The following is a 218,976-nucleotide window of genomic DNA, read 5'->3' on the forward strand; positions in this document are numbered from 1 at the left end:
TTGCTGGAATATTGCTAAAAGCGGCGTAAAACCCACCTCACTCACTCGGTAAACTCAAACAGCATCTATAGTATCTTCTTTGATAAATCTGCATCCCGTGGGGATTAAAGGTTGGAACGTCCTAGAGGTTAGAATACACCGGGACACTACGCCTATGACTATGATACTAATATTTCCAGCGATGTAATAAACGGGCTCGGGCTCAATTTACCACTATACTACCAACGGTGTCCTCCCATTACGCAGACAGTCAGTTCGCAGACACCTTAAAACAACAACATTTACGGTTCAATGAACAGATGAGCAACTACCTGTTACCTACACATTATAATGGAATAGTCCAAATAAAAACAAGAAAAAATCTAATATTTATTTGATAACAAGGATATAATATTTTTCAAATAACAATGCATAATAGTAGCACAGTAGCTTCAAGTAGATATATCTTTGACATAGCAATATTTTATCTGTATTTATAGACCTAATTAAAGCTTAGTTATAGCAAGTCCAGTAAAGTTCATGTCTTGTTAGCCAAGTTTTATGAGGTTGGCCACCACACCTAGGAACTGAAGAGGAGTTTTCTCGCCGCGACTCAGTGTGTCTTTGAGCCTCAGGATCCTGTTGTCGATCTCTCTGTAGACTCGCTTGCGACTTGGAGGAGCAGCCCCAAAGTCGAGTTGTCTCAGCTTGGCTCTGTCAGCCATCTCGATCCTCCGAATTACTTCCACAAAGCGAAATATGTTGGGGTGGCGGTGTGGAAGAGATCTGTTCATCCGACTGTGGAAACCTTCCAAGTTGTTGTTGGTCCTCGGTCCTACATTGCTGTGATGGTTCCAAAGTGACAGTGGGAATCGGGCGTCATAGTCCACCCATGTGACGACCATGTAATCCTTGAAGTCCTCAATGCGGTCAGAGGCTGGGGAGGAGTCCATGGCATCAATCCAGGTGTCTTGAACCTGATCTTGTGGCAATAAGGCAAGGGCAGCTGCTCTCCTGATGAACTCTTTTACTGCTGGATCCTCCTTGTATGCAACTGTGAGACCTAGATCTTGTGTCTTCCTCCACAGGGCTTGGGAGAAGTGGAAGAAGCATCCCTTGGTCTCTGCATTTGGAAATTCCATCTCGATGGCTCGGATGGTGGCAAGCTCAAAATCTGTCTGTATTTTTGCTGGGGCCAGGGGACGATTCAGTCTAACGTAGGTGGTGGTTTGACGATCAGGCAGAAGGGCAAAGACTAAGGGGTATGACACAGAGTTGCAACGGGCATGAATTATGTAAACCTGATCCCAAAGCTCAGGGCAAGTACCATGCATGTAGATGGTATCGGCGGTCTGCAGCACCTGGAGCTGTTCAGTGGTAGAGAACACTAGGATCTTGTCTTGTTCTCCATCAGAAAGAAGAAGGAAACGACGTCCATCACTTGTCTCTGTCCAACTGTCTTCCAAATCCACTTCTCGGAGGGTGGTAGGTAACGCTGGCATGGTCTTGCGGCGGTGTCTGTACAGAGAATTGCTGACGCTGGTGAAAGAACACCTCCCCGTGCAGGTCTTGACGATGCATCTCCAGTGGGTGCAGGTCTGTCTGACCTTATTTCTGGTGTAAACATAACCATCCAGAACAATTTGAGGGCCCCCTCTCTGTGACATCAGATACTCCACTCTCCGCACTCCAGCCATATTGATATCGAACATATATGCTTTTCACAAGTTTATATATTTCTTGCGTGAAATTTAAAATTAGTATATAGACAAAATTAATTAATTAATCCTTGTTTTAAAAACAGATGTAAAACTCTCTCTTAAGATCTTTCCTCATACAAAGATCAATTGATACTAAAACAAAGTGAGGAGAGAAGACACATTATCATTAATCGGCGACCAAGTTCTGTGTAAACACAGTGACAAACCTCTATTCGATAATATTTTGATAGTAAAACAACTTCGAGAAGAGAAAACAGATTATCATTTAATCACAACAAAGTTTTATTTACACTCAACCAAACCAAGCTTCTCAGTAACGAACCTCAGCCTCCTCCACTCACTAGACTGTGGACTTACCCGTAGGTGTTACCCTAATTAACCTTCTTGCTCAGTGTCTGCCAACTGGGTGTCTGTCAAATGAGAGATAACCCTACCAACAGTCGACTTGTTGATGTTTGTGATTTGTATGACTTGTATGACTTGTATGTCACAAACAAAACACATTTCAGAGTATTAACGTTCCTGCTTTTTGGGAAACGATACCAAAGCACCAAATGTGTACATTAGTTCATATCAGATGACACCAGGTGTTCCCCAAAAGGGTAAGCATATCCTGTCTTAAATGTAGCACCCGCTATCCACAACATTTCCCTAAAATGGAAAAGTAATATGCATGTCACCATAACTTTCGCTTCTGAGTATACATCCTAGAAACTGATCTACCAAATTTGGTGATACTTAGCATTGACTTTGTATCAAAATGTTATTAAAGGTGTAGAGAAATAGCGTATTGAAATCATAGTATTTTATCGGGTTGAAGAATAAAAGCTCACATTCGGCTCACAAGAGTGACAATGTCTTTTTGCTATTTCTCATACCTCTGTTTATATTTAAAGGCACAATGTCACATCACATTTCTCTAAAAATACATAATGCATTTCTCTCAGTAATACTAACTATCAGCCCTCGGGGAAGCTACCATATAGTTTATTCCAAAAATAGATACACATTTATTAAGGTTGCAATATTAAATTAAAAAGTTCGAATGAAATCATGCAACGTTGCATTAAATCGACTCTCGCGCCCTCTACCGGCCGATAATTATTTCAAGCGAACCCCATAACGTTATGTCCCTTAGAACGCTTTTCACTATTATCCTATTTATAACGCAACTTGTGAATGAGGCCTCCCCGTCGTCGTCGTCCTTCTCCCTCAAGGTAATCATTATCATGTCGTTATCATGTGGGGTTAAAACAAACAAACAAATGTAAAGGTCAAACGTCTGAAGATAAACAGAAGCACTGCCATATAAACGTACGGTACATTTCACCAACAAAAGTCTGCGTGGGACAATCGTGAAAAACGTGTAAATGGCTATTCAGAGACGGATGGGTAAGGTTAATGGGTTCGAATCCTAAATTCGCATGTTATGTTTTTAGGCATGACAGAACCAGACACGGGCTGGAGTTTCTCTACAGCAATGATTAAGATCCATATAGTTTCGACCGTTCTCTCAACGACATGGTACAGCTATAAAAGTCTTCAACGAGAGGTTAATCTTAAGTTCTGTCACTAATTCATATTATAGGAATTTTCAAACTCGGACAGTAATTCAAAGTGAAATGTCAAAATCGGATGAGAAGTTTTGTAAAGCGTCTTTTGTAAGTATAAAATATATGCCTGGTATGTATAGTTCCGGTGAGCAAAACAGTTCACATTCCCAGGTACTTTGTCACTTATCTTGGTGTAAATGATAGAATATGGGGCTGAAAAAATGGAAACTAATCGAAGTAGCAAGAAAATAATTGAAATATCGGGAAAATAATAGTTGCTCTGAGAAAATAATCGAAACTAAGAGAATAGCAAAAACAGAAACATATTATGTGACGAAAGTTGTGGGTGTTAAAAGTTATGCAGGGGCGGATACAGCTTTTTGAGGAAGGGGATGGACACTATTGAGAAAAGGGAGGGTGCACACTTCATTTTCACCCGAGTTTCAATGGTCATTTAATAAACTTTCAGTACAAAGGGGTGGGTGGGTGTGTGCGCACCCTGCAAACCAAACACACATTTCTGAGCGTTTTGCATAATTTTAAATAAGGGAGTGAGTGAGTATGGTTTTACGGTGCTTTTAGCGATATTCCAGCAACAGTATGGCGGGGACACCAGAAATGGGTTTCACACATTTTACCCATGTGGGGAATCGAACGGGACTTCGGCGTGACGAGCGAACGCTTTAACCACTAGGCTAACCCACCGCCCCGCATAATTATAAAGATATGCTACGACAACTGCGACAGTGCATGTTATACATGAGCCTAACAACAAAAGTAAACAAAGGATAATGGCGCATAGAAATATCTTTTCCTGTTTATCGATGATATTGAACGAAAGTTGACATGTGATTACTTTGATGTAGTGTCTTTCTAAAAATGAAACAGATGTAAAACATCTACAATACTAGAACAGTATGGGTACGATGTAACGAATCGTGGCAGAGTGACTGACTGAGTGAGTTTAGTTTTACGCCGCTTTTAGCAATATTCCAGAAATATCACGGAAAACGGGCTTCAAACATTGTGCCCATATGGGGAATCGATCCCGGATCTTTGGCGTGACGAGTAAACACTTCAACCACTGGGCTATCATGTGGCTGAAGTACTATGCTGGTCGATCTGGAGTGAGTGTGAGTTTAGTTTTACGCCGCACTCAGCAATATTGCACCCATATGGCGGCGGTCTGTAAATAATCGAGTCTGGACCATACAATCCAGTGATCAACTGCATGAGCATCGATCTACGCAATTGGGAACCGATGACATGTGTCAACCAAGCCAGCGAGCCTGACCCGTTAGTCGCCTCTTGCGACAAACATGGGTTACTGAAGGTTCATTCTAACCCGGACCTTCACGGGTGGTCGATATGGAACTCTTGGTAGGACGATGCACTAGTCGGACGATTCTCCAAATATGCTTACACACCTGAATTGAGTCTAACTTCTTTGTAATAATGGCTGCATAATTTACATTCTTTACGAGTCCGTACAAAGGATAAAGCTTTTCGAACCTCCAGCTAAGTTATTGATAAATACTTTACCGTATTGCCGTTTTCAGTGTCAATGATCGAATGGTAAATAAATCATGACGTTTAATATCAACATTCCTGTTTATTCTATTACTGTATACCGAGGAACTAACAATATGATGAAATGTTTTTCTTTTATACAAAGGATAAGCAAAGTCAAGCAGTTGGACAGAGGTATGACATGAATATATTTAAAGAAATCATGACGTTTAATATCAACATTCTTGTGAATTCTAATACTGTACACCGAAGAGGTATTTAATTGATGCATTCAGTTTTTCATTTAACTTTGCAGGATAGAAACCAAGGAAAATCAAGCAGAGGAACAGAGGTATGACATGAATATAAGGAAATAATCATAATGTTTAACATCAACATTCTTGTGTATTCTATTACTGTACACCGAAGAACTGATTAAATGAGGAACTAAAATATTTCTATTTTATTTTGCAGGGTAGAAACAGAAGACAAGAAACCTCAAGCAGAGGAACAAAGGTTTGGCATGAATAGACGTGTATATAAATTAATCATGATGTTTAATGTCAAAATTCCTCTTTATTCTATTATTAGTGTACACCAAAGAGCTAATTAAAGGCTGCACTCAAATGTTTTATTTAATTTTTCAGGAAAGAAACACAAGCAAAGAAAACTCCAACAGAGGAAGAAAGGTGTGGCATGAATATACGTGTATATAAATTAATCATGATGTTTAATATCAAAATTCCTGTTTATTCTAGTAGTGTACACCAAAGAGCTAATTAAAGGTTGCACTCAAATGTTTTTATTTAATTTTTCAGGAAAGAAACACAAGCAAAGAAAACTCCAACAGAGGAAGAAAGGTGTGGCATGAATATACGTGTATATAAATTAATCATGATGTTTAATGACAAAAATTCCGCGTTATTCTAGTAGTGTACACCAAAGAACTACTTAAAGGATGCACTCAAATGTTTTTATTTAATTTTTCAGGAAAGAACCACAAGCAAAGAAACTCCAACAGAGGAAGAAAGGTGTGGCATGAATATACGATGTATATAAATTAATCATGATGTTTAATGTCAAAATTCCGCGTTATTCTAGTAGTGTACACCAAAGAGCTACTTAAAGGATGCACTCAAATGTTTTTATTTAATTTTTCAGGAAAGAAACACAAGCAAAGAAAACTCCAACAGAGGAAGAAAGGTGTGGCATGAATATACGTGTATATAAATTAATCATGATGTTTAATGTCAAAATTCCGCGTTATTCTATTAGTGTACACCAAAGAGCTACTTAAAGGTTGCACTCAAATGTTTTATTTAATGTTTCAGGAAAGAAACACAAGCAAAGAAAACTCCAACAGAGAAAGAAAGGTGTGGCATGAATATACGTGTATATAAATTAATCATGATGTTTAATTTCAAAATTCTGCGTTATTCTATTAGTGTATACCAAAGAAGCTACTTAAAGGATGCACTCAAATGTTTTTATCTAATTTTCAGGATAGAAACACAAGCAAAGGAAACTCAAACAGAGGAACAAAGGTGTGATATTTATGTATTGTTACGTGCAGTAGTTAACCTGGCACCTGTATAAGGGCTGTGCGTGAAACCGACAACCAACAAAGCAACATCTTGAAATTAACAACTGTATTCTAAAATTTACTAATTTTACAAATTAATACAAATCACGTTATTACAGTGTACATTCAAGGGCAATATAATACAGTGATTTTAGCAATAAAGAGATGGTAATATCAACCACCTTGTAGCAATGGTTAAGTTTCCAGATTGAGTATCCAGAGTTAAAATGATCTCCACGCCATTGCTGATATTTTTGTAACTTGAGGTGTAAAGCGAGATGAAAGGCAAGAGTTAACTCCCTTATATATCTACACCTAAAGACTCCATAGGAATCTCCAACTTCACTGGGATATATCCTGAAATTGGAAATACACCTTAATACATTTCCGATAATCACACATTTGTCATTTATCATTAAGAAAAGCAGAATCTATTTATATAGAAGCAAAGAAAACTTTTTTAGAAAGTTTTCACGAAATTTGATATGAAACTGATAGACTGACTCTGTTAAAAAGTAAGAGAACAGAATATCAATAGTTGAATTTAGTTGCCTCACCCTGACAAGAATAAGTAGTGATCCAAAGAGTGTTTTAATCTTTTGTTCCAGGATCAACTCCTCAATTATTTTGCTGTAAAAAGCATTTACATTCGCTTTTTCATGTTGAATGATCGGACAAATATAGTCAAATTGGGGAAATGAGGTGGGAAAGCTACATGTACATAATTATTTCCATATTTACCCCACTAACTTAAATTAGTATTGATACCTGGACAAAGCGTGTCAGTAAGAATGTATCATTTGTTCGAGAAATGAAAAGCGCAAAAAATGTAAAACCCCGGAGAAACACCACCTGTATTTTATACTGTTGGGGCATACGATACACAATCCATCGATCCAACAAAATTCTGACTTTTATAGTACTCCACGCACAGCACTGTGAAGGATATCTGTGGTGTTCAGGCAAAATAGAATATGTTCCAGAAACCAAACCCACAGACACGTACAAACCAGTGACCCACCACCACTCGTACCTGGTGAGGAGGTTCTGGCCCGGTGGGAGGACGACCGATGGTACCACAAAGGTAGGGAACATTGCGGATAGGATTAGTTTTAGGAGTCTGTTAGCATTGTGGCTTCATAAGCGAGCACCTATCCAGTCTTTAATAGTGCTGGTATTTGCATATAACCTGCGATACGATACATCACGATACTGAAAGTCTCGTCACGAATATATATTGCCAAAGTATTGTGCACTGAAGCAGCGATACGATACGAATCCCTATATAAGGGTGGCGATACATTACGTATCACGATACTAAAACCTTTAATTCTAACACTAACTATAAAACTCCTTTAAGATCAAAACAAAACCAGTTATAAAGTATTTCGTCAAATTCCGCCAGCGTCGTTCAATGTTCATTCGGAAAGAAGATACTTTAAGTTTATACACGGACTTTGTGAATGTTGATAACATGCGAGTGCTATGTCTGACACATGTACAGTTCTTGAACGCAAGAATTTCGGAGAAAATGTTTACTTATGAAGGGAAAATAAGTAAGCATATATTTTAATCATCAAACAAAAGTAAGTCTTTTTCTTGACAGATATCGCGATTCGGCAATATTCAAAGCTAAATATCGATGTATTGTGGCTCATTTAAAATAGCGTATCGATTCACTGTATCGGCGGCCCATGGATCGATGCATCGATGCGTATCGATGGATCGTCACACCACTAGACTCTTTAATGAGGTGAGGAGGTCTTGGCCCGGTGGGAGGACTACCGATTGTACTACAAAGGTAGGAAACATTGCCGATAGGATTAGTTTTAGGAGTCTGTTGGCATCGTGGCTTCATAAGCAAGCACCCTGGTCATTAGTCAGTCACCGCCTGTCACTAATCCTAGTAGACATTTGATGACGGTGAGGAGGTTTTGTTTGGGTGTTTTCATATCGAAGACCCGGGTTTGATTCCCCACTCAACATTTCAGGAAGGATTGTCCAGTGCATGGATAAATACAGCTACAAGGTGAAAGATACCACAGGCCGAGATGACATCATCAGTGGGGAAGATATCGTCCGGATAACTGATCCTTACGACACTGTGTCCTCTCACAAGGTAACACTTGAATAGGTTTACTGAGGAAATATTTCTGTTATTTCGATTTCCCACATGGGTACACTCGTGTGAGGCCCATTTCTGGTGTCCCCCGATATTGCTGGAATATTGCTAAAAGCGGCGTAAACCTAAAATTCACTCACTCATTCATTTCAGAGCAGCATCATGCTCGCGATCTAGCTTAGCAGTGGCAGGCCTTCCAAAGAAAACTTTCCCACTGTGCAGAAACCCAGATAAGCCCACATTAATCGTGGAAATAGCAACATAAACAGTACAAACGGCTACGAAAGACTATGAAACATTTTTTGTATCAGCGAATTTTGACCTCTACTGCGCATGCCCATTACGACCCGCGCTTCTCAAATTTCCGAGCAATCTTGAATCGCCTCGCGTAGAAAAAGTATTGAATATGTCGAAATAATTGCTGTCAATCATTTCATACGAATGGAAAGTAAACTAAACAAGTGTGCACACAAGTATGATGATGATAAATGCCAAATAACACATCACAAATACTATAAAAAGGGAATGTTACTTTTGTCTAAGCTAGAAAATGTCAACATGCGGTCGAGACTTCCTCTTCCATGTGCGCATGCGCAAAATCGAAGCTGCAGGCTCTTCGTTTTTATCCCGATTCAGCGATTTAAAGTTGCCGTTTTACTGTTTCAGTAGCGAGGTATTATGTTTATGTTGCTATTTCCACGATTAATGTGGGTTTTCTGCGTTTTTCTGCACAGTGGGGAAAGTTTTCTTTGGTAGGCCTGAGTAGGGGTCCACCTTGATCTTCTTCCGATTATAGCTTGAATATAACAAGCGCGGGAACGTACTGACGTTTCCATTAATTTGATTAACATGTTGAAGTGTTTTGATCCTCTGTGTAACCACCTCTGTTGTGTAAATCCGTGCCTCATAATTGAGTTTTCTTTCTGTCACAGAGAGCCAGTGGCTGTGTACTGGCCCCACACCCTATCTACTACTGGAGCTACGCCCCTGGTCGGGTGGTAGAAACGCTTGATCAGCATCTAACTGTCCGTTTCTATGACAACAATCAGAAAAACATCAACAGATGGGACGTGTACGCTGCCAGGGACCGAGCGAAACATGACAAGGACGTGGCGGAGATTCGCCAGCGAGAGAAAGACTGGGAGGGACTGGAGGCTTTCATCAGAGACGAATCAGGCGTGTATAAACTAGGTACGTCAACGGAGACGAACCAGGGTTGTACAGACTGGGTAGGTCACCAGAGACGGATCAGATGTGTACAGACAGGTAGGTCACCGGAGACGAATCAGGCGTGTAATAGACCGGGTAGGTCACAGAGAAGAGTCAGGGGTATACAGAATTGGTAGGTCATAGAGACAAATCAGGTGTGTACCGACTGGGTAGGTGACCAGAGACGAATCAGGGGTATACAGACTGGGTAGGTCACCAGAGACGAATTAGGGGTATACAAACTGGGTAGGTCAACAGAGATGAATCAGGGGTATACAGACTGGGTAGGTGACCAGAGACGAATCAGGGGTATACAGACTGGGTAGGTCACCAGAGACGAATTAGGGGTTTACAAACTGGGTAGGTCAACAGAGACGAATCAGGGTTTACAAACTGGGTAGGTCAACAGAGATGAATCAGTGGTATACAGACTGGGTAGGTCACCAGAGACGAATTAGGGGTATACAGACTGGGTAGGTCACCAGAGACGAATTAGGGATTTACAAACTGGGTAGGTCAACAGAGACGAATTAGGGGTTTACAAACTGGGTAGGTCAACAGAGATGAATTAGGGGTATACCGACTGGGTAGGTGACCAGAGACGAATCAGGGGTATACAGACTGGGTAGGTCACCCAGAGACGAATTAGGGTTTACAAACTGGGTAGGTCAACAGAGATGAATCAGGGGTATACAGACTGGGTAGGTCACCAGAGACGAATCAGGGGTATACAGACTGGGTAGGTGACCAGAGACGAATTAGGGGTTTACAAACTGGGTAGGTCAACAGAGACGAATTAGGGTTTACAAACTGGGTAGGTCAACAGAGATGAATCAGGGGTATACAGACTGGGTAGGTGACCAGAGACGAATTAGGGATTTACAAACTGGGTAGGTCAACAGAGACGAATTAGGGGTTTACAAACTGGGTAGGTCAACAGAGATGAATCAGGGGTATACAGACTGGGTAGGTGACCAGAGACGAATTAGGGGTTTACAAACTGGGTAGGTCAACAGAGACGAATTAGGGGTTTACAAACTGGGTAGGTCAACAGAGATGAATCAGGGGTATACAGACTGGGTAGGTGACCAGAGACGAATCAGGGGTATACAGACTGGGTAGGTGACCAGAGACGAATTAGGGGGTTTACAAACTGGGTAGGTCAACAGAGACGAATAAGGGGTTTACAAACTGGGTAGGTCAACAGAGATGAATCAGGGGTATACAGACTGGGTAGGTGACCAGAGACGAATCAGGGGTATACAGACTGGGTAGATGACCAGAGACGAATTAGGGGTTTACAAACTGGGTAGGTCAACAGAGACGAATTAGGGGTTTACAATCTGGGTAGGTCAACAGAGATGAATCAGGGGTATACAGACTGGGTAGGTGACCAGAGACGAATTAGGGATTTACAAACTGGGTAGGTCAACAGAGACGAATTAGGGGTTTACAATCTGGGTAGGTCAACAGAGATGAATCAGGGGGTATACAGACTGGGTAGGTGACCAGAGACGAATCAGGGGTATACAGACTGGGTAGGTCACCAGAGACGAATTAGGGGTATACAGACTGGGTAGGTCAACAGAGACGAATCAGGGGTATACAGACTGGGTAGGTCACCAGAGACGAATTAGGGGTTTACAAACTGGGTAGGTCAACAGAGATGAATCAGGGGTATACAGACTGGGTAGGTCACCAGAGACGAATTAGGGGTATACAGACTCGGTAGGTCAACAGAGATGAATCAGACGTGTACAGACAGGTAGGTTACCAGAGACAAATCAGGCGTATTCAGACAATGTAGGTTATCAGGCATACTTATAACACCATAGACACGATACTGTCTGCCATGAATGAACTAGTGGCTGCTAAGCAAATACTATATCTACGTTTATAGGTACAATAGAAAAACAGATGGGACGTCAGCAGAAATATTCCGTGAGATGGGGCGATGGCCATTGCAGCGAACAGATGTCCATCCACATCTATGGAACATACACCCCTATCATCAAGTTCAAGGTCGGCAGCTACATCCTGGCACTTGCTGACCCTGACAGAATACATTTCCTTCCGGGTCAAGTGAAAAATGTCCACAGAGATGGAGACGATCAAAAGCTAGAAGTGGAGTTTGTCAATGGGAAAAGGTATTACAGGAATGTTTGAGATGGATCAGTTATGGTTAATCAAGAGACAAAATATGGATTGTTTTCTAAATCTTTTTGAAAACTTCATACTGGTTATGTTTTATCATGACACCTACAAACGTACTTCCTGTTGTTAAACGCAGATGTGACATACTTGGAGACACCAGTAGCGATATTCGATGGCCACCTCGTTTAAATATGTCACCCGCAGGTATAGTTCAAATCCTCATATAGATTTACATGTAAAGACATGGATGTGCAACATCTTGAGACTACATCAATACTGTATAGTGTTGAAACATACTTTCACTCACGAATTCTTGGTTTCAGCTCAAACAATGTACTCTCCAAACATAGTTACTGGATGAACAAGATGGCGTTCCATGAGGCGGAGGAGATGTTTCTGAGGCATCACCAAGACATGAGTGATGAGGAAGACTCCCCTCGTTAAGACTAGACTGCATTTTGGTCATCTCCATCCAATATATGACATCTCGGAGAGCATCTGGAAGAATCCATACTGGATCTAGAGTCACTAGTTTCACAATTCACGTGACTGTCACATGACACAATATGGCAGAAGTCACGGCCCTTATATACTAACACTGCCCTATTGAAGTCTCTGGCTTCCTAACTCACGTGGCCCAATATGAAAATGGCCGTGACCAATTTGTGTGATTATTGCTTTATATGAAAGTGAATGTATTTTCACCATGATTATGTTATCAAAATCGTCCGCCATGTTGTACAAACCACATACCGAGGAATCAGTCCGTGTTGCTTCCAGTGAATACACGCACCGTCAATATTTCCATGGTGTCCGAGGTATTATCTTGGTGACGAGGGTACCAGTCGAATTGAGCCAGCTCCAAAATACCCCAGCAAATTTGGTCAAATTGGCCCGGATATTTGTCAAATTTCCCAAAGGGGTAGTCAGAATAGCCCAGTTTATTTGAAATGATTAAATATATTCCATAACTGCATAGTTTTTGTCAATTTTGATATTATATTCTTCATATAAAAGGTATTAATAAGTAATATTTCTGATAAATGTTCCATTAGTAAACACATAACAGCAAAATGAATATCCCTGTATAGAAAACACTCTAATACCAATCATTATGCATGTTATTTGCTCTTATGAGTTTACTAATGGAACATTTATAAGAAATATTACTTCCTAATAACTTTTATACTTCAGCTAGCTAGTATTACACTGACGTGCAAAAGAAAGTTCACACTTGGTGCTTTGAGATGCCTGAGGTGCCTGACTCTGACGATGTGGGTTCAAATCCCGTATGGGACTGAACCTAAGAAAAGTCCTAGAATCTGCATTTTACTGAGAAAGTGTAATCTTAAAACTAAATGTTATAAATAGCCTTTAGTTTTGGCAATGGCATTACATGCCGTCCTTTCTTCTTCGTAAAGTAAATACATGAATTAAAATAATGCTTGTATTATTGATGATTTGTGTGTTTGTATTCTTTTCCTCTCTATAACAATCCCCGATGCAGCAGAATAGAATGTGATTTAACACAGCTATGCAGCTACTAGTTCAGTAACATTTAGAGGATGGTAGGGTAGCCTGGTGCCTAAAGCCTTAACTTGTCACGCCGAACACATGGGTTTAATCCCCACATGGGTACAATGTGTGAAGCCCATTTGTGGTGTCCCCGCCTTGATATTTGCTGGAATATTGCGTTAAAACGGCATTAAACTAAACTCGCTCACTCACAAGACCTGGGATTCAAACACACACCACGCGATTCCTGGTTCGCAAAAGAATTGGGATTCGAACACACAAAACGCAATTCCTGGTTCACACAAGACTTGGGATTCGAACATACAAAACGCAATTCCTGGTTCAAACAAGACATGGGATTCGAACAACACAAGGCGATTCCTGGTTGGCACAAGACCTGGGATTTGAACACCCAAAACGCGATTCCTGGTTCGCACAAGACCTTGGATTCGAACACACAAAACGCAATTCCTGGTTGGCACAAGACCTGGGATTCCAACACACAAAACAGGATTCCTGGTTGGCACAAGACCTGGGATTCCAACCCCCAAAACACGATTCCTGGTTCGCACAAGACCTGGGATTCGAAGACACAAAAGACGATTCCTGGTTCGCATTAAGACCTGGGATTTGAACACACAAAACGCGATTCCTGGCTTGAAAGGTTGTTTATGAATTAATGTTATTAATAATGCACAAAGTTCTAGACAGTAACCATTCGGAAAACTTGTTAGTGCCCTAAATCTGAGAGAGAGAGATGGATGTAACACCAGTATGAACGGTGTTTAGGGTAACAACATGACAAGACAGGTTGTAGAGTGAGGGAGGGAGATGGATGTAACGCCAGTATGAACAGTGTTTAGGGTAACATCATGACAAGAGAGGTTGTAGAGTGAGTGAGGGAGATGAATTTAACGCCAGTATGAACGGTATTTAGGGTAACATCATGACAAGAGAGTTTGTAGAGTCAGTGAGTGAGTTTGGTTTAACGCCAGTATGAACAGTGTTTAGGGTAACATCATGACAAGTGAGTTTGTAGAGTGAGTGAGAGAGATGGATGTAACGCCAGTATGAACGGTGTTTAGGGTAACATCATGACAAGAGAGAGGTTGTAGAGTGAGTAAGGGAGATGGATGTAACACCAGTATGAACAGTGTTTAGGGTAACATCATGACAAGTGAGGTTGTAGAGTGAGTGAGGGATATGGATGGGTTTAAAGCCAGTATGAACGGTGTTTAGGGTAACATCATGACAAGTGGGGTTGTAGAGTGAGTGAGGGAGATGGATGTAACGCCAGTATGAACGGTGTTTAGGGTAACATCATGACAAGCGAGTTTGTAGAGTGAGTGAGGCAGTTGGTTAACGCTTGTATGAGTCAGTGAGCTTGTAGAGTGAGTGAGAGAGATGGATTTAACGCCAGTATGAACGGTGTTTAGGGTAACATCATGACAAGTGAGTTTGTAGAGTGAGTGAGAGAGATGGATGTAACGCCAGTATGAACGGTGTTTAGGGTAACATCATGACAAGAGAGAGGTTGTAGAGTGAGTAAGGGAGATGGATGTAACACCAGTATGAACAGTGTTTAGGTAACTTCATGACAAGTGAGGTTGTAGAGTGAGTGAGGGATATGGATGGGTTTAAAGCCAGTATGAACGGTGTTTAGGGTAACATCATGACAAGTGGGGTTGTAGAGTGAGTGAGGGAGATGGATGTAACGCCAGTATGAACGGTGTTTAGGGTAACATCATGACAAGTGAGTTTGTAGAGTGAGTGAGGCAGTTGGTTAACGCTTGTATGAGTCAGTGAGCTTGTAGAGTGAGTGAGAGAGATGGATTTAACGCCAGTATGAACGGTGTTTAGGGTAACATCATGACAAGTGAGTTTGTAGAGTGAGTGAGAGAGATGGATGTAACGCCAGTATGAACGGTGTTTAGGGTAACATCATGACAAGAGAGAGGTTGTAGAGTGAGTAAGGGAGATGGATGTAACACCAGTATGAACAGTGTTTAGGGTAACATCATGACAAGTGAGGTTGTAGAGTGAGTGAGGGATATGGATGGGTTTAAAGCCAGTATGAACGGTGTTTAGGGTAACATCATGACAAGTGGGGTTGTAGAGTGAGTGAGGGAGATGGATGTAACGCCAGTATGAACGGTGTTTAGGGTAACATCATGACAAGCGAGTTTGTAGAGTGAGTGAGGCAGTTGGTTAACGCTTGTATGAGTCAGTGAGCTTGTAGAGTGAGTGAGAGAGATGGATTTAACGCCAGTATGAACGGTGTTTAGGGTAACATCATGACAAGTGAGTTTGTAGAGTGAGTGAGAGAGATGGATGTAACGCCAGTATGAACGGTGTTTAGGGTAACATCATGACAAGAGAGAGGTTGTAGAGTGAGTAAAGGGAGATGGATGTAACACCAGTATGAACAGTGTTTAGGGTAACATCATGACAAGTGAGGTTGTAGAGTGAGTGAGGGATATGGATGGGTTTAAAGCCAGTATGAACGGTGTTTAGGGTAACATCATGACAAGTGGGGTTGTAGAGTGAGTGAGAGAGATGGATGTAACGCCAGTATGAACGGTGTTTAGGGTAACATCATGACAAGCGAGTTTGTAGAGTGAGTGAGGCAGTTGGTTAACGCTTGTATGAGTCAGTGAGCTTGTAGAGTGAGTGAGAGAGATGGATTTAAGGCCAGTATGAACGGTGTTTAGGGTAACATCATGACAAGAGAGAGGTTGTAGAGTGAGTAAGGGAGATGGATGTAACACCAGTATGAACAGTGTTTAGGGTAACATCATGACAAGTGAGGTTGTAGAGTGAGTGAGGGATATGGATGGGTTTAAAGCCAGTATGAACGGTGTTTAGGGTAACATCATGACAAGTGGGGTTGTAGAGTGAGTGAGGGAGATGGATGTAACGCCAGTATGAACGGTGTTTAGGGTAACATCATGACAAGCGAGTTTGTAGAGTGAGTGAGGCAGTTGGTTAACGCTTGTATGAGTCAGTGAGCTTGTAGAGTGTGAGTAGAGAGAGATGGATTTAACGCCAGTATGAACGGTGTTTATGGTGACATTTGTTTAGGTTCAGGTTTGAGTGAGGTTGTGAACAGAGGAGCCTGGTTCCTTGAATTTACTCGGGCTAACGCTGACTTTACAAGTATTTTACACATGAAATCAGCACAAGGCAGGGAAATAATCAGTATCATCATTGTAACGAATTGGGATTGATCATGACCGCTGATTGAACGGTCACCCTTCCAAGGTTTGGGGATAAACTTGATTGTTGAAAAGGCAGACATTCGATAAATTAAGATTGAGCACTTAATTGTTGTTTTTCATATAATATATTCTTGTGTGAAAGTGGTGTATTTCGGTCAGTTGTGGTAACATTAACGGTTTTGTATCAGTACAATGTGTGAAGCCCATTTCTGGTGTCCCCGCCGTGATATTGCTGGAATATTGATAAAGCGGCGTAAAACTAAACTCAGTCTGTCAGTCAGTTGTATCAGTCATATACCTGATAGGACATGGCTTTGCACTGCTTTGAGCAATATTCCAGCAATATCAACAACAACAACAAAAACACAAAAAAACACACCCAAACAAACAGACACACACACACACACACACACACACACACACACGAGATAATTAAAAAGGAAAGTACACGGACACTGCACGTTCTCAAAGTGTGTCCATTTTCCATTGATCACATTATATCATAAACGAAACTTTTTCAATGAATAAGGTATCAACTCGATGGGTTCCAAAGCTTGATATGGTACAACATATCGTTTGAGGCTGATTCAGAAAGGTTCTTGCAACTATTTGTATCTATGGATGAAGCCTTGGTTCGCCACTTCGAGCCTAACTACAAGAAAAACAGTGGAAGGTTTTGCCATTGCCACCACAACAAACGTTAAAGACATCATCATCCTTCCAACATCGGTGGCAAAAGTGTACCGCCGTAGATAGAGTTGAAGCAGTAGTTAGGACGTAACCCCGGTACCACAATCACGAAAGTGGGCTAAGACGATCTGTACCTCGTTCCTCGTTCACACAAACTAAACAACGATATGATAGGAAAATATGAAAGTTTCAAAACATAACTTGATGTTTTTAGGATTTAGTTATGCTTTTATTAAAATTATTGCCAGATACACGTCAAACCTTCAATTTCACATGGAGCAGTTTTGCATACAGTCGAAACCCGTTTATCCGGACCTTTTGGTTACACCCAGAAATCGTCCGGATAGCATGGCGTCCGGTTAACTGGATCAAACAAGCAAAACGTTTTGCTGATGTATATTGAATATTTATTCATGTACACACACACACACACACACACACACACACACACACACACACACACACACACACACACACACACACACACACACACACACACACACACACACACACACACACACACACACACACACACACACACACACACACACACACACACACACACACACACACACACACACACACACACATACACATAAATAAATAAATCAAGAGGTAATAAGCAAAACAATTAATCATAACATATATACAAGTGATCGTAAATGTACCAATAAACATTCTTCATCTCATTGACTCATATGACACATTACGTCTTACTTAACTTCACTCAATATCTTGACATTTCCCATGAAGCACATGTATTTTAAAAAGTCTGTCCTAGATGTTTGTTTCTGTTGGTTTCATCCAGTTTTTAACTAAGTCCATCACCAGATTCACTGAACCTTCGTCGCCATTACATTCGTAGAATGTCAGCAACCTGTTGGCGTGTATAAGGGTCACGACGTCTGTCATTGTATCATGTAACAGTCACGTGAAATTGTGACTACATCCAATATGGATTTTTCAGACGCTTTCCGAGATGTCATATATTGGATGGAGATGACCTGAATGCAGTCTATCCGTAACGAGGGGAGTCTTCCTCATCACTCCTGTCTTGGTAATGCCTCAGAATCATCTTCTTTGCCTCAAGGAACGCCATCTTGTTCATCCAGTAACTAAGTCTGGAAAGTACATTCTTTGAGCTGAAACCAGAATTTGTGAGAGGGAGTATGTTTCTACATTATACAGTATTGGTGTAGTCTCAAGTTGTTGTACATCCATGTCTTTACATGTTAAACTATATGAGGATCCTAACTCTACCCGAGTTTGATCTGTCCATCGAACACGACTACTGGTGGAAATAACAATCCTGGGGACCGTTTTCTGTATTTTGATTAAATATAACTGACTCCATTTCAAACATTCCTGTAATACCTTTTCCCACTGACAAACTCCACTTTGATCGTCTCGATCTCCGGGACATTCTCACTTGACCCGGAAGGAAATGTATTCTGTCAGGGTCAGCAAGTGCCAGGATGTAGCTGCCGACCTTGAACTTGATGATAGGGTGTATGTTCCATAGATGTGGATGGACATCTGTTCGCTGCACTGGCCATCGCCCCATCTCACGGAATATTTCTGCTGACGTCCTATCTGTTCTTCTACAGTACCTAGAAACGTAGATATAGTATTTGCTTAGCAACCACTAGCTTATTCATGGCAGACAGCATCGTGCCTGTGGTGTTTATAAGTATGAACACGCCTGATTCGTCTCTGGTCACCACCCAGTCTGAATACTCATGATTCGTCTCTGGTCACCTATTTTTCTGTACACATCTGATTCGTCTCTGTGATCTTCCCGGTCTGTAAACGCCTAATTCATCCCTGGTGACCTACCCAGTCTGTACACGCCTGATTCGTCTTTTGTTTCTGGTGACCTACCCAGTCTTTACATTCTTTATTCGTCTCTTGTGACCTACCCAGTCTGTACACGCCTGATTCGTCTTTGGTTTCTGGTGACCTACCCAGTCTGTACATTCTTGATTCGTCTCTTGTGACCAACCCAGTCTGTACACGCCTGGTTCTTCTCTTAGACCTACCCAGTCTATACACCCCTGGTTCGTCTCCGTTGACGTACCTGGTTTTATACACGCCTGATTCGTCTCCGATGAAAGCCCCAGTCCCTCCCAGTCTTTCTCTCGCTTACGAATCTCCGCCACGTCCTTGTCATGTTTCTCTCGGTTCCTGGCAGCGTACACGTCCCATCTGTTGATGTTTTTCTGAGTGTTGTCATAGCAACGGACAGTTACATGCTGACCAAGCGTTTCCATCACTCGGCCAGGGCCGTAGCTCCAGTAGTAGATAGGGTGAGGGGCCAGTACAAACTCAGTCGTGAAGCACAGTTTTACACAACAGAGCAGGTTACACAGAGGATGAAAATGCTTCAACATTGTAAGCAAGTTACGAACATGTCAGTTTACCCCGGCATTTAGTAACACCAGTAAGATTCAATTAGAAGACCTCGACCTTTAAATGGTCGAGTCGGGACCAGACACACCAGTGGTTGATAATATGAGCAACATCCCATGCTAATTGATAACAATTGTTTCTGGAAATGTGGCTTCTCGAAGGATTCGAAAGAATGGTGACCAATGGCCCCACGCCATCAGTATACGGTTACAGGCAACCATACAGAACCCATGGTCTGACAAACGATCCATCAAGTAAGGTCGCAAGTATTGGCTGCATATAATACTCCATGTGAAGAAGACACAGGTTGGAAAAGTTATAATACATGAAACATCATTCTCAGATGAACATAGAAGTAACAGAGAATCAAGAAATATCAGGATAAATGGTAGAGATATTAACCATAATGCTTAATAACCCCGATGGGGCTTTTTAAAGCTAGAGATCCGTTAATTGATCTTCAGTAACCCATGCTTGTCGTAAGGGGCGACTAACGAGGTCGGGTGGTCAGGCTCGCTGGCTTGGTTGACCCATGTTATCGTATCCCAATTTGCGCAGATCGATGCTCATGGTGTTGATCACTGGGTTGTCTGGTCCAGACTCGATTATTTACAGACCGCCACCATATAGCTGGGATATTGCTGAGTGCGGCGTAAAACTAAACTCACTCACTCACGCACTGTCTTGCACTAGACAGATACACTAGCGTAGAACAACATGCATGTTATTATATAGTTGTACTCGACATCATTACATCATCAGCAGAGAGAAGTAAATATATTTTAACAGCATCACTATCTAATTATATGTGTGCTTTACACTTTTTTATCACTTTATTTCTTTTTGATGGGGACATAATTGTTGCATTTGTGGTACATATAAATATACAAAGTATGGACACGAGTGGTAGATAACCCGTAGGCTAGAAGAAAACATTGTGATTAAATTTTATGTGAAGAGGTTATGGCAAGATGACAAGCAAGGTGAAGAATTTACCATAGTTACAGTGGGGATGCTTTACACTTGCTTTCATTTTCCTCAACTGACTCATTAATAAAAATGTAAAAGGAAAGGACTTAGTATACATCCGTGTCTTACACCTAAGTACATTCCAAACATCCGAGATCATGCCTTCATTCCTAACACAGGATTTAACCTATTTACAAATACCTTATAACAATTTCAACGTTATATAATACAACGTCCATGGGAAACGAAGTATTACCCATAATTTGTTGCTGTTAATCCAGTCAAACGGTTTAACGAAATCTAAAACGATTGCGTAGAACTTTATTTGCGAGATATTTTCGAATAAGAGCATTCAATACATCGTCAGCCAAAAAGAAGAAGACAGAGTTACAAACATGACCGATGGAGTTGGCAGTTATAGACTATAATGCATGGTAGTTCTCGCATGCATGTGTACAGGTTCATGGTTTTCAGACTACAGCTGAAGGGGGCAACTCTTGTATCCTTACCTCTTGTCTGTCTGCGACAACTGTAAGCCCTCGCTAAAGGTATGTTTAATGATCTTGTGCACATTTTCTAGATTCCTCATCTTTGTAATTATTACTGTATATGCTCAACTGGCCCATTGCCTGTGGTGTAAGTGGCGTAATCAAAAACGTCTAAACTGATATCATAATGAAATTAGTACTTAAGATAAACAATGCGGTAAGGGACCTGAATCAGATTTGCCACGACTGCTAAATTCATTGAGCACAGCCCCCTTTAAGAATAGAAGTCACAAGCTGGAGCGTTGGGGATACGCTCACCTGGTGTCCAATTGGACACTACTTATAGGAAACTCTTCGTACATACGTATAAAGCTAAAACATATGTACACAGATTACTAGAGTGCGTGAGTTATATTTCACGCTCCACCAATCACTAGTGTGGGCATTCTCTACAACTAATATCGAACTCTATTTTGCAACATTACATCAATCTGGCGGTGTGACAGAAACTGAATACGCTAAAATAAAGCCATGTTGATGAACGTAAATACTGGGGTTATGGTTGATGTGCGTGTGCGTGTGCGTGTGAGTATGTGTGCGTGCGTGCACGCGTGTGTAGAAGGGGTGGGGAGCGGGGTTGAGGTGATTTTAACCCACGTGTCTACATATATCCTGTCACTGTGATTTTAAACTACATATTTCCTCCCGGTGGATCAATTTGTCTTCTTTTACAATCCAATAAGCTAACCTCACCCTTCGTCTGTGTATAGATTTCTCGAGGAATTGACACGACTGGGCCGTTGCATTCATGCACATTGATAGCTCATTTCTCAGAAATCCCACACCGCTACAAAGGACATATTTCTTCGTAAGAAGTTGCACACACTGCAGTTTAGTAACAGTGTTATGTTAAACAGGTCCAGGCCATTCAGCAAAGGAACTGCATGTGCATAACACTGTTCCGAATAATCAATCTATTGACAGATACCCATCGTTACGATAACGGTAGTTTCTGAAGAGAGCCTTTTGTCACTACACGACATAATACAGCCAGTCTCAGTTAAAATGTACAATTGCCAATGGAAACTCGCGGGAAAAAATTGTTTCATGTTCGGTATATTGCATTACTTTTCATGAAGAACAAGCATTAGAGAACCTGTTACTAAATATTCAGCACTCAGGCACAGACAAATACCCTGCAACAGCTCTTTATACTACTGTACTCTGATATTACAATGAAATTTACGTGAAGGCACCCAAGCCACAATGACCAGCTGCCTTTCAACTAGCAATACATTGATATTTTCACAAACAGTAGAATAAGATAGACAGTTTCACATGTCATCTATGTGGAAAAGCAATATGAACATCCGGGCATGTACTTTATTATTTCAGATTTTTATACTTGGTATGAAAGGAAATGACATTGTTAAAACTGATACGCTTTCTCATCGATAATGCTAAAACAGAATTGCTGCGTTTCATATTTGATTATCACCTGTCCTTGTGATACTGTATTGTCAGGCAATAATCTCACATGCTGGTCAAACGATCTTAACAGTCATCTGGATAACAACGCATTCTTTTTTTTGAGTGACGTAAATTACAATGTTTCATTAATTTTGATACAAATAAACAATACCAAATGACAAAAGGTGCAACTCTTAAATCCCTATATTTAGAAGTTGTTTTTCCAAATTGACAACTAATTAATGAAAACCAACAACTTTTTGGTTAACCTGACCTTGAACATTAGACGCATAAACCCTGATCAAAATACCACTGTCACGTAAATTACCAGTCAACAATTGCATCTTTAAATATAAATGGTCATTGGTTATTCTATCATAAAGCAAGGACCAAAGCAGAGAGTTTCGAAGAACATTTGACGTATATGAACGTATAAAACACAGAAACTTGTACATGAATAAAAGCAGGTGGCTTAAAATCACTGGTCCGTGTGTTGTACTGGAAACACCATTCTCATCAGACCTTTTTAGTCACTACAGGCTCCCGTAGAACAACTTCTGCAGTCGCTTCATTCTGGGTCATAGTGGCTAGAATGCCTTTTACATTTTCTCCATATTTTCTGACTTTTCTTTTTGTTTTGCTTTCGCTACGGTTAATTTTCTTTTTCAGCTCTAAACGGTGTACTGGTCTGCTTATAATACTTTTTAACACGTTCCAATTCTTTCCTATTCCATTTGTTTCCCAATTCTGATTTTCCCGTTCTCTGTATTCTCTTTCTTTCTCTGCTTGAGAATTAGCTATAATATCTGTAATAGATGACCACAATTCAAGCAATAATGTATAGATTCCATCATTTAACATAATACCACTTTCCAAACAATCCCAAATAAAAGTAATGTAATTTACGTTAACAGTTAATATTAGACTTCATAAATGCTTTAATATGAATCGCATGCAATAACATCACTACTTTGAAGAGTATCCCAATAGCCATTTGTTTAAGGATAAAACATGCATGTTTTAAGTATTATCATCATAGTGTGCAGTTTCACAAGCATCATATAAAGAACTACATCAATAAATAATCAAACACTGAAATTAGTTCTGTTTACATCTTTAAATTTAAATCTCCACGATCAATCACTGGGTTTACTGCTTTATCACTTGATAGGAAACCATATGTTTCAATATTCAGCTTACTTTATACACCTGTACTTTTATGCAGAAAGATTAATGTAGAGGCAATGAAAAGTAATTTACGTCACACTTCTTGTAATTTACGTTACAGGGCCATGCATGGAAGGCAAAGAATGGTTTTCATAAATCATGTCTGAATTATGAAAGTATTTAAACTGATTAATCAATATATTATCGTAATGTTGCAAAATGTAACTTGGAATTATTATACAGCATAATCATTTGGAAAACACTTATTCTACTGCAGGATGAATCAGGAAACTCCAGTTCATCAAAGTTCACATTCGAATGCTGAAATGACTACTGCTTCCAACGTGTGATTGCATAGGGTATTGTGGTGCACTTTTGCACTTACAAGGGATTTCTGAACATCTACTAAACGTAAATTACAAAACGTAAATTACATCCTTCTATTAAATGATATGTCAGGATGAGGGGCCACATTACTCCGTTTTGGTGATTTAATGTTTGGAAACATACACGGTTATGCTATCCATGTAAAATGGATTAGGGCCAGCATCGATTCCTATGAGACTTATTTTACTGTGACCGTCAGGCAGGATTACATCCTTAAAAATCGTTCCAATAACTGAAGATAAAATGGATTAGTTCGTTCTATTAATTTTACTTGTTGATCAGTTGACATTTGTTTTGCCAAGCAATATTGTGTTCGGCATAGAATACAACCCATTTTACTTGCTAAACTTGTTTATATGTAGTAAATGTTATGTACATCAGTTACCATAACGTAAATTACGTTTACTTCTACCGACAAAATTAAAACAAAAAATTGTCTTTTTGTTTCTTTCTCATTCTTGATTTTTATGTTCTTAAATATAAAAGCACACTTTGAAATTCATTATTTTGGTTTATTACGTTGACTTGTAAGTAATTAGTATTATCTAGAAGAGAATCATTGACGGCAATATGCTTTGCCGACAGCAAGAAAATCATAACCAACTGTAAAGAAACAGTAAGTTTCAAAATATTTTCTCAAATGTTTGTGACTATTGTAGTTTACCATAAATTTCTATTACATCTGACTATTGAATACTGTCGATTTCCATAGGAAAAACGGTTTCCACGGTATGGATAAGCGGGGCCTGTAACCAGTCCGACAGCATTTGTACAACTTAACTGAGAATGACTGAATAATGCTTTGTAAGTCATGTTTATTTCCTCTAGAATTGTGTTTTATATGTTAGAAACGACATATTCTGCTGTTTGCTTGGCATTTAGAAGTTGGTGACTAATGAGAAAGTAAGATTGTGATTTTTTTTATTATATATGATGTCCCGTCCGTGGATAGTAAACTTTTCATCATTTAAAAGCTCTGCAATCCGGCAGCTGTCAATTCTGGATCTCGGCATTGAAATGATCCGCATGAATATGTGTTTAAGAAATTGAGACCAAACAACCGTCAAACAGACTAACATCTTGTCTCTGATAGAAGTAAAGTTCTATATTATGTTGATAAAATTGGTACAAAGAAAACCAGATACTTTGTCCATTTGCAAATATTGCAGTAATCTAGACTGGCCACATATTACAGACTTACAGGGGCTGTATGGGATATATTTATTTCGGGATCTGTGTGTCAAAACAACCGTTCGAGATACGCCAGGCCTACGGAATTAAGTTACTGACCTTGTGCCGTTGTACAAGGTAACCTCAGTGCTACGTCAGTCAGTCGTAAGTCTATGTTTAAAAGTCTATGTACGATCACCTAACGCTGAAGATCGTTTAGTACAACGGCAACCAGGCGTTTAGGAATCGTCTGTCTGAAGCCAATCTGCATACTCTCCTCGAGAAAGGCATCATTTACCCCCTTTTAGCAAAATATCAGACATATAACGTCTTGCCAGGAATGACTATTGCATATTGTATCAATGTTGGGAATGAACCCTAACCAGCTGTGTGGATTGATCATCATATTGTGAGGTTTTGAAGCCGTATGGAGCTCTATTCCTATTCCAAACGGATCACATTGGACCTCCGTAAAGGGTCTTCTTGTCTTTGGGATACCATCCTTGGCCGGATACTCTGAGCTCCTCGACTACTTCTCAGAAGGAAATCTGTGCAGCGACACACGTCGGTTCAGAGAGACAGTTGTGTAAGAGAAGGATCAGTGTAGCAAGACGTTTGGGTCACAGACAGATCAGTGTAGTGAGACGTTTGGGTCACAGACAGATCAGTGTAGTGAGACGTTTGGGTCACAGACAGATCAGTGTAGAGACGTTTGGGGCACAGACAGATCACTGTAGTTAGGTCACAGACAGATCAGTGTAGCAAGACGTTTGGGTCACAGACAGATCAGTGTAGTGAAACGTTTGGGTCACAGACAGATCAGTGTAGAGAGACGTTTGGGTCACAGACAGATCAGTGTAGAGAGACGTTTAGGTCACAGACAGATCAGTGTAGAGAGACGTTTGGGTCACAGACAGATCACTGTAGCGAGACGTTTGAGGCACAGACAGATCACTGCAGCCAGACGTTTGGATTTCAGGTAGATCAGTGTAGCGAGACGTTTGTAGTATTAGCAACATTCATTCGTTATTATTTACCTGTATTTCAACACTGGGCACGGCGGAGATCCGTATTCACATGGTTTATGACATCGGGCATAATCAGCCTGGGACACCTTGACTGTCTCTATACCTTAATATCAATATTTTGTTGGCACAACGAGCTAAATGAGTCACAAATGCTTTCCATTCCCTGAGGTGCCCGAGATATAATCTATATTGTATTCCGTGCCTGGCCCGGGAAGCTAGATTTTCCATATTGTAGAAGTACTTTATAAAATAAATCGGTAATGTTCTTTTTTGATGCCTCCTCCCCCAACAAAACCCAACAACAACCAAAACAAAGCAGACAAACAAAGAGAAAACAAAAGAACCAGCCCCTCCAAAACAAAACAAAACAAGAACAAGAAACAAAACAAAACAAAACAAAACAAAACAAACAAACAAACAAACAAAACCAACGTTGATGACTGCCACTAGATGAACAATGATGAACTTGAACTAGCAACGCTAAGGTCAAGGTAGTGTGGCCAAGAAGTTTAACATCAGGAACTTCAGGAATATCGATGAACTGATATCTTTGAAATCAGCCAAATATCCAATTCCCTTCCATCGACTTAACCATCTAAACTAGAAGTAGAGAAGGCGATTAAGACCATCTCGTTTGTATAATATTTTAATATTCTGACTGAGAAAAAAACTCTCCATGAGGTTACAACATTGGTTGGTTGGCTTGTTGTTTAACGCCGCACTCAGCAATATTCACGCTATATGGCTGTCTGTAAATAAACGAGTATGGACCAAGCAATCCAATCATCAACAGCATGAAGATCGAACTACGCAATTGGAATACGATGATATGTGTCAACCAAGTCAGAGAGCCTGACCACCCGATCCCGTTAGTTGCCTCTTACGTCAAGCACGGGTTGCTGAAGATCAATTCCTACCCGGATCTTCACGGGTATAAGATTACATAGTTACACTGATTGTCTAGTCTCTCCTGATCACCTCAGCCAGGAAGACTTCACACGAAGAGAAAGGATAGTGTTTTCACAAACACCATCGAGACCCTAAAATGTTAACTTGACCATTTCAGCCCCCCTAACGTTGAAAGGCCTATGACCTCGTTTAACATGGCCACTGTGGAGATACTGACATATAATGTATTTCGTTTTACAACGTTTACATGTGTTATGATAGTATTCACAATGCGGACTAACCATATTAGTATTGGCATAATCTGTATTAAGCTACAACTATAGACCTTCACATTGTACGAAAAGTGGGGTAGCCTAGTGGTTAAAGCGTTCACTCGTCGCGCAGAAGACCCGGTTCGGATTCCCGAGGTACAATGCGTGAAGCCAATTTCTGGTGTCCACCGCCGTACAATGCGTAAAACCCAACTCATTAATTTAAACTCATTGTCCATTCACCGTTATGTTTCGCTAAACTCATTCACTAAAACATTCACTAAACTCATTCACTCATTCACTAAACTCATTCACTAAACTCATTCACTAAACTTATTCTATTCACTCACATTCACTAAACTCATTCACTAAACTTATTCATTCACTAAACTCATTCATTAAACACATTCACTAAACTCATTCATTCACTAAACTCACTCACTCACTTCACATTGTCCCACATCCTGTAATAAGTTGTGATTTTCTGTATTATCCTGAATTTACTGCAGTTTACACCGAAACCTCTAAGTCTATTTATCTGGTAGTTGTGATGCTTATCCTAACGTACACGTTGATATCTCCGTAAACAAATAATCACAAACTGCTGAGAATGTTTCATCTTTTCCATGGTTTCAAGCACCTGATAATATCGTTCACTGAACATTGATCCCGCTTTCAAAGAAACAGAATTTTACGTCTTCAAGCAGAATTTTAGTGTCTTCAAGCTGTGACTGAAAAAATTTTTAGTCAAAACGCCCAATCATGTACAAACCAAAAAATAAATGACACTTGTTGGTATGCCTGGCGCTCAGCATTAATGGGTACAACAAAGGACTGGTCGGCTCGGAGTCAGTATATAATGTGTCTGAGTGGGGTATTCATGCTTAACTGCGGCATTGTATCTCAGTGGGCTAGCACTATAAACCAGCTTAAGTCTGGCCTAGTATATGAGCCACACGCACAATGCACGTCGTCATATGAGCGAAATATTCTCAACTACAACGTTAAACCCCATTTCACCTCACCTCACCTCACCAAGTTACGTGCAACCCGATCAGCGACGGACGACATAGTTTCGCTGATCATGCTTTAACCTGCCATAGCAACTAAAGGGAATGTGACTGTACTTGTCAAAGGAACAGTGTCACATGCAACTAGCTGATCAATACTATAGATTAGGTGATATAATTTCGTTCGGTTGACGGTATCGTTCAAATCACAGCGCAACACATAGAGTGGGTTCCTTGTCGTTGTGAGGAGTTGATGGATTAAAGAAGAGGAGATTGGTGGCTTAAAGAAGAGGAGATTGATGGATTAAAGAAGGGGAGGTTTGATTAAAGAACAGGAGACTGACATTCATGAAGTGGATGTTCAACTGCGACTGCCATGCCGTTACTGGTCGCGCCCCAGAATACCAGTGAGTATATTCAGATAGTAGAATAGTTCCTGTGTTCATTATCCAGAAACCAACATTGTTACGACAGTGAGTAAATTCTGATAGTTGAATAGTTCCTGTGCTCATTATCTAGAAACCAACATTGTTACGACAGTGAGTAAATTCTGATAGTTGAATAGTTCCTGTGCTCATTATCAGAAAGTCCAAAAACACACACGTGTTCCACCTTCCACTGTGATCCACTTTGCACTCAAGGCGCAAGGTTGTGTTCCACATTCCGCATTCCACTCAAGGACCATGGGATGGTACCACATTGAACACAAGGTCCATTGGTGTGTTCCACTTTGCACTAAAGATCAGAAAGTCCTAAAACACACACGTGTTCCACTTTCCACTGTGATCCACATTCCACTCGAGGCCCATAGGTGTGTTCCACATACCCCTCAAGGCCCGTAAACCCACTGCTTATCGTTAAGGTCTACTGTTCACTATAGGCCCATTAACTCACGACCCATTGGTAAGGTCCACTTTACACTCATGGCCCATGAACCCACTGCTTATCGTTAAGGTCTACTGTTCACTATAGGCCCACTAACCAACGACCCATTGGTCAGGTCAACTTTCCACTCATGGCCCATGAACCCACTGCTTATCGTTAAGGTCTACTGTTCACTATAGGCCCACTAACTCACGACCCATTGGTCAGGTCCACTTTACACTCATGGCCCATGAACCCACTGCTTATCGTTAAATTCTAGTGTTCACTATAGGCCCACTAACCCACGACCCATTGGTCAGGTCCACTTTCCACTCATGGCCCATGAACCCACTGCTTATCGTTAAATTCTAGTGTTCACTATAGGCCCACTAACCCACGACCCATTGGTCAGGTCCACTTTCCACTCAAGGCCCATGAATCCATGGCTTATCAGTGTGTTCCACCTTTCCCTACAGGCCCACGAACCCACAACCCTTCTGTGTGTTGCACTTTCGACTCAAGGCCCGCGACCCCACGACCCAGTTGTGTGCTCCACATTCCACTCAAGGCCAACTACCCAACGATCCATCTCTGTGTTCCACAATCCATTCAAGGCCCATGGACCCACGACCCACCTGTGTGTTCAACAATCCATCCAAGGCCCACGACCCAGTTGTGTGCTCCACATACTACTCACGGCCCGCGATCCATCTGTGTGTTCCACATTCCACTCAAGGCCCACGACCCAGTTGTGTGTTCGACATTCATTCAAGGCCCACGACCCCACGGCCCATCTGTGTGTTCAACATTCCATTTAAAGCACACGACCCCAAGACCCAGTTGTGTGATCCACATTCTACTGAAAGCCCACCAACCCACAGACCATCTGTGTGTTCCACATTCCACTGAAAGCCCACCAACCCACGACCCAGTTATATGTTCCGCATTCCACTCGAGGCCCAAGAACCCACGGCCCATCTGTGTGTTCAACATTCCACTAAAGGCCCACGAACCTTGTTCCCATCTGTGTTGCACATTACACTCAAGGCCCACGACCCCACGGCCCATCTGTGTGTTCAACATTCCACTAAAGGCCCACGAACCCAGTTCCCATCTGTGTTGCACATTACACTCAAGGCCCACGACCCACAGCCCATTTGTGTGTTCCACATTCCAATCAAGGCCCACGAACCCAGTTCCCCCATCTCAAGGCCCACGGCCCACAGCCCATTTGTTGTGTTCCACATTCCACTCAAGGCCCACGAACCCAGTTCCCATCTGTGTTGCACATTACACTCAAGGCCCACGACCCCACATCTATGCTACAACGTGATGTTTATGTACTATTGCCATGCCATCTCAAGCCATGCTGAGCCCAAGTGTTGCCATGTCAGTGTCGTTGCTATGGATCTACATCCGTGCACAGGTATCAGCCTGCGCTGCAGCATTATGTATAACCAGCCAGCCGTTGATCATCAATTATTCTGACGACAGTTGAAAGAAGGAAAAAGAAACAAACCATTCTTCCTCTAATTGTTTCGCCAGTCACGTATTATACCTACCTTTTACAGACGTTTTATTGAGTTTAGTTTTACGCCGCGTTTTGCAATATTCCAGCAATATCACGGCGGGGGACACCAGAAATGGGCTTCACACATTGTGCCCATGTGGGGAATCGAACCCGGGTCTTCGGCATGACGAGCCAACGCTTTAACCACTAGGCTACCCCACCGCCCCTACAGACGTTTTATTAGTGTAAACCTGTATTTAGATATCTGATGGAAGTTAATAAGCTTATGACGCATTTTTGGTTGACTTTTGGTGGCTTTGTGGGAAAAGCTCTTATTCGTTAAACCCGGGTTCGAATTGATCTTCGGTAATCCATGCTTGTCGTAAGAGGCGACTAACAGGATCGGGTGGTCAGACTCGCTGACTTGGTTGACACATGTCATCGTATCCCACTTGCGTAGAACTATGCTCATGATGTTGATCATGACCGCCACCATATAGCTGGAATATTGCTGAGTGCGGCGTAAAACTATACTCACTCACTGTAATTCGTTACAATGGACACAATAGGTATAATTTCACATATAAGTATCAAAAGTGTAAATGATGCTTGACCTCGCCGTCTGTGTCGTTAAAATAAAGTCTCTTGTGCAACATCTGCGTCAATGATGTTGCATTGTCTACGTCCAGGATACATCATCAACATTAGTAATGAAAAGTAAACGTCATTGGTGTCTCATCAGCGTTAGTACTGGCAGGTTCCAGAACTATTCACTCGTTTCATAAAACTGGTATGGCACAGATGGTCGTATCGTTTTCTATCAGTCTTCCAGGATCGAACCTCCCTCATTGGTTTCACATTGGTTTCACATTGGTTTCATATTGGTATCACATTGGTTTCATATTGGTTTCACATTGGTTTTTTGGTTTCACATTGTTTCATATTGGTATCACATTGGTTTCACTCACATTGGTTTAATATTGGTTTCACATTTGCTTCACATCAGATTGGTTTTACTAAAGTATCACTGTCCTCCTGAAGTATGCATCCCTAGAAATATCCCTCGTATTGACGAAATCAGCACCTTCATATGACGCACAGCCGTTCCAAGATATCTGTTACTAAAACCATGTCTCGTTGTTTCAACCAAAAGATCTACACTGACTATTATCTGCCTGAGAGAGACATCTGGGACATGAAGAAGCGGTTGATTTACTCGGGCAAGGATCGGGTGTGGGGTCTGGATGTGTGGCGTGATTTGCAGGAGCGAAGGCGATGGGCGGTTGGTAAGTCCATCCACGGAAATCGTGGATATATTTGCCTTATGTGATATACTAAAAAGACAAAACCGGTACATGTAAGATGTGATCAACATAGCGTTATACATTTGATAGAAAATAACTCTCAATTGGCTGACTTGAGATGTGTAGTGACGACTTACCTAGCGTTAAACTTTTGTCAGTTAAGGTCACAATTGGTTAAGTTGAGATTCGTTGTGACGACTGACCTAGCACTATACACTTCTTAGAAATAACTCAACTGAGTTGAGATGTGTCGTGACGACCGGCCTAGCGTTATACACTAGTTAGTAAATAACTCAGTTGAGATGTGTTGTGATGACCGACCTAGCATTATACACTAGTTAGTAAATAACTCAACTGAGCTGAGATGTGTTGTGATGACCGACCTAGCATTATATACTAGTTAGTACATAACTCAACTGAGCTGAGATGTGTTGTGATGACCGACCTAGCATTATACACTAGTTTTATAGTAAATAACTCAACTGAGCTGAGATGTGTCGTGACGACCGGCCTAGCGTTATACACTAGTTAGTACATAACTCAACTGAGTTGAGATGTGTTATGATGACCGACCTAGCATTATACACTAGTTAGTACATAACTCAACTGTGTTGAGATGTGTTATGATGACCGACCTAGCGTTACACACTAGATTTATAGTAAATAACTCAACTGAGTTAAGATGTGTCGTGACGACCGACCTAGCATTACACACTTGTTTTATAGTAAATAACCCAACTGAGTTGAGATGTGTTGTGCTGACCGACCTAGCATTATACACTAGTTAGTACATAACTCAACTGAGTTGAGATGTGTTATGACGACCGACCTAGCGTTATACACTAGTTTTATAGTAAATAACTCAACTGAGTTGAGATGTGTTGTGACGACCGTCTTAGCGTTATAGACGAGTTAGTAAATAACTCAACTGAGTTGAGATGTGTCGTGACGACTGACTTAGCATTATACACTAGTTAGTAAATAACTCAACTGAGTTGAGATGTGTCGTGACGACCGACCTAGCGTTATACGCTAGTTAGTGCATAACTCAACTGAGTTGAGATGTGTTATGACGACCGACCTGACGAGTTTGATGGTTTAGCGTCGGCTTCTGGCGGGCGCCAATTTCGCCGACAGGGCAGGTGGGTATTAACATTAAATTATAAATAGCTGGTAATAAGGAGTAAAGCACCTGCCCAAAAACGTAAAATGTAGGGGCCTTAACCTAGAGTAATTTAGAATAGAAACGTTTAGAAATAAGATTAAAAAAATAAAATAAAACCGAAGTTATAAAAGGAAAGAAATGGGAAAAACCGCAGTGATTGTTAATAAATGAGAGATAGAGTTAAACTAAAAATAAGATGTAAATATGGGGCATAATTGGGGTGGGGGTGGGGGTAGGTTGTATAAAATGAGTATATGGCATAATGGGGCATATAAAGTGATGCAGATATGCTGCATGATTTAAATAAGGGGCTTTAAAAGGGAAAGAAATAGGGGTTAAATAGGGGTGGGGGTGGGGAGGCGGTGAGGCAAAGGCCGTGGCTGTGGGTTGAAAGGCTGTGGGTGAGCTGGCTGGGTTGAGAGGCCGTGACCTTGTACTGGAGAGGTTGTACTGGTTTGTTTACAGTTTAGTGGCTACTGATTGGCTGAGAGAGGGCGCGGACGTCGTAGCAGAAATAAGACACTTTGGATAAGTGAAATTGATTCCCAGGTATAATAGGTAGGCTTATGTTGGTAGTAGAGTAATAGTATGGATAAATTAAGTTTTGAAGCCTAGTCTAAATATATAAGCTATTGAGAGGTAGTGTAATGGAGATTTGTTTGGGAGGTTCTAAATTTTATGGATTAGGTTCGAGTTTTGTAGGAAGGTGGCTATGGCGTGGAAGATAGTGGGCGGATTGAGGGGATTAAAAAGTAAATGTATATTATTGTGGTATTTAGATGGTATATTGCTATGTAGTTGTGTGATGTTTGTTTGTTGTAGGTGGCATTGTGTGAATATATGGTTAATGTCTTCTGGTGTGTTGCAGAGGGAGCAGAGTCCATCTGGGTGTCTGTTTTGTTTATAAAGTGTATAATTGAGATTTGTGATGCCTGTGATTAGTCGGTTTATGCAAATGTCAATGTTTTTGATATTGGAGAATGTAGGAAGTTTGCTGATAGGTGTTTTGATGATGTTTATAACCCATGTTGATTTATTAGTATTTATGTTGTGCTGGAAGTTTAATTTGGATATATTTGTTTTAATAAGTTGTTTGAGTTCTGTTTTGGATGTGTGGAAATTGATGCTAGGTGAGTTGTGTGTGGTTGCTAGCTTGGCGGCTGTGTCTGCAGTGATATTTCCTGGAATGTTGGTGTGGCTGGGTATCCATATGAATGTTATGTTTTTGTTTAAGCGTTTGAGTGAGTCTGTTTGTATTATAATATTATGCATTAAGTCAGGGCGTGATTTTGAGTGCATATTTTGTATTTGTGTGTTAAAGCTGAGAGAGTCGGAGACTGACTGACTGACTGACTGACTGACTGAGTTTGGTTTTACGCCGCTTTTAGCAATATTCCAGCAACATCGGGGGACACCAGAAATGGGCTTCACACATTGTACCCATGGGGATTCGAACCAGGGTCTTCGGCATGGCGAGCCAACACTTTAACCACTAGGCTTGGAGAGAGAGTCGGAGAGTATGAGAAAGTTTGTTTGTTGAATTGATGGTATTAGGTGTAGTCCTGAGTGGATTGCAGTTAGTTCGGCGGTGTTAATAGTGGTGTAGTTTGAGTAGTGCAGGTTTGTTGTTAGTGGGGTTTTTTGATCTACATGTATACCTATGCCTGTTTTATTGTTTTTGTTGATGGATGCATCTGTGTAGATGTGGGTGTATGCAGGGTAGTTTGTTTGAATATGGTTGTTTATAATATTTAATTTGGTGTGTATATCAGTGTTGTTTGGCAGGTTTTGTAGTGTGGAGGCTAAAGTGGTGTCTGTGGGTGGTGGGGGTTTGTCGTGGATGTAGCTTGTAATGGGAGGTGTGTGAGGTATGGTGTTTAACTGTTGGGCATGTAGCAGACTGGTGAGGTGGGTAAGGCATGGAGCTATACTTGGTTTTATTTTGAATTTTTTAAGTGTTGATTTTTTGATGTTGTTGTATCTGTTTGTAATTAGTTTGAAGATGGGGTTGTGTTGGGCCCCAGCCCAGTAGGTGAGTGTGGTTTGGTTGATTCTGTGGGTGATTGAAGAGGTGCCTGTAATAAGGAGCAGTGTATTAAGGGAGGTACCACTCCTCGAGCCTGTGGCTAGTTTGAGGGCCTTATATAGGACTGAGTTTAGTTTTTGGAGGTTACAGGGGGATAGGTTGTGGAGAATCGGAGCGGCGTAGTCCATTCTCGACAGTATAAGAGTTTTGTATATGTGGATGAGTGTGTGTTTGTCGGCACCCCAGTTTGTGCCGCTGATGGCTCGCATTAAATTTAAAACTTTTGACATGAGTTGACCAAGTTATGAATGTTGGGTGTCCATGTCATATGGTGGTCGAAGGTTACTCCTAGGAATTTGGCTTCATTTTGAACTCAATTTTTTGATTATTTAAGTGTAGATTGGGTGTATAATTTTGCATTCTTTTAGTTTTGAATAGAATGCCCACGGTTTTTTTTACATTTATATGGAACCCCCATTTTGGGCCCAATTTTGAATGAAATTTAGCATTCTTTGTATTTTAGTAGATGCCTGTTTTACAGAAGTGGATGAAGTCCAAAATGAAATGTCGTCGGCAAATTTGGCAGTTGAGATTTCAGGCCATTTTTCTGGAAATATGTCGTTTATCATAAAGTTGAATAAAGTTGGGGATAGTATACTCCCCTGGGGGGTGCCATTTTCTATGGGGTAGGGATCCGAGATGGTGCTGTGAGATTTGATTGTTATTTGTCTATCGTTTAGGAAAGAGTGAATGAAATTTAGAATTCGACCGTGTATGGCATGTTTTTGAAGTTTTTGTAGGAGGCCGTTATGCCAAACCATGTCGAATGCTTTACTGAAATCTATAAAAATGGCCATTGTGTATTGTTTTTGTGCTTGGGCTACTCTGATGTCTTGTTCCAGATGTAAAATGTGATCTAAAGTTTGTCGATTAGGAGTGAAGCCACTCTGGTCCTCTTTTATAAGATTTTTATTTAAGATTTGGTGTTTTAGCCTATTGTTAATGATAGTTTCAAGAGTTTTGCATAAGTGAGAGGTGAGTGAAATGGGGCGGAAAGAATCTGGATCGTTATTTGGTTTGCCAGGTTTGAGGATTGGTACCACCCTGGCTGTTTTCCATGCAGTAGGTATGTTGCCTGAAGTCCAGATGTGGTTGAAGAGTGTAAGTGTAAGGTTTTGCATGTTTGGTGTGAGTTTGTTTAGTATGGTGTAAGTGATGGCATCTGGACCTGGGGCTGAGGCTGAGGCTGTGTTTTTTGTTTCTTAGTGCAGATTTAAGCTCGTGTATGTTAATGGATTTGTTTATTGGGAGGTCTGTATGGGGGTTGGGGGAGAAGGTGGTGTTATTATATTTTGGAATTGTGGTGGGTAGTTGGTGGAGCTACTAGTGGTCGAGAAATGGGCAGCAATAGCGTTAGCCTTATCTTTGTTTGTAGGGAGGTCTGGGAGGTTAGGTGAAATGTTTTTTTTGGAAATGCCCTTTATGGCTTTAAATTTGTTCCACATTTGTCGAGTGTTAGCTTTGTTTAGCCTAAGGGTTGAATAAAAGTTTCTCCAATGTTGGATTTTGCTGCCTTTAAAAATTGTTTAGTATTATTTCTTAGTTTTTGCCAAATGTTATTTTGAACTGTCCCTTTTTGATTGGTTAAGGGCCTATTTTCTTGCCTTTCTGGCGTTCATGATGTCTGAGCTCCACCAGGGGACTGTTTTAGTGCTGGGTTGGGCCGATTGGTGATGTTTATAATGGCGTTTGTGTAGTTGTTGTTGAATGTGTTTATGTCGTGGTTGTAGATGCTAGTAGTGTCTAGTTGTTTGCAGAGTGTGGTAAATTTATGCCAGTCTGCTTTTTTAGGTTGAATTTGAGTTCAGGAGGTGTGGATTGGATGTTGTTGGTGGTGTTTGTAGGTGTGGGGTGTGTATGTGATGGGATTGTAATTAATTTTGTTGGGGCAGTGGTCACTGCCCCAGGTGTCATTGTGGACCTCCCATATACAAGATTGTGTAAGTTTAGGTGTAGTGAGTGTGATATCTATTGCTGTGGGTGAATGTAGGTGGGAGAGTGGGTATCTTGTAGGTTGGTTGTCGTTTAGTGTGCTTAGGTTGTGTTTGTCTAGCCAGTCGGAAAGTCGAGTCCCATTAATGTCGGTGAAAGGTCTTGTGCCCCACAGTGGATGGTGTAGCCCAGGCCTCCGGGCAGGGCCTGGGATATTTACTGGCCGAGGTTTATCTTTCCGAATGAAAATATAGCCTGGTATTTTGAAGGCATTTTTAGGTGATAATTTGGTTTCTTGCAGAGCGATTATTTGGGGGGAGATTTTATTTTGGGCGATGAGTGCCTTAAGCTCATGCCCGTGTACTCGGAGTCCATTGCAGTTCCACTGTAATATAGCCATGGTTGCAGTAATTTGTAGCAGTAGATTAGTAAAGACCATGGGTTGGGGCATAATTTGTAATAGGTTGTTGCTGGCTAGGGCAGCTTAGTGGTTGGAAAAGGTTTAAGAGAGGTTTTGATAGTGATAAGGAGGCTGGCTAGACCCTTGTGGTAGAGTTTGAGTTTGTGGGCGAGGGTATGTAGTTTTTAGCTGTGGGATCTTTGAGTAGAATGGCTGCAGATATAAATTCTATGAGCTTGTTGAGGTTTTGATTTAATTTTTTGTGGTGTGAGCGTGACGTTGGGTTTGTGTGGGGGAGCAGTGTGTTTTGGCTGTTTGGAGGTGGGGTTGGATAGCTTGGGTGGTGGGTGGTTTGGGGAGTAGTATTGGTAGGTGGGGGTTGGTTTGTGGGCTTGGGAGGTGGTGGGGCAGTGTTAGGGCGGGGTTTAGGGGGTGGGGTGGGTGTGGGTAGGAGTGGTTGTTTAGTTTTATGGGTTTTGTGCGTGGTTGGGTGGGTGCAGGGGGTGTGGTTTTAGTGGGTGGTGGGTGGGTAGGTTTGGAGGGGGTTGGATGGAACGTGGTTTGGGGGTTTAGAGGGGAGGGGGCTGAGGATGGAGCTGGATGTAGTATTAGCAGATGGAATGGAGGAAGACACTGAGAGGAGAGAGTGATATGCGAGTGGTATGCGTGCTGGTTGTGACGACCTGACCAAGCGTTACACACTTGTTTTATAGTAAATAACTCAACTGAGTTGAGATGTGTCGTGACGACCGACGTAGCATTACACACTTGTTTTATAGTAAATAACTCAACTGAGTTGAGATGTGTCGTGACGACCGACCTAGCATTATACACTAGTTAGTAAATAACTCAACTGAGTTGAGATGTGCCGTGACACTTGTTACAAAACCCCAACATCGTTATGACTTCAGCAAACGGACCCAGCTTGTCCCTGGACATAAATGTTAACCCAAGAGGAAGGAGAAACCGCAGCAGTGAGAATGCATCGGCCTCTGGCTTCATGTTGGGCCTTTCTCATGGCATCTACCTCACACACAGGATTAGACGCCCTTGTACTGTGGTAGGTACATGCTACTCATACGTTGATTCCGAAGGTTTCGGTAAGTGAGTGAGTTTTACGCCACTATAAGCAATATTCCAGCAATATCACGGCGGGGGACACCAGAAATGGGCTTCACACATTGTACCCATGTGGGGAATCGAATCCGGGTCTTCATCGTGACGAGCGAACGATTTAACCACTAGGCTACCCCACCGCCCCAGCATTGCGTGAAGCTAAATGTTCACAGACTGAATATCTGGTTTACCTTTCCTTACAGGACATCCCCTGCCCCATTATCAGCGTAAATATTCGAGACGGTGTCTGCCTTTGCAAGGGGAGGGCCAGGCTGGAGCGTGTCCGACGGAGATCGCCGTTCTCCCCTGCTGTTGTTGCAATACACCTTGATCTCCCTGATGAGGAACCTTCCAGGAAGGTGCTTCTATTTTCACAGAGTAAAGCAACCAGTAGCAATTTGAATAATTAATTAATTGTATTTCAAATATGACTGACACAATTCAAGAGGGGTTCTGGTTACAAGAGGTTTCGTTATGTAGAATCTACAAAAATAGAGAACGGGAGCCAGAATAGTCTGTGGTGGAAACTGTTTCAGGTGCATATAGGTGTGTTGCACAAGAGATTTGAGTTGTACAGGCACCTGGGAAAAAGCATTTTGAGTCAGAGTGGTATCTAGGGAACAAGAGCTTTTGCTTGCAGATGGGTCGGTTGAGAAGGACTTTGAGTTCCATGTGGAACAAGAGTTTTGAGTTGCAAAAGATATTGTGGAATAAGAGTCCTTTGAAAAAGAGGTTTTGAGTTATAGACGGGTCTACTGAACACGATTTTGGAATTGCATAGGAGTCCGTGGAATAAAGGTTTTCGGACGTATAGGAGTCTGTGGAACAAGGGTTTCAGGGGTCTGTGGAACAAAACATGGAGTTGCATAGGAGTCTTTGGAACAAACGTATTGAGTTACAGAGAAATCTATTGAAGAAGCCCCTAGGACTTTAGGATATAGTCGATAGGTGTGTCTTAGAGAAAAGTGTTAGTAAACATAGGGAATATGTGGCGAATGTTTGGGTCACAGGGGCCGTTGTTTAGCGACAGTGTTCTGTTAGTGAAGAAAGTGTTGAGACGTGTGGGTTTCATAGATATCGTTGGGACGAGAATGGTAATCACAGATGGCTAAGTGTAGAGAGAATGATGGGTACATCGATGGTGTTTTGGCAAGACTGGGATTATTGGGGGTATCTGTAGAGATAGCTGTCTTCATTCAGTGTTGGAATACTGAAGGTCGGATCTGATGCTCGTACAAACCACTGAACAAATCTCCAAACAGATAATAACCTTTTGCGTTTCAGAAAAAATGCATGCATGATTAACAAAGGCTTTACCCTCTAGTTTAAGGACTTGTCAAACCATCTTGCACGTGTGGTGGAAGAACCGGATGACAGAGGGATCTTCTTCTGGTTCATCAAACGGGGACAATGGAATACACCCATCAGAGGCACATCTGCATATTTCATAGATTTGGACGGGAAACACAAGAAGGTACACATTTCCATTCTGATCTGGTTGATTTGTATGGCATTTCACGCCAAAATCAGAAATATTCCAGTAAAAGTCGAGTCCAGACAAACCAGTCATTGATGTTGTAAGCACAAATTTAAAGGACAGATAGAAGCGGATGTGTAATAATGTGTAGTTAATATGCATCGAAAATACTTATCATTTCCTGCTTTCCTGGCCTAAATTAGGTAATACCTGTGGTCAATATCTTGAGCAATATTTCTCTGAAAACATGTGCAAACATAACATTAATCACAAACTGTGTGTATGTATGTATGTATGTATGTATGTATGTATGTATGTATGTATGTATGTATGTATGTATGTATGTATGTATGTATGTATGTGTGTGTGTGTGTATGTATGTATGTGTGTGTGTGTGTGTGTGTGTATGTATGTATGTATGTATGTATGTATGTATGTATGTATGTATGTATGTATGTATGTATGTATGTATGTATGTATGTATGTATGTATGTATGTATGTATGTATGTATGTGTGTACATGTGTATAAGTGTCATGTGTAACATGAGCCTAAGGTCGTTTAATAAGGAGAGATAAACGGTTGACATAGATTGACAAGTTTTCTTAATTTGCAGTACAAGATCCACGCCAGGGATTGCCTCAAGTTAGTTGTTGTGTGAGTTGTTGTCATCGCTCTCTTTCGACATAACTGGTTGACACTGTAACTTCGTCAGCATCGTGTCAACTGGTATTATATTCAAACTTGGTTCCACTCTATTAGTCTGAATCGACTCATTATATGCATTTAAACATTTCATCTGTTATGTAATAGATATAGAAGGGTAATATTGATATAGAAAGGTAATATTGATATAGAAGGGTAATATTGATATAGAAGGATAATATTGATATAGAAGGGTAATATTGATATAGAAAGGTAATATTGATATAGAAGGGTAAATTGGGTAATATTGATATAGAAGGATAATATTGATATAGAAGGGTAATATTGATATAGAAAGGTAATATTGATATAGAAGGGTAATATTGATATAGAAAGGTAATATTGGTATAGAGGGTAATATTGATAGGTGACATTCATTTTTAACATAAAGGATGAATGAGAGGTATCATCTTCCTTCTCCAACTCCTTCCTCGACACCTCCAACTTCGTCTGTTGCTTTCTTCTCCTCACCGTACATGACCTATTAGACCCGTGAAGGTCTGGGTTAGAATGAACCTTCAGAAACCCATGCTTGTCGTAAGAGGCGACTAACTTGATCGGGTGGTCAGGCTCGCTGACTTGGTTGACACATGTTATCGTATCCCAATTGCGCAGATCGATGCGCATGATGTTGATCACTGGATTGTCTGGTCCAGATTCGATTATTTACAGACCGCCACCATATAGCTGGAATATTGCTGAGTGCGGCGTAAAACTAAACTCACTCACTCACTCACTCACTCGCATGACCTATAGGAAGCAACCGACAACATTTTATGCAGTGGTGCAGAAGCATATTTTCTGTTTTTTCGTCATATCCGTAGTAATATGTATTGGAATCAACTCATGCCCATGGCATTGTTTCTGTAAGATAGTTTCAAAGAAATAATGAGAGTTGACCTTCAATGTTTGTTTAAAGGCTCAGTGAAAGGACTCATCTGTCTTCTCCACTGCCTTCTTCATCGAGGTCTCCTCCAGCTTTGTCTCCATCTCGTTCTCCTAGGTAACCTTCATCTTGTCTTCAATATACGTTTGACAATGTGTATAATGACACAAACCGCTCTCTACTTTGTCACTTTGAGTGAGCAGTTGTCAAAGAGGAATTTTTCTTCATCTGATCACAAGGTCATTCTTCGTCTCGGTAAACTCAGGGCGGTTGGGTAGCCTAGTGGTTAAAGCGTTCGCTCATCACGCCTAAGGTCCGGGTTCGATTTCCAAAATGGGTACAATGTGTGAAGCCCATTTCTGGTGTCCCTCGCCGTCATATTGCTGGAATATTGCTAAAAGCGGCGTAAAACCCACCTCACTCACTCGGTAAACTCAAACAGCATCTATAGTATCTTCTTTGATAAATCTGCATCCCGTGGGGATTAAAGGTTGGAACGTCCTTGAGGTTAGAATACACCGGGACACTACGCCTATGACTATGATACTAATATTTCCAGCGATGTAATAAACGGGCTCGGGCTCCAATTTACCACTATACTACCAACGGTGTCCTCCCATTACGCAGACAGCCAGTTCGCAGACACCTTAAAACAACAACATTTACGGTTCAATGAACAGATGAGCAACTACCTGTTACCTACACATTATAATGGAATAGTCCAAATAAAAACACAAGAAAAAAATCTAATATTTATTTGATAACAAGAATATAATATTTTTCAAATAACAATGCATAATAGTAGCACAGTAGCTTCAAGTAGATATATCTTTGACATAGCAATATTTTATCTGTATTTATAGATCTAATTAAAGCTTAGTTATAGCAAGTCCAGTAAAGTTCATGTCTTGTTAGCCAAGTTTTATGAGGTTGGCCACCGCATCTAGGAACTGAAGAGGAGTTTTCTCGCCGCGACTCAGTGTGTCTTTGAGCCTCAGGATCCTGTTGTCGATCTCTCTGTAGACTCGCTTGCGACTTGGAGGAGCAGCCCCAAAGTCGAGTTGTCTCAGCTTGGCTCTGTCAGCCATCTCGATCCTCCGAATTACTTCCACAAAGCGAAATATGTTGGGGTGGCGGTGTGGAAGAGATCTGTTCATCCGACTGTGGAAACCTTCCATGTTGTTGTTGGTCCTTGGTCCTACAGTGTTATGATTGTTCCAAAGTGACAGTGGGAATCGGGCGTCATAGTCCACCCATGTGACGACAATGTAATCCTTTGAAGTCCTCAATGCGGTCAGAGGCTGGGAGGAGTCCATGGCATCAATCCAGGTGTCTTGAACCTGATCTTGTGGCAATAAGGCAAGGGCAGCTGCTCTCCTGATGAACTCTTTTACTGCTGGATCCTCCTTGTATGCAACTGTGAGACCTAGATCTTGTGTCTTCCTCCACAGGGCTTGGGAGAAGTGGAAGAAGCATCCCTTGGTCTCTGCATTTGGAAATTCCATCTCGATGGCTCGGATGGTGGCAAGCTCAAAATCTGTCTGTATTTTTGCTGGGGCCAGGGACGATTCAGTTCCTCCAACACCTTCTCCTTGAGGAGGCGGAACAGTCTAACGTAGGTGGTGGTTTGACGATCAGGCAGAAGGGCAAAGACTAAGGGGTATGACACAGAGTTGCAACGGGCATGAATTATGTAAACCTGATCCCAAAGCTCAGGGCAAGTACCATGCATGTAGATGGTATCGGCGGTCTGCAGCACCTGGAGCTGTTCAGTGGTAGAGAACACTAGGATCTTGTCTTGTTCTCCATCAGAAAGAAGAAGGAAACGACGTCCATCACTTGTCTCTGTCCAACTGTCTTCCAAATCCACTTCTCGGAGGGTGGTAGGTAACGCTGGCATGGTCTTGCGGCGGTGTCTGTACAGAGAACTGCTGACGCTGGTGAAAGATGGAAGAACACCTCCCCGTGCAGGTCTTGACGATGCATCTCCAGTGGGTGCAGGTCTGTCTGACCTTATTTCTGGTGTAAACATAACCATCCAGAACAATTTGAGGGGCCCCTCTCTCATCAGATACTCCACTCTCCGCACTCCAGCCATATTGATATCGAACAGATATGCTTTTCACCATTTTATATATTTCTTGCGTCAAATTTAAAATTAGTCTATTGATAAAATTAATTAATTAATCCTTGTTTTTAAAAACAGATGTAAAACTCTCTTAAGATCTTTCCTCATACAAAGATCAATTGATACTAAGAGAGAAGACAGATTATCATTAATCGGCGACCAAGTTCTGTGTAAACACAGTGACAAACCTCTATTCGATAGTAATTGATAGTAAAAACAACTTCGAGAAGAGAAAACAGATTATCATTTAATCACAACAAAGTTTTATTTACACTCAACCAAACCAAGCTTCTCAATAACGAACCTCAGCCTCCTCCACTCACTAGACTGTGGACTGTTCCATTATACCCGTAGGTGTTACCCTAATTAACCTTCTTGCTCAGTGTCTGCCAACTGGGTGTCTGTCAAATGGGTGTCTGTCAAATAGGAGATAACCCTACCAACAGTCGTCTTGTTGATGTTTGTGACTTGTATGACTTGTATGACTCGTATGTCACAAACAAAACACATTTCAGAGTATTAACGTTCCTGCTTTTTGGGAAACGATACCAAAGCACCAAATGTGTACATTAGTTCATATCAGATGACACCAGGTGTTCCCCAAAGGGGTAAGCATATCCTGTCTTAAATGTAGCACCCGCTATCAACAACATTTCCTTAAAAATGGAAAAGTAATATGCATGTCACCATAACTTTCGCTTCTGAGTATACATCCTAGAAACTGATCTACCAAATGTGGTGATACTTAGCATTGACTTTGTATCAAAATGTTATTAAAGGTTTAGAGAAATAGCGTATTGAAATCATAGTATTTTATCGGGTTGAAGAATAAAAGCTCACATTCGGCTCACAAGAGTGACAATGTCTTTTTGCTATTTCTCATACCTCTGTTTATATTTAAAGGCACAATGTCACATCACATTTCTCTAAAAATACATAATGCATTTCTCTCAGTAATACTAACTATCAGCCCTCGGGGAAGCTACCATATACTTTATTCCAAAAAATAGATACATATTTATTAAGGTTGCAATATTAAATTAAAAGATTCGAATGAATTCATGCAACGTTGCATTAAATCGACTCTCGCGCCCTCTACCGGCCGATAATTATTTCAAGCGAACCCCATAGCGTTATGCCCCTTAGAACGCTTTTCACTATTATCCTATTTATAACGCAACTTGTGCATGAAGCCAGTTCGGCAAACACCGACAACACAGCGTGCGACAGTTTTCGATGTGCGGAGCAATCGTTCACGTTCCATTTATGGCAAGTGTTATCTGTTTGGAAGCTGTTCGCCTCGAAGTTTCAGTTATCGATTTCATGCAAGTCGTAAGGGATATTGAGTCTTTTATTGCATCAATAGGAAGCCAAAGTGAGTGCATATGCCCCAATATATAAAATATAGGCAAACATATTGTTGAAAATGTGTGACATTGTGCCTTTAATGCTCTTAATGATTTAAAACAGTACTGTTTTTGTCATAATGTTTGTAGTCTTTGGTGTCTGATATTCCTGCTTGTCCTTTAATAACCACTTGTTTGATTTGTAATTAATCCAGAATTAAAAGCTCGAACTACAAAATCCTCACATCTGTATGTTATTTCCTAACATTTGTGGTCGTTTCTGTTATGATTTTTTTATATTACTGTCTGTATTTCATCTTTCTTTCATTCTTGTTCGCAGCACTGATTCAAACCAGCCTCCCCGTCGTGGTCGTCCTTCTCCCTCAAGGTAATCATTATCATGTCGTTATCATGTGGGGTTAAAAAAAACAAACAAACAAATGTAAAGGTCAAACGTCTGAAGATAAACAGAAGCACTGCCATATAAACGTACGGTACATTTCACCAACAAAAGTCTGTGTGGGACAATCGTGAAAAACGTGTAATTGGCTGTTCAGAGACGGATGGGTAAGGTTAATGGGTTCGAATCCTAAATTCGCATGTTATGTTTTTAGGCATGACAGAACCAGACACGGGCTGGAGTTTCTCTACAGCGATAATTAAGATCCATATAGTTTCGACCGTTCTCTCAACGACATGGTACAGCTATAATAGTCTTCAACGAGAGGTTAATCTTAAGTTCTGTCACTAATTCATATTTTAGAAATGTTTCAAACTTCTGACTGTAATTCAAAGTGAAATGTCAAAATCGGATGAGAAGTTTTGCAAAGCGTCTTTTGTAAGTATAAAATATATGCCTGGTATGTATAGTTCCGGTGAGCAAAACAGTTCACATTCCCAGGTACTTTGTCACTTATGTTGGTGTAAATGATAGAATATAGGCTGTAAAAATGGAAACTAATCGAAGTAGCAAGAAAATAATTGAAATATCGGGAAAATAATAGTTGCTCTGAGAAAATAATCGAAACTACGAGAATAGCAAAAAACAGAAACATATTATGTGACGAAAGTGGTGGATGTTCAAAGTTATGCAGGGGCGGACACAACTTTTTGAGAAAGGGGGGGATGGACACTATTGAGAAAAGGGAGGGTGCACACTTCATTTTCACCCGAGTTTCAATGGTCATTTAATAAACTTTCAGTACAAGGGGTGTAGGGTGGGGGGTGGGTGGGGTGGTAGTGCGCACCCTGTCCCCCCAACCCCTGGATCCGCCTATGTTATGAGACAAATCATCAGAGTTGCTCTGTTGATTTCTTGGGACTGTGCAAATTATACGATTTTGTGTTAGTAAGCAATTCATCGGTCTCGAATGAAATCAAACGGACTGTACCTCCACAGAGTGGTGACTTTGCATAACACTACTGCCACTGTGTAATTATCACGTAGCACGATATTTTTTCTTGGCAGTAAACAAACGCTCACATTATGAAAACACACGAAACTGGCTTTGTGAAACATTTCTGAGCGTTTTGCATAATTTTAAGTAAGGGAATGAATTCATGCAACGTTGCATTAAATCGACTCTCGCACCCTCTACCGGCCGATAATTATTTCAAGCAAACCCCATTGCGTTATGCCCCTTAGAACGCTTTTCACTATTATCCTATTTATAACGCAACTTGTGAATGAGGCCAGTTCGGCAAACACCGACAACACAGCGTGCGACAGTTTTCGATGTGCGAAGCAATCGTTCACGTTCCATTTATGGCAAGTGTTATCTGTTTGGAAGCTGTTCGCCTCGAAGTTTCAGTTATCGATTTCATGCAAGTCGTAAGGGATATTGAGTCTTTTATTGCATCAATAGGAAGCCAAAGTGAGTGCATATGCCCCCAATATATAAAATATAGGCAAACATATTGTTGAAAATGTGTGACATTGTGCCTTTAATGCTCTTAATGATTTAAAACAGTACTGTTTTTGTCATAATGTTTGTAGTCTTTGGTGTCTGATATTCCTGCTTGTCCTTTAATAACCACTTGTTTGATTTGTAATTAATCCAGAATCAAAAGCTCGAACTACAAAATCCTCACATCTGTATGTTATTTCCTAACATTTGTGGTCGTTTCTGTTATGATTTTTTTATATTACTGTCTGTATTTCATCTTTCTTTCATTCTTGTTCGCAGCACTGATTCAAACCAGCCTCCCCGTCGTGGTCGTCCTTCTCCCTCAAGGTAATCATTATCATGTCGTTATCATGTGGGGTTAAAAACAAACAAACAAATGTAAAGGTCAAACGTCTGAAGATAAACAGAAGCACTGCCATATAAACGTACGGTACATTTCACCAACAAAAGTCTGTGTGGGACAATCGTGAAAAACGTGTAATTGGCTGTTCAGAGACGGATGGGTAAGGTTAATGGGTTCGAATCCTAAATTCGCATGTTATGTTTTTAGGCATGACAGAACCAGACACGGGCTGGAGTTTCTCTACAGCGATAATTAAGATCCATATAGTTTCGACCGTTCTCTCAACGACATGGTACAGCTATAATAGTCTTCAACGAGAGGTTAATCTTAAGTTCTGTCACTAATTCATATTTTAGAAATGTTTCAAACTTCTGACTGTAATTCAAAGTGAAATGTCAAAATCGGATGAGAAGTTTTGCAAAGCGTCTTTTGTAAGTATAAAATATATGCCTGGTATGTATAGTTCCGGTGAGCAAAACAGTTCACATTCCCAGGTACTTTGTCACTTATGTTGGTGTAAATGATAGAATATAGGCTGTAAAATGGAAACTAATCGAAGTAGCAAGAAAATAATTGAAATATCGGGAAAATAATAGTTGCTCTGAGAGAAAATAATCGAAACTACGAGAATAGCAAAAACAGAAACATATTATGTGACGAAAGTGGTGGATGTTCAAAGTTATGCAGGGGCGGACACAACTTTTGAGAAAGGGGATGGACACTATTGAGAAAAGGGAGGGTGCACACTTCATTTTCACCCGAGTTTCAATGGTCATTTAATAAACTTTCAGTACAAGGGGTGTAGGGTGGGGGTGGGTGGGGTGGTAGTGCGCACCCTGTTCCCCACCCCTGGATCCGCCTATGTTATGAGACAAATCATCAGAGTTGCTCTGTTGATTTCTTGGGACTGTGCAAATTATACGATTTTGTGTTAGTAAGTAATTCATCGGTCTCGAATGAAATCAAACGGACTGTACCTCCACAGAGTGGTGACTTTGCATAACACTACTGCCACTGTGTAATTATCACGTAGCACGATATTTTTTCTTGGCAGTAAACAAACGCTCACATTATGAAAACACACGAAACTGGCTTTGTGAAACATTTCTGAGCGTTTTGCATAATTTTAAGTAAGGGAATGAATTCATGCAACGTTGCATTAAATCGACTCTCGCACCCTCTACCGGCCGATAATTATTTCAAGCAAACCCCATTGCGTTATGCCCCTTAGAACGCTTTTCACTATTATCCTATTTATAACGCAACTTGTGAATGAGGCCAGTTCGGCAAACACCGACAACACAGCGTGCGACAGTTTTCGATGTGCGAAGCAATCGTTCACGTTCCATTTATGGCAAGTGTTATCTGTTTGGAAGCTGTTCGCCTCGAAGTTTCAGTTATCGATTTCATGCAAGTCGTAAGGGATATTGAGTCTTTTATTGCATCAATAGGAAGCCAAAGTGAGTGCATATGCCCCCAATATATAAAATATAGGCAAACATATTGTTGAAAATGTGTGACATTGTGCCTTTAATGCTCTTAATGATTTAAAACAGTACTGTTTTTGTCATAATGTTTGTAGTCTTTGGTGTCTGATATTCCTGCTTGTCCTTTAATAACCACTTGTTTGATTTGTAATTAATCCAGAATTAAAAGCTCGAACTACAAAATCCTCACATCTGTATGTTATTTCCTAACATTTGTGGTCGTTTCTGTTATGATTTTTTTATATTACTGTCTGTATTTCATCTTTCTTTCATTCTTGTTCGCAGCACTGATTCAAACCAGCCTCCCCGTCGTGGTCGTCCTTCTCCCTCAAGGTAATCATTATCATGTCGTTATCATGTGGGGTTAAAAACAAACAAACAAATGTAAAGGTCAAACGTCTGAAGATAAACAGAAGCACTGCCATATAAACGTACGGTACATTTCACCAACAAAAGTCTGTGTGGGACAATCGTGAAAAACGTGTAATTGGCTGTTCAGAGACGGATGGGTAAGGTTAATGGGTTCGAATCCTAAATTCGCATGTTATGTTTTAGGCATGACAGAACCAGACACGGGCTGGAGTTTCTCTACAGCGATAATTAAGATCCATATAGTTTCGACCGTTCTCTCAACGACATGGTACAGCTATAATAGTCTTCAACGAGAGGTTAATCTTAAGTTCTGTCACTAATTCATATTTTAGAAATGTTTCAAACTTCTGACTGTAATTCAAAGTGAAATGTCAAAATCGGATGAGAAGTTTTGCAAAGCGTCTTTGTAAGTATAAAATATATGCCTGGTATGTATAGTTCCGGTGAGCAAAACAGTTCACATTCCCAGGTACTTTGTCACTTATGTTGGTGTAAATGATAGAATATAGGCTGTAAAATGGAAACTAATCGAAGTAGCAAGAAAATAATTGAAATATCGGGAAAATAATAGTTGCTCTGAGAAAATAATCGAAACTACGAGAATAGCAAAACACAGAAACATATTATGTGACGAAAGTGGTGGATGTTCAAAGTTATGCAGGGCGGATACAACTTTTTGAGAAAGGGGATGGACACTATTGAGAGAAAAGGGAGGGTGCACACTTCATTTTCACCCGAGTTTCAATGGTCATTTAATAAACTTTCAGTACAAGGGGTGTAGGGTGGGGGGTGGGTGGGGTGGTAGTGCGCACCCTGTCCCCCCAACCCCTGGATCCGCCTATGTTATGAGACAAATCATCAGAGTTGCTCTGTTGATTTCTTGGGACTGTGCAAATTATACGATTTTGTGTTAGTAAGTAATTCATCGGTCTCGAATGAAATCAAACGGACTGTACCTCCACAGAGTGGTGACTTTGCATAACACTACTGCCACTGTGTAATTATCACGTAGCACGATATTTTTTCTTGGCAGTAAACAAACGCTCACATTATGAAAACACACGAAACTGGCTTTGTGAAACATTTCTGAGCGTTTTGCATAATTTTAAGTAAGGGAATGAATTCATGCAACGTTGCATTAAATCGACTCTCGCACCCTCTACCGGCCGATAATTATTTCAAGCAAACCCCATTGCGTTATGCCCCTTAGAACGCTTTTCACTATTATCCTATTTATAACGCAACTTGTGAATGAGGCCAGTTCGGCAAACACCGACAACACAGCGTGCGACAGTTTTCGATGTGCGAAGCAATCGTTCACGTTCCATTTATGGCAAGTGTTAACTGTTTGGAAGCTGTTCGCCTCGAAGTTTCAGTTATCGATTTCATGCAAGTCGTAAGGGATATTGAGTCTTTATTGCATCAATAGGAAGCCAAAGTGAGTGCATATGCCCCAATATATAAAATATAGGCAAACATATTGTTGAAAATGTGTGACATTGTGCCTTTAATGCTCTTAATGATTTAAAACAGTACTGTTTTTGTCATAATGTTTGTAGTCTTTGGTGTCTGATATTCCTGCTTGTCCTTTAATAACCACTTGTTTGATTTGTAATTAATCCAGAATTAAAAGCTCGAACTACAAAATCCTCACATCTGTATGTTATTTCCTAACATTTGTGGTCGTTTCTGTTATGATTTTTTATATTACTGTCTGTATTTCATCTTTCTTTCATTCTTGTTCGCAGCACTGATTCAAACCAGCCTCCCCGTCGTGGTCGTCCTTCTCCCTCAAGGTAATCATTATCATGTCGTTATCATGTGGGGTTAAAACAAACAAACAAATGTAAAGGTCAAACGTCTGAAGATAAACAGAAGCACTGCCATATAAACGTACGGTACATTTCACCAACAAAAGTCTGTGTGGGACAATCGTGAAAAACGTGTAATTGGCTGTTCAGAGACGGATGGGTAAGGTTAATGGGTTCGAATCCTAAATTCGCATGTTATGTTTTTAGGCATGACAGAATCAGACACGGGCTGGAGTTTCTCTACAGCGATAATTAAGATCCATATAGTTTCGACCGTTCTCTCAACGACATGGTACAGCTATAATAGTCTTCAACGAGAGGTTAATCTTCAGTTCTGTCACTAATTCATATTTTAGAAATGTTTCAAACTCTGACTGTAATTGTGAAATGTCAAAATCGGAAGAGAAGTTTTGTAAAGCGTCTTTTGTAAGTATAAAATATATGCCTGGTATGTATAGTTCCGGTGAGCAAAACAGTTCACATTCCCAGGTACTTTGTCACTTATCTTGGTGTAAATGATAGAATATGGGCTGAAAAAATGGAAACTAATCGAAGTAGCAAGAAAATAATTGAAACATCGGGAAAATAATAGTTGCTCTGAGAAAATAATCGAAACTAAGAGAATAGCAAACAACAGAAACATATTATGTGACGAAAGTGGTGGGTGTTCAAAGTTATGCAGGGGCGGATACAGCTTTTTGAGAAAGGGGGTGTGGACACTATTGAGAAAAGGGAGGGTGCACACTTCATTTTCACCCGAGTTTCAATGGTCATTTAATAAACTTTCAGTACAAAAGGGGTGTGTGCGCACACAACAAAAGTAAACAAAGGATAATGGCGCAGATAGAAATATCTTTTCCTGTTTATCGATGATTTTTGAACGAAAGTTGACATGTGTTTACTTTGATGTAGTGTGTTTCAAAATTGAAACAGATGTAAAAAATCTACAATACTAGAACAGTATGGGTACGATGTGACGAATCGTCACGTGGTGGCTGCTTGTGGCAGAGTGACTGACTGAGTGAGTTTAGTTTTACGCCGCTTTTACCAATATTCCAGAAATATCACGGAAAACGGGCTTCATACATTGTGCCCATATGGGGAATCGAACCCGGATCTTTGGCGTGACGAGTAAACACTTCAGCCACTGGGCTATCACGTGGCAGGAGTATTATGCTGGTCGATCTGGAGTGAATGAGTTTAGTTTTACTCCGCAGTCAGCAATATTCCACCCATATGGCGGCGGTCTGTAAATAATCGAGTCTGGACCATACAATCCAGTGATCAACAGCATGAGCATCGATCTACGCAATTGGGAACCGATGACATGTGTCAACCAAGCCAGCGAGCCTGACCACCCGAACCCGTTAGTCGCCTCTTGCGACAAGCATGGGTTAATGAAGGTTCATTCTAGCCCGGACCTTCACGGGTGGTCGATCTGGAACTCTTGGTAGGACGATGCACTAGTCCAACGATTCTCCAAATATGCTTACACACTTGAATTGAGTCTAACTTCTTTGTAATAATGGCTGCATAATTTACATTCTTTACAGAGTCCGTACAAAGGATAAAGCTTTTCAAACCTCCAGCTAAGTTATTGATAAATACTTTACCGTATTGCCGTTTTCAGTGTCAATGATCGAATGGTAAATAAATCATGACGTTTAATATCAACATTCCTGTTTATTCTATTACTGTATACCGAGGAACTAACAATATGATGAAATGTTTTTCTTTTATACAAAGGATAAGCAAAGTCAAGCAGTTGGACAGAGGTATGACATGAATATATCTAAAGAAATCATGACGTTTAATATCAACATTCTTGTGAATTCTAATACTGTACACCGAAGAGGTATTTAATTGATGCATTCAATTTTTTCATTTAACTTTGCAGGATAGAAACCAAGGAAAATCAAGCAGAGGAACAGAGGTATGACATGAATATAAGGAAATAAATCTTAATGTTTAACATCAACATTCTTGTGTATTCTATTACTGTACACCGAAGAGGTATTTAATTGATGCATTCAATTTTTTCATTTAACTTTGCAGGATAGAAACCAAGGAAAATCAAGCAGAGGAACAGAGGTATGACATGAATATAAGGAAATACATCTTAATGTTTAACATCAACATTCTTGTGTATTCTATTACTGTACACCGAAGAACTGATTAAATGAGGAACTAAAATATTTCTATTTTATTTTTCAGGATAGAAACACAAGCAAAGAAACCTCAAGCAGAGGAACAAAGGTGTGGCATGAATATACGTGTATATAAATTAATCATGATGTTTAATATCAAAATTCCTCTTTATTCTATTAGTGTACACCAAAGAGCTAATTAAAGGATGCACTGAAATGTTTTTATTTAATTTTTCAGGATAGAAACACAAGCAAAGAAACCTCAAGCAGAGGAACCAAGGTGTGATATTTATGTATTGTTACGTGCAGTAGTTAACCGGGAACCTGTATAAGGACTGTGCGTGAAACCGACAACCAACAAAGCAACATCTTGAAATTAACAACTGTATTCTAAAACTTACTAATTTTACAAATTAATACAAATCACCTTATTACAGTGTACATTCAAGGGCAATATAATACAGTGATTTTAGCATTAAAGAGATGGTAATATCAACCACATTGTAGCAATGGTTAAGCTTCCAGATTGAGTATCCAGAGTTAAAATGATCTCCACGCCATTGCTGATATTTTTGTAACTTGAGGTGTAAAGCGAGATGAAAGGCAAGAGTTAACTCCCCTTATATATCTACACCTAAAGACTCCATAGGAATCTCCAACATCACTGGGATATATCCAGGTTAACGCAGTTCGATATCCTGAAATTGGAAATACAGTAGAACACGGATATAACGAACTCCAAGGGACCAAGAAATTTAGTTCGCTATATCCGTTGTTCGTTATTCACATTTGACCGCCACCTTCGATTGTAGAGATGTAGACATTCACAGACATTACCTATATCATGTTGATAAATATGAAGTTCATTTTTTATAATAAAATAGAAATAATATAACTACAACTTAAATAAATGTATTTTTTAATGAAACGGTTGTTGAATGGGTTAAACACGATATGTCTGTTTTGTTAATTAATTAATGACCATCAATAAATGTTGATTCATCGCAAACAAGATTGATGTATACTGTACCGCTAAGTGGCTGAGCTGACACTGAGTGAGTTCGCTAATCACGTCGTTAATTGGGTCTTGGGGGGTAGTAAATCAGTTCGCTATATCCGTTAATTCGCTACTCACGAGTTCGTTATTCACGTATAATTTTAATGATATTATAAAGGACTGTTGACGGGACTTTTAAATTTGTTCGCTATATCCGTTTGTACGCTATATCCGTGTTCGCTATAACCATGTTCTACGTACCTTAATACATTTCCGATAATCACACATTTGTCATTTATCATTAAGCAGAAGCTATTTATATAGAAGCAAAGAAAACTCTTTTTAGAAAGTTTTTCACGAAATTTGATATCAAACTGATAGACTGACTCTGTTAAAAATAAGAGAACAGAATATCAATAGTTGAATTGAGTTGCCTCACCCTGACAAGAATAGTGAGTGAGTGAATGAGTTTAGTTTTACGCCGCACTCAGCAATAGTCCAGCTATATGGCGGCGGCCTGACAAGAATAAGTAGTGATCCAAAGAGCGTTTTAGTCTTTTGTTCTAGGATCAACTCCTCAATTATTTTGCCGTAAAAAGCATTTACATTCGCGTTTTCATGTTGAATGATCGGACAAATATAGTCAAATTGTGGAAATGAGGTGGGAAAGCTACATAATTATTTCCATATTTACCCCACTAACTTAAATTAGTATTGATACATGGACAAAGCGTATCAGTAAGAATGTATCATTTGTTCCAGAATTGAAAAGCACAAAAATGTCAAAAACCCGGAGAAACACCACCTGTATTTTATACTGTTGGGGCATAAGATACACAATCCATCGATCCAACAACATTCTGACTTTTATTGTACTCCACTCACAGCACTGTGAAGGATAGCTGTGGTGTTCAGGCAAAATAGAATATGTTCCAGAAACCAAGCCCACAGACACGTACAAACCAGTGACCCACCACCACTCGTACCTGGTGAGGAGGTTCTGGCCCGGTGGGAGGATGACCGATGGTACTACAAAGGTAGGAAACATTGCCGATGGGATTAGTTTTAGGATGTTGACATCGTGGCTTCATAAGCGAGAACCTATACCTGATCCAGTCTTTGATGATGGTGAGGAGGTTCTGGCCCGGTGGGAGGATGACCGATGGTACTACAAAGGTAGGGAACATTGCCGATAGGATTAGTTTTAGAAGTCTGTTAGCATCGTGGCTTCATAAGCGAGCACCTATACCTGATCCAGTCTTTAATAGTGCTGGTATTTGCATACAACCTGCGATATGATACATCACGATACTGAAAGTCTTGTCACGAATATATATTGCCAAAGTATTGTGCACTGAAACAGCGATACGATACGAATCCCGATATAAGGGTTGCGATACATTATGTATCACGATACTAAAACCTTTAATTCTAACACTAACTATAAAACTCCTTTAGATCAAAACAAAACCAGTTATAAAGTATTTCGTCAAATTCCGCCAGGGTCGTTCAATGTTCATTCGGAAAGAAGATACTTTAAGTTTATACACGGACTTTGTGAATGTTGATAACATGCGAGTGCTATGTCTGACACATGTACAGTTCTTGACGCAAGAACTTCGGAGAAAATGTTTACTTATGAAGGGAAAATAAGTAAGCATATATTCTAATCATCAAACAAAAGTAAGTCTTTTTTCTTGACAGATATCGCGATTCGGCAATATTCAAAGCTAAATATCGATGTATTGTGGCTCATTTGAAATATCGTATCGGGATATCCGACAATGTAAAACTTTGTATCGATTCACTGTATCGGCGGCCCATGCATCGATGCATCGATGCATCGATGCGTATCGATGAATCGTCACACCACTAGACTCTTTAATGAGGTGAGGAGGTCCTGGCCCTCTCGGAGGACAACCGATGGTACTACAAAGGTAGAAATCATTGCCGATAGGATTAGTTTTAGGAGTCTGTTAGCATCGTGGCTTCATAAGCAAGCACCCTGGGCATTAGTCAGTCACCGCCTATCACTAATCCTAGTAGACATTTGATGACGGTGAGGAGGTTCTGGCCCTCTGGGAGGACGACGGATGTTTTGTTTGTTTTTGTTCATACCAAAGGCCCGGGTTTGATTCCCCACTCAATATTTCAGGAAGGATTGTCCAGTGCATGGATAACGACCACTACAAGGTGAAAGATACCACAGGCCGAGATGACATCATCAGTCGGGACGATATCGTCCGGATAACTGATCCTTACGACACTGTGTCCTCTCACAAGGTAACACTTGAATAGGTTTACTGAGGAATTATTTCTGTTATTTCGATTCCCCACATGGGTACACAGTGTGAGGCCCATTTCTGGTGTCCCCCGATATTGCTGGAATATTGCTAAAAGCGGCGTAAAAATAAAATTCACTCACTCATTCATTTCAGAGCAGCATCATACTCGCGATCTAGCTTAGCAGTGGCAGGCCTACCAAAGAAAACTTTCCCACTGTGCAGAAAACCCAGAGAAGCCCACATTAATCGTGGAAATAGCAACATTAACAGTAAAACCGGCAACGAAAGACTATGAAACTGCAACATTTTTTTGTATCAGCGAACTTTGACCTCTACTGCGCATGCCCATTACGACCGGCGCTTCTTTCAAATTTCCGAGCAACCTTAAATCGACTCGCGTAGAAAAAGTATTGAATATGTCGAAATAATTGCTGTCAATCATTTCATACGAATGGAAAGTAAACTAAACAAGTGGGCACACAGGTATGATGATGATAAATGCCAAATAACACAACAAAAATACTATAAAAAGGGAATGTAACTTTTGTCTAAGCTGGAAAATGTCAACATGCGGTCAAGACTTCCTCTTCCATGTACACATGCGCAAAATCGAAGCTGCAGGATCTTCGTTTTTACATCCCGATTCAGCGATTTAAAGTTGCCGTTTTTAATGTTTCAGTAGCGAGGTATTACGTTTATGTTGCTATTTCCACGATTAATGTGCGTTTTTCTGCGTTTTTCTGCACAGTGGGAAAGTTTTCTTTGGTAGGCCTGAGTGGGATCCACCTTGATCTTCTTCCGATTATAGCTTGAATATAACTAAGCGCGTTGTTGTGTAAATCCGTGCCTCATAATTGAGTTCTCTTTCTGTCACAGAGAGCCAGTGGCTGTGTACTGGCCCGACACCCTATCTACTACTGGAGCTACGCCCCTGGCCGGGTGGTGGAAACGCTTGGTCAGCATCTAACTGTCCGTTTCTATGACAACAATCAGAAAAACATCAACAGATGGGACGTGTACGCTGCCAGGGACCGAGAGAAACATGACAAGGACGTGGCGGAGATTCGCCAGCGAGAGAAAGACTGGGAGGGACTGCAGGCTTTCATCAGAGACGAATCAGGCGTGTATAAACTAGGTACGTCAACGGAGACGAACCAGGGGTGTACAGACTGGGTAGGTGACCATAGACGAATCAGATGTGTACAGACAGGTAGGTCACCGGAGACGAATCAGGCGTGTAATAGACTGGGTAGATTACAGAGAAGAGTCAGGGGTATAAAGAATTGGTAGGTCATAGAGACAAATCAGGTGTGTACAGACTGGGTAGTTGACCAGAGACGAATTAGGGGTTTACAAACTGTGTAGGTCACCAGAGACGAATCAGGGGTTTACAAACTTGGTAGGTCAACAGAGATGAATTAGGGGTTTACAAACTTGGTAGGTGACCAGAGATGAATTAGGGGTATACAAACTTGGTAGGTCAACAGAGATGAATCAGGGGTATACAGACTGGGTAGGTGACCAGAGATGAATTAGGGGTTTACAAACTGGGTAGGTCAACAGAGACGAATTAGGGGTTTACAAACTTGGTAGGTCAACAGAGATGAATTAGGGGTTTACAAACTTGGTAGGTCAACAGAGATGAATCAGGGGTTTACAAACTTGGTAGGTCACCAGAGACGAAACAGGGGTTTACAAACTTGGTAGGTCACCAGAGACGAATTAGGGGTTTACAGACTGGGTAGGTGACCAGAGACAAATCAGGTGTTTACAGACTGGGTAGGTCAACAGAGATGAATCAGGGGTATACAGACTGGGTAGGTCAACAGAGATGAATCAGGGGTTTACAAACTGGGTAGGTCAACAAAGATGAATTAGGGGTTTACAAACTGGGTAGGTCAACAGAGATGAATCAGGGGTTTACAGACTGGGTAGGTGACCAGAGACGAATCAGGGGTATACAGACTGGGTAGGTCAACAGAGATGAATCAGGGGTATACAGACTGGGTAGGTCAACAGAGATGAATCAGGGGTATACAGACTGGGTAGGTCAACAGAGATGAATCAGGGGTTTACAAACTGGGTAGGTCAACAGAGATGAATCAGGGGTTTACAAACTGGGTAGGTCAACAGAGATGAATTAGGGGTTTACAAACTGGGTAGGTCAACAGAGATGAATTAGGGGTTTACAAACTGGGTAGGTCACCAGAGATGAATCAGGGGTGTACAGACTGGGTAGGTGACCAGAGACGAATCAGGGGTTTACAGACTGGGTAGGTGACCAGAGACGAATTAGGCGTATTCAGACAATGTATAGTCGGGTGAATATGGCAGGTAACCTAAAAAAAATTATAACAAAAGGTTTCTTGACGTTGTCTCCTACCAGGTACGCTTTATAACAGAAAAAAAGTCTACCAAAATCCAACTGTGCATTATGGGTAAAAACGGGTATTTCCAAGATTGCCGCCGTTGGGACTTTCCAATCACCAGAATCACTATATCTTTGTCAATAATTGAGTCCAAAGCATAGTTTTTGGTTGTTATCTATGGTTTTGAAGGATGACCAAACAACTGGTGACAAAATATTTAGGATTTGACTTGTGGAAATCTGAAAGTGAGTATTATCCATAGGAGTAAATTTGAAAATGTTGCCATTGGTATACATTTTAAGTAGAAGAATATCATCTAAATAAACAATGTTAGGATAATGTTCCATAACAAGATTTTTACCAAGGACACTATTTAGTCCTAATCTTTGTCCTCATCTTCTTCTTTTGAGGGTTCATTGACTGGATTGTCACAATATGTCACTTGGCACAGTCCACAGGCAGTCGTGCATTGAAGTCCATTCTTTCTGCAGCTGCAGCGTGCGGAACTGCAACTAGCTGTGCAGTTACAATGTATGATCTTGATAAGACTGTCTGGAGCAGCATTTAGTGATGTCATGATGGGAACAAAGTGGTTGTCTTCAAGTTTCCAACCCCATTGCAATGGATCGAGGTTAGTTTGCATGTCCATCCAAACCATGACCTGATAATAGGCACGCAGACAGTGAAACTTGGTGGCTGATTCCGTTGGGGGAAGGCGTTCAGGTGTAACAAAAGATTTAGCAGCCAAAACCTTCTTTGCGAATACACTGTAACGCAATGCAGCCAGGGAACATGTTCTCTCTCCACCAAATAGGATCACCATGGCCTGGCGACCGGTTTCCTCTATCTTTGCTTGTTTGACGTCTTTTGCAGTGAAAGTATCTGCACATAGCTGGAGGACTTGATCACCTTTGACAAGTTTCTTGAACACTGATTTTTTCCCAATGCCATAAATCCGAGACGTGGAATCACAGCCTGTAAATGAGTGCAGAAATAACAGTTGGGTGCACAGCTTATTGCCAAGAAGTTGCTTCATCCAGTTGATGTTGTACACTTTCAGACAGACTTTTGAAGAACTGACTGATCTGAAATAGAGTGAATTCCCACCTGCCATACAGTAATGCAGCAGAAGAATCAATAAGTCAGTGTCCTCTCCGATCAGTGTGGTAGAATGGGTCTTTGCACTGTTTACTGCAGTCTTTGCGATGTCAACATCTGCATCTCCATGTGCCTGAATGACTTTACATCCAGCTTCCTTAAGTTTCTCACTTATCAAGTTGATTAAACCTTGTTTGTTTTTGTCTATGGATAGGAACTCTACCTTCTTCCCTTCAAATTCAGTTTCATGTGTAAAGTTAACAGTCCGGAAGCTGTTTTTTTGTCCCCGCCGTTTGTGTGTGTTATCTTTTATTGAAGGGCCAGTCCCATACCCATCAAAAACAATAGTTGCCATCCCATAGTGCTTAGTTGTGAAATCTGCATATCCCTTGGCAATTTTCCCGTAAGTGTCACCGTTCCACTTTAGCTTGTGTAGCAAGGAGCCTCCATCTAGCACATACTTTTCAGTCTGTGGGATGACATCTGATGTGTGATCACATCTTGCTATCTTTTTACAGTGATCATTGACAGCTTCAGCTAGTTGAGGTTTGTCTGCCTTTCGTATAATCTTATTGTCCTCAAACAGAGATGGTGGGTATGGACTTAACTCATATTTCAGCACTTCTTCAAATGCCAAATCCCCTGTTCTTGACACCACCAGGAATCGTTGAAACAGCAAACTAGGATCCATTGTTCTGTCAGGAGAAACCTGGACAGCAGTAGAATTTCCCAATGTCCTCGCTTTCTCTTTCCTTTTGATGGAGAAAAAATATACAGGCTGTCCAACCATTTTGTCAATAATATTTTTCCCTATTGAGTCATATTCATGAACATTTGCATCCTCGTTTGCAACGATACCATTGATGATATTTCTCAATGCTGGGTCTGAGGTGAAAGGAGAGCAAGAAGAGAGTTTGGAATGTATCTTCAACAGATCAGAAGCGTCTCTCTCAATCCTGGCGACACTGGCTTCTTTATGTTGCTCACTTGTGGAGTATGTGAGTTCATTGAAGTCTTGCATGGCAATGTTCAACTCAGAGGTAATGGGTGCTGACATTGTCCATAGTGTTCGCTGTTCTTCTGTCATCTTTCTGCCATGGGTCAAGCCTCCTGTGCTTTTTATTGATCTCATTGTTGTTTGTTCGATGATTAGATCACTACTGAGGCCTGCCCAAAACTGGTTTGTTCTTCGGATCACATGGAAACCATCTTGAAACTTCTTAAAAACTTCTGGGGTTTTGGTGTCCAACTCAGCCATATCTTGACTATAGAGGTAAGCCGATTTTAGGTAGTTGTAATGTCCAGCTGCAGCAAATATTGGCAATGCATTAGCTATAGCAAAGAGATGATCATCCCAGGATCCAGTGTGATCAGCTTTGATCAGTTCTCGAGCCGTGACAAGCATCTTCTGATATCCTATCCACAACTGGCTTGTTTTGGAGTTTGCCCTAAGTTTGGACCTCTTTTTGTCAAGTTCATTGATCACTTGAATGAAGGACACTGATTGTCTGAGTTCTTCAATTTGTTTGTCTCCCTTTAACAAGGAGGAATAAATTTCTCAATTTCAAGCACATGGTTTGCAAGATCTGGGTTATCTTCCACTGCCGATTTCAAGATCATTTGGTGGAGACATTTGTCTACTAGAAGGTGGCCTCATAATGCCCTTTGAACAGCCTTGCCAGACATCATATGAACCACGGCATTTTCACCATACACTATTTCCAGAATGTTTTTCAGACCTGACCCAGCCATCAGTGTGCCTATTGCTCCAAGTAGATTCATGAACATGTGGAAAGTACCTAGTCTAAGTATGATACTCTTCAAAGGGCTATTCCCTGGTGCAGCTTGAATGACCTCGGATGCTTTCCAATACAAGGGCTGGTCGAATGTTACCACTGGAAAGATATTGTGTCTGAAGGATAGGCTGGTCAGGTATTCCAACGTTGACAGAATGCATGACTTGTCACCTGGATACATATCAATCATGGGCAGATAGACTATAGAGGACACACCGGGATGTTTCTGTTTTTGATGAAGGATGTGCATCATCCCCTGCCAATTCGGAACTGTCTGCTTGAAACTGAAGGATAGTTCCCATAAAACATCAACCATTCTGTCACAGGCCTGAAAACAAGGGAGGTGTTAACCTTGTGAAGAACATGGCTGGTGAATCTGTATTCTTTAATATCAATTTTTGACATTCTTGCAATGTTCAGTTCTGATGTTCTTTGCCTTGTTACCAGATGACATGGATTTCCACCTGGAGTCATTGCAGCTATCATGCCCATTCCATGAAAGGTACCTTTCCCATCAATGGTAATGGTGTTGTGATCAACATTGTCACAGGCAAACAATACTGATATGTCTGGCACATCCTGCTCTTCAAGCAGCAAGTCGGGTGTGACACAACTTGCAGCATTTTTTTCAAAGCGTAATACTTCCCTGTATGATGAACTGTACCCCATGCAAGACAATGTTTCCACAAGGAATTTTGAGCGATAAAGGTGATGCACTTGTACCCCGAGGCAAATCTGGAGTGGTGCAATAACAGCCCTTGGTCTGACTGCCTGTATTATGGCTTGGCCAATAGCAGCAACTTTTCTTGATTTGTTCTTTCCAACAAACAGACAGTTGAGCAAGTTCTGTAGTGTATCTGGAAGGAATGACAGTGCAGAATCAAGTCCAAGTTCTTCTGACTTTGGATAGCAATCAGTAGAAGTTGGTACATCTGTTTTAATGTCACTCTTGATCAATCTTGCAGCGGTCTCAATTATGGCCTTCTTTTGTGTTTCATCGTCACCTTCACGTTCTGCATTTTTGTAATATGCTTGGAGGATATTAGATGTTTTCTCCCTGAACGTGATAATGTCACTTAGTCCTTCTCTGTCAGCTATAAAGATAGAGTCCCCCCATAGCGTTCCTTCAGTTTGTTCTTCAAATGGGAGTTGGTGTAGGGGAGAGAATTTTCACCCATCAGATACTTCCTCATTCTTTCCCGAAGGTATGTAATAGTCATCTGTTCCTCATCATTGTCCTCGAGATACAAACACATTTTGGCAAAAGCCTGCTCTTGATCACTGTCTTTAGGACGCCCAGGTGTTTTAGTTCTAGGGACATCACGAAATTTGACTGGTACATCACTGCCATTACGGAAGTGTACACTGCACTGATGATGATAGATGCAATCGGCTGCATGCAGATCTCCTCCATAGTACTGAATGCGTCCTTCCACTGCAAGAGACCAATCATCACATCTTTTTTCGCAAGAATCTAGTATTGATTTTGCAAAGTTGAAAGTCTTAACGTAGCTGAAATCTGGACTACGCAAGGAAACTGTGTTACCAAAAAATATACAGTCGGAATTACTATTGAAAGTATCCTTCAAAACACGAGAACTTCGCCCCAAAGGTTTTTTTTGTGTCCCTTGTTTCTTCATCTGATTTTCAACATCATGCCGATTGATATACTGTTTGCGACAGTGCAAGTGCACCTTGCATCCTGCTTCCACACTAATGTCATCACCTCTCTGAGCACTAGCAGCGTTGATACCATCGGCTCCCTTCTGACGAATTTTCACAATGTCACGGCCATTGTCAAGTCTTTTCAGACATAACTGACACTTGAAGAATAAGTGTTCTCCAACTGTGGTCTGAAACAAATGATGAAACAGTGGTACAATTCACACTGGCATTTATATAGAGAAAAGATGGTAATATTTATTGCCTATACAACATTTTTATTTTGCCTATAGAACATCATAAGACAACATTAAACTGAAGTTTTATTATAACCAAAAAATATATGTAGAGAGATAATAACATTTTCATACCTATTCATATGTCAATGCTTAAGATAGTTATTTGTTCCAAAAATCTAAATTAAATAGCAAGATCTTATATTCATGCAATTGAATTTTATTAGGCAAAGCACTTCAATATTTCATGTTCATTCATTACTATACATCTAAAATATCATGATCAAAATAGGATTTTTTGCATTATATTTTATTTGAAAAAAACATTCAAATTCAGATTCATTTTCTTATTCAGGGCACTTAAGTGTTTTATGTTTGTGGAAATTATATCAATCAATATAAAAACTAATTGTTTAAAATGGTTCACATGTAACTTTATAGGAAATTATGATAAAAAAGTAGGTACTACTTAAAAAAAATCATATTTAAAAATTCATCTGGGTATTTAAGAATGTATGATAAGGCATCAAGAAAACAGTTTTTTATATAAGCTGGGCCCCGTCTCGCATATCGCAATATACGAGCCGGTACAGGCCAAAGAGACGATGGCTGAGAAGGCCTACGCAAAGCCAACATTGACAATGTTATGTCATTTTCCATTGGTTGCTATTTTCAGACGGCCGCGCTGTCCTTCATCGGAAGACGTCCAAAACACATTTTGTATCGTTTTCAAAAATCGGCCATGCAGCCGCTTGAAAGACCTTTGAAAATATAAATTGTTCTTATTTTTTGGAAACTTCTTTTTTGCAAAATTCTTAATTTCTGTTATTGTACATATTTGATATCAATATTCACGAGAAATAATAGTAAACGTAAATATTCGTTTTATTTGCGTGAAAGGATCGTCGCTTTTCAAATACATACCCTAATTCCCTATGCGACAAAGATTTTTATTATAAGCTTGTCAGAAAACAGCGAATAAAATCATCTCTGATGTATGAACAAGACAAATATGCAGGTAATTTATACATGTGGACATCGGTCGAGCCACGTATACAAATTAAATCTCGTATTGCAAATATTCCAAACTTTCCTCGCGGATGACGTTAGAAAGGTATACATGTTTTAGAGTGGGTAGGTGTGCCAACAAGCCCAACACTGGCACAAAATCAGTAGTAAGTCGAAAAATGAATTTATAATATTTTGTGGTTATATATAAGTATTGAATTATTCACTTAGAAAATGCTGAATGTGTCCTGAGGACACTCTAGTACAGCAACAAGAAAACTTTTGAGGCGATACATCAACACCGCGGTAAACTCTTTGTTCATCATTTTCACCAAATATTAAATCAACATGGGTAGGCTTTTTAAGCAATATGGTCTTGTCATCAATACAAGGTGGTTATATGAAATTGAGCAATATAGATAATTGTGAAAACGAAGGCGGAGCAAACTCTACTTGTTTAAAATGTAAACAAATCATCACAATTCAGATCTTACACTATGTAGTTTATAGATTTATGAAAGTTTGATAATAGTTGGTTTGAACATACTTTTAATAGGAAATTTACAATGTTAGTGTTGTATACAAAATCTCGTACCTTTAGACAAGTGTCAGCAGATCTAAATGTATTCTACATCTGAACATAATGTTATAGTCGGAGGACCGTAGATCCAATGCAACGTTCACTTTTCAGATCCTATGAAACTGCGTCACAAAATACTTCCGCATCCAGTGGTATTATTTTCAGTAATTTCATTACATTTGAAGATATGGCTGGTACTCTATTAATAATGATGCAAAATTAGTCAAAATGCATCTACATTAACAGGTGAATATGGGAATCTAAGAACTAAATTATATATCAGATAGGGCTATCCAAATCGCCATTACGTGCTTTCTCATGTAGTGCTTTGTCATCTTTTCTTATGAATTGTGCAACTACCAAAACATATCCGCTCATATTGTGGAACTTTGTATTAGTATAGTTTGGTTCATGGTGAACAAACCATAACGAAAATATAGCGTCCATATCCACAACAAATTCTCTCCAAGTATTCTGAGTTACATTGACCTAGTGTTAAGCATGTTGGAGTTATGACCCCTTATCTTTATACGTGTATGGCCTCTCTGTCGTCGTTTGACTTCATAGAACAAAATCCTTTTTCGACAATTCTTGCGAGTCATTTTTAAGATTGAGCGTATAACGTTATGCATAAGCACACAAACCCATTTCGTATATACTTATGTCGTTCAGATATCAGAATGTATTATCTTCGCTCACACCTTCCGTAACGATGCCAATTTAAAAAATTCGTAGCACAGTGCTTTCATCAATACACAATCAAAAGCGGAGATATTTACTGCTTTTTAACGCATAACAAAAATTTGGACAACATTTAACAGTGTCTATTTCTCAAACCGCCGAGGTAGGTGCACTTATATTTATACCAACGGATAGGAAATTTAATATTCTACATTTCTATGTAATTTTATAGCCATACGCAGATCCAGGACCATGTAAGCGCAATTCTCGCACAACGTTCACTTTTCAAGTCTTATGATTCCCAGATCTCTCATCGCGACGGAATCCAGTTTGACCAATCCGGATGTGACGTCAAATAAACGAGCAGAGCGTTTTAAATGGGAGCCTATACCGGCTCCTAGCTTTGTCGAACGTTAGCGCGCGCAAAGGGAGCCGGGAACCAGCTTATTTTTTATATAGGTCAAACTCCATGCAGAGAAGGTGAAACACACTGCAGAGGAGCTTGGCTCCAAGCAGAGGGGCTGGAGGTGTTGTAAATTTGCTGCACTTTTCTTTGAAATTAAGCTTTATATTGCAATTTCCTCAATAAACATTGTTGTGAATCTTGTTTGTTTGGTATTTAACAACTATAATCATAAGTTTTATTATGGATTACCTTTTATTCGATGTAGATATGCTTCTGATGGTCATATTGACATCATAGCAGACAGCACATTCATTGAGATGGATTTACTTATACATTTAATATCAAACACCATTTTTTGGAGTAGTTTAAGCTGATGTATATTCTAACTCAACAAAATTCATATCTCAATAATTACCATTTCCATTAAGTTGACATTATGGGCTGGAAGAAGACTTCATGTAAATATGCTGGGAAATGTGTTGTCTCCAATGTAAACAAGCAGTGGATAGTACTCACCTAAAAACTTGTTCTTCATCTGTATCGCTTGTAGTTGGCTGCTGCTTGATACCATGTTATAGAAATAACCGATTTTATTATCTGTTGATAACCATACCAAGTAGAAGTGAAAACCACTGAGAAACCTTTTGTTAGAATTTTTCAAGGGTAGTGTGGTGTGCCATGAATGAACTAGTGGCTGCTAAGCAAATACTATATCTACGTTTCTAGGTACAATAGAAAAACAGATAGGACGTCAGCAGAAATATTCCGTGAGATGGGGCGATGGCAAGTGCAGCGAACAGATGTCCATCCACATTTATGGAACATACACCCCTATGATCAAGTTCAAGGTCGGCAGCTACATCCTGGCACGTGCTGACCCTGACAGAATACATTTCCTTCCGGGTCAAGTGAGAAATGTCCACAGAGATGGAGACGATCAAAGGCTAGAAGTGGAGTTTGTCAATGGGAAAAGGTATTACAGGAATGTTTGAGATTGATCAGTTATGGTTAATCAAGAGACAAAATATGGATTGTTTTCTAAATCTTTTTGAAAACTTCATACTGGTTATGTTTTGATCATGACACCTACAAACGTACTTCCTGTTGTTAAACGCAGATGTGACATACTTGGAGACACCAGTAGCGATATTCGATGGCCACCTCGTTTAAATATGTCACCCGCAGGTATAGTTCAAATCCTCATATAGGTTTACATGTAAAGACATGGATGTGCAACATCTTGAGACTTCATCAATACTGTTTAGTGTAGAAACATACTTTCACTCACGAATTCTGGTTTCAGCTTAAAGAATGTACTCTTCAAACATAGTTACTGGATGAACAAGATGGCGTTCCATGAGGCGGAGGAGATGTTTCTGAGGCATCACCAAGACATGAGTGATGAGGAAGACTCCCCTCGTTACGGATAGACTGCATTTGGTCATCTCCATCCAATATATGACATCTTGGAGAGTATCTGGAATAATCCATACTGGATCTAGAGTCACTAGTTTCACAATTCACGTGACTGTCACATGACAGAATATGGCAGCAGTCACGGTCCTTATATACTAACACTGCTCCTATTGAAGTCTCTGGCTTCCTAACTCACGTGGCCCAACATGAAAATGGCCGTGACCAATATGTGTGATTATTGCTTTATATGAAAGTGAATATATTTTCACCATGGTTATTTTATCAAAATCGTCCGCCATGTTGTACAAACCACATACCGAGGAATCAGTCCGTGTTGCTTCCAGTGAATGCACGCACTGTCAATATTTCCATGGTGTCCGAGGTATTATCTTGGTGACGAGGGTACCAGTCGAATTGAGCCAGCTCCAAAATGCCCCAGCAAATTTGGTCAAATTGGGCCGGATATTTGTCAAATTTCCCAAGGGGGTAGTCAGAATGGCCCAGTTTATTTGAAATGATTAAATATATTCCCTAACTGCACAGTTTTTGTCAATTTTGATATTATATTCTTCATATAAAAGGTATTAATAAGTTATATTTCTGATAAATGTTCCATTAGTAAACACATAACAGCAAAATGAATATCCCTGTATAGAAAACACTGTAATACCAATCATTATGCATGTTATTAATGCTCTTATTTGTTATAATGCATGTTCTTTGCTCTTATGAGTTTACTAATGGAACATTTATAAGAAATATTACTTCCTAATAACTTTTATACTTCAGCTAGCTAGTATTACACTGATGGGCAAAAGAAAGTTCACACTTGGTGCTTTGAGATGCCTGAGGTGCCTGACTCTGACGATGTGGGTTCAAATCCCGTATGGGACTGAACCTAAGAAAAGTCCTAGAATCTGCATTTTACTGAGAAAGTGTAATCTTAAAACTAAATGTTTTAAATAACCTTTAGTTTTGGCAATGGCATTACATGCCGTCCTTTCTTCTTTCGTAAAGTAAATACATGAATTAAAATAATGCTTGTATTATTGATGATTTGTGTGTTTTGTATTCTTTTCCTCTCTATAACAATCCCCGATGCAGCAGAATAGAATGTGATTTAACAGTCTTGCAGCTACTAGTTCAGTAACATTTAGAGGATGGTAGGGTAGCCTGGTGCCTAAAGCCTTAACTTGTCACGCCGAACACATGGGTTTAATCCCCCACATGGGTACAATGTGTGAAGCCCATTTGTGGTGTCCCCCGCCTTGATATTTGCTGGAATATTGCGTTAAAAACGGCGTTAAACTAAACTCGCTCACTCACAAGACCTGGGATTCAAACACACACCACGCGATTCCTGGTTCGCAAAAGAATTGGGATTCGAACACACAAAACGCAATTCCTGGTTCACACAAGACTTGGGATTCGAACATACAAAACGCAATTCCTGGTTCACACAAGACATGGGATTCGAACAACACAAGGCGATTCCTGGTTGGCACAAGACCTGGGATTTGAACACCCAAAACGCGATTCCTGGTTCGCACAAGACCTGGGATTCAAACACACAAAACACGATTCCTGGTTCGCACAAGACCTTGGATTCGAACACACAAAACGCAATTCCTGGTTGGCACAAGACCTGGGATTCCAACACACAAAACAGGATTCCTGGTTCGCACAAGACCTGGGATTTCAACCCCCAAAACACGATTCCTGGTTCGCACAAGACCTGGGATTCGAAGACACAAAAGACGATTCCTGGTTCGCACAAGACCTGGGATTTGAACACACAAAACGCGATTCCTGGCTTTATAGGTTGTTTATGAATTAATGTTATTAATAATGCACAAAGTTCTAGACAGTAACCATTCGGAAAACTTGTTAGTGCCTAAATCTGAGAGAGAGATGGATGTAACACCAGTATGAACGGTGTTTAGGGTAACAACATGACAAGACAGGTTGTAGAGTGAGGGAGGGAGATGGATGTAACGCCAGTATGAACAGTGTTTAGGGTAACATCATGACAAGAGAGGTTGTAGAGTGAGTGAGGGAGATGAATTTAACGCCAGTATGAACGGTATTTAGGGTAACATCATGACAAGAGAGTTTGTAGAGTCAGTGAGTGAGTTTGGTTTAACGCCAGTATGAACGGTGTTTAGGGTAACATCATGACAAGAGAGAGGTTGTAGAGTGAGTAAGGGAGATGGATGTAACACCAGTATGAACAGTGTTTAGGGTAACATCATGACAAGTGAGGTTGTAGAGTGAGTGAGGGATATGGATGGGTTTAAAGCCAGTATGAACGGTGTTTAGGGTAACATCATGACAAGCGAGTTTGTAGAGTGAGTGAGGCAGTTGGTTAACGCTTGTATGAGTCAGTGAGCTTGTCAGTGAGAGTGAGTGAGAGAGATGGATTTAAGGCCAGTATGAACGGTGTTTAGGGTAACATCATGACAAGTGAGTTTGTAGAGTGAGTGAGAGAGATGGATGTAACGCCAGTATGAACGGTGTTTAGGGTAACATCATGACAAGAGAGAGGTTGTAGAGTGAGTAAGGGAGATGGATGTAACACCAGTATGAACGGTGTTTAGGGTAACATCATGACAAGACAGGTTGTAGAGTGAGGGAGGGAGATGGATGTAACGCCAGTATGAACAGTGTTTAGGGTAACATCATGACAAGAGAGGTTGTAGAGTGAGTGAGGGAGATGGATTTAACGCCAGTATGAACGGTATTTAGGGTAAATCATGACAAGCGACAGAGTGAGAGGAGTTTGTATGAGTCAGTGAGCTTGAGTTTGGTTTAACGCCAGTATGAACGGTGTTTAGGGTAACATCATGACAAGAGAGAGGTTGTAGAGTGAGTAAGGGAGATGGATGTAACACCAGTATGAACAGTGTTTAGGGTAACATCATGACAAGTGAGGTTGTAGAGTGAGTGAGGGATATGGATGGGTTTAAAGCCAGTATGAACGGTGTTTAGGGTAACATCATGACAAGTGGGGTTGTAGAGTGAGTGAGGGAGATGGATGTAACGCCAGTATGAACGGTGTTTAGGGTAACATCATGACAAGCGAGTTTGTAGAGTGAGTGAGGCAGTTGGTTAACGCTTGTATGAGTCAGTGAGCTTGTAGAGTGAGTGAGAGAGAGATGGATTTAAGGCCAGTATGAACGGTGTTTAGGGTAACATCATGACAAGTGAGTTTGTAGAGTGAGTGAGAGAGATGGATGTAACGCCAGTATGAACGGTGTTTAGGGTAACATCATGACAAGAGAGGTTGTAGAGTGAGTAAGGGAGATGGATGTAACACCAGTATGAACAGTGTTTAGGGTAACATCATGACAAGTGAGGTTGTAGAGTGAGTGAGGGATATGGATGGGTTTAAAGCCAGTATGAACGGTGTTTAGGGTAACATCATGACAAGTGGGGTTGTAGAGTGAGTGAGGGAGATGGATGTAACGCCAGTATGAACGGTGTTTAGGGTAACATCATGACAAGCGAGTTTGTAGAGTGAGTGAGGCAGTTGGTTAACGCTTGTATGAGTCAGTGAGCTTGTAGAGTGAGTGAGAGAGATGGATTTAAGGCCAGTATGAACAGTGTTTAGGGTAACATCATGACAAGTGAGTTTGTAGAGTGAGTGAGAGAGATGGATGTAACGCCAGTATGAACGGTGTTTAGGGTAACATCATGACAAGAGAGAGGTTGTAGAGTGAGTAAGGGAGATGGATGTAACACCAGTATGAACAGTGTTTAGGGTAACATCATGACAAGTGAGGTTGTAGAGTGAGTGAGGGATATGGATGGGTTTAAAGCCAGTATGAACGGTGTTTAGGGTAACATCATGACAAGTGGGGTTGTAGAGTGAGTGAGAGAGATGGATGTAACGCCAGTATGAACGGTGTTTAGGGTAACATCATGACAAGCGAGTTTGTAGAGTGAGTGAGGCAGTTGGTTAACGCTTGTATGAGTCAGTGAGCTTGTAGAGTGAGTGAGAGAGATGGATTTAAGGCCAGTATGAACGGTGTTTAGGGTAACATCATGACAAGAGAGAGGTTGTAGAGTGAGTAAGGGAGATGGATGTAACACCAGTATGAACAGTGTTTAGGGTAACATCATGACAAGTGAGGTTGTAGAGTGAGTGAGGGATATGGATGGGTTTTAAAGCCAGTATGAACGGTGTTTAGGGTAACATCATGACAAGTGGGGTTGTAGAGTGAGTGAGGGAGATGGATGTAACGCCAGTATGAACGGTGTTTAGGGTAACATCATGACAAGCGAGTTTGTAGAGTGAGTGAGGCAGTTGGTTAACGCTTGTATGAGTCAGTGAGCTTGTAGAGTGAGTGAGAGAGATGGATTTAAAGGCCAGTATGAACGGTGTTTAGGGTAACATCATGACAAGTGAGTTTGTAGAGTGAGTGAGAGAGATGGATTTAAGGCCAGTATGAACGGTGTTTAGGGTAACATCATGACAAGAGAGGTTGTAGAGTGAGTAAAGGGAGATGGATGTAACACCAGTATGAACAGTGTTTAGGGTAACATCATGACAAGTGAGGTTGTAGAGTGAGTGAGGGATATGGATGGGTTTTAAAGCCAGTATGAACGGTGTTTAGGGTAACATCATGACAAGTGGGGGTTGTAGAGTGAGTGAGGGAGATGGATGTAACGCCAGTATGAACGGTGTTTAGGGTAACATCATGACAAGCGAGTTTGTAGAGTGAGTGAGGCAGTTGGTTAACGCTTGTATGAGTCAGTGAGCTTGTAGAGTGAGTGAGAGAGATGGATTTAAGGCCAGTATGAACGGTGTTTAGGGTAACATCATGACAAGTGAGTTTGTAGAGTGAGTGAGAGAGATGGATGTAACGCCAGTATGAACGGTGTTTAGGGTAACATCATGACAAGAGAGAGGTTGTAGAGTGAGTAAGGGAGATGGATGTAACACCAGTATGAACAGTGTTTAGGGTAACATCATGACAAGTGAGGTTGTAGAGTGAGTGAGGGATATGGATGGGTTTAAAGCCAGTATGAACGGTGTTTAGGGTAACATCATGACAAGTGGGGTTGTAGAGTGAGTGAGGGAGATGGATGTAACGCCAGTATGAACGGTGTTTAGGGTAACATCATGACAAGCGAGTTTGTAGCGTGAGTGAGGCAGTTGGTTAACGCTTGTATGAGTCAGTGAGCTTGTAGAGTGAGTGAGAGAGATGGATTTAAGGCCAGTATGAACAGTGTTTAGGGTAACATCATGACAAGTGAGTTTGTAGAGTGAGTGAGAGAGATGGATGTAACGCCAGTATGAACGGTGTTTAGGGTAACATCATGACAAGAGAGAGGTTGTAGAGTGAGTAAAGGGAGATGGATGTAACACCAGTATGAACAGTGTTTAGGGTAACATCATGACAAGTGAGGTTGTAGAGTGAGTGAGGGATATGGATGGGTTTAAAGCCAGTATGAACGGTGTTTAGGGTAACATCATGACAGGTGGGGTTGTAGAGTGAGTGAGAGAGATGGATGTAACGCCAGTATGAACGGTGTTTAGGGGTAACATCATGACAAGCGAGTTTGTAGAGTGAGTGAGGCAGTTGGTTAACGCTTGTATGAGTCAGTGAGCTTGTAGAGTGAGTAGAGAGAGATGGATTTAAGGCCAGTATGAACGGTGTTTAGGGTAACATCATGACAAGAGAGAGGTTGTAGAGTGAGTAAGGGAGATGGATGTAACACCAGTATGAACAGTGTTTAGGGTAACATCATGACAAGTGAGGTTGTAGAGTGAGTGAGGGATATGGATGGGTTTAAAGCCAGTATGAACGGTGTTTAGGGTAACATCATGACAAGTGGGGTTGTAGAGTGAGTGAGGGAGATGGATGTAACGCCAGTATGAACGGTGTTTAGGGTAACATCATGACAAGCGAGTTTGTAGAGTGAGTGAGGCAGTTGGTTAACGCTTGTATGAGTCAGTGAGCTTGTAGAGTGAGTGAGAGAGATGGATTTAAGGCCAGTATGAACGGTGTTTAGGGTAACATCATGACAAGTGAGTTTGTAGAGTGAGTGAGAGAGATGGATTTAAGGCCAGTATGAACGGTGTTTAGGGTAACATCATGACAAGAGAGAGGTTGTAGAGTGAGTAAGGGAGATGGATGTAACACCAGTATGAACAGTGTTTAGGGTAACATCATGACAAGTGAGGTTGTAGAGTGAGTGAGGGATATGGATGGGTTTAAAGCCAGTATGAACGGTGTTTAGGGTAACATCATGACAAGTGGGGTTGTAGAGTGAGTGAGGGAGATGGATGTAACGCCAGTATGAACGGTGTTTAGGGTAACATCATGACAAGCGAGTTTGTAGAGTGAGTGAGGCAGTTGGTTAACGCTTGTATGGAGTCAGTGAGCTTGTAGAGTGAGTGAGAGAGATGGATTTAAGGCCAGTATGAACGGTGTTTAGGGTAACATCATGACAAGTGAGTTTGTAGAGTGAGTGAGAGAGATGGATGTAACGCCAGTATGAACGGTGTTTAGGGTAACATCATGACAAGAGAGAGGTTGTAGAGTGAGTAAGGGAGATGGATGTAACACCAGTATGAACAGTGTTTAGGGTAACATCATGACAAGTGAGGTTGTAGAGTGAGTGAGGGATATGGATGGGTTTTAAAGCCAGTATGAACGGTGTTTAGGGTAACATCATGACAAGTGGGGTTGTAGAGTGAGTGAGAGAGATGGATGTAACGCCAGTATGAACGGTGTTTAGCGTAACATCATGACAAGCGAGTTTGTAGAGTGAGTGAGGCAGTTGGTTAACGCTTGTATGAGTCAGTGAGCTTGTAGAGTGAGTGAGAGAGATGGATTTAAGGCCAGTATGAACGGTGTTTAGGGTAACATCATGACAAGAGAGAGGTTGTAGAGTGAGTAAGGGAGATGGATGTAACACTAGTATGAACAGTGTTTAGGGTAACATCATGACAAGTGAGGTTGTAGAGTGAGTGAGGGATATGGATGGGTTAAAAGCCAGTATGAACGGTGTTTAGGGTAACATCATGACAAGTGGGGTTGTAGAGTGAGTGAGGGAGATGGATGTAACGCCAGTATGAACGGTGTTTAGGGTAACATCATGACAAGCGAGTTTGTAGAGTGAGTGAGGCAGTTGGTTAACGCTTGTATGAGTCAGTGAGCTTGTAGAGTGAGTGAGAGAGATGGATTTAACGCCAGTATGAACGGTGTTTATGGTGACATTTGGTTAGGTTCAGGTTTGAGTGAGGTTGTGAACAGAGGAGCCTGGTTCCTTGCATTTACTCGGGCTAACGCTGACTTTACAAGTATTTTTACACATGAAATCAGCACAAGGCAGGGAAATAATCAGCATCATCATTGTAACGAATTGGGATTGATCATGACCGCTGATTGAACGGTCAACCTTCCAAGGTTTGGGGATAAACTTGATTGTTGAAAAGGCAGACATTCGATCAATTAAGATTGAGCACTTAATTGTTGTTTTTTCATATAATATATTCTTGTATGAAAGTGGTGTATTTCGGTCAGTTGTGGTAACATTAACGGTTTTGTATCAGTCCAATGTGTGAAGCCCATTTCTGGTGTCCCCCGCCGTGATATTGCTGGAATATTGATAAAGCGGCGTAAAACTAAACTCAGTCAGTTGCATCAGTCTTATACCTGATAGGACATGGCCTTGCACCGCTTTGAGCAATATTCCAGCAATATTCCAGCAATATTCCAGCAATATCAGGGCGGGGACAAGAAAAATGGGTACAGATTTGAAACAAGTAAATATCAGCACAGGAAAAATGAACTAATAACAATGTTATAATCAATGTGGTGAAACATAACCAGTGTCATATATATCATATATTATATAACAACAAGCCCGAAGTCACATTTTCACTACATGTGACAGTTGAATACTAAGAAGGTTGACAGCTAAATTTTGAGCCTCACACTGAAGGAACAGTGAAATCGTTCGTTTTGACATTTCACTTCACACACACAGACACAGACACAGACACAGACACACAGACACACAGACACAGACACAGACACACACAGACAGACACACACACACACACACACACACACACACACACACACACACACACACACACACGAGATAATTAAAAAGGAAAGTACACGGACACTGCACGTTCTCAAAGTGTGTCCATTTTCCATTGATCACATTATATCATAAACGAAACTTTTTCAATGAATAAGGTATCAACTCGATGGGTTCCAAAGCTTGATATGGTACAACATATCGTTTGAGGCTGATTCAGAAAGGTTCTTGCAACTATTTGTATCTATGGATGAAGCCTTGGTTCGCCACTTCGAGCCTAACTACAAGAAAAACAGTGGAAGGTTTTGCCATTGCCACCACAACAAACGTTAAAGACATCATCATCCTTCCAACATCGGTGGCAAAAGTGTACCGCCGTAGATAGAGTTGAAGCAGTAGTTATGACGTAACCCCGGTACCACAATCACGAAAGTGGGCTAAGACGATCTGTACCCCGTTCCTCGTTCACACAAACAAAACAAGGATATGATAGGAAAATATGAAAGTTTCAAAACATAACTTGATGTTTATAAGATATAGCTATGCTTTTATTAAAATTATTGCCAGATACACGTCAAACCTTCAATTTCACATGGAGCAGCTTTTGTATACAGTCGCAACCCGTTTATCCGGACTTTTTGGTTACATTCAGAAATCGTCCGGATAGCATGGCGTCCGGTTAACTGGATCAAACAAGCAAAACGTATTGCTGATGTATATTGATGTATATATATATATATATATATATATATATATATATATATATATATATATATATGTACCAATAAAAATTCTTCATCTCATTGACTCATATTACACATTACGTCTTACTTAACTTCACTCAATATCTTGACATTTCCCATGAAGCACATTTATTTAAAAAAGTCTGTCATAGATGTTTGTTTCGTTGGTTTGATTTCATCCAGTTTTTTTAACTAAGTCCATCACCAGATTCACCGAAGCTTCGTCGCCATTACATTCGTAGAATGTCAGCAACCTGTTGGCGTGTATAAGGGTCACGACGTCTGTCATCGTATCATGTTACAGTCACGTGAAATTGTGACTACATCCAATATGGATTTTTTCAGACGCTTTCCGAGATGTCATATATTGGATGGAGATGACCTGAATGCAGTCTGTCCGTAACGAGGGGAGTCTTCCTCATCACTCCTGTCTTGGTAATGCCACAGAATCATATTCTTTGCCTCAAGGAACGCCATCTTGTTCATCCAGTAACTATGTCTGGAAAGTACATTCTTTGAGCTGAAACCAGAATTTGTGAGAGGGAGTATGTTTCTACATTATACAGTATTGGTGTAGTCTCAAGTTGTTGTACATCCATGTCTTTACATGTTAAACTATATGAGGATCCTAACTCTACCCGAGTTTGATCTGTCCATCGAACACGACTACTGGTGGAAATAACAATCCTGGGGACCGTTTTCTGTATTTTGATTAAATATAACTGACTCCATTTCAAACATTCCTGTAATACCTGTTCCCATTGACAAACTCCACTTTGATCGTCTCGATCTCTGGGACATTTCTCACTTGACCCGGAAGGAAATGTCTTCTGTCAGGGTCAGCAAGTGCCAGGATGTAGCTGCCGACCTTGAACTTGATCATAGGGGTGTATGTTCCATAGATGTGGATGGACATATGTTCGCTGCACTGGCCATCGCCCCATCTCACGGAATATTTCTGCTGACGTCCTATCTGTTCTTCTACAGTACCTAGAAACGTAGATATAGTATTTGCTTAGCAACCACTAGCTTATTCATGGCAGACAGTATCGTGCCTGTGGTGTTTATAAGTATGAATACGCCTGATTCGTCTCTGGTCACCACCCAGTCTGTATACCCCTGATTCATCTCTGTTGACCTATCTGTCTGTATACGCCTGGTTCGTATCTGGTCACCATCCAGTCTGAATACTCATGATTCGTCTCTGGTGACCTATTTTTCTGTACACATCTGATTCGTCTCTGTGATCTTCCCGGTCTGTAAACGCCTAATTCATCCCTGGTGACCTACCCAGTCTGTACACGCCTGATTCGTCTTTTGTTTCTGGTGACCTACCCAGTCTGTACATTCTTGATTCGTCTCTTGTGACCAACCCAGTCTGTACACGCCTGGTTCTTCTCTGTGACCTACCCAGTCTATTCACCCCTGGTTCGTCTCCGTTGACGTACCTAGTTTATACACGCCTGATTCGTCTCTGATGAAAGCCCCCCAGTCCATCCCAGTCTTTCTCTCGCTGACGAATCTCCGCCACGCCCTTGTCATGTTTCTCTCGGTTCCTGGCAGCGTACACGTGCCATCTGTTGATGTTTTTTCTGAGTGTTGTCATAGAAACGGACAGTTACATGCTGACCAAGCGTTTCCATCACTCGGCCAGGGCCGTAGCTCCAGTAGTAGATAGGGTGAGGGGCCAGTACACAGCCACTGGCTCTCTGTGACAGAGAGAAAACTCAATCGTGAAGCACAGTTTTACACAACAGAGCAGGTTACACAGAGGATGAAAATGCTTCAACATTGTAAACAAGTTACGAACATGTCAGTTTACCCCGGCATTTAGTAACACCAGTAAGATTCCAATTAGAAGACCTCGACCTTTAAATGGTCGAGTCGGGACCAGACACACCAGTGGTTGATAATATGAGCAACATCCCATGCTAATTGATAACAATTGTTTCCGGAAATGCGGCTTCTCGAAGGATTCGGAAAGAATGGTGACCAATGGCCCCACGACATCAGTATACGGTTACAGGCAACCATACAGAACCCATGGTCTGACAAACGATCCATCAAGTAAGGTCGCAAGTATTGGCTGCATATAATACTCCATGTGAAGAAGACACGGGTTCGGGAAGTTATAATACATGAAACATCATTCTCAGATGAACATAGAAGTAACAGAGAATCAAGAAATATCAGGATAAATGGTAGAGATATTAACCATAATGCTTAATAACCCCCGATGAGGCTTTTTAAAGCTAGAGATCCGTTAATTGATCTTTAGTAACTCATGCTTGTCGTAAGAGGCGACTAACGAGATTGGGTGGTCAGGCTCGCTGACTTGGTTGACACATGTCATCGGTTCCCAATTGCGTAGGTCGATATTCATGCTGTTGATCACTGGATTGTCTGGTCCAGACTCGATTATTTACAGACCGCCACCATATAGGTGGAATATTGCTGAGTGCGGCGTAAAACTAAATTCACTAATTACTCGACAAACCTCTGTGTATCTAACACGACGCTTGTTCCACTAATCCCACTCTCGTTAGAAAGACTCGAAGTAACTCAGCACTCTTGCAACACAAACTCATTGGTAACCAAACAATCAAGTTACATGAACGGCTCTTTAACCAATCTTCTCTCTACAAAGAACACTAGTATTCCAACGCTCTTTCAAGAACAGCTACTATCTAAGCCAAACTCTTTGCTAAAACTTCCCCCTTCCTATAACAAAAACTCCTAAGATATACACGAGACAAGTAAGTTTCGGTTATTGACCAGTAGCACAGTTTAAAATTGTTTCCGAAACGTAATTATCAAAATGTATCACGGTTTCATGATTCTGTGAACATAGAAACACCTTCCTGAAAGGTTCACCGTCGGGGAGATCAAGGTGTATTGCAACGACAGCAGGAGAGAACGGCGACCTCCAACTTGGCCCGCCCCTTGTGAAGGAAGACGCCATCTCGAATATTCACGTGTAGGTTGGGACACGGAATCTCCTATAAGGAAATGTACATATACACATGCAGCCCATGTCACTGGGTGGATATCTTCCATGATATTCTGATGTGGGGGTGCCGATGGGGATGGGGATGTAGGTGGGGGGGATGAGGGATGGGGATGGGATGGGGATGGGGATGGGGATGGGGATGGGATGGGGATGGGGATGGGATTGGGATGGGGATGGGGATGGGGATGGGGATGGGATGGGGATGGGGATGGGGATGGGGATGGGATGGGGGGATGGGGGGATGATGGGATGGGGATGGGGACGGGGATGACAGGGATGGGATGTAGGTGGTTGTGATGCCACCCTAATGACAACTACTACTTTGCATTTTGAAAGAATTTCTATTTTCAAAACTTATCCTAGCATTCATTCATACACCCATTTCAGGAAATCTAGCATATGATTGTTGTTGGTGGTGTTGTTGATAACACATGATGACAAATTACTATTATCCTTCTTTTGAAAGAATTTATGTTGTCCAAAATTAGTCTTGCATTCATTTATTCACTGATTCAAGCAATTCAGCAAAAGATTGTCGTTGTTGTTGTTGTTGATGATGATGACAAGTTACTATTTTCCCATTTTAAAAAGAAAACTTTATTTTCAAAAATATGTCAGCATTCGTATCTTCATCCCCTATAGATTAACGTACTTGAAGTAGCACGTTCCTACCACTGTATATGGGCGTCTAATCCTCTTGGTAAGGTAGATGTCCTGAGAAAGTATTTTCATGGTGCCAGGCTCTCGTGTGTTCCAACTGTAGAGGGTTTTTCCTTCTCTCGTGTTATTTTTTATGTTCAGGAACCAGTTGGGAACGCTTGCTGTCATATAACACCAGATATAAACATCAGTCTCATCTCAGACCGTACCCAGTTTAGCCTCCAGTTGCATCAGAGTCTCAAAAACATATTGTCGCATTTCATACATCTCAAGCCAGCCACTTGTTATTTTCGAACACGTGTATCACGTTAGGTCAATGGTAAGCATACAACTCTAATCAACCATTTGTGTTACGAACACGTGTCATACAACTCGCATTTGTGTTATTTAGGTCAATGGCAAGCATACAACTCAAATCAACCATTTGTGTTATTTACGAACACGTGTGTCACGTTAGGTCAATGGCAAGCATACAACTCAAATCAACCATTTGTGTTATTTACGAACACGTGTGTCACGTTAGGTCAATGGCAAGCATACAACTCAAATCAACCATTTGTGTTATTTACGAACACGTGTGTCACGTTAGGTCAATGGTAAGCATACAACTCAAATCAACCATTTGTGTTATTTACTAACAAGTGTTGCGTTAGGTCAATGGTAAGCATACAACTCAAATCAACCATTTGTGTTATTTACTAACAAGTGTGGCAAGTTAGGTCAATGGTAAGCATACAACTCAAATCAACCATTTGTGTTATTTACTAACAAGTGTGTCACGTTAGGTCAATGGTAAGCACACAACTCAAATCAACCATTTGTGTTATTTACTAACAAGTGTGTCACGTTAGGTCAATGGCAAGCATACAACTCAAATCAACCATTTGTGTTATTTACTAACAAGTGTGTCGCGTTAGGTCAATGGTAAGCACACAACTCAAATCAACCATTTTGTTATTTACTAACAAGTGTGTCACGTTAGGTCAATGGCAAGCATACAACTCAAATCAACCATTTGTGTTATTTACTAACAAGTGTGTCACGTTAGGTCAATGGTAAGCACACAACTCAAATCAACCATTTGTGTTATTTACTAACAAGTGTGTCGCGTTAGGTCAATGGTAAGCACACAACTCAAATCAACCATATGTGTTATTTACTAACAAGTGTGTCACGTTAGGTCAATGGCAAGCATACAACTCAAATCAACCATTTGTGTTATTTACTAACAAGTGTGTCACGTTAGGTCAATGGCAAGCATACAACTCAAATCAACCATTTGTGTTATTTACTAACAAGTGTGTCACGTTAGGTCAATGGTAAGCATACAACTCATATCAATTCTAGACTAACATATAGTTTCTGAAACGAACATATTTTACTGAAAAAAACAATCCCTAGTGTTAAATTCAATGAAAATACAATAAAAGGAATCCCAGAGACTTTTCCCTGAAACTGTTGTAATCTAGACTTGACACATATTCTAAACTTGTACGGGTTGCATGGGGTATTTTTGTTGAGGGTCTGTGTGATATACCAGCGTAACTCCTGCAACCAATAACATAAGCACAGGGGTTCGAATCACTGTTTGGGCAATAACTTTGAAGAATATAAATCTAGCTTTTTGCAACCGTACATTGTTTCTTATATATTATGAGTAACTTATATTTCAAATTGTGTCCCCGCCGTGATGTCCTCGAATATTGCTAAAAGCGGCGTAAAACCAAACTCAGTCAGTCAGTCAGAGTGTAGCGGGGAAATTTTCTAAAAAATCCATTTCTTCACCGATTTCGTTCAAATTTGAAATATAAGTTACTCATAACATATAAACACAATATGCGGTTGCAAAAATCTAGATTTTTATTTTTCAAAGTTATTGTCCAAACAGTGATTCGAACCCCAGTGATATAAGGGATAAACTGTCAGTGTTTCTGTCTCTGTGTCTGATCGTAGTTGACAGACTTACGGATCGCCCATCGTCTTCGCACTTGCAAGTTCCGCCACACATCCAGACCTCACACCCGACTCCCGTCTCCCCGACTCTCTTGGGTACAGATGGCCAGGATGTCATTGTCAGCGAGATAGTAGTCTATGTAGATCCGTTCAGTTGAAACAACGAAACATGATTATAGTCACAGCAACATTCTTTGAGTGAGCGAAAGAGTGTGGTTTAAGGAAGAGCCCATAATACAATATGCGCCCAGGTGAGCGAGTGAGTGAGTTAAGATTAAGGCCGTTTTTTAGCAAACTTTCAGCAGCATAACGAATGGAGACACCAGAAATGGGCTTCACACATTGTACCCATGTGGGAAATAGAACCCGGGACTTCTGCGTGACGAGCAAACGCTTTAACCCTTAGGCTACCCCACAGGATCCAGGAGAATCTTTGCGACTCTTGGCGAAGTTCAACGTTGTCAGTTTGGGAGGTGGAAGTGTAATGGCCTGGATGTGACCTCAGAACTCATGGGAGAACATAACTCTTCATTGTTGTCGGCAATATAGTGGCGTAGGCTACCGGGGCGATGTTGCATTGGCCGATGGAGGAATTGACGTGCTGTGACAGGATTTCACGGGCAGCATATCAGTGCCGTATTCTTAGGGTCGGCTGTTTCTCCAATAGTACAAGGGGCGGTGGGGTAAAAGCCTAGTGGTTTAAGCGTTGGCTCGTCACGCCGAAGACCCGGGTTCGATTCCCCACATGGGCACAATGTGTTAAGCCCATTTCTGGTGTCCCCCGCCGTGATATTGCTGGAATATTGCTAAAAGCGGCGTAAAACTAAACTCAGTCAGTCAGTCAGTCCAATAGTACATGCTGGGATGAGATGGACCGACGCCAACGACAGAACCAGAACCAACAGCTAGTGCTAGCTGGGTAGGGCCGATCTTTACCTGACATTTGTAATGACAATCCCCGGTTGTTTTCTATCATCTAGCAACTAGTGGCTTCAATGCATCGCCACTGCTTCCTGTGCAACGCTAATGTGTTGCCTCACTCTTGTACTTTTGTTAGGTTGAGCATCATCCGGTATTCGAACCCACTCTCAGAACCAGGCGTCTAATAGCCAGCCCCTAAGGTCAGCGATCTAACCCACTCAGCCACACAAACAAACATCGTTCTAAACATAAAACATAGGACTATTCCACAATGTGAATACTCACTGGTGGTCTGGAGTACGTGCATATAGCATGAGGAAACAGCTCGATGTCCTCCATAATGTAGTCGTCCCAAAATCAAATTGTCTCTTCTTATTCAATGCATCGCCTCCTAACAATCAAGTACATACACAGTTAGCATATGTCCAACATTTTTCAGCACTCACGGTGAGTCTTTCACAATGTCAGACTAAGTGTAATATTCCAAAACAGCCAACGAAGTTCCGTTCCGATAACTCTCTACCCTGTAAACAAGTGTCATTTAACTATCTTCTCGCCAGGTGTTACGTTTTTTCTCTACGAGACGCCCAGATTCATACGCACGTTGACCTCCCATTGACGTCGTGCGATGGGCCCTGAGAGAAACCAGGATAATCACTCGTTGAATTTATCGATCCCTACCACAGTATTTGAAGCAGACTGTACTAGTTTAAAACATAATAAACGTCGGGTAAACGGCTGGAGAGACACCAGGAAGTCCGGAAAGAGGAAATACGGTATTCACGTAACTAGATATGAGAGGACATGCGTTTACAATAAGGCACAGGTAGAAATGTTATGTTTCAGTGCAGGTGACCCGGTCGATTAAGCAAGAACAAGCCCCTGCAGTGGAGTTGCTATGGCAGGTTTTGACATGATCACCCAAGACACACGCAAGTCTGCAGTTGGAAGCTGGGTTTTGCATGATTCGACGTTTTACTACTTTCAGTAGGCGATTTAAACTGCTGCCCAGAAGTGCTTTTGAAGTCAAAACTCTCTATTATTTATTCCAAGTTTTGTGTTTGATTTTTCCATAAACAAATTGTACTTTTAACTATTTTCCAGGACATAGAGTTAGTCAAGGGTGCGATAATATCAGGTCCGTAAAACCTGAAAACAAATGAAATATTCCCAGTAGTTGGAGGGTATTTCGTGTCCAGAGAGGTAAAATTTGATTTTCCAGAGGCGGAAAGCAGTGAAAGTAAATCATTTCTGGAAGACAGGACATCAAGTATTCAAGGTTATCACCTCCAATGTAACTTGATCAAAGATCTGATCATGTCCAGAACGTGTATTATATTACGCAGATCACATTGAACATGACGGTAACTGAAATGTTGGAGGGGAGTAAATGGAAAGGAAAACATTTTCTGCATTGCTTAAGTGTTCAATGGGTTCGGATCGATGACACCATAGCTAGAATATTTCGACTTCACGATGGTGTCAATTTCGGATATGTCGAATGGAGTCAACGACAACCGTCCACGATATACATACATTTCAATTTCAGTCAGTCTAGTTAAAAGTCAATAGATTGTGTTTCGGAAATGTGTTGTGGTATCAGCGCAACGGACATGCACATTTTGTGATTCGTAGTTCGGGGAAAATACTGTCGTTTTGCTGTGTGAAGACCTGCTGGAACAGGAGACAGGCAAATACAAATCTGCGAAATGTTTTTTTTCCAGATATATATTTACAGGATTAATTCCGCTTTACAGACATTTTTAGAATAAATAACCCGAAACCTAAAGACCTATTATTCTGTAAAGAATTCAACTGCTCCAGCTTCAGGATTTTAAATAATTAGAATGATAACCATCAACTCTTGCATTACATCTTCTGTGATGATTCATGTTGATTCCACATTCACTGTACAAAGCTACGTTCACTGCACCCGTGCAGGTGCCCTCCAAGACTCTTCACGCATTCAATTCGACGATCGTACATCAGGAATCAAGGTTACTCGGGTGTTACCATTCCTGACGTTCTGGGTTAGAAATAGGTCTCCGGAACCGAAGTGTTGTTCCAAGTCCTGGGAACAGGTCTGATTCTGTTTCATTGTATTCGTTCAGACATTGGTTTGCCTGATTCAGGGTGACTATTCACACAGCAAAGTTAACTCACTCACTTTGAGCTGCTAGTTGAGATTTCCTTATACTTTCCAAACTACACAAGAGACCAATTCTGTCTCGGGGTTTTAACAAAACCTTCAAATCCAGGATCTTTGAACAATTGGAACTGAAAACAACCCAATCATTTTGTACAAAGTAAAATGAAAAGAAACACTTTGTCATGCTCATAGGAAATAAACAAAAGGACTTGTCTGTTTTATTTACAGAATAGGATAAAAGACAAGAACAGCCATCTCCCAAAGTTATGAGCTCTGCCACAGATACAAACACTGTCGAACTGTTGAGGAAGTGCTTGTCTGGGTACTCAGAGTGGTCACACAGGATCCAAGACAGTCATCACTTTTTTCAGAGCTATGTAAATAGTAATTTCCAGTTTAAAGCAATGAGTATGATCCTTTAAGAAATGCATGGAGAAATTAATTTGCAATTTCAAAAATATATACATGTATATACCAAGGAAAGGAAATGATGAAGTCGACCTAGCAGTTGAAGACAAGCTGAATGTTGTGACTGTTCTGATCCTATGTGTCCTACACATACGCCGAGCTGACATACAAGATGGCACTCTCGCAGATCAACAGAGACAGACAGGTAAAATCAAACAATATTGGCACTTCACGAGACTGACGCAGTTAAAATAAGATTGGCTTACAGTCATCAGAAATAGGTACATAAACATATGCTTCATATCCCTTCTACACTTTAGTACCCCTGAACATAACCTGTCGACATTAAAAGTTCCAGTGGCTGTGGGTATTCTCAAAGAAGAATGCATATGACAAATACCTACATCAGATGGCTGCAAATGTAGCTAAAAGTAGATTCGAGTGTTGATGCTGCAGGGCTGACAAGTTGAAGTCTAAATGTTCTGGAGGGATGTTAGCTGCCTTAGTCCACGACATGGGTGATCAGTGAGGACACATGAGACAACATTCTCAGAAATGACAACTATGACAATGGTCAGGCAATCCAAAATCATTAGAAGGGGTACATAAAACTCTTAAAATCATTTTGTCTAGAATGGAATGTACATGGTAGTCAAACTGCATCACTGCAGGAGTTAAAACAACATGCCTTTACACCAAAACGTCAAAGGTAGACGAAGAGCCATTACTGCAAGGAAGTTGTACAGACAAAATATTGTATGGTAATCATTTCAGTGCCGGTACAGGATTCTGAATACAGCTTAATTGTCAGAAGATGTACAAAACTGAAATGTTTATAATAAATTCCTAAAGACTCCTGAAAAGTGGAAAGTCACCTTAACACAGTCATGTCTCAATCAACCAATAATTATGACACAGGCCGTACAGGAAGGTAACAAAACACACCTGAGCACAGATGAAACAAAATGACAGGATGTGTCGTATTCAGCGAGCAACAAACATGCAAGTCAAACAGAACGAGACGGTGCAGCTCAAATATCATACAAATCCAAAAATTACACTTGTTAACAAATGCTTCAGGAGTTTCAACTACTTTACTGGCAAGATCCGGCATTCACAGGTCATAAGCCAGCTTGTAACAGGAAAGTCACTATCACTGTAATGGACGACTGTCCTCAGAAAACTGAAACACCTGTGAGTGTCAATCAAGATATCATATTGATTCAGATCTGTAGCCTTAAATAACACTTAACACCTGATTTGCACCACCAACCAAAACAGTTTCTGAAATCCCTTTAGCAACAGGTGGTCAAACTCAGGCCATATGGTTTGAAAATTACTTCTACCCCTTGACCTTAAAAAGGACGAAAATAGACTTTACCCCCTTACAAATTTAAATATTACAGATTACTCAAATTTAACATCTGTCTTACCAATATGATGAAACCCATTATTAACATCTGCACCTCTTTTGAAACAAGACACAATGGTACTTTGGTCTCAGTATCTACTTGTACAAATGGATACTTTCATTTGAGGAAAAGCTAAGCATAGGCAACTCTTCTGTTGAATTAAGATATTTGGGCTACCACAAGTTGTGAAGCTGCATCTGAACACTGACAAAAATAGATGATTTCGAATGGAGAGAGCACATGATGAAACATGTCATATTTTAATATCACAGTAATTTACCATGCTTTTCCATAAAATATGATGCAATAATGTAAGTCATCTAATGGTATAAAAGTTTCCAGTATAACAGGTTTATTAAAAATACAATTCAGTTATAATAATGATTTAAGCAATATGTACAACATCCAATGATAAAAGATGCCGAAACCATCGTCATGGAGAAATGAGGGGATGGTTTCAAAAGTTTGACCTTGACCCTGTTATTGCACTTGTTGGTCCAAATGGAAACAATCACTAGAGTTCAGTATTCCTACAAAACAGGTGCTTGAAAAGCCAGTGATTTGGGAACTGAGCATCACAATGTATCCATTTGGACTAAAATCATCTCAGTAGGGAAATCAAAGGCACAAACTTCTGACTAAAAACATTCTTAGTAATGTATGAATACCAGAATTAAAACTAAAATAAGTGTGATAATTGTACCCATGGCAACCACAGTAGGAGAGGGTGGCAAAGTACTAAGAATTCAGCTTCAATAGGACCTCGATCTTCACTACAGCAAGCACTCCTTTGTTTCGGACTAAAATTAGGTCAGATTTTCTGAGATTACAACTTCATCAAAATGTAAATAGTTCTAAATATCATAACAGAAGCTTCAGTTTCAGTTAAAACACTTAAAATATAACCAAAGAATCACAGCAAATCACATGTTCTTTGAAAAGCATAAATTCAACAAATGTAATTTCAGTTAGCTACCAGTTGTATGTTTATCAAGCTGTGAGTCCATCCCTTTGATCTGACCCTTTGTCAATGTTAAAACTACCCAGTTCATACTCTCAGCTCGGACATTGGTGCTTGCATATTCCCTTGTCACCAGATATCTTACACATCAAGGCAGGACCACATGGAAGGTGAACTTACAGTAAGCATAATTCAGGCTAAGAAGTTTCCTTTGCTTGTTTCTCAAGTTCAGTACTGGTACCATGCCATCAAGCACCAGGTGATAGATCTTTTCCCCCAAAATGTTCCTTGTAATGAGCAACTATGCTGGCTTTTGCCAACAAGTGACAAACAATTAAACAATCGATCTTCAGGTTGTGGACTGATAATTTGAAATGAAAGTTTAAATATTGTGGCAAATTATGCCAATTTACTAGAATTTACAAAAGACAAGTTCATTGTTAAATTTCGACAGACAAAAAAGATTATTCACAACATTTCAAATTTGCAAATGAATCATGATCATAATTAGTTGTCACAATCAAACAACTAGGATGGAAAGTCAACATATTTGTTTGGTAATACTGATTATCACAGATACTCATAATGGTAATGATCAATCTGGTGGCAAGGTTTAGGTGTGTTCACCTTTGTCCCATATATGGCAAAAATAACAAAGTGAAAGCATGCTGTTAAAATAAAATACTAACATAGCTGAATGAAAGACATTAATGGAGGAGAGTGTCTTCCTTGAATCCCTCTTCTAGTAACAGTATAAAACTCCAGAATTACATCTCACGTATGGATTCCACCTATCCTAGACACAAACCAATTACTTTAAAATTGTCGGCCAGTAAAACAAAACTCAACTTTTCTTCGTGAAAATAACCCTACAACTAAAAGCAGCTACAATCAAATTTTTCATGCATAAACAAAGCTATCTTTCCTTCACAGTATCACAAAGCTTAACTTGTTAAAATAGTTGCACTATATGAATCTCATATGCAAGTTGTATTTGTTCCTAACTTCATTCACTTGGTTATTCAGTAGTCAGAAAAAATTGCCAGTATGTAATCCACACTGAGATGATGGTTCGACATCCTTTCTTTATTACTTGGCTAAGGGATTTATTCCCATATGAAATGTTTGTGGTTGACGCAGATGAAATTAAATGAAGTCAAAAGTGTTTTTTGTAATCACTGAAACGGTTCAGTTCATTTGCTGTTTTCATTTTAATAGATATTAAGATTGGGGAGAAAAAAATAAAAGACTTATTTAAATCACGTATGTCCCAAAACCAAGTAATAAAAACTGGAATGCCTCGATGTGAATTAACATAGGATGAATGGTAATGGGCTACCAAAGTGAACACATTTGTCCTGCACCTCAAAGTACCCTGAGATGTTCCAAATGACGATGACAGCAAGCCCATGAACATCCTGATATAACCTAGTCCATGACAAAAGTGACAGAGAACAACATAGCCTTCGTATAGTGTATTGTCAGTGGTGGTATGACAGTAAGCAGATAAAAAATAAAAATAGGTATCACATTTCTGTACAGAGTACCAACGAAAAATGAACTGAAAGTTTTGGCATGACTATTCCTAGTCAATGAGCTTCAGAATTTAAAGGGCTTGCATCAGCTTCCTCTCAAGAAGATGTTCAAATGTGATCCATGGCTCATTCTAACTTTGGGAGATGGCTAAAACATAAGCACTTTGTTACAGGTGACTTGCCACCACCCCTTTATAAACAGCATCCCACCATCTTCTGGTGATGGCATATATCTGAAGCCTCGTCACCAAAGATGGACAGGACACTGTCCATGGAGACTATACAACAGTAGTAAGTCACCCATCATCTGAACCACCCACCAACCCTCCCTCCCTCCCTCATCCCATCTGATCCATCCATCCACCCACCCACCCGCAGACTGGTGTAGTCTCACTGATGTCACAGACTAGTGTGTTTAGTCATACCACCACTGACATGATTAAGCTAGTCCAGATCATGAAGTAGAAGCCTGCGTCATGGTCCCCCCTGAATCCTCCGCACTTGAAACTGGTGTTGAGTGAGAGTTTGGTGTAGAATTGTAGCTATTGTTCTCAAATGTTGAGGTACCATTCTGTACATATGATGTTCCCACTCCATATAAGTGACCGCAGTACTTGGCATCATCTATGTTGTCCTCAAAGAACATCTGTTAAGGAAGAAAGTATAGGCTGATGATATATTTGAGCGAGTGATATCTTGCTGTTACGCGACACAAAGCAATATTCCTGCCTCATCTTGACAACCTGCAAACAATTCAAGTCTGGGCCAAGCAAACTAGTGGTTGATGTTATGAACAAAGCCCAATGCCAACAAGGTTCAAAGACACAATCAGCAAAGTGAAAGGGTTAACTACTCAATGCCAAGGCTTTGAGTGTGGGAGAATGGTTCAATGATTTAGTCCGCATTTAAAAACACCTAAATAGTTGCAATCTAATAAATTATTGAGTTTCTAGGCACCCTGCATGACAAAGTTTCATGGAAAGGAAAACCACTTTGGGGGTTTCCATTTGGTTGATTTCCTAGGCTATCGACCGTTTGTCATTCAAAAGATAATGGGTGATAAAATCCTGAAAATACCTTAATGTTTTAGTCCTCCAGTAAGCTGACATAAAATCAGCTCAGTCAAACCTGTAATGATCACCTATCTAACTTCTAAGTCCTATTCATACCTAGCAGCCATTATAATCATGTAATATCCTTGCAAGAATGATGTACAGGTGACATACGCCAAATTCCAAGAAGGGACAACATGTTAGGAACACTCATCTTATTGATGCACAGATCTTTACATCTTTCACAGGACACAAAATTGGACCATTATGAAATACTGACTGACTGAGTTTGGTTTTATGCCGCTTTTAGCAATATTCCAGCAACATCACGGCGGGGAAAACGAGAAATGGGCTTCACACATTGTGCCCATGTGGGGATTCGAACCCGGGTTTTCGGCGTGACGAGCCAACGCTTTAACCACTAGGCTACCCCACCACCCCTTGCAATAATGAAGTACAGGTGACATACTCCAAATTCCAAGAAGGGACAACATATTAGGAACACTCATTTTATTGATGCACAGATCTTTACATCTTTCACAGGACACAAAATTTGACCATTATGAAAAAGATTTCTTACCTCTCTCATTTTGAAGAAAGAGGACCCAGTAAGTAAACTGTCACTCCCTGCCTGGTGCTGAGGTCCAACTCTCTGAATCTGGAGCCAACATCACAACTATTAGAAAGATGCACTTACAATGGTACTTCCAATCTCCTAATAACTGCTCAATGTACAGATGTCAAATCCAAACTGACAAAATTGAAGATTTAAAATGATATTGATAAATGGGATCAAAACTACAATAATTTTCCAAATCAAACTTAATCACCAGTAGCATGACAGACTGTAGAGCATTTTTTGCATGACATACATATCACCAATAATTCTCAAAATCTGCAACATGTTCCATCACAGAATAACAGAAGTGATTACTGTTTGTTGTATATGTAAATACAACCTGCAGTGAAGTAATTACCTTGCCGACTGGTTCTGAAACAGGGTCATAGAATCCTTTCTTAAAAGTAAGCTATCAGTTCATCAGATTATCCTGTCTTCAGTTTCACCAAATCGACATGATTTAATACCAATGACACATTATCCTCAACTATTTTAGCAGATCCATGCTCTGCAGTTACTTCCAGATTTTTCACTCACTTCAAGTTGATCTGCAACCTCTTGTAGTCCCCCTTTTTAGGTTCTTACAGCTTTTCATCAAGTACTTGATATCATAGATATTGGCAAAGTAAAGACGCAAAAGCTCAAAGAACTCAGACTCCTCCATGGGTAGATTGGAATTGGTAAGAATCTTCAGTAGGTAGCCAAAGTCAAAACCACTGAAACAAACAGAATGTTGGTCAGTTATAGCACTCTAAATATGTACATACTGCCACCATTATTCTTTTTAATAAATAAATTAAAGCCATGTGCTCAATTTTTAGAGTCGTAGATGAGCACAACATTTCCGCAAACACGTCTAATATTATAATGATTATCTTAGGCTACTTCTTAAACAATGTTTGATTATGTTGACATCAAAACGACTATCTTCTTCAGAATTATGAGGTAAACTTACCTGTGAAAGGACAACCATTTGATTTCATCCACGAGAACTACACCTGAAGTCATCAATAACTCAGCAAAGTCACCGACATCTATTCCATCTTGTTCATGTTTCTCGAACTGTATCCCAGATTTCCTCAGTAAATCGATAGACTCTTGGGCATACATGTCTTCCCTGTTGAAGGAAATACGACCATATCTTTAAGGACACGAAAGAAAGCTGCTCAATTTTCAACACCTAAAAGACTTTTCCCCATGATCATGATGATTACAGGTAGACGATAAAACAAATTACTGTCACCGTAAGTTATCACAAAAATCATGACCAGGGTTTGTTCAGTAAAAACTGGCACAATCATAAACAGAATTTTTACAAATTGACAGTTTTAGGTTCCAGGTTAACACCACATCATAGTACAAACATCAGCAAAATCATAACTATTTGATGATACCATGTGACAAGACAAGTGAGTCGACAAATAAATAGGGGGCGAAACACTACGCTCTTACCACGGTACGGTACATATTGTGGTACAAAGCTTTCGGTTCGGTCTGGTATATGAGATATGATCATAATGCAGAAAAGAAAAGAAACGCATAGATTTGGACAAAATGATTCTATTTCTAGACATTTTAGAAAAGGTTTAAAAAGGAGGATAAACAAAACCGAAAACACTGATTTATTGGATTGCTTTATGGTATACAGAACCACTTCTACTAATACTGTGGTATATCGTTTCAGCCCTACGAATAAATGAAAAGAAAAGAAAGCATGGTGACACGCAATGGATTTTTTGTTAACCACAAGACCACTTAGGCAGTTGAATTTGCCAAGAATCCAGCCATTGTCAGTGAGGACATGACAACATCTGAGCACAAGGTAATCAGTAAGTCACTCCTACTAACACACATGCATTGGGCCTGATTCAGAACCTCTACTGGGGCTATTGAGTATTATAGACTAAGTATCAAACTTACTGAAGATTAAATTTGAAGTTGAACTGCCATGTACAAGTATTTGGTGGCCTGTTTCCATCTTGATCCATAAACGTGAATCCAATTTGGATGATTTTAAGAAGATTAACATTACATCGAAGAAGTTGGTACTGATAGTCTGTGGTGCTGCGGAATTCCCCGATGGGTCTGGCAACAACACCAGGAAACTCTGTGTCCTGAAAAATAGTTTTGTTCACTTCACTTTCTGAATGATGGTAGGTGACGAATCCTATTCATAATCACTCAAGATTTAATACTGATTTAAGCTAACCTAATAACAATAATAATCATGACATTATCACATTTTCCACCTTGTGACTTCTTACCATGTCTGTGGCATTATGAGGTGAGGTGAAGTGAAATTGGGTTTAAGATAAGATAATTCTTTATTGTCCCAAGGGAAATTTGTTTTGCATCATACGTTCTCCAGTTTTTCAGGTTTAACGTCGTGCTTGAGAATATTTCGCTCATATGACGACGTGCATGCGTGTGTATGTGTATGTGCGGCTGCTTGTACTAGCCCAGACAGAGGCTGGTTTTATAGTGCTACCACTGAGATACCATGCCGCAGTGAAGCATGAATACCCCACTCAGACACATTATACTGACTCCGAGCCGACCAGTCCTTGTTGTACCCATTAATGCCGAGCGCCAGGCAGGCACCAACAAGCACCATATTTTAACGTCTTTAGGTATGACGCAGTCGGGGATCGAACCCGCGACCTTCCGCACTCCGGGCGGACTCTCAAACCACTACACCACGGGGCGGTCTATGGCATTATGAGCATGACTACCTTGTAAGAGATAAGACAAATGAATGGACGATGAGGATTCCGTAGTTTAAATACAGACTACTGAGAGACCAAATGATAGTAGACATAAAATAAAAGTATCTATAACCAAAGCATAAGTGTAGTGTAGTCAAGCTATGGGAACACTAAGCTGTGAAGTGTAAACTGATCTTTGATTACCGGGCGATGAAAAAACAATTCTTATTAATCTTAATCACTTCACTCAGGTGAAAGCAGATAATTTAAATGAGCTAGAACTTGAAAACAATAATTTCTTCAGCTTAACTCCAGGGTACATGGATAACCAAAGTTGGCTTGCCTAACAGAAATATTTCTTAGCTCTTAGCAATATTCCAGCAATATCACGACAGGGGACACGAGAAATGGGCTTCACACATTGTACCCATGTGGGGAATCGAACACGGGTGTTCGGCGTGACAAGTGAATGCTTTAACCACTTGTCTATCCCACCGCCCACTTTTAGCTAGATGCTCATGTCATTAACAGATCATTTAATGAAAGGAAGACAAAATTTGTCAAGCTGAACTCACCATAGCTACATATTTGTATTTCTGCACAATTTGTCGGATGTTCCTGAACTCCTCCTCCAGGTGTACTGCCCATACATCACGAATACCATACTCAGTCTGTGCTACCGACGGCATTCTCGCAACATACCTTGCTACCCAACCTTCACTCTCTCTAACCGCCTTACCGAGGTGGAATTGTGACTAGCAATCAGCTGTTGCAAGGTTTCTCTGAAACGAAACATCCTGCAAATATGATTTGATTCCACATGTTTCAGCTGGTGGACATGTTGGCAAGCAGACATATTGACATAGCCTCACTTTGAAACTCAAGGCACATGTAAACAGAATTGGTAATAACATATCTAAGAAAAAGTAGCTTTATGTCGCTTTCTAAAAATCTGAAATTGCGTGATTTCCAAAATCAGAAATACAGGTCTTGCAATGCTTCCTTGGTGAACTTATAAAACTATTTAATCGAATTCATGAAAACCAAATGATTAAGATAAGTTAATATACAGCCAGGAGTCGCTGCCAATTTCTTTTGACTTCGTCGATTGACAGTGATACGAAAACTTCTGGGATTTCGATATGGAGCACCATCAACTTTGAGCTGCATGAACAGGTGTATCGTTTTATGTTTTCATTCTTATAAATAGCATATCTGGTGTCATTTATTTATTAAAGAGATCATGGCTGCGCCCTTGTTTGTTATCTTACCCTTCCTGAGAGAGAAGTAAGAAGTTACAGACGTCAAAAGGTGATGGGACAATTTCCACCCAATTCTACATTTCTTTGTACTGGGTCCAGTTCTTTTCGTGCTATGGCCGTAGCGTCTGCGCACTGACTGATTAACATTTACTCACAACCATTCCCATTTATTCGTATTAAATACACATTGATCATTATTATTTATCATATAAAAGAATAGAATAAACTAAATAAATATGCACACTAATACTGCTTAATCTCTTTACAGATATAAGCACTGGTTTGTTCGATTTGACCAAAGTAAAATGTTTTTAATACGACATATAGTTTGTTTCTAAGAAAATAACATTTACTTTACAAATACCGGAAGTTGAAACTACACACATTACGATGACGTTTTATGATATCCGGGAATAGAAATATTGTCAGAATCGAAAATGAGTCAGCTGTGAACTGGATTTGTTGTACAAATTATAATTTATTGTCAGAAATACATATATCCTTTACAAAATGATGACTAGATTGTTTGGCGGAAAGGGCAAAAGTCCTCAAGCGACCAACCTTCAAACTCAAAGGACAAAACAGATCGAGTATGAAGAAAACAAACTTGAGGCAAGTGTTTATCCAAGTCAGGTTTGGGGTAAATATCAAAAGTGAAATAGTTTCGTGCCTTCACACGTAGAACAGAACATTTATGTTTAAATTTAATGATGATTTGTTTGTTTTTTACAGTGTGGTTGAAATTGTTCGTGACGTTGAATACAGGGCAACTATTTCCAACATGTCCAATGGGACAAACATCAATCTGATCATGTAAGTGTTCTGGTTCTTCCGAAAGAAATGAAATGTTGACCATATTACTTCAGCTTAATGATGGATCTACAATAAATGAAGACTCTCACTGACACAGGGAGCCAGAAATAGAAGATATGACACTGCATTTTAATTCTGTGATTTATTGGTGATTAATAATTGCAGTTTCCATCAAATGTATCCTTTGTACAACTCTATAATATTGGATTTGATAAAATAGTGAATTGACAATGTGCTGTCTATAAACTGTTTCTAATAGACATTGTTGAACAGCTTGCGTGAGATAAATAGGCGTCTGGGCATCTAAAACAGGAGTACAGTACATGGTATAATCCTGTTCAATGTATTTGAGATTAGCAGTGCTAATGTATGATCAGTACCTTCAGTTTAAAGTCAAGTTGACCGTAGCTGAATTAAAATTGGTGGTCATGTCCTGTCACTTGCCTCAGTGTACTCAAACAGTGCGATCATTACTCTTGCTGGTTAAACACCTTCTTTGGTTGGAAGACTGCATTCACCATGTGCACTGTAACACAAGGGTTTGGGTGGCAGACATGTCTGTTGAATTATGATCCACTTTCAATATGAATTTTTGCCATTCTTTATGTGAACAAAGGGATGTGATTCTAAGACAGAATATCATGATTTTAATTAATGATGAGTGAGGAGAGTTTGATAACCCTTTGACAATATTGTATGGGACATAAGCGCTTTGAGCATGCACTACTGCGTGGATATGTTCGCTATATAAATATGCTATAATAATAAGCAATGGTCTTCACTCATGCTGATTGTATCAAAGTGGTTAACATATTGTTTAGCATGAAGACACATTGTCTTTTTTAAATCATGTTTTTTTTGTAGCACTCTGTCTCCCCAGTTTCCCCAGGACAAGCCAGTCGTGACAGTTCAACCTCCTCTCACCCATCCCTGGGTGGACATACACATGAAAGTTGTTGGCTGCCCGAACATAAATAATGTACGTATCTCCTCATTACTTACTCATAGTCATATTCCTTTTACGCAATGACATTTGGAAATAAATTTTCATGTTTAACTGTTGATAATTTAAATGTGGAAATTGAAAGTGCAGAGTAATAAATCTGGGAATTTCTGTTCAATTGTAATGATTTTTAATACAGTTCACATTAAAAACATTTATAGTGTGCATAATCTCAACCTCAGCTGGAAGCTTTTTGTGTTAGTGAAACAGGAGATTTAGATGATTTTCAATGATGAACTGGTTTTGTTTAGTTCTCCATGCACTCGGACCTTGGCGTTGCAATTCAGACCATAGTAGAAGAGTTTAAGAAGACACCCCCAAGGATTTTACCTCACCTGTAAGAATGAAAGACTCAATTGTGTCACTATATATATGTAGAGAATGTCATCCTTGTATGTTTTGATATCAAGGATGTCAACACACAAGTTTATAAAAGTTGTAAAGCTCTGATACTTCAGGGGTTGCCTTATTTCTCAACAATTGTTATATATTTACATCAAGTAACATGAGTGTGCCATTATATTACCCATTGTCATTCTGAATAAATAATTGTAAAGACAATGCTTTTGTGTGATGATAGTATAAGGTCATCTTGAAATTTATGAGTGTATCACAGTGCATTAAAGGATTAAATGTTTTTCTTTAACTTGGTTGAATCTTTGCAGGCATACCCACGATAAATACTTTTATCACTTTAAATATGCAAAGGAAATATGCTTCAGAGTTGGTCAGCAGTTTGGAGCCCCTCAACCCCCAGTGGCGCCAGTGACCGGTCCAGGTTACCCCTTGTATGGGAATCCACAAGCTCTGTATCCCCCAGTGGGACCCCCACCTCTACCCCCAAGGGGAGCAGTAGAAAATGGAAGGGAAGGCCCACCAGTTTTATCTGATCAGGATGCTGTAAGTCTTTTGCTTTTTGGGAAGGATCCTGTCAGTTCTGCATGGTACTTTGATGGTTTGTGTCATGATAGTGATTACAGACTGATTATGAATCAGTTTTTGTGTCATTGAAAGATATAAAATATCTGTGTAGAAAGGAGAACTCTGTAGACAATATGGGGCAAGAAGTAGCCTGGCGTTAACCTATCAGGGATTCAAGTTGAATTCCCCACACAGGTACAATGTGTGAAGCATATTCTTTGTGTCACCCTATCTGGCTGGAATGATAGTAAAATCACAAAGAAATATACCCACATCACTACCTCACTGAACATATTGATGAATGTTCCAGAATGCCTCAAGTCCAGCATACCCTATTCCAGACATCATGAAAGCTTATCCTGAACTGAAGGACAAAGGGTAAGATTTGTGTTTGTATTGGGCCGGTGAAGATCCGGGTTAGAATTGATCTTCAGTAACCTGTGCTTGTCGTGAGAGGCAACTAATGGGATCGGGTGGTCAGGTTCGCTGACCTGGTTGACACATGTCATCGTATCCCAATTGTGTAGAACAATGCTCATGATGTTGATCACTGGATTGTCTGGTCCAGACTCGATTATTTACAGATTGCCACCATATAGCTGGAATATTGCTGAATGCGGCATAAAACTAAACTCACTCACTCACTATACCTTGTCAGTGTTTTGTTTTCAGATTGTTTGAGCTGCAGGAGCTAGTTGATAACGAGGAAAAAGTGCTGGACTTATTGCAGGGTCTTCCTGAGCTGGCAAGGTTCACTCAAGATAGGGAGGATATTTCAGCTCAGTGTGTGCAGCTTGCAAGTAGGTCACATGTCATCATCATCATCATCATCATCATCATCATCATCAGATGATGATGATGATGATCAAACAACATGTCATCATGTTGAAATTAGAAGATAAACATTCTGTGTTTTCAGATTTGTGTTTATGTACTTAATGCCATGAATTTCAAATTTCTGTTTATAATGTTACAAATTTTGCAATGCTGTAAATTCAAGAAGTAGTGAAATTGTGATATTTTGAATAGCTTTTTATGTTCTCGTGACAAATATACCAGCCAGAGAAAAATCGTCATGAGTACAATAAATAATGGAAATATTGGCATTCCAAGGTATAATAGGTTTCCAGGACAACATGCTTCTTGTACGAGACACTTGCAATAGGGAACTGGGGATGAATGGTTGATGTTGTATCACAGACGTCAAAAATAAGACATTCAGTAGTATTTTCAGAAAGCATGAGGCTACCGATTTTTTGTTCATTCTTTGCGTAATCAAATAGCATGAAAAAAAATCTATGTAATGGCATTTAAGTGTGTTTTGAATCAGTGTATATCAATAGGATTCAGATTGTTCTCAGAGACTGAGCCAAAGTCTGGATGGTACAGGTAATACATAACCTTCTTTTAGGTTAAAAATGCTAAAAAGTTTGAAGGAAACTTAGTTGTGATGTTGATCATTGTTTCAGGAGAAAACCTCACCAAACAACCGATTGTAGAAGAACTGAAGGATTCCGTCTTGAAGAAGGTCAGATAATCAAGTACAATATTGTAAATGTTATGATCGTTTATGAAATGTGAGCATTACTCTCTTTAGCTCAACTCAAGTGTCTAAGATAGCTGAAAAAGTTACAGAGGGATATCTGTTGATTTATTATTCGATTAACTTGCTTGATCAGAGATGGATGGATGGATGGGTGGGTGGATGGGTGAATGGATGGATGGATTGATTTGGATGAGTGGGTGGGTGAATGGAAGATGGGTGGATGGATGGAAGATGGATGGGTGGGTGGGGATGGAGGAATGGGTGGAGAGGTGGATGGATTTTGATGGGTGGGTGGATGGAAGATGAATGGAGGGAGGGATAGATGGATGGATGGTTTGGTGGGTGAATTGAAAGGATGGATGGTTTTGGATGGGTGAATGGATGGATGGAGAGATTTGGATGGATGGATGGTTGATAACAAAAGCAAAGTTATATGTTTTGTCCTTCTAGATTGTAATTGTCTTTGTTTACACTTCAGATGTCGGAGCTGGATGCCATCAAGGGAGAGTTTGAGACTCACTGTGAGCACCACCTGACCCTGTCTGACCAGTTCCATCCGGCCAACATTCAAACAAATCTCAAAGTCGCTGTAATGGAAGCTGAGGAGGAGTCAGAGAAAATAGCAGACGACTTCCTTGATAGTGAGTATCTTGTATTCCTGGATAGTGAGTATGTTGTATTCCTGGATAGTGAGTATGTTGTACATGTATTCCTGGATAGTGAGTATGTTGTATTCCTGGATAGTGAGTATCTTGTTTTCCTGGATAGTGAGTACATGTATTCCTGGATAGTGAGTATCTTGTATTCCTGAATAGTGAGTACCTTGTACATGTATTCCTGGATAGTGAGTACCTTGTACATGTATTCCTGGATAGTGAGTATCTTGTACATGTATTCCTGGATAGTGAGTATCTTGTACATGTATTCCTGGATAGTGAGTATGTTGTATTCCTGGAGTGAGTATCTTGTTTTCCTGAGTATGTATTCTGGAAAGTGTATCTTTTTCCTGGAGTAGTACCTTGTACATGTATTCCTGGATACTGAGTACCTTGTACATGTATTCCTGGATAGTACCTTGTACATGTATTCCTGATAGTGAATACCTTGTACATGTATTCCTGGATAGTGAGTACCTTGTACATGTATTCCTGGATAGTGAGTACCTTGTACATGTATTCCTGGATAGTGAGTACCTTGTACATGTATTCCTGGATATTGAGTACCTTGTACATGTATTCCTGGATAGTGAGTACCTTGTACATGTATTCCCTTGTACCTTGTACATGTGAGTGAGTACCTTGTACATGTATTCCTGGATAGTGAGTACCTTGTACATGTATTCCTGGATAGTGAGTACCTTGTACATGTATTCCTGGATATTGAGTACCTTGTACATGTATTCCTGGATAGTGAGTACCTTGTACATGTATTCCTGGATATTGAGTACAGTCGTGTCCCGTTTATCCGAACCTCAGATATCCTGAAAAATCGCCTTCCATACGAAAATTCCTCAAAACGAATTCACAATGTTGTAAAATTACTCACTTATCTCGAAATCCAGTTTTTCCGGAACCGGACGGTCATTTTCACATACAAAACGCTAAATTATATGCATTTTTTTCTTGTATATCCGGATGGCTGAGAACCTGTCAGTATGTTTTCACACGCATTTTACTGAGTGGCCTTGCGTGCCCTAACATAAAAGAAGTCGGCAGTCTATGAAGCGTGAGAGAATTAACTACGTGTAATTAGCAAGGTGACACTGAGTTAAGATTGAGTTGTGATTGGCAAGGCTAGACGTCCCCGTTGTTTTGGTTGTGACTTTAATCTGGAAGTTTATGTTGGGTACAGTAACAATGCAAACGCGAGGATGACATCAGAACGGTTTAGTGATTGGTTGCTAGCTAGCATTTGACAGACATGCATGTACAGGTATGTTCGCAGGTATACATGTACAGGTATACATGTTATTGACTTGACTACTTTATTTGACAAGATGTGATTTTATGTATGGATTGTTATTTGTTGATGTCTTATCAATAAAGATTACGTCTGAGGTCTATTATGTTCGTTTCTTTGTATGTCTTTTTTACATATGCTCAGTGGTTCAGATATCGGGAGGGGCGGTGGGGTAGCCTAGTGGTTAAAGCGTTGGCTCGTCATGCCGTAGACCCGGGTTCGAATCCCCACATGGGTACAATGTGTGAAGCCCATTTCTGGTGTCCCCCGCTGCGATGTTGCTGGAATATTGCTAAAAGCGGCGTAAAACCAAACTCAGTCAGTCAGTCAGATATACGGAAATTCGCTTATCCGGACAATTTCAAGAAAAACTCAACGGTCCGGATAAACAGGGCATGACTGTATCTTGTATTCCTGGATAGTGAGTATCTTGTACTGGAAGTTGGACATCATTGGCTGATTTCATGGATTATGATTTTTTTTTAACTTCCTATCTCACGTAGTGCACTTACTCTTGTTGTTCGGCCTCAGAGTGGAAATGACCTTGGCAATACTTTCCAGCCACTAGTATCACCTTGACCGAGCACACCCTGACCCAGCTAATGCTGTAGGCAGTCACAAGAAGTCTGTGCTAAACATGTGTCAAGATGATCTTAGAGGCTGGAAAGTTTCGTCAAAGTTATTTCCACTCCATGGTTGAAGAACAAAGAAAAAGGTACTACTTGAAACAGGATGAGGATTATGAATATACAATATATTAAAATTTATGATCTGTTGCTCTGTACAAATCCCCAAAATTTGGACTTGTAATGAAATTGATAATTGATGTTGATTGTAGCCTATTGGATTTTTTTTTTTTCCCAGAAAAAATCGACATTGAAGAATTCCTGCAAACATACATGCAGAAAAGAACTGTGAGTTAATTTCTTCATCTTGTCATGCTGATTCCAATGTTTTGTATCAGCACTCAAGGATTGTTTGTTTTTAATATTGTATGAGAAACCAACTATATTTGTGAAAGGTCTCAACTTCTGTAATTCCTAATAGTTCTCAAATTGCTCATGAATTTAGAACTTGCGAAATCACAATTATAATAGATCTTGACAATTCCTCTCTGCATCAACACCTGACTGTCACCCAATAGATGTAGGTCTTTGGTATGTAGTATGTACTTCAGTACTCAAGCACAGGTCAGAGATTGAGTGGAGTACCCTACCAAGGGAGATAACTCACATCACTTCCCTTCAGTCCATGGCATTGACATGTGTAACAAGCAGAACTGTGCCAGGACACATTTTGACACTTTCTAAATTAAGGAACAAGTTTTTCATCCAGTGTCAACAAAGACCTGACAAATATTTCCTTGATTCCTTTCGTGTGTAGAACACAGGCAACAGTAATCAGACAGATGGTTCTCTAAATATTTTACCGGTACTTCTCTTTATTGGAGTTTAGAGGCCTGGACCTGGTTAGCTGATTTGAAAACTTTACCTGATGCGAGCTAGTTTGCATTTTGTGTCAGATCGTGATGCAAAGAGGTAGTATTTAGGGGTTGATGAAATTGCAGAAGATAGTTTCACATGTTGACCCATACTTGTCTTGTCCACAGTTGTGTCACATGAGGAAAGCCAAAGAAGAGAAGCTGAACCAGATCATCATGGCCTCCGGTGGATCACAATACTGACACAATAATAACTTTGATGTGTTTTAAAGACCTGGAACCAGATACAATGAATGTATATACTGTTACCAATGTATATGTATGTATATCTACTTCAAGTTCACTCATAGACCACTCTCCATAGGATTAGACATATATTTGAAGGTGACTGAAGGCCCTGAATCTGGATACAATGAATGGATGTATACCTTAAGGTGTCTTGAACCCTACCTCTGGATATCGAATGTGAGTGTGACTTCATTGTGAGTAGTAAGGAATACCAAGACAGAACTCCTAGCATTAGGAATCCCAGCATTGTTGTATAACATGAAATCCTGTTAAACAGGGTATCCTTATCATCATGAATCAGCCAGATTAATAGATTTCATGACTAGTGAATTATATGTACGCAGTAATGTCCCTTTAATGGTATATTACCATTGCCAACAGAAATTGTCCAGATTGTGGGGTTTCAGGGTCAGGACTTTGAAGTTTTCCATGAATATGTATCTTTCAAGGCAGGACACATGCTTGTCTCACAATCCCACAATTTAGACACAATGAATTCCTCCCCTTTTCACAGACTTGCTCTGCCATGTTGAAAGCACAAACATTGAGAGTGCTTGAACTGTACATTCCCACCGCTTTGGTCTGAGAATATTTTGGTTACATGTTCATGCATGCTGAAATCAGTCACTCACATCATAAAGCACTGCCTGAACACAAGTTGCACACACTGTGATACATGCCCAACCTGTTGGGTAGTTTTTATAGCCTAGGTAGATGGTCATATTTAGGGAATACTCTTCTCAGAATCAGTTCAAGTCTGGGAAATGATGTGAAGATATGCCAGAAAGGACTGCTCTACATTATAATCTGGTCTTTCCATAATATTAGATGTGTACAGTTTTGATCTTTTTGTCATGTTTGTGACTCCCTTGAAAGTGGAAGAGTACTGAAAAGTATTTAGGCCAGGGATACCGCCACATGTTTTAGTTGCAAGTATCTGAAAGATGTTTTTAATCAACCAAAATGATGTTGAAGCCTTCTGGTTCTGTAAGACGAGAGTCAGAATTTGAGGTGCATTTATCACGCTTCTTTTCGCAAGAGTCCAACAATGTGACCATAGGAGGAGAAGCTTCTGACACTGCAGTCACTTCACGTTGTTACATCAACACAGTGTATCTTTTGTAGACTAGCTTATGCTTGAAACCTTGGTTCAATTCGTAACATGGGTTTGATATATACCGGTATGTAAAACCAATCTTATCCTCCAATCTTAAATCATGTCTTTTATTCAGATTTGATACCTCTCTTTTTCAGCAAGAGAAGGTATCAAATTAGAGTATGTAATCTGATTTTATGAGTTGTGCTGTGCCTAGTATTGACATTGCTGAAGTTGAAACACTCCTCAAGAACTATGAACAGATTTGAACAGAATGATTTGCAGTGTTCATGATGATATCAAGGAGGAAATATTTCTTAGTGATGTGTGAACGAGTTGTTTGGTTATCAGTGAATGAATAGCATGATCATGGGAAGAAACATGTGAAAATGTTCAAAGTATGTTGTCATATAACCATGACAATAGTGTTGTGTTTATACAAATACTGATCAACATCAAAACGAGTTAAAATCAAACATAAGCTTGCTAATGTCTAAAGGGGAGAGCTAATAATATCCTCAAATAGGAGCATTATATTACTGTTCATGCATGTGCCAATCTTAAAGTTTTGATGTGGAGGACAAGAATCAAATTAGTTTATTTTTTGGTTTGATGCTTGGCGATTATTATATGCTCTTGAGCCAGGAATTTCCTATATAATATGAGGTTTTCACAGGATTTCCCTCTTTCCCCTCTCTATACTACAGGCCACAGTAGGTTAATGGTTAGATTTTCATGCAACTTTTAAAATATGTGAGGGGAGAGACAATTTTTAGTTTTTGTATGATTGTTTCAAACAGTTTGTTCAAGGTGTTCACGTGAATCTGATGGTGAAATGTTGATAAGGGCTATACGTAATACAGGGTATTGTGTATTTCATCCTGTGAGAGGGGGCACACATCATGGTATTCTCAGTGCTTCAGCCAGGCAAGTGCCATTGCGCCATTCACACTAAAAAATATGCAATGGCACTTTTTTTCAATGCTAGAGCGTACCCTTTGGCGCAACACTTAATATAATCCACAGGTCTTCTATACCATGGTTACCATGAATGGCAAAAGTCTCAACTGCATTGGCACACATTTTAGTAGTTAAGGTGCCAATTGGCTGAAGCACTGTATTCTGCATCAGTTGGTCCTGGGAATGACTAATGATATACGCCACAGAGATAGATAATTGTAAAACTAACATCAGTCGATTATCGAGAGGTATTTGAAGTAGAACTAAGCAATAATGCAAACAAAGTCTGAAATAATCGGAAAATTTCACGTCACTACTGAGCTGTCAGCTGCTTTATGTGTTACTAACAATAAGAGCAGCTTTCTGAACATAATATACAAGTGGCCAATGAATAAAGATGCCATTTGTGTATTGGGTGTATAAATTGAAAATTTCATCACAATAAGAAAGTTCTTATTACACAATTTTAGTATCGATAACTGTGAATTATTGTGATACAATTTCCAAGTACAGGTCTTTTTCGCAAAATGGACCTTTAAAGACAACAAAATGAATCGGGTGGGGTGGGGTGGTTATAATCTGATGATTAATGTATTATGGCCTTGTGATGAGTTGTTGAAATAATGTTGATTTAACAACCTCGCCAAATCTGGCATGTTTCATCCTCTCAAGGTGCCAAACACGCATATTTCTGAAACTTTATCTTAATGTTTCTTTTCCTCTAGCATGAATATATATAGTCTTGAATGATAAAATCAAATTGTGTCACTGTATATACTATGTACTGTGTATGTATTGAGTGTATTTGGTGCATGTGATGTATCATGAATATGTATATATCTGTGTTTGTGGAAAGTTTTGTAAGCTTGTCTGTGATCTTCAGCATTCCATAGTCAGGCTTGTATCTATCACTGCAGTATTAGCGTATTGTGTTGGGTGCCAACATATGTTGTATTGTAGCCTGATTACACCATTATCAACTGTAGATTCTACAGTGTTGTATGCCATATAGCACAACGTGTGTAAAGCTATCCAAGTTCACTGAGATGGTTATAACTCAAGACCTTTTTCCATGAAGAGATGTTAGCAGAGAGATGATCGTAACTCCCATAGACACTCTAGTCATTACGATTTGTTTGCTTTGTGGTACGGACGAAGGACGTGTGAATAGCATTATAATTCCCTGCGCAAAGTAGTGCATTAGGGCCCCTTCCTGTACAGCCACAACATACATAAATTAGCATTGGGTCCCTATGGTGGTGGGGCTTCTGGACAACTGCCCAGCGTGCCCATGAGTTATGACGACCTTGGTACAGTGAGTATGGTTTTATGCCGCTTTTAGCAATATTCCAGCAATATCACGGCAGGCAACACTGGAAATGGGTTTTTCATATTGTACCCATGTGGGGAATCGAACCTGGGTCTTCGGTGTGACGTGTGAATGCTTTAACCACTAGGCTACCCCACCTTGGTACAGACCCCCAGGTAGCTGCATAAACCACCTGTGCTGCTCCTTATAAACAATATATACAGCAGAGCCTTGTTCACAAAGTGATCGTAGTAGTACGATTGTCGTAAGCCTATGTTAAAGTGTGGAAGTTACGATTTTCATAGAACTACGATCGCTTTGTGGAACGGGGCCCAGGACTGGTTCTTTCTGTTTACCCTCAGGGTTCCACACTGTAGGTTATTTCCGTTGTAGTCTTAACATTGAGTATGTGACTTATGATTGTCTAACATTAAGATTACTTTGTGGAATGGGGTCCTCACCTCACTTGGGCCTATTCAGTGATCACACAATTTGTGGGATTATTATACATGACCAGAGCTCAGTTCCATGTTTGTTGGGAGCATGATGGCCTAGTTGTCTAAAATGCTGCAAGTTGCTGTTCTGAGTTAGCTTCCCTTAATTCTAACATGGTGGGTTTGAATCCTATAGGCAAGCTCTGATTATGTTTCTAGGTTTGTCTGCTCCATACCCATACTCCAGGGCTCCACATTCACGCTATCCCACTGGCCCGGGGCTAGTAAAATGTTGACAGGACCAGTGCAACTTTGATAAGTGCTATCCCAACGGTCTAGTAGATATTTACCAACGGTCTAGTAGATATTTAAGGCTGTCAATAGGAGTCCCTTAGCAGGACCAGTCAGAATCTGTAAAGACCAGTGATTTTTTAAAAGTTACTGGTCCTGTGGTCTTGTTCGGGAATTTGGGTGAATGTCAAGCCCTGATACTCATGTGTTTCATCAACGTGGAGAATCACCTAAGATGAGCATCACTCCAAGCTTTCCAACCACATTAGATGCAATGCCGTGATATGACAGAAATGCTGTGTGATACCCAAACAAACTCTCTCAATCATGGTTAGAAATGGTTTTCAGATTCCCATGCTTTTCTTAAGGCGTCACTTACAAGATCGAGTGGCAAAGTCTTGGTGCAAGTCATGTACATCATCAACTAATTTGGATGGTAGTGATGGTTGTATCATTTGTTTGTTTGTTGTTTAACACCGCACTCAGCAATATTCCAGCTATATGGCGTCAGTCTGTAAATACACGAGTCTGGACCAGACAATCTAGTGATGAACAATATGAACATCAATCTACACCATTGGGGTATGATAACGTGTTAACCAAGTCACCAAGCCACACCACCCAATTCAATTAGTCGCCTCTTACAGCAAGCGTGGGTTGCCGAAAATCAAATTTAACCTGGATCTTCATGGGTTGATGGTTGTATCAGATGTTTTAGATCATGTGATGGGGAATTATATCTGCAGCTCCTGCTTCAGTCAGGCATGAAGTTTGACAGCCTTGATTTACCAGAGGTCATGTTATGAGAGACCACTTCGAAGGTGTAATTCACGGACACATTTCTTGTATTTTAATCAAATTCAACAATGACTGTGTTGAATAGTTATGGTTTTAGTAATAAATGTTCCTTGATCTTATCTGGTATGCATAATTGTGACCTTGATAATCCACAGATGTGTCCGAAATGTTTTTGTAGAGGGTCAGGTCTGAGCAGTAAGCCGGATGAACTCGCAAATGTTCATTGTGTTATGTGTGAATAGGCCATGAAAACAGACAAAATATGGATCATGAAAATACACAAAATATGGATCATGAAAATACACAAAATATGGATCATGAAAATATGAAATATGGATAATGAAAATACACAAAATATGGACTGTGAAAAATGACAAAATATATATTAATATAGTAATAAATAATATCTGATTTGGGGGTGTTTGAAGCAGATTACTGCACTCATGCTTCTCACATGAAATTTATCATTAAATGTGCCAATACAAGTTAATACAAGCTTGTAACAATTTGTACAGACACAGTAACAAGTAGACGAGTGGCGAAAGTCATGAAGCACTACTCGCTTTATTCACAAATTTACATGAATAACTTGTCCCAAATGAACATCTGACTCATTGGTTTCTACTCAAGGTGTCTACCCAAAACTAACCTAAACAACAGACATGCTGTCTTTTCTTTTGACTCGCTGTTATTTACAAATGTACTTTGATATATTCCCATTCTGTTTATGTACCTCCATAAATCAGTCAGTGTAGCCATCTTGGCATATCCAGGGAACCAGGCTGCTGCATAAGCATTATAAATATTGCAGCCGATATTTGTAAGTGAATGTATCAGTGACAACTCCATACACTGCCTCTGTGGGGGATGGGTACAAAGAGCGGGATGGGTGAAATGTGAGTCTGGATGACCGGACATTTTTAACATCATAAACTTTAATCAGATGTATCAGATGCATGTACAAAGAGACTTCTATGTTCTCTGCTGACACATAAAGAGTCACTTGTGTTTGATCAGTTCAAGAGACAGGATAGGTAAAAAAGTGGGTTTGGATGACCAGGGCTCCAGATAAATTTTCAAGATCAGAAGTACGTACTCCTTACTTTTTCAATGCAGGAGTACTGGAAAACCTTAAGAGTACATTTAGAGTACTTAAAGGAATTTAATGGAGTACCAGTAATCTTGTGTTTCGTTTCATATATGCACAACATTGCTTCTCTTGTGTAAACAGGTCAATAACAATAAAACAATACTTTTTCAGATAAATACGTCTGTAAATGATTCCAAGACCGTACACCATTGCTGTAGTGCGTATCTGCTACGTTTTCTAAATTATTTCCTACCATATCGTCTCGTCAAGATATGGCTGAGAGATTGCCGATGTGACGTTAAATAATAACTCACTCACTCACTCCTACCGTATCGTGCACATTTTATATCCGTACAAACACTGATACGGCCCTTATCTGGAGCCCTGGATGACTTACATCTCTGGTAAGCTGCAGTTTTCAACCTCCTAAATATGCTGGAATTTTTTTATTGTCTCTATTCATACATGTAACCGATTGTTTGGAGGCTTTTAAATATAAGGATACTCATGTCTGTCAGTCTTAGAACTTGAATCCTAACAGTAGAGTGTTGATGATTTTCTTAGTCATTCTTACAACATGGAAAGGGACAAACCATTTCTAGATGTGTATATTGGAGGGGATGTTTGAATATTTTCTTTTTTTTTAAAAAAAGTTTCAACTGGTGTGGTCTGGGTTACCAACTACAACATGCAGATTCTTTCATATTACTATATTAAATAATGTCATAGCATGGCAGATTAAATAGAGCAATATGAAAGAATTGTATGTTCTCTTCAGTGGTATGTGAATTAACTTTCGTTTTTTGTGTGAATCTCATCCGTTTCAAGTTGTAATCACAGTTGCCAAAACAATGACCTATTATCATGACTTTTTCATAAATGACTTTCATTATCATCATATTGATATACATGTTAGGAAGTACCTTAGTCCATATAATGAGCTGAATCAGATGGGTTTTTTAACTTTGTGTATACTTTGAACTGGTTCAAGTAGATAACTGTTGTTTACTTGTAATTTTGCACATTGGTTTAGTTGGTGCAATCAGTTTTATAGGTGCTGCATGAGTTGTGATTTATCATGTGTTTATGTCAGAGCAGTTTATTTCTATTTATGTAATTCAATGGTGACAAAGGAGTCGTTTTGTGTTTTCCTGTATGAGCTAACCTGGCTTAACACATTTTAATGACAGCCTTCACTTGTTGTCTTTTCAGTCAGCTTTTCACATTTGTCTTAGTCTTTTTTTAATGTATACATGGTTATAGAATTTTCCCCTAATGTTATTAATTTTTTAATGTAGGATGTAAAATAGGAGAAAGTGAGGAAGTGGTGTTTTGTAACGAGAAGTTAAAGGCACAATGTCACACATTTTCGACAATATTTTGGCATATATGATTTATATTGGACATATGCACTCTCTTTAGCTTCCTATTGATGCAATAAAAGACTTGTCCTTTATAACTTGCCTGAAATCGATTATTGAAACTTCGAGGCGAACAGCTTCCAAACAGAGAACACTTGCCATATATGGAATGTAAATAATTGCTCCGTACATTGAAAACCGTCGCACGCAGTGTTGTCGGTGTTTGCCGAACTGGTTTCAATCACAAGTTGTGCGTAGGATATTCGTAAAGAGCGATCCAAGGGATATAACTCTATGGGGTTCAGTTGAAATAATGTTCGGCCGGTAGAGGGCGCAAGAGTCGATTTAATGCAATGTTGGATTAATTCATTCAAACCTTTTAATTTAATACTGTAATCTAAATACATATTTGTTTTGGGATTAAATTATATGGTAGCCACCCTGAGGGCCAATAGTATTATTGAGAGAAATGCATTATTTATTTTTAGACAAATGTGGTGTGACATTGTGCCTTTAAAGTTAACTGTTAAACACATTCCTATATTGACCTCCACTAAAAATATGTAACAGACCAAATCGTAAGAAAATAAGGTTTTAAACTTTGAGTCAACAAGTCCTTAAACCAAGAACTTAAAAGTCATATCCAACCAAATAAATATGATGAACAGCATCTATGCATATGCACAAAATGTTTTAGTGTGCACTAATGTGTATGGTTTGCAGATATATATGTGGTTAATCAAGGTTGCCATTGTATAAGGCTGCCTTAGCGCTAAAACTGTGAAAGTCTATAGGAATAATGATCACCTTAGTGCCAAGTCCTCTTTGTACCCTGGCACCCTAGTATTTAGGTGGAAAGATAATTGAAAAAAATATTTCATATTTTGTTTTGATCTACATGAGTATATTTCACTATGTTACAATACATGCAGTGTTTAAATTATATTGGTTTGACCATTTAGAATATTTTGTGTTTTATATTTTAGTGTCCTGTAGAAAATAATGTTATATTTTTCTGTTTTTAATTTTTTGGACTGATTGCTGTGTAAACCATTTTAATAAAGGTATTGCTGTATTTAAACATTAAATTTGGTTAAGTCAGGTAAGCTTTTATGCCAATTGCTTTATGTTGATCTATATATAAAATATTTTTGTATGATCTGGGTGTATATATAGATGTTTGTATATTTGTAAGAATATTACAGTGATGTTAAAACTATGTAACATACATGCAACTGATTATTATTATGATTATCATAATAGTAAAATGGTATCATTCAGTGGACAATTTAATAGATAAATTTATTATACTGTCATTGTCATACCTATTGTCATTTCTATGGATCATCGGTATCCCCTTGGTTTTAGACGGTATTTTTAGGTATGTTTGTTTTTTCAACAATTATGTCACTTTTAATTTCAAACGAGCTGGGGTATGTGTCACTTATTACAGGTAATACTTCACAGGTTTATAGAGACAACATTCCTCCTTCATCAAACGAGGCCTTGTTTGAGTAATTATCAAACTTGCCCAAATCGTTCACTGAACCACGACCAACAATTGCTATATTTGGAGCTACTGGCTAAATTAGAGTTCTGGGTTCCCGATCCACAACATGTTGGTATGGTTACCACCTGTCATAAGTCGATACTTTATTAAAGGCTTACAAATGTTGTAGTGCTATGAATGGTTTGTGGATCGGGACCCTGTTTCTTTATCAACCAGAAAGTTGCAGGTATGTTCATTTGAATTTGGTATTTTTATCAAAGAAAATGTTCAGATACGCTCTTCAGCTTAGAGTTTGACTTTTGTTTCTTAACCACTACTCTCAAACATCAGTCTTAATTGGTGGAAGAGTGTTTTTGACTTTATAAGTTGTCAACAGATAGTACTCTCACACAGAAGCCCTGTAGGTTGATGAGTGATGGAGGAACATGGTTTCTTAGATACATCTGCTAGATCAAATTCCCAGTCCGTGATTAGCTTCTCTGTGGCAACGACCTAAGGTCAGATTATGACAGACAACTTTCCCATTTATAATTTATAACACTGTCTGTGTTGAAATTTCACGGTTTTAGAGAGATAATATATGTTCTTAGGTAATGTCTAGTTGTCATTTTGGCTATGATAATGCACAGGTTTCATGTAAACGTTCACATAGGTCACACTAGGTTAGAGTAGTAAGCAATAGGCCGGATGACATCACACATGGCCATTTATCTGTTAATGCTCCCCAGTGATCACGAGAACAGACAAAATATTTGTCGATTAGATGCTAAAATGGTGTGATGCGTGTGAGAAACAGATTACAGCACTTGTGACTGACAGATACTGAATATCTTACCACTCATCAGATAAAAGGTATCAGCCGAACACGTGTGTAGTAATCTCAATGTATATGAACCACGAAAGTATTGACAGTGGACGGAGGACGAGTGTGCACAAGCCTGTGAAGTACATATGATGATAAGCTACACACTTATACAGGGCTTGATTTAGTGCTTTGTTGCTTGCACTGGTGTAACCCAATATTACAAAGTGCAACCTAGTTATTTGTCTAACTTGCACCAGGTGCAAGTCAATTTTTGAGAAATATATCAACAATTAGTCTAACATTATATCATTATATTATGTCAGCTCATTTTTCTTCTAAACTTTGAATAATTCAGTAGCATATTTCTTTCATTACATATTGCAATAAAAGCAGTGCAACTGGAATTTGGCTGGTGCAACTAGGTTTTTATCTTAGATTGCGCCTGGTGCAAGTAGGTTAACATCTCTTAAATCAAGCCCTGCTTATAGAAGAGATAATACATGTAATGTCAGTGCTTTTCTTGTGGTTAGATAGAGATAGGTTTTCACGTTTTTTTACATAGAGCTTTTTATATATATAGAAGGGGTCTTGCAAAGGTATTGCCATAATAAAAGCTGACCTACCTTGAATGACATTTTGAGTAAACTTAATAAACTACATTGCAAACTTAAGTCCAAATATGTATAGAACTTGTTGTATTACGAGATTGTGCAACAGGATTTACTTACATAATCCAATACGTATTTGTTGATACTCTATTTCCAATGACTGATCATGATGAGATGAACGAAGAATGGTGGTTCGACTTATGTATGGAACATATCATTTTGATACTGATTTTAAGGGTCAAGTTAGGACTTCGGCTTATCAATGAGATCGGCTTATCTATAGTAATAATAAGGTAGTTCAAAAACCATTTCAGTTTCACTACATTCATGTGCATTACAGTTCACAACAAAATACATCAGTATCCTTGCCATGAGGGTGAACAAGATCTTTAAGAGTATCAGTGATCCATTTCAATAGATCTCTAAATGCTGAATAGAATCATGTTGGTCACAGATAGTTTGTTTTCTAAATATTTCAATAAAGTAGTTCCATTTAAAGCCTTATGATAGTGTTTCTATTTGATCTGGTATTATTAACAATTCAGTTGTATCAACAGTCATGGTTTGAATGTTATTGAGTATTTTTGCTGAAGAAGGTGACAGAATAGAGAATGTTTTCACTTATCACGGATATAACCAAACATTTACGGGGCAATATAAAACTTTTAAAGTGACACAGAAGGAAGATTTCCAGCTCTTTTGTATCACATGGGTTGAATCATGAAACATGAATGATGGTTTCAATATAATCAGACTTGTTATTTACATTCTTATTGTTGAAGATTATAAATAGATCACATACACGGTTACACAGAGTTGAACTGTATTTCATGAATCTAGCCAGTAGATGTCTGGATGTGTTATTGCTTTGAATAAAACAGATACACAGTTTAAACAATGCCTCTGTTCAGTTATTCATTTGGTTGGAGTGAGTGAGTGAGTTTTGTTTTACGCCGCTTTTAGCAATATTCCAGCAACATCACGGCGGGGGACACCAGAAATGGGCTTCACACATTGTACCCAAGTGGGGAATCAAACCCGGGTCTTCGGCACCGGTCGAGTCATGGCACTCAAATGACACGAAGGTTTGACAACATGTGTTTGACGTGTGGAAACGCCAGTTTGACCACTATTAAAATTTCAACAACATGTGTTGTCAAACTCTAGTTTGCGAAGGCCGCTTTAGAAGCCTAAAGTGGTTTTCTTAAACCATTGCTTTACCCCTGGTGCTCATTCTAGAGTTCCGGGTTAGAATAGGTCTTCAGCAACCCATGCTTACCACAAAAAGCGACTATGCTTGTAAGAGGCGACTAACGGGATTGGGTGGTCAGGCTCGCTGACTTGGTTGAGACATGTCATCGGTTCCTAATTGCGCAGATCGATGCTCATGCTGTTGATCACTGGATTGTCTGTGATCAGACTCGATTATTTACAGACTGCCACCATATAGCTGGACTATTGCTGAGTGCGGCATAAAACTAAACACACTCACTCACTCATTAGAGTCCCAGTGCTTATTAGAGGAAATATGGTATATGACATCATTGAATGGTAAACGATGTTTGTGTGTTTGTTCTCGCCGCACTCAACATTTCAACCGTGTGATATCAGCCTGTGAAAAATCCAGCTGGGACCAGACAAACTGGTCACTGATGTCACGAGAAAAGTCCCAAGCTGTTGGACGGCCTCCGTGATTGAGCTCATAACATCTGTCTGGATTGAGGAAAGTTGATGGTTTAATGCCCCCATCTCATCTACCTATACAGATGTTAAAAGATGATACTTGCTGTTCACTGTCTGAGAATGGCATTAACAGAATAAAACAAGGATCAGTCTACTCATAGTCAGAACACTTTGTCTGAGTGAGGTAGCCAAGTTGAAGCGGCACGGATATATGGCTTCAACACGGCAGTCTAACACTGCCATCTCGGTCTCCGCTGTTGTGGGACAATTTGCTGGTATATTAATTGGCTCTCTAGTAGAGAATACTCTCTAGTATATACCTGCGATGGATTACCGCACATTGATTGAAATAAAGAAAACCTCAGTTGTGACCTTCACCCTTCAAGAGTGAGTGAGTGAGTTTACTTTTACGCTGCTCTCAGCATCATGTGTCAACCAAGTCAGCGAGCCTGACCACCTGATCCCGTTAAATGCCTCTTACGACATGCATGGGTTACTGAAGACCGATTTTAAACCTGATCTTAACGGGTTCACCCTTCAGGAGCTGTGATGTTGTTGATATGGCTTCAGGATGATGTTCATTTCACATCACAAGTTGAAACTGTAATCGTGACTTCAGTTTCATGCCAAATAATTTTCAATATCAAGTGTTCATACAATCATTGTCACATCCAAGGTGGAATAATAATCTACCATCCCATTTTTAGGACACTCTTTTTGTACGCCAATATAAACGAATGAGTAATATCTAAATAATAATATAAATTTAAATTAATTTTAAGTTTTTACTTTTTATAACCAGATATTAAAAGCAAGTCTCTATAAGATCTCTAAGTCTCCATCTGTACCACAGTTCCAGTGAACAGCATACATTATTGCTTTCAACAAGGTAACAATGCAGTCAAAATGGCCCCAATGTCATTACAGTAAATAAAGAAAATATGAATTATTAATGGCTTTGAGACAAACAATACTGTCTGACGACTTGGTTCTCTCAACAAAAATGGTAAATTATTACGTTAGATCATGTTTAATTCCAATCTCACTTTTTAGGAGAAGCATGTACAAAGTGAATTACCCTCTCTAAAAGGTATGTACAATGTAAGTGCCCCCATCTCAATGTCATGTTCAAAATCAATTACCCCTCTCCCATATTTTTTAAGCATGACACCCCCCAACATGTGTACCAAATTGATGACACCCCCCTCCCCAGAACGAATTGGGTGAACCCCACTTAAAATCATCAAAACACCACCAGCCATAAATTATGAACGATCCCTAAAGTAAACCTTATTACATAAAGTGATAGTTGAGAGACGCCAATCTTCTAATTTCATTCCGTGTTTCTGTATTCTGTATCCTCTCAATGATACACATTCAGTGTATTTTGAGGTTCGCAGTAAGTATTTCAGAGTTATCTCCCTTTTGTTTTTCAGCGTCAGTCACATGTCTACTGCACTGTGAAAAGCTCAAAGTGCACAGGAACCCGGACAATCCGATGATATAACTGCGTGACGATACTTTAATTCATGTGATACTCGTTCTCGAGAAGGAGTCAGAATGGTGACCAAGTCATCTGTTTGTGCAGTGATCTCTTGCATTTTTGGAGTTGCATTGGTAGCTGTTGGCGGAGCTCTCATTGTTGTTTTTAAAAATCTGATACACTCGAATATCGAACAGGTTTGTTGACAGTTTATTCATATCGATGACAGGTGTGATTTTTTATGAACATGTTCATCGAGCTGTTGCACAGTGCTGAGCCGCGTTTTTATATTTCTAACACGCCAAATGTTAGCAGTAGTGTGTACAGACGTAACTGTGCTCTCCATGTTGAGTCATACCTCAGTCATAGTTCATATGAATAAACTCGTATTCCAGCCAAGGCCTACATAGAGCACACCTTGGTATAGTGCAAAGTCGTCTAGTTATATGCTGGACTAACCTCAGTCAATGCGATCACAGATCAGCTGATTTTGTCGCCGTATCTGGACAAGAATATGTAATAACAAAACGAATCCCCTATTTTCAATATTATTTATGTCTCGGACATATTATTAAAACGTGATGAGCCGATATAGAATTTACTGGTCGAAGGGCTATTTACTGCAAACGTTCCAGAATTAAGCTTCTTTAGATCTGGGTGAAGTGAACATCATACTTAAGAAAAATAGGAAGTGCAGATAAATAAATAAAATGCAACAAAACAAAATTCCAAAAACTTTCTAAGTTGGTTGAATTGTTTTCAAATTGAGGGACCACCTTCTTAATCTAAAGGACCAGTGCAGTGCAAATTTTAATTATGATACTTTAATTTTAGTTAGGAAAGGTTTTTCAAACAATAACTGAAAAAGTATTGGTCAGTATGTTTTCAAATTTAGAAAGCAGCTTCTTTGTCTAAGAGTTGTGTCAATTTACTTATTTCAAACTTACAAAAAACAAGGGACTTTTTGGTTCTATCAATAACTTGAACAAATTTGAATGGATTGTTAAGATTTGTGAATGAGCCTCCATATCTATAGAAGTGAAGTGCAAAGATATATTTTGATATGTTTAATTTGTTGAGAATTCTCATAAATGACATCTCTTGAACTCTGGGTAAAAATCCCACATCAAAATTTACTTTACAGTTCCAGTTGTAGTGCAGAGCTTGATAGTTGGATAGTTCAAGTGGCCATATCCTATTTCTGATGAATATCATAGTTGGGTCACCAGTACTGAATGCCGAAGAGTGAAGGCCGCGTAACAGATAGCACCAATAGATCCGTATCACGTGTACGCAGTTCCGGTCACTTACACTTCGGGTATTATTTCCCACAGTATTTGACGACAATAAAAGGAGCAAAATTTTTTTAATTAGTCAGGGCAGAGACCATATACCTATCTTAGTATCTTAGACCATACAGTACATGGGTGAGTGAGTGACTGAGTTTAGTTTTACGCCGCACTCAGCAATATTCCAGCTATATGGCGGCGATCTGTAAATAATCGAGTCTGGATCAGACAATCCAGTGATCAACAGCATGAGCATCGATCTACGCAATTGGGAACCGATGACATGTGTCAACCGAGCCTGACCACCTCGATCCTGTTAGTTGCCTCTTATGACAAGCATGGGTTACTGAAGATCAATATTCTAACCCGGAACTTCACAGGTCTACAGTACATGGAATGCCATGCACAGAAATCTCTCTATTAGTAAGATGAAATAATTTATATTATCACAAATACCTATGTTATACCCTGTTCATATGCACTATAGTCTATAAGCTTATCTCCAGGTGAGCTGTCTCTCCTTTTATAAATTATGTGAAATATAATACAGTTATCCAGTTGTGTTGTGTAACATGTATACAAATGTACAGGAAAGTGTTGAGCTCCATGATAAAAAACTTCTGCGTTATGCAGCCTTATCAGCTTGTGTACTTGTATTTACTTTTGTATTTACTTATAGAATTCAGGTATCAGGTACTCGACTGTTGTGAATAAGACTATCTCATCATTCTTTGCAGCAGAATTATTCTAGAAATTGGTTTAAAAATACCCAATAGACTCGACTCAACTGAAAAATAGTTTTGTATGTTGTTTAATGTACACTCAGCAACATTCCAGCTATATGGCTGCGGTCTGTAAATAATCAAGTCTGGACCAGACAATCCAGTGACCAGCATGCATTAGCATTGATCTTCACACTGGGATATGATGTAGGGGTGAAACGGTACGCTCTTACCACGGTTCGTATTGTGGTACAAGGCCTTCGTTTCGATCTATTTTGGTTTAGTATATGAGATATGGTCATAATGTAGAAAACTGACAACAAAAGCCAAACCACAGGGGCTTGTTTTGCTGAAAATAATACATGAGTGAACGAGTGTTGGACCTAGGACGTATCATTTTCAGCATTACAAGCCCCTGTGAGCCAAAGCTTACATTGTTTAAAAACAGAGAAAAAAATAACCATAATCTTTGTTATTTTGAATTAACAAACCTGTCATTTTACGATTGGATAGAAATGACAGTACAAAAACCAAAAATACTGATTTTTTTGGATTGCATTATGATATACCGAACCGAAGGCGAAATACCACGGTTCTACCAATACCGCGGTATACCGTTTCACCCGTAATATGATGACGTGTGTCAACAAAATCTGATCACCCAATCCTGTTACTTGCCTCTTACAACAAGCATGGGTTGCTGAAGATCAGTTCTAACCTGGATCCTCACAGGTTATATGAAAATAGGGTATGATGAATACCCAACTATAGCGATCAATCTCCAGTGTTCAGTGGCTAAGTATGTTATATGGACAGAAATATATTGCAGTACAGTTTTAAAAAATGTGTATGTAAAAGATATATTTTCCATACATTCAAACACATGGAATCTGTTTAGCTGTATCCTAGAATTGATGGCAGTCTGGATATTTTCAATACATTCTATCAACCAAACGAAACATTTTGTAATATTTCATATATATATGTCATAATGCTAGGTGTTCATGTGACCAAGATACAGACAGCTAGTAAACATTTGTCCAGAAATATATATATATATAAATGTACAAAGAGTGGTGTAAATTTACACACCTGAGAAATTTTACCTTGGTAATTTACATACCAGTGTCAAAAATGCATACGTGTCAAGAAATAGACATATTGCTCTATATACAGGTAACTTGGTTGACACATGTCATCGTATCCCAAATGCGGAGATCGATACTCATGCTGTTTATCACTGGATTGTCTGGTCCAGACATGATTATTTACAGACTGCCACCATATACATGTAGCTGGAATATTGTAGAGTGCGGCGTTAAACAGCTAACCAACCAAACTGTCGTAGGTTAATTTTAGAGAGGCCTCCTTACTTCACAAACACTCAGTGTGCAGTTTGTGTTCATTTATTACACGTCCCAGGGCTAGCTATCGATATAGATCATATAGCTCAATAATTGTTAAATGAATATCGATCAATCATGATACATGTCGGAGGAAAAAGACCAAAAATCTGAAAGGAATCAACATGTTTAACACGAAGAGTGGTGACATATTTTGACTTTGATTGCTAACAAAATGCTGTCATGAACAACACAATTGTTTATGTACGATATTATCAATGACATTATTCTCATAGCGATAATCATGAATATTTTCCCATCAACGATATTTCCCATGGTAATCTTATAAGCCAGCCCTACCAAGTACAAGTGAATGGTATGTTTTGTGTCATCCAGTCAGAGCCTATGAGAAAATGGCCACTCACATGTCTATATGTTTAGGTAGACACATATCGAGTCAAATTAACCAGGTTCTAACATTCTCAGAAAGTTCGAGTAAAAGAGTTGTGAGTTATTTATATCTTTAGGCCAGACCAATTTTATTTCTTGTTTTACGGATCAGCCGGTCGTATGTTTTCAAGAATAAGGACAAAAAATAAAAATTGATTTTCCCTTCTCAAAAAATAAAATTTTAATGTTTTTATTGGCCAAAAAATGTAAATGTGCAAGAAAATGTGTTTAGATTGCTTTTTGCCCCATATATACTTTATTAATTGCCAAAAGTAAAATACTTTCAGTATTTAAAAGGAATATTACTTTGACTGGTGATTTGTATTTTTTTCCCTCCTGCCTTTAGGTTTTCTGAGGAAAGAAATCTGTGAAACAAGAAATGAAATTGGTCTGGCCTTACAAGTAATCTGAAGGTGTCATTATGATGTTTCAGCAAGTGAATCTGAAAGAAGGCTCAGAGACCTACAATGATTGGTTGGATCCACCGGTACCGATCTACTTCCAAGTCTGGGTGCTGGACATTGTCAATCATGAAGAGGTGGTCAGTCAGGGAAAACGCCCGTCTGTTATCCAGAAAGGACCTTATTCGTACAGGTAACCAGGAAACAAGTACTTTTGTTGGAGTGAGTGAGTGAGTTGGGTTTTACACTGCTTATAGCAATGTTCTTGCAGTATCACAGTGGGAGACACCAGAAACGGGTTTCACACATTGTACCCATAGGGAACTGAACCTGGGCCCTTGGCACAATGAGCGAGAGCTTTACCCACTTAGCTACCACAGTGTAGTGTCCCCATTTAGGGGAGAAAAATGTTCGTAACAAGTTATGCTGGTCATCAGAGGCGACTAAGTGGATTAGGTGGACATGCAGTGACTTGGTTGGTTTTTGTTTCATTGTACCTCAACATCTTTGCTCATAATGTCAATCGCTATCTGGATTGTCTGGCAAAGACTCAGTTTGTTTGTTGTCCCCCGCTGCAACACGGAACGGGGGACTATGTATTCAGCAGCATCCGTACGTACGTCCCGATTCTTGTTAACGTGATATCTCATGAACTGTTGTATCCAAATTGTCTTCAAATTTGGTGACAGCCTACATTGGGGGATTACGCAAACACCTTATCTTCAATCTCATGAACTGTTGTACCTATGTCTTCAAAAACACCAGTCGATTTGGGTGACCTTGACCTTATTTTCCAGGTCACCATGACACTTTGACCACTTTTCAAACTCTTGTTATCGCGATATCTCATTAACTGTTGTACCCGGACTGTGGTCATATAGCTGGCAAACTGCTGAGTCTCTTGTCCAATAAACAATGTCAGTGTGAACTTCTGCTACCTGCCTTTGTCTGCTTGGCAATCAAAGAAAATCAATTAGCACTGACTTAATGAAGTCTGTTTTATTAAAACAGCTGAACATATTTTTAATGTGTTCACTGTACTTGTGTGTCCATTGCTGCAACTGATTTGTTTTTGTAAAATTAAAAATTGCAATTGCTGCAGCAGTTAACATTACAGGGGTTGTGTTTTGAAATTATTAATGCACAGTAAGATAATAGACATTAGCATATTGAATTTTTTGTAAACTTATGTTAGAAATCTTTTGAAGATGAGTTTGCATCTTAAGGTTTGTTGTATGTCATTCGACCCGTGAAGATCCGGGGTAGAATAGGTCTTCAGCAACCCATGCTTGCCACAAAAGGCAACTATGCTTGTCGTAAGAGGTGACTAACGGGATCGGGTGGTCAGGCTCGCTGAATTGATTAACACATGTCATCGGTTCCCAATTGCGCAGATCGATGCTCATGCTGTTGATCACTGGATTGTCTGGTCCAGACTCGATTATTTACAGACCGCCGCCATATAGGTGGAATATTGCTGAGTGCGGCGTAAAACTAAACTCACTCACTCACTCACTCCCTTGTATGTCATTCCGTACCATGGCATGAAAGTGAAGTCCCTGGTATTGAGAAACACACATTGAAATTATCGTAATGCAAAATTAATTCTATGTGACCAAGCATTGCAGAAAAAAACAACTGAAGACAAAGACATTTTTTATTGCAACTATAGGGATTGTGCATGCACTACTGATGTTCTTTGTTCAGGATCGCTTTATTGACAGGATAAGCACTGATTTTGAAAGTTTGTACAGGAGGGTCACCTTGTTAGTGGGGTTATCATGGCATTCTCAAGAGTGTACTATCAAGATTATTTTTAGGTTCCATAGCAGTTTTCTTGTCAATTAGACTGAATGAGCTTAATGCCTGTGAAGGGGCAGTGAGGTAGCAAAGTGGTTAAAGCGTCTGCTCATCACACCGAAGACCTGGGTTCGATTCCCCACAAGGGTACAATGTGTGAAGCCCATTTCTGATGTCCCCTGCTGTGATATTGCTCGAATGTTTGTTAAAAAGTGATGTAAAACCATATTCACTCGCTCACTAATGCCTGTGAAGCCTGTGTTAATACAAGGAAATACAAGGGGGCTTTGACCATTCAAACAGAAGCATAAACAAGAGGCCACACTGATTAGGAAAGATACTATAGAGTGCTTTTTAATCTTAAATAGATATGTATTTTGAAAACAGAAACTGTAGTGGTGTGTCCTGTATTCAAGGTAATATTTGTTATAACAAGCTGAGGACCTTTTTGAAAGTATTCCCTGACTGCTATCTTAGAATAACATATGGAAACAATCAAGAACACAATAAACCCTTTCTCATAATTGACAACGGCCATGAGCATTGAATCAGCAGTTTTGATGATGATGATGATGATGATGATGATGATAACTATACACATGGAAAAAAGCATTGCAACACCCATGGTTTTTTAATCCTCATATATCTATTTAAATTTGTATCATAATTATGTTTGTTTTTATGACTATTTGGACCATTTGGGCGCACCATACATTCGTTTCAGATGTGCACATGCCACAGTAAAAGGCAAGCATCATGTGTAACACTTGTATGCATCATTTAGCAAATATCAAGTTTGAGTAAACAGTTCTTACAACTTGTTAACTTGGAAAATCAATTGATTTCATTTCTAAGAAACAAATATAGGTTCTCCTTAACTGACAACTGCTATTGTTGGTTGAAATTGGACCTTTTTGTATGAATGTTTCTGATGATCCCTGTGTAAAACGGAATGGTTCTAATGATTGTCAATTTTTCTTTGTTGGAGCATTGATAGGTAAACATCACATTCAACAATCTACAGTTACCATGTTTGGTAGCGCCATAAGTCCGCTGGTCCTGAGATACCTTCACCACAGTACCCATGTTGTTGGTTGATACCTTTGTTGGTTGTCAACATACCCATGTTGGTAGGTAGAGCAGATCGTTTACCTTTGTTGGTTGATAAAGCAGTCAACATACCCATGTTGGTAGGTAGAGCAGATCGTTTACCTTTGTTGGTTGATAAAGCAGTCAACATACCCATGTTGGTAGGTAGAGCAGATCGTTTACCTTTGTTGGTTGATAAAGCAGTCAACATACCCATGTTGGTAGGTAGAGCAGATCGTTTACCTTTGTTGGTTGATAAAGCAGTCAACATACCCATGTTGGTAGGTAGAGCAGATCGTTTACCTTTGTTGGTTGATAAAGCAGTCAATATGGCCATGTTGGTAGGTAGAGCAGATCGTTTACCTTTGTTGGTTGATAAAGCAGTCAATATGGCCATGTTGGTAGGTAGAGCAGATCGTTTACCTTTGTTGGTTGATAAAGCAGTCAATATGGCCATGTTGGTAGGTAGAGCAGATCGTTTACCTTTGTTGGTTGATAAAGCAGTCAATATGGCCATGTTGGTAGGTAGAGCAGATCGTTTACCTTTGTTGGTTGATAAAGCAGTCAACATACCCATGTTGGTAGGTAGAGCAGATCGTTTACCTTTGTTGGTTGATAAAGCAGTCAACATACCCATGTTGGTAGGTAGAGCAGATCGTTTACCTTTGTTGGTTGATAAAGCAGTCAACATACCCATGCTGGTAGGTAGAGCAGATCGTTTACCTTTGTTGGTTGATAAAGCAGTCAATATGGCCATGTTGGTAGGTAGAGCAGATCGTTTACCTTTGTTGGTTGATAAAGCAGTCAATATGGCCATGTTGGTAGGTAGAGCAGATCGTTTACCTTTGTTGGTTGATAAAGCAGTCAATATGGCCATGTTGGTAGGTAGAGCAGATCGTTTACCTTTGTTGGTTGATAAAGCAGTCAACATACCCATGTTGGTAGGTAGAGCAGATCATTTACCTTTGTTGGTTGATAAAGCAGTCAATATGGCCATGTTGGTAGGTAGAGCTGATCGTTTACCTTTGTTGGTTGATAAAGCAGTCAATATGGCCATGTTGGTAGGTAGAGCAGATCGTTTACCTTTGTTGGTTGATAAAGCAGTCAACATACCCATGCTGGTAGGTAGAGCAGATCGTTTACCTTTGTTGGTTGATAAAGCAGTCAATATGGCCATGTTGGTAGGTAGAGCAGATCGTTTACCTTTGTTGGTTGATAAAGCAGTCAACATACCCATGCTGGTAGGTAGAGCAGATCGTTTACCTTTGTTGGTTGATAAAGCAGTCAATATGGCCATGTTGGTAGGTAGAGCAGATCGTTTACCTTTGTTGGTTGATAAAGCAGTCAATATGGCCATGTTGGTAGGTAGAGCAGATCGTTTACCTTTGTTGGTTGATAAAGCAGTCAACATACCCATGTTGGTAGGTAGAGCAGATCGTTTACCTTTGTTGGTTGATAAAGCAGTCAATATGGCCATGCTGGTAGGTAGAGCAGATCGTTTACCTTTGTTGGTTGATAAAGCAGTCAACATACCCATGCTGGTAGGTAGAGCAGATCGTTTACCTTTGTTGGTTGATAAAGCAGTCAATATGGCCATGTTGGTAGGTAGAGCAGATCGTTTACCTTTGTTGGTTGATAAAGCAGTCAATATGGCCATGTTGGTAGGTAGAGCAGATCGTTTACCTTTGTTGGTTGATAAAGCAGTCAACATGGCCATGTTGGTAGGTAGAGCAGATCGTTTACCTTTGTTGGTTGATAAAGCAGTCAATATGGCCATGTTGGTAGGTAGAGCAGATCGTTTACCTTTGTTGGTTGATAAAGCAGTCAACATACCCATGTTGGTAGGTAGAGCAGATCGTTTACCTTTGTTGGTTGATAAAGCAGTCAACATACCCATGTTGGTAGGTAGAGCAGATCGTTTACCTTTGTTGGTTGATAAAGCAGTCAATATGGCCATGCTGGTAGGTAGAGCAGATCGTTTACCTTTGTTGGTTGATAAAGCAGTCAATATGGCCATGTTGGTAGGTAGAGCAGATCGTTTACCTTTGTTGGTTGATAAAGCAGTCAACATACCCATGTTGGTAGGTAGAGCAGATCGTTTACCTTTGTTGGTTGATAAAGCAGTCAATATGGCCATGTTGGTAGGTAGAGCAGATCGTTTACCTTTGTTGGTTGATAAAGCAGTCAATATGGCCATGTTGGTAGGTAGAGCAGATCGTTTACCTTTGTTGGTTGATAAAGCAGTCAACATGGCCATGTTGGTAGGTAGAGCAGATCGTTTACCTTTGTTGGTTGATAAAGCAGTCAACATACCCATGTTGGTAGGTAGAGCAGATCGTTTACCTTTGTTGGTTGATAAAGCAGTCAACATACCCATGCTGGTAGGTAGAGCAGATCGTTTACCTTTGTTGGTTGATAAAGCAGTCACATATGGCCATGCTGGTAGGTAGAGCAGATCGCTTTACCTTTGTTGGTTGATAAAGCAGTCAACATACCCATGTTGGTAGGTAGAGCAGATCGTTTACCTTTGTTGGTTGATAAAGCAGTCAATATGGCCATGTTGGTAGGTAGAGCTGATCGTTTACCTTTGTTGGTTGATAAAGCAGTCAATATGGCCATGTTGGTAGGTAGAGCAGATCGTTTACCTTTGTTGGTTGATAAAGCAGTCAGTATGGCCATGTTGGTAGGTAGAGCAGATTGTTTACCTTTATTGGTTGATAAAGCAGTCAACATACCCATGCTGGTAGGTAGAGCAGATCGTTTACCTTTGTTGGTTGATAAAGCAGTCAACATACCCATGCTGGTAGGTAGAGCAGATCGTTTACCTTTGTTGGTTGATAAAGCAGTCAACATACCCATGCTGGTAGGTAGAGCAGATGGTTTACCTTTGTTGGTTGATAAAGCAGTCAACATACCCATGTTGGTAGGTAGAGCAGATCGTTTACCTTTGTTGGTTGATAAAGCAGTCAACATACCCATGTTGGTAGGTAGAGCAGATCGTTTACCTTTGTTGGTTGATAAAGCAGTCAACATACCCATGTTGGTAGGTAGAGCAGATCGTTTACCTTTGTTGGTTGATAAAGCAGTCAACATACCCATGTTGGTAGGTAGAGCAGATCTGTTACCTTTGTTGGTTGATAAAGCAGTCAACATACCCATGCTGGTAGGTAGAGCAGATCGTTTACCTTTGTTGGTTGATAAAGCAGTCAACATGGCCATGTTGGTAGGTAGAGCAGATCGTTTACCTTTGTTGGTTGATAAAGCAGTCAACATACCCATGCTGGTAGGTAGAGCAGATCGTTTACCTTTGTTGGTTGATAAAGCAGTCAACATACCCATGTTGGTAGGTAGAGCAGATCGTTTACCTTTGTTGGTTGATAAAGCAGTCAACATACCCATGTTGGTAGGTAGAGCAGATCGTTTACCTTTGTTGGTTGATAAAGCAGTCAACATACCCATGTTGGTAGGTAGAGCAGATCGTTTACCTTTGTTGGTTGATAAAGCAGTCAATATGGCCATGCTGGTAGGTAGAGCAGATCGTTTACCTTTGTTGGTTGATAAAGCAGTCAACATACCCATGTTGGTAGGTAGAGCAGATTGTTTACCTTTGTTGGTTGATAAAGCAGTCAATATGGCCATGCTGGTAGGTAGAGCAGATCGTTTACCTTTGTTGGTTGATAAAGCAGTCAACATACCCATGTTGGTAGGTAGAGCAGATTGTTTACCTTTGTTGGTTGATAAAGCAGTCAATATGGCCATGCTGGTAGGTAGAGCAGATCGTTTACCTTTGTTGGTTGATAAAGCAGTCAATATGGCCATGCTGGTAGGTAGAGCAGATCGTTTACCTTTGTTGGTTGATAAAGCAGTCAATATGGCCATGTTGGTAGGTAGAGCAGATCGTTTACCTCTGTTGGTTGATAAAGCAGTCAATATGGCCATGTTGGTAGGTAGAGCAGATCGTTTACCTTTGTTGGTTGATAAAGCAGTCAATATGGCCATGTTGGTAGGTAGAGCAGATCGTTTACCTTTGTTGGTTGATAAAGCAGTCAATATGGCCATGTTGGTAGGTAGAGCAGATCGTTTACCTTTGTTGGTTGATAAAGCAGTCAACATACCCATGCTGGTAGGTAGAGCAGATCGTTTACCTTTGTTGGTTGATAAAGCAGTCAATATGGCCATGTTGGTAGGTAGAGCAGATCGTTTACCTTTGTTGGTTGATAAAGCAGTCAATATGGCCATGTTGGTAGGTAGAGCAGATCGTTTACCTTTGTTGGTTGATAAAGCAGTCAATATGGCCATGTTGGTAGGTAGAGCAGATCGTTTACCTTTGTTGGTTGATAAAGCAGTCAATATGGCCATGTTGGTGGTAGGTAGAGCAGACCGTTTACCTCTGTTGGTTGATAAAGCAGTCAATATGGCCATGTTGGTAGGTAGAGCAGATCGTTTACCTTTGTTGGTTGATAAAGCAGTCAATATGGCCATGCTGGTAGGGAGAGCAGACCGTTTACCTCTGTTGGTTGATAAAGCAGTCAATATGGCCATGTTGGTAGGTAGAGCAGATCGTTTACCTCTGTTGGTTGATAAAGCAGTCAATATGGCCATGCTGGTAGGTAGAGCAGACCGTTTACCTCTGTTGGTTGATAAAGCAGTCAATATGGCCATGTTGGTAGGTAGAGCAGATCGTTTACCTTTGTTGGTTGATAAAGCAGTCAATATGGCCATGTTGGTAGGTAGAGCAGATCGTTTACCTTTGTTGGTTGATAAAGCAGTCAATATGGCCATGTTGGTAGGTAGAGCTGTCAATGTAACGGATTTTATTGCAGTCACTATACTATATGTTACCGATTTGCGATATGACTAGAAATCCTTACTCATTCATCAATATACCCATGTTATTACGGACAGTATTCAATATACCTGTAAGTGTAGCAGTTAATATACCCTTGTCAGTTGGTATAGCTGTCATTATACCCATGTTGGTAGGTGTTGGTTGCTGTACTTATTTTTTAGCCCCTCAATTAATGTACATGTACTTATTTCTTTTCTTCTCAATTTCTCTACATATTTTCCTGTTTGTCAATAGTACTAAACTTATATCTCAACTTTCCTTTTGCTTCACTAATATCTGTGCTTCATTATTGCTTTACATGTTTATCTGCTCCACTGATACTTAATTACTTATCTAGAATCTCTACAAGTCCACATATTGCAAATTTCATGAAGGAAACCGAAGTTCTATGGAAAGTCAACTTCTTTATTGCAATGAGTGCGACATTTCGGTGTAGGTACTAACTTCGTTGTCAATTGATGACTAGATGCATATTTCATGCCCATGTAACAATATAGAATACCAGTTTCTACTCATTTAAACCTCTCATTTTGATCACTCACCAACATCTCGCTATGTTTCAGACCATTGCCAACCTGATTCGGTTTGAGTATGGGTTCATCCAGGAGCTGGTTGACCTGGTGTTGGAGGGGGTGGGAGAGAGACTGTTCCTCCAACTCTCGGTGTCGGACATAATGTGGGGATACGAAGACAAGCTGCTGAAGGAGGTGGATGATATCTTACAGCGCACCGTCAACAAGACCATTGATGACCACTTTGGTCTCTTCTATAATGTAGGATATTATGTTTTCGTTGTTGCTTCTTTGAAATTGTGGGTACAATGTGTGAAGCCCATTATGTGTGATGTCCCCCGCAGTGATGTTGCTGGAATATTGCTAAAAATGGCATAAAACTAAACTCACTCACTCGCTCTGTGAAATTGGTGCACTTTTGGCCCATATGTCTAGGGTAACACTATTCTATCAATATAATAACATTAAATTTGATGATCATGGGTTTTAATCAGACATTTGTCCTGATTACAGATATTGGTTCGTTAGCAACTGTGCCAATGCCTTAGGGTTCACCAAAGTGGTAAATGTGAAGGACCTTCATTACCCATGGTTTTCTTCTCATGAAGATCCGGGTTAGAATTGGTCTTCAGCAACCAGTTGCGTTATGCGATGCTTAAGATGTTGATCACTCGATTGTCTAGTTCAGATTTGATTATCACCATATAACTCAAATATTGTACATCAAACAATCAACTATACAAACATCTGTCTTACCTCCCTCATTAAGTGTATAGGCCATAATAATTAAGAAATAGTGTTCAGAGCAGTAATAAGCTCACTCACTCCCTCACTACAGCTCGTGATTTAATGGGATTAATAGATACATTTAAATTCAATGAGTTTTTTAAAAATATATCATACACATCCTCATTTTCAGCAAAACGGATCTGATGATGGGGCGTACAACATCAACACCGGGGTGAATGATGCAAGTCAGTTTGCTATGATAAAGAGCTGGAACTACAACAGGTGTGTTTCAGAAATTCAACCCGATTAAAGCACTGCTGTAGGTCTCCTACAGATCCCTGAGCAAAAGACAACTTCAGTTCATGTGTGTGTTTATGCATACCATGAGGAGCGGTGGGGTAGCCTAGTGGTTAAAGCGTTGGCTCGTCACGCTGAAGACCCGGGTTCGATTCCCCACATGGGCACAATGTGTGAAGCCCATTTCTTATCCCTGCCGTGATATTGCTGGAATATTGCTAAAAGCGGCGTAAAACTAAACTCAGTCAGTCAGTCATGCATACCATGTGTAATTCAAATGACAGGTCACCCGTGAAGATCTGGGTTAGAATTGGTCTTCAGTAACCCGTGCTTGTTGTAAGAGGCAACTCACAGGATTGGGTGGTCAGGCTCGCTGACTTGGTTGACAAATGTCAGCATATCCCAAATGCTTAGTGCGATGCTCATGATGTTGATCACTGGATTCTCTGGTCCAGATTTGATTATTTACAGACCGCTGCCATATAGCTGGAATATTGTGGTATAAAACTAAACTCACTCACTCACTCAAATGACGGGTATATCCTCTACTTGGTGAATAGTTAGTGTGAGTTATATTTGGGGATGTCATTATGTTACTCTCCTGTTAGATTAGTTTGACACGGAAACTGAGAGGATTTAAGCAGGCTGAAATAAGGTGATAACTGTCAGTGTGTGAGTGAGTGTGTTGGAATTCATGACGTTTTTAGCATTATGCGACCTATATCACACTACATTCACACATTATACCCACATGGGCTATTGGGCGTTTGCCATGACACTTGAATGCTTTAACCACATGCTACCCCACCACCTCTCAGAGTATGGAGAGTGCTAGCACTAAAATTAGTTTCAACCAATGCAGACAATTCCCTTGGCCATGTTTATGGTAATGGCATTATATATTAATGTTGAATTAATGTCATTTTGTCTTGCTATGGTATGACAAATTTCCATACTACCAGGACTTTCTGGATCAAAAGAGAGCTTGACATTTAGCACCTTTTACCTCTGGCCATGGCTTTCTGTTGTTCTGCTATCAACATTGTGAGATGATAAAACTCGATGTGGTTGGGAACTTCTTGCAAAGTTTGCTCCATTTCCTAAGCGATGTCTTCTTCATGTACGTCTTTGAAGTATCACTGTTACTCATTTTTAATGTCTCTTTCAATATTTACTTATTCTGGGTTGTATTGATATGAAAAAAAATGTGTTTGAGAATAATGTGCGATATACATTTGTACTTTGTGTGAAAGTGATTATCATTGTTTATTTTATTCAAACTGGCAACCTGCTCTAAACATTTCACAGAGTCCATTGTTTCATAGACCAAATGCCAGCTTTTGTTTTTATTTAGGTGGAATGGAGATAAACATTCTTTGTTTTCTTTTTAACTCTTTGTTACCTTAAGATTTAAAGGTGCTATGTTAAACATTTGAGTGAGGCATTGGTTCCGCCCTTTTGATCCCTCAAACAACAGGTCTTAGAGCTTAACAGCATGTTTATCTTCTGTGTACCAATTTGAACTTGAGCGCTGATTTGTTTCTTTTGTTCATAACAGCACCCTGCCATACTGGACTTCACTAACAGCAAACATGATCAACGGCACAGGTAAGACATTTGAAATTAATTATATATCTTGGACAAAAATATTTGAACAAATATTTGCAAAGGTTGACTGGGATGTTTAATTTGAAAGACATTATGTCTATTTACTGGTACTTCTGACAAGGCTTTGTTCTTTTTACACGATGACTGTAGAGGCTAGAGACTACATTTCATATATTTGTTGAAAGTTAATAGTTATTATTATTTTTTTTACAGAGGTATTTCTATACTTATTACCATCAATGACGGCAAATAAAAAAAATCGAAATCTATTTTGGTGAATGTATTTTGATATATATATATATATATTACATTACTTTGGGCAAACTGTTAAACCTCCGTGTTGGGTCAAGGTCACTGTGAAGGTTGTATATGACCGAAATCTCCTTGCAACAAGAATGAAGTTTCTGTTGGTCAACTATTCACAGTATTATGGTTAAGAATTGCCGTGACAATAGATTTGTGGGTCCCCTTTGAACCAGCAAAATAGAACACAGAAAATATTCAATAATATATTGAATAAACAATGAGCAAGGTTACAATGAATGGATTTCTAATGCAATATTCTGGATTTACAAATCTAAAATATTGGGTCATAAATCTAAAATGTCAACTAAATGTCTATAATTACCACAGTCTTGATTCTTGTCGATGTACTGATTGAAGATTGAGTTGATGTGGTCAGTTGATGTTAAGAGACAGACAGATGAGCAGGAATCCAAATCAGTCCTCCAAGTCGTGTGTTAGTCCCCCGTACATCTCAGAAACCACCTCTTATATATCCGTCATTCAGTTCTGGAGAAATCCAGCTAAAATGATGGCAGAAGACAAAGATCAAATCGCTTCTTGATTCTTCTGGAAGCAGAATATCAACAAACATCAACAAAGGGGCAGTTAACTCTAAGTGCAGCTCCTCAGGCCACCCTCAACAGGCGGAATTACATAGCCTAAGCAAGATGCATGTTCAAATCACACTCGGCGCTTTAAGCTTGTGACCTTAATAATGAAAAGTTAATCAATGTGACATCTTAATCAGCATAAAACACACACTCCCATAACAACAGCTGATGAGTTTGGGGGTTTGTTCCCCCACAGACAAGGCTGGTTGCAACTCCATGCATCATAAACATTGTTCATACAAACATGTAAAATTTGAAAACTTCTTCCATGCCCTGAGCATCCGTTCCATTTAAATTACAGTAACCTTTGTTAATGTGGAACATGTTTTTGATGAACTGATGTATAGAATGAATTGCTGTTTTTTGAAGTCTGTTAAAACCCTGGTTTACTGCATGTTGAAATTCTTCAAATGAATGAAATTGTTTAATTCTTCCGATGAAAACCTCTTCTTCCAGATGGCACAATGTTCCCTCCATTCGTGGACAAGGCTCAACCCCTCTATCTGTTCTCTTCAGACATTTGCAGGTGAGGATGTTTGAGGATAGTTTGGATTAAGTAAAATTGCTTCATGGCCCAGCCATTGGCTGTCGTCTGGGGCATGTAACTCCATGGATCATTAGTACACAAGCCCTGTTGTGTGGTCACTGTTTGTTAGCAACACATGATGTACATGTTGCTGCATGGTTCCAGCTGAAGGGAAGCCAGCTAGTAGACCTGAGAACTCTGTTTCTTGCACATAGGTTGTTTCTTGTACAGAGGTTGTTTCTTGCACAAAGGTTTCATGCACAAAGGTTGTTTCTTGCACAAAGGTTGTTTCTTGCACGAGGTTGTATCTTGCATAGAGGTTTCGTGCCCAAAGGTTGTTTCATGCCCAAAGGTTGTTTCTTGCACAGAGGTTTTGTGCACAAAGGTTGTTTCTTGCACAGAGGTTGTTTCTTGCACAAGGTTGTTTCTTGCACAAAGGTTTCATGCACAAAGATTGTTTCTTGCACAGAGGTTGTTTCTTGCCCAAAGGTTTCTTGCACAGAGGTTGTTTCTTGCACGAGGTTGTTTCATGCCCAAAGGTTGTTTCTTGCACAGAGGTTGTTTCTTGCACAAAGGTTGTTTCTTGCACATAGGTTGTTTCTTGCACAAAGGTTGTTTCTTGCACAGAGGTTGTTTCTTGCACAAAGGTTGTTTCTCACACAGATTGTTTCTCACCAAAGGTTGTTTCTTTGGGAGGTTGTTTCTTGCACGAGGTTGCTTCTCACACAAAGGTTGTTTCTTTGGGAGGTTGTTTCTCGCACTAAGGTTGTTTCCCACACAAAGGTTGTTTCCCACTCAAAAGTTCCACACTACTCTACAAGTTGATTCAGTGTCAGACACTAGTAGGTTTCGCACGAGCAGATGTAAGTGTAAGTAAGACTTGACTAATTTCCACACTGCTTCATTTCCTTGGTTGACTGCAATTAGACATAACCACTACACTGTATTGCCGCAAAGTGTTCACGGGTGATGGTGGAATGTGAATATTTGACAGTCGGTACAAGACCTCTAGTGGCTATTTGAGGGCAGAAATGTTTTGAGACCTATAACATTGTAATGTGAAGGCTTAATGTTTCTGTGACAGTAGTGAAAGATAAACAGTCCAAACAGTTTCACTTCCAGTAGTTCCTGGGGATTCCTGTGTTTATACCGGGACAGAAAAAAGAGTGACATTGTGCAAAGTGATCTCAGTGCTGAGGTGATCACAACTATACCTCAATATAGACATACGACAGTCGTAGAGCAAAGGTTGTTCTGTACAATGGCATCTAGGTCATCAGTACCTTAATGTAGATTCAGGTGTCCAAGGGGGAATCTGGTCTAAAACCAAACATCTCCCACCCAGCACCACCATGGTATACCATGGTCTCTCAGAGGGCTAGAACAATTGGTTGGTTGGTTGGTTGGTTGGTTGACTTGTTGCTTAACACAGCATTCAGCAATGTATGGTGGCGGTCTGTAAATAAATGAGTCTAGACCAGACAATCAAGTGATCAACATCATGAGCATCGATCTACGCAATTGGGATGCGATGACATGTGTCCTGACTCATGCTCTTTTTGCTTGTCTTCTTCTTCTTGCGAACATAGTGGAACACTTGTATCTCCCTAATTGAAGCTCCTTCAATGTAAAATCACTAATTAGTACTCAGCCACGAGTTACCTCCCTTCCACAAAAGCAGCAGCGGGAGCGATCCTGACTCAGCCACCTCCACCATGTGCCTCACTCTCTCCTTCTTAGCCCAGTGAGCTGGGCGTGAGAGCACCTGTGTCTCCGACACACTATATCCTTTGATTATATTTAGTTAGTTACCTCGTATAGACATCTATAGAGGTTTAGCTAGTATCCTTCAACAATTATATATTGATATTTAGTCGTGTTTCTACTGTTTATTCACGGGGCCGCCGTGTTTGTTTCAGTGGATTACGTTGATAAAAATTCTGTTCTGTTGCAGATTACGTTTTTATTCTGCTGCTGATCCGCATTTAATATGCCCTAGTTGTACTGCGCCATGTTCATTTTATTCACGTTGCAGTTGCGGTACTAATTTATCCATTTCTGCCTTTAATAAATAATTACTGCGTTTGAGGCGGCGCAGCAGATAGGTCGGCGTATGCAGAGTCTAGCCATGACTGATACACCTGAACCCCTCGCCAGTCTACTGCTGTTGGTCGACCCGCTCCCGTCTGGTGTTTCGCTAGAGTGGTGGGAGGCGTGGGGCGTAGTCCGCCGCCTCAGAAGTGTCCTGCTTCCCCAGACATCCCATCGTCGCAGCCGAAGACTAGAGTTTTTCTACTGCATCTCAGCGACCTCTGAGGGAAATCAGCGAAGTCTACTTGAACTTTCTCAGCGAGATTGTTCCGTCGCAGATTTGGGCCTGTATGATGATCAGCCGATCATCATACCTGATGTACATCAAAGAATGACCGATGTCGGCAACAGTGATGTCAGCGCAGATCAACATGCAGCCTGATGTACCAAGCGCTGATATTCTATGATCTTCCTGAGGGTCCGTCGCTACCAACACTCAGCGCAGACGCGCACCCCAGGGCAGCGTCGACCTCTGAGGGAAATCAGCGAAGTCTACTAGGACTTTCTCAGCGAGATTGTTCCAGCGCTGAACTGGGCCTCTCGATGATCAGCTGATCATCATTCCCGGCGTGCGCCACAAGAAGCGACCGGAGACAGCTACAGTGACATCAGCAGAGATCGCCATGCAGCCTGATGTCTCTACACTGGCGTCAGGCGACTTCCCTGAGGGTCCCGCCGCTAACATCGCGCAGAGGGCACCGACTAATTAAATCGCCAGACCATCCCAGATGAACTGTTGCGGCAAATCATGATCATGATGGAGGCCACCACAGACTGGGAAGCAGCCAGCCCAAGGCCGAGAGCCAGCGAAGGTTCCAACGCAGAGCGACACCCCAGAGGCACCCCCATCAGCGTAGCAGCCACGACGAAGCCACCTTCGCGAAGGAAGTCGCAGACCACCTCCACGAAGGACCCAGATGTACAGCCTTCGCGAAGGCGGGATAGATCATCACATTCCTCGGCTTCATCCCTAGATGCGGACTCAGACCGTCAGACCTCACGGAAGCCTTCGCGAAGGTCAAATCGCCGTTCCCCAGGACCGGACGCAGAGGAAGCTTAGCGAAGGCCTTCGCGAAGGACACCTGAGGACACCGAGAGCCGCGAAGCTATCAACATTCTCCTCACAGGTCTCCGAGAAGGTCAACGCATAGACGCAGTTCACCAACACGATCTCCGCGCCGTTAACCGTGCCGATCTCCTCGTACATCACCACGTCGATCGTCTCACAGGTCACCACACAAGTCTGCACACAAGTCTACAGTCAGGTCTCCCCGGGCGTCACCCGACATAGAGATAGAAATACACAGTCCACCATCAGAAGAGCATCAACCTCTCATCAGTGATGCTGGGATAGAAAATGATGGAGGCATCATTTTCTCAGACGCTGAGATACGATATTGGATGGTAAACAACCTAGATCTCTCTTCACCTTCCAAGAGTGGCAACTCGGCGCAGACATACCTGATAAAGGAAGACGAGGCAGACGCCATCACCTTACCTCCAATCGACTCGATTGCTGCGGTGCCACAGTATGTGGACACAGCCTACCATAAAGCCATAACAGTTCAAACGCCAGAGGCGTATGTTGTTGGCATTAATAGATCTAGAACGATCAATGAGATTCTTATCACCAGATTTCGTGACACGACTTCTGAAGATGATAGGATGATCTACTCGGCTCTACTTATGCAGAACCAGCAAGAACCACACCCTGTATGAAGCTAACGCTCATATATTGATCGATTTCTAGACACTTCGCCTAGGAAGTCCCAGGCCACCTCCGCGAAGGAGCTAGAGCCTCACCAGTTACGCTCACCAGCGGCGTAAAACAATACACTCACTCACTCACTCCTGTTGAACACAGAGGTCGTTCGCGAAGCAAGCGCTCATATATTATATATATACTGATCGGGCTCTGACTCAATACCTTCGCGAAGGTCGCGAAGGCTAAGTGGCTCCAAGTCTACCTCATACAGGAAATCTAGATTGGATACTTCGAGAGCTTCGCGAAATCTCCGGCGTCCACCGAGGAATTCTCCTCCAAGGTCTCCATATATTAGCCACTCGTCATATATAGCTACTCGTCAGTCCGTTCAAGACATCGCATAAGTTGTCTATCAACTGTATGCCATATGCCGTCTATAAGCCTACGCGAAGACAATTGCACAGGCTATTTACAACACAAACGTCGCTATATTAATTAATCAACGACGTTGCATAGATCTTCACAGAAATCAACCTTTCCGTATAGATTGCTAGAATATGCAATCCCGGACTACGATACGAGTATCTACATGCGTGACCATTACGCAGATCTGCAGACAATTCAATATCGAAATTGAACAGCAGCCTTGTTACAGCGAGTATAACTCATAATCGTCAAAGTTTCTGAGAAGAAATATGTACAACAAGTTCAGCTTTAATTCTACAATTATGACGATACATTCATGTATACAGTCTACAAGCTGACAACTTGCAAGTTTATTGTACCTTTATATAAGAAAGTCGGAATTATATTCAAAACTGAAGTTACTTTCACGACAGCCAGGAAAATAACCTACCCAGCATTAATATTACAGAGCGAGGTATTTCGCGCCGGAGGTTTCGCGCGTTTACCTTTAACCCTCGAAACACGTGGTCACTCGGGTAACTTCGGGAAGCTACGGTGAAGACCGACGATTATGCTAATATCAACGACGGCAAGATTTTATACAAGGTTTTTTCCTGCTACACCGGTGACATCACAGCGCGGGTATTCTACAGAATCAAAATGCCTTGTTCTGATTGGACCGCGTTGGACAACGACCTACGCAGAGGTCGATCTTACTTCACAGGTCAACACTTACGTTACAAGTGACAACTATATTTCAGTGAACGAGCAAGCCTCCTTACAGTCCAGTTAATCTGAACCTTCATGATTGGGCTGCTTTCTTCAGGTTAGAGACCTCCCCTGTCAAGTTAGGACGAGGGCACGGCAGTCAGGCAATTTTACATAAACTTCAACGAGGACAGACACACCTGGTTGTGCACCTACATCGTCAAGGACTTCGCAGCGAATAACCTAGACGACGGGATACAAGTGGATCTAAATCCACAGCGTCTCAGACTACAGCTGAATTTCATAATCAAGCTACTAACACAACTAGATGGTTAGTAAACCTACTTAAACTTTCTGATTGAAGAATTAAAACGGAAGTTTCACCCTCCAACTTGAGGATCTGAATATAGTGCTCCAACACCTCACAAGTGAGGTTTATGAACACGCCTGGATGACATACTTGGACTTCATGATACGATGATTCTATCACGATGGCCAGCAAGAGCACTGTAAATTTATCTCCACCGAACCAAACAGAAGGGAATAATACAACAGATTATTTCCTCTATCATCAACTTACGCAGAATGAAATCTCACGTACTATATCTCCGTTTGGATCAGAACTGTCATACTACGTGCATACAAGACGGATGGACCCAATCCGACCCTCCATGAGCTTTTTAATACTCATGATATTAGAGCGCTAACTTCTGCATTGATCTACACAATGTTATTTGAAATAATGGAGGGTTTATTTTCTGGAGATCCGATATGGTGGTTGCCAACCATTATCTGAGAGATATCATCACCGAGGACGTCTCAGGTATCCACCAATTCGATCCCATGGTCCTCGCACTACAGTTGACAGTTCCTCGGAGAAGATAAGTCAATCTTACAGATTTCTACTTATCTTATAACAGTACTAAATAGCTACATGCTATATATAATTTGCTTAAGTTCTTTTTATCATCACAGTACTATGATTATTACATCATACAATATATAAGTTAACAACTCTACAGAGTTGGTTATTATATATTTACCTTAACTTAATTATATCTTAAGCATAGTACTATACTCAGATTGTAAAAATATATAAGCTAACAAACTCTACAGAGTTTGGGCTTTTATATAGGTAGCTTAAGCTTATTCATATCTTAAGCTCAGTACTATGTTTATATCATATAAGTATATTAGCTAACAAACTCTAAAGAGTTTTTGCTATTTGGCTTAAGTCTCATCATATCTTAAGCAATATGGTTACATTATAACATGTATTAGCTAACAAACTCTACGGAGTTTTTTGCTATATGTAACTTAAGCTTATTCATATCTTTAAGCAGTACTATGTTTATATCATATAGGTATTTTAGCTATCAAAACTCTAAAAGAGTTTTTTGCTATTATATATTTGGCTTAAGTTTCATCATAATTTAAGCTTTATGGTTACATTATAACTTGTATTAGCTAACAAACTCTACGGAGTTTTTTTTTGCTATTATATATGTAGCTTAAGTTTCCTTCAAATCTTAAGCTCAATACTATGTTTATATCATATAAGTATATTAGCTAACAAACTCTACGGAGTTTTTGCTATTATATATGTAGCTTAAAGTTTCCTTCAAAGCTCAATACTATGTTTATATCATATAAGTATATTAGCTAACAAACTCTACGGAGTTTTTGCTATTATATATGTAGCTTAAGTTTTCCTTCATAAACTCAATACTAGGTTTATATCATATAAGTATTTTAGCTAACAAACTCTAAAGGGTTTTTTGCTATTATACAATTAGCTTAAGTTTCATCATATCTTAAGCAGTATGGTTACATTATAAAATGTATTAGCTAACAAAACTCCACGGAGTTTTGCTATTATATATATAGCTTAAGTTTAATTATATCTTAAGCTCAGTACTATGGTTATAACATAAAAGTATATTAGTTAATAAACTCTAAGGAGTTTTTTGCTATATACATTTAGCTTAAGTCTAATCTTATCTTAAGCTTAGTACTATGGTTACATTATTAATCTATAAGCTAATAAACTCTACAGAGTTTTGGCTATTATATATGTAGCTTAAGTTAATTATATCTTAAGCACAGTACTATACTCATATTGTAAAAATATATTAGCTAACAAACTCTACAGAGTTTTGCTATTATATATGTAGCTAAAGCTTATTCATATCTAAAGCTCAGCATTATATCTATATCATATAAGTATATTAACTAACAAACTCTAAAGAGTTTTGCTATTATATAATTAGCTTAAGTTTAATCATATCTTAAGCTTAGTACTATGTTTATATCTTAAAGTATTTTAGCTAACAAACTCTAAGGAGTTTATACTAGCATATTAACAAGCTTAAGTCTATTAGTCTTAAGCATTGTATTAATGTTATATATACTTTATCATAATAAGTACTTTGTAATAACCTTTATATGGCAGCTGATAAGTTAGCAGCAGGAATTCATCAGTTCAGTACCTTTATGAAGTTCCCATAGGGTTATTACAATCATCACAGTTCAAATCACTAATTATTAAAATCCAAAGTATTATATATTTCCCACCTCCCTTTCCATTCGGAGTCTACAAGCAAAAGAGCATGAGTCAGGATAAGGAAAATATGTAATTTTTAGAGTAAAATTGATATTTTATACTTATCCTGACTCATGAGGTAAGCCCTCCCATCCTCCCCACATAACACTTTGGATTTCCCTGTAAATTCAAATGTTGGGCTCAGTATATGAGGAGAGAGTGAGGCACATGGGTGGAGGTGGCGCCCTCGTTCCCGAGCTTGTGGAAGGGAGGTAACTCGTGCTGAGTACTAATTAGTGATTTTACATTGAAGGGAGCTTCAATTAGGGAGATACAAGTGTTCCACTATGTTCGCAAGAAGAAGAAGACAAGCAAAAAGAGCATGAGTCAGGATAAGTATAAAATATCAATTTTACTCTAAAAATTACATTTTTTCCATAAAGTTTGTCATTATCTATCACTATTGATGAATATATACTGAGGGAAACAAATAAGGGAACACCACTTCATGGCAGTGTTCCATTATTTATTCTCAGATTTCCTCCAACCGTGCTATTCAAAGCTGGTGATGAAAACTGTAAAATATTAAAGGAATGCTTCAATTTTCCTTTGTGCCTTTATTTGTTTCTGTCAGTATATGTAGAATATCCATAACAGTGATAAAGTCAAACTACCATTGTTTTCTTATCAAAGTCTGCATCAGATGTCAGTAAAGCAATTAGCTGTTAGTATTTTATGAATACGCAACCAGGATCGATTTAGTACTTTCTTACTTGCACTGGTGCAACCCAATATTACAAAGTGCAACCTAGTTATTTGTCTAACTTACCAGGTGCAAGTCAATTTTTGAGAAATAAATCAACAATAAATCTTAACAAATAAGCATAATTATGTTAATATATGTTTCTTCTAAACTTTGAATAATTCAATAGCATATTTCTTTCGTTACATATGGCAATAAAAGCAGTGCAACTAGATATTTCTTTCGTTACATATGGCAATAAAAGCAGTGCAACTAGATTTTTCTTAGGTTGCACTTGGTGCAAGTAGATTAACATCTCTTAAATCAAGCCCTGCACAATGCCATTTAGTAAGTGGTCAAATGCAGCATATGTTATGGTGGCTGAGCGGTCTAGGCGTCTGACTTTGTGTGCAGGCGATTAGGTGCCTTACTATGAGGTTGTGGGTTTGAATCTCGGATGGGACTCAACCCAACAAAAGTACTAGAATCTGTACTTCACTAAGAAAGTGTAATTCCAGATATAACATATGTAACTTTATTTTAAGTCATGTTAATATGCCATTGTGTGAGCTTTGTGAAGGTGATCTGTGTTCAGCTGCTAATGCTAGGGTTACACTATGTTCCCGGCAGCCACGGCAGCACCGTTTTGCTGAAACGTAGAAGGGGGAGACAACATGGGAGGACTGAATGAGCAAACGTGACAGTCCATTTTTGCCGTGGATGCATTGCCAGATTTTTAAACTTTTCAAAACTTTGCCACGACAGTCACGGTACTAATGAGAAACCTGGGGAGGCATGCATATTCCCCGGCATCTCCGGTCCTTTCAAGTTTTGTCACGTTCGGACATGTTTGCTTGGCGTTTTGTCACGGTTGTTTCCCCCTTGCTGCAAGTTTTGTCCTGATTATCACGGCAAGCTAGGGTGTATGGTAGCCGATTCGTCCTGTTCCAGGCGTTTGACAGTTTACAGGGCATGCGAAATACGGCACGTTGCGTTCCCTGGCATTTTCTCTTATCAGCTTATGCTGGCCTTCTTGTTGACAAAGGACTCAATGTATGCCCCCAGCAAACATACAAACACAAAATATTCTTTATTTTGGGGGTTCATGCTGCTCTTGTGTCTCAGGATACAATGGATGCTATTCCTTGGGAGGCCTTGTTTTTACACTGTGGGCACAAATATGCTCCAAAGCTGGTTGACGTCCGTGTTATAGCCGTATAAAGTCTTGACAGAACGCAGTACATGTCAAAACCTTGATGAAAATGTGAGAAACATGAGGGAACCCTTAAAACGTGACAGGCCGGGAGGAAACGTAATGGCATCCGGAGTGGACTGCAGGCCGAACTGTGGTGTGCCTTTGAGCTTCCGGGACTCAGCAGCCTGTTTTTCCCAATGGCCCATCATGGACACTGTGATAGACCGTGAGAAAACGTAGCAGGACCTAACAAAACTTGGAGGAAAAAAGTGGCCAAAATCCCACGGTGCACTACGTTTCAGTGAAACAGGCTGCAGGGAATATGTAACCCTAGCATAACAGGACATATTGATGAAAACTTTGTAATTTTTAATTTTACATTAATGTATTGAATCCAGTATAAATATATAATACCCCCGACATTTCAAAAATATTAACTTACCTTTTATTTCAGTTTGAACAAAAATATTTCCTCAGCTTACCAAGGGTACTTAGTTTTGAATACCTGTAAAATCCACAATACTTTTTGAATAGTTTACTTTTAACACAACTCCCTCACTCATTTGTTTATATGTGATCAGGAGGTCCTGTGATGATGTCACAACCCCACTTCCTGGCTGCTGACCCATCAGTGATCAATGGCGTGGAGGGCATGCACCCAATCAGATCTCAGCATGAGACATTTGTGGATGTGGAACCAGTAGGTTGAAACATTCCTCCAGATGAGCAGTATGGCCGCACATATTTGTTTTATCGTTTAGAGATGTTCTGTAGAGGTGTACTGATATGAGGCCATGATACATATGCCGATAATATTGGTGCAATACGATGAACATAAGTTTATTTTTAAATCTCAGAAAATCGAGATGGGATCATCCTTGATAATCTCCAGGGTATACATTTCGATAAATCTCCATTAGGACCCTGGATGCATCTACGGCTGTCTCAATATTTGTATTACCTCCCTTTGCTAGCTATTTATCCAATCAGGTGTCAACACTGGGAAGTTGAGTGTACCAATCACAAGGCATCTATCATAACTCACTTCTGCTTCTTTTATCAAACCGATTAAACTTGGCAGCACAATTGTTGCATAGGTACTCTGAAAGAGCTAGGAGTTCTTGAATATATTTTTTGAAAGTTTCACACTTGTTAATTTGTATGATTTTCCCCCTAAATCTGAGTTGCATAGTGATCAAAGCTCCGCGGCTGTGGCCGCCATCTTGACATTGGCAAGCTCGGTTGTAACAGCTTATCTGATTGGCTACTGTGAGAAGGCGAAGCTATCAAAGAGAGGTAATACAAGGATACTATTGGAGATTTATCGGAATGTATACCCTGGAGATTATCGAGGATAAGATGGGATACTGTAGGAGAGAAACATATAAGCTTTGGAGCACACTGAAGATTCTGCCCTATATAGCCAGCCAGGAAATATTTGAGAATATGCACAAATAGCCTCTTGAACAGTTTCTATTATAGTTCACATATTTTTACATCAATGTAATCTGTAATATAATGTATCATATCTATTGTGATACAGGAGTTGTAAATTGATGTACTATATCCTGAGCCTCATATTGAGATGCAATATTGTATTGCCATATAGTTGCATTTCTAAGGGACTATTCATAATTTATGGCTAGGAGGGGTGATGATGATTATTATGGAGAAGCATGTACTATGTGAATGACCGCCCCTAAACTTTATGTACAAAATAAGTGATCCCCCTGCACGTCATGTACAAAATCAGCGACCCACCATGTCCTGCAGTGTTTTCATCAACCTCCCTGAAATTAATTTCCATTTTTATACATGACATATATTTGTATTACAGTTTATGATTCACCCGATTCACCTGATCCATACGCCCTGTAATAAATGATCCCCAAAGGCGATTTGTTGCTCTCATACTCTAGCATAGACTTATGGCCTTCGTGATGCTGTGATCACTCTGTAGAAAGAACCCCTCGTGTATTTTTTGTAGATTTCGACATGTATCTGTGTGACCCATATTCTACCTGGGGCGGTGGGGTAGCCTAGTGGTTAAAGCAAAGACCCGTGTTCTATTCCCCACATAGGCTCAATGTGTGAAGCCCATTTCTGCTGTCCGTCGCTGTGAATATTTTGGAATATTGCTAAAAGCGACATAAAACCACACTCACTCACTCACATATCCTATCCAGTTATTACTTGATAATACAATGTGTGAAGCCCATTTCTGGTGTCCCCCGCCGTGATGTTGCTGGAATATTGCTAAAAGTGGCGTAAAACCAAACTCAGTCAGTTATATAGAACAAGCATATGATCTCCCCGAGTACTATTCAGATCAAGTTAGCCCGAAAGTGCCACCCCAACATTTTTTAGATTGTCAAACTGTTCAAACGCGAACAATCATTTACGAAAGTTGCAGTCTTGAGACTGTTGACCTACTGGACAGCCGCTTCTAGACTCAAGAAATACAGAAATATTGACAGCCGACTAAGGTCACTGAAGTTACAAGCCTCAGTACAGTTGATATGAATTAACCCTGCTTTCATACATACTACATAATTTATATGTTGCTTCAAAATATTATTTACACCTATTGTTTTTTGTCCTTTAGATGACTGGGGTGGCCATGAATGTTGCGAAGAAACTCCAGATCAATGTCTATGTGGAACCAATCAATCATATCAAGTAAGTCGGGAACTGTCCCTTAAGGTGCTTCATTGAACCAGCCAGTGGGCAAATGTTCCAGTCTCTGGTACAAACAGACCCATGAAGGTCCGGGTTAGAATATTGATCTTTAGTAACCCATGCTTGTCGTAAGAGGCCGACTACAGGATCAGGTGGTCAGGCTCGCTGACTTGGTTCACACGTCATCGGTTCCCAATTGCAGAGATCGGTGCTCATGCTGTTGATCACTTGATTGTCTGGTCCAGACTCGATTATTTACAGACCGCCACCCTATAGCTGGAATATTGCTGAGTGTGGCGCGTAAAACTAAACTCACACACTCTTGTATTACGTGATTAGACCATGACTGCAGTATGCACTTTTTCAGCAAATTATATGTAAAGTTTGATGTCTGTGAAGCCTAAATTACACAAGATTAGAGGGAAGGGTATAGAACTTTTATATCTGGCTAATTAATTGTCTATGATTTTTTATTCAAATAAATATCAACTTAACATTAAACATTGTGTTTAGTCGTCATACCTATATGTAAGTAAAAAAAGCTGTCAATTTGATATACTTGACACTATTGCATAACTGGAATACAGTAAACTACATTAAAATGAACACACTTAACAAACTGATGGATATAACTAACCTGTCTACTTGCTGTTTATTTTAGGTGGAATGCGTATAATGAACTGTGAAACCCTGCCTTTGTTTGATATTGAAGCAATATGTAGATCACCCTGCCACATGGTTATGGCATTTCTTTGATGAGAAGGGGTGGTTGGGTAGCCTAGTGGTTAAAGCGTTCGCTCATCACTCCTTAGACCCAGGTTCAATTCCCCACATGGGTACTATGCGTGAAGCCCATTTCTGGTGTCCCCAGCTGTGGTATTGCTGGAATATTGCTAAAAGCGGCGTAAAACTAAACTCACTCACTCACCCTTTGATGAGAAATATTCCCAACATAATTGTTAGTCAGAGCAATTCTTGGTTGTGATCTCACTGGACCCATGGCTTGAATCATTGGATAGAAATACCAGCAGCACTGAAATTCGTAGGTGTAAAAAATGCAACTGGTTTAAAATCCTTGAAGTTCTGACGATGATCTGATGTTGGCGTTATGCTGTCAGGGACGTTATTGAACACACTGTCCATGTTTTCTTTTGCAGAGATACTGAGAAGATAACACCTGTGTTCCTGCCTATCCTCTGGCTTAACGAGGTAATGTTACCTGAATATTGTTTTACGTGAATTAAATCCGGTTTAGTTCAAAACTTTCTCAGGTTTTCTGATATGAAGAAAAATTTTGGGTTTAAATTCATTGTGAAGTATTTCTAAGAAATCATTTCAGTAGTCTCAAATCATCCTGCTCCAATCATTTACTAAAACAGATCTGGTGATGCCTGTTTTAGATCTCCTTGTCCATGATTACATCAGCAATTGGTTGATTTTAAACTCCAGAGATTTGTCTAGGACTGGCTACAGAGCCAATATTCAGCCCCAAGTATGCAGCACATGTCATTATTAATTCTCAAATTGGAATTCTACATTTCCCAATTCATAGATCAACTATTAACTAGGGACCATTCATAATTTATGGCTCTGTGTGTGTGTGAGTGTGTGTGTGTGTGTGTGTGTGTGTGTGTGTGTGTGTGTGTGTGTGTGTGTGTGTGTGTGTGTGTGTGTGTGTGTGTGTGTGTGTGTGTGTGTGTGTGTGTGTGTGTGGAGAGAGAGAGAGTGAGAGAGAGAGAGAGTGCGTGCTCGGGTGGGTGGGTGGGTGAGAGAGATATATGATGATTTTAAGGGGATTCACCCCTTTGTTCTGGGGTGCTGGGGGGATCATCAATTTTGTATACATGTACTAGGGGTCAGCAATTTTGTACATGAACTTATGTTTAAAATTATGCTTAGAAATTATGGGAAGGGGAGGGGGGGTAATTGATTTTGTACATGACATGCAGGGAGGGTCACTTATTTTGTACATATATTTTAGGGGGGGGTATTCACATTGTACATGCTTCTCCATAAAAATCATCATCAGCCCCCTTGCCATACATTATGAACGGTCCCCTAGTTCACTCGTTCCCTCAGTCACTCACTCACTCCCTCAGTCACTCACTCACTCACTTGCATGGTACGAAATTACGAATGATGTATAATTAAATATGAAATTGCAGAGTGCGGCTATAGATGAAAAGTCTGCTGCCAAGTTCCGCGAGAAGGTGCAGGAACCTATCAAAATCACTCAGGCTGTGCAATATGGCTTGATTACACTGGGAGCCTTCATCCTCGTCTGTGTCCTCTCCGTCGTCATCCGCAGAACCATGTGTCCTACTGTGAGTACATTGGGCAATCAGGCGATAAACCTTTCGTTTTTTAACACAGAACTCCGCAGTATTCCAGCAATGTGTTGCCAGTCAGTAAATAATCGAATCTGGACCAAACAGTCCAGTCAGGGACATCATGATAGTATGTGTGACTATCGATGCTTTAGTAATTGACTTCTGTTGATAAATGCACAGCGCAAAATACAGGAAATACCAGATACGTTCACATTGATTTAGAGTCATCCGCCCCTGCAGACTTACAGCTTCATTGAGTTTGTTTTAACTGTTTACTTGATCTGGGTTTCAAGTTTCTTGTCAGTTACTAGAAGAGACTGAAAATTCTTCAACTTGTGTTTTTTATATATATAAACTAAACATTCATCTGGAACATGTCTTCAAATGAGACAATTCAAGGAGAAAAAAACTATTACAAGTTGGTCGCTATCGCAATTGTATGTTGCAATAGCAGTGTAGGAAAGATAGCCCGTCCCAACGTCCGAGACGGGTGAATTTTGTGGAGGACAGGTTAAAAAAACAGTCAGTTTTAGCAAACCAATGACATAATCATTATTATATTTTAACCTTTTTGAATATTTACTGCCAAAAGATACTAGAATAATCAAACATATAAAATTATCGCAAACGAAATCGATGAGATATGTTTGCTATAAGAACAGAGTTCTCTCCCTTAGCTTCTTGAAACGAGTTTAGTAAGGAAGTGCGTGATTGGCCGGTTGTCACAGAATGAACGAATAGGAAAACGTGTTTCTTGTTTCCCCCAATTTCAAACCAAAATGGCGCGACCCTCATCGGTCGGTCTGCTGCTATGACTGAGCGAATTTACTCTTATTTTAGTCAATGTTGAATGTGCAACTGGCAAGGATGCTGATTCAGACTATGACTCTGACTTTTCAGATCTTCATAGAGATGTTGATGACTTGTCTGAAGACTAGTTCTGTCATGTTGTAACCAGATGATTCCTCTAGGAGAGATTTAACAGTCCAAGCTCTGTGTGTGCATATTCAATTATGGCTTAAAATAAAACAAACCAGTTTTAAGTCTTGAAATGGTGTTTTATTTATATTTGGAGGACAGGCTAGATTTTGGCAGGACTGGTAAAAAATTTGACCAGCCAGTCCTGTGGACAGGCTAGATTTTCTACATCTTTCCTACACTGGCAATAGACTTTTGTTATCGCAATAGTTGTTTCCCCTCAATAGTCCCCGAGTAGACATGGTAGATCAACCCTTTGTGCTTTCGTGACATGTTCTGAGCAGTAGCACTCTCTCACATATTAGTCCGATGTATTGATGACATTTCTTCATTTCCTTTCCAGAAGGACATTCCCCTTCATGACCTTAGTAAAGAAACAGATCCTCTCTTGAACTAGTTGAAGAAGAGTGCTTCTTGAAGGTCACCAACGTCCAACTTTACAGTTGATATGAAAACCGCCGACAAACTTAAGGAGGGACAAGAAGTCCAAACTTCTACTCAACAAACTTTACTGAACTCTTCTATGAGACATATTTTGTTATCAAACAGTTATTCATCTGCACATGTTTCATCTGAAGGAACAAAATATCAAGCAATATTCGATTTAAGTGATCAAAAGTTGGTTTGGAATATTAACATCATTTGTACATCACTTGGAGTGCTATAGAATACACAATAGATGTATGCAAGGCCAAAGCACCAACATAACTGTTTCTGGTATTCTGAACCCTCAATCTTGCTATATAAGGAAACTCCATCAACCTGGACTGTTGTATTTCCAGAATTATCAAATTTCTCCAAACGAAATATTTGATGGTCGAGCTAGACTACTTTTAGATTTAACCATGTTTTGTTGTCATTTTAAACTTAATGCTGTTTGTTGGGTTGCAAATCTGATGTTACATGCTTAAATCTACAAGAACCTAGTTCTACATGAAACAGAATGTGTATTTTGTAATTGTGATCAGCTACCTGAAGTGCTAACAAACAAAGATTTGCCTACCTGTGTGTTGGATGTGTGATTATGGAGAAACAATTATCTTTCTGTTTTTGATTGTTCTACTCTTCAGGTAACGTCAGCCTGGAGATATGATGGCCTGTGTATAAACAAGTGGTTGTTGATTCATTCAGCAAGATTTATGGAAGTATGTCTTGTGTGTAACTGCTGCATTCTTCTTTTTACATTGTCTTTCAGTGCCAATATTTTCAGCTGCTCCAAACATGGTGAAGATTCTCAAACATGACAACATCAACAAAACTATCAGACATATTTGTTCAGCCCATAATGAGACAAATTTGACATTTTGTAGCATGGCAAAGAGGCTCCCTATCTTCAATAGTTCTTTGTCCTCTTAACCAGTGTGTTTGAAGATTTTCGACCATTTTGAAATTGCGTAAATAGCACAGTGTTATCTGATCATAAAATCAACATATGTATGAACAGAGACCGTATAATCTATTATAATCTCTGGTATGAAGCAGTATAATAACAATACCAGGGAGAAAACAAAACAACTGCTGATTTTATCTGGTCAAAGATTCCACACAACAGAACATCTGGCATTATTGCACTGGGCCAACTTGTACAAAGTGATCTTAAGACTACCTATAACGGGAGTTACAACCCTCTAAGTGCAAGGTTCGTTTTGTGCAGTTGGACCTAGGTCAGTGATTTGAGGGTGAATTCTTATTCCCTATTGGAAGTATGCAATGAAAGTTGTTTTTTAAGGCTTTGGAAGGATTAACTGTAATAACCATCTCATCCTTCAGGGTACCCCTCTGATGTTGGGCGAACGTAGACACATTTCAATCAGAGATTTGCTACTATGTATCAATGCCTTTAGCCCTTGTGATATCTTTGAGAAAGGATAAGTGGTTGGCTGTGCAGTGAGTAGTTGTAGATGCAGAATTGCGTGCATCTTGATCTGTGATATTCTTGGATTTGAACAGTTCAACGTAGTGACTGCACTGTGAAAGCATTGTCTTCTTGACTTCAAACTAGCACATATTGTTGTCCATTAAACGGCTCAATAAATTAACATATATTAGATTTTCATCCCAACCTGATATCACTGCTTTTATTTCCCAAACTTCTTGACTTGATGAAATACAATACATAGTCCAACCAAACACATTTCTGTGAATCAGAATCATTGGAAGTTAGTGTATTCAGATTCGTCAGGCATTTTTTGGTAAAGTTTCAAACTTATATAAAATGACTCCCACCTGCCTCTTAAAACAGGAGTTGGGATGAATATCTAATACTTTGCTGCTGCCCTTTGGCTGCTCAATATTCCAACCAGTTTCTTGTCTTTCAATTTGACTTATACATGTCAAAGGTGCTGTTCCAATTTGTGCTTAGTCAGTAGGCCTGTGACAAGCTATTTTTTCATCTTGAACAATAATGGCTCAAATATGTAAGAACTGAACTATCTGTGGATGTAAAACAACATTACTGTGAAAGATTGAAATCTTTAAAACATCATGCATGGCTTACCAACATGGATGACATGTTTTTACAAGGGAGATTATTCAGTATGTAAATGAGAGTTATCTGCTCTTGCTTATCAAGACTCTTGTCATGATGTCTCCATCCATCATTTAGGTTGGTGGTGTTGTCATGGCAATGTATATATATATCTACATGGATGGCTTCACCTTTTGTCATATGTTCAACTTTGTATTACTTAAACTTGTAGATTAACCATGATACTCTTTTGCCAGTATGTTTTGTTTTTTTGTTGTTGTTTAAAGTCGCACTCAGCAATATTCAAGCTATATGGTGGTGGTCTGTAAATACAGTCTGGACCAGACAATCCAGTGAACAACAGCATGAGCATGGATGTATGCAGCTGGGATATGGTGGCATGTGTCAAATAAGTCAGCGAGCAAGAGCATGGGTTGCTGAAGACCAATTCTTTCCTGGATCTTCAATGGCCTTGGTCAGTACAGATCGCACATACTCATTTATTTCTCTTTTAAAGCATGAAAGTGACCTATTATGAAAATGAAGCTGTACATTATGTTTTTGTGTGTGATGGTTATCACTTTTAAGTCAGTGTTTTAAAAACATGTTAATTTGGATTACTTTCTTGCAAAGAAATATTCGTGTCAAGTTTGTGAGTATTTATTGAGTGTAGTAAATGTTTTGAAGTGAAATGTTGTTTCCATATTTTGAGTGACTGACCTTTCAGTAATCCAGGAAGACTTTAATTTTGAAAACTTACTGATAATTTGTTTTAGAAAATACTCAAATAATATTTCAAATAGTTCATCACTTACTTTTATGAGAACTGTAAAGTTACTTATATTATTTTCTAATTCAGTTAATCAATATGAAATAGAGAATTATGATAAAGAGTATTTTTTCAATAATTTATATACCAATATTCACTTATTTTGATATTCAGTAATCACCATGGTTACATCCGTCCTGTAATTTGATTCCAGTGCTGTCAGAGTTGTACTTGTTCTTCTGCAAGTCTCAGTGAAAAAGTCATTGATATGCTGAAAAGCCCTTTTTGAGAAATGACATATGGCAGACTTACTATCTTACTTTTTCTTGCTATCTGTATATTTTCTGTATGTGTCGTGCCTTGACAACCTCTGTGATTCTTTGGTACATATATGTGTATAAAGTGTCTCTTCTGTCCTATTTTCACATTGAATATGTACAGTTTTAAATATAAGTTGTCAATTATTAGGTGGAATTTCTGAGTGTAATCTTGTTTAGAATTCTTCCATCCACTCTGGGAGCCTCAAACCATTTCAAGTTGTAAAATATATTCACAGCTGGGAGTTGAAATATAAAACAAAACATTCCAGATGTTGATAAATATGATTGATAGACAGGGGAGAATACAGCTTTTTGAGAAAAGAGGGGGTTCATCTTCACCCATTATCACGAGAGTTTCAATGGTCATTTATAAACATTCAGGACAAAAGGGGCCCCTGCACACACACACACACCCCTCTCTGGATCCGCTTATGATAGATGTGTTGGTGGATGTTACACTTACGTTCAGCAATTTGATGTGCAGGGTTGTATCCCTTGAGCTACACTCCTATGATTGTGTAACAGTTTATCTGTGTCATTCAGGAGAAGCAATCCTGTTGCTTGTCTTCATTCTTCTTGGTATCTTTGTAAGAGGTACTATATGCAGTGTCCGAAATCTCCACGGTCACTGGCCCGGCTGGATAGTGAATTTTCATGGGGTCATTTTGTAAATATATCACTCTCTCCGACTTGTTAAGTTGTAGTACACTTATAAATCTTGTGAGATTATGGCCTGATAAAATGTTCGTCATATTAGCAGCTTAATGATGAAACCCATGTCATGCCGACAATATCTTACTCTCATCTATTTGTAATCTTTTGCTTAGTTTCTACATTGAAATTCCGGGCTAGTGAATTATTTTTTTGGCTAGTAACATTCAGGCATAGCTGGCCCGGCTGGCTGTATCATGACTTACTGTCCGGTCTAATGTGTTGAAATATAGCATTCTGTTTGATGAGAGACAGATGCTTATTGCTTCATAAGAAAAACTGATAGAGCACATGCATTTCCACTGATTCCAGTGTAACAGAATTGTTTCTATTCTGTGAACACAGGGTCAGAGTATTTGTGAGTTTTAGGGTCTCTCAGGTGACTCTTGAGGACTCTCAGGTGACTCTTGGGGACTCTCAGGTGACTCTTGGGGACTCTCAGGTGACTCTTGGGGACTCTCAGGTGACTCTTGGGGACTCTCAGGTGACTCTTAGGGACTCTCAGGTAACTCTTGAGGACTCTCAGGTGACTCTTGGGGACTCTCAGGTGACTCTTGGGGACTCTCAGGTGACTCTTGGGGACTCTCTGGTGACTGTTGGGGACTCTCAGGTGACTCTTGGGGACTCTCTGGTGACTCTTGGGGACTCTCTGGTGACTCTTGGGGACTCTCTGGTGACTGTTGGGGACTCTCAGGTGACTCTTGGGGACTCTCAGGTGACTCTTGGGGACTCTGGTGACTGTTGGGGACTCTCAGGTGACTCTTAGTGATTGTTAGGAATACTCATGGGGACTCTCAGGTGACTCTTGAGGACTCTCAGGTGACTCTTGAGGACTCTCAGGTGACTCTTGAGGACTCTCAGGTGACTCTTGAGGACTCTCAGGTGACTCTTGGTGATTGTTGGGAATACTCATGGGGACTCTCAGGTGACTCTTGGGGACTCTCAGGTGACTCTTGGGGACTCTCAGGGGACTCTTGGGGACTCTCAGGTGACTCTTGAGGACTCTCAGGTGACTCTTGAGGACTCTCAGGTGACTCTTGAGGACTCTCAGGTGACTGTTGGGGACTCTCAGGTGACTCTTGGGGACTCTCAGGTGACTCTTGGGGACTCTCTGGTGACTCTTGGGGACTCTCTGGTGACTGTTGGGGACTCTCTGGTGACTCTTGGGGACTCTCTGGTGACTGTTGGGGACTCTCAGGTGACTCTTGGGGACTCTCAGGTGACTCTTGGGGACTCTCAGGTGACTCTTGGGGACTCTCAGGTGACTCTTGGGGACTCTCTGGTGACTCTTGGGGACTCTCAGGTGACTCTTGGTGACTCTCAGGTGACTCTTGAGGACTCTCAGGTGACTCTTAGTGATTGTTGGGAATACTCATGGGGACAATCACAACTGCTCCTGCAAAATCTCTGATCCCGTAATAATTTTGATTGGGATTTCCATGTTTTTGAACAAAACTAAGCAAAGAGAACTGAACTATAGATAATTTTAACTTTGGTGTCTTATCAAAAATGAAATGTTAGTTATATGTTACTGTACAGTGGCGGACCCAGAGACTCCCTGAGGAGCACTTCCCCTAACCTTCGGACTTCATGATCCTGGATCCTGTTGTACATATGACTAGGAAATTAGTTTTCATGGCTCATTGTACTCAAATTGTTTACAGTCATATTTGTGTCTACTGAAGCATGTATGTGCTATTGTGTGGTGATTTTGAATATTACCTGTTATGATGTAGTTGTCACTCTATGCTCGGACTAATGCTGGGACTGAGCCCGGGTTGTTGACTGTATACTATACCTGTGTTGTTAGATTTGAACTTTGTGAATTTTGACGTTGCTGATCAATTATTGTTAACTAAATATCTATTGATTATCAATAAACATTGGAGATGTAACTTTGAACAAAAATGCCAAAAATTGTCTGAAACAAATGAACATATTTCACCTCACAGGTAAGTTGTGACATGTTTTCCATGGATTAATAACAAAACAGCGTCTTCAACATAAGTTGGAAGCAACCCTTGTTTAAATACCTAACTTTGTGACTAAATCAAAACATTATTCTATCACAAAGGTTTATGTATGATATTATCATGAAATAATTTTCATATTGATGATCATTTAAATTTTTTCCTATGGAAGACATTTCGGATTTGTTGAAGTTGATTCTGAACCATGGATTCACTAGCCATTTTAATGGTGCATTTAACAAGCAAAACTGACAAAACTTATGGTCATTATTTCAAGTAATTCAGAAGTTACATGTGAACCATAACATATCTGTAGTGGGAGAAATTCTTTATGTGTTTTAGTATCTCCATTATTCCCCAAACTTGGCTATTTTGGTGCAGAGAGCTGGTGCTTTTTGAGTTGATTTTTGTATGTTTTTGTTGTGTGATGCCTCTGTCTAGTCAGTGGAACTCCGGGTCGATTTACAGATTTCAACTTGTTTTTTATCGGAAAGACAACAAATAGCACCTTTGTATTCAGCTTCTACAAGCTGTTGTAAACAGGTGGTTCAGGGGAATATGGCTGCTGATGGCTTGTGGATTGTGCATGAGGATAGTATATGTTTGTGGTGATGGTGTGTGTGTGATGATGGTGTAGGCGAGGGATGGATGGTTGTATGTGAGGAGGAATGATGTATTAACGTCAAATGAAAGGTTACATCAAGACTTAATATGTATTGTGTAAAACACATTTTCATTTTAATATTGTCATTTTACTTATTTTATATACTTTTTGCTGATAACTGTCAGTTGTGTTGCTTATCATTTCAAAGTTTGCATATGTTTGTTGATATCCTTTGTTTGACTTGCTTGTTGATATGGGCATGTTGCTTGAAGACTTGGTAACGTAAGGGTCAACATTTTCACCTATACATGTGCAGGTTATATTAATTGGTTTATTATATTTGACTTCTTTATCTTTGTTTGCAGTATTGCATTATGGTACACAGGTTGGAACACAGGGTTCAAATGTCAGGTGAACAATTTGGCTGCACTGCTTTTTTATTACTTTACATTTTTCTGAAAACTGATGAGGGTTGTAGAATGTTTTATCTGTATATTATAACCACACTGCAATACCAAGAAACACAACTGTGCAGAATGTCACCTGGAACTTTTAATACAGTTTTAGTTATCAGGTATATATTTTATGGATAACACAGTGCTCAAATGACCTGAGAAAACTTTATTAAAAACAATTCAGTATCAAATAAATGGCTTTTAGAGGCAGGATTGAAAGTGTTGTGCCAATTCCGGAGAAACCTATTTTTATCCTTACCTATGTTTCGCCTTGTTATCCCCCTGTATCTCTCACATGTGCTATAGTGCTTTGATCAAGTCGATGCCTTAAATGGCAGTGTCCTGAGTGAAAGTATTGTCCTGTTCTGTCCTGTCAGGAGGTTAGGAGTCTTTTAACATGCCCAGATCTCTTTTGTTTGAATATCTCCACAGAGAAGAAGATGGTATTCAATCCTTTAATTGGAATTTAATTTACGAAAAGGACCCTGACCAATTATTAATTTGTTGGTGTGTTAGTTGCATCCTCTAAGCAAGACAGGAATCTGTGATTATAGGTTTGAATCCCAGATTTTCTAGGGCCCCGTAGCACCCTACCAGTGCCCCGTAGCACCCTACCAGTGCCCCCCAGCACCCTACCAGTGCCCATGAGTATCACTGAAGTGGTAATAGGACTTGCATCACTTTGGACCTGCCTCCTGCAAGCTCAGGCATGGTGATGCAGTAATATGTTTGTTTAATCACTTCTAACATAGGAATTATTTTGAAAAGGTATCGTTTCTCTCCTGCCATCTGATATTTTGGGGTATTCCCTTATTGGTTCCATAATTGGTTCCATTTGAAAATGGCAGAAAATGTCATTGATTAAAAATTCTTTGAGATCAGTCCAACTGGAATTATGAAATTGTAGCTTCCTTATTTTGTTTACGGATGAACTTGTTAGGTGTGCTTTGTTATATTATAGATTTCATTGTTTTACACTGGTGTTTGGCAGTTCTCTAGTGAATGTTCTGAGACAAATGGTCCTGTTGAATTTGCAGAATTCTATTCTACGACCAGAAAAATAGTTTTAGTCGTCTGCTTTAGACACAGACCCCATGTTACATTTCATGACCTTATATATAAATTGGTGTTCGTTTATGTTATTGGCTTTGTTAGATGTTGCCAACATTCTATATTTTGCACGATATTCTTATGTTCACATTTGGTTAGGAGTGAAATGGTTAACACGTTTTGTTTTGTTTTTCTATGAAATGTCATCCTTCTGGATTAGGTGAAAATCGACACATGATAAATTGATAAATATGATGTGTTATGGTCTGAAAAATGAAATTTCCCGAGTGATGCCATCAAGATTCACCTGTACACATGTGCCATTATTTAATCACATGCTATCTTTTTCATGTATTCTAATATTCTGTACGAATAAAAACCTGTTTGAATGATCAAATACTTCCTTTCAAAACTTGATAAGAATTTGTTCCTTGTAATCTCTGTAGTGGAATTTTCCCTTTGATGGGGAGTTGGGGTACGTCACGCTGAAGATCTGGGTTTGATTCCCCACATGGGTACAATGTGTGAAGCCCATTTTTTGGTGTCCCGCGCAATGCAGCTGGATCCATACTTGCTCACTGACTCCCTTAGATGCAAATGCAAGTCTTCCGAGTTCTACCCCATCTGCCAACTGGCATATAGGCAAAAATAAACCCAGTTGCCTCATACTCAGAACTTTGTTAAAAATAGAAAAGTATTTTTTTCTGTACAAAATTGTGAGAAAAAGTGTATTGAAATTAGTCTATCAACTATTGTCTATCGCGGGAATTGATCGTTAGTTCTCAAATTTGTACGGCGCTGTGAGTTCGCATGCAAACTTTGGAGTTGTTTCCTTTTTATAAAGGGAAGCTACTCTAAATTTAACTTCGGACCTCTAACTTTAGGACTTGGGTCCGAGAGGGAACATGTTGTTACGACATGCAGAGAAATATTTCGGACATATTTTCCCCTGATTTGGGATAGTCTTAGTGGTCAAGCAAAGTTTTATCAAAATGACTGCGCAAGGTTTTTTCGTTCTTTCATGCCTTTGGGGCGGTCGTGTAGCCTAGTGGTTAAAGCGTTCGCTCGTCACGCCGAAGACCCGGGTTTGATTCCCCACATGGATACAATGTGTGAAGCCCATTTCTGATGTCTCCCACCATGATGTTGCTAAAAGTGGTGTAAAACTAGACTCACTCACTTTCATGCCTTTCGGGAGGGGATTTCGCATCAGACTGGGAGTCCCTTATTACCTTCATGTAGATAACAGTGCGTATGTATAAGAGCCGACAATTAATATCCTGCATGTGCCTGGGATTTTTTTGGGAGAAAAGAGATTATGTTTAGTCACTGTTTCAAAACACGTGATTTATTCTGTATAAACGCCCCCCGGCCCTAAAAATGTTCATCCACTACCTGTCGGCTCTCTACTTGTGGAGACAAGATACCAGGCGAGCATTGTATCGTATGATGTCTTTTGTACATTGTAACTAGGCACCGATTGTTCGTTACTAATGGCATGTCCATCGTTGGTGACATCATCACATCTCACAATATACTGGGCGGTGGAATGGGCTAGTTAAGTGTTGGCTCAAGCACGACTCACAAGGGTCCGCACGTCGTACCGAGATGCCTTCTATACATAGACGGAAAATGTCCAGGTTTGATTCCCCCTTTTATGATCAGTGAAATCTACTCCGTGATATTCATTGAATGAAGAGATACGTATTCATCTGTAACTTATTCACACACTCAAAATAACTAGATATCACATATTTGTTTTATTAAAAAAACATTTTTAACGAAATCATCTTCTTGAGACACTGACGGATACGTCATGGTTTCACTCCAGGGAACCTTGAAACCTGTACATTTGGCAGTTGGGATTTACAAGGGCATTCTGTCATCTACATGATGAACTTGGTATATTCAACAGTTGCAATGTCCATGTCTTTGACTACGTTCCGAAATACGTGGCGTAACCATTTAGACCAATATGGACGGACACGTGAAGGTTCTGGCAGTCTGGTGGAGTCTGCAAGCCCAGCTGTAAATGAAAGAATCATGAAATTCTGTAAATGATAAATATCACTTTTTGATTGAAAAACGGCACCAGAAAATTCCAGTCCTAATACGTTTAATTGTCTTTGTTTGTTTGTTTGTTGTTTAACACTGCAGTCAGTAATAATCATGCTATATGACGGCCGTCTGTATATAATCGAGTCTGGACAAGTGACCAATAGTATGAATATCGATCTACCCAATTGGGATATGATGAAATGTGTCAACCGAGTCAGCGAGCCTGACCACCTGACCCCTTTAGTCGCCTCTTACGACAATCATTGGTTACTGAAGATCAATTTTAACCCGGATCTTTACGGGTAGTATTGGTAAGGATTTGAAAGGAACGTGAAACTGTTTGGTCTGTATATTTCCCGACTTGTTTCAGGAAACAAATTAAGATATTATACGAGGGGTGTATAAAAGGCTCTGCAATTCATGAACACAAACTGTATTGGTCCACTTGTTATTCCTCCATTATAGAACTTCTGATTGAACACCAAATTAGTCCGCAAAGGCATAATCGTCCCTAAAACGGCGTCTCGTTGAAATGAGGTGGCGATAATAGGTGTCACTTGGAGCAAGGATTCGATTCCCAACATGAGGTTCACTTTGGTGTCTCCCGCCGTAATACTACTGAACCCGCGAAGATCCGGATTAAAATTGGTCTTCAGCAACCCACGCTTGTCGTAAGAGACGGGATCAGGTGGTCAGGCTCGCTGACTTTGTTGCCACATGTCATCGTATAGCTAGAATATTGTTGAGTACGGCGTTAAACAATTAAGAAACAAAACAAAACGTAATATTAAAGTAGGTTCCTGTGCTACTTAATCCAGGACCAATGAATGACATGAACTTACCTCAATGAAAGGACACATCGGTTGTCCCCTTTCTGTGAGAAATAGCGTCCGGTGTCGAGATGGAGTTTGTAGCGACCCCCAGGGTTCAGGCTTCGACCTTTTAGCAGCTTCATGTGTCCGTCATCCAGGGTACATCTGGATACAAAAAACACACCGTCAGTATAAGCCGCGATCCATTCATCAACTGCAGCATCGGAACCATTGAGGCTCAATTGCTGCAATCAGCGTTCGAAATTAACGTGGGTCCTTAGGCCCGAAGCCGACTGAAAACCACCTGGATCCACAGCTTTTTTTTCTGCAGGTCCTTATGACCGACAGCTTTTTCATCCCCAATAACTAAGAGTATTATTTCCATATTAAAATATAGGGCCTACACTTTCTGATCAGGACCCACAACGTTTTGTGGTTCTGGGTCCTTAGGACCTGCAGCTTTTCAGGGTTAAGTGCGATCACTGGCTGCAATGTTGTTATATGTTCGGCATCAGTGTCATTCCTATGAACTGACAGACAAAAGAAAGTATACACCTGCAAACTAAATAATTTAATAAAACAATATAGTCATCAAAACTTTATAAGTCGAACAATGCCCGAAAAACTGCAGCGTAGGGTCCAAAACACACCTATGGTACATGCATCAAATGCATCACCGCCGTAAAACCATTCTTGCTCCACTTAACAGCCTGACTCAAATATGGGTGTATTTACCACATTGTTAGAATACACCCATGGTGCATTCCCCGATAGTGAGTCCAGTAATATTTAAGAATGTACGCGATGTCTAATATCCGATCTTGCTGCTCACTGCTGCTACATTTTTTGTATCATATTAACGAGTTAACGCATACACGCTCCAGTTCATACAATGGTGCATGTATGGGACGATTTATACGTCTGTTATATACATTAGATGTGCCTTTTTTCCTTTTGAAGTCCAATTTGAATCCTTATGCTTTGGATTTACTGCATTTGCATTCCTTTTTACTAAAGCCTACACCCATGAAGGTCCGGGTTAGAATGAACCTTCAGTAACCCATGCTTGTCGTAAGAGGCGACTAACGGGATCGGGTGGTCAGGCTCGCTGGCTAGGTTGACACATGTCATCGGTTCCCAATTGCGCAGATCGATGCTCATGCTGTTGATCACTGGATTGTCTGGTCCAGATTCGATTATTTACAGACCGCCGCCATATAGGTGGAATATTGCTGCGGCGTAAAACTTAACTCACTCACTAACGTATTAAGACAACTTCATCAACTTCAACACAAGCCATCATCCGGGTGTCAATGTCAGTGTAACGCAACCCACACTGGTATAGAGAGATTAAACCCTGCCGCTCGAAAACGTATGACGTCCGAAAACGTAGGATCCGACGATAATGTTACAGCCTTATCACGACGGTAATTAGTCGAGTCTATGGCAGACAAACTAGTGATGATAACACAAGCAACGTCCCATGCCGAGGGGGCCCACCCAATGCATCCTTGTAAAACAAGTCACCAAACTTGATCCTCCCGTCTATTTATTATGACAAGCAACATAGTGCTGAACAACTTTTCCTACCAACAGGACTTGTGTAAGTCGACTATTAGATATATTAGAAGTTACATACATATTGAGCTGCAGAAAGTATGCAATGAGATGGAATAAACGTTTCACCCTTCTTCCACTGCCTCCCAACCCTTCTTTGTCGTCTGCTCGTACAGAGTGACCGGAAGTGATTTTGCTGGGCTCCCGGAAGTGGTGTCGAGAACTTGCAGTAGAAAGGTTGGTCTCACTGAGATCTGTTAAAAACATATGAAATTTATTTAGATTTTGACAGTAAGTTGAATTAAATTTTTCACCTTCTTTGTGATCAAAATGTTAGCTGTTGCATGCGTAGATATATCCACCTATATGAAAGTTACAGATATTGTGCATCATACTGGTTTTACGAAACTCGTGTCGGAATTCATGTATTCCACGAACGAGAATATAGGTAAAACATAAAATGAAATCTTAATCGAGTATAGGAAAATCGATATGATGCACATCATTTCTTAATTACCCAGTATGTTTTTATCGTTCCGAGGACTTCTTAAGAAATTCAAGAAATGCACTGTTCACGACTTAGTAGAAACGTCAACAAACTTGATTATCATCTACAATGACGTCATTCCGACCGTACCTCATAATAAGATTCGAATGAAGTCACTAGTCAATGTCCGAATGAAGTTAACTATACACTGGTGTGCGTGAAGCGATATTTTGCACTGTACTATTTCTATAAATTAGGTTAACACGATGGATAATGGGTTCAATCTTTTAAATGTCTAACACATATTATGTCTTGCAGAGATGCCTCTAAGCCTACTACAGGGAGACGCCACAAATCGTAAGTACTATACTCACATGCGACGTGAATGTCTTCATTTTCCCTTCTGTCTTGCCACCAGGAACCGGTTCCACCTCTACAGCGGCGTCTGAACAACAAACACTCATTTTCTCACCAAATTATCCCCAAATCAGTAAATCACGACGTCCTCTCGTGCAAGGTGTTTATCAAGACCCACACAACAATCTCTCACCAAGTTCGATTTTTATCTCACCTGCTCTAAGAGCCATAATACCGGCAGTGACGAATGCGATAGTTGTTTGATATGGACTATTCAATAGCTATCGATGTTGATAAAGACGACGGCTTTGACGTTGTAAACACCATGGTCCGCTATGCTGGAGGAGTTTACGTAAGCCCCCTGGCCAACAAGGTCAATTAACATGTTCAAATATTTTACATTCCCCAATATAAGGTTTCTTTAATGGGCCGCTCTTGCGACAGGGTCGTTTTTCTGATACGGTCTTGACTCTGAATGGTGCGGGTGATTTATTAATATCGGGTTATTGGTTCGGGTTATCGGGGCTGTTTTGTTGTTGAAAGCAAACTTCATGCATAAATACAAATGAATGGCTGTGAACTTTCCGGTTCAGGATTATATTTCCACCACTAAAACCCGTTCTACCCAGCAGGCGGTATGTTTTACGGGCAACGCGAATATAAACAAATATTTACCTTGCTCAGTCTGTATTGGAAAGAAAAGGGCTCATATAATTCCTGTGTCAAAGAGCAATTACCTAACGGAACAAACAACCCGGTCATATCCAATATGTTGTTGGATATGAGACATACAGTGGAGTTGACTCTTTGTTTTGCTGAGGCGGTAGAGTTCCCTTGTATAGTTTTTGGAAATAACACTCGACCCTTATCTTATGATTTCCTTCGTATTTTCATGACTGAGTTTTAGAGTGCATGTTATGGTGGTCACACGACCACGTGATTATTTGTTTTGTTTGTTTGTTGCTTGTCTGGATCTACGCAATTGGGATACGATGACATGTGTCAACAAAGTGAGCAAGCCTGTCCACCCGATCACATTAGTCGCCTCTTACGACAAGCACGTTACTGAAGACCAATTCTAACCCGGATCTTCAAGGGTTCGGTCTGTATGTACTGCATTGGTTTCTAAACAAATGCTGATCTGCTACAAATTCGCCATTTTTATCAAAATTAGAGCTACATACTATTTCCTATTTTTGATGATAATCCTAGCTTAAGGCGTAAATTTAACTAATATTTGTATCATTGTATTTTGAAAAATATATTTAAGAAACGTAATATTGACATTATATCAGGATAGTATTTGAACAAGACAAACCTCAAAGACACATACCCAGACGGATGGCAATATCATTAAGATCAGATATTACACACAGATGAGATTCTGCTTCTGGATGTGACAAAGATTGGCGTATTAGAAACTTCCCCTAACGTGACCTCCGAAAGAAAAGTTATTCAGAGAGGTATTGCACAGGATTAATACCACAAACTCATTAAAAGCACATCTTCCCTCCGCTCTTATACGAAGATCTCGACATCAAGTAAAGTATACCTGGAGCTTCCTATCGGAAGGACTTGAGGTCTTGAGCCAATCAGATATCGTCTATTCTAGACTATCTGGCTTCATTTCTTTGCCGGAAAACAAGTTTCATTTGTAACGAAAGAATACAATCATACCGGGGCCAAGGGGTCGACAACAGTTCAGTTTACTTATTTAGTCAGTTAACTCCCTTTCTACGGGAAGATGAAGACAAACCATACATAACTCGAATATTCCTTCGATGATACTCCTTGGACGTGCATCCTATACGGAGATCAGTGATGACAAGGCGTATGACTAATCTACAATTATCTTCATTAACATTCGTGATCACTCGTATATTCCGATTATTTAAAGTGAGTTTAGTTTTACGCCGCTGTTAGGAATTTCCCAGCAATATGACGGCAGGGGACACCAGAAATGGGCTTCACACATTGTACCCATGTGGGGAATCGAACCCGGGCCTTCGGCGTGACGAGCGAACGCTTTAACCACTAGTCTCTCTCTCTCTCTCCCTCTCTATCTATCTATCTATCTATCTATCTATCTCTCTATCTCTCTTCACTCTCTCCATCTCTCTCTCTGAACTCAGTAGCTCTCAGATAATATTTCTTCATCTCCACCAACCATCAGTACTGTCTCCCTTGACTCCATTTCATGGTAATATCTGCTCCTTGCATGAACGTGATCAGAAACTATGAATTGATGTATTGATTGGTCATCGATTGAGGTAATCAGGATTACTCAGCGTCAAATGGCATTGTTATCTGTCATTGTTGGAGGCCATTGCCATGGCCACTACTGACCTAGCTGTCGACAGAGGTAAAAGGAACGGAAACAGAGACTGTCCATTACTAAAGTACTGTCGGAAATAGGAAAAAAACTGTTGTTTTTCACATTTATATCTACAATTTATGTAGTTAATATGTGAAAATGTGAAATATCTGTTAAACTGAGTTCGGCCTAAATACAATCTCAGTGGTAGGGAGATAGGAAACGTGTAAAAAGGACTTTACTGAGGAGAGATTAGTGCAGAAATGAGCAATGCGGGTTTTTTCTGTCCAAAGCGACTTATTTGGAACAGACCATGGCTTTATGCAAATTAGAGTGCGATGATATTGCATACAAAGATCAATACTCATTTTGAAATTAGACCTACCTTCATTATAAACGATAGCTGACTATCTTTAATACTGAAAGTATTAAGGATGTAACATATGTTATATTTGGGATGTAGCTTCCATGGAGTCTCACTATCACTATAAAAACAAACAGGTAGGAAGGGTCGTCTCAAAAGCAAAACCAGGACGGGTGTCGTTTATGGTGGTTGGGGTCGAGCTGGGGGATAGATATATCAGCTAAGATAAGAATGATAATCCTTTTGGGGAATTAAACTTGGGAAGTTAACGGCATGTCATAACAATTTACAAATAATATCCAGTCCTGTCTGTCTTCGGTGGTCATGCAACCTATATATTTGGAGACATTTAATACGATGGATGCTTTTAGCTTTTCTATGGGTATCATACTCTTTTACATAATTATCTCAACATAAACTTTATGAAAGAAAACACGTAAGATGTTAATCAATAGATGAGACATATTCAGCGCACAAGAAAAAGCATAAAATATCTTCGAGATGACCCCTTGTGCCTGTAGGCAGCACATGCATTTCATGCCAGGTGAGTCGACGGTCCGTCGTCATACCTAGCTGAGCGACCAAATTGCCATCTATAGTCTGATCTAAGTTTTGCGCGATTTTACGAGTAAACTTGCTTTTCTGGATATCCTATTACGCATCCCACTGAACGCCCAGTTAGTCCGATGTGGGTTATTTTGACATATGCTATTTGCAATTGTGTAAATATTAGGGATACAGAGTAACAGCCTAAAAACAGTTTTTTCTTCTATTTCCGACTGTACTTTAGTGTTCTGTGGCAGTAGTTTCAATTATAATATAAGTGATGCATTATAAGAACTATTTATTTATATTTACAATGAAACAAAGAAGATATTCTTATTCGAAGGCCATTTACATGTGATTTAAACGGGTATCGTGGCTGTATTTTAAACCGTAAGTTTGCAGTGTTTCTGGTAGCTGTGATCATAGTAACAGTGTGTGTGTGTGTGTGTGTGTGCGCGCGCGTGTGTGTGTGTGTAAGCGCGCGCGTGTGTGCGTGTGTCCCCGCACAACACATTTTTTTTATATTTAATAGATTTTATACGAAAACAAGGAGCATCGCATGATGAACGCAGAAACGCTTTAAATTAATAAACACAAAATGTATAGACATATGTATTAATCAGCTAACTTTTTACAGTGTTTGTAGACCCCTATTTGAAAGATTATAGAATCACTATTTGATTCATGTTTATTATTGATCACAAGAGGCTGCAGTTCGTGAATAGTTCATGAAATACATAATTAAAAAAGGTTTATTCGTAGTCTGAAAATGTGTATGCTTAAAGGCACTATATCACACCACACCACAATACTATCAGCCCTCAGGGAAGCTACCATATAATTTATTCCCAAAATATTACGTATTTAGATTGAAATATTAAATTAAAAGTTCGAATGAATTAATGCAACGTTGCATTAAATCGACTCTCGCGCCCTCTACCGGCCGAACATTATTTCAAGCGAACCCCATAGAGTTATGTCCCTTGGAGCGCTCTTTGCGAATATCCTCCGCACGACTTGTGATAAGCTGGGCCCCGTCTCGCATGTCGCATAATACAAGCGTTCGAAATACCTGCGTGCCCGACCGCCCGGGACGGGTTATTTTCAACACGGACTGCCAGATTCCCAAATCAGGCCCTCCTATCTATTTGACTAAAAAGAAGCATTATTGGATGTAAAGTAAACTATAATGTGTGTTTAGCTACCACATGCGAAGGAATAGCATTAAATGTGTTGTGAATGCAGCAACTATCGCTGTAAAAGCGGTTGGCATCAGGCACTATACAGCCGCTATTGGAACCTAAAGCATCGGCAGCCGAAAACTTTCGGTCATCTCCGATAATTTCCGCGTTTCGCCGAACAACGCCAACACTTCCTGTCGTCACAGCGAGCGAAAAATGGCTGCCGACAGAGGAGAAGAGAAAGGGTAAGTGTTTCAATCAACGCTTAGCTCCACATACTGTAATTCTGATTTAGAAGGTAGTGTGCATTGAACGCATGTTATCATCCCCTTTGATAGCAATACTTCATCTTCGTAAAAATGTATTTTGTGTCCGTTATCTGCGTTTTTGTATGGAAGTCGAACGGATTTCAAGTTGAGGTCGGCGGAATGAGGCTACCAACCTCCTTCGCTTTGAATGAATTCTTATATGGCTTTTGAAAATTTATCGTGAGGGATTCAGTGAGGAGTAAAGTGAGACTCAGTGTGAATATGGTATTCGGGGTTACTACGGACGATGACGACTTGAGCAATATTTTCATTGACTGGCTACGTCGGAGAGACCGCAGTTGTATTTTGTCCCATACTTGTAACGTATTCATTTTAAAACTGGAAGTGAGTGCGAACAGTATGCATTTTATTCGTGTCTAGTTGTGATTGAACCTATATTACTTTGTGTAACAGATACACTTACCAGACCATCATGTTTGTTTTGAAATACACAGTCGCCGAGTGTGCTGGGATCTGGTGGGCGAGATGTCTGACAGTGTGACCTCCCTACTGTTGCCGAAACTCCGTCGACAGAGATTATACATGGAGTCTGACCAATACCAAAGTCTTCCAATGTGCCAGAGTCACCAGCTGTGATTTTCACAGAAAGAGGTAGATTATTGCCCTTCAGTTTCAGTTCTCTTTGTTTTTCGGATAAATTAGATTGTAAAGATATGTGACAAACATGACACACACATCCCTTTTCATTCCATGTTTAAAATATAACTCATAATAATTAGTTTTGAATAATATTTTTCTGAATTTATTTCATAATGTTATTCTCTTGGTTTGACACTTACAGGTCACAGTCTGCAGAAGTGTTCAAGACTTGAGCAACAAGATGACACAAGTTTCCTGGATGTGTCTCACTTAGATGAGACACCGATCAATCTTCCAGGATAGATGAGACATTGTTTGTTGCAGCAGAGACTGAGCACAAAACCATCTTTACAGTGTGGGACCTGAGGGAAGATTGTCAAGACCTAAGGCTCCTTGAACCTGCAAGTGAGGAGCCACACTAAAGATGTCAAATTCTCATGTGAATTGTCTGGGACGTTTTTCCTTATCAACCAAACGCTGAAGGAACATGTTGCTAAAAGTACACAAACAGACTGGTGTTGTCAAGTGCAAGGTTTGCAGTATAGTTACAACATTTTAGGGTATGGAGCAATACAAGTCTGCTCCATGATGAGCATGCACCCAAATACAGGTTGTGGTAAACTCATAACATAATCTGTCATGACATTTTTTTCATTGGTAGAATGAATGACCATGGCCAGTTGTCAGATCCCAAATCACGTAATTTGGAAACCGACTTATAATTGCCACGATAACCATACCGCCTTTGCTTATTTGAAGTTCATTTGTTTAGATTTAGTAATAGAATTTCCTCAAATCTCTTTTGCTGGTGTTAGAGATTGTAAATTCTTGTTGATGTTGGAAAATACTTGTGCATGCTTGTAATGTTTGTTCATGTGACTTTGTGTTTTGGAAGGATTCTTGGCTAACCAGGTTAGCTATATGATAATGGCAAAGATAACTAACAAATAACTGCAATGATATGTTTAATGTTGTTTTATCAACCATGTTAACTTGTAATAAAGATATATTTACAGCCATATATGAAGTCAAGTGTTTTATTCATTGACAAATCTGAATATGACTTTCTTTGTCCAATGATAATCAGTAGATAAAAATGTCTTATTTTCTGTTTACGTAAGACACAACATCACATCATGTCCAACTTTACAATTCCCATATTTACACATTATGAAAGTGCATATGTAAAAACATAGCAGATTCAACACTTGGACATCTGTTCATCACAGTGGGCAACAGAAAGACCAGCTCTTATTAGTCAGCTTCATCTTGCTTTCCTTGACTTTGTGGCAGCTCAAGACCAGGTTCATGCAGACTTGACATAACCTTCACGGTTTCCTCGCTTGCGATGAGCCTACTGGGGGCATGAAACAAGTGGTCCTGTAATAGGATTGAAGAACACTTTTAGTGGAATGCAATGTGTGTGTGTGTGTCAGTGTGTGTGTGAGTGAGTGAGGGGGCTTAACTTTGTGGAAGGAGAGGACCAACATTATTATACTTGAAAATATCACACCAAGACCTCTGCAAGATAGCAATCAGTTGAAAATTCAGATGATCAAATAGTTAAACCTGTGGAATCACACTGTAAACCATGGCACACTGATCAGTTAGTCATCTAAACAATAAGCTACCACACTGCTAGATTCTACATATTTAATAATGCTATTAATAGTAAAAGTAATGGTAAACAAAACTGTCAGCCAGTGTTTGTTAGAAAATGCCATTAGTTAAACATATATAACTTTTAAATGTCAAACACAACACCAGCCTTCCTAGTGCGGTGTGGGACTTACCTGGTTGGATCTTGTCTTACAATGCTCTCCCCACAAATTTTGGACGTGTTGACATGTAAAACCCACTGGAGGGAAGTGGACAAATCAGCCAGTGACAGAAGGAATTTCTTGAACCTGTAACAATAAGAAATATAGCAATTTCATGAAGTTAAGAGAGTTAGCGTTTAATCAGCCGTAGCTTTCATTATGGATGTTGTTCATATTCCAATGATCTGTAGTCCACAGAGGAAATTCTAAATCAACTCACCTATCTACCCATATGTATCATCCTGCATCTGTCAATAGCTGATATCCCTGGGTCATCACACGCCTTGAACCACTCACGAACCTGAAATGTGTTTAATATCTGTATACCAAGAGTCCAATTTCAACCAATTAACATGTTAATCAACATTGAGATACCAAATGCATGATCATCATATATTCTAATGCAAGTTACACCTGACTACCTATGAAATAAGTTACATATTTGCGCAATTGATCATGCACACCTGTTAAGTAATTCAGAATTAAAATCAACAACATATCCCTTTTATCAAGTTGTCAGCTGAAAACAGCCATAAACCAACATTCCCGATATTCACAGTAATTTCACTTGGCACAACTGTACTCGAGATCTAAACAAGAACACATTCACTACTACATATCTTAGACACAACATGCTAACACTGAAAAATAAACTGGTACCAATGTGCGATTTGGAGAAATCATACCCGCCTCTCAAATTCACCTGCGCGACGGTCGGGTTAAAATGTAGACATGTATATAATAGAATTTTTTGTGGGCAGGCAAGTTTTGATCAGGGTTGGCAAGTTTTACATCTAACCAGCCCTGTGCTGACATTTTTGGGAGTTTCATACACAGGGGTTCGAATCTCTGTTAAAAATAAATATCTAGACTTTTGCAGTCGCATATTGGTTTTATATGTTATCATTAGCATATATTCCAAATTTGAACGAAATCGGTGAAGAAATGGGGGTTTTTGTAGAAAATTCTACCGCTACACTCGTTACATATTTTACTGCGACAATTATCGATGTACAGGGCAATTTTTTACATTCCATATATGGCAAGTGTTCTCTCTTTGGAAGCTGTTCGCCTCGAAGTTTCAATTATCGATTTCAGGCAAGTCGTAAGGGATAATAAGTCTTTTATTGCAACAATAGGAAGGCCACAATATTGTCGAAAATGTGTGCCATTAAAGTTATCACTGTCATCAGAAACACAAAACTAGTAGTAAGAGTTAATCCGACGTTATACATAATCAAACTTGGTGCTGTATGAAGAAGATTATTCCTATTATTGTAAATAAATTCTGTAGACATCTTTTAAAAATATAAAGTAACTTACTTCCAAGTGTGGATATTATAGCCGTGGCCTCCTCTGTCCCGTTGTCGGTAGTGGAAGTAGTAGCAGTTTCTGTAGTTGCCATCGTTCTGCTTTCTTCCGTCGATGTAGTGGAACTACCTAATGTATATAAGAAATATTTGACAAAGGAAAATTCATCATGACGTGATATTTAAGAAGCCTTATAATGATTGGCGTTACTCGCAACGTTAGACCTATTTACACTTACATACCTGATGATGTAGTCAGATCTGTTGATTGTGACATTGATGATCTGGTAGAAGTGGTCTTGAGAATCGTTGTTGTTGACGTCATCGATGGAGATAACGTCGATCTGGTAGAAGTGGTTTTCTGGAAGAAAAGATTTAATAAAGAAAAGATTATTAATATTATCTTTTCAATAGGGATCGGTTCCATTGATAGGGAAATCTCATGATCACTTTCATCGTTAAAGCATTAACGTGGTTTTCTTTAGCTACGTGGTGTTTCTGTGCTAATGACGCAGTGATACGGTACTTACCATGGGGCAGCGTATACGGTTGATAAACACATTCATGAAACTGGGACGGATTATTTCGTGACATTGAACGGCACTAGATTCCAGGAAAATTGCACGCAAATTGGGAAATGACTTCTGATCTACGACGAATGGCTGGTGCCAGTATTGTGCAGTCACCCGCACAATATCCGGGTGACTGACGTCATCCACCAAGTCCTGACTCTTTGCCCCAAAACAGATCAATTCTCCATCACTCGCATAGCAACGACGAATTGCTCCGTGACACACCGCTAACATCATCATTGACATCAGCATCATTCTCAGTACCATCATCATCATCATCACCATCATCATCATCATCATTGTGCTCGCTCTGAGAGAGAACTACAATTACCGACAGAACCCCGACCCACACATGCTGTGTGTACATCCACTTAACCTCATATGGAGGTATCATCACTGACCACTGACCCTACGTCCTCGTTATACCGTTCACCAGTGGTATAATCCCTTGATTGTTACTATTTCGTTTCAATTCAATATGTATTTCTTTGCATAGACAAATTTCCAGAACTATAACTACCTGGATAGCAGATAAAGCCAATAGTTAGATCAATGTACGTGTTAATCTAATAACGAGGTGTCTTGTAACAAAATACATTCCGACAATCAGTCTCAGGTTCGCGTTATGGAGCTATAATAAGGGATTAAATGTTAAAAGGTTACATTTGGATTTTGTAAAAGGTTGTTAGGGGTTAAGAAATCAACATGTAATTCGATGTTTTACGCAGAGTTAGGTGGTTATCCGCTTTTATGTAAGAGGAAATATAATATGATGAAATATTGGTGTAAGCTTCTTGTGTCCGATAATAGTATTTGACGGGGTTGTTATGAATATTTGTATGAGGAGGTGGAGACTCGTGGTGTTAAGAATTGGGCATATCAAGTGAAATGTATTTTGTCAAGCATTGGTTTCAGTAAAATATGGTTAAGGCAGAAGTTATGAAGATATTATTTATCAGTTATTTAACAAAGGATTAATGATCAGGCTATACACTTTATTTTTAGTCAGTTGTCGAAATTTATGATTTATAAAATGTTATCAATCAATGTTCGATTCAATATTATTGACGATTCCATATCTCTATAAGAAGTATTTATCTAAATTCACACTCAGCTCCCACATCTTAACGGTAGAAACTGGTAGATACCAAAACATAAATCTTGCTAATCGTAAATGTTTAATGTGTTAAAGATGATATTGAAGATGACTAATTGCATTTTATATTGAAATGTCCATCATATTATAATTATTGAATAATGTATATCAAACCACATTATTACAAATGTCCATCAGTATTTAAGCTTATTCAACCTCTTAGTATTAACAATGCTAGAGAATTATGTAACTTAGGCAAATATTTATATAAGGATAGTATATCAAGAAATGAGTTAATTAGTACTTAATTGTACATTCTCCTTTGTAATTCCATTGTACCCGTGAAGATCCGGGTTAGAATATTGATCTTCAGTAACCCATGCTTGTCATAAGAGGCGACTGACGGGATCGGGTGGTCAGTCTTGTTAACTTGGTTGACACATGTCATCGGTTCCCAATTGCGTAGATCGATGCTCATGTTGTTGATCACTGGATTGTCTGGTCCAGACTTCTGGTCCAGACTCGATTATTTACAGACCGCAGCCATATAGGTGGAATATTGCTGAGTGCTCACTATAATTCCATTGTCACCATCTTTAAAAAAACAAAACCTGTACCAATACCGCTACTTGACATACCAATTGTCAGTACAGACAAAGGTAATAAAGGAATTGAATACTGATCACCAGTGGTGTCAGAACAATGCACGTGTTAACCTTATAACGAGGTGAGTGAGTGAGTTTAGTTTTACGCCGCACTCAGCAATCTTTCAACTATATGGCAGCGGTCTGTAAATAATCGAGTCTGGACCAGACAATCCAGTGATCAATAGCATGAGCCCTCGATCCGCGCAATTGGGAACCGATGAAATGTGTCAACCAAGTCAGCGAGCCTGACCACCAGATCCTGTTAGTCGCCTCTTACGACAAGCATGGGTTACTTATAACGAGACGCCGAGGCAGCAAAATGCGATACGCTCGCGTCTTTATCTGTGTACAGTCCAATATTGTAACGAGTTATGACGAAACGTTACAGTATGTGTTTGGAAAACAATCTTTTTACGTTGTTCTCGATTTAGTACTTGAACTTAATTATCCCACTATCAAAGATGAAACGTAGCAGGAATGTTCTCATAAATGTTGACATCTGAATTTATCTACATCATCTTGATACTAGAGTCGATACGTCCGTCATGGCGGTCACATTGAAAAAGCTTTACGTCGCGATTTGATACTTGCTTTTACTGCTGTTAAGCTGAAAATGAATAGATGAACGTATACCACCGGATTAAATACCCTAGGTGCTCTCAATCATTATATGTACGCTTTATGGCAAGGGGGGTTGTGGTTTTAGAAACTGGTTTAAACGCTCTTAAAATCATTGCATTGCGCATAGTTTTCTACTGGAGTTCAACATTGTCGTTAAATGCCGCACTCAGCACGATTTCACGTGTATGACATCTGTCTGAAATAATCGGTTCTAGATCAGATGATCCTGTGATTGATATCATGAGCATCGATTTACATATGATCTAAACGATACATTTATTCGAGATTATTGTTTTTGTTTTTTACCCTGATAGTTTGACAGTTTGAAATAATTACCCTTATGAGTTGTGAAAGTACAGAAAGGCCAAATGAGTGAGTGAGTGACTTAGTTTTACGCCGCACTCAGCAAGATTCCACCTATATGGCGGCGGTCTGTAAATAATCGAGTCTGGACCAGACAATCCAGTGATCAACAGCATGAGCATCGATCTGCTCAATTGGGAACCGATGACATGTGTCAACCAAGTCAGCGAGCCTGACCACCCGATCTCGTTAGTCGCCTCTTACGACAAGCATGGGTTACATCGTAAACGTTGCGCACAATGAAATTGTCTCATGACTGGCCCTGTGTATGGTCTGCGAGCTCGGATACCTGAGGTCTGCATTCAATTCCTGGTGGTCTGTGTTGACGGTCGTCCTCTGAACAACTGTCTGCTAATGAAGGTTGCAATCACAAATCTGTTGCTGAGATGACGCACCTCATTTGTACGTCATCTTAGTGTGACGTCACAGGCAGCGCCCAAGGTCATGATGATCTGCAAAGGTGCCCGACTGTTCCACAGTGTATTATTTATCATGTCAAACGGCAACCGCCGAGAGCTCCTGCGACTGCTGCAAAGGATGTAATTGTCCAGCATTAAGATTACCCAAGACACGCTCACATTTTTGGGGGGTGGGGGCGTGAATGCAATGTCTGTTAGCTCGCATTCATATGCACGTGTGATTGTTGAGGTGATCACGTGACTCACTTCACGTGATTATTGTGTTCCACGCTTTATGACCAAATTGTTTCACATCTGTCGCCAATACCATGTTCAAACAGCCCACAATGAGAAACTAACCCGAATTACCCCGCTTACAATTACGACCAATAAAATGGGTGTCAAGTTTCAAATATCAGTATATCATATATGGAGGTAGAAGTATCATCTTCGTAGATGAAAGTATCTCCTACGTTTTGATATTTTTTTACACTGTGGCACTAACATGCTTCAGTACTCGACAGCGCCATAAGCTCAACTAGTGACCTTCACACTGATGTATTTTACGTCACTACGCTTTGTGTAACGTTACTCGACCTACCGTTTAACAAGAGAGGGGATTATCATGTAGGCGACATCCCTTGCTAGCTGTAACAGTCTCAGACAGGTGCTCGGCAAGATGTCCCCCCAGCCTGCAGGGAACAATCACATCTATTGTGTATGATGTGCTGTGTTCATAAATGATACCTACTTGAGATATATTTGGGCTTACAGAATGCAGATGACATCAGTGATAGGTAGCCATGACATGTAGTCTGTCTTGACTAACATTGTGTTTCAAAATGAGATGAACTATTTTGTATCATCCTGTCAGCCTAGACGTTGCTGTACGTATAACCACAACCAGAACGACATAGTGTCCACAGTACCTGAGTAATTTAGGCGTAATTCCGACCAGACAGTATTTTGCAGGTGAACTCTTCTCACCTGAAACTTGTTGAGTTGGGTACTTATTTGTCTGTCACAGTAAAGAAAAGTGCACACATCGTCAGTTATCAGGTGATTAGATCTCCGTTTCATTGTGTTAAATACCATGGACGCATTTGCTGCAATAATGTTGTTCCAGATATGACGTCACTTGTTCACATCGGACCAGAAACGGATCTGTCTAGCCCACGAGCCGAAAATATATGGCGACTGAAGACCAGTTTTGTTAAAAAAAACGTATACCCCACAAAATAAAACCGACCGACCAACCGACCGACCGACCGACCGACAAACAAACAACACAACAAAACAAAACACAATACAACACAAACAACAACAACCCCAAAAAAAAAATAATAAAAAAAAAAAATATATATATATATACACACCCCAAATCCTCAAAACAAACCCTGCTAAACGTAAGATGTTTCAAATGATCTTTCCTACTTTCGCAATATAAATCCCTTCCAGATGTGGCTTGCAACTTGACACAAAGCCAGTGTCTGTACGTACCTTAAAATCATAGACTATGAAGTAGAACGTAAACGGTGGTGTTACTGTGCTCTGCACGTGACTTAAGATGTGGTAAATATGTCCTGAAACATGACCACAATAGCAAATGTGAGTTCTGTGACAATGACTCGACACCACTGAGGTTGCAGTACGTTTTTCAGATCAGTCTCTTTCTTTCTTCAGTACTATGTTGACCACTGACCAATATACATTCAAACTGGGTAACAAACGTGTAAACCCCTTAGAATTATTTTGTTCAATCTATAAAGGACCGAAATATTAGGTATTTTCAGTGACTGTTTACATATAGCTGCACTGCCTTATTTTCCTATGTTGTTTTATTTAATTATATTTAATGTTTGTTATTTCATATTTTTAAGTAGTAGTTATACCACAGTGCATTAATGTAAATGGTCATTCTTGTCTCTCGTAGCCCCTTTGGACGAATGCTACATTTTACAATTTTATTGTGTTCACATGATCGCTTTATATAACATAATATACATTAACAAAAGATATTTCGTCTGTCAGTGCAAAATGTCAACCCCAGGGGAACCATCCACCGAGACAGCTGATACATAGTATATGAAAGGGTGATGAAAATTAGTGATGACACAAGGTGTTTGCGAAACCATGGGTCATAATCGTGTCGAAAGTTTTATTTCATCTCGCGACTGTGTGGTAAATTTTGTAATTTCGTAGTTCAAAAGACAACTCCTCAGACTGAATATAACATGTATCATATTTACCTCTATTTTTGGGGCGGTGGGATAGCCTAGTAGTTAAAGCGTTCGCTCGTCACGCCAAAGACCCGGGTTCGAATCCCACATAAGTACAATGTGCGGCGCCCATTTCTGGTGCCCCCCGCTGTGATTTTACTGGAATATTTCTGAAAGCGGTTAAAACTAAATTCACTCTTGACAAACCCGACATTAACAGCGATCCACGTTGTTGGCATACGACGACTTAAGTCAACATGCATATGACCATCAAATTCCTACAGACCTCATATTCAAGAAACATATATACGATCTTTTACTTACCAAAATTCTTCAAATTTAATTATTCATTCGACGTTTCAGAATACATGTATTATCCATCAAAATTACTTACTGCCGTCAACATGAGCTTTTTAATAAATTCATCACGTCTTTTTTAAAGAAAAATATTCTCTTCACTGGTTACCTGAGGTTTCTATAAAACCATGGCCAGACGCTCACGTCAGAATATATTATCATTCTGTTATGATTCTTATGATATTATTTTCAGCAGCTTTCATGCTTCCACAAAAGATGAAGATGTATGTAGAAGATGTTACGGCAGATAGAATCGCCTGGAGACTTAATTGATGTTTATCTGGTAATTCATTATTTTGAGGTTTAGTGACGGGTGTATCAGACTCGTAAATCTGTGGATGTTTTTGGGCTGTTTTAACAAAAAAACGTATTGTGCTCTTACCGGATCTGACGGCTGCCGTTAAAGTTGGGATTTAGAGGTCAATCATGTGATCTTTGTATGTATTCGTGGATTTAGTAGGAAGGGTACACCCAGTGAAATCTGTTACCCAACACTTGCACGGAGTGTGGTCGTTGGTCATGACGTTAAAGAGGTGCATTAATTCACGATGAATCTTATGATAAACCTATGAATTATTTGAATGACAATATAATGGCTCCACTTTTAATAAAGAGAATTCTTAGCAAATTCTAACAATTTTGATGGAAACATAATTGAATATATCACTATCAAATTTCATATTCAGCCTTTATGAGTTATGTGGAAGAACCTGAACTTAGTCTATTTTTTATGTCATATCCTTATGTTTTATAAATAAACGATGTTTTACTCCCTCATGCCTGTTTTTCCAGTGTTACGACATTATCGACACGTCTAAAACTACAAGGGCTATAAACTGGAAACGATGACCCCAGCTATAGATTCTCTAGCACGTGCTCTACAAGGCAGTGTAGTGTACATGCTTAACGCATTATTGTTTCCACGTATCTTACTCCATGGAGCTCTATATATATATATATATATATATATATAGGCCTTTTTCTCCAACATGTGTGGAGAACAATCTCCTGAAGAGTAAAGTACATCCTGGAGAAAAAGGCACGCATATATATGTTATCCACGTATCTTATTCCATGGAGCGTACCATATATATATATATATATATATTGTGAGTGATCGGTTTTACGCCGATTTTAGCAATATTCCAGCAATATCACGGCTGGGGACCCCAGAAATGGGCTTCACACATTGTACCCATGTGGGGAATCGAACTCGGGTTTTCGGTGTAACGAGCGAACGCTTTAACCACTAGGCTACCCCACCGCACCATATATATTGTGGTAAATCCGTATGTAGTACGGAACTACCCTTCAATATTGTAATGCATTCTTACCAGTAAAACGTACGAAGCAATGTTTCACCTGGATACGGAATACATGAGCCTCAGGGACATACGGATCCTGCGAATGAATTGAATCCAACCAAAGAAAGGTGACGTCTCGTTTGTCAGGATATTGACAGAACACAAATTCATATGCCATGTGTTTATTCTATTTTTGATCTATGATATCTAAAGGAGATAATAAAGTGGATTATTACATGATTTATCTCCTGTTTTTGTAGACAGGTTAATATACGGGTAAACCTGCAACAAACTTGGACCAGCCATTGTGACACTAAACGCTTACTCTTTATTGTCCATCAATCATAACAACATAGATATGTCCCTTTAGTGAGGTGAGGTGAGGTGAGGTGAAAGTGGGTTTATTGTCGTGCTTGAGAATATTTCGCTCCTATGACGACGTGCATGTGTGTGCATGTTTATGTGCGGCTGCTTGTACTAGCCCAGACTGAAGCTGGTTTTATAGTGCTAGACCACTGAGATACCACGCCGCAGTGAAGCATGAATACCCCACTCAGACACATTATACTGATTCCGTGCCGATCAGTTCTTGTTGTACCCATTAGTGCCGAGCGCCAGGCAGGGACCAACAAGTACCATATTTTAAGGTCTTTTGGTATGACGCGGTCGGGGATCGAGCCCGCGACCTTCCGCACTCGGGGCGGACGCTCTAACCACTACACCACGAAGGCAGTCCTGTCCCTTTAGTACACAACGGTATTGAGATATAGCTTGTTTAGTAATATCATTAAATATAATCATGAGGAGAAAATCGTGTCATTTACTACCTCATGCCGGACCACATGGCCGCCCTTGCCCTAATCTGAACATTGTGGCACGTTGGACCCCTGGGCAATATTTGTCTCAACTGAATATCTTGTCCTGCTGTTGGCGAGTTGTTTCATTGTGGTAATTACAGTGAGTAAGTGATTTTAGTTCAACACGCTTTGAATAGAGGCTCACTAATATGACATTGTGTCAGTCTAGGACAATCCCAGATTGAAGCTGGTCATCGTTCGACCAATACCTTACTTGACCATTAAAACACAGAAATGATCGACTGACGAATACAACATAGAAATCATCGACCGACCAATATCTTACTAGACAAATAGAACATAGAAACCATCGACCGACCAATATCTTACTTGACAAATACAACATAGAAACCATCGACCGACACATACCTTAATGCACAAATAGAACAGAAATTATCGACCTACCAGTACCTTACTTGACGAATAAAACACAGAAATAATATACCGACTATTACTTTACTTGACAAATACAACATAGACACCATCGACCGACCAATACCTTAATTCACAAATAGAACAAAGAAACCATCGCCCGACTATTACCTTACTTGACAAATAAAACAAAGAAACCATCGCCCGACCAATACCTTGACAAATACAACACAGAAACCATCCAACAACTATTACCTTACCTGACGAATACAACACAGAAAACTCGACATATATTCATCAGGGTAGATGATAAAATAATAGTGTTCACGCACCATTCCCTGGCAGTTTTACGACAGAGGAGCACAACACCTCTACCTTGTTGTCAAATAAATAAAACACTATCTGCAACAGTGACAACCAGGGCGCTATTTTGTCGCCACTCCTTCTGAACCATGCATAGAATGTGCCGAGAATCCAGAGAAACATTATCTGCAAGAGTTACAGCCAGGGCAGTGGTTTCCAGAAGCATCTTCAGAGCAACGCATAGAACTATTCCGAGTAGGCGAAGAAGTAAAAAGGGTCTTTGTTTGTTAAACTTGATATTTCCAATTAGAGCTTCACCCCGAACCTGCCTGCCGTCACTTGAGACAAACACTGTGACGTGGAGGAATACCTGATCGGATCTGCATTAGGGGTCCTGGCAACTGGGGGAAGAATGTCGACAAGTTTGATCTCCCCTATTCACGAGTTTCAATGTGTTTAAAACCTTTTTTGAAGGAGAACAGATAAAGTTGTAACAATGGCAACTCACCAGACGTCCAGGCGAAGGTAGTGATGCATGTTTCATGCATGATAAAGTGCATGCAGTCTGTGGTATATTCGTGAACAAGAGCTCAAGGATACACAGTAGGATTATAATCAAAGGACATGCCTTGAAGCGACAATGCGGAAAGATGAGAGTATGCATAATGATAAGTGCATGTGTGTTCCACACTATACGGTACAAATAAAATTAATGAAAAGGGATGTAAGCACAAATGTCAGAGGGATTTTATAGCAGAGTTTTGCTAACAAATGTTCTATTAATTATAAGTATGACGGTACCACACTGCACCGTCCTGATTTGATCACGGGTCCCCCAATCAGGTGGAAATGCCAAAGTCACCAAAATTAATGTAGCACCAATGACGTGAGGTCTTATTGTGGGTCATGGTACCCCTACTATGTGGGACGTTGCTCATGCTATTAACCACCGGCTTGCTCCATCAGATCTCTCACCGAGCAGATGGCTAGTAGAGGTGTGTTCCTTACCTTCAATGCTCAGTTTATTGGGAGTTTAGTCCTAAGGTAGGTCACCCCAGTATGGATCCCGATCGGTTTCTCAAGGCCGTCTCGCGGGCTTCACAAACGTGATGTCGACACGCCTCCTCACAGTTTGGCTTTATTTTCAAATGAAACTGGGTGTCTACATCTAACTAATATACTGTTCGGGTAGGGTTACGAAGAATCTTAGACATATTCTGTGCTATTTCTGTGGGAATTAGGAATTAAACCACGCCCCCTTCAAGCTATACTTGTGCGGGGGCGGTGGGAGAGCCTAGTGGTTAAAGCGTTCGCTCGTCACGCCGAAGACCCGGGTTCGAATCCCCACATGGGTACATCGTGTGAAGCTCATTTCTGGGGTTCCCCGCCGTGATATTGCTGGAATATTGCTAAAAGCGGCGTAAAACTAAACTCACTCACTCACTCACTATACTTGTGCGATGGCGACAGAGTTGTCCGCGATGTCAGTTCCAGTGACTTCGCTTATTGACAGTTATTACATATGACGGTGCTCACACTATCAACCATTGGTTTGTCTGGTTTCATCTCGATTAAGGAGCGATAGGATAGCCTAGTGTTTAAAGCGTTCGCTCGTCACACCGAAGACCCGGGTTCGATTCCAACATGGGTACAATGTTTGGAGTCCATTTCTGGTGTCCCCCGCCGTGATATTGCTGGAATATTGCTAAAAGCGGCGTAAAACCAAATTCATTCACCCACTCATCTCGATTATTTACAGGCTGTCATGATATAACTAGAATATACCCGAGTATGGCAACAAAAGAAAATAAGCCCAAATCTTTGCCATTCCCCCGAAACTAAAGGAAATCGTTTTACAGAATATAAGCAAACAAATCGACGAAACAACCCACCAAAACACCCAATCCCCAACCATCCAACCACCAAACAAACACGCAAGCAAGCAAGCAAGCAAGCAGACAGACAAACAAACGAACAAACCCTTTGCGAGGCATCTGTAAATATAAAAACACAAACCCAGAACAACAGAATTGCAACAACAAAAGAATTATTGTGCCCCAAAACTTGCATAACATTCGACTCGAACCCATAAATAAACACATTTAAAGCTTAACAAACCGCACTGAGGCTGGCTTACTGTAGACACTTCTGGGCTTTATGTAATTTCTCACCGAACCTTTGGTGTGTGAAATTGCAACCTACTTCGGGGCCCTTTAAAGACAGGAAATATCTGTTCGAATTTCAGTTTTATGATGACAGTTCCTTGCCTAACGGTATCACGTCTTCTCGGTAACAAAGATGACCAAAAGCCTCTGGCGATAGCTCACTTCCCACGGTGTGGTGGCCGACACTGGATACGATCAACCTCAAGAGTTGAATAATAGCAAGTTTCATTTTTTAAATGTTATAACGTTAAGGTGATGAAATCATTGATCGTATGTTCATGCATCGGCAAATCGCATTTCAAAGTGATGAGAAACCTATTCATGTCGACTTTTAAGTTATATATGGCACAGAAGATGCTCCGTTATGCTTGCTTGCTATCACTTATACCGTAATAGGCACACAAGTAGAGTATTTACATTGTAACCTCTAGATAGGAAGGCATTCAATTCGTTATTTTTTCCCTGGCGTAGGCACAATACCACTGGTCTCTGTCGTGTATCTATATCGTGTGAACGCTCTTCGTGGTTTGTGTCTTTTCTTTTGCTTGAATCGGTCTGTCTGGGCGTACATCTCTGATGTCGGCAATCAGTCATTCTTAACAGCTATTGCACCATGCAGTTGAATCATATCACAATAGAGTTGGCACGGCGACGGGCATATAAGCAAACACAAACGATTATATTACGATAAATTAGGGAATTATGAGTTTGTTTGGAATGAGAAGCGTTCACTTACTCACTCACTGATTCGCTCACTTCATCTCGCTCCCGCGTTCACACATATTCCGTGTATAACTTGCTTCCGCGTACGTCTGACAGTCTGCCCACTCACCCATTCGCCTACTCACTCACTCGTTTGTAAAACCGACAACCACTACGGTTGTACCATCTGTGACGAGATCGTATGTGACACTGACAACCGTGAAGGTTGTATAATCTGTGACAACGTCGTATGTGACACTGACAACCGTGAAGGTTATACAATCTGTGACGACGTCGTATGTGACACTGACAACCGTGAAGGTTATACAATCTGTGACGACGTCGTATTGACACTGACAACCGTGAATGTTGTATAATCTGTGACGACGTCATATGTGACACTGACAACCGTGAAGGTTGTATAATCTGTGACGACGTCATATGTGAAACTGACAACCGTGAAGGATGTATAATCTGTGACAACGTCGTATGTGACACTGACAACCGTGAAGGATGTATAATCTGTGACAACGTCATATGTGACACTGACAACCGTGAAGGTTGTATAATCTGTGACAACGTCATATGTGAAACTGACAACCGTGAAGGTTGTATAATCTGTGACAACGTCATATGTGAAACTGACAACCGTGAAGGTTGTATAATCTGTGACAACGTCATATGTGTCACTGACAACCGTGCACTTTGTTTCATTTGTGACGACGTCGTTTGTGACACTGGCAGCCGTGAAGGTTGTGGAATCCGTGAGAACGTTGTATGTGACACAGACAACCACTATGGTTGTACAATCTGTCACAACGTCGTTTTGTGATACTGACAACCATGAAGGTTGTACAATCTATAACCACGCTGTGCGTAACACTGACAACCATGAAGGTTGTACATTCTATGACGATGTCGTTTGTAGACACTGACAACCGTGAAGGTTGTATAATCTGTGACAACGTTGTATGTGACACTGACAACCACTACGGTTGTACAATCTGTGACGATGTCGTTTGTGGCACTGACAGCCGCGAAGGTTATACAATCTGTGACAACGTTGTATGTGACACTGACAACCACTACGGTTGTATAATCTGTGACGATGTCGTTTGTGGCACCGACAGCCGTGAAGGTTGCAGAATCTGTGACAACGTCATATGTGAAACTGACAACCGTGAAGGATGTATAATCTGTGACAACGTCGTATGTGACACTGACAACCGTGAAGGTTGTATAATCTGTGACAACGTCGTATGTGACACTGACAACCGTGAAGGATGTATAATCTGTGACAACGTCATATGTGACACTGACAACCGTGAAGGTTGTATAATCTGTGACAACGTCATATGTGAAACTGACAACCGTGAAGGTTGTATAATCTGTGACAACGTCATATGTGAAACTGACAACCGTGAAGGTTGTATAATCTGTGACAACGTCATATGTGTCACTGACAACCGTGCACTTTGTTTCATTTGTGACGACGTCGTTTGTGACACTGGCAGCCGTGAAGGTTGTGGAATCCGTGAGAACGTTGTATGTGACACAGACAACCACTATGGTTGTACAATCTGTCACAACGTCGTTTGTGATACTGACAACCATGAAGGTTGTACAATCTATAACCACGCTGTACGTAACACTGACAACCATGAAGGTTGTACATTCTATGACGATGTCGTTTGTGACACTGACAACCGTGAAGGTTGTATAATCTGTGACAACGTTGTATGTGACACTGACAACCACTACGGTTGTACAATCTGTGACGATGTCGTTTGTGGCACTGACAGCCGCGAAGGTTATACAATCTGTGACAACGTTGTATGTGACACTGACAACCACTACGGTTGTATAATCGGTGACGATGTCGTTTGTGGCACCGACAGCCGTGAAGGCTGCACAATCTATGACAACGTCATATGTGAAACTGACAACCGTGAAGGATGTATAATCTGTGACAACGTCGTATGTGACACTGACAACCGTAAAGGATGTATAATCTGTGACAACGTCATATGTGACACTGACAACCGTGAAGGATGTATAATCTGTGACAACGTCATATGTGAAACTGACAACCGTGAAGGTTGTATAATCTGCGACAACGTCATATGTGAAACTGACAACCGTGAAGGTTGTATAATCTGCGACAACGTCATATGTGTTACTGACAACCGTGAACTTTGTTTCATTTGTGACGACGTCGTTTGTGACACTGGCAGCCGTGAAGGTTGTGGAATCCGTGAGAACGTTGTATGTGACACAGACAACCACTATGGTTGTACAATCTGTCACAACGTCGTTTGTGATACTGACAACCATGAAGGTTGTACAATCTATAACCACGCTGTGCGTAACACTGACAACCATGAAGGTTGTACATTCTATGACGATGTCGTTTGTGACACTGACAACCGTGAAGGTTGTATAATCTGTGACAACGTTGTATGTGACACTGACAACCACTACGGTTGTACAATCTGTGACGATGTCGTTTGTGGCACTGACAGCCGCGAAGGTTATACAATCTGTGACAACGTTGTATGTGACACTGACAACCACTACGGTTGTATAATCGGTGACGATGTCGTTTGTGGCACCGACAGCCGTGAAGGCTGCACAATCTGTGACAACGTCATATGTGACACGACAAGCCATGAAAGTTGTACAATCCACGTCGTATGCTCACTTGCCAATTGTTAGTCTCCATTTTAAAATATATCTTACAAAAATAGGATTCTGTGAAAACAGACAGCCACACATCCTGTTCTTTTGTATCCGGGTCGTATCAATATATTGTTTACCAGATGTAACTTGGTACACAATGATAATACGTTCTAATAATACGTCAAAAAATATTTATTACTGAAAACATTTACAATAAAAATAGGCAATGTCCAGTTCCGACAAAGGTCCTTGTTTGTTTGAGACCTGTGAATAGACAAAAAAGTACTTTAAATTCCCAAATTGAGTAAACAAACAACACCGTCCTACACACACTTCTGAATACACTAGGTGAGTTCGACACGTTTTACATCGCTTTTAGCAATAGCGATACTATGGCGGTGATAAAGCGTTGGGTTTCAGACCTTTTCTGCCATGTAGGGAATCGAACCATGATCTTAGGTGCAATGAACGAACGTTTAAACTACACGACCACCTCGAAAGTTAAAGAGAAAAGTTTCCGAATAAACAAGTAATTAAGTACATTTTTATCTTCTGTAGGTTAATAAATAAAGCTGGCTTTAGATCAGGGATATCGATAATCGTTTACAAAATATAGATCGATTATCGATAGATATCTGAGAAGTAACTTTGGACAAAAATACTATTTCACCTCACTGGTTAGTGGTGACATATTTATGAATGGATTACTAACAAAACTGCGTCTTGAGCATAATTTAGAAGCAACCCATGAACAACGACCTGACTTCGTGCATTGTGCGAGTAGACTAAAACTTAATTCATCACAAAAGTGTATGTACGATATAATTTTCATATTGATAATCATTCACAATTTTTCCTATTTAACATTTCCAATGAAGTTCTTGAAAGGCCTTTAGAAGTTGGACGAACATGAAAATATATGACACGTTTTAATGATAACAACTTCTTTTTATTCTTTACACGACGTTTCAGAGCCAATTCTTGCCCCTTCAACAGGTGGATGCTGAGTCAGTGCTCTGAAGGAATATATACTAAACAACATCAGAAACGTACCACACAAAAATGCACCGACGATGCTCAGATATCATGGGTACATTTCAGTCTGAAGGGGATATGTCGTATTCTATGGGTGGTGCGTTTCTAATGTTGTTCAGTATATATATATAGCTAAAACACGTTTACACAACGCAACATGGGAGAATTTTCGATGTTCCGTTTTTTTATCTAACCCTAAATAAAAAAGAATAATATACTGGCGGGGTAATCTAAAACATTGCAAACATGTTTGGAATCGAACCTCTCAAACGAGAAAGCGCTACTCAGCCACAAAAGGAAAATGAACTTAACACACCAGTTCTATATTTCTTCTAGTAAGTTCCCTTTACGACAGGTCGTCGCAGACGTCCGGTTCCAGCTGCGCGTGGATGATCGTAGACGTCGTAGATGTAATCACCATAACCTCCGTAGTAGTCGGGATAGTCGCCGTAGAAGACCCTGGGGTAGGGTGCAGGGAAGCCACCGATGATGCCGCTGCCAAAGCCAAAACGCCTTCCAAAGGGTCTCCCACCATACAGGGGGGTCGCCAGTGAAGCTCCACACAGAGCTACAGCAATCACAATGATAACAGCAACCTTCATTTTGTGGATATCTGAAACGAAAGGACGCTGTTCAAAATCTACATATCTGTGTTTGCGACAATAGAATTCTTAATTTGGCCTTATTTTCTTTGTTTGTTTTCTGTAATGTTTTGTTTGTTCTGTCTAATCAGTACTTCTTTATCCTCGTTGCCGGACACATGTGTAGTTAAACAATGAAAATATGATCAAACTTAACAATTGTTGAAAGTGTTGAAGACATATAGAACATGTTTAAATAACATTTAGCTGGTAGGGCATGTTGGCATGCATTTCTGTCGTGGAAGTATACTCTGTTAGTTCTGTACTTTGATAATCTTCGTTTAGTTAAATAAAGGAAAAGGGATCAAACTTAACAATTCTTGAAAGTGTTGGAAAAATATAGGACTTGCTAAAAATATGTTTTTTTTCACATTTTGGACATGTTGTCATGCGTTTCAGAAAGGCAGCTAAAGAAAGTTAGGAACACCTCTACAATAAACCTTGAAATTAAGTGCCTCACTTCCAGTAACATAATATTTGTCATAAATATTTGTCATAAATATTTGTCATATTCGTGTTTTCTATACCCAGTGTTGATTAGCCAGAACAGCAAACAAGACAAGAGAGCAGCGTTCGCAAACTGACGGACAGTCAAATAGTGACATATACGTGTTTTTTGAAATAAGTGACTATAGTACTATGTTTTACGCTTTACAATTTGTGTACAGTCGCGGAGGACACTTAGCACGACCTTCATAACTGGGCAGCAAACAGGTACCCCAGAGTAACGAGCGAATGCTTTAACCACGGTGCCGCCCAATGCCCAGGAATGTTGTAGAACATGTACGTATTTAAATAGACAAGCCCCAACCATGAAACTCAAGTTCCCAGTTTGACATCTCATTATAAGTAAAAACTATCAACGCAAGAAAATGGCCCGAAATAACTCCCGGAACACGTTCCGTAGGGAGTAACACCCCAAAAAGTCGTGAAAAGACCATTCACATCAGAGACAACTGTAAGTTGTTTATACCTAAAATTATTTAGCTGCCTTCCTGAAAGGTATGCCAACATGTCCAAAATGTTAAAAGCATTTTTTTAGCAAGTGCTGTATTTTTTTCGATACTTTCAACAATTCTTAAGTTTGATGCTTTTTCATCATTTAAGTAAACACGTATCCGGATTACGAAAGTACATTGATAGCAATTGAATTGGAAGTTCTTCAAGAATATGCTTTGGAATGGTCTAAGTCGATTCAGAAACATCTGTGGCACTACGTGCACCTGTCTTACCTGTCTTCTTCAGTGGGCCAGTGGAATGGTAAATGTGTGTCACTCTGTTCTCCGAAGCTTATATTGGGCGGCACTTATATGTCCCCATGAAGCTATCCATCACAATGGATCATTTAGTCACATTGTTCCATAAATGCGTTATTTCAAGCTTCCCTTTCACTTCCCCAACGATTGATCACTTGTTTGCCTATCTGTTGACATTAATGGAACTGTCCTTTATTATGACCATGAATACTGTGCAAAACTCGTCTTTGAATTTATTAGTTCCCTTTCATAAGAACACGATTTGGGGACTGTAGTTAGACTGTGCACCAGTAGTACATACACTGTATATAGTGAGTGAAAGAGTATAGTTTAACGCCGCGTTTAGCAATATTACAGCAATATCACCGCGGGAAACACAATACACAAAGAAACTCTCTCTCTCTCTCTCTCTCTCTCTCTCTCTCTCTCTCTCTCTCTCTCTCTCTCTCTCTCTCTCTCTCTCTCTCTCTCTCTCTCTCTCTCACTCTCTTTCTCTCTCTCTCTCTCTCTCTCTCTCTCTCTCTCTCTCTCTCTCTCTCTCTCTCACTCTCTCTCTTTCTCTCTCTTTCTCTCTCTATTTGTAAAGCGCCAATGTCCACCCACTGGTGCATGCTCATGGCGCATCAAAACCGACCCGCATAAACTATAAATATTAATACCAAGTATTGGAACACAAAGGCAAGTGTTAACGATAATCATCCAATACAAGAACGTTCATGTCAGTAAATATAACATCAGAGCATATCCTCTTGTTTGCTCATACAGCATACGGTAGCACCCCACACGTGAGTAAGTGTCATTTCTGATTTTGACAAGTTTAAAGAATGTCGATTAATCTCTGTGCATCATACTTTCTCTCAATCTTGCAGTCTGCTTGTCATACACGTATCATTGACAGTGGAGTTGATTTCTTACATCTGTTGTGTATGTATGGACTGGCAATGCAGTGTTTGCAATGTGCGGAGCTGTTTGCAGGCATAAAATTCAGTGTTGTATCCAACACGTTCAATGCTTCCTAGTCTGTAATAAGCATACTATGGTACCATCCATAGAATTGTACGACCCGCAGTGAGCCAAGTGCTTACACACTGAACACTAGTGGTGGTCCGATTAATTGAAATAATCGAAGATTGGTCGTAGCGACTAAACGACCATGCAATCGACCATAATTTCTCATAATCGAACACAACCAATTTTGGAACACTTGTTTTCATTAACAATATTTTTCACATGGTTGGTTTTGTCTGTTACATTTTGTAAGCACTGCAAGCTCCTTTCAAGTCATGATTGAATTTATCTTAAAGGCTCCAAGAAATTTATGTTCCTAACATACTAGTCATCCTTTAAAGATGTGAAATTTCGCCAAAAAGCCCCAAAAGAACTACATGTACATGTTTTTTTCCTTATTTTTATGTGCATTAACAAATTTCATAAATGAAAAGATTTGGAATGTCTCAGGTCATAACACCATAACGGTCATAACACCATAATACCTAACTTCTGTCAGGCCTCACAACCGGATGGGATGTAATATCTTCCCCATTCGTTCCCTATTATAATGCAACATTTTTTATTATCAGATACTTAAACCTCTCACAATTCTTGACATTTGAAGTAATGTCCAAGTAACCTTACTTTGTTTAACAGTCTATGTCCTTTTGATCCATAGATCCTGTCCCGTATATCGTCTTGGAGGCATGCCTAAAGCACAATTTTCTCTAACTACGCTATACAATTTACACCATACATCACATTAAGTACTGTACGGTTAGAAAGTCACGATACACCCACAAAAAAGACCGAAAAGTGTTAATGGCATGCCTTCCTCAAGTAGATGACGGCAGGTCATCCAGTGGATATAGCGGAAGAGGTTAAGGACGCCGGATGGACAACAACTAACAACATATCTTAGTACAAAACAAAAACAAAATAGTATTCTAGCAGAACATATACATGTAAGATATTAATTACCCTTCTATGGTATTCTTTCTCATTTAGAAACCAAAAGCCTTATATGTTTGTTGAATCTGAAGGACACATCGATACAGCAAGACACTACTGGACTTTTTAGCCGTACATTTTGATAAGATCGCATTGACTGATTCACTTTTTTATCACAAAAATATACTTTATGTTGCCAACGAACTGTCTCGCTGTTAATTCTATTCAATTTGATATTTTCTGTATTTGTGAAGCAGGTAAGAAAAGATGTATATTTCAATCACATGAACAAGATGCCAGGTACCTTTCAGCGCTGTTTATTTGTTCCACGTTACCGTGTCCAGAATCATGGGATAAATCTACTTTAGATTCGAGGCCTCTTAATTTGGACTGATTGAGTATGGTTTTACGGCGCTTTTAGCAATATTCCAGCAGCAACACAACGGCTTGGGACACCAGAAATGGGCTTAACACATTGTACCCATGTGGGGATTCGAACCCGGGTGTTCAGCGTGACGAGCGGACGCTTTAACCATCAGGCTACCTCACTGCCCCTTTACAATTTGGAGCCGAAATGGAATGAACTGAGGTGATAGTGACTTCTGAATGCCCACCTACGAAATCCTAATGTTACAACACACGTCCTTTAAAGGATAACCGGGTTCATCTCAAATTTAATCTTTCTATTTTAAACAAATCCCCCTCCACATACAAACCTGTTTGCTTGCTATATATTGTCAAGATTTTTTAACATTTTCAAATATGTTTAAAAAAATTCAGATATCGTTAGTTTCAGTGAGAACGTTTTATGAATATGATTAAAAGCAACAAAACCCTTTCCACAACGATAAGAAATCTCTGCTAAAGGCTGAGTCGATTTTACAATAGTGACTAGATCATGAGTATTTGCCGGTATTGAACGTGTTATCATCTTTCCTTTAAACTATGCATTTATCGAGATGTGTTTGACTGTAAAATAAATGAAAGTTGTTTATATATGCTGTTAGCTACGGCTTTATAGAAAGTGTTCAAAACAAGACATATATTGACACAACATGTGACAAATTAAGGACTTATTCGAAGTATTCTGATTCGTTTATCCGTGTTCTAATATGTTCTTATCATTTACATGTATTTCACGTTTTCAGGGTGATTCACAAATTATTTATTCAATTAGTCAGTCAATAATTCATCCACCTAACTACATTAGGGCTACTTTTAGGGGGTTGCTTTCTCAATGTCATCTTTTTGTAAGATTGTGACAAAGACTGTCAACCATTTAGATAAAGGACATGCTTACACAAATTGTCTGTTAGATTACCGCTGCAATCGTGGTACGTTTAGCAAAATGTGTGATTGACAGAACACTGTTGCAATCGTGGTATCTTTGGCAAAATGTGTGTTAGACAGAACACTGTTGCAATCGTTGTACGTTTGGCAAAATGTCTGTTAGACAGAACACTGTTGCAATCGTGGTACGTTTAGCAAAATGTGTGTTTGACAGAACACTGCTGCAATCGTGGTACGTTTGGCAAACTGTGTGTTTGACAGAACACTGTTGCAATCGTGGTACGTTTGGCAAACTGTGTGTTTGACAGAACACTGTTGCAATCGTGGTACGTTTGGCAAAATGCGTGTTAGACAGAACACTGTTGCAATCATGATACATTTGGCAAGATGTGTGTTAGACTAAACACTGTTGCAATAGTACATTTGGCAAGATGTCTTTTTGAACACTGTTGCAATCGTGGTATGTTTGACAAAATGTATGTTTGACAGAACAATGCTGCAATCGTGGTACGTTTGGCAAAATGTGTGTTAGACAGAACACTGTTGCAATCGTACATTTGGCAAGATGTCTTTTAGAACACTGTTGCAATCGTTGTACGTTTGGCAAAATGTGTGATTGACAGAACACTGTTGCAATCGTGGTACGTTTGGCAAAATGTGTGTTAGACTGAACACTGTTGCAATCATACACTTGGCAAAATGTATTTTGGAACACTGTTGCAATCGTGGTACGTTTGGCAAAATGTGTGTTAGACAGAACACTGTTGCAATCGTTGTACGTTTGACAAAATGTGTGTTAGACAGAACACTGTTGCAATCATGGTACGTTTGGCAAAATGTGTGTTAGACTGAACACTGTTGCAATCATACACTTGGCAAAATGTATTTTGGAACACTGTTGCAATCGTGGTACGTTTGGCAAAATGTGTGTTAGACAGAACACTGTTGCAATCTCGGTACGTTTGGCAAAATGTGTGATTGACAGAACACTGTTGCAATCGTTGTACGTTTGACAAAATGTGTGTTAGACAGAACACTGTTGCAATCATGATACGTTTGGCAAGATGTGTGTAAGACTGAACACTGTTGCAATGGTACACTTGGCAAAATGTATTTTAGAACACTGTTGCAATCGTGGTACGTTTGGCAAAATGTGTGTTAGACAGAACACTGTTGCAATCGTACATTTGGCAAGATGTCTTTTAGAACACTGTTGCAATCGTGGTACGTTTGGCAAAATGTGTGTTAGACAGAACACTGTTGCAATCGTGGTACGTTTGACAAAATGTGTGTTAGACAGAACACTGTTGCAATCATGATACGTTTGGCAAAATGTGTGTTAGACAGAACACTGTTGCAATCGTACATTTGGCAAGATGTCTTTTAGAACACTGTTGCAATCGTGGTACGTTTGACAAAATGTGTGTTAGACAGAACACTGTTGCAATCGTGGTACGTTTGACAAAATGTGTGTTAGACAGAACACTGTTGCAATCGTGGTACGTTTGGCAAAATGTGTGCTAGACAGAACACTGTTGCAATCGTACATTTGGCAAGATGTCTTTTAGAACACTGTTGCAATCGTGGTACGTTTGACAAAATGTGTGTTAGACTGAACACTGTTGCAATCGTGGTACGTTTGGCAAAATGTGCGTTAGACTGAACACTGTTGCAATCGTACACTTTGCAAAATGTATTTTAGAACACTGTTGCAATCGTGGTACGTTTGGCAAAATGTGTGTTAGACAGAACACTGTTGCAATCGTACATTTGGCAAGATGTCTTTTAGAACACTGTTGCAATCGTGGTACGTTTGACAAAATGTGTGTTAGACAGAACACTGTTGCAATCGTGGTACGTTTGACAAAATGTGTGTTAGACAGAACACTGTTGCAATCGTGGTACGTTTGGCAAAATGTCTGTTAGACAGAACACTGTTGCAATCGTACATTTGGGAAGATGTCTTTTAGAACACTGTTGCAATCGTTGTACGTTTGACAAAATGTGTGTTAGACAGAACACTGTTGCAATCGTGGTACGTTTGGCAAAATGTGCGTTAGACAGAACACTGTTGCAATCGTGGTACGTTTGACAAAATGTGTGTTAGACAGAACACTGTTGCAATCATGATACGTTTGGCAAAATGTACGTTAGACTGAACACTGTTGCAATCGTACACTTGGCAAAATGTCTTTTAGAACACTGTTGCAATCGTGGTACGTTTGGCAAAATGTGTGTTAGACAGAACACTGTTGCAATCGTGGTACGTTTGACAAAATGTGTGTTAGACAGAACACTGTTGCAATCGTTGTACGTTTGACAAAATGTGTGTTAGACAGAACACTGTTGCAATCGTGGTACGTTTGACAAAATGTGTGTTAGACAGAACACTGTTGCAATCGTTGTACGTTTGACAAAATGTGTGTTAGACAGAACACTGTTGCAATCGTTGTACGTTTGCAATCATGATACGTTTGGCAAGATGTGTGTTAGACAGAACAGTGTTGCAATCGTACACTTGGCAAAATGTATTTTAGAACACTGTTGCAATCGTTGTACGTTTGACAAAATGTGTGCTAGACAGAACACTGTTGCAATCGCACATTTGGCAAGATGTCTTTTAGAACACTGTTGCAATCGTGGTACGTTTGGCAAAATGTGTGTTAGACAGAACACTGTTGCAATCGTTGTACGTTTGACAAAATGTGTGTTAGACAGAACACTGTTGCAATCGTGGTACGTTTGACAAAATGTGTTTTAGACAGAACACTGTTGCAATCATGATACGTTTGGCAAGATGTGTGTTAGACTGAACACTGTTGCAATCGTACATTTGGCAAGATGTATTTTAGAACACTGTTGCAAACGTTTGGCAAAATGTGTGTTAGACAGAACACGTTCAATCGTACATTTGGCAAGAAGAAACTGTTGCAAACGTGTACGTCTGACAAAATGTGTGTTAGACAGAACACTGTTGCAATCGTGGTACGTTTGACAAAATGTGTGTTAGACAGAACACTGTTGCAATCGTGGTACGTTTGGCAAAATGTCTGTTAGACAGAACACTGTTGCAATCGTACATTTGGCAAGATGTCTTTTAGAACACTGTTGCAATCGTTGTACGTTTGACAAAATGTGTGTTAGACAGAACACTGTTGCAATCGTGGTACGTTTGGCAAAATGTGCGTTAGACAGAACACTGTTGCAATCGTGGTACGTTTGACAAAATGTGTTTTAGACAGAACACTGTTGCAATCATGATACTTTTGGCAAAATGTGCGCTAGACTGAACACTGTTGCAATCGTACACTTGGCAAAATGTATTTTAGAACACTGTTGCAATCGTGGTACGTTTGGCAAAATGTGTGTTAGACAGAACACTGTTGCAATCGCACATTTGGCAAGATGTCTTTTAGAACACTGTTGCAATCATGGTACGTTTGGCAAAATGTGTGTTAGACAGAACACTGTTGCAATCGTGGTACGTTTGGCAAAATGTGTGTTAGACAGAACACTGTTGCAGTCGTGGTACGTTTGATAAAATGTGTGTTAGACACAACACTGTTGCAATCGTTGTACGTTTGACAAAATGTGTGTTAGACAGAACACTGTTGCAATCATGATACGTTTGGCAAGATGTGTGTTAGACTGAACACTGTTGCAATCGCACACTTGGCAAAATGTATTTTAGAACACTGTTGCAATCCTTGTACGTTTGACAAAATGTGTGCTGGACAGAACACTGTTGCAATCGCACATTTGGCAAGATGTCTTTTAGAACACTGTTGCAATCGTGGTACGTTTGACAAAATGTGTTTTAGACAGAACACTGTTGCAATCATGATACGTTTGGCAAAATGTGCGCTAGACTGAACACTGTTGCAATGGTACACTTGGCAAAATGTATTTTAGAACACTGTTGCAATCGTGGTACGTTTGGCAAAATGTGTGTTAGACAGAACACTGTTGCAATCGCACATTTGGCAAGATGTCTTTTAGAACACTGTTGCAATCATGGTACGTTTGGCAAAATGTGTGTTAGACAGAACACTGTTGCAATCGTGGTACGTTTGGCAAAATGTGTGTTAGACAGAACACTGTTGCAGTCGTGGTACGTTTGATAAAATGTGTGTTAGACACAACACTGTTGCAATCGTTGTACGTTTGACAAAATGTGTGTTAGACAGAACACTGTTGCAATCATGATACGTTTGGCAAGATGTGTGTTAGACTGAACACTGTTGCAATCGCACACTTGGCAAAATGTATTTTAGAACACTGTTGCAATCCTTGTACGTTTGACAAAATGTGTGCTGGACAGAACATTGTTGCAATCGCACATTTGGCAAGATATCTTTTAGAACACTGTTGCAATCGTTGTACGTTTGGCAAAATGTGTGTTAGACAGAACACTGTTGCAATCGTTGTACGTTTGACAAAATGTGTGTTAGGCAGAACACTGTTGCAATCGTTGTACGTTTGACAAAATGTGTTTTAGACAGAACACTGTTGCAATCATGATACGTTTGGCAAGATGTGTGTTAGACAGAACACTGTTGCAATCGTACACTTGGCAAAATGCATTTTAGAACACTGTTGCAATCGTGGTACGTTTGGCAAAATGTGTGTTAGACAGAACACTGTTGCAATCGTTGTACGTTTGACAAAATGTGTGTTAGACAGAACACTGTTGCAATCATGATACGTTTGGCAAGATGTGTGTTAGACTGAACACTGTTGCAATGGTACACTTGGCAAAATATATTTTAGAACACTGTTGCAATCGTGGTACGTTTGGCAAAATGTGTGTTAGACAGAACACTGTTGCAATCGTACATTTGGCAAGATGTCTTTTAGAACACTGTTGCAATCGTGGTACGTTTGGCAAAATGTGTGATTGACAGAACACTGTTGCAATCGTTGTACGTTTGACAAAATGTGTGTTAGACAGAACACTGTTGCAATCATGATACGTTTGGCAAAATGTGTGTTAGACAGAACACTGTTGCAATCGTACACTTGGCAAAATGTATTTTAGAACACTGTTGCAATCGTGGTACGTTTGGCAAAATGTGTGTTAGACAGAACACTGTTGCAATCGCACATTTGGCAAGATGTCTTTTAGAACACTGTTGCAATCGTGGTACGTTTGGCAAAATGTGTGTTAGACAGAACACTGTTGCAATCGTTGTACGTTTGACAAAATGTGTGTTAGACAGAACACTGTTGCAATCGTGGTACGTTTGACAAAATGTGTGTTAGACAGAACACTGTTTCAATCGTGGTACGTTTGACAAAATGTGTTTTAGACAGAACACTGTTGCAATCATGATACGTTTGGCAAGATGTGTGTTAGACTGAACACTGTTGCAATCGTACACTTGTCAAAATGTATTTTAGAACACTGTAGCAATCGTGGTACGTTTGGCAAAATGTGTGTTAGACAGAACACTGTTGCAATCGTTGTACGTTTGACAAAATGTGTGTTAGACAGAACACTGTTGCAATCATGATACGTTTGGCAAGATGTGTGTTAGACTGAACACTGTTGCAATGGTACACTTGGCAAAATGTATTTTAGAACACTGTTGCAATCGTGGTACGTTTGGCAAAATGTGTGTTAGACAGAGCACTGTTGCAATCGTACATTTGGCAAGATGTCTTTTAGAACACTGTTGCAATCATGGTACGTTTGGCAAAATGTGTGTTAGACTGAACACTGTTGCAATCGTACACTTGGCAAAATGTATTTTAGAACACTGTTGCAATCGTCTTACGTTTGGCAAAATGTGTTTTAGACAGAACACTGTTGCAATCGTACACTTGGCAAAATGTATTTTAGAACACTGTTGCAATCGTGGTGCGTTTGGCAAAATGTGTGTTAGACAGAACACTGTTGCAATCTCGGTACGTTTGGCAAAATGTGTGATTGACAGAACACTGTTGCAATCGTACACTTGGCAAAATGTATTTTAGAACACTGTTGCAATCGTGGTACGTTGGATAAAATGTGTGCTAGACAGAACACTGTTGCAATCATGATACGTTTGGCAAGATGTGTGTTAGACTGAACACTGTTGCAATCGTACACTTGGCAAAATGTATTTTAGAACACTGTTGCAATCGTTGTACGTTTGACAAAATGTGTGCTAGACAGAACACTGTTGCAATCACATATTTGGCAAGATGTCTTTTAGAACACTGTTGCAATCGTGGTACGTTTGGCAAAATGTGTGTTAGACCGAACACTGTTGCAATCGTTGTACGTTTGACAAAATGTGTGTTAGACAGAACACTGTTGCAATCGTGGTATGTTTGACAAAATGTGTTTTAGACAGAACACTGTTGCAATCATGATACGTTTGGCAAGATGTGTGTTAGACTGAACACTGTTGCAATCGTACACTTGGCAAAATGTATTTTAGAACACTGTTGCAATCGTGGTACGTTTGGCAAAATGTGTGTTAGACAGAACACTGTTGCAATCGTACATTTGGCAAGATGTCTTTTAGAACACTGTTGCAATCGTGGTACGTTTGGCAAAATGTGTGTTAGACAGAACACTGTTGCAATCGTGGTACGTTTGACAAAATGTGTGTTAGACAGAACACTGTTGCAATCGTGGTACGTTTGGCAAAATGTGTGTTAGACAGAACACTGTTGCAATCGTACATTTGGCAAGATGTCTTTTAGAACACTGTTGCAATCGTTGTACGTTTGACAAAATGTGTGTTAGACAGAACACTGTTGCAATCGTGGTACGTTTGGCAAAATGAGCGTTAGACAGAACACTGTTGCAATCGTGGTACGTTTGACAAAATGTGTGTTAGACTGAACACTGTTGCAATCGTACACTTGGCAAAATGTATTTTAGAACACTGTTGCAATCGTTGTACGTTTGACAAAATGTGTGTTAGACAGAACACTGTTGCAATCATGATACGTTTGGCAAGATGTGTGTTAGACTGAACACTGTTGCAATGGTACACTTGGCAAAATGTATTTTAGAACACTGTTGCAATCGTTGTACGTTTGGCAAAATGTGTGATTGACAGAACACTATTGCAATCGTTGTACGTTTGGCAAAATGTGTGTTAGACAGAACACTGTTGCAATCATGATACGTTTGGCAAAATGTGTGTTAGACAGAACACTGTTGCAATCGTACACTTGGCAAAATGTATTTGAGAACACTGTTGCAATCGTGGTACGTTTGGCAAAATGTGTGTTAGACAGAACACTGTTGCAATCGCACATTTGGCAAGATGTCTTTTAGAACACTGTTGCAATCGTGGTACGTTTGGCAAAATGTGTGTTAGACAGAACACTGTTGCAATCGTTGTACGTTTGGCAAAATGTGTGTTAGACAGAACACTTTTGCAGTCGTGGTACGTTTGACAAAATGTGTGTTAGACAGAACACACTGTTGCAATCGTTGTATGTTTGACAAAATGTGCAAACCGTACACTTGGCAAAGGAAATGACAGAACACTGTTGCAATCGTTGTACGTTTGACAAAATGTGTGTTAGACAGAACCACTATTTGGCAAGATGTCTTTTAGAACAATCGTGGTACGTTTGGCAAAATGTGTTTTAGACAGAACACTGTTGCAATCGTTGTTTGACAAATAGACAGAACACTATTTACTGCAATCGTGGTACGTTTGGCAAGATGTGTTTTAGACTGAACACTGTTGCAATACGTTTGGTAAGACTGTGGCAAACTGTATTTGCAAGAACACTTGGCAAAATGTATTTTAGAACACTGTATCAATCGTTGTACGTTTGGCAAAATGTGTGTTTAGACAGAACACTGTTGCAATCGTTGTACGTTTGACAAAATGTGTTAGACAGAACACTATATTTGCAATCATGATACGTTTGGCAAGATGTGTGTTAGACAGAACACTGTTGCAATCGTACACTTGGCAAAATGTATTTTAGAACACTGTTGCAAACGTGGTACGTTTGGCAAAATATGTGTTAGACAGAACACTGTTGCAATCGTTGTACGTTTGACAAAATGTGTGATTGACAGAACACTGTTGCAATCGTACACTTGGCAAAATGTATTTTAGAACACTGTTGCAATCATGGTACGTTTGGCAAAATGTGTGTTAGACAGAACACTGTTGCAATCGTACACTTGGCAAAATGTATTTTAGAACACTGTTTGCAATCATTGGTACGTTTGGCAAAATGTGTGTTAGACAGAACACTGTTGCAATCGTACACTTGGCAAAATGTATTTTAGAACACTGTTGCAATCGTTGTACGTTTGACAAAATGTGTGTTAGACAGAACACTGTTGCAATCTCGGTACGTTTGGCAAAATGTGTGATTGACAGAACACTGTTGCAATCGTACATTTGGCAAGATGTCTTTAGAACACTGCTTTGCGAAATCGTTGTACGTTTTGCAAAATGTGTGATTGACAGAACACTGTTGCAATCGTTGTACGTTTGACAAAATGTGTGTTAGACAGAACACTGTTGCAAACGTACACTTGGCAAAATGTATTTTAGAACACTGTTGCAATCGTGGTACGTTTGGCAAAATGTGTGTTAGACAGAACACTGTTGCAATCGTTGTACGTTTGAGAAAATGTGTGTTAGACTGAACACTGTTGCAATGGTACACTTGGCAAAATGTATTTTAGAACACTGTTGCAATCGTTGTACGTTTGGCAAAATGTGTGATTGACAGAACACTATTGCAATCGTTGTACGTTTGGCAAAATGTGTGTTAGACAGAACACTGTTGCAATCATGATACGTTTGGCAAAATGTGTGTTAGACAGAACACTGTTGCAATCGTACACTTGGCAAAATGTATTTGAGAACACTGTTGCAATCGTGGTACGTTTGGCAAAATGTGTGTTAGACAGAACACTGTTGCAATCGCACATTTGGCAAGATGTCTTTTAGAACACTGTTGCAATCGTGGTACGTTTGGCAAAATGTGTGTTAGACAGAACACTGTTGCAATCGTTGTACGTTTGACAAAATGTGTGTTAGACAGAACACTGTTGCAATCGTGGTACGTTTGACAAAATGTGTTTTAGACAGAACACTGTTGCAATCATGATACGTTTGGCAAGATGTGTGTTAGACTGAACACTGTTGCAATCGTACACTTGGCAAAATGTATTTTAGAACACTGTTGCAATCGTTGTACGTTTGCCAAAATGTGTGTTAGACAGAACACTGTTGCAATCATGATACGTTTGGCAAGATGTGTGTTAGACTGAACACTGTTGCAATCGTACACTTGGCAAAATGTATTTTAGAACACTGTTGCAATCGTGGTACGTTTGGCAAAATGTGTGTTAGACAGAACACTGTTGCAATCGTACACTTGGCAAAATGTATTTTAGAACACTGTTGCAAACGTGGTACGTTTGGCAAAATGTGTGTTAGACAGAACACTGTTTTGCAATCGTTGTACGTTTGACAAAATGTGTGTTAGACAGAACACTATTTATTGCAATCATGATACGTTTGGCAAGATGTGTGTTAGACTGAACACTGTTGCAATCGTACACTTGGCAAAATGTATTTTAGAACACTGTTGCAATCGTGGTACGTTTGGCAAAATGTGTGTTAGACAGGAACACTGTTGCAATCGTACACTTGGCAAAATGTATTTTAGAACACTGTTGCAAACGTGGTAAGTTTGGCAAAATGTGTGTTAGACCAGAACACTATTTACGCAATCGTTGTACGTTTGACAAAATGTGTGATTGACAGAACACTATTTTAATCGTACGCTTAAAATGTATTTTTAGAACACTGTTGTTATCACGTGGTACGTTTGGCAAAATGTATGTTAGACAGAACACTGTTTTACCGCAAAATGTATTTTAGAACACGTTGTACGTTTGGCAAAGGAAATGTGTGTTAAGACAGAACACTACTGTTGCAATCTCGGTACGTTTGGCAAAATGTGTGATTGACAGAACACTGTTGCAATCGTACATTTGGCAAGATGTCTTTTTAGAACACTGTTGCAATCGTTGTACGTTTGGCAAAATGTGTGATTGACAGAACACTGTTGCAATCGTTGTACGTTTGACAAAATGTGTGTTTAGACAGAACACTGTTGCAAACGTACACTTGGCAAAATGTATTTTAGAACACTGTTGCAATCGCGGTACGTTTGGCAAAATGTGTGTTAAGACAGAACACTATTATTTGCAATCGTTGTAGGTTTTGACAAAATGTGTGTTAGACAGAACACTGTTGCAATCATGGTACGTTTGGCAAAATGTGTGTTAGACTGAACACTGTTGCAATGGTACACTTGGCAAAATGTATTTTAGAACATACTGTTGCGAAATCGTTGTACGTTTGGCAAAATGTGTGTTAGACTTGAGAACACTGTTGCAATCGTACACTTGGCAAAATGTATTTTAGAACACTGTTGCAATCGTGGTACGTTTAGCAAAATGTGCGTTAGACAGAACACTGTTGCAATCTCGGTACGTTTGGCAAAATGTGTGATTGACAGAACACTGTTGCAATCGTTGTACGTTTGACAAAATGTGTGTTAGACAGAACACTGTTGCCGTAAATCATGATTCGTTTCGCAAAATGTGTGTTGAGCAGAACACTGTTGCAATCGTTACACTTGGCAAAATGCCATTTTTAGAACACTGTTTGCAATCGTGATACGTTTGACAAAATGTGTGTTAGACATAACACTGTTTTGCAATCATGATACGGTTTTGCAAAATGTATTGCTGGGACTGAACACTGTTGCAATCGTACATGGCAAAATATATTTTTAGAACACTGTTACTGCAATCGTGGTACGTTGGCAAAATGTGTGTTAGACAAGAACTACTATTGCAATCGTACATTTTGCTTAAAGATGTCTTTTAGAACACTGTTGCAATCACGTGGTACGTTTGACAAAATGTGTTTTTAGACAGAACACTGTTGAAATCATGGTACGTTTGACAAAATGTATTGTTAGACAGAACACTGTTGCAATCGTGGTACGTTTGGCAAAATGTATTGTTAGACAGAACACTGTTGCAATCATTACATTTGGCAAGATATCTTTTAGAACACTATTTACAAATCATGATACGTTTGACAAAATGCATTTAGACTGAAAACTATTTACGAAATCGTACACTTGGCAAAATGTATTGTAAGAACACTGTTACAATCGTGGTACGTTTGGCAAAATGTCTTCTTGATTGACAGAACGCTGCATTTGCAATCGCACATTGGCAAGATGTCTTTAGAACACTGTTGCAATCGTGGCAAAATGTGTGTAGAATGAGAACACTGTTGCAAATGGTACGTTTGGCAAAATGTGTGACAGAACACTGTTGCAGTCGTGGTACGTTTGATAATAACGTGTGTATTAGACAGAACACTGTTTGCGGTCGTTGTACGTTTGACAAAATGTGTGTTAGACAGAACACTGTATTGCAATCATGATACGGTTTGCAAAATGTGTGTTAGACTGAACGTGTTGCAATCATTATTTTTGGCAAAATGTATTTTTAGAACACTATTTACCCAATCATTGGTACGTTTGGCAAAAAATGTGTTTGAACAGAACACTATTTGCAATCGTACATTTGGCAAAATGTGTTTTGACAGAACACTGTTGCAATCGTGGTACGTTTGACAAAATGTGTGATTTAGACAGAACACTGTTGCAATCATGGTACGTTTGACAAAATGTGTGATTTGGCAGACTGTGTACAATCGTGGTACGTTTGGCAAAATGTGTTTTTAGACAGAACACTATTTGCAATCAGTACATTTGGCAAAATGTCTTTAGAACACTGTTGCAATCCCGCGATACGTTTGGCAAATATTGCGTTAGACTGAAACACTGTGGCGAAATCGTACACTTGGCGAATGTCTTTTGGGAACACTATTGCAATCGTTGTACGTTTGACAAAATGTGTGTTAGACTGAACACTGTTGCAATGGTACACTTGGCAAAATGTATTTTTAGAGGAACACTGTTGCAATCGTTGTACGTTTGGCAAAATGTGTGATTGACAGAACACTATTGCAATCGATTGTACGTTTGGCAAAATGTGTGTTGGAAGACAGAACACTGTTGCAATCATGATACGTTTGGCAAAATGTGTGTTAGACGAGAACACTGTTGCAAATCGTACCGTAACTTGGCAAAATGTATTGAGGAACACTGTTGCAATCGTGGTACGTTTGGCAAAGATAGTGTTAGACAGAACTACTGTTTGCAATCGCACATTTGGCAAGATGTCTTTTAGAACACTATTTTGCAATCGTGGTACGTTTGACAAAGATGTGTGTTAGACAGAACACTGTTGCAATCGTTGTACGTTTGGCAAAATGTGTGTTAGACAGAACACTGTTGCAGTCGTGGTACGTTTGACAAAATGTGTGTTAGAGCATAGAACACTGTTGCAATCGTTGTATGTTTGACAAAATGTGTATTTAGACAGAACACTGTTGCAATCATGATACGTTTGGCAAAATGTGCGTTAGACTGAACACTGTTGCAATCGTACACTTGGCAAAATGTATTTTAGAACACTGTTGCAATCGTTGTACGTTTGACAAAATGTGTGCTAGACAGAACACCGCTATTACAATCACGCCTATTGGCAAGATGCCCTTTAGAACACTGTTGCAATCGTGGTACGTTTAATGCAAAATGTGTGTTGAGACAGAACACTGTTACGCAATCGTTGTACGTTTGACAAAATGTGTGTTAGACAGAACACTCATTTGCAATCGTTGAACGTTTGACAAAATGTGTTTTAGACAGAACACTGTTGCAAAGCATGATACGTTTTGGCAAGATGTGTGTTAGACTGGAACACTGTTGCAATCGTACACTTGGCAAAATGTATTTTTAGAACACTGTAGCAATCGTTGTACGTTTGGCAAACGTGTGTTAGACAGAACTTCACTGTTTGCAATCATGATACGTTTGGCAAGATGTGTTGGACTGAACACTGTTGCAATCGTACACTTGGCAAAATGTATTTTAGAACACTGTTGCAATCGTGGTACGGTTTCCCAAAATGTGTGTGTTAGACAGAACACTGTTGCAATCGTACACTTGGCAAAATGTATTTTTTAGAACACTGTTGCAAACGTGGGTACGTTTGGCAAAATGTGTGTTAGACAGAACACTCATTGCAATCGTTGTACGTTTGACAAAATGTGTGTTAAGACAGAACACTGTTGCAATCATGATACGTTTGGCTAGATGTGTGTTAGACTGAACACTGTTTGCAATCGTACACTTGGCAAAATGTTTTTAGAACACTGTTGCAATCGTGGTACGCTTCCGGCAAAATGTGTGTTAAGACAGAACACCGTTGCAATCATTACACTTGGCAAAATGTACAGAACACTGTTGCAAACGTGGTACGTTTGGCAAAATGTGTTAAGACAGAACACTGTTGCAATCGTTGTACGTTTGACAAAGATGTGTGATTGATAGAACACTGTTGCAATCGTACGCTTGGAAAATGTATTTTATAACACTGTTGCAATCGTGGTACGTTTGGCAAAATGTGTGTTAGACAAGAACACTGTTATTTGCAATCGTACACTTGGCAAAATGTATTTTTAGAACACTGTTGCGAAATCGTTGTACGTTTGGCAACATGTGTGTTAGACAGAACACTATGCCGCACTGCAATCTCGGGTACGTTTGGCAAAATGTGTGATTGACAGAACACTGTTACGCAATCATTGCATTTGGCAAGATGTCTTTAGAACTGCTATTGCAATCGTTGTACGTTTGGCAAAATGTGTGATTGACAGAACTGCACTGTTGCAATCGTTGTACGTTTGACAAAATGTGTGTTAGACAGAACACTATTTGCAAACGTACACTTGGCAAAATGTATTTTTAGAACACTGTTGCAATCGTGGTACGTTTGGCAAAATGTGTGTTAGACAGGAACTGCTGTTGCAATCGTTGTACGTTTGACAAAATGTGTGTTAGACAGAACACTGTTGCAATCATGGTACGTTTGGCAAAATGTGTGTTAGACTGAACACTGTTGCAATGGTACACTTAGCGGCAAAATGTATGTTTAGAACACTGTTGCAATCGTGGTACGTTTGTAGCAAAATGTGTGTTAGACAGAACACTGTTGCAATCGTACACTTGGCAAAATGTATTTTAGAACACTGTTGCAATCGTGGTACGTATAGCAAAATGTGCGTTACCCGACTCGGTACGGTTGGCGGAACTGTGCTATTTTGCAATCTAGCGGTACGTTTGAACCTGTTTTAATCTGGCAAAATGTGAGATTGACAGAACACTGTTGCAATCGTGATACGTATTTTGACAAAATGTGATTAGATGTTGTTAACACTGTTGCAATCATGATTCGGTTTTGCAAAATGTAGACAGAACATTGCAAGACTTAGCGAAATGATTTTGAACACTGCAGTATTACGTTTGCAAAAATCATAACACTGTTGCATCATTGGTTTGCAAAATGTATTTAGACTGAACTGAAATTTGCCATCGCTGGTAGAACACTGTAATCGTGGTACGTTTGGCAAAATGTATGTGTTAAGACAGAACACTGTTGCAATCACACGATTTGGCAAGATGTCTTTTAGAACACTGTTGCAATCGTGGTACGTTTGACAAAATGTGTTTTAGACAGAACACTGTTGAAATCATGGTACGTTTGAAGCAAAATGTGTGTTAGACGAAGAACACTGTTGCAATCGTGGCACGTTTGGCAAAATGTGGTGTTAGACAAGAACACTGTTGGGCAATCGTACATTTGGCAAGATGTCTTTTTAGAACACTGTTGCGAAAATCATGATACGTTTGACAAAATGTGCGTTGGGCTGAAAACTGTTGCCAATCGTACACTTGGCAAAGGTGTATTGTAGAACACTATTTGCAATCGTGGTACGTTTGTAAAATGTGTGATAGACAGAACACTATTGCAGTCGTGGTACGTTTGACAAAATGTGTGTTAAGACAGAACACTGTTATTTGCAAATCGTTGAAACGTTTGACAAAGTAATAGTATTAGACAGAACACTGTTGCAATCATGATACGGTTTGCAAAATGTGTGTTAGACTGAACACTTATTGCAATCCGTACACTTGGCAAAATGTATTTTAGAACACTGTTGCCAATCGTTGTACGTTTGGCAAAATGTAGTAATTAGACAGAACACTGTTTTGCAATCGTACGATTTGGCAAGATGTCTTTTTAGAACACTGTTGCAATCGTGGTACGTTTGACAAAATGTGTGTTAGACAGAACACTGTTTTGCAATCATGGTACGTTTGACAAAATGTGTGTTAGACAGAACTGCTGTTGCAATCGTGGCACGTGGCAAAATGTGTTTTAGACAGAACACTGTTGCAATCGTACATTTGGCAAGATCATCTTTTAAGAACACTGTTTGCAATCATGATACGTTTGGCAAAATGTGCGTTAGACTGAAAACTGTTTGCAATCGTACACTTAGCCAAAATGTATTTTAGAACACTGTTTTGCAATCGTAGTACGTTTGGCAAAATGTGTGTTAGACGAACTACTGTTGCGATAATCGCATTTGGCAAGATGTCTTTAAGAACACTATTTGCAATCGTGGTAAGTTTGGCAAAATGTGTGTTAGAGCAGAACTTACTGTTGGAATCGTGGTACGTTTGGCAAAATGTGTGTTAGACAGAACACTGTTGCAGTCGGTGGTACGTTTGACAAAATGTGTGTTAGACAGAACACTGTTGCAATCGTGGTACGTTTGACAAAATGTGTGTGTTAGACAGAACACTGTTGCAATCATGATACGTTGGCAAGATGTGTGTTAGACTGAACACTGTTGCAATCGCTACACTTGGCAAAATGTATTTTAGAACACTGTTGCAATCGTGGTACGTTTGGCAAAATGTGTGTAGCTGACAGAAAACTGTTGCAATCGCACATTTGGCAAGATGTCTTTAGAGAACATACTGTTGCAATCGTGGTACGTTTGGCAAAATGTATTGTTAGACAGAACACTGTTTGCAATCGTTGTACGTTTGGCAAAATGTGTGTTAGACAGAACACTGTTGCAATCGTGGTACGTTTGACAAAATGTGTTTTAGACAGAACACTATTTGCAATCATGATACGTTTGGCAAGATGTGTATTGGGACTGAACACTGTTGCAATCGTACACTTGGCAAATGTATTTTTAGAACACTATTTGCAATCAGTAGTACGTTTGGCAAAATGTGTGTTAGGCAGAACACTGTTGCAATCGTTGTACGTTTGACAAAATGTATTATTAGACAAGAACACTGTTGCAAATCATGATACGTTGGCAAGATGTGTATTGTTAGACTGAACACTGTTGCAATGGTAGACTTGGCAAAATGTATTTTAGAACACTGTTGCAATCCGTGGTACGTTTGGCAAAATGTGTATGTTAGACAGAATTACTATGTTACCCAATCGTACATTTGGCAAGATGTCTTTTAGAACACTGTTGCAATCGTTCATGCGTTTGGCAAAATGTGTAGATTGACAGAACTACTATTTGCAATCGTGGTACGTTTGACAAAATGTGTGTTAAGACAGAACACTATTTGCAACTTCATGATACGTTTGGCAAAATGTATTGATTGGAGACAGAACTATGTTGCAATCGAACACTTGCAAAATGTATTTTAGAACACTGTTGCAATCGTGGTACGTTTGGCAAAATGTGTGTTAGACAGAACACTGTTGCAATCGCACATTTGGCAAGATGTCTTTTAGAACACTGTTGCAACTGCTGTGTAATGTTGGCAAAGTAATATGTTAGACAGAACCTGTTGCGATCGTGGTACAGTTTGGCAAAATGTGTGTTAGACAGAACACTGTTGCAGTCGTGGTACGTTTGACCAAAATGTTATTGTTGAATGAAGAACACTGTTGCAATCGTGGTACGTTTGACAAAGGTATTAATGTTAGACAGTGTTCACTAATTGCAATCATGATACGTTTGGCAAGATGTGTGTTAGACTCGTATTCACTGTTTTGAAAAGTACACTTGGCAAAATGTATTTTAGAACACTGTTGCAATCGTGAAGGTACGTTTGGCAAAATGTGTGTTAGACAGAACACTGTTGCAATCGTGGTACGTTTGACAAAGTATTGTGCTAGACAGAAAACTGTTGCAATCGCACATTTGTAAGATGTCTTTTTAGAACACTGTTGCAATCGTGGTACGTTTGGCAAAATGTGTGTTAGACAGAACACTATTTGCAATCGTTGTACGTTTGACAAAAATGTATTTAGACAAGAACACTGTTGCCAATCTAATCAGCGTTTGAAATAAAATGTGTTTTAGACAGAACTGCTGTTGCAATCATGATGCGTTTGGCAAGATGTGTGTTAAGGCTGAGCCGCTGCTGCAATCTCTCGGTAACGTTTAGCGAAATATTAGCGATTGACAGAACCTGCATTTTGCAATCGTACATTTAGCCCAAGATGTCTTTTAAGAACACTGTTGCAATCGTTGTACGATTTTGGCAAAATGTGATTGACAGAACACTGTTACGCAATCGTTGTAACGCTTTGACGAAATGTGTGTTAGACAGAACACTGTTGCAACGTGACAATACGCGCTAAAATGTATTTAGAACACTGTTGCAATCGTGGTACGGTTTCCAAAGATATTATTAGACAGAACGCATTTACCCGATGTTACACTTGGCAAAATGTGTTTTAGAACCTGTACGGCGGTACGTTTGGCAAAATGTGTCGATGAACAGAACACTGTTGCAATCGTTGTACGTTTGATGATAATGTGTGTAGACAGAACACTGTTGCAATCATGATACGTTTGGCTAGATGGTATTGGGCTGAACTGCTGTTTTGAAATCGTACTTAGCCAAGGAAATGTATTTTAGAGCACTGTTACGTCGATGGTACGTTTGTAAAAGATGTGGTATTGAACAGAACACCGTTGCAATCGTACACTTGGCAAAATGTATTTTAGAACACTGTTGCAAACGTGATGGTACGTTTGGCAAAATGTGGCAAGTTAGACAGAACACTGTTACGCAATCTCGTTGGCAGTTTCGGCAAAAGATGTGATTGATTGGTGAACACTGTTGCAATCGTTGTACGTCTTGGAAATGTATTTTATAGAACACTGTTGCAACTGTCGGTAATTTTGGCAAAATGTGTATTGAACAAGGAACTTATTTGCAATCGTAACGCTTGGCAAAATGTATTTTAGAACACTGTTGCAACCGTTGTACGTTTGGCAACGTATGTATTAGACAAGAACACTGTTGCAATCTCGTTACGTTTAGCAAAATGTATGATTGACCAGAACACTGTTGCAACTGCAATACGTTGGCAAGATGTCTTTTAGAACACTGTTGCAATCGTTGTACGTCGGCAAAATGTAGCGATTGACAGAACACTGTTGCAATCACGTTTGGTACGTTTGACAAATGTGTGTTAGACAGAACACTGTGTTACCAGAGCGTACATGGCAAGATATATTTTAGAACACTGTTGCAAATCATGGTACGTTTATGCAAAATGTGTGTTAGACGGTGCACCTGTTGCAATCCTCGGTACGTTTTGACAAAATATTAATGTTAAGATTAGAACACTATTTGCCAATCATGGTATCGTTTGGCAAAATGTGTGTTAGACTGAACACTGTTACCAATCGCGCTACACTGTAGAATATATTTTTAGAACCTGTTGCAATCTGATGGTACGTTTGGCAAATGTAATTGAACAGAACACTATTGCGAAATCGTACACCTTGGCAAAATGTATTTTAGAACACTGTTTACGAAATCGTGGGTACGTATAGCAAAATGTGCCGTTAAAGACAGAAACACTGTTGCAATCGTCGGTACGTTTGCGGCAAAATGTGAAGTTAGACAGAACACTCAATTGCAATCATTGAACGTTTGACAAAATGTGTTAGACAGAACACTATTTGCAACTCGTTGTAACGTTTAGCCAAAATGTGTGTTAGACAGAACACTGTGCAATCGTGGTACGTTTGACAAAATGTGTTTTAGACAGAACACTGTTGCAATCGCTGATACGTTTGGCAAGATGTGTGTGGAGTAGAACTTGCTATTATTTGCAATCGTACGCCCAGCAAAATGTCTTTAGAACGCCTGTTGCGGAATCGTGGCAACGTTTGGCAAAATGTGTGTTAGACAGAACGCTGCTGCATTTTGCAATCGTTATACGTTTGACAAAATGTGTGTTAGACAGAACACTGTTGCAAATCCTTAATACGTTTGGCAAGATGTGTATTGGAATTGAACACTGTTGCAATGAAGTAGACTTGGCAAAATGTATTTTAGAACATAATCGTGGTACGTTTGGCAAAATGTGTGGTAGACAGAACACTGTTGCAATCGTACGCGTCTGGCAAGATGTCTTTTGAACACTGTTTTAAATCGTTGTACGTTTATGGCAAAATGTGGCGGGATGACAGAACTTATATTGCAATCGTGAATTTACGTTTGACAAAATGTGTTAAGACAGAACACTGTTGCAATCATGATACGTTTGGCAAAATGTGTTGAACAGAACACTATTGCAATCGAACCGCTTAATGAAATGTATTTTAGAACACTGTTATTGCAATCGTGGTACGTTTGGCAAATATTAATTTGGGCAAGAACACTGTTGCAATCGCACATTTGGCAAGATGTCTTTTTGAACACTGTGCAATCGTTGTACGTTTACGGCAAAATGTGGCAGGCAGAACACTGTTACGCAATCGTGGTACGTTTGGCAAAATGTGTGTTAGACAGAACATATTTTGCAGTCGTGGTACGGTTTGACAAAGATGTGTGTTAGACAGAACACTGTTGCAATCGTGGTACCGCTTTGACAAAATGCGTGTTAGACAGAACACTGTTGCAATCATGATAAAATTTGGCAAGATGTGTGTTAGACTGAACACTGTTACCGGTATTGCACTTGGCAAAATGTATTTTTAGAACACTGTTGCAATCGTGGTGCGTTTGGCAAAATGTGTATTAGACAGAACACTGCTGGTAATCAAAAAGGCGTTTGACAAAATGTGTGCTAAATGAACACTGCTGCGAATCATCGTCGGCAAACGTAAGTTAGACAGAACACTGTTGCAACTGCTGTACGTTTGACAAAATGTACAGACAGAAACACCGTTGCAACCGTGGTACGTCGGACAAAATGGTGTTTTGTGACAGTTCGCCGCACCGCCATTGCCTGGCAAGATGTGCGTTGACCGAACACTGCTGCAATCGTACAATTTGGCAAAATGTATTTTAAACACCGTTTTCGCAATCGGCACGTTTGGCAAATGTAAATACAGAACACTGTTGCACCGTTGTACGTTTGACAAAAATGTGTGTTAGACAGAACACTGCTGCGAATCATGGTATCGTCAAAAGCACTGAACACTGCTGCAATGGCAGTACACTTGGCAAAATGTATTTTAGAACACTGTCGCAACCGTGGCACGTTTGGCAAAATGTGTGTTAGACAGAACACTTCGCGCAATCGTACACCTGGCAAAATGCATTTTAGGAACACTGCTGCAATCGCAGCACGCATAGCAAAATGTGCGTTAGACAGAACATCTCGCTGCAATCCTCGGTCGTCGGCAAAATGTGTGATTGACAGAACACTGGTTGCAATCGTGGTACGTTTGACAAAATGCGGTGTTAGATTGCGAACACTGCTGCAACTTCATGATCTGTTTCGCAAAACGTGTGCGTTGTGATGGCAACACTGCTGCAATCGTACACTCTGGCAAAATGTATTTTAGAACACTGTTGCAATCGTGATACTGACAAAACGCGTTGTGGACATAACATCGCCGCAATCATGATACGGTTTGTCGCGTTAGACTGAACACCACGCCGCAACTGCAATAATTTGGCAAAATGTATTTTAGAACACTGCTGCAAACGGTACGTTTGGCAAAATGCAGCATATGAACGCTGCACCGCACATCGGCAAGATGTCTTTTAGGAACACTGCTGCAATCGTGGTACGTTTGACAAAAATGTACCAGACAGAAATCACCAAGAAAACCATGGTACGTTTGACAAAATGTGCAAGCGATGAACACTGTTGCAATCGTGGTAATGCTCTAAAGTAAAATGTGTGTGTGTTAGACAGAACACTGCCGCAATCGTACACGGCAAGACGTCTTTAATTGCCGCAACTGGCGATAATGTTTGACAAAACGTGCTAGATCGAAAACTGCTGCACCGCAATAATGAACACTGCTGCGAATCGTGTACGTTTGGCAAAATGTGTTAGACAGAAATCACCGTTGCAGTCGTATGTCGGACAAAACAAACAATGCTGCAACCGTTGAACGTTTGACAAAATGTGTGTTGTATTGTGAACACTGTTGCAATCATGATACGGTTTGGAAATGCCAGGGACTGAACACCGCTGCAACCACCTGGCAAAATGCATTTAATTGTTGCAATCGCTGTATCGCCTGGCAAAATGTGTTGACAGTCACCGCACCGTACATCTGGCAAGACAAGTCTTTAGAACACTGCTGCATCGTGGTACGCTCTGACAAAATGTGTAAGAAGACAGAACACTGTTGCAACTTCATGGCACGTTTGACAAAATGCGGGTAAGCTAGACAAAACACTGTTGCAATCGTGGTACGTTTGGCAAACGTGTTTTAGACAGAACACTGCTGCAATCGTACATTTGGCAAGATGTCTTTAGAACACTGTTGTAACCATGATATGTTTGGCAAAATGTGCGTGTTAGACTAAAACTGCTGCAATCGTACACTTGGCAAAATGTATTTTAGAACTGCTGCAATCGTGGTACGTTTGGTAAAACGTGTTAGACAGAACACCGTTGCAATCGCATCGGCGCATGCCCTTTGTTCACCGTCGCAACGGTAAGTTTCCATGTGTGCGTTATACGAACACCGCTGAATCGCAGGTCAGTTTGGCAAAATGTGTGTGTTAGACAGAACACCAGAAATGGTAATCGCTCTGACAAAATGTGTGTTAGACAGGAACCATCTGCCGCACCGTGGTACGCTCTACGTCGGCAGAACACGCCGCAACTTCACATTTTAAAGATGTGTGTTAGACTGAACACTGCTGCAATCGTACACTTGGCAAAAATGTATTTTAGAACACTGCTGCAATCGGTACGGTTTGGCAAAATGTGTGCTGTGACAGAAACTGTTGCAATCGCATTTGGCAAGATGTCTTTAGAACACTGTTGCAATCGTGGCACGTTTGGCAAAATGTGTGTTAGACAGAACACTGTTGCAATCAAGGTATCGCCTGGCAAATGTGTGTTAGCAGAACACTGGCCGCAAACGTGGTACGTCGGATGTCGCCTGTGACAGAACACCGTTGCAACTGGCGATACGTTTTCCAAGATGCGCGACCACTACCTGCTGCAATCGTACACTTGGCAAACGTATTTCTTAGAACACTGCTGCAAATCGTGGTATCGTTTGGCAAAATGTGCCAGGACAGAACACTGCTGCAATCGCTGCGGTTTGATAAAATGTGTATAAACATCGCCGTAAATCATGATACGTTTGGCAAGATGTGTGTTGGGGACTGAACACCGTTGCAATGGCGGACTTGGCAAAATGCATTTTAGAACACTGGTTGCAACGCGGTACGTTTGGCAAAATGTGTGTTTATAAACAATTGCTGCAACTGCAATATTTGGCAAGATGTCTTAGGAACACCGCCGCACCGTTGTAATAGTTTGGCAAAAAATGTGTGATTGACAGAACACTGTTGCAACCGTGGTACGTTTGGATAAAATGTGTGTTAGATAGAACACCGTTGCAACGCCATGCTACCGGCAAAATGTGTGTTAGACAGAACACGTTGCAATCGTACACTTGGCAAACGCATTGTGTTACCGCAACGTGCGCCGCTCGGCAAAATGTGTTGTAGACAGAACACTGCTGCAATCGCACATTTGGCAAGATGTCTTTAGAACACTGCTGCAATCGTTGTACGTTTGGCAAAATGTGTGTTAGATAACACTCGCCGCACCGTTGTACGTTTGGCAAAATGTGTGTTAGACAGAACACTGCTGCCGCATGCCCACAAAACGTAAGTTAGACAGAACACCGTTGCACCGTGCGCTCTGACAAAATGTGTGTTAGACAGAACACTGCTGCAATCAAGGATACGTTTGGCAAGATGTGTGTTAGACTGAACACCGCTGCAATCGTACACTTGGCAAAATGTAGTTTTAGAACACTGCTGCAATCGTGGTACGTTTGGCAAAATGTGTTGTACGTGCTACCGTTGCAATCGGTATCGGTTTGACAAAAATGTGCTAGACAGAAAACTGCTGCAACGCACATTTGGCAAGATGTCTTTAGAACACCGCTGCAATCGGCACGCTTCCATGTGTGTGTTGTGACAGAACACTGCTGCAACTGCTGTACGTCGATAAAACGGAATACCGTTGCAATCGTGGTACGTTTGACAAAATGTGTTTTAGACAGAACACCGTTGCACCATGATACGCCTTGGCAAGATGTGCGTTAGACTGAACACCGTTGCACCGCACAATTGGCAAAATGTATTTTAGAACACTGCTGCAATCGTGGTACGTTTGGCAAAATGCATAGATAGAACACTGCCAGTAATCGTTGTACGTTTGACAAAATGTGTAAGCGACAGAACACTGCTGCACCGTACACTTGGCAAAAATGTACTTTAGACAGAACACTGCCGCACCGTTGTACGTTTGGCAAAATGTGTGCAGCTGTATTATAACACTGCTGCGGAATCGTGGTGCCTGGCAAACGTGTGTTAGACAGATCACTGCTGCAAATCGCGGTACGCCGGCAAAATGTGTGTTCGACAGTGCTATGTGCCAATTCAACTACAGTAAATACCATGGCAATGATAGAAAGGTATTTATAAAAAGTGGAGTGATGATAACATTGGCCTTGATGCAACGCGTTGGTCAAGCTCAAAAAATGACCCGTGTTATAATTGTCACCCGGGAATATTTAGTATTTTTTCTGTTTTACCGGTTATTGTGACACGTGAAGATCCAGGTTAGAATTACCCCAGCAACCCATGCTTGTCGTAAGTAAGAGGCGCATTGCGGTGGGATCGGGTAATGCGCCTGACTTGGCTGCCACATGCAATCGGTTCCTAATTTAAGCCTATGCTGTTGAACACCGGATTGTCTGGTCCAGACTCGATTATTTGCCAAAACCCCCAGACAAAGCGGAACATTGCCGAATGCGGCGTTGACAACAAACAAACAAACAAACCTGACAGTTGCGGAGGAATCATCTCCGTGCGGTGGTACACACTGTTAAGATGGATGTATCTGTGCCAATGTTTTTGTAAGCTTATTAAAGTCAACCAGATGTCCTAAAATTTCTTTCACAAAATGAATCCAGTGTAATCCCATCTGTATCACAATAACAAACTTGTGATTGTTTAAGAAAATACCAACGCCTCCTAATCTCTGAAACAGTTTATTCATCCGTATCCAAATCTCTTCAAAAAACGTTGAATGCATGCAGACCCAGAACAGACAGCGAAATCATTACATTTAAAATGAACTCCCTGTATCGGAGCAAACATAATACAGCGTCTTCGAAGCAAATTTTGTAACTTGAAACGCTTGTACAGCTGAGTAAGTCACTTTCTTTAAAACAATATCTCACCAATATCACAACGCGCAATGAGGAGGAGTGGGGAGTTGTTGCGGGTTTCGAGGAGTGAGTGAGTGGATAGTTGGGCGGGTTTCGAGGGGAGTGGAGTGAATGGAGGAAGCCATCAGCCATGAGGGATACCGTGAAAGCTCTGCGAGATGCTGCCCAACGAATGGGGATCGAACCGACGAGCGACATATTTACTTGGTCCTTGAACTACTAGGCTACACCCATCCACCTGAACATAATAGGGAAGAAACTATCGCCATTATTCAAATAATTGTTTATTGTGTAATTTGTACATGATTATTAAACAGCGTTTTCAAAAAAATATTCGAAGCATATTACAACGGAAATTCCCCAAAGTTCCCCACCTTCCACCACGTTGGGAATCGAACCCCATCGTTTGGCAAACGTGGTAACGCGCGTTAAACGTATAGCACCACCTACCCAGTGAGTGAATACGTTTAGTTTTACGCATTTAGCACCGCAGCAATAACACGGCGGGGACCCAGAAATGCCACCACGAACCCATGTGGGAACGAAACCCATCTTCGGCAGCCAGGAACGAACGTTGTAACCATAACTCCACGCCCCAACAAAATGCAACATCCTAAGCACCCACTTCTGTCCTTTGCATGTTCCCTTCACGAGAGATTGCGCGGGGTTCTCACCTTGGCTCTGGAGAGGAGAGTCGAAATGTCGGAGACAAAATCACCAAACGGCTAAAAGGCAACCGCCAGCAGCCTTCTGATGCCTCCTGGTTCTCCATAAGGCCCGGTTAAACCTCCACTTAAGCCACTGGTTCCCTGGCGAAGCTGGTGAAGCCGCTTGACTACGCCTCCGGTGAAGCCGTAAAGCCGGTGGGTGGTCCTCCGGTGCGAGGCCGCCGCTGTTCGTGTGCGCCCGCATCCTGATGGGTGAGCCTCCGTTGAAGCTGAAGCTGCTGGACTGCCCTCCTGTGAAGGTTGAAGCCGGTGGGTGTATTGGTCCTTCCAGGAGGCTGCTTACAACGGTGGGTGCGCCTCCTGTGATCCTTGATGGGTGAGCCTCCCAGCCGCCGGAAGCCGTTGGATCGCCCCTCTGGCGGAAGCCGCTGAAGCCGGCGGGTAATTCTCCGTGAAGCCGCTGAGGCCGGTGAACGATCCTCCGGTGAGTCCGCTTTACGCTGGTGGGTGCGCCGACGGTGGGTCTCCCAGCGATGATGAGACTGACCCGTGTGAAGGCCTACACAGCAGCACACAGCCACCCGCCAGAATAAATAACAGCACACTCGACATCTAAAAATATAAGGACCTCGCTATTTTCTCAGCCAAACATATAGATTTAACGGCATTGTCTCTACAATCATATAGGCGGATCCAGAGGTCTCTCTGTGTGTGTGTGCGTGCGTGCGTGCGTGCGTGCGTGCGCCCCTCCTCCTTTTTGTCCTGGAAAATTTATTGAATGATCATTGAAAATCGTGAAGCACGGGTGAAAAATGAAGTGTGCACCCCCCTTTCTCAATACAGTGCGTGAATCCCCCCTTTCTCAAAAAAGCTGTATCCGCCCCTGCTCTTATGTCATTTGTCCTTGTGTGTCCAATTTTACATTTTTTAAATCTTTTACAGCTGCTGCACCACATTATTCAAGCCAACGGCAGCCGGTAAATATTCGAGATAGGGCCAGACAATCGAGGATTGAGATTAGAAGCAACAATCAACATCACCGGTTTATGATCATATGTAACCAACCAAGCTGAGTCTGACCGCCCATTCAGATCATCACCACATACTGTTAGCACAGGCTGCTAGGAACCGTTTCTGGATCCCATCAGTGCTACCGTATACATATACACCACTCCATCAAAAGTTTAGACTCACTAGTCCCCACATACATGGGTGCACTGTGAAGCCCATTTCTGTCCCTGCTTATGTTGCCAAATATTGCTAAAAGCGGCGTAAAACTAAACCCCACTCCACTCACTCATTAGACTCACTAGTGTAAATGTAGCCATTCAAAATAACTGTTCTAAACTATACTCTTGCAAAATATTCCATACTGTTGAAAGGTACTGCTTTCACACATGAACTGATGTATTTTAAACCAAATTCGTAGAAGCGTTGAAAAGTTAATTGTCATGAACTCAATAACGAAAAGTCTAACAAAACTTTACACCAAAACGCAGCTGTTCACGATATTTGCACATGCTTTTCAGCAAATCGATGTACATCCTCGTGCAATCTATATCTGAATAAAGTTTGCAGTTGGTTCCCAAAGTTAGTGGAGGTGTCGTAAATCCATAATATACATAACATATAGTGAGCGCTTTACGTGAGTCTAAACTTTCGATGGGTAGTATTAAAGGCCACCATAACTGACGTTTACCTCTTCACTCTTCATACAAAATCTATTTTGATCCCGAATTTACTAGATTATTTTTTTTATTTATAACCGTAGCTAATCCTGACCACTCTAACGCCATACCATGATCGAAGCATTTTTTACGAAGCGCAAACTTAATCCGTGAGGAGTGAGTTGGGCTTTACCCCCGCCTTTAGCAATATTTCATCAATATCACGGCGGGGAACACCAGAAATGGGCTTCACACACCAGCCCATGTGGGGAATCGAACCCGGCTCGGCGGACGAGCGAACGCCGGGGCAATAATGCAACTGAACGAAGCAATACTGAA

General features: G+C 40.0%; 7 protein-coding genes and 2 long non-coding RNA genes across 14 annotated transcripts; 6 read left to right on the forward strand and 3 right to left on the reverse strand.

The window, feature by feature from the left end:
• The first annotated feature begins 2,884 nt into the window (after positions 1 to 2,884).
• On the forward strand, positions 2,885 to 5,623 carry LOC124266888. The gene is made up of 4 exons (XR_006895889.1): positions 2,885 to 2,917; positions 5,079 to 5,114; positions 5,410 to 5,451; positions 5,581 to 5,623. It is a non-coding gene; the product is annotated as an uncharacterized LOC124266888 (long non-coding RNA).
• Positions 5,624 to 5,730: 107 nt separating this feature from the next.
• On the forward strand, positions 5,731 to 12,425 carry LOC124266891. Its single transcript, XM_046701729.1, has 7 exons — positions 5,731 to 5,793; positions 5,924 to 5,965; positions 6,094 to 6,135; positions 6,265 to 6,306; positions 9,399 to 9,657; positions 11,576 to 11,822; positions 12,153 to 12,425. The coding sequence occupies exons 1-7, from the start codon at positions 5,731 to 5,733 to the stop codon at positions 12,271 to 12,273; spliced, it is 816 nt and encodes a 271-aa protein (XP_046557685.1). The 3' UTR covers positions 12,274 to 12,425.
• Positions 12,426 to 31,998: 19,573 nt separating this feature from the next.
• Positions 31,999 to 69,080, forward strand: LOC124266886. Of its 4 annotated transcripts, XM_046701720.1 has the most exons (20): positions 31,999 to 32,170; positions 38,683 to 38,831; positions 39,091 to 39,246; positions 40,212 to 40,361; positions 40,980 to 41,020; positions 41,988 to 42,071; positions 45,769 to 45,816; positions 47,615 to 47,662; positions 49,451 to 49,498; positions 51,286 to 51,333; positions 52,902 to 52,934; positions 53,243 to 53,281; positions 53,404 to 53,439; positions 53,563 to 53,604; positions 53,734 to 53,775; positions 55,429 to 55,529; positions 56,648 to 56,775; positions 57,654 to 57,912; positions 67,340 to 67,586; positions 67,917 to 69,080. In XM_046701720.1, the coding sequence occupies exons 1-20, from the start codon at positions 32,014 to 32,016 to the stop codon at positions 68,041 to 68,043; spliced, it is 1,983 nt and encodes a 660-aa protein (XP_046557676.1). In that variant the 5' UTR covers positions 31,999 to 32,013; the 3' UTR covers positions 68,044 to 69,080. The 4 variants fall into 4 exon arrangements, with proteins under 4 accessions (XP_046557676.1, XP_046557677.1, XP_046557678.1 ...); XM_046701721.1 differs by lacking the exon at positions 52,902 to 52,934 and having other exon boundaries at positions 53,246 to 53,281; XM_046701722.1 differs by lacking the exons at positions 52,902 to 52,934; positions 53,404 to 53,439 and having other exon boundaries at positions 53,246 to 53,281.
• Positions 69,081 to 85,711: 16,631 nt separating this feature from the next.
• LOC124266889 (CCR4-NOT transcription complex subunit 7-like) lies at positions 85,712 to 95,612 on the reverse strand. The gene is given in 8 exon segments (XM_046701724.1): positions 85,712 to 90,488; positions 91,475 to 91,552; positions 92,051 to 92,086; positions 92,088 to 92,229; positions 92,469 to 92,630; positions 93,434 to 93,627; positions 94,794 to 95,000; positions 95,490 to 95,612. Coding segments are annotated over 7 exon segments (918 nt in total). The 5' UTR covers positions 94,908 to 95,000; positions 95,490 to 95,612; the 3' UTR covers positions 85,712 to 90,296.
• Positions 95,613 to 95,891: 279 nt separating this feature from the next.
• Positions 95,892 to 108,639, forward strand: LOC124266890 (vacuolar protein sorting-associated protein 37A-like). Of its 3 annotated transcripts, none has more exons than XM_046701728.1 (11): positions 95,892 to 96,070; positions 96,213 to 96,293; positions 97,158 to 97,272; positions 97,548 to 97,633; positions 98,019 to 98,196; positions 98,528 to 98,595; positions 98,890 to 99,017; positions 99,687 to 99,745; positions 100,242 to 100,404; positions 102,587 to 102,636; positions 103,332 to 108,639. In XM_046701728.1, the coding sequence occupies exons 1-11, from the start codon at positions 95,991 to 95,993 to the stop codon at positions 103,404 to 103,406; spliced, it is 1,083 nt and encodes a 360-aa protein (XP_046557684.1). In that variant the 5' UTR covers positions 95,892 to 95,990; the 3' UTR covers positions 103,407 to 108,639. The 3 variants fall into 3 exon arrangements, with proteins under 3 accessions (XP_046557684.1, XP_046557683.1, XP_046557682.1); XM_046701727.1 differs by having other exon boundaries at positions 95,916 to 96,092; positions 100,242 to 100,408; XM_046701726.1 differs by having other exon boundaries at positions 95,916 to 96,092.
• Positions 108,640 to 116,811: 8,172 nt separating this feature from the next.
• Positions 116,812 to 156,536, forward strand: LOC124266892 (lysosome membrane protein 2-like). The gene is made up of 15 exons (XM_046701731.1): positions 116,812 to 117,076; positions 121,117 to 121,277; positions 123,609 to 123,624; positions 124,663 to 124,674; positions 129,386 to 129,595; positions 130,254 to 130,345; positions 131,919 to 131,968; positions 133,321 to 133,390; positions 142,883 to 143,004; positions 143,360 to 143,478; positions 145,384 to 145,457; positions 146,615 to 146,666; positions 147,623 to 147,781; positions 149,109 to 153,453; positions 153,831 to 156,536. The coding sequence occupies exons 1-14, from the start codon at positions 116,957 to 116,959 to the stop codon at positions 149,160 to 149,162; spliced, it is 1,311 nt and encodes a 436-aa protein (XP_046557687.1). The 5' UTR covers positions 116,812 to 116,956; the 3' UTR covers positions 149,163 to 153,453; positions 153,831 to 156,536.
• A 2,322-nt stretch (positions 156,537 to 158,858) lies between these two features.
• Positions 158,859 to 171,183, reverse strand: LOC124266894 (cell wall integrity and stress response component 4-like). The gene is made up of 6 exons (XM_046701733.1): positions 171,069 to 171,183; positions 170,839 to 170,955; positions 162,400 to 162,470; positions 161,668 to 161,792; positions 160,012 to 160,146; positions 158,859 to 159,137 (listed from the first exon to the last, which is right to left on the reverse strand). The coding sequence occupies exons 1-6, from the start codon at positions 171,148 to 171,150 to the stop codon at positions 159,077 to 159,079; spliced, it is 591 nt and encodes a 196-aa protein (XP_046557689.1). The 5' UTR covers positions 171,151 to 171,183; the 3' UTR covers positions 158,859 to 159,076.
• Positions 166,889 to 168,030, forward strand: LOC124266895. The gene is made up of 3 exons (XR_006895890.1): positions 166,889 to 167,032; positions 167,551 to 167,707; positions 167,898 to 168,030. It is a non-coding gene; the product is annotated as an uncharacterized LOC124266895 (long non-coding RNA).
• A 12,431-nt stretch (positions 171,184 to 183,614) lies between the features above and the next one.
• Positions 183,615 to 185,471, reverse strand: LOC124266893. Its single transcript, XM_046701732.1, has one exon. The coding sequence runs from the start codon at positions 185,469 to 185,471 to the stop codon at positions 183,615 to 183,617; it is 1,857 nt and encodes a 618-aa protein (XP_046557688.1).
• Between the last annotated feature and the right edge of the window lie 33,505 nt (positions 185,472 to 218,976).

This window comes from Haliotis rubra, unplaced genomic scaffold (genome assembly GCF_003918875.1).
Source record: "Haliotis rubra isolate DU_JTF1 unplaced genomic scaffold, ASM391887v1 Scf1286, whole genome shotgun sequence".
Taxonomy (NCBI): domain Eukaryota; kingdom Metazoa; phylum Mollusca; class Gastropoda; order Lepetellida; family Haliotidae; genus Haliotis; species Haliotis rubra.

What these genes read in the sequence shown, in the direction of transcription:
- LOC124266894 (XM_046701733.1), bottom strand. Translation starts at nt 171,150, where the DNA reads ATGACGTCAACAACAACGATTCTCAAGACCACTTCTACCAGATCATCA. An exon ending in AGATCTGACTACATCATCAG is followed by an intron (nt 170,956 to 171,068) that starts GTATGTAAGTGT and finishes TATATACATTAG; the next exon opens with GTAGTTCCACTACATCGACG. An exon ending in TGAAGACATTCACGTCGCAT is followed by an intron (nt 161,793 to 162,399) that starts GTGAGTATAGTA and finishes TGTTTTTAACAG; the next exon opens with ATCTCAGTGAGACCAACCTT.
- LOC124266886 (XM_046701720.1), top strand. Translation starts at nt 32,014, where the DNA reads ATGTCTCGTTGTTTCAACCAAAAGATCTACACTGACTATTATCTGCCT. An exon ending in TCTCCATCTCGTTCTCCTAG is followed by an intron (nt 42,072 to 45,768) that starts GTAACCTTCATC and finishes TCTTGTTCGCAG; the next exon opens with CACTGATTCAAACCAGCCTC. An exon ending in GGTCGTCCTTCTCCCTCAAG is followed by an intron (nt 47,663 to 49,450) that starts GTAATCATTATC and finishes TCTTGTTCGCAG; the next exon opens with CACTGATTCAAACCAGCCTC.
- LOC124266892 (XM_046701731.1), top strand. Translation starts at nt 116,957, where the DNA reads ATGGTGACCAAGTCATCTGTTTGTGCAGTGATCTCTTGCATTTTTGGA. An exon ending in CATGGACACTGTGATAGACC is followed by an intron (nt 143,005 to 143,359) that starts GTGAGAAAACGT and finishes ATATGTGATCAG; the next exon opens with GAGGTCCTGTGATGATGTCA. An exon ending in CATTTGTGGATGTGGAACCA is followed by an intron (nt 143,479 to 145,383) that starts GTAGGTTGAAAC and finishes TTTGTCCTTTAG; the next exon opens with ATGACTGGGGTGGCCATGAA.
- LOC124266893 (XM_046701732.1), bottom strand. Translation starts at nt 185,471, where the DNA reads ATGGCTTGTCGTGTCACATATGACGTTGTCACAGATTGTGCAGCCTTC.
- LOC124266890 (XM_046701728.1), top strand. Translation starts at nt 95,991, where the DNA reads ATGATGACTAGATTGTTTGGCGGAAAGGGCAAAAGTCCTCAAGCGACC. An exon ending in CCAAGGATTTTACCTCACCT is followed by an intron (nt 97,634 to 98,018) that starts GTAAGAATGAAA and finishes AATATGCTTCAG; the next exon opens with AGTTGGTCAGCAGTTTGGAG. An exon ending in AGCAGACGACTTCCTTGATA is followed by an intron (nt 100,405 to 102,586) that starts GTGAGTATCTTG and finishes TTTTTTTCCCAG; the next exon opens with AAAAAATCGACATTGAAGAA.
- LOC124266891 (XM_046701729.1), top strand. Translation starts at nt 5,731, where the DNA reads ATGTTTTTATTTAATTTTTCAGGAAAGAACCACAAGCAAAGAAACTCC. An exon ending in ACTCAAACAGAGGAACAAAG is followed by an intron (nt 6,307 to 9,398) that starts GTGTGATATTTA and finishes TTTCTGTCACAG; the next exon opens with AGAGCCAGTGGCTGTGTACT. An exon ending in GAGTTTGTCAATGGGAAAAG is followed by an intron (nt 11,823 to 12,152) that starts GTATTACAGGAA and finishes TCTTGGTTTCAG; the next exon opens with CTCAAACAATGTACTCTCCA.